Source organism: Cololabis saira, chromosome 3 (genome assembly GCF_033807715.1).
Source record: "Cololabis saira isolate AMF1-May2022 chromosome 3, fColSai1.1, whole genome shotgun sequence".
NCBI classification, from domain to species: Eukaryota; Metazoa; Chordata; class Actinopteri; order Beloniformes; family Belonidae; genus Cololabis; species Cololabis saira.
The window spans coordinates 813,702-1,023,669 of NC_084589.1; the positions used below are offsets into that span (position 1 = coordinate 813,702).

The 209,968-nt window shown below is 43.6% G+C and overlaps 3 protein-coding genes and 1 pseudogene across 4 annotated transcripts; all 4 read left to right on the forward strand.

Annotated features, from left to right (window-relative positions):
* The first annotated feature begins 3,306 nt into the window (after positions 1 to 3,306).
* Positions 3,307 to 45,697, forward strand: LOC133424380 (transcription initiation factor TFIID subunit 2-like). 2 transcript variants are annotated; one of them, XM_061714941.1, is made up of 27 exons: positions 3,307 to 3,559; positions 3,702 to 3,756; positions 5,122 to 5,282; positions 6,285 to 6,403; positions 7,021 to 7,162; positions 8,627 to 8,858; positions 10,569 to 10,753; positions 11,515 to 11,628; positions 13,232 to 13,331; positions 13,619 to 13,704; positions 13,817 to 13,952; positions 14,838 to 14,992; positions 15,968 to 16,082; positions 16,284 to 16,393; positions 16,584 to 16,649; positions 17,926 to 18,052; positions 19,298 to 19,423; positions 24,222 to 24,362; positions 24,918 to 25,028; positions 25,179 to 25,372; positions 26,314 to 26,453; positions 28,467 to 28,536; positions 29,315 to 29,424; positions 37,767 to 37,996; positions 39,212 to 39,385; positions 40,265 to 40,367; positions 44,098 to 45,697. In XM_061714941.1, the coding sequence occupies exons 1-27, from the start codon at positions 3,510 to 3,512 to the stop codon at positions 44,400 to 44,402; spliced, it is 3,657 nt and encodes a 1,218-aa protein (XP_061570925.1). In that variant the 5' UTR covers positions 3,307 to 3,509; the 3' UTR covers positions 44,403 to 45,697. The 2 variants fall into 2 exon arrangements, with proteins under 2 accessions (XP_061570925.1, XP_061570935.1); XM_061714951.1 differs by having other exon boundaries at positions 7,021 to 7,144.
* Positions 45,698 to 50,401: 4,704 nt separating this feature from the next.
* Positions 50,402 to 117,275, forward strand: LOC133424401 (ectonucleotide pyrophosphatase/phosphodiesterase family member 2-like). The gene is made up of 25 exons (XM_061714974.1): positions 50,402 to 50,477; positions 63,707 to 63,862; positions 68,376 to 68,501; positions 74,246 to 74,306; positions 74,386 to 74,483; positions 74,698 to 74,777; positions 79,178 to 79,297; positions 81,102 to 81,157; positions 87,881 to 87,946; positions 91,897 to 91,969; positions 92,089 to 92,197; positions 93,086 to 93,211; positions 94,308 to 94,339; positions 94,457 to 94,584; positions 98,893 to 98,968; positions 101,754 to 101,841; positions 102,920 to 103,089; positions 106,002 to 106,137; positions 109,954 to 110,093; positions 112,391 to 112,526; positions 114,493 to 114,570; positions 114,667 to 114,799; positions 115,081 to 115,234; positions 116,511 to 116,727; positions 116,889 to 117,275. The coding sequence occupies exons 2-24, from the start codon at positions 63,775 to 63,777 to the stop codon at positions 116,679 to 116,681; spliced, it is 2,445 nt and encodes an 814-aa protein (XP_061570958.1). The 5' UTR covers positions 50,402 to 50,477; positions 63,707 to 63,774; the 3' UTR covers positions 116,682 to 116,727; positions 116,889 to 117,275.
* A 12,830-nt stretch (positions 117,276 to 130,105) lies between these two features.
* Positions 130,106 to 152,247, forward strand: LOC133424393 (nucleotide-binding oligomerization domain-containing protein 1-like). The gene is made up of 12 exons (XM_061714963.1): positions 130,106 to 130,341; positions 134,364 to 134,629; positions 134,714 to 134,888; positions 135,277 to 137,083; positions 141,756 to 141,839; positions 142,961 to 143,044; positions 143,144 to 143,227; positions 143,297 to 143,380; positions 145,222 to 145,305; positions 145,387 to 145,470; positions 149,689 to 149,772; positions 151,430 to 152,247. Exons 2-12 carry the CDS (start codon positions 134,447 to 134,449, stop codon positions 151,500 to 151,502), a joined length of 2,826 nt encoding a protein of 941 aa, XP_061570947.1. The 5' UTR covers positions 130,106 to 130,341; positions 134,364 to 134,446; the 3' UTR covers positions 151,503 to 152,247.
* A 16,923-nt stretch (positions 152,248 to 169,170) lies between these two features.
* On the forward strand, positions 169,171 to 175,519 carry LOC133424122 (uncharacterized; annotated as a pseudogene).
* The last annotated feature ends 34,449 nt before the right edge of the window (positions 175,520 to 209,968 follow it).

Sequence of the window (209,968 nt, forward strand, 5' to 3'; positions counted from 1 at the left end):
TGGCTGAGAAGGGCCCAGGGATGCTTGGCGGGTTGTCAGCAACGGTAAACAAGGCTTTGGCGTGGGATCTTCATTAGGATCCTTGTACTGGAATATGACATGTGTTGTGCCATGTAATGTTCGTCCATCCTTTGTGTACTCTTGGAAATCAAGGTTATCAAATGCAAATTGTGTGAAGCGTCCAACCTTAAGGTTTGTTGGTATAAAGGTGCCATCCTGACCTCTCTGCTCATCAACTGACTTTGCCATTGTTGTAATATATCTCTGGGCATCCTGGTAGCTGATGCTGTTCCCAAATCTGTTTAGAAGTGTGACAGTTGCCTTGCTTCTGGTTTCCTTGAGGATGTACAATGCGGTCCCAACGTGCTTTGGTGTTGGGATGCCTGCAACTGTATGGCAGACATCCTGGGCAAGGTTAAGAACTTGTTCATGCTGCTTGGGACTGACTTTCACCCGGCCGTCCTCACCCACTTCTGGGGATGCATCTGTTATCAACCATGCCAGGTGGTTGTAGAGGTTGCTGCTCACTCTCCTAGATGCCTCCAAGTATGATATCTCCATTTGCATTGACGTGTAAGCTACTGCTATGAAAGTTAAGAAACAATTACACAATAAGAATAAAAGGTTTACCTGGGATGTGCTATATCCATCCAAAATATCCACTGTGTCCATGTGTTCAAATGCAGTGGAGAAAATGAGTCCAGCAAACCTCTCTTGATATAGTGACAAAACTCCCTGATTAACTTAGATGCTGTACAGGTGTGATTATTATTATTATTAACACATGTGCAATCATTGTCTGTGCAGAGAAAGGAGACTGCTAGATTCCAGTAACAGCTTAAAATGTCTATTGCCTTTAGTTTTTTGTTTTATTTTTATTTTTTCTTTTGCTCTTAGAATTTTGAGCATAAGGGTAATAAAGTCAACACAGTTCCTTTTATTTAGGCTTGATTTTAATAATATTTTTTGTGGAATGACTTTTAAGATTGATGAAAATAATGAGACATTAGCGGATGTCATAACCCATGGCAAAGTTGATTACTATTGAAGTGAAGATGAAAGTATTGGGAAAATTGCAAAAAACGGTTGTATTTTTTGTACAAAAAATGACTACAAATCATTAGAAAAGGCTTTGTGAGTGTATTTTTTGACTTGGTGTTGTTCACATATGTGTTCTGTGTATCTGGGAATCATTTATTGACAGCCTAACCAACCTATTGAGCACTTAAAGAAAATAAACCTAGTTCGCGTCACCCAGTCAAAAAATACAGGCTTCAGTATACAAAAATGGCCATAACTTTTTTTCGCAATGTTTCCGGCAGAGCAGGCCTCTCATTCTGTGGACCTTAATGGCCAAATTAATAGAAAAAACACACAAAAAAAGTATAGCATGACATCACAGGTTCAACCCATTTTCAAGAGCTTTTGGGCATGTGGATCCCCGACTAGGAGGTTAAAAGAGTGTCAGATAGAGTAATGAAGACACAATTGATGAAGGTGCAGCATTAATGCGCAGAGAATTAAATATTCGTCGGGAGATGGTTATCAGACCACGTAATACATGTATATTACATAGTCTCATTACAGGCAAAGCAATATATGTTAATCCTTTATTTGTTATAATTTTGATGATTGAATTGTTTAATGATTTCATAATATATTCTAATTTTTTGAGATTTTTTATTTGGGGTTTTCATAAACTGTGAGCCATAGGCTAATCATCAAAATTATAACAAATAAAGGCTTGAAATATCTCACTTTGCATGTAGTGGGAAATAATATTTGTTTCACCTTAAGTTGAATTTACTACGAATGAAGTTTTGCAATATATTCAAATGTTCCGACCTCCACCTGTATATTATTACATGAATAAATAAGAGCATAATACAGGGCTCTCCAACTCCAAAATCTCTAATTCCATTCGGGTGAAAAAGGACACGGTGTGAAGTATGTGGATCTTCAGATGCAAACTAATTTTTCCCAAAGGGATTTTGTAAATTGAAATGTTAAATATGGTTTAAAAAATAAAATATGTGGCTCTTTTGTTGTCGCCGGTGTCCATGGTGAATCGTTGTATCAGGGCTCTATAGATACTGGCTTTTGATAGTTGTGGCGCACGCGCTTAACTCCAGGTGAAACTACTTAGAGTTGAGTAAGGCCGCGTTCAGACTGCAGGCAAATCTGATTCATATCTGATTCCTTCTCATATCCGATTTTCAGGGCTGACTGTCCACACTGTTTTTAGCAAGTGTTCATATCGGATCTGGCTCTGTTCAGACTGGGCCACATCATTGACTGATCTGACGGGTTGCCGTAGCAACGACGTCGGAGCGGAGGCGTCACCCAGCGCATGTATTGTGTGAAGTCATGTAATTGCGACATCAAAAACAATATGGAGCCAGCTCACATGCTGTTCCATACCTGTAAAGCTGGGCATACACTGTGCAATATTTTAAATCGTTTGAGACTGCTCCATCTCACTCTAATCCTCCCGTCGGACCTCTGTTACTGGAACTCGAGGCTGCCCAAATGCGATATGAATGCGATATGGAACTACCTCCCGGAGGTGGTTTCCATCTGGTTTGCAAAAATCGGATCTCATGTGGTTTGGGACTGTTCAGACTTCAAAAGAGTCATCCAGTTTCAATTTGGATGGGCTAAAAATCGGATATTGGCTGGCAGTCTGAACGCGGCCTAAATTACCTCAAATCCGCTGTTCTGGAACCGAAAACTCAGAGTTTTCCGATCTCAGAGTAGATCAACTAAGAGTTCAGGATTAGACTCAGAGTTTGTTGAACCTGCTTTGTGAAACGGACCCGTGATGTTCAATGTTGTGTACGAAAGTAATCTGTACCGATTCGTGTGGTGAATCAGACCAATTTGACAATTTTACGTCACAATGCCTGTTTCCAGGTCTTAAGGCAAATGATTCGCTGTGGCGACCCCTGAAGGGAAAAGCCGAAAGGATGAGAAGAAGATTATTATTATTATTAATAATTAATAATTATTATATTATTAATAATTATAATAATTATTAATAATAATAATAATAATAATAATAATAATAATAATAATAATAATAATAATAATAATAATAATAATAATAATAATAATAATAATAATAATAATAATAATAATAACAACCCTTTAATACCTGTCTAATCTCAGGCTTTTGTTCTTATGGCTTGCCCCCTGTGCTCCATGCAGCGCTGTCCAGTTCCCCCCCTCGCCGGTAGGGGGCGGCATCGACAACGCTGTATTTTTCTTCCAACCGCCAAAACCTGAAACCCGAAGAAGAAGAAGAAAGAAGATGGCTGCAGTCCAGCAGACGGGGATGTGGTGAACGAGCCTGCAGAGGAACAACTCGCACTTTAACGACTTACCAAGCCCGGCAACACACTTAAAGCGACCTGTGGGCTCTGATTAACCACCCAGAGGAGTAACAGCGGAGTAACCTTTAACCAGCGGAGCAGACATGAGACTGGAGCTGTAAACCAGCAGGACCGAGGATGAACAGGAAGAAGGATAAAGGCTTCGAGAGCCCGCGACCCTTTAAGCTATAAGTATCTCTGTGTTGTCAATGTTTGAAAACTACTAACGCACTTTGATTGTATCAGTCACTAAATGCCTGCTTCATAAAGGAAGTGTTTGGTTTGTTTAACCTGAACCAGGTTTTAATGTGGTTATTGTTGTGTCTCCACGACCCACCAGGCGGTTTGTATCAACAACATCAACTTCCAGAGGAAATCTGTCATAGTGAGTAAAACCTGCTGAACCCATTCACATCACTCACTCATTCATAAACCTGCTGAACACATTCACATCACTCACTCATTCATTCATTTATCAAGGAAATCTGTCATTGTGAGTAAAACCTGAACACATCATTCACATGAATCACTCATTCATTCATTCATTTATCAGACCAGCATCATCACCATCATCCCTGGAATAGTATAGTGAAGCTGTAGGGGAGAATGGGAGATGGGTTTTATGAAAAAGTTCTTTGACACCAATAAACTTTCCTTAAATTTAAGTAAGACTAAGCTTTTGATATATTGAAACTGAAATATCAATGAAGAAATGTATATCAAAGTTAACAATATCCCCATTGAAAGAGTAACAGAATACAAATTCCTTGGAACACTCATTGATCATAAATTAAAATGGAAATCACACCCTATTATCATACAATCAAATGTTTATAAAGAAGTGCAGGAAAAAAAGTTAATGATTGTTAGCGGTAGGTGCAAACAAAAGCCTAGTAATAATTGTTACATTATGAAATTTGGTGTCAATGAATTTGATTGCATTACAGTATATCCCATTACAGTATATTTTTATACCCGTTGATAGTCTTAATTTTAAACATTTTTTTTAATCCTTTTCGCAACAATTCCATAGTTTTACACCAACTCCCGATCACTTGAGTTTGAGTATCTGCCGATCCCGATTTTTCCCGATCCGATCACTTTTTTTGGCTCCCGATACAATTCTGATACTTTTTCCCGATCAGATAAAAGAGGACTAAAACTCAAATGATCCCAAGTTTCTTTTCTTGTCCATTGGAGAACAACATGGACATGTATTTCAACAAAGATTATCAGCTCTGGTGCCACAAAATGTAGAAACATGAAATTGTAAACTAAAACAAAAAGTGCAGAATAGTGCAATAACAAAAATAAATACATTTAACTTCAAAAGAGATAGTTGAATGACATTCAGTCAAACTCACAAACACAAGAAAATTAAAATACTTTTTGGCTTAACCTTAGTGCAACATTCTGAATGGCATGAAATGAATAGCAGCAACTTAATGAACATGAACGTATATAGAATTTCACAATGGCCGGAAGTGACGTTAAATGCAACGATATATAAAACGATTTACTATATATTAAAAACATTATTAACTAGGTATATCCCGATACTTTTTTGGCTGATACCGATGTTTTGAAAATGCCGTGATCGGGCCCGATCGATCGGGCGGCCGGTCGATCGAGACAACACTAGTTTTAAGCAGGTTACTGTGTAACAGGGTATGCCGACCTCAAGGCTGAAGGACTGTCGTCCATCTCACTGCAGTTCTAGTGTCTCCCACTTAAAACCCCTCTCTTTCAGGGCTACGTGGAGCTGACCATCTTCCCCACCGTGGTGAACCTGAACAGGATCAAGCTCAACAGCAAACAGTGCCGCATCTACAGAGTCCGAGTGAATGAACTGGAAGCCCCGTTCATTTACAATGACCCCACGCTGGAGGTTTGCCACAACGAGTCCAAGCAGTAAGTACTGGTTTTAAAAGCACATCTCATGGAACGGAAGTAAACATTACGCTGTTGCAGAAAAGGCGAAAACTATAACTTTAGTTCAGTTGACAGTTTGTAGTAGGCCTGTGTTGGAAAAAATTGATTCTCATATTAATTCCTAAAAATAAATTTGTATGTTTAAAGAACGATTTCTTTTCATCATTACATTACAACTTTTTTTTTTTTTTTTTTTAATGCCCAAAAAAGGAATGTTTTGAGAATAATTGGCACCATGTTTTTTTCCTTTTTAAATATGTTTAAAGGTATGAAAACATTAAAGTTTTCAGTTATAAGTGCATACATTGTCTACATTTCATTACTTTATATTCTGTCTTGGAGTTACATTTGCATAAAATGCTAAAAACCAAATCCTCAAAAATTAAAAACCGAAAAAGACAGGAAATGGAAAAAATTAAAGCGGAATGTGGAAAAAATTAAAACTATTTAATACGTCTCTGTTTCCTCCCTGGATCTGTTTGATAATTCTGCCACACAATGTTTCTGAAAGCAGTTCTATCAGCATTCTGGGAGCTGATTGGTCCTTACAGCATCATTAGCTGACAATACTTGCTGTTGAATCTCAATATAATACTAGTATTAATATGTTGCAGAACTACAGTCATATAATTCATGCAACAGCTCAAAAAGCAGTTTTAATAACACTAACCTAAATCACTACCGGAATCAAATCAAATCTTGATAATCGATTCTGAATCTTAAGTATCGAATCAATTCTTGACATTTGAAAGGATCCCCAGCCCTGCTCAGACCTGTAGGTCTTATTGTTTATTGTTAGGTTTGTAAAGGAAATCATCAATATCAGGTGGATGGGAGTGAATGGGCTTGGGTGGCACATGCAGTCCAGTCCACCAAACCTTTCTTATGGTTCTTTGGTGCATCATTGTCAGCATCAGTTTCTTTGGGAAGAGCAAGTGTTGGGTAAAAAATGTAGCGTTTCTCTTGTGATTGTCTGTCCAGGAGGAACCTCAACTATTTCTCCAGCGCCTACACGGCAGCGGTCAGCGCTGTGGACCCCGACGCTGGGAACGGGGAGCTCGTCATCAAAGTCCCCTCTGAACTCTGGAAGCAGGGAGATGGTGAGATGATGGCATAAATGTTCTTTTTATATCTTACTGTGGGAAGAAATGTCAGTCTAAGACAGAGGTCGGCAACCCGTGGCTCTTTAGCCCTGCCCTAGTGGCTCCTGGAGCTTTTTCAAAAATGTTTGACCTTTTTTTTCTCCTTTTTTCCTCCTTTTTTTTCTTTTTTTCCCTTTTTCTCATTTTTTCTTTTTTCCTTTCCTTTTTAATCTCGACATTTCGACTTTTTTGGCGACATTTTGACTTTTTTCTCGACATATCGATTTTTTTCTCATGATTGTACTTAAAACATTAATCTCGAACTTTCAACTTTTTTCTCGAAATTTTGACTTTTTTCTCGACATTTTGACTTTTTTCTCGAAGTGCATAATGAAAAAATCTTCCCCCAGTTATAAATAATATAGATACATGCAGCAATATGGCTCTTTCAACATTTTGGGTTGCCCCCTGGTCTAAGACAAAAAAAAATGAACTTTGTCATCATCTTCAGATTGTTCCTAAAAGATTAAGTTCCAGCAGTGATGATCAAAGATACTACTCTTGAATAACTTTTTATGTATTTAAGTATCTAAGTCTGTTCGTGACCTCTTGGTGTGTCGTTTTTCTCTCCTCAGATCTGAAAGTGCTGAAGGTCTACATTGAATTTTCCCTGGACCAGCCCAAAGGGGGTCTCCACTTCGTTGCTCCTGATGTGGAGGGCAGCCTGGCCGAGAGAGGCGCTCACGTATTCTCCTTCGGGTACCAGAACTCCACAAGGTCTCCAAACAATGCTTAAAACCTGCAAACTTGAATGAGTCAGAGACCAGACTTTCCAGCTACTCAAAGGCTCTGACCCTGGATTCACACTGAAAGCACCACAGCGTCATAGGCGTCCAGTATCCATTCATTGTCTACGAAAGACGTTTTTACCTGAACTGCTCATGTGAAACACGTAACTGATGGTTGAGGAGCTGGATGGTCCCAACAATTTTATTTGCTACATCAATCCAATGCAAAATAATTAAAAACCGTGCTTATTAATCACAAAACACAGTTTAAACAATATGACCAAACCCGCTGGGACCCGGTGTGTCAGTGTTCACCGCAGACAGACTGCAGCTTCACCGGGACCAACGATGATGGTTGATGTTGATCCAGGACTGAACGCTGAAATATAAAGAAGGCTTCCCAAAGTGTGATCCATGGTGAAATAGGAAACTGGAGATGTGCAGCTATATATAGATATATGTAGACTATATGCACTTTGTTCCCTCCAGTTCTGCAGCTTGAAAGCCCCGCCCACTGCAGGCGTAGTAACCCTGCGTTCACACTGAAAGTGTAAAAAATCTCCTGACGCCAGCATCACGCTGCTTGGTGCGTTCACACTGAAAGCTGCTGCACCGTCTGACGCCTGCAGTGGGCAGGGCTAAAGCTACACATATCTATATAGAGCTGCACATCTTCAGTTTCCTATTTCACCATGGATCACACTTTGGGAAGCCTTCTTTATAATTCTGCGTTATTTCTGCGTAGATAAGAGTGAGTTTGATGCTCCTTAACCAGGTCAGTCCTGGATCAACATCAACCATCATCGTTGGTCCCGGTGAAGCTGCAGTCTGTCTGAGTGAACACTGACACACCGGGTCCCAGTGGATTTGGTTATGATGTTTAAACTGTGTTTTGTGAATAATTTGCTTTAAACCGTTTTTAAAATGGTTGGGACCATCCAGCTCCTCAACCATCAGTTACGTGTTTCACATGAGCAGTTCAGGTAAAAAACGGCAGTGAAATCAGCAAAAATGTCAGTTTGCTGGATGAAATATATTAATTGCTGAGAAAATAAGTTTGTTAGTGCACAGCTCTGCTCCTGTGTACGTTTGTGTACATGAAAGTACAATCTGCATTGAGGCTTCTTGCTTCAGGAATCCCGGTCTGTGATTGGACGCTGCCTCGGCATCGCCGCTGCTCATTTGCATAAAGTTGAGATTTTTCAACTTAAATTGACGCTCTGCTCCCGACGCCTCCAACGCCTCTGCTGCTCTCGCTGCCTCTCGACACGCGTTTTCATAGAAAATGAATGGCAGCCGGCTGCCTATGTGACGCTTTCAGTGTGAACGCAGCATTAGAAAGATAAGCCAATGATCCCTGTCTGCTTTGCCTTTGGACTTGTTGCTGCTCTAAGTTAGAAAAACCTCTGCATTAATTCTGTATTTGCCTTTTCTAAATCCTCTCCTCCTCCAGGTTCTGGTTCCCCTGCGTGGACTCGTACTCAGAACTGTGTACGTGGAAGCTGGAGTTCACCGTGGACGCGTCCATGGTGGCGGTGTCCTGCGGCGACCTGGTGGAAACCATATACACCCACGACATGAGGAAAAAGACCTTCCATTACGTGCTTCCCATCCCCACTGCAGCTCCCAACATCTCCCTGGCCGTGGGGCCGTTTGAGATCCTCGTAGACCCCTACATGCACGAGGTTGGTGGAGAGGATTTGCCTGCACGTGATCCACATTAACTACAACTCTGTATCCCCAGAACTCGTGTTGTCCTTCACTCGTCCCCGGCCTGCACATAAAAGGGTGGGGTGATGTAATAAACTCATTTTCGGATGGATTTATACCAGATTATTGGCACAGTACCAGAATACACCACTGAAGACACGCAGCCACTGAGTGATGTGAAGACGCCTAATCAAAGATAATAACTTGTCTGGTTGCAAATTTTATTTATTTATATATATATATATATATATATATATATATTTATCAACAATTTTTTTTTTTATCCCACGAGTCTTTATAGTGCTGGGAGGTATGACCAAAAATTTATATCACGGTATTTTTCAAAATTATATCGGTTTCACGGTATATCACGGTATTTTTTTTCTAACCACATTTTCTAATGATTTGGAAAAGAATTGCTGCAGTAAATTGGCTTAGAATGGCCTATTTTACTGTCAAATCAAATCAAATAAATTTGATTTAGGCATGCTTTTCAAAGAAAAAAATCTTTTACAAAATTACAAGGTAGAAAATATTTATTGAACATAAAAAACTGAACATTTTTTAATTTCCCAGCATTATGTTGTTTTGGTTCCACCTCCTGGTGAATGTTAGGTAAAATTCTTATGTGGTTACTTTTTGGTTGGCCAACGATTTATGTTTGTGGTGCGCAACCGGTACGGGAGCGGCCAGTCTATTTCCTTATATTACAACGCCGTTATTAATTGTTCGGTTTTTTCCCACTTATTCCACCGAACACCGAAAGTGTTTTTTTGCCATTTTCGGCCGAACAATTTTGGTTACCAAACAATCGGTGCATCACTACTGCTAAACAGTCCCCTCACAAACAGTGTCCTGCGGCGCGGCGGAACGTAGCGCAGCGCGCTACGTTCCCAATGTTGTGTACGCTACTGTACATACTCACCGGTATTACGGTATATGAAAAATTCATATCATAAGAAAAATAAACACCGGTATTCGGTATGAACCGGTATACCGCCCAGCACTAAGTCTTTATGTCAAATCATTCAAAAGTTATGGCAGAAAGTAGGAACTATCAGATATGGACCACTCAGATGAAGGGGGGGGGCACACTTTTTGGCATCTAGCGTCACCACGGTAACGCTTTTGACCGAGAAAAGTAATGCGCGTCGTCGCAGGATGGAGATGCACATTTTGATGTATAACACACCTGGGTGCACGTTACGGTTCGGGCGAAGAAGCGGCTGAAGAAATGGCTGAAGAAATGGCATAAATTGCGCCAAAATGACACGATTAATTCAAAATGGCCGACTTCCTGTTAGGTTTTGGCCATGGCGCCATGAGACTTACGTTTTGACATGATACAGGTGTGTACCGATTTTCGTGCATGTACATCAAACCGTATTGTGGGGCTTGAGGCACAAAGTTTTCTAGGGGGCGCTGTTGAGCCATTAGGCCACGCCCATTAATGCAAACCATGAAATATCACATTTTTCGCCAGGTCTGGCTTGGTGCAAAATTTGGTGACTTTTGGGGCACGTTTAGGGGGAAAAAAGGTCGGAAATTCGTCGGAAAAATAAAAATAAAAATCCTACAGATACAATAGGGCCTTTGCACTGTCAGTGCTCGGGCCTTAATAAGCAAACCAACTGAGAAATTACATCAAATGAAAAGCCGTTAACCGACACCACTCTGTCTTGCAGGTGACACATTTCTGCCTGCCGCAGCTGCTGCCTCTCCTCAAACACTCCATGTCCTACCTGCACGAGATCTTTGAGTTCTACGAGGAGATCCTGACGTGCCGCTATCCTTACTCCTGTTTCAAGACCGTGTTTGTGGACGAGGCGTACGTTCAAGTGTCGTCCTACGCCTCCATGAGCATCTTCAGGTTGGTGTTGAGACGGGGCGTTACCTGCTCTCTCAGCCTCTGAGATAAAGAGCATTCACTTATGCAACGACCAACCACACTGACCACTGTGTGCTGCTGTTAATGTGGCTAATACAGGGGTCGGCAACCCGCGGCTCTAGAGCCGCATGCGGCTCTTTAGCGCCGCCCTAGTGGCTCCTGGAGCTTTTTCAAAAATGTTTGACTTTTTTTTCCTTTTTTTTCTTCTTTTTTTTTCTTCTTTTTCCGTTTTTTTCTCTTTTTTTTTCTTTTTTTTTTTTTTTCTTTTCTTCCTTTTTTCTTTTTCTTTTTTCTTTATCTCGACATTTCGATTTTTTTTTCTCGAAATTTTGACTTTTTTTCTCGAAATTTTTCTCGACATTTCGACTTTTTCCTCAAAATTGTACTTCAACATTAATCTCGACCTTTCAACTTTTTTCTCGACATTTCGACTTTTTTCTCGAGATTGTACTTCAACATTAATCTCGACATTTTGACTTTGTGCATAATAAGTGCATAATTAAAAAAAATCTTCCCCGGTTATAACTAATATAGAAACATGCAGCATGTGTTGTCTTCATTCTAAGGCTTATACAAGACTTTTCATTTTTTGCGGCTCCAGACATATTTGTTTTTTGTGTTTTTGGTCCAATATGGCTCTTTCAACATCTTGGGTTACCGACCCCTGGTTTAATAGAAGCGCTGTATTTCCACTGAGGTTTCTCTCGTTCAGTCAGAGTTGACATGTTGACCCTCCGTTCCAGCACCAACCTGCTCCACAGCCCGACGGTCATTGACCAGACGCCCCAGACCCGGCGCTGCCTGGCTCAGGCCTTGGCTCAGCAGTTCTTCGGCTGCTTCATCTCCAGGATGTCATGGTGAGACAAACACTTTTATGTGTCATAAGGATCAAACTTCAAGCTAAACACGGAGACTCTGGTGGGACGAGGTGTTTTCAGTTCAGCCATTGCGATAAGCCTTGTGATGGAAAGGAAGTGTCATTGCCTGGAGGTGCCACAACTGCCACAACATCCCAACCACTTTCAGCAACGCCTAGCCGTTTCAGTAAAGTGTGGTAACATTTAGCCTTTAGAGGTCTTTATAGAAGGTGGGCAGTGAGAGATTTACAACAGAACTATGCTGTTTTCTCGGCACCAGGAGTCATGTGTTTTCCAGCATGATGCCTAGGCCTGTGTTGAAAAAAAAGATTTTCCGATTCTAAATCGATTCTCATATTAATTCCTAAATATCGAATTGTATGTCTAAAGATCGATATTTTTTTTTCATTAGATTTTCGCCCGGTGAACTTTAATCCCATTACACTGCAAAAACTTAAAATCTTACCAGGAATATTTGTCTTATTTCTATTGAAAATGTCTAATTTTTAGTCATTACCAGAAAAATAACTTGTTATTTGACAATTTTCACCTGTTTCAAGTAAATTTTCACTTGAAATAAGTAGAAAAATCTGCCAGTCAGTGGAACAAGATTTATCTTCTTATTACAAGCAAAAAAATCTTGTTCCACTGGCAGATTTTTCTACTTATTTTAAGTGAAAATTTACTTGAAACAGGTGAAAATTTTTGTTTTTTCCAGTGATGAGTCTTGTTTAATGAGATTTTTTGACTAAAAATGAGACATTTTAACTAGAAATAAGACAAATATTGTTAAGATTTTGAGTTTTTGCAGTGTAGTCATTTTCATTGTTCTGTATGTTGAACATATAGCATATCTGACAATAAAACTTTGGCTTTTCTTAAAACGAGGCTTTTCACTACCTCCTCTGCCGTGCAGTCTCTCCTCTCATTCTCTCTCACCTCCAAACATCCCATGTGGAGCCTTAAATCGAGCATTTTGTTGTATGATGAGTGTGCTGGTGGTGTTTAACAGCCCCGAGGGGGAAAAAAAAGCCTCACGAAAGTCAGAAATCCTTGATTTTTAAGCAAGTCTGGCACTGCTGCTTGCATGAATCAAAGAGGGGGATACACTGGGGCCTGAAACTGGGCCTTGAATCCCACGCTGGTCCCCTGCTGTTCTCATTAGAGCACTGTTGCATGAAGACTGATTATATAATAGAAGTTGTGTGCGCGAGGGTGTTTTTGGCTTAATGGGTAGATAATAATCACGGGGCTTTGTGCAACCTTGATAGTGTTAAAAAGGAGCTATATAGTTCCAGCATTTACCATTTACCGTTGGATAAATGTTTTATTCTTCCTGGAATGTGTGACATTAGCATTAGGTTTTTATAGTAATCAATGTCTGCTGAAACATTACATACTTTAGGCTTTTGTTGTCAATTATGGTGTCTTTTGGGCCATTTTGCACTTTGTGCATATATGTATGTATGTATGTATATATATATATATATATATATATATATATATGTGTATGTATGTAAGATACGTACGTACATACATACACACACTGAATGTAACTTTTGTGATATGAAGTTGCACTGTCCTAAAGTGTTTTTCTCTGAAGGGCTGATGAGTGGGTCCTGAAGGGAATCTCTGGTTACATCTACGGCCTCTACCTGAAGAAAACCTTTGGAGTGAACGAGTACCGGCACTGGTTCAGAGAGGTTTGTCTTCTGATAAATCCGACTAGATTCCCCTCTAGAATCTCTAAACATATTATACATGTAATGATAACAGTGAAGTACATGTTAAAAAAAGATAATTGTCAGTTGAATCCATGTGTTCAAGAGAAATTAATAGATAAAGAAAAAAGTTAACTATTAGATTAGCAAATGATGGGCATAATGTTGATTAGAAGCATGTTGTGTGGTATTTCATTTATATATTTATTTGTATGTATATGAATTGAAATGTTGATGAATTCCTTTGTTTTCTGTGTGCTGTTTTCCAGGAGATGGACAGGATTGTGGAGTATGAGCTGAAGATGGGAGGGGTTCTCCTGCACCCGGCGTTCAGCGGGTGCAAAGAGAAGGACAGGTATGGATTACATTCAACTTTAGTCCCAATTCCATCATTTACCGTTTGGGTAACAGGTCTTTTCCTGATTTCATAAGTGCGCGACTTACTAAGCAAGCTTCTCTCTCTTTAGTCCGACCCCCCACCTCCACTTCTCCATCAAGCACCCCCACACCTTGTCCTGGGAGTACTACAAGATGTTCCAGTGCAAAGCTCACCTGGTGATGAGGCTGATAGAGAACAGGATCAGCATGGAGTTCATGTTGCAGGTCAGAAACAATCAGGACATTTCTTTTTTTTTCTTTTATCTTTATTGGGTATTCGATGTAATGCATATTACACAATAAACATTTTTAAAAGGATTCAACAAATTACCGTTTTATATTTTATCACACACACACACACACACACACACACACACACACACACACACACACACACACACACACACACACACACACACACACACACACACACACACACACACACACACACACACACAAAAGTAAATAAATAAAGACACAAAACTTAACATAACAAACCCCCCAAAACACAACCACTATAAAATACATAATTATAAACAAGTCCCAAAGTAAATACCAATTACCAATCAAACTCTGACTGAAGACAATAATAGGAAAAAGAAAGTAATACAATAAAATACAGGACACATAAAACAACAACAAAAATAATAATAAAATGAAACGAAATGAGTAGAAAATAATAAAAGATAAAATAAACAGACATAATAGGAACCCTAAATAAAAATAAAATAGAAATGGTTAGCAATATCATACTTCCCTATAATTAAATTAAATTAAATTAAATCAAATTGAATTAATCTTCCAAGGATGCCAAAGAATTAACAAAAGAAAGAATAGGTTCCCAAATATAAGAAAACTTATCAGAGCAACCCCTAATACATCAGGTCTTTCAACCAAGAATTGGGAGATGGAGGTTTTTGGTCCTCCCATTGAAGTAAAATATGAAAAAGCAGAGGAAAAAGCAATTATATTAGTAAAAGTCAGGTACGCCAAAAATAGAGATTAAAGGGCTAGAAATCAGGACATTCTTGATTCTGTCCCGGTGTAATTGATGTAGTCAAACTTCAAAGCTCTATGTTTATTAAAGTGTGTTTTTGCTTTCTCGTGCAGGTTTTCAACAAGCTCCTGAGCCTGGCCAGCACAGCGTCGTCTCAGAAGTACCAGAGCCACATGTGGAGCCAGATGCTGCTGTCCACCTACGGCTTCCTCAAGTCCATCTCCAACGTGTCGGGCAAAGACATCGGCCCCCTCATCAAGCAGTGGGTGTATCCTTTACCACGGGGACAGGACGGAGGTGGAACTGGCATGAACTGGCATTGAACTGGATAAACCTTCATGGAGCAAACTTAAACAAGACTTTTTATTACCCCCATCTCATTAAATTAATACATTTAAAAGAAAAAGAAACATGCTTAACTCAATGGAAAATCATTGGCCACGGTTACATGATGTTTTTTAATTCGGAATAATTAATTAAGATTTAAACTATTTTCCTTCGAGTTTACATGGAAATAGTAATTCTGAATTGAGGTTTACATGGAAAACATGTTTGATGGTCTTTCTCCAATTCCTCTCCAGGTCTGGGGGTTGGGAAGGTTCTGATTGGATAGGGGGGGGACCGGAAGTTAAACTACCGGAAGAAAAACTAACTTAGCCGCTACAACTTTGAAAAGCTCACAATTTTGATGTTTCCTGTTTCCATCTGTTCTTTTAATTATTTCTATTTATGAAATAAATGGTCTCTGCTCTTGACCAGCGTTTACTGCTGCTGCATCTTGAAACTTTGTTTGGAAAACCAGCCCAGCGCGGAATATAAGCGTCATGGAGACAGACGGGCGAGGGAACGAGCAGAAAGAAAGACCGGAATTAATTTAAAGCAGAATGAGTGTTAATAAACCAGCCACTTACTTCGTAATTAAGTTTAATTCAGAATGGCCATTTTCATTCAGAATTAGGTGTTTACGTGGTAATTTTTACTCATTTTAAATCAAATTTAATTTTAATTCTGATTTAAAGAGGAATTAAACTTCCCATGTAAACGCACTCATTGTGTCCAACATGGCAAATTTGCACCTAAATAAATACATTTAAAAAAGAAACATGTAACATGTTTAGCTCAAGGGAAAATCACTGTGGTATTATTAAGAAATATGCCACAACAAAATAATCTCTGTCAACTGGGTGGGATTTGGCCTTTTCTTAATTATCATGGCTTTTCAGTCTTAACTGGTGACATTCAGAGACCAGAGCGGTGTGGTGAAATTCTACGGCAGTTTCGCTTTCAACAGGAAGAGGAACGTGCTGGAGCTGGAGATCCGTCAGGACTATACGTCCTCTGGAACCCAGAAATATGTGGTGAGCTTTAACATGGAACACTGAAGTATGAATGAGTGTTACATGTTATGAAAAAGTTAAATAACATACATTTACCAGCCATTATTATCCATCCATTATCTGGCCATGGTTTCTGTCACTGGAGACACAGACATGATGAAGGGCGGCCCGGCCTACCGGGTCTTTGTTCACGTACCTAACAGGATAAATGTTTCCTTGCAGGGTCCCATCAAGGTGACGGTACAAGAACTGGACGGGTCCTTCAACCACACCCTGCAGATAGAAGAGAACAGCCTCAAGCACGACATCCCCTGCCACTCCAAGAGCAGAAGGTACAGGAAATAACACCGATTCATTCATTTTTTGCGCATTTGCCATGAATTATTGCATTTGTAACATTATAAAGGTACATTTCTGAGCTCTGTGGCTGGATTTGTTCTGTTTTTTTAAAACTTGTTTCTTTTCTCAGTAAAGCTGGTTCAGAAGGAGTTTTTAAGGGTGTTTTGTTGGTTTCTTTTCTAGAAATAAGAAAAAGAAGATACCTCTGATGAATGGAGAGGAAGTCGACATGGATTTATCTGCAATGGAGTAAGACCTTATTATGTGCAGGTTTTGAGAAGTTAAAGGAGACCTATTATGGCATTTAACCTCATTATCTATGTGGGATTCTGAGTGGGCGGGGCTATGATAATGAGGCTCTGTGCTGATTGGCTGCCTGAATGTCGCGATATACCGCTACGAAAAAATGGCTGAAGCGCCGGCCGGCAGAGTTACCGTGTCATAACTGCATGGGATGCGAGCGAGCGTCAGCGACAAAATCAATTCCATTGCTTTATTTTCTATTCGACGAACCTAACTGGTCGTTTTGAGTTGAACATTTGTCGGACGCCCTGCTTCTATTTCCTTCCTGTCGCTCGCGTTGAAAGCCGGTTGAAAGCGCTGTAGGAAACGGTCACGGACGAGGAACGGCTGATCCAGTTAGTTGAAATGAGAAGTTATCTCTCTCAGTACGTTTACATGCAGCAAAGAAATCAGATTTCTGATGGTATCAGATAAACATCCAGAAGACCTAATCACTTGTCTGAGTTTACATGCTGTTCAGAGAATGGGATAAATGTCCAGAGCATGGCTGACTCTGTGACGCTATGTGGCGCTGTAACCATGGTAACCATGGTAACCATTTCAACAAAGAGCCACTTCCGGTTGACGGTTGTTTTGTTTGGCTCCAATGTTACGCCTTCCGTATATTTTTCCACTTTATTTTGATCTGCTCCGGTGTCCTGATGAAGCTTCTGCCATCTCCTTCACAATCTTTTTAAAAAGGTGTTTAAACAACTATTTAACACGCGCCGTCTCCTTTCACTTCCGGGTGAAGCCCCAGAGGAAATTCTCCAGCAGACTGCAATCTCCGATGCCGTATACATGGAGTTAACATTCCGACTGAACGGGTTATATAGGTGTTGCTATCGGATTATTAAATGTCTTACAGTATATAGGTCCGAAATAGATTAGATCATTCACTACAAAAACCTCAATAATGTCACGCAGTGCTACGATAGTCGGACGCTCTCATGCAATTACACAGTTTTATAGTTGTGGGCGTGGTTTGCATTTTGGTTACGTAACGACGGGAGCAGAATCTTATTGGCTCGTAGATCCACATCACACTGGACGGCTCATCCGGGCGGCTGTACAGACACTGCAGAATCTGGTTGCTTTCCTCCTTCTCTGAGTTGGCAGAATGAGGGGAGAACACTTTATATATGTTAAAGCAAGAAAAAACCTGTTTTTCATAATAGCTCCCCTTTAAGTTTGAAGCTGTGTTCTCTAATTCTCAGCTGATGGATACACCTTTCCTCCGCAGTGCAGACTCTCCTCTCCTCTGGATCCGAATCGATCCAGACATGTCCATTCTGAGGAAGGTGGAGTTTGAGCAGGCCGACTTCATGTGGCAGTACCAGCTGCGTTTTGAGAGGGACGTGGTTGCACAGGTACCCCAATCATTTAATTTGAGCTGTATGTATTACTTTCCTGCATCAGGTTGCCTGCAGCCCTCTGGCCGTGATGCATTATTCTTGTTTTCTCATCAGTAGGAGTCGACCATCTGATTCTGTTTGGAAAAAAATAGCTCTCTTCCACTAAGGTATTAAGAGGCTCCCTTCTGCTTTTGGGAAGAGGGGAGCCGTCCAGTAAGAGATCCCTGACAGATCCTACTTCCTGGAAACGGTTCTTTCTGTTTAAATGTCGCTTCAGAGAGACGTCCCCCAAATGAAACACTCCACTGACCATTAGTAACACATAAAAGATGGAAATCCTGCTATAGAGGGTCTGCAATGATGTCACTTCTCCACTGGACCAGCCCCCTTACTGTACTGAGTGGTAAAACATCATCAAAAACAGCTGCAACTAGTGGAGAAGACGGGATAACAGCTGATTATCGGCTTAAATTAAAGGCAGTTGGACTTGACAGTGACCCGTACAGTTACCCCAAGAACCAGTGGTCCATGGACATTAATATTTGGTACAGTTACCAAGAACCAGTGGTCCATGGACATTAATATTTGGTACAGTTACCAAGAACCAGTGGTCCATGGACATTAATATTTGGTACAGTTACCAAGAACCAGTGGTCCATGGACATTAATATTTGGTACAGTTACCAAGAACCAGTGGTTCATGGACATTAATATTTGGTACAGTTACCAAGAACCAGTGGTCCATGGACATTAATATTTGGTACAGTTACCAAGAACCAGTGGTCCATGGACATTAATATTTGGCCATGAATCCAGTTTCCTGATATTTGTATGTACTTAATTTCTACACCGGGGAAATACATGAAGCAAAGCTTGAAGGCTTACAAAAGTCTTGACGCTTGGTCCGACTTCAAGGCAGGATTTGTTGTAGAAATTAAAGTGATGAGGACACCGAACTTTATGATTTGACCGTTTAATGTTAGCTACCCAAAAATCCAACATTACCTGATACAAAATGGGAATATGAGATTTAAGGAGGAGAGGTTCTGTGAAGAGAAGTGGACCAAAGTTCCCCCTGAGAGTGTTCAGACCTGCTGACCAAGCACCTCATTCAACTGGACTATTACGTTGCACATTGTGATCATCAGTTTCATTATGTCACTCAACTTCCAGGACTGTCATAGCTGACGCTTTTGCATTGGACCCGTACCCGGCTGGAATACTCGTGGTTGTGACTAAAGTACCGTACATCTCTTCTAGGAAGAAGCCATCGCTGCACTGGAGAAGTTTCCCACTCCGGCCTCCAGACTGGCCCTGACTGACATCCTGGAGCAGGAACAGTGTTTCTACAAAGTCCGCATGCAGGCCTGCTTCTGCCTGGCCAAGGTAAGAGCCCAAAGCACCAGAGTTATAGGGGTCTAACGATACACTAATCTCACCATACGGTACCATACACGGTATTGAGGTCACAATAACGATACGATATTATTTTTTATTTTATTTTTATTTTTTGAACAACCTTGAATGAGGAACGGGGACAGGAGTTTTCCGGCAGTACGCGCTGGTGCTCATGGGAAATGTAGTGTTCTTTCTGGTAAAGCACTACCGCTTTTGTCCAAAGGAGCCGCCAAACTCAACAAAAGCTGAAAGTTACATTGTGCTGCTTTTAAATTAATTTGTTTCATTCGTTAACTATTTGAGCCACTCACAGCTACCCCCGTTGCTATAACCTCAATCATAATTGATGCTGCGTGAAAGGTGAAATAGCTTGTGTGACGACAATGATGGATTTGCATCTAACTTTCAGTCAGGTGACCTATGAACTGTCAATTATCCATCAAGCTCCACAATTATCATGTTAACATCAGATAGATTTGTCCAGGACTTTTCTCTTGCGGGACGGGAGAAGACACAAAATCAATTCATCTCATTATTGTGTGCCGTGCGGGCATGAATTCTCAGAGTTTTGCGGGAGGGGCGGGAGTGGAACACACACGTTGCAGGCGGTAATGGTCAGAAATTCAGCGGCAGCAGGATGAAGAAAACAGTCCCGCTATAGCAGGGCTCTAGTGCCATCTTTCTTGTGTTTATTATCAATTGCCACATAATTAAAGCAACCGCATACTAAATAAAAAAAAAAAAAATACTAATTAACTGATTAGTCGACTAATCGTTTCAATAGTCTGTGACTAGTCGACTATTAAAATAGTCGTTAGTTGCAGCCCTATTATCGTTTCATCCTCACACCTTTGGGGACGACACAATCTGTACATCATAAAAAAGTTTGATTCCTGCTCACCTTAGAAGTAAAAGTTGAGCAGAGCTCAAAACCCTGCAAGAGTCCCGTGATCGGGACCAAAACGGTGCTAGTTTCTTCTGAGCGTAGTAAGATTTTGGTCCGCGGGTCGAGGTCGTCACGTGATCCCGCTGCACCAATAGGATGTTACTAGTCAACACAATATATTCATATTAATAACCCAATATCGCGCTACAGTTTGTCACCTCCACGACACGTATCGTGACTTTTTTGTATCGTCAGATTTCGTGGCACGATATATTGTAACACCCCTAATAAGTTAGGCTTAAGTGTCGCACACTTTCTCTTCATTGTCTGTGAAACATAATCCAGATTGGCTATGGGATTCTTTACCCTTAAATGTGCCTGGCTAGAATATGGGAGTTGGTGGGAAATCCCTTTTTAAAACACAGAAATGACAGGGATCCGTATCGGCATCCCTAGTGTATTAATTTAGAGTTGTAGTGGTAAGACTCTTATAAAGGTTTGCATGTTGGAGCTGCTACTGCTACTGTCATTTAGCAGACACTTTTATCCAAAGCGACTTATATCTGGGACACACACCATGGAGCAATTACCGTTAAAGGGGACCTATTATGGCATCTAATCCCTATTTTAAACAGGCCTTGAATGTCTTAAAAACAAGCTTTTGATTGTTTTTGCTAAATAAATTAGAAATTCAGCCTCTGAGCCATGTCTTTATCTTCCCATTCTTTCATCTTGGTTGCCATTCCGGGGCTTGAACCTCCGTAGCCACCAGACTACTAGACTATCACCCCCCTGAGCCGTCCAGAACAGGAAACAAGACAGACGAGCTGCAGAGCCAGATCTCAGGGCTCACGTTCCCCAGCTCCGTCTGAAGGTCACAACGTGACCTTTGACAACGTACGAGGAATTTGGAGCAACGCAGAAGCAGTTGATTAAAGAGACGACGTTCCTTTGATTTCCTCAGCTTTTAAGAACGGACGTCTTGTTCTATTTCTGGAATATTATCTCGGTAATTGAAGGTGACATTGTATTAGTTATATTTCTCCACATTCTCACCCTATATTCAGTTTATGTTTGAGTACAGATGTTTTTTACATTTGTTTTAATTTTACTATTATTTTTCCAACCAAATGTTTAGTACAAAAGATATTGTGAAAGGGGCTACTTTGGTATAAAAACACGAGTTCCCCGCCAGCTCGACCACCCATCACTTTAACCCTGACTGCATAATGCCGCTCTGTGGCTGTAAGAACGTCTTTGTGCTCCAGATCTGGTGCACTCTGACTGGCACCCCGCTGGATTTCCAACCTCCACGTTCCACCTGAACCAATATTTTTACAACAATGATGAACTGAGCCCGGGCTGAAAAACGGCTGCACTTCATGTTTTTCTTTACTTTACTGTGTTTGGCTGGAGAACCCCAGCAGCCCCTATTATAATAACTTTTTATGATCACACACACACACACACACACACACACACACACACACACACACACACACACACAAGCATGTGTTCAGAGACCACACTGACCACAAAATGAGGTAAAGAAGACCTTGATTCTCTCTGGCTGCTGTGGTTGCTTGGTTGACTTCTTGTACCACGATGTTGTGGCAATTAATGAAATAAATTAATAAATATCCAAAGGTGAACATACAGGACTGTCTCAGAAAATTTGAATATTGTGATAAAGTTCTTTATTTTCTGTAATGCAATTTAAAAAAAACTAAAATTTCATACATTCTGGATTCATTACAAATCAACTGAAATATTGGAAGCCTTTTATTATTTTAATATTGCTGATTATGGCTTACAGTTTAAGATTAAGATTCCCAGAATATTAACATTTTTTGAGATAGGATATTTGAGTTTTCTTAAGCTTTAAGCCATGATCAGAAATATTAAAATAATAAAAGGCTTGCAATATTTCAGTTGATTTGTAATTAATCCAGAATGTATGATGTTTTTGTAATTGCATTACAGAAAATCACAATATTCAAATTTTCTGAAACAGTCCTGTAACTTTGAAATGAACGCGCATTCAAACAACAGACGTGCTTGACAAACGAATCCAGAGAACTCTCATGTCCCTTTCTATAAATCTAAACAGATGACAGCGTCTCGTCTCGGCGACCCTTGACCCCACGCTGCTACGTTTAGAAAGCTGAGCCACCAAAAACATGGAGAACCCTATTTGCTGTTCATTCATAGGTTTGTTTTTACTTGTTAAAGACCAACAAATGCATCAAACAAAGGCATTTTTGCACACTTCAACATTCTGGATTGAGCAATGTTTATGACGCAACGCTTTTAGAATACTCAGTCATGCTGGATTCACACTGAAAGCGTCAAAAATGTGCATATATAGCATATAGCCTACATATATCTATATATATAGCGTGTAGCCCTGTGTTGAAAAAAATTGATTTTCCGATTCTGAATCGATTCTCATATTAATATCTAAAGATTGATTTTTATTTATTTTTTTCTCATTATTGCTTTTTCGCCCGGTGAATTTAATCCCAGTAGTCATGTCATTTAATTAATTCACACATGCGCTGTTGAGCTGTTGCAATTTCTTTCTTTTTTTGCACTTTAAATGGATATTGAAAGGAATATTTGAGTTGTTCATTTCTTATTTTTTTCATACAAATAACTTTTGGAATTTTTTTTTTATGCCCAGAAAAGGAATGTTTTGTTGGACACGAGAATAACTACTGCCATGTTTTTGCCTTTTAAATCTGTTTAAAAGTATGAAAACATTAAAGTTTTCAGTTATCATTGCTTTATATACTGTCTTGGGGTCAAATTTGCATAAAATGCTAAAAAGCAAATTCTCAAAAAGTTAAAAACCGAAAAACACAGAAAATGAAAAAAATAGAAACGGAATGTGTTAAAAAATGAAACTGATTTCATCCGTCTCTGTTTTCTGCCCTAGATCTGTTTGGTAATTCTGACCCACGATGTTTCAGAAAGCAGTTCTATCAGCATTCTGGGAGCTGATTGGTCCTTACAGCATCATTAGCTGCAATACTTGCTGTTGAATCTCAATATAATACTAGTAGTAATATGTTGCACAACTACAGTCATATCATTCATGCAACAGCTCAAAAAACTGTTTTAATAACACTAACCCAAATCAATATCAGATTGAATCAAATCTTAATAATCGATTCTGAATCTTAAGAATTGGAATCGATTCTTGACATTTGAATCGATCCCCAGCCCACTTCTTCAGTTTCCTATTTCACCATGGATCACACTTTGGGAAGCTTCTTTATATTTCAGTGTTATTTCCACTAGATAAGAGTGAGTTTGATGCTCCTTAACCAGGTTGGTCCTGGATCAACATCAACCATCATCGTTGGTCCCGGTGAAGCTGCAGTCTGTCTGAGTGAACACTGACACACCGGGTCCCAGCGGATTTGGTCATAATGTTTAAACTGTGTTTTGTTATTAATAAGCACAGTTTTAATTATTTTGCATTGGATCGATGTAGCAAATAAAATCGTTGGGACCATCCAGCTCCTCAACCATCAGTTATTGTTTCACATTCAGATTTCAGGTAGAATGGCAGTCAAATCAGCAAAAATGTCAGTTTGCTGGATGAAATATATTAATTCCTGATTAAATAAGTGTGTTAGTGCACAGCTCTGCTCATGTACGCATGTGAATGAGTGTAAGTTTGTGTCTACATGAAAGTACAATCTGCATTGAGGGTTCTTGCTTCGGGAATCCCGGTCTGTGATTGGATGCTGCCTCGGCGTCGCCGCTGCTCATTTGCATAAAGTTCAGATTTTTCAACTTCAAATTGACGCTCTGGAGCCTCCAATACCTCCAACGCCTCCGTGGCCTCGCTTCCCCGGTTTAACTGCAGTTCCTCTGCTCTCGTGTCAACAGATAGCCAATGCCATGGTGAGTACCTGGCAGGGCCCGCCGGCCATGAAGTCCCTGTTCACCAGAATGTTCTGCTGCAAGAGCTGCCCCAACATTGTCAAGACCAACAACTTCATCAACTTCCAGAGCTACTTCCTGCAGAAGGTACCGAGACATGGCCCTTTCTTAGAGCCACACTGCAAAAACTCCAAATCTTAACAAGAATATTTGTCTTATTTCTAGTTAAAATGTCTCATTTTTAGTCAAAAAATCTCATTACACTTAAAACAAGACTCATTTCCAGAAAAATAACTTCTTATTTGACAATTTTTACCTGTTTCAAGTAAATTTTCACATAAAATAAGTAGAAAAAATCTGCCAATGAATGAAGATTTTTTGCTTGTAATAAGAAGATAAATCTTGTTCCACTGGCAGATTTTTCTACTTATTTCAAGTGAAAATCTACTTGAAACAGGTGAAAATTTTCAAATAACAAGTTATTTTTCTGGTAATGAGTCTTGTTTTAAGTGTAATGAGATTTTTTTGACTAAAAATGAGACATTTTAACAAGAAATAAGACAAATATTCTTGTTAAGATTTTGAGTTTTTGCATTGCATCTCCAGAAAACTCTAGAAAAACACTGTTCATTGCAAAATTCTGCTCTTCAGTTCTTCTTTTAGCGAATGTACCACAATGTGTGCCTGTGTTTTTCATGCCAGACGATGCCGGTTGCCATGGCATTACTCCGGGATGTGCAGAACCTCTGTCCCAAAGATGTTCTCAACTTTATACTTGACCTGATCAAGTATAATGACAACAGGAAAAACAAAGTAAAGACATCCGCACACTATGATGGAATACTACTACTACCATTGCTATTATTGTTACTTCCAAACCCAATAAAGCCCCACATAAGCCAGTGGGAGGAAGTGACATTAATATTGATCACTTCTCTTCTCTCCTTCTCTGTGTGATTGCAGTTCTCAGATAACTACTACCGTGCAGAGCTGATCGAAGCGCTGACCAACTCTCTGACTCCAGCCATCAGCATCAGCAACGAAGTGCGGACCGTGGACAATTTAAACGTTGACGTCCGTCTCATCCTGGAGGAGCTCACGCGCTTCCTGAACATGGAGAAGCTGCTGCCCAGCTTCAGGAACACCATCACTGTTAGGTACGGAGGGAACAGGTGTTTCTGCTGGAACCGCTTCAGCAAGTTAGAAAAACCTACATCAGATTTAGGCCCTGCTTCCACGTAGCAAAAACGGTGGTGTTTTCATGCGTTTTGGCCGTACGTTTACACAAATACGGAGCTCAAAGTCACCAAAAACCATCATTTCTGAAAACTCTGGTTAAAGTGGAGATTTTCAAAACCTCCGTCTTCACGTTTGCTTGTAAACAGAGGGAAAAGGACATTTAGGCTTCAGAACGTCACATTATGAGACAGAAACGTCACCAGCGTCATGAGTGAGACTTGTGTTTACAATTTGTTTGGCCACCGTCAATATTTTCTTGTATTTTACTTGTTTTATATTCTAAAGTCACACTTAAAAGTAACTCCACTTCTCTGTCACTCCAAACCAAAGACTCTCGTTCATCTTGGAAGTAATTGGAAGTTACTCGTGTCATTTGTTGATGGTTTTTTCCAGGATTCTGATTGGCTAGCATGACAAAATAACGTGGGGGCCCATAACGCTTTCAGTGTGGACAGAGAGCGTCCGATGTCACGCAGTGCGATGCGATAGTCGGACGCTCACATGCAGTTAGGACAGGCTGTCAGTTATCAAAATAAACCCACTTTAGTTGTTTAAGCTCATTTATGTGTCAATTCAATGATTCAGTCATATACCAAAATCCATTTAAATTGAAAAATGTTGCTTCTCGTGTCAAATATTTATATGCGATTAATTAATTACAAAGCCTCTAATTAATTAGATTGTTGTTTTAATCGAGTCCCACCACTACTTTGAATGTAAAATCCATCCATCCTCTATACCCGTTTAATCCCTTGCAGGGTCACGGGGGTCTGCTGGAGCCTATCCCAGCTCTGAACGTAAAATACCAATCATAATTTTCCTTGTTCCCCATCTCCTTGTTCCTTGTCTCCTCCTCTAGCTGCCTGAAGGGTATCCGTCAGCTCCAGAAGAACGGCCATATTCCCAGCGACCCGTCGCTCTTCCGCTCTTATGCTGAGTACGGACACTTTGTAGATGTGCGTGTTGCTGCGCTGGAGGCTCTGGTGGACTACACTAGAGGTATTTACATGTCTGATTCTGTTAGTATTCCCCTGCTCTCAGTATTTGCTCCATTAATCTAACTGGTGGTTGGCTCTGATCAGGAGTGGTGAATCTCCTGCATCACAGGTGAGTGGAGCGCTGCTCTATCAGTCAGAAGCTGCTGGTTAAACACCAGGGCTGGGGATCCATTCAAATGAGAAGAATCCATTCTATTCCCATTCTTAAGATTCAGAATCGATTATTAGGATTTGATTTGATTCGATATTGATTTGGGTCAGTGTTATTAAAACTGTTTTTAGAGCTGTTGCATGAATTATGACTGTAGTTCTGCAACATATTAATACTAGTATCATATTGAGATTCAACAGCAAGTATTGCAGCTAATGATGCTGTAAGGACCAATCAGCTCCCAGAATGCTGATAGAACTGCTTTCAGAAACATCGTGGGTCAGAATTACCAAACAGATCCAGGGAGGAAACCGTATTAAATCGGTTTTATTTTTTCCCACATTCTGTTTAAATTTTTTCCATTTTCGGTCTGTTTCGGTTTTTAATTTTTGAGAATTTGGTTTTTAGCATTTTATGCAAATATAACCCCAAGACAGTATATAAAGTAATGAAATATAGACAATTTATGCAATTATAACTGAAGACTTTCATGTTTTCATACTTTTAAACATATTTAAAGGCAAAAACATGGCACTAGTTTTGCTCGTGTCCAAAAAAAACATTCCTTTTTTGGGCATAAACAAAAAAATACCAAAAGTCGATTTTTAGGAATTAATGAGAATAGATTTAGAATCGGAAAATAAATTTTTTTCAACACCGTTTAAACACTATTAAACACTTTCATAATTCACAAAGCTTTCATAATTCATTTTTATTTTAAGATTTATTTCCTTTTTCCACAAGAAAACTAAGGTTTATAGTTTACAGCTTGTATCAACTCTAATAGAGTGACATGTCTGCTGTTGTGTGTGTTGGTGCACGTGTTGTACATAATTATTGCCACAGGGAAGCTGAAGATAGTAGCTACACTTACTCTTTGTAAGCCGAGTTGTCTCTTAAGGCACTTTTCCACCAGCACCTACTCAGCTCATCTCAACTCAGCCTGGTTTCTTTTCCATAACAATCAGCACCTGGAGCAGAAGTAGGAGGTTGGAGTGAAGCTGCTGTGACGTATTTGAGTCTGTATCTAAAGGAAGATTTGTTAAAAAATGAGAGTGAGAGAAGCTTCAAGCGGCTACACTTTTTAATTTTTTTTAGTTTGTCTCGGCGCTGCTGAAAAGTCAGCTGGAGCCGTGAGCAGCTATGAAGAGACAGAGCTCCTGGTAGATCTGGTCGTTCCTTATCTCCGTCTAGATCCCTTTTTAATTCTCTCCTCAGACACCAGGTTTATGAACATCTGACCCTCAGAGTTGGATCATGAAACAGACTTTTGCTGCCATTGGTTGAATAAAATGAACAAGAATCCGTCAGAGTCTCTTTCTCTGATTTCCTCCTCCTGACTCAGACGTCTGACTCCAACCCCCCGACCAATCGGTGGCCTGTAGTGTGATGATGTCAGATACAGCCGACTCAGCAGCTTAGAACCTCGGCAGAATAGTTACAGAAAAAGTATCTACTCGGCATTTTAGACCCCTAGTGGGAAAGTGCAAAACTGAGTCGAGTCGAGCTGAGTAGGTTCTAGTGGAAAAGCACCATAAGAGTCTCTAGAGGGAGAAATATTGCACTTTGCCTCAGCCTGCAATAAAATAGCGGTCAATTCATGATACTTTCTCATTTCCTCATTTTTATACCTAATAATACAATGTGTTGTGTACATGAGACAACAATATTGAAGAATTTATGGATTTCACGCTGTGATCGGTGATCGGAAATACCGGGATCTGCAGATACTGATTTTGGAGATGTGACGTATATCTCCTAGGTACGGTGTAACCAGGTCAAAACTGGGGTGCCAAAATGTTTCCGTGGTGTGATGAGCCTTCATGGCAGATGTTGAGTTTGTCCTCTCTTGTTTTGCTGCAGTTGAAAGAAGCTCAGCAGAGCTGCAGTGGCTTCTCAAGATGGTGGAGAACGACCCATCTCACTACGTCAGGTCAGCTACCGCGCCCTTATCACAACGCATTCATTCATTTTTAGACATTATCACAAAACTCTGACTTAAAGAAAAGAGGATTGCTCACCTCATGTGTCCTTTACGGAAGAGTATTAGTGCCACGCAGGAGAAAAAATATTTGAGAGGGGAAGATTTTTTTTTTATTGTGCACTTCGAGAAAAAAGTCAATGTCGAGACAAAAATTGAAATGTCGAGATTAATGTTGAAATCGATTTCGAGAATAAAGTCGAAATTTCGCCCTTTTTCTCAACATTTCAACTTTGTTCACGAAATTTTGACTTTATTCTTGAAATTGTATTTCAACATTATTTTCAACATTTTAACTTTTTTTTCGAAATTGTATTTAAACATTTTAACTTTTTTCTCGAAATTGTATTTCAACATTATTCCTGACATTTCAATTTTTTTCTCTCGACATTTCAACTTTATTCACGAAATTTTGACTTTATTCTTGAAATTGTATTTTAACATTAATCTCAACATTTCAACTTTTTTTCTCGACATTTCGACTTTTTTCTCGACATTTCAACTTTATTCACAAAATTTTGACTTTATTCTTGAAATTGTACTTCAACATTAATCTCAACATTTCAACTTTTTTCTCAACATTTTGACTTTTTTCTCAAAGTGCATAATGAAAAAAAAAATCATCATCCTCTAAAATATTATTTGTATTTTTTCCTGCCTGGCCCTAATACTCCGTAGTCTTTATTGTCGACCGTCAACATTTGTGTTTTCATCCCTTTCATCCAACCAGACATAAGATCTTGGGTATTCTCTGCAAGAATCCTCCGTTCACTAAGACAGCGGACTCGTCTCTGTGCAACGAGGCTCTGGTTGATCAGCTCTGGAAACTTATGAACTCAGGTGAGACACAGACACACAAATTTAACTATCATGAGTTACTAATTAGTTACTAACTTATGACGTGGTAATAATTGCATGACTGAACTGCAATCTGGAATCTGTGATTAGATATTTTTTGCTAAAAAGTCATAAAACTGCAGTTTACCAGCCTTTATGGAGTCAGGAATCCTTGATATTTTTTTTGCGCTGACACAGCGAGAATAAACATGGGACTTTTTTATTCGTTTTGTTATATCTTTGTTTTTAAGCTGGTTGATGTCATTATGAAATACCCTGTTGAATTAAATTCAACAGGTAATTCATTTAGAAATTTTTGGGAAAAACAATAGGAGAGTCACTTGTGTTGTGTTTAAGGTAGGGGTGTCAATCAAGAACCAGTTCTTGTTCAGAACTGGTTCCCAGTGTTTCAGTTCATCGGAATCCAATGATGTTGTCGTGCACACAAGCCAGCAGTCAATAGTAGGGATGGGAATTGATGAGATCTTTCCAATTCCATTTTCGATTCTGTTTAACGATTCAAATCTTTATCGATTCTCATTTGGAAAAAAGGAAAACTACGTAAGAGTATTAGGGCCAGGCAGGAGAAAAATAAAAATAATATTTTAGAGGAGGAAGATTTTTTTTTCATTATGCACTTCGAGAAAAAAGTTGAAATGTCGAGAAAATAGTCGAAATGTTGAGATTAATGTCGAAGTACAATTTCGAGAAAAAAGTCCAAATGTATTTCAACTTTATTCTCGAAATTCTGACTTTATTCTCGAAATTTTGACTTTATTCACAAAAATTTGACTTTATTCTTGCAATTGTATTTCAACATTATAAAGAGACAACAGGGCACCTTGCAATACTTTCCAAGTGGATATTTCCTCAAAGGGTTAGGGTTGCAGATTTGTAAAGTGCCCAGTTTGATTATATTTCACTTGATTGTATTTTTTGACTGGCTGACATTTTTGAGTAGTCAGCTCTAGGGGTGGGTATTGGGAAGGACCTCACGATACGATACGCATCACGATACTTGAGCCACGATACGATACACATTGCGATATCCCGATTATGCGATATCCCGATTATTATATCAAATCAAATCAAACTTTATTTGTAAAGCACCTTTCATACAAAAAATGTAACACAAAGTGCTTTTCATAAAACATAAACATAAAATGTATTAATGCCCGCACACACACAGACAGACACAAGCAGACACACGGTGCAAACATGGCTAGGCACAGAGGATCCAGGTGAGGAAACAGTATCAGGGAGCCGTCCACGCCAGGAGGTCTCATAGCCCGCAGCTACAAGGGGGGGGGCCCACAGAGACCATCCCGGCCCGGACAGATAGAGGAGTCCACACCACAGCGGTAAAGCCGTGGTGCAGAGCTCCACCACCATCCAGTGTTTAAAAAGTACAACATAACGTAAAATCCTAAAAGTATGTCTAAAAAGCAAGACATTAAAAACTAAAGGAATAAGACAGTAGAATGTATAAAATAGACCATAAATAACGACTAAAATATTTAGATAAAACATTAAGATAAAACAATGAAAATAAATTATGATAAAAAAAAAGAATAAACCAAATATAAAACAGAGCAGTAAGATCCAATAAAAATAAGGGTGAGCATAAGAAATGTAAAAAAGTTAAATGAGTCAGTTAAAAGCCTGATTAAAGAGATGGGTCTTGAGCCTCTTTTTAAAAACATCAACAGTCTCTGCGGCCCTGAGGTTCTCCGGGAGGCTGTTCCACAATCGGGGACCATAAAAACTGAATGCCGCCTCCCCGTGTGTCCTGGTTCTAACTTTTGGTATGGTTAAAAGGCCAGCACCGGAGGACCTCAGGGTCCGCGAGGGTCGATAGGGTAAAAGTAGTGCAGACAAATAAGAAGGCCCAAGACCATTAAGACACTTAAAAACTAGTAAAAGAACCTTAAAATCAACCCTGAAGCGCACGGGGAGCCAATGCAGCGATTTTAAAACAGGTGTAATGTGCTCCCGCCCTCTGGTCCTCGTCAGCACGCGTGCGGCTGAGTTCTGTAATAATTGTAGGTTGTGCATGTTCTTTTTGGGAAGACCAGAGAGCAGGGCGTTACAATAATCTAAACGATATGAGATAAAAGCATGCATTAGCACCTCCGTACTAGCCTGAGAGAGAAACGGGCGGACTCTGGCTATATTCTTAAGATGGTAAAAACCGATCTTTGTTATGTTTTTAATATGTGGAATAAAAGTGAGCTCAGAGTCAAAAATCACGCCCAGATTTTTAACCGATTTGGAGGGTTTAAAATCCTGTAACTTTGGTAAAAGTTTCTCTCTCTGGCCTTCAGGACCGATGAGTAAAACCTCTGTTTTGCCCTGGTTGAGCTGTAGGAAGTTTGCTGCCTTCCATGACTTGATGTCTAAAATACAGTTAAAAAGGGCATCAGTTGTCGCAGTGTCATCAGGAGACACAGCGATGTACAGTTGCGTATCGTCAGCGTAACTATGGAAGCTGATGCCGTGTCTCCTGATGACGTCCCCAAGGGAAGCATGTAAAGGTTAAAAAGAGTTGGACCTAAAATTGACCCTTGGGGAACCCCACACCTTATCTTATAGATTCCTGAGGAACATGTATCCATACTTACGAAGAAACTACGATCAGTGAGGTAGGACGTGAACCATTTAAGAACAGTACCAGAGAGGCCGACCAGGTGCTTCAGTCTGTTTAATAAAATGTGATGATATTCTACATAGTTCACCGAAAAATTTAAAAATGCATTACACATCTTAAAATCCAAGTTGTATATATGTACATCAGATGATAGTGATGGATCTTAAAATCCGAGTTGCACGTTCATCAGATTATAGTGACAATTCATGGGACAAACTGAGTCAAAACAATGTTTTATTATAACTAAACAAGCTAAAGTTACAACATATTTGTATATGTTTTTCATATTATTTACATCATATGAAATTAACATTAAATTTAGTATGAGGTTGCTTTAATTATGTGGCAAATGATAATAAACACAAGAAAGATGGAACTAAAACCAAGGACAGGCACAGTGATCAGTCAGTATAGATATAAATCCATAAATAAATAAACCTCTGTCCGTTATTTTTCATTTTTTAAGGACAGGCAATAGTGTTATATAAAAAATAAATTATAAAATGAAATAATACGTGAAATAAAACCTGAGCTCAGTGCAGGGCCCTCCCAGGGTTGGTAGAGAGTGGCAATGCCCAGGACTGTCACTTAGGTAGGAGCACTGGGTGATATAATGGGAAAAAAATCGGGGATAAAAAATATAAAAAAAAATAATAATAAAATTGGGGGGAAAAAAAATCGATATTCAAATTTCTAATATCGATATTGAATCGGCTGGAAAAGTATCGCGATATATTGCCATATCGATATTTTTGCCCACCCCTAGTCAGCACATATAACCTTTTAAAAAGGAGAATTTTAATTTCTATTAGAAAATAATGGACATTCTCGTGGAATTGCCACAGAATGTATGTTGTATTTTGTTAATTTCTACTGAAGAATATTATTTTATTAATAATACATTTTTATATTGGTGGCGCTAATCGACCTTTTAATTTCCTTTTTTTCCAAATGAGAATTGATAAAGAATCGTTAAATAGAATCAAAAATGGAATTGTAATTGTAAAAGTCTTACCTATTCCCATCCCTAGTTTTATCCTGATGAACCTGTAAATGGATGTGATGCTGTTCACGTCTCTTTTGACGCTGCTGACTTTGCCCCTAAAGTTGAGTTTTTATCCAACCAGTTTCCCTAGCAAATATTAATAAAATTGGTTAGCCACTCGCTCAAGTGTGATCACGATCAGTAGCTTTGGGACATTTCTCTGGCTCTCCGTGTTGGATCCATCTATAAACCTGACTGTCCAGCCACACCCCATCCCTTCTGTATGGAGCACAACCAAGAAAGTACAGTTCATTCACAACATTTCTTTTCCTGACAGTAGAACTGAGACTGCTGAACTGAACACTTGCCGTACCTGTGGAGCTGGACTCTAGTTAGTCCTGCCTCACTCACATATAGCTAGACATTCATTCCCTGTGAGATGTTGGATTACAGGAGTGTGTTTTCTGAAATATGCCCGGCTCATTTGGTTGTCAAAAGTAGGTTCCAGTAAAATCTGCTCGACTTTGCAGGAATTAATTTACCTTCTGACTTGTTTAGTTGCTGTTGGTAGAATTTGTGCAAAACAAAATTGAACCCCCACTTACTTCCTGGGTTGGCGTTCACGTCAACAAGAGTTTTAGCACTAGCATCCTAAAATAAAGTCCTCCCCAGGATCAGTACCGGCCACGAGGGTCTTCACGGAGCTCCACGCCCCCTTGTCCTCACGGCTCTGCTGTGCAAACACAGCAATCACGTTAGCACATTCCTCAGGCCTCGTCAGCCCAGACGCTCCAGAGCAAACGGAGGTTTCCCAGCTCTCAGGTGACACAACTCTAAAGTGAAGACTGGATTAATTTATGCGCTACGTTGCAGACGCATGTGGACACAGAGGGTTTGTCCACCTGATCTGGGTCATTCTGTGCGTGTTTATTTACACGCTCTTTTTGTACGTTACTACATGTTCAGATCACCACTGCATGTCAGATGATGATATCGCACATTATCGATGCTCCACAATCCAAAGTGTAAAAAACAAGGTGTAAAAGTTCAATTCAATTCAATTTTATTTATATAGCGTCTAATACAACAAAAGTTGTCTCTCTGGAAAGATCCTGGAGACAACTATTGTTGTAATAGATGCTGTATAACTAAAATTGAATTGAATTTAATTCAATACTGGTCAACCAATACTGCTCCAACCATACTGAGCCAACAATACCACTCAAACTATAGGCTACTGCTCCAACAATACTACTCCAACGACACTGCTATATGTTTCCGTCACCCGCAGATTTGAGCAAAATCCAAATATCAAAAACATATCCTGTAATGGAAACGACTCTAAAGAAAAAGGTTCCAAATATCACTACATCGTTTTTACACCTTCAGGAGTTGGTTTTTCAGGCTATTTGATAATCCAGTTTATCACAAAAGTGTCATGGGAATGCTTTTTGCACATTTTGCATGTCTGAAGGTCAGTGTGAAGTCATCGGAATCTAGTTTCCAGCTGTTTTTTGCCTAATTGATATGATGTAGTTGTGCTGGAACACTACTCAACAGCGGTGGCGCCAATCGCAGTCGTCTTATGCTATGCTTTTAGTTTTTATAGTTGGAAGTGTTGCAAGAGGGGATGTGGAGAGTTACACGGTTGAATGGAAACACGGACTCCTGCAGCACTTTCTAAACAGCACGTTTAGATTGTCTCTTGCTCAAAGTTGTCCAGTCATCTCTGTGGGTCTGCTTGCAAACCGCATGTAGTCAGAACAGCACGACACATGGGAGCGTGGCCAGCTGTTTCCATCCTGGTGGGAGTGACGGCAGGTTCGCTGGTTGTCTTAAAGTCAATAAGCTTTTGTTCTCTCCGAGTCATTACTGGATGAGTCAGGGGAAGTGCTTCGTATGCATTAAACTCCTCTATTGTGTCCTCGGGTTTTTATTATTTCTTTTTCTTCCAGGAGGTCCTATATGCCTTCAACTACTTAGCCAGGCATTAAACTTGTAGTGGGCCAGTCCAAATACCCCCCGCCTTGGAAGCCAAACACAAGTATACGTTCCCAGTTTCAGTTTCCCGACCAGCTCGGGGTTCTTGCTGCAACGTGTTATTTCACTCATTGATTTAAAAGCAGGAATGTGTTTTTGATGACTATATCCAGTGAATTTCCAGAATAGTGGGGGTAGCTGGCCACTAGACAGGGCTGCCAGTCCACATGACCAGAGAGGAAACCTTAAATACCGTCTTAATGTGCTGGTTATTCTACTCCACAACCCCTATGTGGAGAAAACGCACAGGCCCCCAGGATGAGGTTTCACTCGCTGAAGGTCGCACTGAGAAGAACACAAATGCATTGTTGTAAGGCGTTTATTTGAACCTAATTCTAAAGCCACAACCTACGTCCCTGTGGCTCTGCGCCGAGCCTTTGGGTTGTTTGCTCAGCAAAATTTTGGGTTCAATTCCTTCCACATCCAGATAACTCTTCTAATGATGCTCAGTCCATGTGTGACAGAGATCACATCGTCTCCTATTTTCCCGTGTTGGGATTATCAAGTATGTGTGGTTGGAGAGCATTTACTTCACAGTGAATTCTGGCTTGTACCCTCAAAGAAAAACCAGAAAAGGTTTGTGTAGCCGCGCTGTCTGAAGGCTGGAAGCTGATAGTCTGTCCATGTGGCTGAAAATACTGCTGATACATGTCCTTTTACAGTAACTGGAGCACATGGACTCCTGCAGAGGCCCTCGCTCAGTCCCCAACAAGCCCCTCGCTCAGTCCCCAACCAGCCCCTCGCTCAGTCCCCAACCAGCCCCTCGCTCAGTCCCCAACCAGCCCCTCGCTCAGTCCCCAACAAGCCCCCAACACGCCCCCAACCAGCTACCAACAAGCAGCTCGCTCAATCCCCAACCAGCCACCAACAAGCCACCAAAAAGCCCCTCGCTCAGTCCCCAACAAGCAACCAACAAGCCCCTCGCTCAGTCCCCAACAAGCCCCAAACCAGCCCCCAACCAGCCACCAACAAGCCCCCAACAAACCCCTTGCTCAGCCACTAACCAGCCCCCAACCAGCCACCAGCAAGCCCCTAACCAGTCCTCAACCAGCCCCCAAACAGCTACCAACCAGCCACCAACCAGCCACCAACAAGCCACCAACAAGCCACCAACAAGCCACCAACCAGTCCCCAACAAGCCCCCAACCAGCCACCAACAAGCCCCCAACTAGCCCCCAACAAGCCACCAACAAGCCCCTAACCAGTCCTCAACCAGCCCCCAAACAGCTACCAACCAGCCACCAACCAGCCCCCAACCAGCCACCAACAAGCCCCTAACCAGTCCTCAACCAGCCCCCAAACAGCTACCAACCAGCCACCAACCAGCCCCTAACAAGCCACCAACAAGCCACCAAAAAGCCACCAACAAGCCACCAACAAGCCACCAACAAGCCCCTAACCAGCCACCAACAAGCCCCCAACTAGCCCCCAACTAGCCCCCAACAAGCCCCCAACACACCCCTTGCTCGGCCCCCAACCAGCCACCAACAAGCCCCTAACCAGTCCCCAACCAACCCTCAAACAGCTACCAACCAGCCCCCAACCAGCCACCAACTAGCCCCCAACAAACCCCTTGCCCAGCCACCAACCAGCCCCAACCAGCCCCAACCAGCCACCAACCAGCCCCAACCAGCCCCAACCAGCCACCAACAAGCCCCCAACCAGCCCCCAACCAGCCCCAACCAGCCACCAACAAGCCCCCAACCAGCCACCAACAAGCCCCCAACAAACCCCTTGCTCAGCCACTAACCAGCCCCCAACCAGCCACCAACAAGCCCCTAACCAGTCCTCAACCAGCCCCCAAACAGCTACCAACCAGCCACCAACCAGCCACCAACAAGCCCCCAACCAGCCCCCAACAAGCCACCAACAAGCCCCTAACCAGCCCCCAACAAGCCCCTAACCAGTCCCCAACCAACCCCCAAACAGCTACCAACCAGCCCCCAACCAGCCACCAACTAGCCCCCAACAAAGCCCTTGCCCAGCCACCAACCAGCCCCAACCAGCCACCAACCAGCCCCAACCAGCCCCAACAAGCCACCAACAAGCCCCCAACCAGCCACCAACAAGCCCCCAACAAACCCCTTGCCCAGCCCCCAACAAGCCCCTAACCAGCCACCAACAAGCCCCCAACCAGCCCCCAACAAGCCACCAACAAGCCCCTAACCAGCCCCCAACAAGCCCCTAACCAGTCCCCAACCAACCCCCAAACAGCTACCAACCAGCCCCCAACCAGCCACCAACTAGCCCCCAACAAAGCCCTTGCCCAGCCACCAACCAGCCCCAACCAGCCACCAACCAGCCCCAACCAGCCCCAACAAGCCACCAACAAGCCCCCAACCAGCCACCAACAAGCCCCCAACAAACCCCTTGCCCAGCCCCCAACAAGCCCCTAACCAGCCACCAACCAGCCACCAACAAGCCCCCAAAAAAACCCCAACTAGCCCCCAACAAGCCCCCAACCAGCCCCAACCAGCCACCAACAAGCCCCCAACCAGCCACCAACAAGCTCAGTCCCCAACAAGCCCCAACCAGCCACCAACAAGCCCCCAACAAACCCCTTGCTCAGCCACCAACAAGCCCCCAACAAGCCCCAACCAGCCACCAACAAGCCCCCAACAAACCCCTTGCTCAGCTGTCTCCTAAAACTACCCGTTCTTTTGCCTGGTACAGGTACCTGCCATGACTGGCGACTGCGCTGCAATGCTGTAAATCTCTACTACACATTATTCGGCCTCACTCGGCCCTCGTGCCTCCCACTGCCAGAGTTGGGCTTGGTGCTCAACCTGAAGGAGAAGAAAGCTGTCCTAAACCCCACCATCAAGCCTGAGCTTGGAATCGGTGCCATCATGGACTCCCCTGCCAGTATCGGCATCCACGGTGTGGGCATGAGCTTCACCACTGTAAGTGCTCACTTCATTATTACCACTGCAACAGCAGAAACAGCAGGGAACATGTATTGTGTAGTGTGTGCTTTGGTTGGTAAAGCCTGAACATCTCAGTACAGAGTCATAGAAGAGCCGAACACCCGTGCTCTCGTTAAAATATCAGTAAGTTTCATTTGAAGTGACGGAGGGAGTCGGGTGTGGTGGCCCGAGGACTCCACCTCTGCTTTTTGCAGATGATGTGGTCGTCTCTGCTTCATTAAGCTTCATCATCATATCATTAAGAATAATAAAAGCCAGTTTGATGAAGAAATATCATGATAAGTGTTAAGTTAGGTGGGTTTTCTTTTTTTCCTCTCTTTTTAGCAACATTGTCATATTTCTTTTCTTTGAATCAAAAAAGAATACGACTATCTGTGTTTGACGACAGCTATTTTGTGTTATTTTATAACTTTGTTGTAGTTTTTTTTTATTTATTTTTTTATTACGTTTATTGGAAAGTGTTTCTTTTTAAATTGGGTCATTTGTATTTTTTTTTAAATTGTTTTTATTACATTCATTGAAATGTAATTTCTTAGGAAAAAGGGACAGATAAAATAAGCTTAGTCTTCTTTCTGTTCCCATTCATTCAAGGAAAGAGATTTGTTGTAATTACAGGACTGTCTCAGAAAATTAGAATATTGTGATTTTCTGTAATGCAATTTAAAAAAACAAAAATGTCATACATTCTGGATTCATTACAAATCAACTGAAATATTGCAAGCCTTTTATTATTTGAATATTGCTGATCATGGTTTACAGCTTAAGAAAACTCTAATCTTATCTCAAAAAAATTGAATATTCTGGGAATCTTAATCTTAAGCTGTAAGCCATAATCAGCAATATTAAAATAATAAAAGGCTTGCAATATTTCAGTTGATTTGTAATGAATCCAGAATGTATGACTTTTTTTTTTTTAAATTGCATTACAGAAAATAAAGGACTTTATCACAATATTCAAATTTTCTGAGACAGTCCTGTATGTTGACCTGTTTTGTTTTTCATTTAATGATAGAAATAAAGAATAAGAATAAAGCCAGCATTGTTCTGTCGTTGAGGTGGTCGGCAGCGGAGTGTGCAGTAGTGGGGATGAGCACCAGCACCTCCAAGTCATACCTGCTGTATATACAATATTACTGATATATATGCATATTCTACACACACTGACCGACTATCTGTGTGTCTGTGTGTCAGGTGGACGAGGAACCAGACCCCATCTCCCTGGGGGTGTGTGGGGTCGGCCAGCCGCCTCTGGGCCTGAAGAGGAAGGCCGACACCCCGCTGGGCTCTCCTCCGGAGCCGGGACAGGTGCTGCAGCCGCAGCACCTGGAGGATGAAGGAAGAGGAGGGGCGCGTTTCAAGATCAGGGTGAGACACCGCTGGGACCCGTTCAAGTCCCTCTACTGAAGTTCTGCTGCTCTTATGATGCTTTTCCACCAGCACCTACTCAGGCCGACTCCATTCGGTTTGGTTCTTTTCCACCAGGGGTCTAACGTGCCAAGTAGATACTTTTCTGTAACTATCCTGCCGAGGTTCTAAGCTGCTGAGTCGGCTGTATCTGACATCATTACACTACAGGCCACCGATTGGTCGGGGGGTTGGAGTCAGACGTCTGAGTCAGGAGGAGGAAATCAGAGAAAGAGACTCTGACGGATTCTGGTTCATTTTATTCAACAGCAACGGCAGCAAAAGTCTGTTTCATGATCCAACTCTGAGGGTCAGATGTTCATAAACCTGGTGCTGAGGAGAGAATTAAAAAGGGATCTAGATGGCGATAAGGAACGACCAGATCTACCAGGAACTCTGTCTCTTCATAGCTGCTCACGGCTCCAGCTGACTTTTCAGCAGCGCAGAGACAAACTAACAAAAAAAGCGCAGCCACTTGAAGCTTCTCTCACTCTCATATTTTAACTTGATATTGAACAAAAGCCACAGATCCAGCAGCACATCTATCATCTCCTCCAGGTTCTACATCTTTAGTGTTGTCTTCTTCGTTTATACACAATCAAATACGTCACAGCAGCTTCTCTCCAACCTCCTACTTCTGCTCCAGGAGCTGAATTGTTATGGAAAAGAAACCAGGCCAAGTTGAGATGAGTAGAGCCGAGTAGGTGCTGGTGGTAAAGCACCATTAGTTTACTCAAGCAACAAGCCTGACATCTGCTCTGTTCTGTCCACACTTGACTGATCCTGATGATGTAGTGAGTGATTGGTGTGTGGGGTTAGTAACACTCTTTTCTGATGCAGTTCAACACTATGGAAGAAGAAGATATTGATATGGAGACGGTTCATGACAGCCAGGCCTTCATTCACCACCAACTCAATCTGCTGGAGAGGCCGTCCACACCAGGTATGCGCACGCACGCACGCACGCACGCACGCACGCACGCACGCACGCACGCACGCACGCACGCACGCACGCACGCACGCACGCACACACACACACACGCACACATACACACACAGAGTCATCCCACCTTAATCACGGTGTTAACCGGAGTCAAGTTCTCTTGTCTGACTATGTCTGACTTGGCAATAAAGTTTTATTCTGATTCTATTCTGATTCTGATCAAAAGCAGCCCTTGTTTTTTTATTCTCAGCCAAAAAATGTAAAACCAGTTAAATAATTTCACTGGTTTCCAGGCGTAAATGTCACTAAAAGAGAAGTCATGGCCTCACTGGGGTCGTCTGTTGTAATCAGCTCAGAAACTCTGTCCCAGGTCCAGTGTAGATCACAGTTAACACCATGAAACCTTTATTAGTTTCAGTTTTATTTATTTGCTTACATTAGAGATTCTCATTTTATTTTTATTTATGCACAAATCATAATTTTGACGGTTTTCTAAAATGCAAAAAAAGCTTTAATCTGTAACGTTGTTGGTCAGCCAAGCTTGTGTAGCACATTTCTTAGAACATAGAGCAGCGATAGGACCCTGGTGGGGGGGGGGGGGGGGCTCGCTTTGTCTCCTCAGCCTTCCAAGTAGGATCTGAGCCACATAATTACACTCTCTGACACTCTAAACCACTATTACATGTACAATAAGCCCTGTTTTTTTGCGGGGGTTTCGTTCCAAAAAGAATCAGTGATAGGTGAAATCCGCAAAGAGGCAACTTTTTTTTTTTTTTTACAATTATTATACAAGGCTTCAACTTGAGAGATCAGCCCCACCACGACCCGAGTAATTGGATTTGAACGGGAAAAAATGAAAAAAACTACAATAAGTACAGTAGGAAAAAATTGTGACTGGTGTGTATTCCACTGCTCTTCTGATGCTGCTGCATCCTGATTCTGTAGCGTCTTTTTCTCCTAAAGCCGCGGTGCAGGAGTGTTTTTTCCAGAGAAGAACATAGTTATGGGTCGTTGTTGTCGCTCTTTTTCTTCTGGGCAAAAAGATTCTTCTAAACCGACATGCCACCATGGATTATATCTGAGACTGTAATGAACGATTCATCAAAGGTCCCGTTATTCAGCTGCTGCTGAAGCTCATTGGCCGTTCTCAGCATTGTTGCTAAGCAACCAACGTTATTGACACAGGAAGTGAAGAAGCGGGGAGACTGTTTAGCCAATCAGAATGCAGAACAAGATGCACAATATAAATCCATGAAGCAGCAAGACCTAAAAGGAGTACCGCGTTATAGCCAGGGATTACTGTATTTCATGATTCACTGAGGTCCAACGACTTCACCACGACGTGCTGGTTTTTCAGTACTTGTCACCTTTTTTCCATTGAGAAACTTCATGTTTTTCAGCTGATCCTTCTCTAGAAATGATTTTATTGAGCGAGTTTGGCTCAAATGGTGAGCGATGTAGGGTCCAAAAGTCCCGATATCTGCGTTCTGAGTAGGAATTCAGAATCTTTCTGGAGCTGGATTTCCACTGTAAGAGTTGGAGCGACGTCCATCCTCAAACTGCCAGAAGGCTGTGGTTGATGTAGAACTTGAGGCTGGTTGCTGTCATCATCAGTAATCATCAGTAACCCATGGCAACGTCAGCCTCCTCCTCTTTTGTTCAGTCAAAAGAGGGCAGTGTTCTCCTGTCTCTACCAGGGATTCCGTCACTGCAACCAGTACTCCAGTTGTAAAAAAAAAGTCAGGGGGGATGGTGGATTTGATCATATGGGGACAGATAATTTGTGCTGATTACAAATAATATAATATATTACAAATAATAGCAGTGACCAAAACACCTGCAGAAATACTGCAGGAATGACATAGCAGCAGTTAAATGCAGCCTTCTGTAAGCTTTAAATATCCACTGGGCTTACATCAAATACATCAAAACACAACAATAAAAAACACTTTTCTGAACTTATCAATATGACTCTGTCCTTCACAGGATAAGTAAAATGGATCACTGCAAAAACTCAAAATCTTAACAAGAATATTTGTCTTATTTCTAGTTAAAATGTCTCATTTTAGTAAAAAAAAATCTCATTACACTTAAAACAAGACTCATCACTGGAAAAAACAACAATTTTCACCTGTTTCAAGTAGATTTTCACTTAAAATAAGTAGAAAAATCTGCCAGTGGAACAAGATTTTTTTGCTTGTAATAAGAAGATAAATCTTGTCCCACTGGCAGATTTTCCTACTTATTTCAAGTGAAAATTTAATTGAAACAGGTGAAAATGGTCAAATAAGTTATTTTTCTGGTGTTATTTTTCTGGTGATGACTCTAAATGTTGAAATAGCAGTAAAACCACATTCATTGATGAAATGACATAAGGGATGGAAAGGAGGGATGTCAGTTTTACAGGGGGGATGATTTGGACCATTTTTATTTCAGGGGGGATGCCGTCCCCCCTCATCCCCCCTCAACTCCAGTACTGACTGGAACGCTGTCGGCTCGGTTGTGAAATCCCCGTCAGCTCTGAGTGGAACCTGCAGGGGAAATGAGAAGCAGGATCAGCCTCTAGTGGCTGATCTGGTCCCCACGTTGCTTTTCCAGCCACCGTCTCCAGTTGCTGGTTGTAGGACCTGCCCTTGTCCCAGTTTTCTCTCCAGTGTGTTGTTCTTCAAAGGCCGTGGAGCTGATCAGTGAGAGCTCAGGTTAATCCCACACTGCAGCTCACTTCCCTTTTTTTTTTTTTTTTTTTACCCATATGTGACTCATATGTTTATTCTTTTTTCTTTTTTTATGGTGGTCTGAACAGCGCAAATCTTTTTTTTTTTTTAAATCAGACCCAGCCCACTTGCATATTTGGTCATATCCGTGAGAACTGCCATGTTGCATCTTAGAAAAGCACCAACTTTCTTTTCTTCTTTTAAATTAGATTTTTGTTTGGAATAACATGTCGGCAATACATACATCTTTATCTCAGAGCGCTCCAATGATTTATTTTCCATTCGCAAAACATGTTATAACAGAACACATGAACATGGGGTGTTTTCTATTATACAGGACTGTCTCAGAAAATTAGTCCTTTTATTTTCTGTAATGCAATAATGTCATACATTCTGGATTCATTACAAATCAACTGAAATATTGCAAGCCTTTTATTATTTTAATATTGCTGATTATGGCTTACAGCTTAAGATTTTTTTAGATAGGATATTTGAGTTTTCTTAAACTGTAAGCCATGATCAGCAATATTAAAATAATAAAAGGCTTGCAATATTTCAGTTGATTTGTAATGAATCCAGAATGTATGACATTTTTGCATTACAGAAAATAAAGGACTTTATCACAATATTCTAATTTTCTGAGAAAGTCCTGTAATTAAAAGAACAGATGGCAGGAAACGTAACAATTGTGAGCTTTTCAAAGTTGTAGCGGCTAAGTTAGTTTTTCTTCCGGTAGATGTAACTTCCGGTCCCCCCCCTATCCAATCAGAACCTTCCCAACCCCCAGACCTGTAGAGGAATTGGAGAAAGCCGATCAAACGTGTTTTCCATGTAAACCTCAATTCAGAATTACTATTTCCATGTAAACTCGAAGGAAAATAGTTTCATTCTGAATTATTTAATTCTGAATAATTAATTCCGAATGAAAAACCATCCTGTAACCGTGTCCATTGGGGTGTATTTTGTTCCGTTGGTATGTTCTGTCCCTGACCAGTCTCTCCACCTCCTCCCTCCAGGTAAAGAGCCTCCTCTAGTGGAGCAGGCCCTGCTGTCCCTGCCGGCCACGCCGGCCCCCTCCTTCTCTCTCTCCAAGGAGACCACGTCTTCGTCCTCCAAGCATGGCGGGGACCACGGCCACCACCACCACCACCACCACCACGAGCACAAGAAGAAGAAGAAGAAGCACAAGCACAAACACAAGCACAAGCACAAGCACGACAGCAAGGACAAGGAGAAGGACCGGGACCGGGACAACTCCCACGCCTACAGCAACAGCCCGGCCAGCGGCCGGTCGCTGCGCTCGCCCTCCCTGTCCGACTGATCCCTGGAGCCCCTAGGATGGAATAACGTCCTGAAAATGTAATAACGCCTGAAAATGTCATAACATTTGCACTTAACTCAATCAAAAATTTTATAAAATCCAATAATGTAATAAAATATCCTGCCGGATATTGTAATTACATTTTTACCAATAATGTAATACCTTATTACATTATTGGGAATTTATTACATGGTACTCAAAGTCTGCAATTTAACCCAATAGTTATTCTGGTGTTTCAAATCCAGCGTATATAACATTCTTAAATACTTAAAACACAAAATGTAGAACTCTGGACTGAAAATGAACATATATATTACATTATCTGTCAAGTATTACATTATCAGTAAAAAAAAAAACACCTGATAATGTAATAAATTCCCAATAATGTAATAAGGTATTACATTATCGGTAAAAATGTTATTACAATATCCGTCAGGATATTTTATTACATTATTGGTGAACTTATTACATTATTGGATTTTATTACATTTTCAATTGAGTTAAATGCAAATTTTATTACATTTTCAGGAAATTATGACATTATAGGGTGCTACAATCCCACCTCCAGCCGCGGCTGGAACACTTTTCAGTACTCAAACTGTTTCCATGTTGAACAGAACTCTTTACTTTTCGTTATCCTGTAGAATTATATAAGTTTTGTTGGAAAAAAATGTGCCAGTAGTTTAAATTCAGCCCTTAAACACTGGCTTCCTCAGCAGATTCAGAAGTGCATGTTGTTGTGAGTTGAGTGTGAAACGCCATGAAGACGTCCTTACGTCCTCAACAACTGCACGTGTGGACACTCTGACATCACTTCCTATTCTGCAGCCACGTGCTTCTCCCTCCAGAGCTGTCAAATCCACGGCATGCCAGGAACTTGGAGGGCAAACGTGACGGTACTGTTGTGTTTTCGGGGGACCAGACGGGTTCAGATCAAACCCAGGACTTGTACTGATGTCACGTCTGAAACACAAGTGATGTCTGTGGGGGTTTTTTTTGTTTAGCTTTTTTAAATATATATGTTTGTTTTACAGTTGTCAGTGATTCAGTAAGCTTTTGTGCCAGCAAATGTCGTAATGAAATGGATTTCCAGCTCCACGATGGCGTCGGTGGTCTGGTTCACTCTCTCAGTGCACGTGACTGACGTTCACCTGGCTGCTTTTAAATCACAAGATAAACAATGAGAGTATCAACATTCAGGTAATCAGAGGCATCATGACTGTAATACGGAGCATCAAAAACTGTTTTCTGATGTAAACAAGCTTGTATGTATGTGGTTTTTACATTAAAAAAAGAAAAAAAAAGTGTGACCGTTCTTTTAAGGGCTGATTGCTCATCAGATCCCACTGAGTGCGTTTACATGGGAAGTTTAATTCCTCTTTAATTCAGAATTAAAATTAAATCCGATTTAAAATTAGGTAAACACCTAATTCCCAATGAAAATGGTCATTCCGAATTAAACTTAATTCCGAAGTAAGTGGCTGGTTTATTCCGATTTTAAATCTGAATAGAATAATTCTGCGATCATGTATACACTCATTCCTCTTTAAATTAATTCCGGGCTGCGTCCGACATTCCGTCCTTCCACCCTAATGAGTAGCAAAAACAGTATTTGAAATTTTTTAGTGCGTCTGAAACATTAGTACATACTCAATAGTATGTACTACCATAATCCTTCCGGAGAAATTTACTAGTGTGGATTGATGGACTGAACTTCCCACAATGCAATGCAGCGGTGTTTGGTTGCTAAGTGCCGCGCAGATACGTATATGTCATAAGTATAATTAAAGCTGCAAGCAGGGATGAACGGGCCCTCGCGCGTGCAATTTCACCCATAAAGATCAAGGACTCAATACCGAGTCCGATGACACCACCCATGACTCTTTATGTGAAACCATTCAAAAGTTATGGCAGAAAGTAGGAACTATCAAATATGGACCAATCAGATGAAGGGGGGGGCGCTCTTTTTGGCGTCTATCGTCGCCACGGTAACACTTTTGACTGAGAAAAGTAATGCACGTCGTCGCAGGATGGAGACGCACATTTTGATGTATAACACACCTGGGTGCACGTTACGGTTCGACCCGTATTAACTGCTGAAGAAATGGCATAAATTTCGCCAAAATTACACGATTAATTCAAAATAGCTGACTTCCTGTTCGGTTTCAGCCATGGCGCCAAGAGACTTTTCTTTAAGTTGCGACATGATACAGGTGTGTACCGATTTTCGTGCATGTACGTCAAACCGTATTGTGGGGCTTGAGGCACAAAGTTTTCTAGGGGGCTGTTGAGCCATTAGGCCACGCCCATTAATGCAAACCATTAAATATCACATTTTTCACCAGGCCTGACTTGGTGACTTTTGGGGTACGTTTAGGGGGAAAAAAGGCTCTCCTTTTGTCTGAAAAATAAAAATAAAAAAACGAGAAAAACAACGAGAACATCCCCTACAGATACAATAGGGCCTTCGCCCTGTAAGTGCTCAGGCCCTAATAATATTATTATAATATTCGTATATAATATTAATATTATAATATTCGTATATAATAATAATATATAATGTCATCTTGTTTGGTCCAGGATAAACAGGAAAGAGTGGAGCGGTGCTGCTACTGCTGCTGTGACAGGAGTTGTTACCATGGTAACAACTCCCCCTCCCAACGGCAGGAAGTGCCGTGTGGCTCTGAGTAGTACGTCCCAATTAATGCATACTGCTGATATTTACTCAAAAGTGTGCTGAACTTAAGTCTACTTTTTGAGTATATACTGTTTAGAATGGCATTTCCGATGCAACCTAGGACTGCGTCTGTTCAAGTCTGTTAAAAAATAAATAAATAACTTTACGAAGCCACTTTTTTTTGTTACATATCAATGTTTTGATCTGCCACAATAATGTAATGAAAAGAAAACACCTCAAGTTGAGGGCTTTTCTCAGAAATTTTTAGGTGAAATTAAAAAAGCGATTATTATATTAATTAATTACAGATCTTAATCGCTTACATTTTTTTTAATCGCTCAACAGCATTAGTTTTACCAATGTACACAAAGACTGATCAACAACGAGTCAACGACGTAACTACAGCTGTCATAGTTGCCGCATTAGCAGTATCCATTGAGAAGCAAGTCTGTTGTCTAATGGAAGGCTGTAAGAGCAGACATGATGCTTCATCAAAGCTCACTTCACTGAGACACTTCTAAAACTTAGGGTGATGAGACGGAAATAAAGATATGACCAAGTTGCTGCATCGTATGTTCAGTTGGTCCTTCAGACTCTGACCCTTCTTCAGTGCTTGATACCCAGATGGGTTTGGAGGCGACGGACGAAAAGTGAGACATTATTCATAAATTCAAATGGGCTTAAATTCAGAGATTTAGTGGACCTTAAAACAGCGCAATTTATGTTTAAAATCAACAATAAAACACTTCCTGACAGTATTCAGAAGCTCTTCCAAAGCAGTTAGCCAATATGAACTCAGGGGGAACATTTATGTTCAGGAAAACAAAGGCGTTAAACAACGATGATCTCAGTGACAGGAGTTAATCTGTGGAACAGCTTAGATACAGAAATGAAAATGTGGAGCACGTTATTACAATTCAAAAGCACCTATAAATACTAAATGATTAATACATATAAAACAAAGGTATAATACACATAGGCATGTACAGTATATATGGACATGTGTATGTATATGTGTGTATGTGTATATATGTATGTATATATATATATGTATATATATATATGTATATACAGCATGCGTGTGTGTATGTATGTTTGTGTATGTAATATTGCAAAGATAAGGAAAATCCTCTCGCAGAGGGATGCAGAAAAACTAGTTCATGCGTTTGTATCTTCTAGACTGGATTACTGTAATGTGTTGTTAGCAGGATGTCCAAGTAATTTGCTGAATATCCTCCAGCTGATCCAAAATGCAGCAGCGTGAGTGCTAACAGGAATCAGCAGGAGAGACCACGTTTCTCCAGTGTTAGCGTCGCTCCATTGGTTACCCGTAAAATTCAGAATCCAATTTAACATTTTATTACTTGCTTCTAAAGCCCAAAACGGCTTAGCTCTGCATTATTTGCAAGACCTGGTAGTTCCTTATGTTCCTGGCAGAGCTCTCCGTTCTCAGAGTGCAGGTTTACTTGTAGTTCCTAGAGTATCCAAATGTAGATTTGGAGGGCGGGCGTTCTGCTATCAGGCACCATTACTTTGGAACCAACTTCCAATCTGGGGTGAGGAGGCTGACACCACCTCCACCTTTAAAACTAAACTTAAAACATTTCTGTTTAGTAAAGCATATAGTTAGTGTTTAGTAAACCTCTAGCTGGTGTTGGTAAATCTGTAGTTAGTGTAAACTCTAGTGTGTTAGAGTCAGTAGTCATAGTTGCAGCTATAGAACAAGACTATAATAGTTAGTCTCAAATATAGCTTGGTGGTAGATATGCTGCTATAGGCCTATGCTGCAGGGGGGCACCGACATGATCCACTGGGCGGCGCCTCTCACCCTTCTTCTCCTCTCCTCTTCCTTCCTCTCTTCACCATTTCCATTTATTTATTATAAGTATCTCATAGCTATCATTTTTGTCCATCGTTCCTGTAGTTTCTTGTGTTGGGCCCCCTTTTTTCTCTTTTGTGCATGTTTGCAGGCCGGAGCTTCAGGAGCTGCGTGCTGGCCTGTTCATGTTTCTGGGTCTCTGGAAAGCGTTTAGAGACAACATCTGTTGTATTAGACGCTATACAAATAAAATTGAATTGAATTGAAATTGAATATGTGTGGGTATGTGTATGTGTATGTTTGTGCTTATATATATACTGTATGGAATGATATTTAGTAATGACATGTGGAATATGCTGTATGTTTGTGTACAGTTATTTTGTTTATACTCGGGCAACTTTTCATATGGATTTATTTATGTATTTTGTTTCATTCACTAAATCCTAAATGCACTAGTTTATAAAAGCTAACATTTTTTTATGGAAAAGGGTAGGCGTCATAAGCTTAGGCTTCAGTCTACACCTTTTGGTCGTTGGTTTTTAGTTAAAATTGTATATATATATATAGAAAAAATAAAAATATATATATATATAAAATAAAATAAAAATATATAAATATATATAATTTTTGGTGTGTGTGTATATATATATATATATATATATATACATATACATATATATATATATATATATATATATATATATATATATATATATATATATATATATATATATATAAACCAAAAATTATATATATTTTTTTGTATTACACTGACAATTTACACCTGTACTTTGGGTTATTTGTGTTGTGGAATAAACTAAACTAAACTACCTAAAGACTGGGAGGTGTCCTGACAGCAGTAAACACATCTGGGCTCGGACGGGAGTCGTCCTCCACACAGACACCAATGGGATCCCAGTCCGCTCCTGCAGGCGCCTCCCCGTTCCTCCTCCTCCTCCTCCTCCTCCTCCTCCTGCCTGCTCTCTCCTTAACGGCTCTTTTCTCCGGTGGTCTCTCGGTGTTGAAACCAGCCTCTCTTTGTGCAGCACAAGACTCCATTCAGCTCATCCAGGAAACATGCTGCTGCAGAAACTGGTACGGTGAGAGTCATCTCAGGAAAACTGTGACCCGGGAACCCGGGAGCAGGACTTGTTATTGCTTGTGCCTGTGAGGAGGCTGCTCTCTCTTCTCTTTCTTGCTGGGAAACATTGCATTTGATTCCGTCTGTCAGTCTTAAGAGACTTTTAACTAACTAAGGGCGACACTCATTTCCTTTCCAAAGCTTAGTATCTAGTAAGCTTTTGCTGCAGAGCTGCAGATGTCTGAGAGATCCTAACTTTTACTGCATCATTCATGGTTACATTCTCTTAAAAATGGGCAAAGCATGAGTGTTTGAATGTTTTTAGAGGAGCCCCTGCTGCAGTTTCTGTGTCAGTGCATGCTCTCATGTCAGCTTTGTTGTCGTCCTCCCAGTTCGTGTGGATCCTGTCGGTCCTGTGTGGCTCTGACTTGTGCTGGGGTTTCGTTTACGGGCGTCTGAGACGCTCAGAAGAAGACGGGCCCTCGGCCAGGACAGAATGTAAGTACGCTGCTCCGCTGAAACATGGACAACATCGCTGAACTGCTTGACCCCGAGACGTTTGTTCAGCAGCGGCTGCCTTGAAAAGATCCCCGTAACCCTTGACCCCAGCAAACGCCTGGCTCGATATCATAAAAAACATAATTTCCTTCCCTCTTGTTATTGAAATAGATTCATGCAGCGATGACTTCACCTTGTTGTGTCATTTTAAACTGAAGAAAGTGGAATATGTAAGGGATAATGCCAAACGAGGTGTACGTTATCAGAAATATATGGACGACGCGGGGGCGTGAACCGTCTGGCGCGACGGTCACTTACCAAAAAACATAAATATTAAATCAGTTATTCATGCTTTAATGTGTTTTCAGTGTAAATCATTAGTTTTATAACAAACCACAGCTGAGCGGCTATTTAATCTCTCGTCTGCAGCCGTTGGAACCTGGTAAGTTACAAAGTTTTTTAACAAGCCATAAGTCAGTTTCCTTGGTAACGGGAGATATTCTAGTCCACTCAGCTCCGCTCGGCTATTTTCTCTTCTATCCTCTTCTGCATCCCAGTCATCAAAATTGTTAAATACACCAAATAAATTAAAAGAAATGACAAAATCCCTCATGTCACTGTCCTGCAGTTGCCGGCTCTCTGAATCTCTGTTGCCGTGGTTACCACCTGGCAGTTGATCCAGCGCAATGATATTAAAGTTATCAGGCAATTTGACCAAACTTGTTTTCTAGGTGTAGGTTATCACTTATAACCTACACCTTTCAGTCAATCAGAATCCAGTATTCACACAGACCGTGGTATAGCAGGTGATAGGTTTCTATTCTATCATGCAAATGTTGAACAAAAATGTTTTGATATTTAGTGTTATGAACAGTTTATAGAAAAATGGCTCGTTAAGCTACATTTTAAAGAACTTTGTTTCACAAATAATCTTCTATTGAGATGTTGGAGTGGCTCAGGTCGGGGAGTGAGGGTCATTAATGTAACTATAATGTAACACCAGTAAAAATAACTTTTGAGATATTTATTGGAGGTTGCAGTTCATCCTCAATAGGTGGCTGCGTTAGAGATCACATGACCAACATGTAGTCAGAGGAGAAGTGATGCTGCTGAAGAATTTATCCTCTTTCAAGTGTGTTTTATTAGAGCACATTAAAATACAGTTGCAAATTTACAGTACACACACATCAGTGAGCATAGAGTACAGGTCATAGTGCACTTTTCTGTTTTCTTGGAACATAATAACTGAGGAAACTGATAGAAAATGTGGAATGCAAAATACAAAGAAAGAAAAATAGGTAAGAAGAACAATAGATACATTAAAGCTGCAAGCAGCGATGAACGGGCCCTTGCGCGTGCAGTTTTCACCAATAAAGGTCAAGTACTCAATACCGAGTCCGATGACACCACCCACGAGTCTTTATGTCAAACCATTCAAAAGTTATGACAGAAAGTAGGAACTATCAAATATGGACCAATCAGATGAAGGGTGGGCGCGCTTTTTGCCGTCTATCGTCGCCACGGTAATGCGCTTGACTGAGAAAAGTAATGCACATCGTCGCAGGATGGAGACGCACATTTTGATGTATAACACACCTGGGTGCACGTTCGGGCCGCATTAACGGCCGAAGAACTGGCATAAATTGCGCCAAAATGACACGATTAATTGAAAATGGCCGACTTCCTGTTTGGTTTCGGCCATGGCACCAAGAGACTTTTCTTTAAGTTGCGACACATGATACAGGTGTGTAGCGATTTTTGTGCATGTACGTCAAATCGTATTGTGGGGCTTGAGGCACAAAGTTTCTAGGGGGCGCTGTTGAGCCATTAGGCCACGCCCATTAATGCAATCCATTAAATATCAAATTTTTCGCCAGGCCTGGCTTGGTGCAACATTTGGTGACTTTTGGGGCACGTTTAGGGGGAAAAAAGGCCCTCATTTCTTCAGAAAAATAAAAATAAAAACATCTACAGATACAATAGGGCCTTCGCACTGTCAGTGCTCGGGTCCTAATAAATGAGTAAATAAAAAAAAATTAAATAAAGGTAAAAATACATAAACAGCCCCCCACCCTAGCCAGTCTTACGCTTACGTCTGAAAGACAGGGGACCAAATGTTTTCAAAGTAAGCAAGTTTATCCAGAAGAGTATATTTTATTCTTTCTAAGTGGAATGTGTTAGTAAGGTCACTGAGCCACATCTTTGTGGTGGGAACATCTTTTTTCTTCCAATGCATAATAAGTACCTTTTTTGCAATAATAAGACTATAGGAGAGGAAGCATTGTTGGAAGTTGCTTAACTTTATAACATCATCTGATGTTCCTAAAATAATAATGAATGGATCGGTCTCTAGCTGGATGTGAAGTATTTTGGATTATAAACTGAATATATTAAACCAATAGGTCTTAACCTTGGCCAGCACAGGCCAGCATGCAGCTCCTGAAGCTCCGGCCTGCAAACATGCACAAAAGAGAAAAAGGGGGCCAGCAAAAGAAACTATAGGAACGATGGACAAAAACGATAGCTATGAGATATTTATAATAAATAAAAATGGAAATGGAGAAGAGAGAAAGGGGAGGGGTGAAGAAGGGTGATGGGCACCGCCCAGTGGATCATGTCGGTGCCCCCCTGCAGCATAGGCCTATAGCAGCATATCTACCACCAAGCTATATTTGAGACTAACTATTATAGTCTTGTTCTATAGCTGCAACTATGACTACTGACTCTAACACACTAGAGTTTACACTAACTAGAGATTTACCAACACCAGCTAGAGGTTTACTAAACACTAACTATAGGCTTTACTAAACAGAAAGGTTTTAAGTTTAGTTTTAAAGGTGGAGGTGGTGTCAGCCTCCTTAACCCAGATTGGAAGTTGGTTCCATAGTAATGGTTCCTGAAAGCAGAACGCCCGCCCTCCAAATATACATTTGGATACTCTAGGAACTACGAGTAAACCTGCACTCCGAGAACGGAGAGCTCTGCCAGGAACATAAGGCACTATCAGGTCTTTCAAATAATGCAGAGCTAACCGTTTTGGGCTTTATACCCAAGTAATACAATTTTAAATTGGATTCTAAATTTTACAGGTAACCAATGGAGCGACGCTAACACTGGAGAGACGTGATCTCTCCTGCTGATTCCTGTCAGCACTCACGCTGCTGCATTTTGGATCAGCACTTCGCGGAGGCAAACTGTCCTCCACTTTGCGTCGGACGGTTCACGCCCCCGCGTCGTTCATATATTTATGTTAATGTACACCTCGTCGGGCATTATCCCTTACATAACCTCTCCTTAGAATAATGAAGACGGTGTATGATTTTAAACTGGATTAGGCAGTGCCTAGCGTTATGAGAGCACTTATGGATGTGTTGTGAAGAATTGATCCTCCTCAGCTTATTTCCTGTGAGGGTGTGACTCGGTGCTCCCGCTGTTTTCTGTCTCTTCTCCTTTTGACGAGAGAACGTCTTTATACCGCTCTACCTTTAGTCCACATGAAGTCAGCATTGAAGCTCATTCTGTGCTCCACCTTCTCACACCCTCTCCAGTCGGTGGGGTAAACTCCCGCAGCACCAGACAAAGGCTGGATCTGTTCGCTGTGTGCTACATTTGTACCAAGGAAGCTGAAATCCATTTGTGGTACACTATTCATGTTTTTTTGCAAGAAAATGTGCTTCATTTCATGTCGGCCCACCGTTCTTCTTCCCCCCTGAGCAGCTTTTGTGTCAGATGAGAGGAAGTTAGGGTTAGTGTTGGGTTCCAGTGAAACAAAGAGGAAAAAGTCCTGGACAATTTTGTATTACAGGTAATGGTGGAATTCTGAGTCAGCATTCAGCCTATTACGATCCTGTTTCTCTTTATTGGCGGAACGCTGAGTCAGCTAACCTTTTTCTATCAATTCAATACAATTCAATCCAATTTTATTTATATAGCGTCTATTACAACAGAAGTTGTCTCCAGGATCTTTCCAGAGATCCAGAACATAAACCCCCGAGCAATTATTACATAATATAACATAAACGTTGGCAGGTAAAAACTCCCCTAGTGGGAGAAAAACCTTAAGCCAAACAGTGGCAAGAAAAACCCCCCTTTAGGAGGGAAGAAACCTGGACCAGGACCTGGATCATAAGGGGGGGAAGAAACCTGGACCAGGACCTGGATCATAAGGGGGGAAGAAACCTGGACCAGGACCGGGATCATAAGGAGGGAAGAAACCTGGACCAGGACCTGGATCATAAGGGGGGAAGAAACCTGGACCAGGACCTGGATCTTAAGGGGGTAGAAACCTGGACCAGGACCTGGATCATAAGGGGGGAAGAAACCTGGACCAGGACCTGGATCATAAGGGGGAACCTCCTGCTGAAAACCAACTGGACAGAGATAGGGTGAGGAGTTTGGTCACCCGGGAGGAGCTCGGAGTCGAGCCGCTGGTCCTTCACATTGAGAGGAGTCAGCTGAGGTGGCTTGGACATCTGTACCGGATCCTCCTGGACGCCTCCCTAGGGAGGTGTTCCAGGCATGTCCCTCCTCCCTAGGGAGGAGTTCCAGGCATGTCCCTCCTCCCTAGGGAGGTGTTCCAGGCATGTCCCTCCTCCCTAGGGAGGTGTTCCAGGTATGTCCCTCCTCCCTAGGGAGGTGTTCCAGGCATGTCCCTCCTCCCTAGGGAGGTGTTCCAGGCATGCCCCTCCTCCCTAGGGAGGTGTTCCAGGCATGTCCCACCTCCCTAGGGAGGTGTTCCAGGCATGTCCCTCCGGGAGGAGACCCCGGGGAAGACCCAGGACACGCTGGAGAGACTATGTCTCTCTGCTGGCCTGGGAACGTCTCGGACTCCCCTCGGAAGAGCTGGAGGAAGTGTCTGGAGGAAGAGATGGAGGAAGAGCTGGAGGAAGAACTGGAGGAAGAGCTGGAGGAAGAGATGGAGGAAGAACTGGAGGAAGAACTGGAGGAAGTGTCTGGGGTGAGGGAAATCTGGGCATCTCTGTTGAGACTGCTGCCCCCGCGACCCGGGAACGGATAAGCGGCGGATGATGGATGGATGGATGGGCCAGAGGGTAGCTTCCCTATCCCTGTGGGCCAGGGATCCAGCTCTGACTGTTGTTCGGGCTCATTCACCAAACAGCAGTTTGGAATACCTGTCTTTCTCCACAGGATGTCTGTGGCGCTGGGTCCATTGCTTTGGGGTATTCCCTAAACAAATGGAGTGAAAGTTTGATCTCCTTTGACGTAGGATTCGCTCCAGGCGGGAGATGAACTTTGCCCCCCTCAAGAGATTGATAGGTGGATCATTGTGGCATCTGCCATCCATGGTAATGCAGAGCCTGTACCAGTCTTTTGTGGTGAAGAGGGAGCTGAGCCAAAAGGCAAGGCTTCGATTTACTGGTCAATCTATGTTCCTACCTGTGGCAGGGTGCGTGCCACGGGGGCCCGACCGAAAGACGGAGAGACACAGAGTTTCGTGCAGACCCTTTTTTATTTCTCACACAAAACACCCCAACACAGTGCAGAAGCACACAGCAGCTCCTCCGACCCCCTTGCTGCTGTCCAGCTCTGCCTTATAAAGGCAGGCCGGGTGGAGGCGTGGCAGCCACTCAGGTGGATGGGACACAGGTGCGTGTCCCGTCAACCTCTCCACCCGGCCACACACCCCCAACGCCAATCTCGAGCCGGGGTCCGTCCGGAACGAGCCTACCCCCCCCCCCTCGGAGTGGGAGAGGAAGCCCGGAACCCTCCGGGCTTTCCTGGTCGGGGGGTCATCCCCGGCGTCGGCCTGACCAGCGCAACGGTCGGGGGGGTCGCCCCCGGCGTCGGCCCGCCCGCCGTGGAAGACGCTCTCGGGGCCGGGCCCATGGTGGTCTCGGGCCACACGGTGCGTCCACGACCGCGTCCCTCACGGCGCAGCCCCGTTCTGGAGCTGGTGCGTCCCGGACCACGCCCTCCTTTGTGACGCAGCCCTGCGCCGGCTGCTGGTCCGCCTCCAGGACCGCCTCTTCCCCCACACTCTGCTCTGGACGCAGGTCCGGCCCCGTCTCCGCGGGACCCGCCTCCGCAGCCGCCTCCCCCGCCAACTCCGCCTCCGCGACGCAGCCCTGCGCGGGCTGCTGGTCCGCCCCCGTCTCCGCGGGACCCGCCGTCGCGGGCGGCTGCGCCTCCGCAGCCGCCTCCCCAGCCAACTCCGCCTCCCCCTCCGTCTCCGCCGCTGACTCCATCCCAGGAGCCGTCGTCTGGCGGCCCGCAGCTTCTGCCTCGCAGCCCCTAAGCTGCGCCACCAGCGCTGCCGCGGCGAACCTCAGACGGGGTGCAGGGATGGGTCGCTCCGTCGGTCCCGCCGTCTCGGGAGCCGTCGCCTGGCGGCCCGCAGCTCCTGCCTCCCGGCCGCTTAGCTGCGGCACTGGCATCTCCTCCCGCGCTGCTGGCGCAGGGGTGGGTCTCCCCGCGGCCACGAGCGCCTCCATTGCGGCCAGCTGCCGCTCGTCCTGGTCGCGGAACATGGCCGTCATGCCCGCCATGGCCTGGGCGAGCGCGTCCAGGGCCCGCTCCATGCCTCTCTCCGTCCGTCCCTCGAAGCCCCACGTTGGGCGCCAGATGTGGCAGGGTGCGTGCCACGGGGGCCCGACCGAAAGACGGAGAGACACAGAGTTTCGTGCAGACCCTTTTTTATTTCTCACACAAAACACCCCAACACAGTGCAGAAGCACACAGCAGCTCCTCCGACCCCCTTGCTGCTGTCCAGCTCTGCCTTATAAAGGCAGGCCGGGTGGAGGCGTGGCAGCCACTCAGGTGGATGGGACACAGGTGCGTGTCCCGTCAACCTCTCCACCCGGCCACACTACCCTACCCCTAAGGTGACAAGCTGTGTCTGGTGACTAAAAGAATGAGATTGTGGCTTCAAGTGATGGAAATTAGTTTCCTCTGCACGGTGACTGGATTCTCCCTTATGCCGCTTCTTATGCCCAATCTCTCTCACTCTCAAAAAAGGGGGGGAGGGAACAATGAAATAAATAAATAATAAAATAAAATAAATGAATAATGAAAAATTGGAAAGCTTCTCCTCAGCGGGCAGACCCCCCCCCCCCCCCCCCCCCCCTCAGGGTCTGGGAGTTGCCCAGAGTAGGAGAAGCACAGGAGGTCGAGGGGACAGGAGGTGGGGGAAGGAGAATAGGGGGGGCGGGGGGTGGGGTGGAAGTAAAAAAGTAAAAAATGTATATATATATATATTTAAAAAAAAGGGGGGCTTTCCTTTCACTGCCATCCTACCTGCTTCTTGCTGGGGCTCCCGGTCGGGCAACTGGAGTCTGGTGGGGGCCTCCTGCTGGTGGGGGCCTCCTGCTGGTGGGGGCCCCTGCTGGTGGGGGGGCCCCTGCTGGTGGGGGCCCCTGCTGGTGGGGGCCTCCTGCTGGTGGGGGCCTCCTGCTCGCTTCCCTGACGCCCCGGTCTGACCTCACCCCTCATTGCAAAACATAAATTACCAATTCTAACTCTAATAATTATTACTGGCATTATCATGATATATTGTTTCATATTATTATATTATTATGAAATCTCATGGGATGTTAAACTATAGTATTATTATATTGTTATATATTATAATATGGTGATACCATTTTCTTATATGTTATAATATTTTATAAAAATTATGTTATATTAGGATATTACTATATTATTATGCTATATTTATATGATGTCGTGCTACACCACTCTATATGATAATTATTTATTTGTTTACTCTCGAATTAATATTCTCAATTTATGTATCTACTTTCATCATCTTATTTACACGCACACACACACACACACACACACACACACACACACACACTCATGTCGTCTTTTGTCGTTGTTTGCACTGTATGTTAATAAATAAAAAAATAAATAAATAAATAAAGTAAAAAAAATTAGAGAAGCTTCAAGCGGCGACGCTTTTTTTTTTTTAGTTTGTCTCTGTGCTGCTGAAAAGTCAGCTGGAGCCGTGAGCAGCTATGAAGGGTCAGAGCTCCTGGTAGATCTGGTCGTTCCTTATCTCCATCTAGATCTTTTTAATTCTCTCCTCAGCACCAGGTTTATGAACATCTGACCCTCAGAGTTGGGTCATGAAACAGACTTTTGCTGCCATTGCTGGTTGAATAAAATGAACAAGAATCCGTCAGAGTCTCTTTCTCTGATTTCCTCCTCCTGACTCAGACGTCTGACTCCAACCCCCCGACCAATCAGTGGCCTGTAGTGTGATGATGTCAGATACAGCCGACTCAGCAGCCTAGAACCTCGGCAGAATAGATACAGAGAAGTATCTACTCTGCACGTTAGACCCCTAGTGGAGAAGCACAAAACCAAGGCGAGTCGATTGGGGCTGAGTAGGTACTAGTGGAAAAGCACCATTAGAGATGGGTTGAGAAGTTCAGTCATCTGTGAGAGACTCAGAGAAGAGTTGCTGCTCCTCCACATTGACATTATATCTCTTGCTACTCCTGGGAATACCTCGGTATTCCCTACAGTACTTTCTTATCTGAGCTGGAGATGTCCTGCTGTTGAGAGAAAGACGTGGCGATTTCTCCTTATATCCTCTTTTAAATTGTCTATGGCACAATGACATTTCTTTGCTGATTCAGAGCAAAAAAAAAACAAAACAAAACAAAGTCCACTGGCTGTTTGTGCTTTTATGTAGACCGATGAACAAAACAAAACCTCGATTTCAAAAACACACACAGATTTCGAGTCTACTGAAACATTACAGTTAATGATCAGAATAAAAGTATCCTATTTTTCAATCTTCATCACCATACAACTTCACAAGCTCAATTTGTTCACCTTAAAAGTGAAAAGACATGGTTGAAAACTGTGTTTGATGTTTTGACTACAACATTCAATTTAATTCATTTTTTTTAAATTAAAGCATCTATTACAATACTCATTGTCTCAAGACACTTTTCAGAGACCCCAAACATGACCCCTGAGAAAATAATAAAGAAACAATGGCAAATAAAAAAAAAGTCCCCTAATGGGAGAAAAACATGAAAGCCAAACAGTGACAAGAAAAACTCTCCTTTGAGGTCACGTATACACATTTACAAAAACGGATATTTCCACCTCTACATTTTGAAAAATACCATAATTTACATGAAGCTGCATAAATAGCTGTTAAGGTGCTATGAGCAGCCAAACCTACAGGGGGCAGTGTACCGAGAAGATAAAGACATGCTTCCAACGCCTTACAGACTCGTGGTCTCCTGTTTCTTTAACAGTCCATCTGTTATCTCGAAAGCTTGGCCCTCCATCAGTTCATTGCGACACACACACACACACACACACTCCACGCAGCATTAACAACTTCGAATGCAGTGCCTTAATTAATGCACGTGGAGCACAGATGCAGAGTCACACTAGTTGCAGAATGTAGCGTAGCATCCCGCTGGAACTAAACACACAGACTCACTGGAAACTCAGATATCCCCAGGTTCTCTCTGTCAGCATGTTTCTCCTGCACAAGGAGCGTGTTGTTAGAAATGTAGCACGAAGTCTAGTCCGTGTCCCTCTCAGATCTCCAGCGTGTCCAGTCAGGTCAGGGGGGGGGGGGGGGGGGGGGGCTCTCACACTGCAAGCCAGGAGCCAAAATGGGTCATGTTCTTACATATGGCTAGAGAGGGAAAAAAGCTGTCCTGTACTCAAAGGCCCAGTCCCAATCCCCCCTACCCCTACTTTTCAGCACTACCCCTACATTTTGCGCGTTCCCATGAGGGTAGTGGTGTCCCAATTCCTCTTTGCATCTAGGGGGAGTGGGGATATCGTTGTTTAGGGGGTATCAATCTAGCCCTTCACAGCGAGGGATTTCAGATACTGACCAGCTGACCGAAGGCTAGAAAAATTTCCGAGAATGCTTTACGTCATCATTTGCAGACTGAATAAAAAAACAAAAAAACATGGCGGACATTTCTTATTTTTTAGTGAATAAAATCAATATTTTGAGTTAGTTTCTGCATAAAAATGCGTTTTGATTACATTTCTAGTGAGAAATATATATTTTACTTTCATAATATTCACTCAGTGGATGTACATAATCACTCGTTTGCCTGTTGTCACGAAGATCTCGCCAGAATAAAGGCTGATTTATGGTTCCGCGTTACACCAACGCAGAGCCTACGGCGTAGGTTACGCGGCGACGCGCGCCGTACTACGCCGTACCCTACGCCGTACCCTACGCTGTAGGCTCTGCGTTGATTTAACGCGGAATCATCAATCAGCTCCCGAGCCGGCGGCTCTCATCCCCGAAAACGCCGGAGCAAATTTCTTAACAGGCGTTATTTGGATAAACTGAGCCCAGGTTGGGGATCTTAACGGTTACTTTTACACCTGAAAAAATATTAAAACTTAATAAAGTGGCATATTAACAGCGCTACAGCTGAAATTAAAACAGCTTTTATCTCTGGGCTTCCTGATATGGTGTGACGTTTGTGCAAACGTAACTACGCAGTCGCTTACGTACCCGAACGTAAACCACGCAGTGACGGAGCAAGTGGTGTCCCAATCCCTAGGGAACATTACAAGGACCCTACGCCTGTGTAGTGAGTGAGGGCTAGCGGTAGAAAGTAGGGGGTGTATAGGGATTGGCCCGAAGTGTCACCTACATAAGTGCAGCTCGGCTAGTTTACCAAAGTATGACCATCACTCTCAAACCAGTCCAAAGACTTTAATGTATGATCTTTCATCTGTGGGATTAAATATTGTCACGCTCTGCGTTCTACTGTCTTCTGTCTGTCTGTCTGTTGGGGTTTGTCTCTATCAGTTTTGCACATCGAGAGACTGAACTTTTTGCCCATTCCTCCTTGCAAAACAGCTGGAGCTCAGTGAGGTTGGATGGAGAGCGTTTGTGAACAGCAGTTTTCAGTTCTTTCCACAAATTTTCGATTGGATTCAGGTCTGGACTTTGACTTGGCCATTCTAACACCTGGATATGTTTTTTTGTGAACCATTCCATTGTAGATTTTGCTTTATGTTTTGGATCATTGTCTTGTTGGAAGACAAATCTCCGTCCCAGTCTCAGGTCTTTTGCAGACTCCATCAGGTTTTCTTCCAGAATGGTCCTGTATTTGGCTCCATCCATCTTCCCATCAATGTTAACCATCTTCCCTGTCCCTGCTGAAAAAAAGCAGGCCCAAACCATGATGCTGCCACCACCATGTTTGGCAGTGGGGATGGTGTGTTGAGGGTGATGAGCTGTGTTGCTTTTACGCCAAACATAACGTCTTGCATTGTTGCCAAAAAGTTCGATTTTGGTCTCATCTGAGCAGAGCACCTTCTTCCACATGTTTGGTGTGTCTCCCAGGTGGCTTGTGGCAAGCTTGTGGCAAATCCAGCTTTAAACTTCTCCACAACAGTATCTGGGACCTGCCTGGTCTGTTCCTTGTTCTTCATGATGCTCTCTGCGCTTTAAACGGACCTCTGAGACGATCACAGTGCAGGTGTATTTATACGGAGACATGATTACACACAGGTGGATTCCATTTATCATCATTAGTCATTTAGGTCAACACTGGATCATTCAGAGATCCTCACTGAACTTCTGGACAGAGTTTGCTGCACTGAAAGTAAAGGGGGTGAATAATTTTGCACGGCCACTTTTTCAGTTTTTTATTTGTTAAAAAAGTTTGAAATATCCAATACATTTAATTCCACTTCATGATTGTATCCCACTTGTTGTTGATTCTTCACAACAAATTGCAGTTTTATATCTTTATGTTTGAAGCCTAAAATGTGGCAAAAGGTCACAAAGTTCAAGGGGGCCAAATACTTTCGCAAGGCACTGTATATAAAGAGAGAAGGAGGAAAGCAACCAAATTCTGCAGTGTCTGTACAGCCGCCTGGATGAGCCGTCCAGTGTGATCATCATATGTGATATGTGATATCATAGCCCCGCCCACTCAGAATCCTGCATAGATAATGAGGTTAGAGAATGGAAGATAAAGACATGGTTTAGAGGCTGAATTTCTAATTTATTTAGCAAAAACAATCAAAAGCTTGTTTTTAAGACATTCAAGGCCTGTTTAGAATTGATATTAGATGTCATAATAGGTCCCCTTTAAGCTTTCTTGTAGCAGTAATTATGTGCACCAACACACACAACAGCAGACATGTCATTCTCTTCAGAGTTAATACAAGCTGTAAACTGTAAACCTTAGTTTTCCTGTGGAGAAAGGAATTACATCTTAAAATAAAAATTAATTATGAATTATTAAGCTTTTTGAAAGCTTTAGTGATAGCATCCGCCGCATGAGGAAACTCTTGTGAGTGAAGCAAAACTCTTAACACTAGAACTACAAATGTCACTCGTGAAGCGACTGACACACACACACACACACACACACACACACACACACACACACACACACACACACACACACACGCATGATCACCTCCCAGTGTGGACGACCCCCCTGAGGAAACATTGGAGCTGAAAACTAAAAGATTAAAAGAAAGTTAAAAAAAATGCATAAAAGTGTAAAATTTTAGAGAAATCTATACAAAACTTAAGATGAATAACAAATAACATAAAATAGAATAAAAGTCATTAAAAATGGATTAAAGGTTTAAAGATAATAAAAGAGCTAAATAAATAAACACAATAACTAGATGAAAAGATAAAGCCTGATTTAAGGTTCTGCGTTAAACCAACGCAGAGCCTGCCCTACGCCGTTGCCGTGACGCCGTCGTGAATCCAGACTTCTCCGTCACTCCATTTCTCCGCGGTGCAATACCCCCCCAGAGCACTAGTTGATACTTTGTTTAGCTTCCAGCTTTTCCGGTCACAGTGAATCAAAGTGATAAGGACAACTATTGTGCAAAAAACCAAAACAACCCCCCAAAAAAAAAAAAAAAATCACCCACACATCCGCCATTTTTTCGTAGCGGTGTATCGCGTCAATCAGGCAGCCAATCAGCACAGAGCCTCATTATCATAGCCCCGCCCACTCAGAATCCTGCATAGATAATGAGGTTAGAGAATGGGAAGATAAAGACATGGCCCAGAGGCTGAATTTCTCATTTATATAGAAAAAACAATCAAAAGCTTGTTTTTAAGACATTCAAGGCCTGTTTAAAATAGGGATTAGATGCCATAATAGGTCCCTTTTAATGCGCAGTGGCCAAATATGTTCAGTGACCGTCTGCAAGCTTTGATGTGGAGAAACAAAAATTACTTAAAGGTGATTAAAGAGGAAAAACCCTTTATCTCTTTTCCTCAGATCGCTCTGCATCTCAGTACCTGCCAACGTCGGGCTCCTGCAGGAACAGGTGCTTTGAGCTGACCGAGATGGAGCCGTCAAACTGCCGCTGTGATAACTTGTGCAAGACCTACAATGGCTGCTGCTCGGACTTCGACCAGCTCTGCCTCCAGACAGGTACTACGTTGCCTACACTTCTTGACATTCCCCAATTGTTTTCCCAACCTCTCAACCCAAATTCCCACATAGTTTCAATTCCTCTCTTATTACTTTAATCTCTCAGCTGTGATTTAAAGACCTTAAATGTCTCCCAGATTGTTGGCATTCTTTTGTCTGTCAAGCACAAGGGAGTCAAGTCTCTCGGTGGCGTAAGGTGAGCGGAGAGAGCCAAATAAAACAGGCAGGATCAAATGCTTAAGATCTGGAGATCGCTTTTTCATCTGTTTCTATTTGAGTCTGAGAAGCAAGGAAAGGATCTGCTTTCTTTTCTTTTTAACAGTAATTTCTTTCACATCTGCAATGATCTCAAAGCAAAAACAAATCCAATAGCCTCAATTGTTGCTGCCCATCATTCTGGAAATGCTTTTAAAATGAGATCAAATCTCCAGCAAGAATGAATATTCACAAGTTTAAGACATTCCAACAGCTGCCCGTCATCCCAGGAGTGCACATATCCTGATCTGATTTCTTTGCTTGATTTGATCTTTCTTAAACTAACATCTTTTACATGCCCACAGGATGTTTCTCCTGGCCTGTGGTTGAAGGATTGAGAAACTTTCAACACTTTCCAAAGAGAGACTCTTAATTATTTGCTTGGTTATATTCAGAGGTAGACATTTTAATGGCTAGGTAGAGCATCTTAGACTTTGTGAAATGCATGTTAGTATTAATATAATTAGGGCCCGAGCACCAAGGGTGGGAGGAGCCTATTGTATCTGTAATGTTTTTTTATTATTATTAGGGCCCGAGCACTTACAGTGCCTAAATGTGTTATTTAATAGTTTGCATTAATGGGCGTGGCCTAATGGCTCAACAGCGCCCGCTAGAAAACTTTGTGCCTCAAGCCCCATAATACGGTTTGACGTACATGCACGAAAATCGGTAAACACTTGTATCTTGTCGCAACTTAAAGAAAAGTCTCTTGGCGCCATGGCCGAAACCGAACAGGAAGTCGGCCATTTTGAATTAATCGTGTCATTTTGGCGAAATTTATGCCATGTTTTCGGCCGTTAATACGGCCCGAACTGTAATGTGCACCCAGGTGTTATACATCCAAATGTGCGTCTCCATCCTGCAACATTACTTTTCTCAGTCAAAAGCGTTACCGTGGCGACGATAGGCGCCAAAAAGCGCGCCCACCCTTCATTTGATAGTTCCTACTTTCTTCCATAACTTTTGAATGGTTTGACATAAAGACTCATGGGTGGTGTCATCGGACTAGATTTTGAGTTCTTGGTGCAAATTAGCCCCGCCCTTCATCTGATTGGTCGATATCTGATAGTTCCTATTTCCTGTCATAACTTTTGAATGGTTTGATATAGAGAGTCGTGGGTGTTTCATCCGCTAAATGTCCAGGCCTGAAGAATCTACATGCAAGTCATACAAGCTTTGGGGTGTGAGGACCCGTTCATCGCTGCTTGTAGCTTTAATTTATTATTATTATCTTCTTTTTTTTTTCCACAACAAAACCGGCCTTTTCAGAGCTTTGTCAAGCTCCAAAACACAAATGTCTCCAGAGACATTTAAAAATGTGATATAATCTATGTTTATGATGTTTAATCTAATGTTTTATGACATCTGTTTCAACTACATTTATTGTGGTGATTCTAGCACTGTGTTGAATGTTGATGATTTGTCATGAATATATGCTTAGCTAGAGCTCTAGATTAGAGCTCAGATTTCCTGTGTATGATCAGAGTCAGATCTATATACTCATAATAAATACTCATAATCATAGCATCACCATGTGCTGAAAGGAAGAAAGTAGATTTTTTTTGTTGTGCTTTGCCCCTTAGAAGGATTAGACGAATGTCAGATATTGTGAGGAAGTTCTTTACAAGTTAATGATGTCTTACAACAATATCAGAAAGTGTAAATAGAAGAGCATGGTTATCATGATATTGGTGCATAATACTGTATTGCATTCAATTGAGAAAAAAATCTGCTCTGTTTTTCTGAATTAATGAGATAATAATCTCAGTATTCTGATAAAAGTTTTAATAAAAAAGAAAAATTGCTCTATTTTTCTGAATTAACCTCACAATTTGCAAGAAGCTGCCATTCACTTGAGAGCTTTCATGGAAGCAAACATGTTCCTGTCCAGTTTAATCCAGTATTTTGCTTTTGGTTTGAAACATTGGGAGATACTCTTGTCTATAAATTATATCGATGGTATTGTTATTAGTTTGTCGACTTTGCGCAGAAACCTCAGGACTTTGCGGTTGTTCAGACGGAAAGCCCATTCTGATCTGCTGGACATTGCAACTTTTCTCCAGGATCACTTTTCTCGGAATTCTGAGATAATTAACTCGTTAATTCAGAAAAACAGAGCAGATTTTTTTTTTCTCAAGTGAATGCAATACGCTTCCGTAGCATAAGACCTACTTAAGACAAAAAAAGATTGCAAGCCTGTGAAAGTCAAAAGCCTTCAGATGTTGAGTCCTGGTCATAGTTTTACTCTACAATATGTTGCCTTGTTCTGTAAAGGAACGTTAGCGTGAGACAGGTTTAATCTGCAGACATGCCTTACACATGAATGAGTTAAATCACTGTTTTCATTTAAGCTACTTTTTTCTTTTTTTTGGATCAAGACTTACAAACATCCAGATATGAATGTTACCCCTGATTTTCCAGCTATACAGGTAATTGTTATGAGCAGGAAAGGAGTCATAGACTTAATGGCACACACTTAAACACTCTTTTTTTGAGCAAACTGTAGGTCTTTGATGTTTTTTCTTCTTCTCTTGTTTGCTGTGGCAACAACCCCCCCTCCCCCCGCTACTTCCATCGTTGGTGGTCTGAATTAAAGTTTTATCCTCCTGCCTGTTGGTCTTTGTCTCACCACAGCTGAGCTACAACAACCACTGTAATCCTCCCAGAACATGACATTTTAATCCTGACAACGTCGGGTCTTACCTACACTAGTCCTGTGTTGAAAAAATCTATTTTCCGATTCAAGACCGATTCTCATATTAATTCCTAAAAATCGATTCATGTGTCTAAAGATCGATTTTTTTTTTCATCATTACATTACAACTTTTGGTATTTTTTTCTTTATGCCCAAAAAAGGAATGTTTTGTTGGACACAAGAATAACTACTGCCATGTTTTTGCCTTTAGATATGTTTAAATGTATGAAAACATTAAAGTTTTCAGTTATAATTGCATAAATTGTCTATATTTCATTACTTTATATACTGTCTTGGGGTTACATTTGCATAAAATGCTAAAAACCAAATTCTCAAAAATTAAAAACTAAAACAGACCAAAAATGGAAAAAATTTAAACGGAATGTGGAAAAAAATAAAACCAATTTCATGTTTGCTGCCCTGGATCTGTTTGGTAATTCTGCCCCACGATGTTTCTGAAAGCAGTTCTATCAGCATTCTGGGAGCTGATTGGTCCTTACAGCATCATTAGCTGCAATACTTGCTGTTGAATCTCAATATAATACTAGTATTAATATGTTGCAGAACTACAGTCATATAATTCATGCAACAGCTCAAAAAACAGTTTTAATAACACTAACCCAAATCAATATCGGAATCAAATTGAATCGGATCGAATCAAATCTTGATAAACGATTCTGAATCTTAAGAATCGGAATCGAATCGATTCTTGACATTTGAATGGATCCCCAGCCCTAACCTACACCAAAAACTACGAACTCATTGCCAGCTTCAATAATCTGCAGGATTAAACCACAAAACCTATGTGGTTTTGGCAGAGCCGCCGCAAGGGGTGTGCGAACCGTGCAACCGCACGGGGCCTCGCGCCCCAGGGGGCCTCGCGCTATGGGCCGTTTTTGAAAAAAAAAAAAAAAAAATTTTTTTTTTTTTTTTTTTCGTTTTTTTTTTTTCCTTTTTTCCCTTATAAATATCAACAGTCACGTTCCATTACAGACATAAATGTGTACTAGTCTGTGCATATCAATAAATATATGTGGAATGATGCGCGTGTCTGTTGTTCAATACAACTGCGTCAGACACAAGCTGCTCTGATCCAGACGGTGGAGTGTGTAACAAACTGTCACACAATGTCGAGAGAACGAGACATATTCAGGAAATTTCCATTAGGGGATGAAAAAAGAAAAAAACTAAAGAAAATGGAAGAGTTTAATGCCTCTCTGAAAGGCTCGTTTGATAAATTTGTTACAAAAATCACCGATCCGACCAGGTCTCAAGCAGCCGTGGGGCCCCGCGTCGAGGCAAGCCCAGATGATGATGAGGCAGGGGAAGATATCCAGTATTTTGCTAATTGGAGAGTTAAAATTGCGCATATAGACACCGGATCCGACCCAAAAAACCCAAAAATTTCGCGCGCGCTCGCTACGCTCACACGCGAGGGGCCCCCGCAGCCATTTCGCACAGGGCCTCGCAAATCTCCCAGACGGCTCTGGGTTTTGGAGTCCGCAGCTTTTGTTTTCTCATGTTTTATACATTGTTTTGTTCCTCTGCTCTTCCTACGCACAGATGGAGGATATGAATGCAGCAGAGAGCGGTGTGGAGAAGCCAGAAACAACCAGCATGCCTGCCACTGCTCCGAAGACTGTCTGATCAGAGGAGACTGCTGCACCAACTACAAAAAGATGTGTAAAGGTTTGGAACTTTGTATATCCTGTAATCCTCTAATCCTCAACAACTCCATGGGAGAACCAATTAATCCAAAGTTATTCAGGTAGTTTTTATACTCCCATGTGTCAAGAAGGAGATGATGTCTGGAATGAATTGGTCTAAAATGATTGTTACGAAAACAAATGTGTCAGATTTGGATTCCTTTTTATGTTTTGTTATATTAATGTTGCAACAAAATATAACAGTATTTGAATCTGAAAGTTTCTCTGAATGTATCTTTAGTGTGCAGGAAGTGAATATAAACTGACAAATTAGTTGTTATTACTAGTGATGTCAGCCGATTAAAAAAAAAAAATCTAATTAATTACAGGATTTATAATTAATTAATCTAATTAATCACATTTTAATCTCATATCTGCTAAAGGTCCCCAAATAAATAATTTGAATTCTAGGACATTGCAAAATTGCAGTGCATGACTGATCAATTGAATCCACTAAGAAGAGAAGATTTGAAATCCACATTTTTGAAGTGTGTTTCATGAATGAAATTCAAAAGAAAAAGCTCAAGCACATCAGCAAACCAATTTGGCCAGGAGCATTATTCAAAAATGCAATACAAATACAGTTAAATAAAATTCATAAAATAAGGTTGAGTCTCAAACAGGCACTTAAGCAGACTCTCAATTCAAAATTAAAACTAAAGCTGACTCAATACAGCAATTCAAGTACTAGTACCTGTAACGTTTACAGTGGAACTTGTCCGGACATTTAAAATGCTCACGTTTTGCAACTCATAATTATTTGCGTTAATTGTCATAACGCGTTAATTAGCAGTGTAATTAATTAATCTAATTAACGCGCTAAACTGACAGCCCTAGTTATTACATACATTATGTTATTATAAACTTTCTTCAAAATATTTCAGCATCATTCTCGCTGGAAGGCTGCGTAGCTGAATCCCCGCCCTGTACACGCCCATAAATGCATATGGATGAGCCTACTGAGCATGCGCAGTGGCTTCCTGCAGCCTGTTTGTGCGTCAGAATGAATTAGAAGTAGCAGCCACTGTGACACTGACTTTCACGGAGACCTAGATGTTGTAGATGATGTGGAGGACAGGAAAACCACATTATTTGGTGGTCACAGTAAAAGTTAGAATAACTATATAAATAGTATACAATAAAATAAAGCGAGTGAGTGGCAGCACGCCGTTGCTGCGCTAAACGCCGTGAGTTCCCCGGCGCAACAGGGGGGACACACGTCCCCGTCTTTTCAAAATCATGTTTTTTTCCCCTTACTTTTTACAGTTTAAAAACTAACGGTAGGCTCAGCCTTAAATTGCAAATTATCAAGACACTGTATGAAAGCGATACGAGAACGGCCCCGCAGCCCCGCTTCACCCCCCGCTCCCCCTCCTCCTCCCCCCTCCCCTCAGAGCTGCTCAGAGCTGGTTTATGGTTCTGCGTCAACAACGCAGAGCCTACGGCGTAGGTGCGCGTCGCCGCGTACCCTATGCCGTAGGCTCTGCGTCGTTTTAACGCGGGACCCTAATTTAGGCACCATACACCTGCACCTAAAGGTTTCACGCGCGCGCAAAACTCATATATATGAAAAAAAATCTGTGTCCCTTTAGGGAAGAAATGAGGGGCTCCGTGGGGCTCCCTAAACGCAGCCCCTCATTTGTTTTGTCCTAAAGCGGTGCAGACGAGGCTGCAGCTCCAGCAGCTCCAGAGTCCTGACTGACTGAGCTTCACACACAGAGGAACACGATCAGCGCTATTTTATTTTATTATTTTATTATTTTACGTCTGATATATGTTGTGATATGTGATGACATTATTAAGAGTATGACATGAATCTGGCTTCATTTCACCACCTCACAGCCTGCGTCGCCAGTTCCCCGTGTCTTAAGTAAATTCTTACGGGAGGGTGAGGGTTGCCGTAAAGATAAGCAGATTTTTCGGTTAGTTTTTTCTTTTTAGATCCGAGGCTTTGCGTAGAAGGTGGCTTCCGCAACTTTCAGGCGCTTTTTCTGCGCAAGCAAGCTTTATAGATGAGGCCCCAGATGTTTAAAGTGAGATATTTTACCATTTCATATAAAATGTTAGTATTTGATGCCAGCAACATGTCTCACATACATTTTCTCATGGGCAGTAAAAGACTGGAAAAGTATGTGCTACTAAAAAGAAACATCTGGAAGAACTTCCTGCGACTACAGTAATTTTATTACCTGGCAGTAGCTCGGTGACGTCACTGGGAATGAAAAGAGTATCTCAAACCATTTCAGATTAATGATTCTCGGTGTAAAATTGCAAAGTCTTTAAAGATATGATCATATACAGTACATAATATCAAATGATTCTGGGAATAAGGTGAAATGGGAAAAGGCTGAATAATAAATACTAGATTCCCATCAGGCACATGGGAAGATAATTAGAGCAGTGGGGGCTGCCGTCTGATGTCATCTGAATGACACAATTGTTTATTTTTCCATAATGTAGCCTATTATTGCCTCTTGCTACTTTAATCCCCATAAACTTTACAAGAATGCATTAAGCCACTTTGATTGTATGGAGCTAGAACAGTCTCAAAAGTGACAAATGCACATGGTGATCCACAAATGCACATGACGAGATTCAGAAATGCACGGGATGATTTGCAAATGCACAGAACAATTCACATGTGTGTAGGACAAGATACACAAATGTATTTCTGATGCACACACAAACATAACCTGATTTACAAACGTTTTTTTGTCTGTGGACTTCGCTGCATTTGTGTGTGAATTTTTGAGACTCCCCTGACGTGACTCAATCCACAAATGCGTTTTTTTTAACACGGAAGGATCTGCAACCAATCAGATGTCTTCCTTTGTTTCAGCCAATCATAAGAGCGCACCCCACGTGGGGGACGATTTACTCCAATCAGATTAAAGAGACGGATACACCTGCTGTTTGAACTGCGTTCGCGTCCGTTCACTTAGAAAAGTGATTAAATATTTGGTAGTAGTTTAATAAACCAGTTGGTGGAGTAAAGATAACAACAAGACAGCAACACGGGATGGAGAGGAGATCACTGCTCTGCTTTTCTTGTGATCTCGGTAAAGAAAACGATGGGAGATGGTTTGTTGGGTCGTTCAACCAGAGCCGTCGGGAGACTGGAGAGCTCTTTTAGTCCTGCCGATGCAGCAAATGATGATGAGAAACAGCGGAGATATTTCTGTATTTCCTCCGTTCAGCTCAAAACCAGACAGACGGCAGCAGAGAGCTGGCTCTCTGTTTGTGAATCTTGTCCTGTGCATTTGTGGATCGGCGCGTGCATTTGTCACTTTTGAGACTGTTCTAGCTTCATATAATTGATCCAAACTCTTAAAGCGATACACCACATTACAGAAGCAGGAAGTGCAAGTTATGAGCGCTGCAATTAGTACTCGTGTAACTTAAACCCTGCTGTACAGTGGCCGAGACCCGCCATTGCTGAAAATAAAAGTAACGCTGCAAACAGAAACAAACGCCGCTGCAAATTAAAGAAACGCTGCAAATAAAATTTTATTTGCGTCATTTTTTTATTTTATTTGCAGCGGCGTTTCTTTATATTTTCAGCGTTTCTTTTATTTGCAGCGGCGTTTCTTTTTGTTTGCAGTTTTTCTTTTTTATTTTCAGCAATGAGGGGTCTCGGCCACCGTACTGCTGTGACACACAGGTAAGAAATCTGTACAAAAATCAATCATGACAAGATTAGACATAGTCTAAGGGCCAGGACACACCAACCCAAAGGCCAAACGTCGAAAAGCAGTCGGACTGAAAGTCCGCTCCTGTTTGCCCGTGTATGTTCTGCGTGTGTGCCAGGCGTAATATGTCCCCATAACTGCAGGTGGCGCTAATCTGTGATGTTGACTTACGGGACTTTTCTTGTTTTTCTTTTTTGCATTTGCTGTAGGTTTTTGTAGCATTTCCTGTAGCGCAGCTCCATCAAGTAGATACGTAACTCAACCCCAGCCACTATAGTACGGTATTTTACCAGATATTTAGTGCGCGTTAAAATGCGGTGCGCCTGAGCCGCTCGGTGGCGCAGTGGGTTAAGCAGCGGCTCATATACTGAGGCTACAGTCCTCCTGCAGCGGTCGCGGGTTCGAATCCAGCCTGCGCACCTTTGCTGCGTGTCTTCCCCGTTCTCTCTCTCTACCCCTTTCCAGTCTGCATCTCCAATAAAGGGCCACTAGAGCCCAAAAAAATCTTAAAAAAAAAAAAAAAAAAAAAAAAAAAAAAATGCGGTGCGCCTTATATATGGAAAAAGTTTTTAAATACGTCATTCATTGAATGTGCGTCTTATAATGCGGTGCGCCTTATAGTGCGGAAAATACGTAATCACAAATCATTGGCAGCTCACTCCCCTCCCTCATGGACACCTACAACACCCGCCTCACCTGCAAAGCATCCAGAATTGTGAGTGTCCTACCCAGCCATCACATGGACTCTTCAGCCTCCTGCCTTCTGGGAGACCAAATCTGAGCCACTGAACCAGAACCTGACTGATTAACATCTCCATCCCCCAAGCCGTCAGGATCCAACCATCCGTCACCATCCGACTTGTTATCAGGGCTCAGTCCAAAGGTCTGCATCTCTGAATGTCTGAGAAAGGAAAGGACAACTTGTACTTTTACAAATAAAATATGAATCCTGAAAGTCATACACAGACTTTAGAGTATTTTTCAGGGAATGCCTTGTATCTTCCAACAAAGCAAGGGTCCATTTTCCAAAACCTTTGTTGCTAAGTATAAATCCTCTTCCTCTCAGGTTACAGGGCAAACCCCCAAGCCACCACCTTAGTTACGATACTTGATGTTTTCTGTGTTCTGATTAAAATATGGGTTTGCGAGATATGCTTATTAGGGCCCGAGCACTTACAGTGTGAAGGCCCTATTGTATCCGTCTTTTTTCCCCCTAAACGTGCCCCAAAAGTCAACAAATTTTGCATGCAAGCCAGGCCTGGCGAAAAATGTGATATTTAATGGTTTGCATTAATGGGCGTGGCCTAATGGCTCAACAGCGCCCCCTAGAAAACTTTGTGCCTCAAGCCCCACGATACGGTTTGACGTACATGCATGAAAATCGGTACACACCTGTATCATGTCACAACTTAAAGAAAAGTCTCTTGGCGCCATGGCCGAAACCCAACAGGAAGTCGGCCATTCTGAATTAATTGTGTAATTTTGGCGCAATTTATGCCATTCCTTCAGCAGTTAATACGGCCCGAACCGTAACGTGCACCCAGGTGTGTTATACCTCAAAATGTGCGTCTCCATCCTGCAACGATGCGCATTACTTTTCTCAGTCAACAGCGTTACCGTGGCGACGATAGACGTCAAAAAGCGCGCCCCCCCTTCATCTGATTGATCCATATCTGATAGTTCCTACTTTCTGCCATAACTTTTGAATGGTTTGATATAGAGAGTCGTGGGTGGTTTCATCCACTAAATGTCCAGGCCTGAAGAATCTACATCAAGTCATACAGGCTTCCCCTGCAGCCTGAACGTGCACAAGGGTGCGAGGGCCCGTTCATCGCTGCTTGCAGCTTTAATTCTTGAAATTGTATTTCAACATTAATCTCGACATTTCGACTTTTTTCTCGAAGTGCACAATAAAAAAAAATCTTCCCCTCTCAAATATTTTTTCTCCTGCCTGGCCCTAATACAACCACAGAATTGTACGTGCTCACTAACTCCTCACTTTTGGTGTTACCTCTCTCTTTCCCTCGGGTCCCGTTAGGAGACACTTCCTGGCTGCAGGATGAATGTGAGGAGATCAGAGCTGCTGAATGTCCTGCTGGGTACGTTTAAACTACAACAAGACTCAACTAGGTTGATAAAGTTTGATTTTACGACATCTGTGTTTTTCTATGTGCACAGGTTTGTGCGTCCGCCGCTCATCATATTGTCAGTGGATGGATTTAGGGCTTCTTATGTGAAGAGAGGGAAAAACATCATGCCCAACATCGAGAAACTTAGTAAGATCTGATGTGGTTATGTGGAAGAAGGATCATTGTTTTGGCTGTACCTCCCCACAAAATGATACCCTGGTAAAAAGTTGCGTTGATGTGGCACTGTTGGGAATGTTAAAGAATTATTCTACCAAAACATGGTGCATGTTCTTGGATTTTGGGATATTAACGATTTTAACAGGTGTAAGAATCTTTGAATCAAAAATCCTGTCCTTTTTAGGAACATGTGGAACCCATGCTCCCTACATGAGGCCTGTTTACCCTTCTAAAACGTTCCCAAACCTCTACTCACTGGCTACGGTAAGTGAGTAACGATGGAAGTGGATCCATGTGGATCATCGTATCTACTGGATGTATGCCGGCATTCAGGGGGAGTTTGTTCATGAGGGTGATCGGGCGATTCTCCTCCACATTCATTCATTAAACGCTCTGTCGTTGCTGTGACTGGCCTGACCTTTGACGTAGTTGTTGTCCAATTAGCATTAAGTTATACCGCCAGTGGTCCCGCCCCTTCCGGGGGGGTTTAGAAACATTTACACATCTCCCCCTTTACGGAAGAGTATTAGGGCCAGGCAGGAGAAAACATATTTGAGAGGGGAAGATTCTTTTTATTGTGCACTTCGAGAAAAAAGTCGAAATGTCGAGAATAATGTTGAAATACAATTTCAAGAATAAAGTCAAAATTTCTTGAATAAACTCGAAATTTCGAACTTACATCCTTGGAGTGGAACGTTAAGGGGACGTTTCTGAAGTTATGCAACTGCATATGTGTGATATGTGTTTCAAATCAATATCGTAAAGCCAATTTGCCTTTTTTCTCGACATTTCGACTTTTTTCTCTGCATTTCGACATTTTTCTCGAAATTGTATTTCAACATTAATCTCGACATTTCAACATTTTTCTCGACATTTCGACTTTTTTCTCGAAGTGCATAATGAAAAAAAAATCATCTTCCTCTAAAATATTCATTATATTTTTCTCCTGCCTGGCCCTAATAGTCTTCCATACCCCCTTAGACTCATATATTACTTGTTTTTTTCTTTTCACATCCCAGGTGCTTCAGTATAATCTCATGTCTCCGTCCTGCGGTAGCCGCCTCTTCTTCTCTGAATCTCCGTTGCCGTGGTTACCACCTGGCAGTTGATCCAGCGCAATGATATTAAAGATATCAGGCAATTTGACCAAACTTGTTTTCTAGTTGTAGGTTATCACTTTTAACCTACCTGCCAGCCAATCAGAATCCAGTATTCACACAGAACTTGGTATAATGTTCAGTTAATCCACATGAAATGATCTGAGGCGAAAGTGGCTCTACCAGAGGAAGCAGCCGCTGCAAGAATTGGAAACTGACAGCTTATTCTGGTCAACACCAGTTAGCAGCCTGCAGTCAGGAGCAAAGACAGCTGGTTGTGACTGTTTACCTCCAAACCCCCCCAGAACAACTCAAAACCATTCACAGCAGTCTCTTAGTGCAGTTTACAAGCCATATTATCTTCACCTTACCAACTATGCTCCGTTAGGTCTTTATTCGGAGCTCAGGAGTCAAGTAAAGTCGGTGCTAAGCACTAAGTAGCTGTCATTTCTGCTATGAATGTGAAATCTAACTATGGAGTCCAAAGCCCAAGCCATTTTTTGAACTAGGCTTTAAATATGTTTGTTTTTGCTGTGAAGTTGGACATTTTTTTTTTTACATTTTTTTTTATTATGCATTTTTGAAATTATACATGTCCAGTGCAGTATATATACAAATAATTTGAAATATGTAGCAGATCCAGAATACATACACAGCAATGATTCCTAAGGTCCGCAGTGAATCCAACATTTCAGGAAGTTCCCAGGTTCCAACACTTAAAAAGGCTCCTCTGACCAATATTTCCAAACCTCAGTCTTTCCAGAGAAATATAGTCGGCTATCAACGACTTCCACAGATGTGTTGAGGTTGAGGTTGAGGTTCTTCTCCCACCCACTTAGTCAGAATAGCCTTTCGGCCCAATAAGCCGAAATAAGCAAAAACTGTAATGTGTCGTCTTAGTGATTCAGGGAAACATCCCATAGACATAGTAGTAGGTCAGGCTGTAATTGTTGTTTGATTATCACACTAACCTCACCACATACAGTTTTCCAGAAACGTTGAATCTTTTCACATTCCCAAAGACAGCGCAATCTTGTTCCTAAACTAGTCTTAGATTTTTGACAGTTTGGGAAGCCCCTGCTGTATATTTACTATATATATGGAGATATGTAGACATTCTGTAGAATATTATATTGCATTTCTCTGAGTCTGTTGCATATGGATATTTTCGAAGGGTAAGAGTAAAATTTCCTCCCATGTATCACTGTCTATTGTTGTTTTCAACTGAGTCTCCCATGATTTCCGTAGGAATGACAGTCTGCCTGTAGTCAAGTGTTGCAGCTTGGAATACAATTTTGAGACAAAGTGACCTTGGAAGTTGGAGATTTTAACATGGGGGCTGCACGATTCTGGACAAAATGAGAATCAAAATGAGAATCAAAATGAGAATCACGATTTTTTTGCTTAGAATTGAGATCACGATTCTCTCACGATTTTTTTCCAATATAAAATTTATTGCACTTATTACTTTAACTTTGCAACAGCTGAACAAAAATATAGTAACAATAAACATCTCTTGTCTTCTTTACACAAACCTTTGAATAATTTAAACAATAATAACAATTTTGAACAATATTTGTTCCTCCCTGAGTTGAACACCCTTTCAGAAAGGGGACTTGTAACAGATCCTGTAGTTCTGAGGCAACAAATTATTCCTCTGGCTGCTTTTTGCTGTAATAGCTGACATTGAACATAAAACAATAAACATCTCTCTTGTCTTTAAATAGTTTTAACAATAACAATTTTAACAATATTTATGTGCAATATGTGTCAGGTGATGACACATATTGTAGATGTTTCTCCAAATGTAATCCACAATCATTAACAAAATATAACAAACATGACAACATGATAGTTGACCATGACAGGACTACAACAACCTAGAACATAGGCCTAGTCCTTTTTTTATGCAGCCATCTTTAAAAAAAAAATAAAAATAAAAATAAAAATTAAATCGTCGTCATTTGGAAATGAGATCGCGTTCAAGCATGAATCGAGATCGCGATTTTTTAACGATTAATCGTGTAAATGGAGATTTACTTGCTTAAAGGGGACCTATTATGAAAAACACGTTTTTTCTTGTTTTAACATATATAAAGTGGTCTCCCCTCACCCTGCCAGCACAGGGGAGACAAAATACCATGAAATTCTGCAGGGTCTCTGACCCCCTCCTGACAGAGTCCCCCAGTGTCACGTGACCTTTTTTTGAGCCATTCTGAATCTGCGCCTAGGGTGACGTCACCATAGGCGCTCATTTCCATAGGTTCAGCCTCCGCTGCTGAAACCACGACCACAACCAGCTCTCTCCACAGGCTGGAGCTCTCCATCCTTCAGTCAGTCGGACGCGGCGCCGCGGCGGAGCGGATCCAGGTTAAATCATCCAGGTTCCCGGGTGGTTTGGGAGCTGGGTCCTCGGAGGTCCGTCCCAGGTCGGACCAGCTTCACTCTCCGAAATTTTCAGGCAAATCTGTCGGTTTGATCCCCGGTAACGGGAGATGCGCCGCGGATGCGCTCCGGAGCCGATCTGTGCGCCGGCCGTGGGGTTGCAGCGCCCGTCGCGCAGCATCCGCCGGGCAGATCCGGCTGAAATTGCGCTGGTCGGTCCCCGGGAGTCCCTGCTACCAGTCCAGGCCGGTTCCTGCGGTCCCGGCCGGTCGGAACCGCTCAGATTCCCCCGTTAAAGCCGCGGTGATGCGTGCTGCTCCAGCAGCGCTGCTCCCGGGGCGCCCGGCGTGGCTCCGGGGCCAGCGTTCAGCATCCGCCGGGCAGATCCGGCTTAAATAGTGCATAAATGTTATTTATATACAACTCATATTTTATTTTTTTAACAATAAAGTTTCCATTTGTGAAAATTCAGTGTTGTGATAATTTACAGGCTTGGGCTGCTCTGGCGGAGCAAGGGTTTATTCTCCTCCCCTGCTACACGTCATTCAGGGAGCCAATCAGCACAGAGCCTCATTATCATACCCCCCCCCTTCCCTAAAAATGAGGCGCAGAAAAAGAGGTTAGAAGCGGTAAAACTAGTGACAGGGCCCACAGGCTGGATTTATGATTTATGTAGAAAAAACAAGCTTTAGATTGTTTTTAAGACATTCAAGGCCTGTTTAAAATATACATTAAATGCCATAATAGGTCACCTTTAAGCTGATCGCCATCAGCTTGTCATCAAGTCTGCAAAAGTCTGTTAATAACCCACTCGTATGACTGAAACATGCAGGGATTTGGGCACCACTGGTGTACATTATACAAAGGATTGTATAGAATAGTATTTTTACCTTCCTACATGCTGCCTAAAACATGCACAACACTATTGACACAACTTGATAATTCTATCAGTGATATTTCTTGTATTGTGTGAATATTGACGAGGTGTTGTCACAACTTAATAATAAGTTGAACACTTGTAGAATTATTAAAAATCATGCTGAATAGTCTCCATGGATCCCTGAATTAAATTGGCACACCCCTACTCATTTTTAAAATATGTTTAAAAAAACCAACAGAGAAAAGTACAGTTATGCCAAGACTATTACTACTGGTAAACTCACATTTCCTACTGTTGTTAAGGGACTCTACCCAGAATCTCATGGCATCGTTGGAAACTCCATGTATGACCCGGTGTTTGATGCAACCTTCAACCTGAGGAGCCGAGAGAAGCTGAACCACCGCTGGTGGGGAGGACAACCAGTTAAGTGCTGTCAGGGAGCATTGAGTACCAGCTGCTGTGGGAGGGATAGATTTAGTCATATTCTCTTTTTTAGCTACAGATGTTGATGTGTGATTAATAAAAGCTGCGTTTGAGCTTTTGGAGCTCTGAAATTATTTCACTGTAATTAGATGATTTCATCAAGTACGGAAGAGTATCAGGGCCATGCAGGAAAAAAAATATTTGAGAGGGGAAGAATTTTTTTTAGGCTTAGGCTATTTACACCCTGCTACCAATATCAATGTATGCTATTTGCACCCATGTATTATTAGAAAAAAAAAATGTAATGTTATTTTGCACTTCGAGAAAAAAGTCGAAATGTATTTCAACTTTATTCTCGAAATTTGGACTTTATTCACGAAATTTCTACTTTATTCTTGAAATTGTATCTCAACATTAATCTCGACATTTCAACATCCATCCATTATCTATACCCGCTTTATCCCTTGCGGGGTCACGGGGGTCTGCTGGAGCCTATCCCAGCTCATTTCAGGTGAGAGGCAGGGGTTACACCCTGGACAGGTCACCAGTCCATCACAGGGCCACATAGAAACACACAAACCATGCTCACAACCACACTCACGCTCACACCTACGGGCAATTTAGAATCACCAATTAACCTAATATGCATGTTTTTGGACTGTGGGAGGAAGCCGGAGTACCCGGAGAAAACCCACGCAAGCACGGGGAGAACATGCAAACTCCACACAGAAAGGCCCCTGCCGGGCCTGGGAGTCGAACCGGGGACCTTCTTGCTGTGAGGCAACAGTCCTAACCACTAAGCCACCGTGCTGACATTTCAACTTTTTTCTCAAAATTGTAGTTCAACATTATTCTTAACATTTCGACTTTTTTCTCGAAGTGCACAATAAAAAAAAAAAAAACAAAGTGTAACATTACCTCTGAATTCCGTTTCAGAATGGTTTTTTTCATTCTTTCTTCATCACAGTGCAGTGAAATGTGAACGAATGAAAATTGAAATGACCCTGTTGACATATGAAAACAATATAAAAACAAATGCGTTGCCCATGCGTATGTGCACCAACGTGTCTGCACTGGAAGGCGCAATTTCATTTCAATTTTCATTCGTTCACATTTCACTGCCCTGTGATGAAGAAAGAATGAAAAACAATATTCTGAAACGGAATTCAGAGGTAACGTTACACTTAGTTTTTTTTTTTAGTGTGCACTTCGAGAAAAAAGTCGAAATGTCGAGATTAATGTTGAAATACAATTTCGAGAAAATTTTGTGAATAAATTTGAAAGTTGAAATACATATCGACTTTATTCTCGAAAGTGTACTTCAACATTATTCTTGACATTTCAACTTTTTCTCGACATTTCGACTTTTTTCTCGAAGTGCATAATGAAAAAAAAATCTTCCTCCTCTAAAATATTATTTTAATTTTTTTTTTTTTCCTGCCTGGCCCTGATACTCTTCCATAAATCAAGAGATCATGGGAAATGACCCATCGACAGCCCACTGCTCTTGACTCAATACTGTAGATAACGTTTGAAACATGTCAAATATTCCCCTGTCAAGAGGTAGCTACTAAGACAAAAACACCTGTAAAATTACTGTTTTTTTGTTATTTATTTTTGTTGCTTACTTTGTATTTTTTTAAACATGCTGATTTCTTTTTTCTGGATCCCTTCCAGTGTGGTAGGCTTTGCTTTACAGTGCATCCCAGTGTTACTATTTGCATCTAGCATGTAACATCCAAGCTGTATTCTAGTGACGCATGTAAGCTGGTAAAAAAACCTGCGACTCTGCTATGTGTCTAGATCTGGATAACGGCGTTCAAACAAGGAGTGAAGGCTGCCAGTTTCTTCTGGCCCATGTAAGTCTGCATACACACATGCACGCATTTACAACCTTGAATTTGTGACATTCTGATATTGATGTCAGACTCATATATAAACTAATCTATACTGGCTGCTCATTAAAAACATCTTTCTCATTATTTGCTTTCTGTGTGTTAACATTTTAAAAATCTTTTTATCATGAAAATCGAAGACATCCAAGAAATTAACCCACACAACCTGAAAGTTAAGTTATATCCAGCGTGTCCAACGTGCACTAAGGCATCCCTGCCTTACACACAAGAGCATCTGATTAACCATTCAAAGATCCCCAATCCCTGAGGATTGAAAGTACATTCTGGAGTGGGAACAACTGCAGGTCTTTTATCAGAGAGTAAGCAGAGTAAACCAAACAATCTGAATCAAAGGATAATGACAATTAATCATTGTCATTATCATCACCAAAATCACAGTTAGTAATGCAGCTGCATCAAAGTCCATTGCTATTTTAAGTCTCTAATATGACTCAAGATAGTGTCATCACATAGAAAATGAGGTCATTTTAACTTTGTATGTGTAAAAAAGTATAGAAAAGTACTTGAGTGCGACGCGGCAGGGATGAGAATCAGCACCTCCAAAACCGAGGCCATGGTTCTCCACCGGGAAAGGGTGGTGTTCCTTCTCCGGGTGGGTGGAGAAGTCCTGCCTCAGGTGGAGGAGTTCAAGTATCTCGGGGTCTTGTTCACGAGTGAGGGAACGATGGAGCGTGAGATTGACAGACGGATCGGTGCAGCGTCCGCAGTTATGCGGTCGATGTACCGGACCGTCGTGGTGAAGAGGGAGCTGAGTCGGAAGTAGAAGCTCTCGATTTACCGGTCAATCTACGCTCCCACCCTCCTCCCTAGGGAGGTGTTCCAGGCATGTGCCTCCTCCCTAGGGAGGTGTTCCAGGCATGTCCCTCCTCCCTAGGGAGGTGTTCCAGGCATGTCCCTCCTCCCTAGGGAGGTGTTCCAGGCATGTCCCACCGGGAGGAGACCCCGGGAAAGACCCAGGACACGCTGGAGAGACTATGTCTCTCGGCTGGCCTGGGAACGCCTCGGACTCCCCTCGGAAGAGCTGGAGAAAGTGTCTACGGTGAAGGAAGTCTGGGCATCTCTGCTGAAGTTGCTGCCCCTGCAACCTGGTTCCTGATAAGTGGAAGAAAATGGATGGATGGATGTTCTGGATAGGAGCAACAAAAAAACCAGGCCGGATGGAGCGGCGACTTGGCTTAGGGGGTCGGCCAGGAGCAGGACAAGCAGTGGCTGGAGCGATGGCAGGATCAGGAATGAGGGCCAAAGTTGGAGCTGACAAGGCATGAGCTGGGACAGGAACCGCCAAAGGCGTGGTACCGCCGAAGGCGTGGTACCGCCGAGACCGTGGCTGGGGCAGGAACAGGATCAGGATCAGGGGCTGACTCACGGTCAGGAACAGAATTAGGCTGAATAAGGAACAGGAACTGAAGTCCTGGGTGCTGGCAAGGCCTTGGCACCGGTTGAGGCGGAGGCAGGGTACTGGAGAGGCTAGGGTGCGTCTGGGACCACTTCAGGAAATAATGGCGCTTTCCCACTAGTACCTACTCAGCCCGACTCGACTCGCCTTGGTTTGGTTCTTTTCCACCAGGGGTCTAACGTGCCGAGTAGATACTTCTTCTGTAACTATTCTGCCGAGGTTCTAAGCGGCTGAGTCGGCTGAATCTGACATCATCACACTACAGGCCACCGATTGGTCGGGGGGTTGGAGTCAGATGTCTGAGTCAGGAGGAGGAAAAGAGCGACTCTGACGGATTCTTGTTCATTTTATTAAACCAGCAATGGCAGCAAAAAGTCTGTTTGGTGATCCAACTCTGAGGTGCAGATGTTCATAAACCTGGTGCTGAGGAGAGAATTAAAAAGGGATCTAGACGGGAGATAAGGAACGACCAGATCTACCTGGAACTCTGTCACTTCATAGCTGCTCCAGCTGACTTTTCAGCCGAGGCAAACAAACAAAAAAAAAAAAGCGTCACCGCTTGAAGCTTCTCTCTCTGTCTCTCTCTCTCTCTCTCTATCTCTCATATTTTTTAACTTGATATTGAACACAAGCCACAGACCCAGCAGCACATTTATCATCTCCTCCAGGTTCTACATCTTTAGTGTTGTTGTCTTCTTCATTTAGATAAACAATCAAATACGTCACAGCAGCTTCTCCAACCTCCTACTTCTGATCTGGGTAAGAAACAAGGGCAAGGCGAGTCGGGCTGAGTAGGTACTAGTATAAAAGCGCCATAAGACAGGCTAGGGTGCGTCCGGGACCTCCCTGGGAACAGAAACAGGATGGGGCTCGTCCGGGACCTCCCTGGGAACAGAAACAGGATGGGGCTCGTCCGGGACCTCCCTGGGAACAGAGACAGGATGGGGGGCATCTGGGACCACTTCAGAGACTCCTGACTGACTCGGCTTGTAAACTCTGGAGAAGTCTTTTGTTGGAGAGCACTCTTCCCCATGAGCCCATAAACAAAAAGATCTACTACCCAAGTTAGTAGGACCACATGTGGCTGAATTAAGCCCCTCTACTGTGGTGAACTATTCTTTAACATCATTGTGAATTAGTGTTATTTCTGCTGGCTCCATGACTGGAGTGGAGCAGGACCCAAGTGCAGGAGACTGAGGCAGCAGGAGTTTCAAACAAAAGTAGTCCGTTAAACAAAAGTGCTGCTTAGGCAGGAATCCAATGCAAATACAAAAAAAATAAAATCCTTCACTCAAAAAAATAAAGAGAACTTAAAAACCAACTGGCTAGAAAACCAAAACAATAGAAACACAGGTGGAAAAGAAGTACAAACCAGCAGGGAGGAGATACAGGTCCAAACAATCAGGGCAGAACGGCACAAGAGACGTCAACCAAAAAAACGGACAAAAACAGACCTTCAAATCAAAACAGGAAGTGAAATTACCAGAAACAAAAGAGGACAGAGGGAAGAAAACAAGAGCAGAAACCGAAACACCAACAGAACACCAAAACTAAAGAACTAAGCATAACACAAATATACCAACCACAATAACCCTACACCGTAACACAGATAAAGAATGATTTAAAACACATTCTGAATTTGCAGATTATGCTATGTAAACTGTTTTACAAGAAGAATGTTGTGTGAACACGTTTGTTCTTTTCTTCTTCTTTTTTAAAGCTTAAATAATCAAATGTGAAAACTGACACACACTTCCAGCAATCCTTATAGTTATTACAAGTGTTTTGTCCACAGAGTGAATAGGGTTGGTGTTACTTTGTCACGGATTATTTTAGCACCTGTGCATGTTTTTGCTGTACACTGCATTGGCCTTATAGCCTGTGAGAAAAATAAGGAGTCCTATACTTGCAGCTTTTATGGCGCTGGAGGCAAGTTTCAGTGGTGGAATGTTACCGGGCTGATTTTACAGCAATTTATGCCAATGTGCTGTGCTTGCAGTTGGCAATGAGACAGATGTGAGAATGAGACAGGATTGTCCACATAACAGAGTGGAAGTGTGTGCTGCTAAGGGTGTAACGATACACTAATCTCACGATACGGTACGATACACGATATTGAGGTCACGATAACGATATGATACGATATTATAGCAGTATTTTTTTAACAACCTTGAATGAGGAACATATGACTGGAATAAAATGGTCTTTTATTTGAAAGACACAAAATACAAAACAATGCTGTGCGTTTGCCCTATTGTTACAGTTTGTAATGCTTTATAACTGTTTAAGTTTTAAAGAGCAAGCCAGACCAACCATTTTCCACAAACTGAACTAAAAGTAAATGTCAGGTTTGCATTATGCATCTTCAGTTTCATACAAGTACAAATATTTTGTCAGGGTTTCAGGGTTTGACATTTCCCCCAGTTTGAGTTTCAGTTCTGTCCCTCCTGGTTCCATCTGCCCTGATTGTCTGCACCTGTGTCTCGTTATCCCCTGTGTATATCTAGTCTTGTCTTTCCCCTGCTCTCTCCTGGTCCATACTGTTTCCTCCCTCCATGTTCTCCTTGTCTAATTTTTGGATTCCTGTTTTTGTTCTGCCTTTTTGATCCTGCTCAGCAGCGTTTTTGGTTTGTCTTTACTAATAAACCTGAGTTTTCTGGAACTCCTGCTCTCCTGCTCTCCTGCGTCTGGGTGCTCAACAAACCACAATCGTGACAATTTTGCCACAAACTGTATAGTTTCTCTCATGTATGACTTGACTTTTCTCTTTTCCAGAAATGTAAAAACTAAAATTAAATAAATAAATAAAAGTAAATCAATAAACTATGAAAGGTCCCAAACTCCAAATGCAACATGAATGTTATTTATCTTCTGCAAGAGCTCAGAGCTTCACCTGCTCCAGCCTGAGGCCATAAGGTGAACCCCGTTATCGTTTCATCTTCCCACCTTTGGGGACGACACAATCTTTACATCAGAAAAAACATTGATTCCTGCTCACCTTAGAAGTAAAAGTTCGGAGCTCAAAACCCCCAAGAGTCCCGTGATCGGGACCGCAGAACGGTACTAGTTTCTTCTGAGCGGAGTCAGATTTTGGTCCGCGGGTCGAGGTCGTCACATGATCCCGCTGCACCAATAGGATGTTACTAGTAAACACAATATATTCATATTAATAACCCAATATCACGCTACAGTTTGTCACCTCCACGACATGTATCGTGACATTTTTGTATCGCCAAATTTCGTGGCACGATATATTGTTACACCCCTAGTGCTGACACATGGTGAGGAACAGCTTTTATTGCTACATTAACATGACGTAGTTTGATAATATAGCACCACCGTGTGCACCAGTGCAGATTGTTAGATGACTGGCTGAAGGTCTGTTTCTGATTTAGCTTTGTGGGAGGTCATCATCCCAACCAAAAGCAGAAAACTGAAGAAGAGGAAAGTGGGGGTGTACATAACACACAAAGTGGATAAAGGCCAAATTTAGCTTAAAGTGGGAAAAATTGAAAAAGTATAGAAAAAGAATGAACTTTGAGAACAAAAACTCCGTTATATCATTCTGGATTGTGGGCTGATAGCTGACAGCTGGGAAGTGTATAACAACCAGAAGCTTGGTTGGTGGCCTCATTACACACACTGCATAGAAGCAGACTTTCAACGGAGAGAAGGCCTTGAAATGCCTTCTGCTTTACAAACCTCAGCTTTACGAAGCCCTCGGGAGGTTAAAGAAATAGAGTGCCAGAATCAATTACCTCTCCTTGGTCATAAATGTGGACAAACATTTATAATGTTTTCTACAGTTTAAAACGTCATGCATCAAAGGAAAATTTGAATAACAGTAGTTTTTTTAATGTATTTATTATTTTTTTCTAAATTTTTGAACAGATTTGGAAATACATTGGTGAATTGCATTGAGATGTTTTTCCTAATAGGTGGGTCCTGACAAAACTGAGTTAATGGGGTTTCTTTGCTTTTCTGATGGGTTTAAAAGTGTAGTTTTTTTTAAAAAGAGGACTAAAAACCTTTCTTTTTAGCAAAGGATTTTACCACTAAACAATGCTGTTGTTCTTTTTTTTTTTTACCTAGTTGCTGTTTTTAATTGTTTTATTCTCTTTTTACCCATGTCTTGACTTTTTATCCCTTTTATCTCTTATCTTGATTTTACTATATCTGTTTCATTTTTAATAATCAAACTGTAGCACTTTGAGATTCTCAGGAATGTAAAGTGCATTATAAATAAAATGTATTATTATTATTAGGCTATTAGTTTTGCTTTGCTGCGATGGAGTGAAGAAATTAACAATACTTTAGCTACTTTAGTAGTTTCATATTAATTAACAGCAGAGTCAGATCTTCATCAGTGACATGTATAGTAGCCTACTGTAACTCTCCAGGTGGTGACTCAGGCCCTGTTTCCACGTAGCAAAAACGGTGGTGTTTTCATGCGTTTTGGCCGTTCGTTTACATGAAAATGAAGCTCAAAGTCTCCAAAAACCATCATTTCTGAAAACTCTGAAAACCTCCGTCTTCACGTTTGCTTGTAAACAGAGAGAAACGGACATTTAGGCTTCAGAACGTCACATTATGAGACAGAAACGTCACCAGCGTCATGAGTGACACCTGTGTTTACAATTTGTTTGTAACCGTCAATATTTTCTTGTATTTTACCTGTTTTATATTCTAAAGTCACACTTAAAAGTAACTCCATTTCTCTGTCACTCCAAACCAAAGACTCTGGTTCATCTTGGAAGTAACTGGAAGTTACTCGTGTCATTTGTTGATGTTTTTTTCCAGGATTTCTGATTGGCTAGCATGACTTTATCTTCTCGTTACACTGCCCCCTGTAGGTTTGGCTGCTCATAGCACCTTAACAGATATTTATGCGGGTTCCTGGAAATTAAGAGATTTTGAAAACGATCTGATGTAAATTATGGTATTTTTCAAAACATAGAGGGGGAAATATCCGTTTTCGTAAATACCCGGCTACGTGTAAACGTGGCCTCAGGAACTGACCTCTCAATTATGAAACAGAAAATGTGACTCTCATGCTGTTGTTTACAGTTCTTTGGAAGCTACATAAAGCCATTTATGTTATTTATTCCTTATTATGTTTTGCTGTGTTGAAAAGATTTAAAATTGATTGAGCCATCACCAAACTTTTGACCGATACTGCTGTGACAAAGTCATTAATCATTTTAGGAGTCCTCTTTTTATGTATTTAAGTATTACCCAACGTAACCTTTCATTTGGTGTGTCCCCCGCAGGGCCATCCCGGTAGAGAGGAGGATACTGACCATGCTGCAGTGGCTTCACCTTCCCGAAGCAGAGAGGTGAATTCACTTATCTTACACAGCAGAACATGCCTTTGAGCTTCATCTCTTTTAGCCTCATGGACTGATGGTTGGGTTTCTGGTAGACGTGCCGTGTCTTTCAAGAGGACTGGCATCCAGCTGGCATAGAGTACTGCCTTATGTTAGAGATTTGGCCAGTTTTTTGCTTATGATTTTGCAACAACAAAACTAGTGATTGTAATATATGTCAAATAAACACATTGAATTCCATGGGAGTGAATGGGGCTACAGTCCTTTAATTTTTCTATGTGACTTTGTTTCAGAGACATTGACGTTTTTTTTTTGGTTTTTTTTCTCCCCAAAGATCATGCTTTCATTGTGGCTTTGTTCTGAAGTTGAGTTCATCTTAAGCCTGAACGATGGCCATAATGCTCACCCAATTAGATTATTGACACTACAGTGATAGTGACCTGTCCAGTAAACAGAAAATTGCATTCCTTGGGGCTGAAAATATGGGTCTAGAGCACTATACTATATTTCTATGTGACTTAATTCTAGAGATATGGAGTTTTTTGTGCAAAAAAGGACCTTGAAAATTAAATTTGACCTTCAACATGACCTTGAAATAGGAAATTTATCTCAGAATTGAATTCCTAGAACCAAAAAAGTAGAAAAAGTGACAATATACAACAATCTAGGACTAAGAGAAGCTGAGATATGACCTTTGGTCTTTTCGGCAGGAGCCATTTTGAACTTTCTGCAAACCGGCCACTAGGGGGCGTCACAATTTGTTTGCGGTGGTTTTTCAAAACGTTATGTTACCATGCCAAATATCAAAAACTTGTCACCAAGTGCACAATCTTTATGATTTTTGACATATTCCCTCCCAGCTATTTGACATTTTTACTTCCTTTTTTTGTCGACATTTGCTATCCATTTCAGCAATAAATGTTTCAGTGTCACCAGCTCTTCACCAGTTCAATGAATTCAATGTTTAACAAAAGGATATATATAATTGTCTTGTCACTTTCCAATCCCAACTACTGCCGTGTCACCTTCTGTTACGGCTACCATCTTCAGAACCGCCACGGCACCATCAGAAAAGTATTACTGAATCTGTACACGCATGGAAAAATAAAACTGCAGCGACTTCAGTCAAGTTAGTTTCTACCGAACATATTTGTTGCTATATGTAACTTGGTTTGCTGTTCCAAATAAATTAAAATAGAATCAAAATCTGTAGAATTAAAGCCTTACTAGCTAAATAACCTCTTACTTGATTTGTGGATTTTTTTCCTCTTACCACTGCAACTTACAGTAACTTTGAACCTGAAGCCTACGGAAGAGTATTAAGGCCAGGCAGGAGCAAAAATAATTGAGAGGGGAAGATTGTTTTGTATTGTGCACTTCTAGAAAAAAGTCAAAATGTCGAGAAAAAGTCGAAATGTCGAGATAAATGTTGAAATACAATTTTGAGAAAAAAGTCGAAATGTTGAGAATGATGTTGAAATACAATTTCAAGAATAAAGTAGAAATTTCGTGAATTAAGTCGAAATTTTGAGAATAAAGTTGAAATACAATTTGGTGAATAAAGTGTAAATGTCTCCTCCTCCATCAAATCCAGTTAGAGCGACTGACAGCTCTGCAGCAGCAGCCGTAACTAACTCACTAACTTACATCCTTGGAGTGGAATATTAAGGGGACGTTTCTGAAGTTATGCAACTGCATATGTGTGATATGTGTTTACAATCAATATCGTAAAACCAATTCTTGTATTCTGAACCTGGTTGTTCAACTTAATTCACGAAATGTTGACTTTTTTTCTCAACATTTTGACTTTTTTCTCCAAATTGTACTACAACATTTATCTCGACATTTTGACTTTTTTCTCGACATTTCGACTTTTTTCTCGAAGTGCATAATGAAAAACAATCTTCCTCCTCTAAAATATGATTTTTATTTTTCTCCTGCCTGGTCCTAATACTCTTCCGTAGAAGCCTATTTTGCTCGTACTTGTACCGTATTTTCACGACCATTCGGCGCACCCTGTGAAAAGGCGCACCCTCAGTTTTGTGTGTCATTTTTGGATTTAAAACACACATACGGCGCACCGACCCAAAAGGCGCCATCTACAGACACGGAGTGCGCACACACGCGGACCGCAAAACACACACGCTGCAGAACACACACACAAGCACACAAGTGTGCTTATTTAAAAATAGAGCGGGAGCAAAACTTAGTTTGATTGTATTTTATTTCAGTTTTTACATTAATCAAACCCTTCAAAGTCCTCATCCTCTGTTTCCGCATTAAAGAGCTCCGCTAATTCAGCTGCGCCAGTCCGAATTTCATCGCTGTCAGAGTCACTTTCCGTGCCGCGCGGCGCCTCGGAAATGCCGGCTTTTGCAAAAGCCCGAACAACAGTCCCAGCAGACATGTTAGCCCACACATCTACAATCCATCTGCAAACCGTGGCATAACTTGCCCATCGCTGCCGTCCACTCTTGGTGAAACTGTGTTGCCCCTCAGTCATCCATCTCTCCCACGCTGCTCGCAGCCTCACCTTGAACGGCCGGTTCACACCGACGTCCAACCGTTGGACTTCCTTGTCAAACCTCCCGGAATCATTTTTCACTTCTTTTTTTACACTGTCTGTGAGATGGGCGCGCATAGAATCACAGATTAGCAGCGATGGTGATGTGTGAAAAAAACCACCGGGTCGCCGCACATAGACCTGCCTCAGCCGCTCGATCATCTCTTCATCCATCCAGCCCTTTTCATTCGCCTTTATAATGACTCCGGCTGGAAAAGTCTCTTTAGGCAAAGTTTTTCTTTTAAAAATCACCATAGGCGGCAGTTTCTGTCCATCAGCGTGGCAGGCAAGCACAACAGTAAATGATGACTTTTCATACCCCGTTGTGCGGATCCCCACCGCGCTGGTCCCCGTCCTATCCACCGCGCTGGTCCCCGTCCTATCCACCGCGCTGGTCCCCGTCCTCTCCACCGCGCTGGTCCCCGTCCTATCCACCGCGCTGGTCTCGTCCTCTCCACCGCGCTGGTCCCCGTCCTCTCCACCGTGTGATTCACCGGGATGTGGAACGTGAGCGGCACCTCGTCCATGTTGGTGATGTGGCTGGGCTGGATGCGTTTGTCAGTGATGTGTCTCCTGCCGAATGAGTGGAAGCTCTCCATCTTTTCCATATAATCCGCCGGGCGCTGCTGCGCTACTGTTGTCCTGGCCCGGATGGAAAGATGGCACCTTTTCATGAAGCGAAAGAACCAAGACGGACCTCTTTGAAAATGTTACATTTTCATTTCTTCCACCAACGCTACTGCTTTCCGTCGAATGGTGACCGTTGAAACGCTCCTTCCACCTGCTCTTTGCTCGATCACTCACCGCTCCAATCTTTCCTCCAAGTCGGGCCACCTCGCCTTGTGTCCGCGGAAGCTCAGCTGCCTTTTCTTCACCTGCCGCAGTTCGTTTTCCAGCTTCCTCCACTTGCGAACCATTGATTCATTAATTTTATATTCTCTTGTGGCTGCTCGATTCCCATGTTCCGCCGCGTAGCTGATCGCCTTCAGTTTGAACTGTGCTTCATAAGCGTGTCGCTCTGCCATCTTCAGGGTTGTTAAGACAACAGTGTTCTGCATGAAGCACATACCTGTTCTTTTATACACACCCCCTTCCCCCTTTAACTTCTAATGATGGTCTCTAACACATCCGCAACTCACGGGTGATTCACACGCCCCCCTTCTCCCTTTACCGTTCTCATGGTGGCTTCAATTACGTCCGCCTTACATTACCGTAATACAAGTAATACAATGGGCGCACTGTTTCATTGGGCGCGCGGCACATTTAAAAAAAAAAAAAAAGACGTTTATATGCGCCTTATGGTCGCGAAAATACAGTACTCTCTTATCAACATCTGTGGACTTTGCGTTTGGGGGGTTAAACCAGTGCCTCCAGTTTGAATCCTCTCTTGTTTCAGGCCTTATGTGTACGCCATGCACTGTGGACAACCAGACACGTATGGACACAAGATGGGGCCCATGAATACAGAAGTGAGTACTGAGGATCAGTGTGTGCATGTGCTTGTATGGGCGTGTACGCCAACAGATGCAAAGAAACACAGTTTATTTGTGTTTATTTGGAGGTTTCTGACTCTCTCTGTGTGTTCCAGCTCAACAGTTCTCTGAAGGTGGTAGACAGGATTGTTGGTCAGTTGATGGATGGACTTAAGCAGATGAAACTGCATCGATGCGTCAACATCATCCTGGTGGGGGATCATGGTACAAACACCAGCACAAACACCACAGAGGGAAATAATGGTGCTTTTCCACTAGAACCTACTCAGCCCGACTCGCCTCGGTTTGGTTCTTCTCCACCAGGGGTCTAACGTGCCGAGTAGATACTTTTTCTGTAACTATTCTGCGGCTGAGTCGGCTGTATCTGACATCATCACACTACAGGCCACGGATTGGTCGGGGGGTTGGAGTCAGACGTCTGAGTCAGGAGGAGGAAATCAGAGAAAGAGCAACTCACGGCTTCTTGTCCATTTTATTCCACCATCAACGGCAGCAGAAGTCTGTTTCATGATCCAACTCTGAGGGTCAGATGTTCATAAACCTGGTGCTGAGGAGAGAATTAAAAAGGGATCTAGAGGCGATAAGGAACGACCAGATCTACCAGGAGCTCTGTCTCTTCATAGCTGCTCACGGCTCCAGCTGACTTTTCAACAGCGCCGAGACAAACAAACAAAAATTAAAAAGCGTCACCGCTTGAAGCTTCTCTCACTCTAATTTTTTAACTTGACATCAAACACAAGCCACAGACCCAGCAGCACATCTATCATCTCCTCCAGGTTCTACATCTTTAGTGTTGTTGTCTTCTTCCTTTAGATACACAATCAAATACGTCACAGCAGCTTTTCCAACCTCCTACTTCTGATCTGGGTAATGAAAAGAAACGAGGGCAAGGCGAGTCGAGTCGGGCTGAGTAGGTACTAGTGGAAAAGCGCCATAATGTTGACTCTCTGTAGGTAATACCTGCACTTTTAACTGTTGACTGATATTGTCTTTTGTGACACAATAAGACAAGAACAGGTACAAACTAACTTATATTGCAGTGGAAGTCTCACCCAGTTGCCCACTAACCCCAACCCTTGCATCTGTGTCCAGGTATGGAAGAAGCCCACTGTGATCGGACAGAGTATCTCAGTAACTACATGAGCAGTGTTGATGACATTATCCTCGTCCCTGGATCCCTCGGCAGAATACGCCCCAGATACCCCAACAGCCCAAAATGTGAGGCTAACATGAAATACTGTGTTATCACATCTTTGTTTAGATCTTCTCAGCGTTTTATGCATCCCAGGTGGAGAACCTTTAAAAATACAACATATAAATCCATGCCAGAGCTCCCCTCTTCAGTTTCTTTCACATTGCTTGCCGTTTAATGCTTGACTTCTAAAATTACACACAAATCTTTTTTTCTTTCTAAATTTGAAGCAATTAATATTGAAATCAAAAACACTTCCAATTTTGTCTTTTACAATTTCTAAATAATAATTTTGTTTATCATTATGAATACATTTTTTTTAATTTTATGTACTTTTTATGCATTTGTTTTCTTTTTACTTTTTTTTTCAGGTCTCACACATTCATGATGATACATCAAAATATTTGAGAGGGGAAGATTTTTTTTTTATTGTGCACTTCAAGAAAAAAGTTGAAATGTCGAGAATAATGTTGAAATACAATTTCAAGAATAAAGTCGAAATTTCGTGAATAAAGTCGAAATTTCGCCTTCTCAACATTTCAACTTTATTCACGAAATGTTTTACTTTTTTCTCAACATTTTGACTTTTTTCTTGAAATTGTACTTCAACATTAATCTCGACATTTCAACTTTTTTCTCGACATTTCAACTTTTTTCTCGAAGTGCATAATGAAAAAAAAATCTTCCTCCTCCAAAATATTATTTTTATTTTTATCCTACCTGGCCCTGATACTCTTCCGTAATTCTGTGTGTGCACCAGCCTTTTTGTTTTTGAATATATAAAACTTTGCGGTCAAGGTTTGTTCTTTTGTTTTCATAAGGATGTGACTTGAGATTGAAAACAAGGAGTGAGACACGTGACACACTGAGGTGATGACGAGCAGCACGGTTCCACTTAGAGCAATCACAAGTTTATTAGGCAGGATAAACCCTAGATACTTTTGATACGGTTGACCGATTCATGCCTTCAGAAAACCCTCAGTTCAGTTCTTCATGATTTCATGGATCTTTTTCTTGCAGTGGGGAGTTAAATTTTCCAATTCATTGGAAGTATTCTTGTTGCCCAAATGCTTTGCAGCATATATGACCATCGCTTCTTTGTCGTTTTTTTTCTTTTCTCAGATGACCCTAAGACTGTTGTTGCAAATCTGACAGTAAGTATGAGATTTCCAGGCAAAATACTGGAAACAGAAAAAAAGAGGGATTTTATTGAAAAGTAAAAGATTTCATACGACATATTGTATTGTTTTTCTTCTTCTTTTTTGTAATAGTGTAAGAAACCAGAGCAGCACTTTAAGCCGTACTTGAAACAACACCTGCCCAAGAGACTGCACTACGCCAACAATCGGCGTATTGAAGCCATTCACCTGCTGGTGGAGAGGAAGTGGCACGTTGCCAGGTACACGCTGGACGCTTTCTGTCTGTGCAAAATAACACTAGGACTAGGGTTGCCAACTCCCTAAAAATAAATAAGAGACTCCTCATCTGCAGGGCCGGCCAACCCGATTGCCTTCACCCTTCCTGGCGTAGTGAATTTTTTTAGGCCCTTTTTTTGCGACGGAAACGATTTTTTTAACTATTTGACTCGAACCTGAATTGAATTAGATCCATATTTTTGAATATCATGAACACATGGAAAACAAATTATTATCCAGCAATTCACTTTAATACAAAATAACAAAATGAACTGAATAAAATATGTATCTTTCTTAAACCTGTCCTGCTTAACTTAAAATTGTATAAATTAATATAAAACAATAGAAAGAAAGCAGAACATCCATTCTGTAATAGTGCACATTTTTAATGCAATAACAAAAGTGCAAACAGAAAGTGTGTAGAAAACTTGTAAACATATTTGAGCCTCAAAGGCCATGACTGTAGCTACAGTTGGAGTAAAATAGAACAAAATAACTTATGAACTCAACAGCTCAATGCCATTTTCCATTGGCATTTTATGACTATTTTTTGACTCTCCCAGTTATACGGGACAAAGTGCGTTTCTTTTCAGCTCAATACGGGACACGTACTTTAGTTTATAAATACGGGACGGTTAGCAACCCTAACTAGCACCGATTCTTACGGTAGACCTGTCTGGCTATATTGTATTTTATCTTGTGCTGATGTTCCAGAACCCAACAAAATACTTAATTATTTCCGTACAAAATTACAAAATAGCAACAACATTGCGAAAAAAATGAATATCAATATAAATGTAAAGAAATGAAGACACACTTTTATTTAAACTTCGTCCGCAGGACAATCCTTTATTTAGTTTAGTGATAGTTCTTACTTGCTGTTGTCTCGCTCTGTTTTCTGCTATTTGTATAATTAATTAAAGCGGCACACCAGCATAAAAGAATGGGACCCTCCCACCTATGAGGTGTACAGCGTGGAAAGGAATCGTGAGAGTACAGTTCCCTGTGATGCTCCTGGACTGCTGTCCTGGTCATAAACAAAAAATCCTGCCTTGAAGTCGGACCAAGCGTCAAGACTTTTGTCTGCCTTCAAGTTTTGCTTCGTGTATTTCCCCGGAGTAGAAATTAAGTACATATAAATATCAGGAAACTCGATTCGTGGCCAAATATTAATGTCCATGGACCACTGGTTCTTGGTAACTGTACCAAATATTAATGTCCATGGACCACTGGTTCTTGGTGTAACTGTACCAAATATTAATGTCCATGGACCACTGGTTCTTGGTAACTGTACCAAATATTAATGTCCATGGACCACTGGTTCTTGGTAACTGTACCAAATATTAATGTTCATGGACCACTGGTTCTTGGGGTAACTGTACCAAATATTAATGTTCATGGACCACTGGTTCTTGGGGTAACTGTACCAAATATTAATGTCCATGGACCACTGGTTCTTTGTAACTGTACCAAATATTAATGTCCATGGACCACTGGTTCTTGGTAACTGTACCAAATATTAATGTCCATGGACCACTGGTTCTTTGTAACTGTACCAAATATTAATGTCCATGGACCACTGGTTCTTGGTGTAACTGTACCAAATATTAATGTCCATGGACCACTGGTTCTTGGTAACTGTACCAAATATTAATGTTCATGGACCACTGGTTCTTGGTAACTGTACCAAATATTAATGTCCATGGACCACTGGTTCTTGGTAACTGTACCAAATATTAATGTCCATGGACCACTGGTTCTTGGTAACTGTACCAAATATTAATGTCCATGGACCACTGGTTCTTGGTAACTGTACCAAATATTAATGTCCATGGACCACTGGTTCTTGGTAACTGTACCAAATATTAATGTTCATGGACCACTGGTTCTTGGTGTAACTGTACCAAATATTAATGTCCATGGACCACTGGTTCTTGGTAACTGTACCAAATATTAATGTCCATGGACCACTGGTTCTTGGTAACTGTACCAAATATTAATGTCCATGGACCACTGGTTCTTGGTAACTGTACCAAATATTAATGTCCATGGACCACTGGTTCTTGGTAACTGTACCAAATATTAATGTCCATGGACCACTGGTTCTTGGTAACTGTACCAAATATTAATGTCCATGGACCACTGGTTCTTGGTAACTGTACCAAATATTAATGTCCATGGACCACTGGTTCTTGGGGTAACTGTACCAAATATTAATGTTCATGGACCACTGGTTCTTGGTAACTGTACCAAATATTAATGTCCATGGACCACTGGTTCTTGGTAACTGTACCAAATATTAATGTCCATGGACCACTGGTTCTTGGTAACTGTACCAAATATTAATGTCCATGGACCACTGGTTCTTGGTAACTGTACCAAATATTAATGTCCATGGACCACTGGTTCTTGGTAACTGTACCAAATATTAATGTCCATGGACCACTGGTTCTTGGTAACTGTACCAAATATTAATGTCCATGGACCACTGTTTCTTGGTAACTGTACCAAATATTAATGTCCATGGACCACTGGTTCTTGGTAACTGTACCAAATATTAATGTCCATGGACCACTGGTTCTTGGTAACTGTACCAAATATTAATGTTCATGGACCACTGGTTCTTGGTGTAACTGTACCAAATATTAATGTCCATGGACCACTGGTTCTTGGTGTAACTGTACCAAATATTAATGTCCATGGACCACTGGTTCTTGGTAACTGTACCAAATATTAATGTCCATGGACCACTGGTTCTTGGTAACTGTACTAAATATTAATGTCCATGGACCACTGGTTCTTGGTAACTGTACCAAATATTAATGTTCATGGACCACTGGTTCTTGGGGTAACTGTACCAAATATTAATGTTCATGGACCACTGGTTCTTGGTAACTGTACCAAATATTAATGTCCATGGACCACTGGTTCTTGGTAACTGTACCAAATATTAATGTTCATGGACCACTGGTTCTTGGGGTAACTGTACCAAATATTAATGTCCATGGACCACTGGTTCTTGGTAACTGTACCAAATATTAATGTCCATGGACCACTGGTTCTTGGTAACTGTACCAAATATTAATGTCCAACCATGGACCACTGGTTCTTGGTAACTGTACTAAATATTAATGTCCATGGACCACTGGTTCTTGGTAACTGTACCAAATATTAATGTCCATGGACCACTGGTTCTTGGTAACTGTACCAAATATTAATGTCCATGGACCACTGGTTCTTGGTAACTGTACTAAATATTAATGTCCATGGACCACTGGTTCTTGGTGTAACTGTACCAAATATTAATGTCCATGGACCACTGGTTCTTGGTAACTGTACCAAATGTTAATGTCCATGGACCACTGGTTCTTGGTAACTGTACTAAATATTAATGTCCATGGACCACTGGTTCTTGGTAACTGTACCAAATATTAATGTTCATGGACCACTGGTTCTTGGGGTAACTGTACCAAATATTAATGTTCATGGACCACTGGTTCTTGGTAACTGTACCAAATATTAATGTCCATGGACCACTGGTTCTTGGTAACTGTACCAAATATTAATGTTCATGGACCACTGGTTCTTGGGGTAACTGTACCAAATATTAATGTCCATGGACCACTGGTTCTTGGTAACTGTACCAAATATTAATGTCCATGGACCACTGGTTCTTGGTAACTGTACCAAATATTAATGTCCATGGACCACTGGTTCTTGGTAACTGTACTAAATATTAATGTCCATGGACCACTGGTTCTTGGTAACTGTACCAAATATTAATGTCCATGGACCACTGGTTCTTGGTAACTGTACTAAATATTAATGTCCATGGACCACTGGTTCTTGGTAACTGTACCAAATATTAATGTCCATGGACCACTGGTTCTTGGTAACTGTACCAAATATTAATGTCCATGGACCACTGGTTCTTGGTAACTGTACTAAATATTAATGTCCATGGACCACTGGTTCTTGGTAACTGTACCAAATATTAATGTCCATGGACCACTGGTTCTTGGGGTAACTGTACCAAATATTAATGTCCATGGACCACTTGGGGTAACTGTACGGGTCACTGTCAAGTCCAACTGACTTTAATTTAAGCTGATAATCAGCTGTTATCCCGTCTTCTCCACTAATTGCAGCTGTTTTTGCCACTCAGTTAGAGTAAGGGGGCAGGGAAGTGGGGAAGTGATACATTACAAAACTGAAAATAAAATAGTCCATAGTTTAATCAGTGGCACAACACCCAAGAAACCATTGAAATAATTGTTTGAATTTCATTGCAGGAAAGTCCCCGAAGGGAGGAGACATTGTGGCTTTTTGGGAGACCACGGCTATGACAACAAGATAAACAGTATGCAGGTATTCTTCTTAAAATGCAACTGGCTTTTGTCTCCATCTCTGCATCGGTACGACATAAACTGTCTGGTATTAGAACCCTAATCTGAACCACTGATGATAAGCCAAGTGATCATGTGTGCACATTTCCTAATCACCACAAGCATTTTGACAAAGACATCATCCTCTTTCTTTCACATTGCATCAATGTTCACTTTCATATAATACTTTAAACATACAACTTTAGTGAGGTTTCATTTCATTTCATTTATTTATTTAGCACAATCTTTTTTTAAAACAGTGCATGGAGGGAACGAAGCCCGAGGGGCTTGTACCACTCCCATCAACAACTGTGACGAAATAACAAAGATAATGTACAACAAATTAAAGAAAATTATAAATATAAACTTAAAAGAGAACATGGATACGAGGTCTGGATTACAAAAAAGATAAAGACATTGAAGGTTAAGACAGAATAAGAGGTTTTTTTAATAACTTTCTGAAGGAGGTAAAAGATAATGTTGACTTCAGCGACACATTCAAGTCATTCCAGAGTTTCGGATCTAAATGTAATATTAAATTGATGACCAGATGTTTGACAGAAGGGTAAATGTCTAGTTGGATATGAATTAAAATCAGATGAAAAAGTAAAAAACTGCTGGAAAGTGACAGGAAGATCTTGTTTTCTATTGATAAACTTATGCACAAACAAGCATGAGTGAAAAACATTAAGTTTATGAATGGATAATAGTGAATATTTCATAAAAAGAGGTGCAGATGGTTTGTGTCGACCAGACTGAGAGATCGTTCTTAAAAATCTTTTTGGGATTATCAGTAATTTGTTGAGAAAAGTTGGATAAATTGCAGTCCAGACAATATTGCAGTAATTCATATATGGAAATAGGAAACTGTAAATCAGAGTGAAGTGAGCAGGCAATTCCACCCGTACGCCTGGATCTACAGTATTCCAGCAAGTTCAGTCCTCAAGACCGGCAGATTCTGATCCGCTGCAGACGTTGCTGTACTTGGTATCTGCTGCCTGAAGCCAAAGTCTACATTTAATAATTCAGCAGCTGCCTGCATGTGCAGGCCTGGAGCCTTTATTAAAACCGCGTGTGACAAATGTTATTTCCAGGCTGTTTTCACGTGTGTGCACACTGAGGCCCTGTGCATGTCAGGGTGATCCGCAGTTGCACTGATGCAACGTGGACAAAGTCAGCAGTTGAATGGTGACGTTGATCCATTTCAGCTTACAGTACCAGTGCACAAGTGTGGACGTTGCTTTTAAGAGGCAAAAGTTTTGACTTTTATAGATATCTGCAGATGCGTAGCCACTTTGAAGAAAATATTAAAAATAAAACTGACCCCATAGTTAAGATATTGGTGCAAAAAAAGCTGACTCCACTGAATGTATTAGAGAGAAATGGGAAAAGGAGGGTCATTTTTCAATAACAAATGAGGATTGGCTTGAAATATGTACATTTCAATGGAAATGCACAAGTTCCTACATATGGCGTGGGTTTGGGTGGAAATGTCTGATACGATTCTTTATCACACCAAAACAAAAAGCATATATGGATGAGAGTAGTACTCGATGTTGGAGACAGTCGGGCTTCAGGGAGCGAACCATGGCATGTTTTCTGGGAATGTCCAGTGATACAACCCTTTTGGAAAGAACTTCACAGGACACTGAAACGTATATTTAATGCTGATCTGACTTACACTGCAAAAACTCAAAATCTTAACAAGAATAGTTGTCTTATTTCTAGTTAAAATGTCTCATTTTTAGTCAAAAAGAAATCTCACAAGATTTTTTTGCTTGTAATGAGAAGATACATCTTGTTCCACTGTCAGATTTTTCTACTTATTTCAAGTGAAAATTTACTTGAAACAGGTGGAAATTGTAAAATAACAAGTTATTTTTCTGGTAATGACTCTTGTTTTAAGTGTAATGAGATTTTTTGACTAAAAATTAGACATTTTAACTAGAAATAAGAAAAAAAATTCCTAGTAAGATTTTGAGTTTTTGCAGTGTACCAGTTCTCAGGTGTATAAAGTACTTGAAAAAAGTAACTATAAGTAAAAGTAAAAATACCATAACTGAAAAAAGACTTTGGTAAAAGTTAAAGTCACCCATAAGAAAATTACTTGAGTAAAAGTCTTAAAGTAGCTCACATTAAATGTACAACCAAAAATGATCCTTCCCTTGTTTTTTTATTTTACTTTCAGGTAAATGAAATGTGGTATAGAATACAACACCAAAAATTAACCGTCTTTCTTGCAAAATATAATTCTTTGATTATTTTAATTTGTAATGAGTAACGAGGTGGCAAATGTCGAAGTAACGAAGTAAAAGTATATTTTTTAACTTTTAAATGTAGTGAAGTAAAAGTCCTGATTAAAAAAAAAACGCAAGTAAAGTACAAATCCTCAAAAAAACTACTTAAGTAGTGTAATGAAGTACAATCATGTTATTTTTCTTCTGTATGGAGGTTTTATGTTTATAGTCTGTCTCTCCCAGATTGCATAGAGTTCTTTGTAGTTTTTGTTTTTTCTTTCTTTTTTTCCTTTTCTTATCTCTTAATGTGTTTACTTAAAATGAAAAAAACTGGATGGCGGATAAGAATATTACTGCTTTTACTTTGTGATATGTGCTGCCATACCTAAGTAAAGAATAAAAAAGAAAGAGGTAAAAGTTGTATGTTAATGTATCTATTATTTAATATTTTGTCAGCACTGAGGAATAGGAATGTTTTCTTTGATCTATCTTTAAAATTGTGTGACACGTCTCCTCAATTGTCACTTTCAGACTATTTTCTTGGGCTATGGACCTACATTTAAATTCAAGACAAAAGTTCCAGCCTTTGAAAACATTGAGCTTTATAATGTCATGTGTGGTAAGACATATTTTCACGTCCGTATGAAGAGTGGGTGTGCATGTTCAGAGCCGGCCCAACGCATAAGCAGCCGTGACCACTAGGGGGCCCCCAAGAGTTAAAAAAATAAATATATATTTTTATGTATGAGTCATGATTTAAATATTATCAAGGGTATGTTATTGTACAAAAACACAATAATTAATATTATTACAAAATGTCTGTTTTTGTACATTTGAATTTATCCTTATATGGAGAACATATTGAGGAGGTTCTGTTTATCTAAGTTGAGTGATTTTAATTATAGTTCTAGTTTTTGTAGTACTTTGTTGTTGCACTTAATTGTTGTTGTTCCACTTCGAATTGTTGTTGCACATTGCTGTTGCAGTTTATTTAAAACCAAAAATAAAGTAGATAACATGTTTACAGTAAATGATTTATAAATGATCTATTTGATTATTTTGTTTCTTTTAGTAGGCCTACACTGTAGATGACACTCAGTATCACACTTAGTACTATATCACTTTAAATATTAAGTGTAAATCAACCCCAGGCTGCTCTTGTAGCTGAATTAGCCCCATTTCAGATTAAAAACCATAGATGGGTAAAAACCTGCCAGGCTGACAGTAAGATGATGGAAACAACACTGCTGCAACTGTGCAGCTCTCTGACCTTTGACCTGTTGCTTCTCTGTGTGGCCAGTAGGGGCAGTTGCTGACTTTTATCAATATTCATTGAAAGATTTTTCTGCAAGTTTGTTAATCTGTTGTTGCTTCCATGGTCTTAATCACTGAGGATTACAATCTAACTCCAACAAAAAGTTCTTAAATCTAATTTTACAAGTGTATTTGTAATGACAGGGAAGAACATGAAATAGGTTTATAGTGGGTGTGTGAATGATCAATAATCAGTATTATTGGCAGTAATAGAGGGCCCCAAAATCACATTTTGCTTGGGGCCCATGGAGGCTTGGGCCGGCCCTGCATGTGTTTGATGTCACATAAATGAATCTTGTTCTTCTTATAAATCCCATGGTGTTTATGTGACGTCTTCCATTCCCTCTTGGATCTGACTCCCAGCTGATTTGTCCTGCCCTCAGATCTTCTGGGTCTGAAACCGGCCCCGAACAACGGCACCCACGGCAGCCTGAACCACCTGCTGAACCCCGCTCCCTTCAGACCCGCCATGCCGGAGGAGGTTTCCAGGCCCACAGCCTCCAGTCTCGTTCCCATGGTAACGGATGACCTGGGCTGCAGCTGCGATGAAAAGGTCAGCCGTGATTCTTCAGACCTACTGTAGGTCCAGTTTCTGTGATACTTCAGACCTACCTGTAGGTCCAGTTTCTGTGATACTTCAGACCTACTGTAGGTCCAGTTTCTGATTCTTCAGACCTACCTGTAGGTCCAGTTTCTGTGATTCTTCAGACCTACCTGTAGGTCCAGTTTCTGTGATTCTTCAGACCTACAGTAGGTCCAGTTTCTGATTCTTCAGACCTACTGTAGGTCCAGTTTCTGATTCTTCAGACCTACAGTAGGTCCAGTTTCTGATTCTTCAGACCTACCTGTAGGTCCAGTTTCTGTGATTCTTCAGACCTACCTGTAGGTCCAGTTTCTGTGATTCTTCAGACCTACCTGTAGGTCCAGTTTCTGTGATTCTTCAGACCTACTGTAGGTCCAGTTTCTGTGATTCTTCAGACCTACCTGTAGGTCCAGTTTCTGTGATTCTTCAGACCTACTGTAGGTCCAGTTTCTGATTCTTCAGACCTACTGTAGGTCCAGTTTCTGTGATTCTTCAGACCTACTGTAGGTCCAGTTTCTGTGATTCTTCAGACCTACTGTAGGTCCAGTTTCTGTGATTCTTCAGACCTACTGTAGGTCCAGTTTCTGTGATTCTTCAGACCTACTGTAGGTCCAGTTTCTGTGATTCTTCAGACCTACTGTAGGTCCAGTTTCTGTGATTCTTCAGGCCTACCTGTAGGTCCAGTTTCTGTGATACTTCAGACCTACTGTAGGTCCAGTTTCTGATTCTTCAGACCTACTGTAGGTCCAGTTTCTGTGATTCTTCAGACCTACTGTAGGTCCAGTTTCTGTGATACTTCAGACCTACCAGTAGGTCCAGTTTCTGATTCTTCAGACCTACAGTAGGTCCAGTTTCTGAGATACTTCAGACCTACCTGTAGGTCCAGTTTCTGATTCTTCAGACCTACCTGTAGATCCAGTTTGCTGCTGAAGTGAGTTCTAGTTTTGAACAGCTCTGCTCACAGATTAGTAACATCACTGAAACCAAAGCGCTCCTGGGGCCTCATTTATAAAGCTTGCGTGCGCAAAAAACAAAGTTTTAAAGATGCGCACGCCACCTTCTACGCAAAGGTTGGGATTTTAAAAAAAAACAAACGGGAAAATGTGCACATCTTTACGCAAACTTTGATCCTAGCGCACAAACATTTTGAAGATATGGGGAACTGGCAAGGCAGGCGGTGAGGTGGTGAAATGAAGCCAGATTCATGTCATACTTTTAATGTCATCACATATCAGACTTGTAATATAATAGCGCTGATCGTGTCCCTCTGTGTTTGAAGCTCAGCGTCAGTCAGGACTCTGGTGCTGCTGCAGCCGCGGCGCAGGACACGCCGTACCGGTGTTGTGCCAAAAAGTGATTGCCTGCCAAAATCTGATTTCTCCCCTGAAAATTGGTCTTTTCACCTGCTAAAAAATGATTGAAGGCCAAATACAGTAAATGAAAAGTTGTTTCTGCCTAAATATGACTTGATCTCATTCTTGAGCTTCATAATCTGAAAATCTGACGTTTCAGCGCTATCGCTCAACGGACTGCTGTGCGCGCTCCCGCGGCCACAAATCAGATTCTGGCAGGCAATCACTTTTTGGCACGACACCTGTCATATGACACCGGGCCACTCTTCTCTTGGCCTCCACCTTCAGAACACGCTTCTTTTTTATTTCTGCCACAGATCTGTCCGTGGCACTCACGGCGTTTAGCGCAGCAACGACGTGCTGCCACTCACGCGCTTTATTTTTGTTAGTGATGCCACTACTGTGACCACCAAATAATGTGGTTTTCCTGCCTCCACCTCATCCACAACATCTCCATCTCAGTCTCCGTGAAATTTAGTGGCACGGTGGCTCGACACATCTCATTCATCCTGACGCGCAGCAGAAACAGACTGCAGGAAGCCGCTGCGCATGCTCAGCAGGCTCATTTATATGCAAATACAGTCATGAACTACTTTGCATTGCCCATTTATGGTGTGAAGTGGGCGTGTAGAGGGCGGGATATGAAGCGAATTCACCTGCGCAACCTTCCAGCTGGACTGTGATTTATAAAGAGAACATTGCGTGCAAGTGTGCGTGCACACAGTTTTATAAATCAGTTTTGTGCCCGCCACTTTCAGCTTTTGAGCGCACGTACACTTTTAGTATGAATCCTACGCACTTTTATAAATGAGGCCCCTTTTATTATAATAAAATAAATATATATGATATATTAAAAGATATATATATATATAAAAACCTAAGGCATATACATATATATATATATATATATATATATATATATATATATATATATATATATATATATATATATATATATATATATATATATATATATATATTTAATATGCCTTAGGTTTTTAGCAACACGGTATTAACCATTAATATATACGCAGACAAAAAATAAATAAATAAATTGAAACTAACTTGTTTCGTCAGTAAAAAGAGCTCTTTTGATACTCTTTTGATGTTATAAGGTAAAATTTGATGGAAACCAATGACTGAAGGATTTACTTTTCATTTTGTTGTGTTTTGTACACTATTTGCTACTTCAGTGCACTTTTACAGAGATGTGTTGACATGGCCCCGTCATCTATGATTATATCTGTTTGTTTGTATCTCCCTGTAAGGCTTCCTTCTGCTGAGCTGAAACCAGCTCTGCTTTTATTTACTCAATTATTCAATCAAAATCTCTTCAACTGTATAACAAAGCAACATTCTGTCATTTCATGTCCACGTTTCAAACAGAATCTGCATGTGTTAATGTTGCTTAAACTGGGGGGAAGCGGAGAAAGCGCCGGCCTGAACTGTTTGACCTGATCTCAACTGTTGTTTGTGATTCCCTTGTAAATCGATGGCAAGAGATTGTTTCAAATTCTGATCTTTTTGCAGTTGCGTGTAAAAAGTAGGGGCCAGAGAGGTTTGAAAGTGGCCCTTGTGCGAGGCTATAACCTGGAGTCACTCTGGCTCTGTCTCTTACAGAACAAAGTGGAGGAGCTAAATCAACGATTGAGGCAAGCTATCGATGGTCAGTGTTCCCAGAGTTACTGAAAATACCTGTTATAAGTGTTCCTTCTCAGACATAATTGATCAGACTAAAAAAAAACTAAAGAAAAGCCGCGTTTCATCGAGAAAAGTAAAATGACACACATTGGCCGGGTTTCCCAGATCAGTTAAGAAGCCCTTAACAGCAGAAGGCTTCTTTCAACCCTTCTTAAGGAGCCTGTGAAAGAAAAACGTGTTTCCCAGAGTCGCTCTTAGCTGAAGAATCTCTTTAATTAAGAAGGAAATGCAAGATGCCGCTGACCAACTCTTTACACCCTTCCTAGTGAACAAAGACTCACAGATCCAGCCGCGTCAGGCAAATCAATATTACACCAAGCAATGAGATATTAAAACAATGCACACCGCACAAATTTTGATCTATTTTATACTTTAGATTTATATTGTTTAGCATTCATTGGTGCTAGCAAAGGGGAAAAAAAAGGAAAATAACGAATAACAAGTGTGTTCCTGTATATGCTTTATGCATTACGCACAAATAAAATGATCATCATGACTATCATTTATCACACGTGTGAGATACCATGGCTGCTATACAGCATATTCTCGCCGTGCGCGAAGCAGAACGGTTTATATGAACGCATTCGTGCGTCAGGACTTCAGTCCCCTGGACGTGCTGTCGGACAGGGCTGTCCAGATGAGGTACCGGCTTCCACGGGCTGAGATACAACGCCTCATCACGGTGGTGTCTCCACATATCCGGAGGGCAACCCGGTGCAATTTGGCCCTGAGCCCGGAGGTCCAGTTACTGGCTGCACTGTGTTTTTACGCAGTGGGGAGCTTCCTGGAGGTGGTGGGGGACGGCACCGGACTGAGCAAGGCGTCGGTGTCAGGGAGTGTGGCAGCCGTGACACCGATCCTCCTGCGCCATGCCCGAGCGCACATCAAGATGCCCAGCACAAGGGAGGAGATCCGCCAGGTCCACCAAGGATTCCACGCCATGGCTGGGATCCCCCGGGTGATTGGCGTTGAGGATGGCATCTTGATCCCCATCCTCAATCCCTCCTTGGTGGACCCGTGCTGGATTGGGAGGAAGCACTTTTCTGCCATCAACACGCAGGTGGTGGTGGACCACGAGGGCCTGATAACGGACATCGTTGCCAGGTGGCCGGGAGGCACCCATGACAGCTACGTGTTTGTCAACTCGGCTGTGGGGCAGAAGGTTGCTAGGGGAGAGTTTGGCTGGAGCTTCCTCCTCGGGGACAGCGGCTACCCTCTCCGCAGCTACCTGGTGACCCCTGTGACCAACCCGGCAACACCAGCGGAGGAGAGGTTTAATGAGGCCCACATAGACACCAGGACCCACATCGAATGGATGTTTGGCAGGTGGAAGTCACGGTTCCGTTGTATCCATCGTTCATCGGGGGGCTGCGCCTGTCACCTGCCAAGAGTTGTGGCGTCATCGTAGTCACCGCCATGCTCCACAACATGGCTGTGCGCGCTGGGGCAGATGAGCCACCCCCTTGGATGAGGTCCGGACGATGGTCCGGACGATGCCCGAGCAGCACTCCACCGAGCCGGTGTCCAGAGAAGACAGGAGCTCATCGACCTGTTTTTCTGATTTCACTTCCCTTTCACCAGTCACCAAGCAGTCACCTGAGCACCAACCAACTCCCCTAATCCCCAAACAATAAAAAAAAAACTCCAGCAATAAACCCACTATCACCACACCACCCATATCAACTGTCTAAAAACTTCTAAACTCCAACCACTAACTTTCAAGAATACTTTATTGCTGCAATGTTTCAGTGCTTTGAAGGTGTAGCATTGAACATTAAAGCAAAGTATTCTTGAAAGTGTCCGGGAGTTTACATGTGTTTTTGGCTGGAAGAGGGGCATGTGTCATGCGTAAAGTGTACATTACGCACACACACACTCCAGGGAGTAAATCAATAAAATGGTCAATTCACAGGGACCCTCTGTGTAGTTTTGAAACCCCTATGAATCACACAACACAATAATGAAAAGAGAACCAAGTTTATTTCAAGCATGAATATGTAACATGTCAGGAAATAAATCTATATGATCATGACAATTCACAGGGGCCCTCTGGGGGGTCGCCCTCTGGAGGGTCGCCCTCTGGAGCGTCGCCCTCTGGAGAGTCGCCCTCTGGAGAGTCGCCCTCTGGAGAGTCGCCCTCTGGAGCGTCGCCCTCTCGAGGGTCGCCCTCTGGAGAGTCGCCCTCTGGAGAGTCGCCCTCTGGAGAGTCGCCCTCTGGAGCGTCGCCCTCTGGAGCGTGGCCCTCTGGAGGGTCGCCCTCTGGAGCATCGCCCTCTGGAGGGTCGCCCTCTGGAGAGTCCCCCTTCTGGAGAGTCGCCCTCGGGAGAGTCGCCCTCGGGAGAGTCGCCCTCTGGAGCGTCGCCCTCTGGAGGGTCGCCCTCTGGAGAGTCGCCCTCTGGAGGGTCGCCCTCTGGAGGGTTTGCCCTCTGGAGTGTCGCCCTCTGGATCGTGGCCCTCTGGAGGGTCGCCCTCTGGAGTGTCGCCCTCTGGAGCGTGGCCCTCTGGAGGGTCGCCCTCTGGAGGGTTTGCCCTCTGGAGAGTCACCCTCTGGAGCGTCGCCTTCTGGAGGGTCGGCTGTACTGCGCCTCGGGAAGTGGCATCTGTCTCCGCTGAAGCTCCAATTTCTCCCTCTTGATGTCCACCATCTGCTGCTGGAGGGCAGTGGACCTCTCGAGGTGGCCCTCCATACGCCGCAGCACTCTGAGCTTCTCCCTCTCCAGATCCACGCAGAGATGCAGGGTGTCGCGCTGTTGCCACACTTCATCGACCAGGATGCCCATCTCCTCAGCAGTGAATGCTGGTGACCGCTTGGCCCGCTGCTTCTTGACTTCTGCCATTCTGTCTTAATGTGTGCACCTACCCACAGGTCATTTTATATCCTCAGTAACTGATTGATGTGTGTAAATGGATGTGATTGCTACTTGGATACACCTGTCACCTATATGTGTGGTGACAGGGAATTAGTGCATTGAGGAGCAGTGCTGCGTGTCTCCACACACCCGCTGTGTGTCTCCAAACATCCGCAAATACAACGTTGATGAATGCAAGATTCTGCTTAATAGTGAAAAAGGTCAAGAAGCTAAATAAACTTCAGAATATTTTTTTGAGGTGAAGGATTCTGTTTTACTAGTCAGGAGGATACAATGCGGTCCTATGTGCTGATCGTTAAGTTAATTTGTCCTTTCGTCCATCTTTCACATTTAATAAAAACAATACAATTCCTCATTATTCTCTTACCAAGACTACTTCTTATTTAGTTGCAGTCTTGTTTTCATCATGAAAAGGGTCATAAAAGTATATTTATCATCTTAATTTTTCATTATAACACACATAACGCACAGGCAGCAGGGAATTAGTGCATTAGGTAGCAGTGCTGTGTGTGAAAATGCGCTGATAGTGATCGGTGATCAATTTGCCTGGCATTGATTGATTTAGTTTCAGAACCGCGGTGGTGGACAGCTCCTCCAAAGAGCTTCTTAAAGAGAGATCTTAAGAGCGGTCCTAAGAACAGTCCTAAGAACGGTGTTAAGAAGTCATCTGGGAAACACCCGTATCTTAGGACCCCTTCTTAGTTGAACCCTTCAGGGTCGGATCTGGGAAACCCGGCCATTGCCTGTTATTTTATCTTATCTCAACTGAAACTACAGCATGGTTCATACTGTACTGACATGTCACAGTGGTGGTTTTTAGTTTCCAATATTGCTGTTTATTCATGTTAGTATGACATCCGTAAACAAGTCAGTGCTCAGTGCTTGGTCCATTTGTCTGCTTTGTGTGTCAGACAGCAGAAACCTGCCGTACGGTCGCCCTGCTGTTCTCTTCCGCACCAAATACTCCGTACTCCGTCACGGCGACTACATCAGCGGCTACAGTGAAACTCTCTCCATGCCGCTCTGGACGTCGTTCACCGTCAGCAGACAGGTACCCATCACTCTGGACCAGCGGGGCTGGATAACACATCTGGGCTCAGATTTATTATATATTGATCTGTTTTTTTGTTTTTGACCATGTATTCTGACTGCCACAGATGCAAAAAGAATTTCCGAAAGGACAATAAATTGAAACTAACTAACTAACTAACTAACTAACTAACTAACTAACTAACTAACTAACTAACTAACTAACTAACTAACTAACTAACTAACTAACTCACTCACTCACTCACTCACTCACTCACTCACTCACTCACTCACTCACTCACTCACTCACTCACTCACTCACTCACTCACTCACTCACTCACTCACTCACTCACTCACTCACTCACTCACTCACTCACTCACTCACTCACTCACTCACTCACTCACTCACTCACTCACTCACTCACTAACTCTAAACCGAGTCTGAACCAGAAGACACAGAGAATCAGAGTATCCCATGATTCCTTGCATGATTCCACACTTGTAGTTGCCACTACAGTGTTGTCCTCACGTGTTTACATGGACATCGGTGGACATCGGTGTCAGAGAGCTCGCCTGATAACTGCACAAAGACATTTTAGTTTGTTTTGATGTTGCAACCAGATGACTTCATGAGAGGACACCAAACTGACACATACAAATGATGTGCCAATAAATACAGAAATAGAAGCCAACAGAGCGTCCCAGTATAATAAAAACGAATATCCTTAGCTTCATCTTTTGTAATGTGCGTGCATCACTGTGCATCACTGTACACCTCATGGTGAACGGTCTGCTCCTCATGCCAAAAAAAAATACAAATAGAGACAGTCAAAATTTAGATGATTACCTGCAAGAAGAAACACTGTTAATTCCACATTCAACTAAAAAACATTTCAAGTCCCGCAGCTCCATCTCCATCGCTGAAATGCCGCTCCAATATTCACCACAGTTTTATTTCAAGCATGGTAAATTTATTTCTTTAGCCTATTGGTTGCTTCTCTGCAACAGTCTTCTTCTGCTTACTTTGGTTAATTTGATTACACATGTGTAAGAAATAACTCCAAAAAAAGAAACCAGCAACTTTTCCTACGTTTTGCAATAAACCTCTTACAACTGGCTTAATATCTAGTTTTTTCCTCAAGTGGTGGTATGTAAATATTTACATGAAGCCTGGAAGGGGTAAGGGGTTGATGGAGCATGTGCAGGACTTTTGGATTAACCCTGGGGAAACGCGCCCCCTGGTGGTGATTACAGGAGCTGCAATGGGAGTGAGATCAAGGCAGGGTGAAAAAGGTATAAAATTAGGAAATAATTACAGCAACAATCGTGAAGATAACAGATTCACACAAGAAGCAAAAATAAACAAAACAAACAAAAGGCACAAGGACAGCAAGGTACAATAAAATCAAAAGAGCAAGGACTGAGTTATGGATGAGTACAGTTTCTTGGCAACCCTATTCATATCATCAATCTTTTTCATAGATTTAAAGTAGTTGGTAAAAAAATGTAAAAAGATAGATAGATAGATAGAAAGATAGATAGATAGATAGATAGATAGATAGATAGATAGATAGATAGATAGATAGATAGATAGATAGATAGATAGATAGATAGATAGATAGATAGATAGATAGATAGATAGATAGATAGATAGATAGATAGATAGATAGATAGATAGATAGATAGATAGATAGATAGATAGATAGATAGATAGATAGATAGATAGATAGATAGATAGATAGATAGATAGATGGATGGATGGATGGATGGATGGACCGTCCGGACGGACGGACGGACGGACGGACGGACGGACTTTATTAATCCCTGAAGGGAAATTCAACTGTCCAGCAGCTCATCAAAATAATCACCAGGTTGATACCAAAAGGACTTTGTAACAGAGCAATTGAAAAAAAGATGTCCAATGGTCTCGGCCTCAGGAGAACAAAATATGCAGGGATCAACTTCCAAATTAAACCTTCTGTGTAGCAAATCATTAACAGGATATATAGCTGGTGCTATTTTAAAGTGGGTTTCCTTGACTTTAGGGGCAATTGGTGACGATATGTAAAAAGAGAAGGAACGTTTTCTTAAGGGGATTTCTATATTAAAATCTCCCCGGGGTGACTAAAGCTTGTAAACTGGAGCTGCAGGTGGTGTCAAAGCAACAGATTTGATGATCAAATAACCTGGTTTAGACAATATCATCAGAAAATAGTCATCATTTCAGCGAATGTGACAAAAATAAATGTACCAACTGTAACTGTAAGACAATCAGCTGTTAAATATAACAGTGTAAAGTGTTTTCTGTGACCCTGCAGGTTGAGGTGTCTCCTCTGCCTGAAGCTCTGTCCAGCTGTGTGAGACCAGACGCCAGAGTTGTTCCAGCTTCCAGCCAGTCCTGCACTAACTACAGAACAGACAGACACATCACACACGCCTTCCTGTACCCACCACGTAAGTGGACCACGACAGTTTACCATGAAACCACAGTTCTTTTAGTTACTGCCATGGGGCCTCATTTAAAATGGAGTGCGTAGGATTCATACTAAAAGTGCACGTACACCCAAAAGCCGAAAATGGTGGGCGCAAAAAAAAATCCGGATCTATAAAACCGCGTGCACGCAGACTTCCACGCAATGTTCTCTTTATAAATCACAGTCCAGCTGGAAGGTTGCGCAGCTGAATCCGCCTCATATCCTGCCCTCTACACGCCCACTTCATACCAAAAATGGTATGTTTTTGCATATGATTGAGCCTGCTGAGCATGCGCAGTGGCTTCCTGCAGCCTGTTCGGCGTCAGAATGAATGAGGGTGTCGATCCACGGTGTCACTGAATTTCACTGAGATCTGAGATGGAGATGTTGTGGATGAGGTGGAGGACAGGAAAACGACATTATTTTGTGGTCACAGTAAAAGTAGAAAAATAAATAGTAGGCTATAAAATACAGCGAGTGAGTGGCAGCACGCCGTTGCTGCGCGGAACGCCGTGAGTGCCCCGGCGCAACAGGCTCTGCGTCGTTTTAACGCAGGACCCTAATTTAGGCTTACACACGCACCTAAAGGTTTCACGTGCGCTAAAACTCATTATATATATATAAAAAAATCTGTGTCCCTTTAGGGAAGAAATGAGGGGCTCCGTGGAGCCCCTAAACGCTCTACGAAGCCCCTCATTTGTTCTCTCCTAAAGCGGTGGGTGAAGAGGAGGCAGCAGCAGCAGCAGCAGAGTCCTGACTGACGCTGAGCTTCACACACAGAGGGACACGATCAGCGCTATTTTATCATAAGTCTGACATATGTTGTGATATGTGAGGACATTATTAAGAGTATGACATGAATCTGGCTTCATTTCACCACCTCACAGCCTGCATCGCCAGTTCCCCGTGTCTTAAGTAAATTCTTACGGGAGGGTCAGGGTTGCCGTAAAGATAAGCAGATTTTTCGGTTAGTTTTTTCTTTTTAGATCCGAGGCTTTGCGTAGATGGCGGCTTCCGCAACTTTCAGGCGCTTTTTCTGCGCAAGCAAGCTTTATAGATGAGGCCCATGCCCTTTACCTATTGGCTTCCACGTCTCAACAAACCTTCAGAGGCTATAGAGGGTTTGTATTGACGTTTCTTTCCCACTGGACCAGCCCCCTTACTGCACTGAGTGGCAAAACATCAGCAAAAACAGCTGCAACTAGTGGAGAAGACGGGATAAAAGCTGATTATGGGCTTAAATTAGCGTCAGTTGGACTTGACAGTGACCCGTACAGTAACCCCAAGAACCAGTGGTCCATGGACATTAATATTTGGTACAGTTACCCCAAGAACCAGTGGTCCATGGACATTAATATTTGGTACAGTTACCCCAAGAACCAGTGATCCATGGACATTAATATTTGGTACAGTTACCCCAAGAACCAGTGGTCCATGGACATTAATATTTGGTACAGTTACCAAGAACCACTGGTCCATGGACATTAATATTTGGCCACGAATCCAGTTTCCTGATATTTATATGTACTTAATTTCTACGCCGGAGTCTTTCTGACACTCAGTGGGCATAACCCGCTGTGAAGTTACATCTGTGACGTCATGTGCATTCCCTCTATTGGTGTTTTACATAAGCACAAGAGTGTTTCTGCTAATAAAAAACTTTTGTCTTAATTCTGTTTAAGAATGTTATGTCCTCCTTATTTTTTTAAAACCTGCAATTTTGTAAGGGTGGGTAGACCGTTAACAAACTGCATTGTAAAAGAGGGTTAGTACCTCTTGAGTGTCCACTGTGACACAATATCTGTTGTTAGAGTTTGAGCTCTTAATACAGAAAAAGTGCCAGATCTTGGTGCTTTCTGTCAATTTACCCATCAACTTTCTATGATGTGAAAATGATTGTACTCCTTATAGATTCTCCTTGCCATATTTTTTTTCTTTGTTAACAGAGTTGTCATCAAACTTGGACAAAAAGCATGATGCCTTCCTCATCACAAACACCGTGCCCATGTACCCCACATTCAAAAGTAAGATGGTACTGTAAGTTTGTTTTCCTCGTTTCTTCTATTTTACTCCTTTTCACCCACGTCCTTTTCTCTGCCAACTCTCCTCTCTTCCCCCAGGGATATGGGGTTTCTTTCAGAGAGCACTGGTGAAGAAATATGCCATCGAGAGAAACGGCGTGAACCTTCTCGTTGGACCCATCTTTGACTACGACTACGATGGAATCCGAGACTCGGCTGAGAAGATAAAAGAGTAGGAGCAGTCCTTGTGTTTTTCATTGCAGAGTCTAAAAACAGCTGCAAATATTTACAGTATATTCTTTGTGTACACAAGATCCCAATTACCTTTCACATATAGAAAGAAATATTGGACTAGTATAACTTGAATAAAAAAGGGAGAGACAAAATTCTTGACTGGACTGCTTTGTTTTTTTCAGTTGTTTTTTTTGTTGGAAGGAAATACTAGATAAAGAGGAAGTCAAATAACTGCCACTAAAGCTGAAGTTCTGAACTTCCTTTTGCCGTTTGTTGCAGATACACCAGCAGGACGGTCCACATACCCACCCACTACTTTGTGGTCCTCACCAGCTGCTTAGACTTCACACAGACGGCAGATTCCTGTAACGGTCCGCTGAGCAGCGCTGCTTTCATCCTGCCGCACAGACCCAACAACGAGGAGACCTGCAACGTAAGCAGAGGAGGGGGGGCTGAATACAGCGACACCATATCACAAGTAACACCTGGAAGTGAGATGAGTAAGGGATAATGCCCGACCCGGTGTCCATTAACATAAATATATGGACAACGCGGGGCGCTTTGCCTCCGCAAATTTTATATATTTATGATAATAGACAACTCGAAGGGCCTTATCCCGCTTATACCACGGTCACTTACCAAAAAACATAAACATTAAATCAGTTATTCATGCTTTAATGTGTTTTCAGTGTAAATCATTAGTTTTATAACCAGCCACAGCTGAGCGGCTGAGCGACTATTTAATCTCTCGTCTGCAGCCGTTGGAACCTGGTAAGTTACAGAGTTTATTAACAAGCAATAACTCAGTTTCCTTGGTAACACCTGAGGGTCTGACTAACACCTGGAACAATCACTACCATCCCATAAGGTCCTTAATGGACACAGTGTTGATTCTGCAGTAACTAGGACGGACTTGAGATACGACGGGAGATATTGTAGTCTGCTCAGCTCCGCTCAGCTATGCTACAGTAACAAACAGTAAATATATTTTGTGGCATGGTGGAGAGGTTGACGGGACACGCACCTGTGTCCCATCCACCTGAGTGGCTGCCGCTCTCCACCCTGCCTGCCTTTATAAGGCAGAGCTGGACAGCAGCAAAGAGGTCGGAGGAGCTGCGGGTATGCTTGTGCACATGTTGGCCCGGTTTCCCAGATCAGTTAAGTAGTTCTTAACAGCGAAAGACTTCTTTCAAACCATCTTAAGGAGCCTGTGAAAGAAGTCTTTCGCTGTTAAGAACTACTTAACTGATCTGGGAAACCGGGCCGTTGGCGGTGATGAGTGAGAAATAAAAGGGTTCTGCACGAAACTCCGTGTCTCTCCATCCTTCGGTCGGCCCTGGTAGCACTCGCCCTGCTACATATTTGTTTCAAAGAATGATCTTTTAACGTTAGCTACCCAAAAATCCAACATTACCTGATACAAAATGGGAACCGCAAATCCACGTTTCGGTGCCTGGAATCCAGTTGTTTCTGCGTAAAACGATAACACTGATTTCTTGCTAAATCTATGAGTACAGTCGATCACACAACAGCTCTTTCCCATTTTAGATGTTTTCCAGTTGCTCAAACTGAAAGTTTACGCTGACACTCAGTCTTTCTGACACTCAGTCTTTCTGACACTCAGTCTTTCTGACACTCAGTCTTTCTGACACTCAGTCTTTCTGACAGCACATGCTAAACCCACGTCTGCTCCTCTCTGCCTCCCACAGAGCTCAGAGGACGAGTCTCGCTGGGTGGAGGACTTGATGAAGATGCACACGGCTCGGGTCCGGGACGTGGAGATCCTCACAGGACTGGACTTGTACCGCAGAACCACCCGGAGCTACACGGAAATCCTGTCTCTCAAGACCTACATGCAGACGTACGAGAGCGAGATCTGACCTCTGCTGGCTCTCTGGACTTCAGTATGGCTCATCTGTGGTGAATGTACGTGGTACGAGGTGGAGATTCAGTCATCGCCATGTCATCGGCCTATTTCAGGTGGAACCACCTCAGTGTGGGGGAATGGATGTCATATTTTGCACATGAATGTACAGAAAGAATTGTACAAAAACCCCCTTCCCTTCATGTGCATTGTGCCCATGCAGTTCATCAGCTGGACTCACCCCGAGAGCATCCAGCTCGCTGGAGAACTACAGCGCCGTGCTTCTCCTCATCTCATAACCGGTTTAAACAGCAAAAGGCAGTTTTTTTTAGGAAGTAAACAATATAATTAAATACATTTGAGTTTAGTGCACATTCTCAAGGAAAAACTTCTGACACATCGTGAACCTGTGGCTTTTTACAATGATATTTTATATAATATATAATCCATAAATGTGCGTAATAATAAAGGACTACAGATTTACTAATGTTATTTTATACTTTCAAAATGTGCATCTTACATAAAACATCTAATTATTTTAAGTAAGTATATTTGCCGGGATGTAAACTGTTTTTTTTTTAATGTAAAAACAAATGAATAAAAATTGTGAAAGCTGTCAACAGATCTGTCAGAATAAAAGAGATTTCATCATTTCATCTTTCAAACCCACCCATAAATGTGTTGAATGACATGTTCAGCATTTTCTCCCCATGTGCAGATATAATGTAGTCATCAGGAAGAGACTGCCGTTGTCATGTACGTCACAGTGGCACCAGTTTTAGATTTCACATACTGTTCCAGTAACTACCTCAACACCAATGTATAGGGATGGGAATTGAGAACCGGTTCTTGTTGAGAACCGGTTCCCAGTGTTTCAATTCCTTGGAATCGTTTGCCTTTTGTTGCAAACGATTCCCTTATCAATTCCAGTGGGCGGTAATGACGTCACCACGCACGTTGCGTAGTTACGCAACGTGCGCATTCGCGCCCAGCAGGAAAACATGGAGACAAAGCGGCATAAACGCTCGAAAGTTTGGTTACATTGAGTGCGTTTACATGGGAATTTTAATTCCTCTTTAATTCAGAATTAAAATGAAGTCTGATTTAAAATGAGTAAAAATGACCATGTAAACAACTAATTACGAATGAAAATGGCCATTCCGAATTAAACTTAATTCCGAAGTAAGTGGCTGGTTTATTCTGATTTTAAATCCGAATAGAATAATTTCTCGATCATGTTTACACTCATTCCACTTTAAATTAATCCCGGTCTTTCTTTCTGCTCGTTCCCTCGCCCGTCTGTCTCCATGACGCTTATATTCCTGCTGGGCTGGTTTTCCAAACAAAGTTTCAAGATGCAGCACGCGGTAAACGGTGGTCAAGAGCAGAGACCATTTATTTAATAAATAGCTTGGAGGACTTGGAAATAATTAAAAGAACAGATGGAAACAGGAAACATAAAAATTGTGAGCTTTTCAAAGTTGTAGCGGCTAAGTTTGTTTTTCTTCTGGTAGTTTAACTTCCGGTCCCCCCCCTATCCAATCAGAACCTTCCCAACCCCCAGACCTGGAGAGGAATTGGAGAAAGACCATCAAACGTGTTTTCCATGTAAACCACAATTCAGAATTTCTATTTCCATGTAAACTCGAAGGAAAATTGTTTTATTTTGAATTATTTGATTCGGAATAAATAATTCCGAATTAAAAAACATCATGTAACCGTGGCCATTTTACCAAAATGGCCACGAATGACAACAGGGCGACTTGCAATACTTGCAATGTGGACATTTCAACAAAGGGAGCAACATGCTAAAGCATACACCACATGAAATAACTTTTAATGAATGTCGCGTGTTTGATCTGTTTTGAGTCCGGAGTGAATCTTCTCAACCAGCAGCAGCGACAACGTTAGCCAGTCCTCTGCTGTTAATACTGCAGGTAACTAACAAAATAACACTTCCTCTCATGTTAGCTCATTTGCCTTATTGTAAAAGCTGCTATTACTAACTACTAACGTTAAATGAATCCCTTCTCATGCATTACATTTAGACGACCATGACGAGAGACATAGTCTGACCGGCTCAGAGGCTACAGTAGCTCCAGTTTACCGCTAGCTTCTCCTTTCATCTAGGCAGGGAAGAGTATGACCCAGGCCAGAATAGATGAATGTCACCGAGCTGATGCTAAAGTTGATGCTAATCCACCTGTTTTTTTCCTTTTTTCCAATGAGAATCGATAAGAGAATCGATAAAGAATCGAATCGTTAAACAGAATCGAAAATGGAATCGGAATTGGAAAAATCTTATCAATTGCCATCCCTACCAATGTACACAGACAAATGGGGCAGAAATTACTCCAACTACCACTGCAGTGGGAATTATTATCAATACATTATCAGTACAATTTCGAGAAAAAAGTCGAAATGTTGAGTAAAAAGTCGTGAATAAAGTTGAAATTTCGACTTTATTCTCAAAATTTTGACTTTATTCACGAAACTTCGACTTTGTTCTTGAAATTGTATTTAATCTCGACATTTCGACTTTTTTCTCGTAATTTCGACTTTTTTGTGCACAATAAAAAAAATCTTCCCCTCTCAAATATTTTATTCTCCTGCACAGCCCTAATACTCTTCCGTACGAAAGGTGTGGGTGTGGTGGCTAACAGAAAATGGCTTACATTTTGATACCTCATCACTTAGACCAAACTGTCTCAAACTCAGTGAAAACTTTTACAATCGATACCGAAATCTGTATGTATGTTTGCAGTCCGGGCCTGAACACATCTGCAGTGTAATAAACTCTGACAGATATAGCGGCACCTTCTGGTAGCAGGAAATTACTTTTTTTGAACAATGTAACCCTGTTTTCAGTGGGTAGAGCCGATCCACACCAGACCTGTCCAGGCAGTATTAAAACCCATAAGGGATGACATCAAAGTGAGAACCGTAACTGTCATTAACGCTGTCGCCATGACAGGACGGCGAAGTTTGGTGTCTTGCCACAAATCTTTAATATGCCATAAAATCAACACAGATTGTCGAATCACCCCCAAAGGTGAACTATTTAATAATTAACACATGGATATAAAAATATTGGCTGAACTCCATAGCACCACCTTTTGGTCAGGTCTACATTTTTCATCACATTATGTGCTCTATTTCCTGTTTCGTTCATCCAATCACAATATCCGCACATATTATTGTCATAAGGGTCTCTATTGACTGTGTCGTGTATCGTGGTCATAACTTGAGCGTAGGGCTGTGTGATTAATCGATTTTAAATCTAAATCGGATTTATTAATCAAGACGATGTTAAAAAAAGGAAAATCGGAAAATCGATTTTCCTTTTTTGCAGCTGGCTGCATTACAGACAGAGCTCGTCTAGTCATCTTTGTTTGGTCAAGAAAATTGTAAATGTTGTCACTTTACTAAACTCAAGGAGGATTTACAGTATCTTTCAATTGCACTTCATTCCCAATAGGGAAATTTGATTTGCTATTAAAAATAAAGATAAAATATTTGAAACAATTTATTCAATTGTCTTTTGTAGTTTTACCAAAAAAATCGAAATCGAAATTGAAAATCGGGTTTTCAGAGAAAAAAATCTGGATTTTATTTTTGTCCAAAATCGCCCAGCCCTACTTGAGCGTAGCCGCCATCCTACACCATTGAATGGGAAGTACCCAATTTGTGGTACCTACTCATTAAAAAAAAATATTACAAATCACTGGTTTGTCCTAGGACAGTGAAATTGTAGGATCAGATGCCTTTTGACAGGACAAAGAAAACAAACACTGTAACACATGGTGTCTGGAGAAGTCTGTCACTCTGTTTTACGTTGAAAGCACTGGAGAAATCAGAAGAATTCTCACAGTGCTGCTGGGCTCCCCCACGTTGGCCAGAGTGATGATGAAGCAAAGTAATGATGGCATCCTCCACTCCAATGACGGGTTAAAAGGCAAACTGCAGTGGGTCCATAGTTGAACCCACCACAGAGCGGAGGGGGCCCAGGACCAGTCCCTCAAGTGTCCTAATCAGAGGGATGGTGAGAGTCATCGGCCTGGAGCTGCTGAAATCTTTAGCGTCTTGAGACAGCCGTGGCAACCCCCTCAGCTTGAGGCTCAGATTGAAGACATGCTCCATAACTCCACACAATTCATTGCATGGGAGCTGATCCCGTTTGGTCCAGCTGCCTCTGCTGCTTTCATCCTCCTCACCTCTCTTCTCACCTGGGCTGGTGAGTCCAAATAGCTGTGAAGTGGGATGAGTCAGTCAGAGGTGTGAAGGATTAAGGGAGTTGCATTGTCCCGAGTGTCAATGTGAGGGTAAGTATGCACCTGGATTTGGGGAGGAGAGGCTGATTGATCTAATCCAGGCTCCTGACCAAATTTGGGCCCTGAAGCCTGAATTACGGTTCTGCGTCAAACCAACGCAGAGCACACGCCGTCACCGTGACGCCGTCGTGAACCTTCGGACTTCCCCGTCACTCCATTTCATCGCGGTGCAGTTCCCCCCGCAACCGCTAGTTAGCGATCTTTTCCTGAATGGTTTATCCGACTTCTTCCAGTCACAGTAAATCAAAGCGATAAGGACAACTATTGTGCAAAAAACCATAACAAAAAAAAATCACACATTCTAAACGAATAAAAGAGTGCTGAAAGTTCACGACTGCTTCAAACTAGAAACCGGAAATGCGTTGCTACCAAGCAAACCAATCACAGCCCTCTACGTCTGCGTGTGGTCTGCGTCGCCTCGACGCGTAGCTACAATTTTCGGGAGGTGCAGGTCAGTGACGGCATCAGTGACGGCGTCAGTGACAGCGTCAGTGACGGCGTGTGGTCTGCGTCGACGCGTACCACACGCTGAAGGCACGGCGTCGTTTTGACGCAGAACCATAACTCAAGCTTAAGCGAAATGTAATCTGGAGGCCCCCCCACCTCACACCCTCACCCCTCTCCCCATCCCAAATGTATCATAGCTACCACATGGCCGTATAACAAACATGCCATTTAACTTGACAACCTTTATCAATAATAACAAATCTACTGTACGTATTGATACAGTATTTGACTGTATGGGTAAAAAAAAAAATTAAACCTGAAATAAATAAATATTAAATTTAAAAAATTCAACTCGAAATAATAAATTAATATTAAATTAAAAACTTAAAACTGAAATAAATAAACAAATCTGAGCCACAGAAAGCCATCAATTACTCATCAAAAGAAAGTAACTCCCACTTCCTCAATCCCCCACAAAAAACTGAAAGCCGGTCTAGCAGGTCTGAAATCGGAGCTAAACATGCACGTGTGCCTTTTACAGATGCACACGGTTCTGTTTTCTGGATGCAAAGTCATCAGCGAGGTCGAAAACTTCTTAACAACATAAGTTGATATTAAACTACAGTCAATATGTTATATATTGGCCAAAATGTGTAGCTTATATGGTCATTTTTCCGCTCTTTTTTAACAGAGGTGGATGCATGGGGCGTTAACAAGGCTTTCATTAAATGTTCATCAGGGCTGCTGGAAAAACACAATCCTCAGTCCAGTGCAAATATATTGTCAATAAAATCAAATATTTGATACCAAAGATGAAAGAGTTCATGAAACAAAAGGGAGATGTGTTTCAAATGAAACAGTGTTTAAAATAGTTAAACACATTGTGTGAGAATGCCACCACAGCATACAATGAATTTCTGCCTCTACTCCCAAAGATGAACTGATGGTTGGAATGGGTCGAGAATGGTTTCAAGTATCATGAATTACAGTAATACATTTGAGAAGGATGCACAACAATGGTATTTGGAATTGAATGAAGCCACAACGGTCAACAGAAGCTACAGAAGTCAACAAAAATGAAAGAAATCACACCAGGTTCTGTGGGAATAAATAAAGCTAACTAAACAACATCAAGTCAGGTGACAGTGTTTCTAATGCACGCTACAAAACTTCTTGGTCACAATGCTCCTCATCTTCCTCTGTATGCTTCAGGAACTGAATAGCAGCTTTAGCCATGAGGCAAAAATGATTAGAGGAAAGACATGGAAGAAGAGGAGAAATGACTGTGCAAAAGGAAAAGGAAGTAGAGGCTACAACTGAACACTGAAATTACAGGAAAAACTGCAAAACCTTCTTAAAACATAAGTGGGAAAAGAACATCAAATGCTTCAGATGAGATGAACTCATAATATGAGACATTAAAGCAAACTCAACAGACATTAAATGTTAATGCAGATGAATTCTCCTCCACAGCAGGTACATCATTTCCTTCCTGTTTTTTTACGTCTTTCTTTACAAAGTGAAGTTTGTTTTGCACAGGGCCTGTAGTGGTGGCCAAGTTGGTTTCTTTTTTTCCTGATCAAAGTCTGTTATTTCCTTCATTTGTAGTTTGCAATGGAGAGTCCTGGAGACAAGATCTATCAGTATTTTCCCTTGTCCTTCTGTTGACAATATCTGTGAATTTGGCCCTCCGGTTGTGCTGTAGCTCACAAACCTGTCTGTTTCTGAGTTTGCACAGCAGTTTTCTAATGATGGAAGGCAAGTCAAGATCAGGAAGGTACTCTAGCAGCCCCCTGAGAGAGAGGCAATAGTCCTGCAGGGCCTTTACATCCTATGATTGGAGGCCATAAACAGGCTTTATCCATGTTGGCAGATTAGATATTTTGTTTGCTAACAAATTGTACTTGCAATAAAATATTTGCCTTTTAATAACCTCGATCAGCATTAATATGCTGACAGTTCTTCACTGGTGCTTGGGCTTAACTTTTTCTTCATTGTTCCAGGAAACATAAAAGATGACATTTGTTGTTTCAGTTCCTCTCAACTCTCTCAAAACCTTTAATGAAGGTGTGGTATTTCAATGAATCACCATCAAAGATCGGGATTGCTCTCTTTGGTAGAGCTGTTGTATTAACAGTGTTGTTATTTAATTTTGTTCCCTCATGATTCTAAGAACATCATTTAGGGTTTACAAATCCACAGCAACATTTGCGTTGAACTCTCGTTGGCCATATGAATCCTGGGGGTGGGTTTTAGGAAAACCCACCCTAAAACCTCCAAAACAGAGACAGTTTCTTCCCCCAAGCTGTTGCTCTGATGAACTCTCATCACGCATAGAGTCTCAGAGAAATCAATCACTGTGCAATAATAATAATAACAGTAATTATAATAACACAATCATATGCTGTAACAATGCACCTTCCAATAATCATATCTACATCATTCTGCTGCACCTTTCCCTTTTTAAAAATTGTATATGTTAATAATGTCAATAATAACATGTGCAATAACAACATGTGCAATAACCATATGTGCAATATCTATGCAATATCTGTCTACCTCACACACAGCCTACCAGCTTTTTTTGCACAATTTTTTTCACACTACTTTTATTTCTATTGCAATGTATATACTGTCTATATTTCATAATTATATATTTTTACTTTTTAACTTTTTTACCCCTCCCCTGCATGTGTGTGTTAAGTGTACTGCTGCTGAACAAGTGGGTTTCCCCACTTAGGGAGAAATAAAGGATAATCTAATCTAATAAGAGCTGTCATTTGTCCATTACCTATTTACCTACTTACTGTAGAGTGGGCGAAAATAACCAAATCAAATTCCATGTCTTGTCTGACCTGACCTGGCCAAATAAACGTGATTCTGATTCTGATTCTGGATATTCACTGGGTATCTATATGAAGTTTGTCACAAACTTACGTCACAGGGTTGTGGAGCAGTATCGTTGGAGCAGTGTCGTTGAACCAGTGTCGTTGGAGCAGTATCGTTGGAGCAGTGTTGTTGGAGCAGTGTCGTTGGAGTAGTATTGTTGGAGCAGTGTTGTTGGAGCAGTGTCGTTGGAGTAGTATTGTTGGAGCAGTGTCGTTGGAGCAGTATCGTCGTTGGAGCAGTGTCGTTGGAGCAGTGTCGTTGGAGCAGTGTCGTTGGAGCAGTGTCGTTGGAGCAGTGTCGTTGGAGTAGTATTGTTGGAGCAGTGTCGTTGGAGCAGTGTCGTTGGAGCAGTATCGTTGGAGCAGTGTCGTTGGAGCAGTATCGTTGGAGCAGTGTCGTTGGAGCAGTATCGTTGGAGCAGTGTCGTTGGAGTAGTGTCGTTGGAGCAGTGTCGTTGGAGCAATGTCGTTGGAGTAGTATTGTTGGAGCAGTGTCGTTGGAGTAGTATTGTTGGAGCAGTGTCGTTGGAGTAGTATTGTTGGAGCAGTGTCGTTGGAGCAATGTCGTTGGAGTAGTATTGTTGGAGCAGTGTCGTTGGAGCAGTATCGTTGGAGCAGTATCGTTGGAGCAGTATCGTTGGAGCAGTATCGTTGGAGCAGTATCGTTGGAGCAGTATCGTTGGAGCAGTGTCGTTGGAGTAGTGTCGTTGGAGCAGTATCGTTGGAGCAGTTTCGTTGGAGCAGTGTCATTGGAGTAGTGTCGTTGGAGCAGTGTCGTTGGAGTAGTGTCGTTGGAGTAGTATTGTTGGAGCAGCGTCGTTGGAGCAGTATCGTTGGAGCAGTGTCGTTGGAGCAGTATCGTTGGAGCAGTGTCATTGGAGCAGTGTCGTTGGAGCAGTGTCGTTGGAGTAGTGTCGTTGGAGCAGTGTCATTGGAGCAGTGTCGTTGGAGCAGTGTCGTTGGAGTAGTGTCGTTGGAGCAGTGTCGTTGGAGCAGTGTCATTGGAGCAGTGTCATTGGAGCAGTGTCGTTGGAGCAGTGTCGTTGGAGTAGTGTCGTTGGAGTAGTGTCGTTGGAGTAGTGTCGTTGGAGTAGTGTCGTTGGAGTAGTATTGGTTGACCAGTATTGAATTCAATTCAATTCAATTTTAGTTATACAGCATCTATTACAACAGAAGTTGTCTCTAGGATCTTTCCAGAGACCCAGAACATAAACCCCCGAGCAATTATTACATAAACAATGGCAGGTAAAAACTCCCCTAGTGGGAGAAAAACATTAAGCCAAACAGTGGTAAGAAAAACTCCCCTTTAGGAGGAAGAAACCTGGACCAGGACCTGGATCATAAGGGGGGTAGGGACCTGGACCAGGACCTGGATCATAAGGGGGGTAGAAACCTGGACCAGGACCTGGATCATAAGGGGGTAGAAACCTGGACCAGGACCTGGATCATAAGGGGGTAGAAACCTGGACCAGGACCTGGATCATAAGGGGGTAGAAACCTGGACCAGGACCTGGATCATAAGGGGGTAGAAACCTGGACCAGGACCTGGATCATAAGGGGGGTAGAAACCTGGACCAGGACCTGGATCATAAGGGGGTAGAAACCTGGACCAGGACCTGGATCATAAGGGGGACCCTCCTGCTGAAGACCAGCTGGGCAGAACAGGAAAAGAGAAAACAGACAGAGAGAATGAAGAACAGAGAAAGGAGAGACAGAGACAGTATTTTCCCTCCTGAACACACCTAAAGAAATCAGTGGCATGGTTCATGTGGATTAAAGGCTGCCTCATTTGCTACGTGAAGAAGTAAAAAGAGAAAGTAAAGAGAAGCAACTTACCATTGCAACAGATGGGACAACAGGCTGTTACCAAACAGGAGACAAAAGGAGGAAGAGTCTCAGTAGCCATCATTTTTGTTGACCGCATGCCCACATCTTCTAACATAGTTCAGTTCCCATTTGGTGTGAACCACATGCAAATACGTACATATATGTGCATGTGCTACTGAAGCCACTGTTCTAAATGTAACTGAAAACTAGGCCTGTGTTGAAAAAAATTGAATTTCTGATTCTAAATCGATTCTCATATTAATTCCTAAAAATTGATTCATATGTCTAAATATCGTTTTTTTTTCATCATTACATTACAACTTTTGGTATTTTTTTTGTTTATGCCCAAAAAAGGAATGTTTTGTTGGACACGAGAATAACTACTGCCATCTTTTTGCCTTTAAAAATGTTTAAAGGTATAAAAACATTAAAGTTTTCACTTATAATTGCATAATTGTCTATATTTCATTACTATACTGTATTGGGCTTACATTTGCATAAAATGGTGAAAAACCAAATTCTCGAAAATTAAAAACCTAAATAGACCGAAAATGGAAAAAATAAAAACGGAATGTAGGAAAAAATAAAAGCGATTTCATCCGTCTCTGTTTCCTCCCTGGATCTGTTTGATAATTCTGACCAACACGATGTTTCTGAAAGCAGTTCTATCAGCATTCTGGGAGCTGATTGGTCCTTACAGCATCATTAGCTGCAATACTTGCTGTTGAATCTCAATATAATACTAGTATTAATATGTTGCATAACTACAGTCATATAATTCATGCAACAGCTGAAAAAACAGTTTTAATAACACTAACCCAAATCAATATCCAAATCAAATCTTGATAATTGATTCTGAATCTTAAGAATTGGAATCAAATTGATTTTTGACATTTGAATCGATCCCGAGCCCTGCTGAAAACTATAATAAACACCTTGTATAATACAATCATTGACATTCAGTGCATCTATCTGAAGTGCAGCGTGTCTTACGAATAGACAAGACCCAGACTGCATCTCCCTCTGACCTGAGGGGACCTGGGAAGTCCTTACAACACCCCACCACCACAGTCTCATCAGAGAACTTCTGCAAGTGGCACGACTGGACATCAGAGGGAGGGAGTGGAGGGTGAAGAGAGACGGACCCAGGACAGTCCCCTGGGGGGTCTCACCAACAATCAAATGCTTTCCAAAGCAACAGTGATCCAGGCAATGGGAATCCTGACACCCACCTACAACAGCTTCTCACTTAGTAAAGATGTCTTAGTGGTATAGAGGGAATGCATTGACGTCACATTTCCACAGGACCACGCCCCCTTACTCGCACTGAGTGTCAAAAATGGCTGCAACTAGTGGAGGAGACGGGATAACAGCTGATTATGGGCTTAAATTAAAGACAGTTGGACTTGACAGTGACCCGTACAGTTACCCCAAGAACCAGTGGTCCATGGACATTAATATTTGGTACAGTTACCAAGAACCAAGTTCTTCCCTCCTAAAGGGGAGTTTTTCCTTGCCACTGTTTGGCTTAAGGTTTTTCTCCCACTAGGGGAGTTTTTACCTGCCATTGTTTATGTAATAACTGCTCGGGGGTCATGTTCTGGGTATGGGTCTCTGTAAAGCGTCTAGAGACAACTCTGTTGTATTAGACGCTATATAAATAAAATTGAATTGAATTGAATTGAACCAGTGGTCCATGGACATTAATATTTGGTACAGTTACCAAGAACCAGTGGTCCATGGACATTAATATTTGGTACAGTTACCCCAAGAACCAGTGGTCCATGGACATTAATATTTGGTACAGTTACCAAGAACCAGTGGTCCATGGACATTAATATTTGGTACAGTTACCCCAAGAACCAGTGGTCCATGGACATTAATATTTGGTACAGTTACCAAGAACCAGTGGTCCATGGACATTAATATTTGGTACAGTTACCAAGAACCAGTGGTCCATGGACATTAATATTTGGCCACGGATCCAGTTTCATGATATTTATATGTACTTAATTTCTACGCCGGGGAATACACGAAGCAAAGCTTGAAGGCTTACAAAAGTCTTGACGCTTGGTCCGACTTCAAGGCAGGATTTGTTGTAGAAATTTAAGTGATGAGGACACCGAACTTTATGATTGGACCATTTAACGTTATCTACCCAAAAATCCAACATTATCTGATACAAAATGGGAACCGCAAATCCACGTTTCGGTGTCTGGAATCCAGTTGTTTCTGTGAATTGCAGCGATCCATTTGTCTCTCTTAAGCTTATTTTTCAGCAGTCTGTAAAACGATAACTCTGATTTCTTGCTAAATCTATGAGTACAGTCGATCGCACAACAGCATTCTCATTTTAGATGTTTTCCAGTTGCTCAAACTGAAAGTTTACGCTGACACTCAGTCTTTCTGACACTCAGTCTTTCTGACACTCAGTCTTTCTGACACTCAGTCTTACTGACACTCAGTCTTTCTGACACTCAGTCTTACTGACACTCAGTCTTTCTGACACTCAGTCTTACTGACACTCAAGTCTTTCTGACACTCAGTCTTTCTGACACTCAGTCTTTCTGTCACTCAGTCTTTCTGACACTCAGTCTTTCTGACACTCAGTGACTGTGTTTCCATGCATCAATAACCATTTTAAAACCCGAATATTGGCAATAACCCAAATTTGCACGGCCATGTAGACACCAATAACCCTTTTGAATAACCGGAATTTGCTCATATTTCGGTTTTTAAAAACCTGAATATGAGCCCTGAGTTACTCCTTTTCTAACCCGAATATTTGGTCATGTAAACGCCTAACGGAATATCCCCATCAAACGGAACATGAATTTGTTTTCTGCACATGCTCTGTTCACAAGGAATCCTGGTCTTTTGAGTCCAGGAAGTTCTTATAAACACGGAGAAACACAAGACCAGGAGGAGACTAATCACTTCATAACTGTAATGAAGGATATGAACATTTCTGCATTTGTAGACGGTAGAAAGTACCGGGATAGCCAGATTTACAAGAAGGTGAGAGAAAAGTTGTGTGAAGCAGCATTTGTTTTGAATTTGGATACAGGAAGAAGAAGAGGAAATGACGGGAATTGTGTCATGACGTTCTCTGTGCGTCGCTGGTTTGATCCAGATATCCCAAATGATTAATTACCATGTAAACAGGGATAACCCTGTTTGCTCACGCATGGAAACAGATTATTTCGGTAACCGGAATATAAGCAGTAACCCAAATTTTGACTGCATGTAAACGTAGTCAGTCTTTCTGACACTCAGTGGGCGAAACCCGCTGTGAAGTCGCATCTGTGACGTCATGCACATTCCCTCTATTGAAGGCACTGAAGAAATCAACGAACATAATAATAATAATAATAATAATAATAATAATAATAATAATAATAATAATAATAATAATAATAATAATAATAATAATAATAAGGCCCATTTCCATGATCAAATAGAGGCATATTTTACATTTCAGTAGAAAGATCACAAAAGGCTTCAACATGGCTTGCCTGGGAATCATATATTTATGATTTCGTCTGGTGTTCATTAAAAACAAGGTTAATAAATAAATAAATAAATAAATAATTTTGGATGTACGTTTTCCAATTTGTGTAAGAGTGACAAATATTGTATAGGCCAAATGCTTGCTTATTTAATTTTTTATTTTTATTTAATTTATATAACTATTCAAGAGAAACCGAAAATGTCTAATGTGGCTTATTACCACAAGTGTCCTCGTCTTTGAAGGCACCACCACAGACCGATGACGTAGCAGTTATCGCTTAAGTCTGATTTATGGTTCCGCGTTACACCAACGCAGAGCCTACGGCGTAGGTTACGCGGCGAACCGCACGGTACGCCGTAGACTACGCCGTCGATTTAACGCGGAACCATAAATCAGGCTTCAGTTTCACTTCCTTCAGCTGAAAGTTTCACCAAACTCAACTTCACGTGACTTGCAGATCTGCTTTACAGACACTAGTGAAGTGGGCACTTGTGCCTGCGGTATTTACTTCTCTATCTACTTTACGCGAGGATTTATTTTAAATCGAGCCGTTGGCAGGATTCGGTCGTGGACGCCGCATAACGGTAGAAGTTGTTTGTAAATCCGTCAAACTACCCCACCCAAAGTACACCTGGACTTAAACTACCCCACTGGGCTACACCTGGAGAAACTGTAAGTTCCCGGCGTCCATGAAGGCGGCACGGTGGCGGTCATCTAGGGTCGCCACCGTCCCTAGAAATACGGAATCTTTATTTTATTTTATTTATTTATTTTTTAACCAAATCAATACTATGATCTGACTTTTTTTTAGTTTTTTTTTTAAACAAAACTTTATTGAAAATACACAACCTCTCAAAGAGGATAATGGACAAATATCAATTTAAATGCAATATGAAAAGAAAGGAAAATAAAAATAAAAGATGGGGAATTCTTGTAAGCAGAGGTGTATAAAGTTGAAAATACACCTATAAAAGGTGAAAAAAGACTGGTAAAAGTTAAAGTCACCCACAAGAAAATTACTTGAGTTAAAGTCTTAAAGTAGCTCACATTAAATGTACTTAAGTATCAAAAGTATCTTGTGAAAAAATATACTCAAGTATCAAAAGTAAATGTACTAGTATTTTATAGTACGCATTAAAAGAAGCAACACAACCAAAAATGATCCTTCCCTTGTTTTTTTTATTTTACTTTCAGGTGAATGAAATGTGGTATAGAACACAACACCAAAAATAAACTGTCTTGCTTGCAAAATATAATTCTTTGATTATTTTAATTTGTAACGAGTAACGAGGTGGCAAATGTCAAAGTAACAAAGTAAAAGTATATTTTTTAACTTTTAAATGTAGTGAAGTAAAAGTAAAAGTCCTGATTTAAAAAAAAAAACGCAAGTAAAGTACAAATCCTCAAAAAAACGTAAAACTTCAACTTAAAGTAGTGTAACGAAGTACATCTACTTCGTTAGTATATACCTCTCCTTGTAAGGAATACAAAAAACAAAAAACAAGGCGCTCTAAGAATTAAAAGGTGCATATGAATAACAAAATAAATTAAGCATTTAAATTCACATAATGGAGCATAGAAAAGGAGAGGAATTATTAAATTAGAATAACAAATAACGACCAATGTCTAGACTTATTTTACTTGCATTTTTTTTTTCTACTCTTTTGAGATATGTGGAAAAAATCTTCAAATCGTTAATAAAACCCCGGAAGTGAGGGTTTACAATTTCTCTATTTGGCACAATGAATATGGTACTTACCCAGTAAATACGGAATCTTTACGTAATTGGGAATTAAATGTTTCCCAAACTCCATGTGGTTTCACATCCCAAGATCTTTGTTTAAGAAGATACTGTAGGATGTCTAGATTTTGTTTTGAAATGTGATTTTGATGTGAACAGGATACCCATTGAGTTGTCTAATTTTCACAAACAAATACTTAGTTTTTGGAATATGGTATTTTCCCACAACTTCTCTCCTCATGAGTCAACTTTATGGAACAATAGAGTAATTACAATTAATAGAAAATCAGTATTTAAAAGTAATTGGTTTGATAAAGGCATTCTATATGTAACTGACTTAATGGATAGTAAAGGGATTCTTTTAAGTTATACAGATTTCCCCCCAAAAATAATTTCAAATCTCATAGAGAATTCAACAAAATGTGTAGCGTTATTCCTCTACCATTAATTCACCTAACTCAGAACTTTTTGGTGTATAATACAGCTTTAAATGTATTACCAAATCTATTAATGGAAGGATGTACTCTGACTGATAAAAAGTGTGGTAACAAGTTTATTTGTAGTGTTTTTAAATCCAGATTGTTCCATGATTTTTACAGAAGGATAATTCGACAGGATTCTTGCATGGTAAATATAAACACATTAAACAAAGCGCATTCCAAATTTATTAAGTGGCCTATTTTGCCTAAAGTTAAAGAAGTACATGTGGCGGAATTTCTTAAAAAAAGATTTCAATTTGAGGTAGATCAATGTTCCTTCTGCAAAAAGGATGAAGAAACACTGGATCATTTGTTTTATCAATGTCCTTTGTCTCATTGTTTCTGGACAGACATACACAATTGGATATTTCTTAAAATTAATAATGTTCCACCTTTTGTTTCTGATATTATTAATATCATTTTGTTAATGAGGAAGTACCATATTCATTGTGCCAAATGGAGAAATTGTAAACCCTCCTTCCGGAGTTTTATTAACGATTTAAAGATTTTTTTCACGTGTCTCAAAAGAGTAGAAAACAAAAATGCAAGTAAAATAAGTCTAGACATTGCTTGTTATTTGTTATTCTAATTGAATAATTCCTCTCCTTTTCTATGCTCCTTTATGTGAATTTAAATGCTTAATTTATTTTGTTATTCATATGCACCTTTTAATTCTTAGAGCGCCTTGTTTTTTGTTTTGTTGTTTGTATTCCTTACAAGAATCCCCATTTTTTTCCCCTTTTTTTCATATTGCATTTAAATTGATATTTGTCCATTAACCTCTTTGAGAGTTTGTATATTTTCAATAAAGTTTTGTTTAAAAAAAAGGGGGAATTAAAAGTTACGTTCCGTATTGAACCAATACGGACTATATTATGCTCTTATTTATTGATGTCATGATATACAGGTGAAGGTCAGAACATTTGAATATATTACAAATCTTCATTCGTAGTAAATTCAACTAAAGGGAAAACACATATATGATTTTCCACTACATTAAAAGTGAGATATTTCGAGCCTTTTTTTGTTATAATTTTGATGATTATGAGTCACAGTTTATGAAAACCCCAAATAAAAAATTTCAAAAAATTAGAATATTTTATGAAATCAATAAGCAATTCAATCATCAAAATTATAACAAATAAAGGTTTAACATATCTTGCTTTTCATGTAATGAGACTATGTAATGTATTAGTTTAGCCTTTTAAGTTGAATTATTGAAATAAATTAACTTTTACACCATATTCTAATTTTCCGACCTTCGCCTGTATCTATATTCTACATCTTGGCTGATGTGGACATACATATAGCATAATATAATATAATATAATATAATAGCATAGAAGAATATTTCAGTTACTAGTCTGGTTGTCTGTATGTACAGTCATGCAAGTTCAATGCTATTAAAGCACTTTAAACTTTAAATCAAAGCATTTTGTTTTTTCATATAAAATAAATACATTTCTATGCAGTTTAGAAGTTTTGGGGACGTCCCTTTTTTTTTGGCGCCTGCGCTGCTGAAATCGGGGCGTCCCTTATTTCTATTTCTGAAAAGTTGCAACCCTGCGGTCATCACTTCTTCTGTTCAAACTTAAACACACCAAAAACAGCAGGTTTAGAGGACATTTCAAGTAGTGTGACAGGCTTCATGTCAAATACTTGTTAGGATTTTACAAAATTGTTAAAAGTATGAGAGCTTTTTCTATAAGATTGTACTCTGATGGTTGCTCTCAGCGCAGAACCACCTCTGTTTTTTTTTTTGGACTATTTTAATTTCAGTTTTGCAATGAATACAAACATATACCAACAGTATATACATAATATAACCCCCTCTGAATGAGTGTCATTTTTCTGGGGTAAGGTATAATTGATGTAGAATATTATAGTTAATCAGTCTCTACCGCGCATTGATAGTAGTTGACAAGCTGTTTGGACATAAATGTGCCCAGAACTGTTCATCAAGACCACCTCCTGTTTTCATGACCAGACTGATTAGCTGAGTTCTTCTTTAGGTGAGGACGGTGAAGAGGGACGGATGTTTAAGATTGATGGATACCCTCCTGTTTTTCTCTGGGTTTTGGTTGTCATAGATCTCTGCTGGGTTGGCATGTCGGATTAGAGATAGACAGCGGAAAATATATGGCTGAAAGTGTGATATGTTTGAGTTTCTTTCACTGCCGTTGGCCTCCCAGATAAGGTTCAACATCGGCCCCTATAACGTACAAAACACCTCCCTTTTTGGTATAAATATGACTAGATTGATGACCACAGTCAGTGCGTTTACATGGGAGGTTTAATTCCTCTTTAATTCAGAATTAAAATTAAATCTGATTTAAAATGAGTAAAAATTACCATGTAAACACCTAATTCCCAATGAAAATGGCCATTTCGAATTAAACTTAATTCCGAAGTAAGTGGCTGGTTTATTCCGATTTTTAATCTTAACTTTGATTGTGTTCCCTGGTTTTCTTAAGGTGCACCAGACAAACGAACACGAGGATCTTCCACGCTCTTGACTCGTGATCCTTAGCCCAGATGTGAGCGTGGGGCCGTTGCCATGGCTGAGTGTGGTGCCGTTGCCATGGCGATGCCGCGCCTCCTCCTGCTCACCGCCCACAGGGAGCTGCTGGTCGGCCGCCTGCGCAGCGTCCAGTGCATCCTGGACAACCTGCGCGCCTCCGGATACTTCTGCGAGGAGGATGAGGAGATCGTCCAGCGAACGGCCACCAAAGCAGACCAGGTTGAAGAGCCTTGCCTGGCCATTTGTTGTGTACGTGGTTTATGTTGACTTTCATATCAGTGATCATCCGTCATTGTTTTCCAGGTGCGCAAAATTTTGGAGTTGGTCCAGTGCAAAGGGGAGGAAGCCTGTGAATACTTAATTTTCATCATATATAAAGTGTGTGATGCATATATAGATCTCCAGCCATGGCTGAAAGAAATCAACTACAGCCCGGGCGATGAAATGAGAGATGTGACAGTGGTGAACACAGACCCCAGTAAGTAGTATGCACACAATTGTGCATTTGACCTGGTCAATTTGACCTAACTTGTTTTGCCAGCCAATCAGAATCGAGTATTCACACAAACCTTAGTATAAATACTAATAACTGCATACTGTGTTGTATGTGCAGTACGCCCAGCTTCAAGCCTTCAATCACCTGCAGAATATATCTTGTGCCTCTTTCTTTTGCTAAAGTGGCCCAACTGTTTCCAATGTTGGGCTGCAGAATTGTTGAACGGGTGGTATAGTTGTAGTTACTTTAGATAATCATCCCACCCAAGATCTTTGTTCAAGTGTCCAAATATTCATCAATTAATCAGCCTGTTGTGTACCTGAGCAATGAAATGGGTCAATAATTTAGTTTGACACTGTCCTGTCTTAAGTCAGCAGATACTGCCAGAAGCAACGGCATGAAATGAGCAGAGACACCAGCTTCATCATGTCCTACGGACAGCGAGACGAGACCCGTCTGGAAGACCTCTACACCGACACGGTCATGGAGCTCTTCAACGACAGCAATGAATGTCTGGGCCTCTTGGAGAGTGTAGAGCAGCTCCTAGGAGACAATGCTTTGTTCAACCCTCAAGGAGAAATCATTTACGTGATGGGGGATGCCGGTGTAGGAAAATCCATCCTCTTGCAGAAGCTCCAGAATCTCTGGTCCAAGAAGGAGCTGCAGACGGACGCCATCTTCTTCTTCAAGTTTCGCTGCAGGATGTTCAGCATTTTCAAGGAGGCGGAGCAGATCTCCCTCAGAGACCTTTTATTCAAATACAACTGCCATCCGGATCACGATCCGGATAACGAAGTCTTTGACTACATCCTGCGCTTCCCTGAGAAGGTAATCTTCACCTTTGACGGCTATGACGAGATCCAGGAGGACGTGGACCTCGTAGATGTTCCAGAAGTGGTCTCCCCGGAGGACAAGGCCAGCCCCCTTCAGCTGCTCATCAGCTTACTCTGCGGGAAACTACTCAAAGGCTCCAAGAAAGTGCTGACGGCCCGAACAGGGATTGAAATCCAACACAGGGTGATCAGGAAGAAGGTGGCTCTGCGCGGGTTCTCCCCGGATCAGATGAAGACGTACATTGACCTGCACTTCAAGGAGCAGGAGCACAGAGAGCTGGTGTCGGTCCAGCTGGACGCCAGCCCGCACCTCTGCGGCCTCTGCTCCACCCCGCTCTTCTGCTGGATCGTCTTCAAGAGCTTCAAGCACCTTCACACCATGCACGATAGTTTCAATCTGCCCGAAACCTCCATCACGCTAACGGACATCTTCCTCCTGCTGTCCGAAGTGTTCCTCAGCCGTTCGGCAACGCGCGGTCCATCGTTGCTGAAGAAGAGCGTTCGCTCGGCTGCCGACACATTCAAAGCAGGGCTCAGATCTCTCGCTGCATTTGCAAAGCTGGCACTCGGGGGTCTGGAGAGAGGGAACTTCTTCTTCAGCCAAGAAGAGGTGGATGAGTGTGGTCTGACAGAGGACGACTTGGCCCTGGGATTCCTTCGACCTCTCAGTGACCACGACGCCGGAGGAAGCCCTGCTACCTTTGAGTTCCTCCACATCACCCTCCAGTCTTTCTTGGCTGCGTTTGCTCTTGTGCTGGATGAGCGGGCCAATGCCAGCGCCATCCTCAAGTTCTTCACGGAGTGCAGCAGGCGGAGAGACCCGTCGTGTTTAGTTTTTTGTACAAAGCGCTCTGAAAAGCCTGGTGAAAAGAAGCCATTTGCAACTAATGAACACCTTCAGTTCACCAACATGTTCTTGTGTGGACTGCTGGCAAAGACTCAGATGGGTCTGATGGGACATCTGCTCTCCCCTTCCATATTAAAGAAGAAACAGGTTTTGTTGAAGTCGTACCTGTCCACTAGTGTCAAGTTCCACCTGCAGGGCTTACCCCACTACAACGGCGAGGACGGCAAAAAGATTCACGTGTTGCCCAACTTCCTCTGGATGATCAGGTGCATCTTTGAGACAGGGAGCAAGGACATCGCTAAGATGACGGCAAAAGGCATCTCAGTGCACTTCATCAAGCTGGGCTACTGTAACGTGTACTCGGGGGACTGCACCGCTCTGAACTTTGTCCTGCAGCATCGTCAGAAACTCCTGCGTCTGGACATGGACAACAACAACATTAGTGACTACGGGGTCAAGCAGCTTCAGCCGTCCTTTTGCAAGATGACGGTTGTGAGGTAAGAAAAGTGATTTTACATTACAAGTGTTTGTGTGTGCAAGTGATGCATCGAATGTTCGGTAACCAACATTGTTCGGCCGAAAATAGCAAAAAAAAAACACTTTTGGTGTTCATTTTATTAATATATTATATTTATATATATATACATATATACATTATTATTTTTTTTTTATGTGTGTGAGGGGGGGTGAGGGGTGACATCTGCTGCCAAGTGTTTATTATTACTGTATTTTCGGTTTCGGTTTTGGCCACAAATGTTCATTTCGGTGCATCACTAGTAGGGGTGTAACAATGTATCGTGCCACGAAATTTCGCGATACAAAAACGTCACGAAACGTGTCATGGAGGTGACAAACTGTATCGCGATATTGAGTTATTAATATTAATCTATCATGTTGACCAGAAGCGCGCATCCGACCGCGCCTTGACCCGCGGACCAAAATCTTCCTCCGCTCAGAAGAAACTAGTACTGTTTTGCGGTCCCGATCACGGGACTCTTGCAGGGTTTTGAGCTCTGAACTTTTACTGATGTAAGGCTGGTGTAGAGTTAAGCCTTACCTTATTAAATTAAACCTTTTTCGGGTCGTGAGTAGGATAAACACGGGGAGAACTTTTGCTGAGTTCCAGTGTACTTTAATGTCCCTCAACGGTGTAGGATTTTAGAACATCAACACCGCACCTAGTGCCGTACTGTGGCGTATCACTCCGCCCAATCTAAAACATACTAATCACTACAGATAAACTGACTAGTGTAATTATAGTCCCTGATTTACATCGGAATATAAAGAATATCTATCCATCCATCCATCCATCCATCCATCCATCCATCCATCCATCCATCCATCCATCCATCCATCCATCCATCCATCCATCCATCCATCCATCCATCCATCCATCCATCCATCCATCGTCCGCCGCTTATCCGTTCCCGGGTCGCGGGGGCAGCAGCCTCAGCAGAGATGCCCAGACTTCCCTCACCCCAGACACTTCCTCCAGCTCCTCCGAGGGGAGTCCGAGGCGTTCCCAGGCCAGCCGAGAGACATAGTCTCTCCAGCGTGTCCTGGGTCTTCCCCGGGGTCTCCTCCCGGTGGGACATGCCTGGAACACCTCCCTAGGGAGGCGTCCAGGAGGCATCCGATACAGATGCCCAAGCCACCTCAGCTAACACCTCTCAATGTGAAGGAGTAGCGGCTCGACTCCGAGCTCCTCCCGGGTGACCGAACTCCTCACCCTATCTCTAAGGGAGCGTCCAGCCACCCTGCGGAGGAAACTCATCTCTAAGGGAGCGTCCAGCCACCCTGCGGAGGAAACTCATCTCGGCCGCTTGTATCCGCAATCTTGTCCTTTCGGTCACTACCCAAAGTTCATGACCATAGGTGAAGGTAGGTGCGTAGATTGACTGGTAAATCGAGAGCTTCGCCTTTCGACTCAGCTCCTTCTTCACCACGACGGTCCGGTACATCGACCGCACAACTGCGGACGCTGCACCGATCCGTCTGTCAATGTCCCGCTCCATCGTTCCCTCACTTGTGAACAAGATCCCGAGATACTTGAACTCCTCCACCTGAGGCAGGACTTTTCCACCCACCCGGAGAAGGCATGCCACCCTTTCCAGATGGAGAACCATGGCCTCGGTCTTGGAGGTGCTGATTCTCATCCCTGCCGCGTCGCACTCGGCCGCAAACCGCCCCAGCACATGCTGAAGGTCCCGGTCCAATGAAGCCAACAGGACCAACAAAAAGCAGAGACGAAATCCCGTGGTCCCCAAACCGGATCCCCTCCAGCCCCTGGCTGCGCCTAGAAATCCTGTCCATAAAAATTATGAACAGGACCGGTGACAAAGGGCAGCCCTGCCAGAGTCCAACATGCACCGGGAACAAGTCTGACTTACTGCCGGCAATGCGAACCAAACTCCTGCTCCGATCATACAGAGACCGGACAGCCCTTAGTAGAGGGCCCCGGACTCCATACTCACAGAGCACCCCCCACAGAATGGCACGAGGGACACGGTCAAATGCCTTCTCCAGATCCACAAAACACATGTAGACTGGTTGGGCAAATTCCCATGAACCCTCGAGCACCCTGCGGAGGGAGTCGAGTTGGTCCAGTGTTCCGCGACCGGGACGAAAACTGCATTGTTCCTCCTGAATCCGAGGTTCAACTATCGGCCGTATTCTCCTCTCCAGTACCCTGGAGTAGACTTTCCCGGGGAGGCTGAGAAGTGTGATCCCCTTATAGTTGGAACACACTCTCCGGTCCCCCTTTTTAAACAGAGGGACCAGCACCCCGGTTTGCCACTCCAGCGGTACTGTCCCCTTCCTCCATGCGATGTCGCAGAGGCGTGTCAACCAAGACAGCCCTACGGCATCCAGAGACTTGAGGTACTCAGGGCGAATCTCATCCAACCCCGGTGCCCTGCCACTGAGGAGCTTATGAACCACCTCGGTGACCTCGACTTGGGTGATGGATGAGCACTCCCCATCTCTGCTTCCTCAGTGGAAGGCATGTCAGTCGGGTTGAGGAGATCCTCGAAGTATTCCTTCCACTGTCCGACGATGTCCCCAGTCGAGGTCAACAGCTCCCCACCCACACCATAAACGGTGCAGGCAGAGTACTGCTTCCCCCTTCTGAGGCGCCGAACGGTCCTCCAGAATTTCCTCGAGAGAAGTTCTCTCGGAGGTGAGAGTTGAAGATGTCCCTGACAGAGGGCTAAGCCAGACGTTCCCAACAGACCCTCACAATCCGTTTGGGTCTGCCCGGTGGGTCCAATCTCCTCCTCCGCCAGCGCATCCAACTCACCACCAGGTGGTGATCAGTTGACAGCTCAGCCCCTCTCTTCACCCGAGTGTCCAAGACATGCGGCCGAAGGTCAGATGAAACAACAACAAAGTCGATCATTGACCTCCGGCCTAGGGTGTCCTGGTGCCACGTGCACTGATGGACACCCTTATGCCTGAACATGGTGTTCGTTATGGACAAACTGTGACTAGCACAGAAGTCCAACAACAAAACACCGCTCGGGTTCAGATTGGGGAGGCCGTTCCTCCCAATCACGCCTCTCCAGGTATCACTGTCATTGCCCACATGAGCGTTGAAGTCCCCCAGTAGAACAATGGAGTCCCCAGTTGGAGCGCTATCCAGCACCCCTCCCAGGGACCCCAAGAAGGTCGGGTACTCTGCACTGCTGTTCGGCCCGTAGACACAAACAACAGTGAGAGACCTTTTCCCGACCCGAAGGCGCAGGGAAGCGACCCTCTCGTTCACCGGGGTGAACTCCAACACATGGAGAGCTTGGGGGCTATAGCCAAGCCCACACCAGCCCGCCGCCTCTCACCCTGGGCAACTCCAGAGTAGTGGAGGGTCCAGCCCCCTTCAAGGAGCTGGGTTCCAGAGCCCAAGCTATGTGTGGAGGTGAGCCCGACTATCTCTAGCCGGTATCTCTCAACCTCAAGCGACGGGCGACGTAGCGGTCCTCAATGTCTTCTTCTTCATGACAAGGTTGTGAACCGCTCTTAGTCTGCCCCGTCACCTAGGACCTGTTTGCCATGGGGGACCCTACCAGGGGCGTAATGCCCCCGACAACATAGCTCCTAGGATCACTCGGGCACACAAATCCTCCACCACAGTAAGGTGGCGGTTCAAGGAGGGGTATAAAGAATATATTTATAAAATAATGAACCCTGAATTACCAAAATAACCTTCTTAACAAAAATAAATCTCCGCTTACACTTATAAGGTGAGCATGAATCAATCTTTTTTATGATGTAAAATTGTATGTATTTATTTACTTTTATTTATTTGTTTAATTTTAGTTGTTAAATTTCTGGAAAAGAAAAAAGTCAAATCATACATGAGAGAAACTATTCAGTTTGTGGCAAAATATTAATAAAGCATTACAAACTGTAACAATAAGGCAAACGTACAGCATTGTTTTGTATTTTGTGTCTTTCAAATAAAAGACCATTTATTCCAGTCATATGTTCCTCATTCAAGGTTGTTAAAAAAATACTGCTATAATATTGTATCGTTATCGTGACCTCAATATGGTGTATCGTAACGTATTGTGAGATTAGTGTATCGTTACACCCCTAATCACTAGTGTACGGAAGAGTATTAGGGCCAGGCAGGAGAAAAATAAAAATAATATTTTAGAAGAGGAAGATTTTTTTTCATTATGCACTACGAGAAAAAATTAGAAATGTTGAGATTAATGTTGAAGTACAATTTCGAGAAAAAAGTTAATATCGACATTTCGACTTTTTCCTCGACATTTCGACTATTTTCTCAAAGTGCACAATAAAAAAAATCTTCCCTCTCAAATATTTTTTCTCTTGCATGGCCCTAATACTTCCTCTCTGTGTGTGTGTGTGTGTGTGTGTGTGTGTGTGTGTGTGTGTGTGTGTGTGTGTGTGTGTGTGTGTGTGTGTGTGTGTGTGTGTGTGTGTGTGTGTGTATTGCTTGGCCTGCGCCCTGGGTGCAGCCTGGTGTAACTAGTGTTTCTTGAGCTATAACCTGACCGAGATCATTTTTATGCCCCCGCCCCACGTGTGAGGATTGTTGATGCTTGTATGGAAAACCAAGCGGTGCATAAATGTTGGAGAAGCCCAGTCCCTTACAGCCCTGCTGAAAGGGATCTGGATTCATTCTCAGTCTTTCCATTGTGCTTCCAGATTGTGTGTCAACAACCTGTCAGACAGCAGCATCGAGGTTCTGGCAGAAGAGCTGTGTAAACACAAAATTGTGGAGATCTTAGGGTGAGTGAACATTTTTCATGTTAGTTGATTACAGTGAGACATTACTTATATTTACTAATACGAATGATATTATGTGTTTTATTTTAACAACCATGCTATTACTTTAAATGAGTTATTACGGCCAGATGGTCCCCATCAGAGCAGTTTGGAAACATTAGACATCCGTCAAACTTGACTGACTACTCATACGGAAGAGTAGCCTATTAGGGCCAGGCAGGAGAAAAATAAAAATAAAAAGATTTTTTTTTTTATTATGCACTTTGAGAAAAAAGTCAAAATGTCAAGAAAAAAGTCAAAATGTCGAGATTAATGTTGAAATACAATTTCGAGAAAAAAGTCGAAATGTTGAGAAAAAAGTCAAAATGTCGAGAAAAAAGTCGAAATGTCGAGATTAATGTTGAAGTACAATTTTGAGAAAAAAGTCGAAATGTTGAGAAAAAAGTCGAAATGTTGAGAAAAAAGTCGAAATGTCGAGAAAAAAGTTGAAATGTTGAGATTAATGTTGAAGTACAATCTCGAGAAAAAAGTCGAAATGTTGAGAAAAAAGTCAAAATGTTGAGAAAAAAGTCGAAATGTCGAGATTAATGTGGAAGTACGATTTGGAGAAAAAAAGTCAGAATGTTGAGGAAAAAGTCGAAATGTCGAGAAAAAAGTCAAAATTTCGTGAATAAAGTTGAAATGTTGAGAAAAAAGGCGAAATTTCGAGTTGTTTCTCGAAATTGTATTTCAACATTAATCTTGACATTTCGAGTTTTTTCTCGACATTTCGACTTTTTTCTCGAAGTGCACAATAAAAAAAAATCTTCCCCTCTCAAATATGTTTTCACCTGCATGGCCCTAATACTCTTCCGTACTAATCCCCCACCCCTTCACAAAAAAAATAAATATGATATATTAAAATATATATGATATTTATTATATACTAAAAATGCATATGCATATATATATATATATATATATATATATATATATATATATATATATATATATATGCCTTAAGTTTTTACCAACATGGTATTAACCATTAATAATAATAATAATTAATGCAGACAAAAAGAAACAAAAAAACTTGACTGACTAATAAAAACTGATCCAGCTGTAAATGTTATTTCTATCTTCAGGCTTTACAACAATCGCATCACAGATGCAGGAGCCAAGCTTGTTGCCCGCATCATTGAGGAATGCCCCAAGCTGGCAATCGTCAAGTATGTTCCCAACTTGTACAAATATAACATGAAAATAATTACGAGTAATGTGTTATAGTTGTAATCTTTATATTCAGCGTATCATTACTTCACCTTTAGGATTGGTAAGAACAAGATCACGAGTGTGGGTGGGAGGTATTTGGCCAGAGCCATTCAGAAGAGCACCTCCATATTTGATGTGGGGTAAGTACAGGAGCCGGCGGTGAACAGGCGGGGTCCCGACACAGAGCTGGATGTCTTCTTCTGTTCCAGGATGTGGGGAAACAGCATCGGGGATGAGGGAGCCCAAGCCTTTGCTGAAGCTTTGAGGAACCACCCAAGTCTTACCAACCTCAGGTAGGGGAGGCCAACAAAGGGACGGATGGAACAACGGATGGGTGAAAATTAGGGCTGTCAAAGTTAACGCGTTAACGTCCTCTCAACGCCGACAATTTTTTTAACGCGCAGGATAAAAAAAACTGAGTGACTAGCTGAGCTATTCAGACCCTGTTGAGATATGAAAACAAATGCGTTGCCCATGCCCATGTGCACCACTCTAAAATAGGAACCATGTCAAACAGTAGAGCCAGGCAAACGTCTGCTCTCACACTTTTGTATGAACAATTTTTGCTCTTATGTCATTGTAAGATATTTTGAAGAGATTAAATGAAGTTTATCAAAAGTGGTGTGAATACCACTCAATCACTGTTGAGCTGATGATTTTTTTTTTTTATAAATCTTTTTTTTTTTAAATAAAAAATTCGAATAATACATGGGTGCAAATAGCATACATTGATATCGGTAGCAGGGTGTAAATAGCCCACGCATCAGTACCTGCACCCGGGTGTAAATAGTCCAGGGGTCGGCAACCCAAAATGTTGAAAGAGCCATATTGGACCAAAAACACAAAAAATGAATATGTCTGGAGCCGCAAAAAATTTAAAGTCTTGTATAAGCCTTAAAATGAAGACAACACATTCTGCATGTTTCTATATTAGTTATAACTGGGGGAAGATTTTTTTTTTCATTATGCACTTCAAGAAAAAAGTCGAAATGTCGAGATTAAAAAGGAAAGGAAAAAGGAAGAAAAAAAGAGAAAAAAAGAAAAAAAAATAAGAGGAAAAAAGGAAAAAAAAGGTAAAAGATTTTTGAAAAAGCTCCAGGGAGCCATTGGGAAGCGCTAAAGAGCTGCATGTGGCTCTAGAGACGCGGGTTGCCGACCCCTGAAATAGCCTAAGACTAAAAAAAACAAAAAAAAAACGTGCATTATCTAATTTGTGGCGGGCGACGGCACCGTAGCTTAAGGAAAAGTATGGTGGATTACTGCATGAACTTTTTTGAAAAGCGAGGAAGGATGGAGAATGAAAAGGGACTTTTGAACGGCTAGTTCACTTTCAAAAAGATGCAAATAGTTCTCAAGACTAAAGTTATTTGCATGTACTGTCGATTTGAAATGAATTACCATGGACCACTAGCGGCCAAACACACGACTGATGCAGTAATAGCCCCCACCCCGGTCAAAAGCAGACAACGCTGGATAGCAGCTTGCAAAAAAGGCGCCTGGACAAGTCTGCACTTTACAGTATAGGTTGAGTTACACTCCCTGCTGTTACATGTGCACTTCATTTGTTTGTCATTTAGTTTTTGTATCACCCTGTTTTGATCCCACTTTTTTTTTTAGCCTTTCATTTTCCTCCATATGAAGTTAAACATAATTACAGGGAGGATTTAACTGACCAATGCACTTCTTGTACAATGTTTGTGATGCTTATGGTTCATTGTTTTACATTGAGCTGCTTAAAAAAACAAGGAATCTTAAGTTAGTCTTTACAAGTGTAAAGTTGGGACTACATTGTGTTTGTATTTATGAAGGAATGTTACATTCAGCTTTTTTTTTTGAGGAAACATTGGCATAAAGCAAGCATAAATATGCTCCCATGTTGTTAACAGTATTAAAAACATTTAAAAAATACCTTAAGGTAATTTAGAACAGCAAAAAATGTGTGAATAAATGTGTGATTAATATACGATTAATCACGAGTTAACTATGGACAACATGCGATTTAATCGTGATTAAAAAAAATGAATCATTTGACAGCCCTAGTAAATGAATCATTTGACAGCCCTAGTAAATGAATCATTTGACAGCCCTAGCGAACATGCACGGTCTCTAACTGTTCCTCTTGTTTGTGCTTTAGTCTGTCAGCCAATGGCATTTCATCAAAAGGAGGGATTTTTCTGGCAAAAGCTCTGACAGAGAACCGAGTCCTAAGGATATTCTGGTAGGCAGGTGTTTGAACTGAGCTGTATCTTTTGGTCCAGGGCTCCAGCGTGTCAGTGACCACGTTGCTTGTACCCTGCAGGTTGGTGCAGAACGAGCTGGCCGACGACGCGGCTCCACACTTGGCCGGGTTGATTCAAGCCAACACAGGTCTCCGGCACCTCTGGTGAGGAAGTCACGCACGAGCACAGATCACTACTCTGACTCACCACACGTCACCGGGGTTGGAACTGGGATGCTGCCGACAGTGTTGTGCAAGTTCCTACTTCTTATGAACTAGTTCAAAGTTCAGTTCACATAGTTTAAAAATGAACAGTTCACATAGTTCACCATTTTCACTTTGAACTAGTTCAAATTCAGTTCATTTCAATATTTTTAGGTGAGAAGTACGAATGAAACGAGGCCGGTTTTGGGGCAGGGGTGGGCTGTGCCCACCCAAACGTGCGTCCTGTCCACCCAATCAAAGGGTATGTGATCCTTTGTTTTTTATAATTACATTTTTTTATATATATAGAAAAATATCACAAAATATCTGTACCGTTTCTGATTGGGTGGGCACTGCGCATCATTTTTAGACACAACAATGAACGCATACCGCAAAAGTCGACCCGAAGTCCCAGCAAAATGAGCACAACACAGAAGTGTTCGGAACAGCACACAGAGCACACACTGAAGGCTGATTTATGGTTCCGCGTCACACCAACGCAGAGCCTACGCCGTAGGGTACCCGTAGGCTCTGCGTCAATTTAACGCAGAACCATAATTCAGGCTTGAGGGAGAATGAGCCGCTTCGAAAACCCCCTACACATAACCACGCCTCCAGCAACAGGTCCACCAATCAGGAGTTCTACATGCTCAAACACAGAACATGAGAAAATACATTTCAGTGTTTTTTTGTCTAAAAAAAAATAAAGTGTATAATCACTGCCTCAGTGCTCTCGTCTGCCCACTCTGCTGGTATCAAGAAAGAGAGCGACATCGCCGATTCGCCGACATGCATTGTTTCTTTCAGCCTATAAGGAAAAGCCTCCGAGACGCCTCTCTCCATCCCGGCGAGGGTGGAGAGAGGCGGTGCGGGTGGCGGTGGCTGCGGTGCTGTGCAGGCTCTGGAGCCGCCAGCCTGCCGCGGGACCTTTTAAATCCACGCAGAGCCTACGCCGTAGGGTACGATTGATTGATTTAAAAAAAAAAAGCAAAAAACATAAAATAAATGCAGCCTCAACAGGGCACAAGCCAGTGTCCTATTAGTGCCGGTCCGAGGCCCGGGTAAATGCAGAGGGTAGTGTCAGGAAGGGCAATTGGGTTAACATACTGTTGGTCAAAGAAGGAGAAGATAGATGAACTGATATGATGATAGCATAGTTTTCTGTGCATTTCTGGGGGTTTGACCTCCCCAAATGTTTTCGTGTCGCCCACCCTACATTTCAGTCTGCCCACCTTAGTGGGCCTCGCTAAATCCGGCCCTGGAATGAAACCACCCCCCTAACCCAAAACTGTTCACTATACAATCATTATTGTCCTAGTGGCTTTTCAACTTTACTCAGAGGATGTAAATCTCCAACAATGTAGTCCATTATCAGTGTTTCTACCTGTTGCAGGTAAATCCTCCCCCTGAAGGTGCAGCAGTGGGACTGGGGTCGTTTGGGGCTGTTGGGTCTTCCTGGTCTTCTTGACTTTGTTTGATTGTCAAGGACTTGCAGATATTTTCTCACACTGGACGGATGCTTTAACTCCACATGACGTTTCTAATGTGAAGTTGACGAGGCAGATGCTCTGACTTGTTTTCTCAGCACAGGTGGACAGAATTTGCACAGAAAGGACTCTTTGGGAGACGATGTGTGCGTTTACATGGGAAGTTTAATTCCTCTTTAATTCAGAATTAAAATTAAATCCGATTTAAAATGAGTAATAATTACCATGTAAACACCTAATTCCGAATGAAAATGGCCATTCCGAATTAAATTTAATTCCGAAGTAAAGCCGGACAGACACTGTGCGATTATCGGCTCGTTTTGAGCCGATTTTCCAGTCATGTGACTTTTTTTTGATCGGGCCCGATTTTGACCCAATCGTTGGTCGTGCCTCGTGCAGTGTACTTGGGGTAACGACGAGAGATTAACACCTCACGACGAGCTCCCGATCACAAATCGTGAGGTCGCAAGAAAATCAAGCATGTTTGAAATCCTGGTCGCTCCTCGTGAAGGCATCACACAGTTGAAGCAGCTACGACCCAATTTACCTCATCCTTTCACAGAGAGCATGCGCAATCTCTGATGTCACCTCAAAAACTATTATTTGTAGTTTAAGTGTTGCAAATTCACATTACAAATCATGTTTTAATAGCAAAAAAAGACCGCATTTCCACGTAAGGTGCGCATCGCCGCGTACCCTGCGCCTTAGGCTCTGCGTTGGTTTAACGCGGACCCATAAATCAGCCTTCAGTGTGTGCGCTGTCTCCTGTAGGCCGTCAGGTTACCCACCTTTTCGTTTCATCTCGTTCCCACCTCCTGCGTGTAAATTCTTTTCACTTTAAAAAAAAGAGCTATTAATGTTAAGCATAGGATAAAAGTTTGAACTCGGATTTTTGGGAAGTATTTTCAAGATCGTTATTTTAATAGCGGGACTATTTCCAGCGGCGCCTGTGTCGAGGAGCGCTTCGGACGCGTCACGTGATCGCGCTGGACCAATAACAGCGGCCCCTGATGTAAACAAACCTGACGTCATACAATGTTGGCGCAACCTCGTCTTCCCAAATATGTAGGAAAATACAATATAATGAGCCAAAAAGTGCACAAAAATGACTAAAACAGTGTTATATGATGCCACAATGAAGATGAATTATAAACTAAAGTGAAATAATAAAAATCGCCCATAATGTGATTTCGTTTTTATCATTGTGCTGTACTGTTCGGAACAACTCTTTTTTCTCTTCTCATTTTGCTGGGACACCGGGTTCCTCCGCCGAGACACAACTTTTGCGGTATGCGTTCATTGTTGTTTCTAAAAATGATGCGCAGTGCCGACCCAATCAGAAACGGTACAGATATTTTGGGATTTTTTATATATATAAAAAAAATAAAGGATCCCATAACCTTTGATCGGGTGGGCAGGACGCACGTTTGGGCTGGAACAGCCTACCCGTGCCCCAAAACCGGCCTCGAGTTCCAGTACACAGAGGTCCGACGGGAGGATTATGATCGTATAGTGTGAGCAGACGGGTCGCATCAGAGCATCGGGTCGTACAGTGTGAGACCATAAATCGTGGGCTCTGAACTTTTGAACTCCTCGATCTAGTCGTGCAGTTTGAGATGGGGCAGTCTCATACGATTTAAAATATCGCACAGTGTATTCCCGGCTTAAGTGGCTGGTTTATTCAGATTTTAAATCTGAATAGGATAATTCCATGATCATGTATAAACTCATTCCTCTTTAAATTAATTCCGGTCTTTCTTTCTGCTCGTTCCCTCGCCCGTCTGTCTCCATGACGCTTATATTCCGCGCTGGGCTGGTTTTCCAAACAAAGTTTCAAGATGCAGCAGCAGTAAACGCTGGTCAAGAGCAGAGACCATTTATTTAATAAATAGAAATCATTAAAAGAACAGATGGAAACAGGAAACATCAAAATTGTGAGCTTTTCAAAGTTGTAGCAGCTAAGTTAGTTTTTCTTCCGGTAGTTTAACTTCCGGTCCGCCCCCTATCCAATCAGAACCTTCCCAACCCCCAGACCTGGAGAGGAATTGGAGAAAGACCATCAAACGTGTTTTCCATGTAAACCTCAATTCGGAATTACTATTTCCATGTAAACTCGAAGGAAAATTGTTTATTTCTGAATTATTTAATTCTGAATAATTAAATAATTAATTCCGAATTAAAAAACATCATGTAACCTTGGCCACTGTGTAAAATTCCTGCAGATAATGATAAGGATCATCATCTGACGTCTCGCTGACGCTGCGTCTGCAACGTCTCTCTCTCCACTGGTCATGTAAAGATGCACCGGGCTCGGGCCACCGTTGCCATTGAGATGGTGCCCGTTGTTATGCTAGTGTGCACTGCATTGTGGGTAATGTAGTGTGAAGTCGTCGTCTCGTTGAGTATTTTAAATGTGCCGCCGGCTGGTGAAATGAGAAGGATTATTCCGTAATAATTGGACCTAAACAGTGAAGCTGAAACTCACATAATCTGAACAGTTCAAGTTCCAGTTCATGATCTGCAGAATGAACAAGTTCACGTTCAAGTTCTTTATTTGCAAATATGATGCGTTCAGTTCAACATTCTCACAGAAATGAACGTGTTCATTGAACTCGTTCATGCACCACACTGTTGCCGATGGGAATGGGATGGTGATTTCAACACTTGGCTTGCTGTGTCCGTTTGTCTGCAGGTTGATCAGTAACCGGTTAACTGTGGACGGGATCCAAATCCTTGCAGACGGTCTAACCAACAACGCAGAGCTCAAAGAGATATGGTGAGGGTCACTTTAATATGACTCAATAGTCATTGCACGTGAATATGTCTGCACAGAGGGATGCACGCTCTTGAATGTGTTATTTTTTAACAAAATATTTTGGTATTTTGCTATCATTTGCAAAATGACCGGAAATTCTTCATTTTCCAAGTGAAAACATGGAACATTTACTGTCTCAGAACAAATGGAGTTTGTGAGCTGAGACTGAGAAAAGCTGCCAGGCCTGACGGATCCAGGACAAGTTTTCTGTGCTGTACGCAGTTACTTGTTTGTCCCATCAGATAAACGTATAACGCTTTTCCACTAGAACCTACTCGGCTCGACTCAACTCGGTCTGGTTTCTTTTCCATAACAATTCAGCACCTGGATCAGAAGTAGGAGGTTGGAGTGAAGCTGCTGTGACGTATTTGATTGTGTATCTAAAGGAAGACAACAACACTAAAGATGTAGAACCTGGAGGAGATGATAGATGTGCTGCTGGGTCTGTGGCTTGTGTTTGATAAGTTAAAAAATGAGAGTGAGAGAAGCTTCAAGCAGCAACGCTTTTTTTAAATTTTTTTAGTTCATCTCTCTGCTGCTGAAAAGTCAGCTGGAGCCGTGAGCAGCTATGAAGAGACAGAGTTCCTGGTGGATCTGGTCGTCCTTATCTCCGTCTAGATCCCTTTTTAATTCTCTCCTCAGCACCAGGTTTATGAACATCTGACCCTCAGAGTTGGATCATCAAACAGACTTTTGCTGCTGTTGCTGGTTGAATAAAATGAACCAGAATCCGTCAGAGTCTCTTTCTCTGATTTCCTCCTCCTGACTCAGACGTCTGATTCCAACCCCCCGACCAATCGGTGGCCGTGATGATGTCAGATACAGCCCACTCAGCAGCTTAGAACCTCGGCAGAATAGATACAGAAAAGTATCTACTCGGCACGTTAGACCCCTAGTGGAAAAGAACCAAACTGAGTTGAGTCGAGTCAAGCTGAGTACCAGTGGAAAAGCATCATAAATGTCTGTCATAAATGTGATTTCATCTTCACACCTACAGGAAACCCTCTAAGCTACGTTATGGTCTATACATGGTGTCACCCAGCAGAAAGCAGGCTCCATGTTTCTATTCGCAGTAACTTATTCTCGAAATTGTACTTCAACTTTTTTCTCTACTTTTTTCTCAACATTTCGACTTTTTTCTCAAAATTGTACTTCAACATTAATCTCGACATTTTGACTTTTTTCTCGAAGTGCATAATGAAAAAAAATCTTCTCTAAAATATTTGTATTTTTCTCCTGCCTGGCCTTAATACTCTTCCGTAGGATGTACACAAGTGTACACCGGGTGAATCATGAGCAACACAGTTTATCATGTAAAAACATGGACAATTATATCAATTATATTATCAATTCTATGTATCTAAGATGAACCAGTCTGAGTTCACATGTAATAATAGCTCATTGATGATAAATACCTGCCCTTTTCTCTTAGCAGTGTTCAAGTTGTAGCTCAGATCTTCTAACATGTGCTGCATTACAGGGATTCTCCCCTGAAGTCAGTGGTTTGTTTCAGATTCATAACTTAACATACAGCATCATATTAGCATTCAGCCGTGTTCGGATGTTCAGGAACCGTCGTCTCAGACTGGTCTCTCAACGTGTGATGATGTTTCCACAGCGTGAAAGGAAACCAGGTCTCTGAAGAGGAAGAGAAGCGCTTTTTGACGGAGAAACGTCTGCGCTTCCACTGAAAGAGACGGGATCCTGCTGCCCTGAACACACACACACACACACACACACACACACACACACACACACACACACACACACACACACACACACACACACACACACACACACACACACACACACACACACACACACACACACACACACACACACACACACACACACACACACACACACCCATTTATTATTTTGAAGGGAAATAAACAGTATTATTGTTTATTGTATAAGGTTTATTGCCAAGAAGCATTGTCACAACAAAAAAATGATCTACCAAGCACACATGTCCTTACTTTTGTAAATCACTTCTGGTACTTGACGCAAACCAAAGAACTTCACTGTTCTTGGAAGCAACTGTTCAAAATCATCCTTTGTTTCTATGTGGAAATGAGTTAGAAAGAGATATTCTTCTGCAAATCCTGCATTCCCTTTATTTAACGCTGATGAACAATGACATTTCTTCTGTTCGACATAAGACCGACTTTTAATATGTTTTAAACACATTATAGCTACAGCTTGTGGCCGTCTGAGGCCCGTCAGAACATTGAGGCCCAACTCGACACATCTACTTGTTTTATTTCATTCTATTTTATAAGATATGTCATTCTTGTTTAGTTCATTGTTTTATTTCTATTTTGTCTTAATTATGGTATGGTTTTATTAACAGACGCTATTGTCACATGGATATCTCATGACTTGAAGAGGATTTATGCCCTAAACCATCCAAAATAATTAAACAAATAATTGTTATAGCTACAAACTGAGTGGTTTTATTTATTTGAATCATTCCTGAGAATAAGAGCAGTGAGCAGGCTTTAGCACCTGAAGACCTCTTCATGGTTCAGAGAAAAATCAATTTTCCAATTTAAATCGATTTTTATATTAATTCCTAAAAATCAATTTGTACATCTAAAGATCTATTTTTTTTTTTTTTCATCATTACATTACAACTTTTGGTATTTTTTTGTTTATGCCCTAAATAGGAATGTTTTGTTGGACACGAGAATAACTGGTGCCATGTTTTTGCCTTTAAATATGCTTAAAGGTACCAAAACAAAGTTTTCACTTATAGTTGCATGAATTGTCTATATCCCATCCCATTTATGCATATTTAACCCCCGTCTCGGGGTTAAATATGCATAAAAATACTAAAAACCAAATCCTCAAAAATAAAAAACCAAAATAGACCGAAAATGGAAAAAATTAAAACGGAATGTGGGAAAAAATAAAACCAATTTCATACATCCTCTGTTTGCTGCCCTGGATCTGTTTGGTAATTCTGACCCACGATGTTTCTGAAAGCAGTTCTATCAGCATTCTGGGAGCTGATTGGTCCTTACAGCATCATTAGCTGCCAAAACTTGCTGTTGAATCTCAATATAATACTAGTATTAATATGTTGCATAACTACAGTCATATAATTCATGCAACAGCTCAAAAAACTTTTAAAAACACTAACCCAAATCAATATCGGAATTGATTCAGATCAGATCTTGATAATCGATTCTGAATCTTAAGAAGCAACAGAGGCTGCTTTTGCTCCAGGATTCTCTGCAACATGTCTAGGCTGCTGTTCCATCTCACTTGCACTCCTGCTGTAGACGCTTGATGTCCATCTTCAGCTCCCACTGTTTATCTTCCAGACAGGAGTAGGCCAATGGAGAATGTTTGAAACGGCCAATTATCTTTCTCGCAGTGGCCAGAGTGTCCATGACGCTGTGCTTAGACAGTAGACCCCTCGTGCAATGCAAGCTGGAGCATGTGTGCCAGTCAGCCCACACTCTTTACCTCCATATCATCCATGGCTATCTTCATGTTCCGCGCATTGTCCTGCACAATCACATGGACCCTTGACTTCTCTATTCCCCATCTGTCAAGCATCCCCTGGATTGCCTCTCCAATTCTTTCTGGCGTTCCGCCGTGTGAGACCCTCTGAAGTCCTGAGTGTGCAATGTCACGCATTGTAAAATAAAACTGGGATCGATCCACTGAGCAGTGAAGCTAAGGAGTGACGTTGGAGACACAGAAGAACTCCATATGTCTGTGGTAAATCCAATCGCAGGTACGTCTGTTAACATGTCTTGCATGTGGTCGCGTAGCTTTTTGTGAGCGGCAGGCAGAGCTTTCGCTGTAAAATGGTGACGAGAAGGTAAAACCAAAGATACTCTATACAGAAGATAGCGCATTACCGTTACTGCCAATGGTATGAAATGGTATCCACTTCCTGTCTCCTAAGTGGGCGTGGTCGCCCACCCAGTACAAGATCATCGGATCAGTCTAATATTTTTTTTCCCTTCCAAAAAGACTTCAATAATAACAATAACAGTATTATTAAGCAAAGAAGCAAGTTTTATTTTAGTTTTAAACTTTATTTTATCCGATGGGAAAACGACTTTGGCAGTTCTGCAGTGACCGATGACTCTGAGGAGAGCTATGTATTATTATTATATTATATTATTAGCTATGAGAGCCAAATCTCACGAGAGTGCGTTGCTCAGACAGAGACAGGTCTCAAACAAAGTTCATTTTTTCCTAATCTGTCGGTCTGAAAATTGCCATTTTGGTGTCAGAATGTTCAGAAGGTTTGTGGCTTTTGAAAAATGGGTCCCATATTTACTCAGGTTACTATGGGGCGAAGGAATTGGTAATAATCTGTGCTCACGTTCACTTTTCCCATAGGACCAGGGGTTAATTTGTGCCGGATCCTGCCGGAACAGGATCCGGCACCTCTCGATTTTGGCTTCCCTGTGTTCCGGGACTTATTTGGGCAGATCCGGCACCTCTCGTATTTATATAAAACAATAATAATATAAAAAAGTGTAACTTTTTAAATAACTGCGTTATTTTGGGGTTGATGCAGCCGCGTCTCTCTGCCTGCAGTCACTGCACTGCACCAGCAATGTCCCGCCCACAGCACCATCTGATTGGTTACACACAGAGACAGGCACGGGAAACAGCCAATCAGCAGTGAAGACTGTGCATGCTCTGAGCTCACACAAACAGAGGAGCGGAGAATAAGTTTAGCCGGGTAGAGAAGCTCCGGAGAGGATATCTATGTTTCCAAGGTAAGTTAAGGCAGCAGACACCCTATTATTGTTATTCTAGCTTTCCAAAGTGCACCAGATTGATGCATTATGCTCAAAAAATTTCCCGGGGGGGAACGCACCATCTCCATGAGCCAGCGAAAGGAATTGGCTGGGCAGACGTGGGAAATGCAGTCTTTTTTTCTGGTATTAAAACATGATTTGTAATGTGAATTTGCAACACTTTAAACTACAAATAATAGTTTTTGATGTGACAGAGATTGCGCCTGCTCTCTGTGAAAGGATGAGTCCAATCGGGTCGTAGCTGCTTCAACTGTGCGATTCCTTCACGAGGAGCGACCAGGATTTCAAACATGTTGAGGTGAGGTGTTCCTCACTCGTCGTGAGGTGTTACTCTCCCTCGATAAAGCATCGGACGCCGAGTGTCCGACGGAGGTTGTGAGGGAAGGGCGGCCGACCAGCCGAGTGGCTGGGTCCGCTGGTCCCTCTGTGCGGGAGGCCCCGAACGCAGGACCAGCTTCAGCAACTGGACCGCCTTCGGGACAGGCTGCTAACTCACGGCCCCCCGAACACCCTGATATCCGGCCGCATGCCAGACAGCTGGCAGTGGAAAGACACATTTCCCGGGGAAATAGGCGGTCTCAGTACGACGTTAACGCTGTAAACCCGGGATATGACGCAAAGGGTCACGGTTAGCGCAGAAACGATCATTCCAGGAAGGATCCGCGGCCAGGGCGTACGATATCTGGGAGAATTTAATTTACCTCCTCGGTTGAGTCGAAGTCGTCACTACGCCTCGGGTAACATGCAGTTCTTCGAGCCGGAACCCAGTCGGGGTTACCGCTCGGTCCTTGGCCCACAGCCGAGGACCCCTTCTCCCCGCCCTATTGGAGAGAACGTCCCCTCCCCCGGGGAACGCCATCACTGGGAAAGCTCAGATGATGAGAATGATGGACCAGCTCCATTTTACGTCACGGTCTCCACACGCGTCAAATAGACAGAGCGTTTCGACCCCCATAGTAGGGAATCTAACATTGATGACTATTTGCGGGACGTTGAACGGTGCCTGCTCGACCTTCCGGGAGCAACTTCCCGGGAAAAAATGAAATTAATCTGCAAGACTACTTCCAGGAGCGTTCATGTATTCCTCGAGACCCTTTCCCCCGACACAAGAGATCATTATTCAGCTCTCTGTCGGGCACTGCAGGAAGAATATTCATTATACTCCGATCAGGCCTCCGCCACCTTTGGTGCTTTTGCGACCAAACAAACGAAGTCCGAACCACAGAGAATACTAGTAGCGGCTCCGAGCTGCCTACTTCCAGGGTTGTAGCGCGCCAGGGTTAGAGGAGGAGCATGCATTTAAGTCCCTTTTACTCCATAACCTTCACGAAAGCATAAGGTACGATGTAACCATGTACTGTAAAACTAGGGATTTGCCGATGCGGGAGATCAGAAGGTACGCACGGCTTGCTTGGGAAACTAGGGCGCGACCAGCGAAGGGCCCTGAGAGCGGTCCCGATGTGTTCGCAGTCCGGAAAACTGAGAAGCGTCACTTTGAGTTCGGAGACGACGAGATTCTCCACGCCAGGGCTGGACCTGAACCAGGGTCCACTACCAGCCTCACCCTCCACAAGGTCAGTCAGCACATCAACCACAGTATGTGGTACAGCACCATAACAAAGGGGGGTCTAACCACCCGGTCAGACGGCACGCATAGTATGAAAATCCTGATGTAAAAAAGGGTCGGAAGCGGGAAAAGGAAAACGAGCTCATTGAGAACATGATAGAAGCTATACAGAGACTAGCTAAATCACCTCGCTCCGTCGCTCCACCTGGGCCCCCAGAGGACCCGGGTGCCAAGCCACCGACAGCATGACCACCCCCCCAGCCACGGCCATGGTCTGCCTGGTGGGGGTGGAAGGGGCAGCGCGTGCAGCTGCACACCCCCCTTTTCTGACTTCCCTCGGTGAGTTGGTCCGTAGCGGACCGGGTCGGCGTGTTTATTGCTCATCAGTTCTTAACAGCTGTGTTTGTGTTCTCGCCCCATAAGCCCCGCTACGCTTGCTGAGTTTTCCAAAGCCAGGTTCGCTCTTGGTAACCCCCCCCCGTGCTGGATCCTGTGACATGAGCATAACTAGCTTCACACAGGAAAAATCTCCCATCACAAAAGGAGTCTGGATGGTAATTTTCCAGAACGTGGCCCGCCCCATCAATGTTTTTCTCCCTAGATGCTGTGTCTTTCTCGGGGGCCCCGAAACCACTTGAAGGTCGTGAAGGACTATTTTCTTTAGATGGGCAGGCCGGTGCTTTGCCCAAGGTCATGCCCCCTCTGGGACAGAGTCTGGAACCAGAACACCCGCCCCCAGGGGACGGGAACCAAAGGGTCAGCCCTGTCCCCCTCGTCGACCACACCCCCCCTTGTCCTCGTGGGAAAGGGGGGGGTCAGGTTCGTGCAGCTCTCAAATAGTGGAGACTCCGTCACTCGCACGCATGACATTTTCAGGGTCACACTCGCGGGTGGATCGTGGGGGGCCGGTCCCGAAATCCTCGGGGGGAAACCGTTATCTCCTCGCCACCACCCGCTGGTTTACCAAATGGGTGATCGCCTTCCTCCTCCTGAGCCATGTTTTCAGCCGCCGGGGGGCTCCCCGGTCGGGTGGTCTGGACAGAATAGCACATTTGGCCTTAAATGTCATGACAGCTCCCTTTGACTCCCGGTCCCCACGTCAATTTGACCGAGCTAATCGAACTATTGTCCATATGCTGCTAGATCTCAGGGTCGTCAGGTCCACGCTGCATCACTCGGTTGCGATGACACCACTCAAACGGACGGCTGGTCAGCAGCTGAAGTTGCCATCCGTTGTACCCGCCTGAAAATGTTAGTGTTGCCATCGCCCACACCGCGCGTCAGTACATGACAGACCTGCGTGACCACCCTCAGTCGACTTTTGCATGGGCACAAAGGAACATGGACGCCAGCGCTGAAGGCACCAGGGCGTACCATAAACGTACATCCTCTCGAGAGTACCAAATAGGAATAAGAGTTTCTTCTCCCGTTATCCAAGGTTGGTTCTGTTACAGGACAGACCCCTTCTGATTTGTTTTCCTCCTCAGCACCGCTCTGCCAAGGGATTAGCATGCAGTGAACACCCGGTGAGCCCGGTCTGCTTTTGGCAGCTACGGATCGAGGGTCCGTAATCTAACTAACCTCCCCTTTTTATTATCTTTTATTTACCTCACTTTAAGAGTGATGTCACTGTATTATGCAACTGAATCATTTTATTATTTTGAATATTATTATTTCCTTTAATATTTTTCTTATACCATAGCCTCGTACAGAGTAGATGATTTGATTTGCCCAAGACAGAACCTCCCTCCTTCAACCGGGATTTCATGACACATGGACTGTGACATCGTTTTGTAGCTCCAACGACCGGACCCAGCATTCCTGTCATCGGAACTAAAGGGCGGATGTTGTGCCCACGTCATGTGAAGTCTGAACTTTTGTGTTTCGGTGAAATTCGACTTTAAAGCTGGTCCCCAGATGATTCAGACAGCTTTAAAGTTTCACCTAAAATAGCCGCTTTGTAAAGGCCACAGAACTCTTGGGTTTTGTAGTCCTGGGGGGCATTCCAAGAAGGAGGTTTACTGGCTAAACTGGGTATGTTAACCCAGGGTAAATTGTAAACCTGGGTTTTCCGTTCCAGAATGCCGCTTCGGGACCAGGATTGACCGGCCCCCGTGCGCAGCGAGGCAGCGTGAGAGGCCGTGGCCAAGGCCGAGAGAGCCGGCTTAAGGCGCCGCTGCAGCAACTGCTCTTTTCTTTCCAGAGTTGGAAGCAGAGAGGAGAAAGCGGCCGTCTCGGACTGAAAAACCCTGACAGAAATGTGAATTGGGACCTGGAAAAGCCCGCAGCCCCTCCTGATCCGGAGCAAGGAGGCGTGAGGTTCTTGTTTTGGGCAGTCAGTTAATTTAGAGCGGTGTAAAGAAATTGTGTTTAACGTAACTTTGTATGCATATTATTGTGTAACGCCATCAACTACCGGTAGCGCTGCTTGTTTATTTTTGTGGCGCCGTTTCGCCAGTTATTCGCGGTTTAAATACCGTGTCCACCATTCTCTTTCATTTCACGTGGCGTGACGAGGGCGCCGCCATCTTGGTCGGGCCACGTGAAGCCACGTTGTTTTGAGACAGACAGATGATCAGAAGATTTGCGTCACATGATTTATTGTTTTGATTTATCTCCTTTACGTAGTTAAAGTTTTATTGTTATTTTTTTCTATGTAGTGAGCCATCGGAATTTACCCAAGGTGTCGCTTTTTCACCTGCTTGACACCTGGTGTAAATAAATTCTGAAATGAGAGAAGTCGTTTGTGTTTGTTTTGCACATGTTTTGTTACAAATTCTGGTTTGACCGGAGTCAGTGCCGAACTCGTAACTGCCTTCAATATTATTCTGTAGAATAATCCATACTTTGAGACTGATTCTGTTGTTAAAGTTATCATTTTCCTGATTAAATTCAGGTGGTGCCTCATTTTGATTAAGTCATTTTGATAATCCAATTTGATAAATAATCTACTTTATTAATTATTATTGAAGCTTAACCAGCGAGTTTCAGGAGCAGGACCACGCCTCAACCACGCCTCTTCCGGCACCATGCCTCTTCCGGCATACCTTCAAATACTAACCTAACCCTCAGTTCCTCTTCGCTCTCGTTCTCTGCACCAGAGCCGCAAGCACGTCAACGCTACTACTCTCGTATCTCGAAGATATATTACTCACCCATTCAGGCATGGATCTCGTGTCGCTATCACCATCGGACGACGACCTGATTGCAGGGGATCTCCAGCAAACACCAGCGGATCAAGATTCGGAGGAGAAAAACTTTTCAGCCGTCGCCGTGCCTGAAACACCGCTCTCCCGGGCTCGACAGCCGCCCAGGAAGCCGGCAAGCCGGTCAAGCTCCGTCTCCTCAGTGGTCCACATCCCGCCCGGTTCATCTCTCCTGAACATACAGGATTACTGCAGCTCACCCGGGATTTCCTCCCCGTCTCCTAGCCCACCTCCGTCATCGGCGAGAAGAGGACGCGGACAATCCGGAGCAGCCCATCGCCGTCGTCGCAGGTCCCCGACTCCTTCTCCTACGAGGCTAACCCAAGCCCCTCGCCATCGACCCGACAACACAGGCTGCACAACCCGCCGGAGGTCCCAGCGTCACCACGCTCCAGCAAGAAACCTCGACGGCCGGCCTTCTGCAAATATTTCGGACTGGACTGTCGCCACCCTCCAGAAGACACTACGCGATAAAAGAATCCCTTTTCACCGCACGGACAATAAAGCAAAACTTTTCAATCATCTCATGTCAGCCTGCCATGGCCACAGCGCCACCGACACCAGTTCTCTTCCGGATGACGTCATCACGCAAACTTCGACGGCGCGCCGTGACGTCAACGCCCCCATTAAAGGGCCAGTCCAACCAAACCCTCCAGTCCAACACCAAAAAACTCAAACAGAAGCAAGGTCAAAAAACAGCCATCAGAACAAGTAACACAGGTCAATTACCTACTTCAGTAGGCGCACACAGCTTCATCATTCCTGGACCTTCCACCTCCTATCCGGATTTCTACCCACACCAGCAGTCTCCTTCCTCCCTCCTCAAGGTCCCTGGCACTGGGATGCCAGCGCCCCCCGCTGCCCTCCCCCAGCACCTACAGCGGCCAGCTTCATCCGGGGTCCCTGGCACCGGGATGCCAGCGCCCCCCGCTGCCCACCTCCAGCAACTACAGCAGCTAGATATGGCCGGGGTTTATGGCACCGGGATGCCAGCACCCCCCGTTGCTCACCTCCAGCAACTACAGCAGGTAGATCTGGCCAGGGTTTCTGGCACCGGGATGCCAGCGCCCCCCGCTGCCCACCTCCAGCAGCTAGACCTGGCCGGGGTTTCTGGCAACGGGATGCCAGCGCCCCCCGTTGCCCACCTCCAGCAACTACAGCAGCTAGATCTGGCCGGGGTTTCTGGCACCGGGATGCCAGCACCCCCCTCAGCCTACCTCCAGCACCTACAACAGCTAACTTCGGCCGGGGTTACTAACACCGGGATGCTAGCACCCCCCGCCATGCTCCTTCAGCAGACTCAACTGCCAGCGGTAGAATGGGCTCTTGGCACCGGATTGCCAGGATCCTCTGCTTCCCAGCTCCATCAGTCCCAGCAGGTTACCTCGGTTGGAGCCACCGGCATCGGGATGTTGGTACCCGGCCTCCCTCCCACCGCATTTCAACCCAGTTTCCTTCCTCAACCCGTTCCGGCCCCGCAGGCAACTACTCATTTCACCCTGTCCACAGCTAATCCCGCCGTCCGTCATCGCAACGCTTTCGCTTCCCGCCCTTCTCCAGTTCCGGCCAACCTGCGCAAACAAATCATAGAGGGACTACATTGATCTTGCACTCCTCCTCATGCCTTCCCTCCACCAACAACCCGCAGACAGACATCTTGAAGACCATGAAGGGTGCCTCCACTCGAAAGGAAAGTCATCCACCCGTTCAAAAGAGCTCACACCGACCGAGTTTGCATATGCTTTCTCTCTTTAGAGAGACGTTATGTGTTCCATCTTTCCTTCACGTCGCCAGGAACTGTACTTGTGGCAGGGTGGAGGAGCTGCAGCCACTCAGGCTGACGGGACACAGGTGTGGCCCGTCAACCTCTCCACCCTGCCAGCCTTATAAGGGAGAGACAGAGAAGCTGCAAGGGGGACGGAGAAGCTGCTGATCTGGCTGATGCTGTGCTTGTGCACGTGTGGTGAAGTTGTTGGCGGTGAATAAAAGGGTTCTGCACTAAACTCCATGTCCTCTCTATCCTGTCGGTCGGGGCCCCGTAGCCCTCGCCCTGCTACACTGGCGCTCAACATGGGGCCCGACGGGATGGAGAAGGGAGGCACGGAGCGGGCCCTGGAGGTGCTCGCCCATGCAATGGCAGACCTGGCAGCCGTGCTTCAGAGCCAGGGGGAGCAGCAGCTCGCTGCGCTAGAAGCGCTGGTGGCCGCGGAGCGACCCACCCCTGCGCCACGCTTGAGGGTAGCCGCAGCAGCGCGGGAGGAGCTGGCGGCGCCGCAGCTGAGAGACCGGGAGGCAGAAGCTGCGGGCTGCCAAGCGACGGCTCCCGAGGCGGCGGGACCCCCGTAGCAGCCCACCCTGGCACCACGCCTGAGGTTCGCCGTGGCAGCGCTGGCGGTGCAGCAGCCCACAGGCCGGGAGGCAGAGGCTGCGGCTCCTGAGACGGTGGCGGCTGCGGAGGAGGCAGCGGCGCTAGCGACGGCGGGACCCGCAGAGACTGAGGCGGACCCGCAGCCAGAGCAGGGCTGCGTCGAGGAGGAGGCGGTCCTGGAGGCGGACCAGCGGCCGGCGCGGGTCCGCGTCACGGAGGAGGGGGTGGTCCTGGACGCACTGTCTGACCCGAGGCCACCATGGGCCCAGTACCGAGAGCGGCTTTCTTGGCGGTCGGCCCGTCGCCGAGGACGGCCGCCCGACCGTTCCCGCTGGTCGGCCCGGCGTCGACCTTCCGACGGGGCTCGGCGGCCATCTGAACCAGGAAGGTTCCGGGCTTCCTCTCCCGCTCCGAGGGGGCGTGGGGAGGGGGGGAGTAGGCTCGGACGGACGGACCCCGGTGCGAGTTTGGCGTTGGGGGTGTGTGGCAGGGTGGAGGGGCTGCAGCCACTCAGGCTGACGGGACACAGGTGTGGCCCGTCAACCTCTCCACCCTGCCAGCCTTGATAAGGCAGGGCTCTGCTGGGAGAAGGGGCTGGTCTGCTGCTGAGAAGGTGCTTGTGCACATGTTGGTGTTTGCGTCTGGAAAATAAAGGGTTCTGCACTAAACTCCGTGTCCTCTCTATCCTGTCGGTCGGGCCCCTGTAGCACTCGCCCTGCTACACTACTTATCCAGCATCCTCAATCTGGCCCTCCGCTTCAGAGGCAACGGCTTTTATCTATACCACATCCACTTTGCTTCCGAAGCTGCAGCTCGCCTTCATCAATTCAACGAAGCCACATACTGGGGCACACTGGACACTGAATTGTATTGCTGCATCTTCGCCGCACGCACAGCCCTAACATGCTCTTTGTGCGGTGCCCCATCGCACCCAGCTTCATCCTGCTCCATTCCTGCCCACGCTGGGCCTCATTCCACCCAAGCGAGATATTCAGCTTTCTCCCGGTTGTCGTCAGCAGCACCGCCAGCACCCTTACTTCCAACGCACACATCATCCACCCCATCTGTTAGCATTCCAATAACCAAAGGCATTGATGCTAAAGACAGGCCCATCATGCATCAAGGAGGCCACTCCATTTGTAACAACTTCAATGACACCGGCTGCAATATGTCCCAGTGCCGCTTCCTCCATGTCTGCTCCTACTGCGGTGGCGGACACGCTTGCCCCGCCTGCCCGCACAACCCAACTTCACGGAATCTAGGTGAGCATCTCTCTACACCTATCAACATTCCCGCTTTAGGGGTGGCACTTCGCAATCACCCTAATCCGTGCTTTGTTAAGTTCCTTGTCAAAGGGTTCAGTGAAAGTTTCCACCCCGGCATTATCTCACTTCCGTCCTCATCTTTCGAATGCAAAAATCTACTGTCCACCATAAACGAGCCGGAGTCAGTCGATCGCTTGCTCGCCAAGGAAGTTGAAGGCTTCATGATCGGCCCGTTCACTCATCCCCCATTTCCGAACTTTCGAATCAGCCCCCTCGGCATTGCAACCAGGAAATACTCAGGAAAGAAACGTATCATCATCGATCTCTCAGCGCCTCATGGCAGTTCCATTCCAATAGTCTGATTCCAAGCGAAGACTTCTCCCTTCACTACGCCACCATCAATCACGCCATTGCCCTCATTAAACTCGCTGGGAAAGGGTCGTGGCTCTCAAAAGCGGATATCACCAGCGCTTTCAAGGTTCTCCCCATTCACCCAGACTTCTGGCAATACTTCGGCGTCCGCTGGCGAGGTGCATACTACTTTGCAGTCAGGCTCACCTTCGGCTGCAAGAGCAGCCCCAAACTTTTTGACACCTTATCAGAGGCCCTCTGCTGGATCCTCTCCAACAACCACGGTATTCCTTTCCTCGTCCATCTCTTGGACGATTTCCTCATCGTTACCCCTACCTCATCGCCACCCGCTTCTGGCCTGGTCACCCTGACTTCCGTTTTCTCTGAACTCGGGGTTCGCCGAGAAAACGGAGGGCCCCTTCACTTCCCTCAAATTCACTCTCGATACAGATCTGTTTCAGGCTTCTCTTCCGACCGAAAAGCTCAACCGAATCAGTCTTCTCATTTCCAATTTCCTCTTAGCCCCAGGCTGCACCAAACGCCAACTCCTCTCCCTCCTGGGCCACCTCAATTTTGCCATGCGCATTATTCCCCAAGGGCAGGCCTTCATCTCCCACTTGCTGTCCATCGCTTCTGCTGTCCCATCTCTCATGTCTCCCATCTCCCTAGACAACTCGAGCCGTGCCGAGCTTCGTTTATGGCTTAACCTCCTTGCCACCTGGAATGGGATTACTTTCTTTTACGATGACCAACTGGCTCACCCCAACGACATCAATCTATACAGTCAGTACGTACACATGCAGCGATTCAACCTGGTTGCAGATCTTATCACATAATGACATGCAGAAGATTGGATCACTTGTCTGATCATACATGCTGCTCTGAGATCAGACTGAATCAGATTGAATAAGCCACTGTAACAGCATGGCTGACTCCGTGACGCTAGGTGGCGCTGTACCCAAGGTAACCATTTCAACAAAGAGCCACTTCCTGTTGACCTCCGCTTACCAACAACAAGAAAGAAAGATGGCGTCCCTGCTTCTAAGGAGGTCTCAACGTTCATGCTGGATGCGGGTCAGGAGCAAAGATTGGTGGGAGCGAGTGGTGCTAAAGGAATTTAGCGACGAGGAGTGGAAAGCAAACTTTCGAATGACCCGCAGGACCTTCGACAAGTTATGTGGATTGATGTCATGCGTTCTGAAACCCGAGGACATGACTGTTCGGGCACCGGTACCGCTTCAGATGAGGGTTGCGATTGTTCTTTACAAGCTGGCCAGTTGTTCCGAGTACAGGGTTGTGGCAAACCAGTTCGGCGTGAGCAAGTCCACTGTGAAAAAGTTTGTGTACATTTTTTGCAAAGGGATGGTGTCGTCAGTCCTCCAGAAAATTATCGTGGTTCCCACTGCAGAGGAAGCCAGCGCCATTGCATGCCGGTTCGAGCTAAAGTTCCACATCCCCCAGATAATCGGTTGTATCGACGGCACCCACATTCCTGTGTTACCACCAAGTGAAGGCTACAAGGACTTTGTCAATCGAAAAGGATGGCCTTCCTACGTCCTCCAGGCTGTGGGGGACGACACGTATCGGTGAGTTTTTACAGTCGAGATAAGAAAACACACACCTCAAAAGAGAAATGTAAAAGATTTGTCTTCATGTGACCAAGTATACACACAAATGGAAATATTTCAACTTTTGTGCAACTGATACACATTTTGTTGTTTGAATCATATTTATTCCTAAATTCATTTTGACTATTAATGGTGGTGAGGGGATACTGTGAAATGCCAAAATATGCACCGTTTGAGCGTTAAAGAACGCTTTGCCACCCACCCGCTGTGCAGTCTGAGCATCATGAACTTAATGCTGCTATTATGTCTCATAGGTTTTGGAACATAAGCTGCAAACTGCCTGGAAGTGCCCACGACGCAAACGTTCTTAGGCACTCGGCGTTGTTCAGCCATGCAGATCAGCTACCTAAAGTAAGTCGTCCTATACACTCCAGGTATCTTACTGGACATGCCAAGTCAATATTCAGTATTACCTCTGCATATTATTCTTTCTGGGACCTTAATGTGCAAATCACTAGACTACCATCAAATGCAACACACTCTGAAATTTATTTTTCATTATTATCTTGTCTTTTTCACTCAGGGGCTAAGGGGCATACCTTCAAATACTAACCTAACCCTCAGTTCCTCTTCGCTCTCGTTCTCTGCACCAGAGCCGCAAGCACGTCAACGCTACTACTCTCGTATCTCGAAGATATATTACTCACCCATTCAGGCATGGATCTCGTGTCGCTATCACCATCGGACGACGACCTGATTGCAGGGGATCTCCAGCAAACACCAGCGGATCAAGATTCGGAGGAGAAAAACTTTTCAGCCGTCGCCGTGCCTGAAACACCGCTCTCCCGGGCTCGACAGCCGCCCAGGAAGCCGGCAAGCCGGTCAAGCTCCGTCTCCTCAGTGGTCCACATCCCGCCCGGTTCATCTCTCCTGAACATACAGGATTACTGCAGCTCACCCGGGATTTCCTCCCCGTCTCCTAGCCCACCTCCGTCATCGGCGAGAAGAGGACGCGGACAATCCGGAGCAGCCCATCGCCGTCGTCGCAGGTCCCCGACTCCTTCTCCTACGAGGCTAACCCAAGCCCCTCGCCATCGACCCGACAACACAGGCTGCACAACCCGCCGGAGGTCCCAGCGTCACCACGCTCCAGCAAGAAACCTCGACGGCCGGCCTTCTGCAAATATTTCGGACTGGACTGTCGCCACCCTCCAGAAGACACTACGCGATAAAAGAATCCCTTTTCACCGCACGGACAATAAAGCAAAACTTTTCAATCATCTCATGTCAGCCTGCCATGGCCACAGCGCCACCGACACCAGTTCTCTTCCGGATGACGTCATCACGCAAACTTCGACGGCGCGCCGTGACGTCAACGCCCCCATTAAAGGGCCAGTCCAACCAAACCCTCCAGTCCAACACCAAAAAACTCAAACAGAAGCAAGGTCAAAAAACAGCCATCAGAACAAGTAACACAGGTCAATTACCTACCTCAGTAGGCGCACACAGCTTCATCATTCCTGGACCTTCCACCTCCTATCCGGATTTCTACCCACACCAGCAGTCTCCTTCCTCCCTCCTCAAGGTCCCTGGCACTGGGATGCCAGCGCCCCCCGCTGCCCTCCCCCAGCACCTACAGCGGCCAGCTTCATCCGGGGTCCCTGGCACCGGGATGCCAGCGCCCCCCGCTGCCCACCTCCAGCAACTACAGCAGCTAGATATGGCCGGGGTTTATGGCACCGGGATGCCAGCACCCCCCGTTGCTCACCTCCAGCAACTACAGCAGGTAGATCTGGCCAGGGTTTCTGGCACCGGGATGCCAGCGCCCCCCGCTGCCCACCTCCAGCAGCTAGACCTGGCCGGGGTTTCTGGCAACGGGATGCCAGCGCCCCCCGTTGCCCACCTCCAGCAACTACAGCAGCTAGATCTGGCCGGGGGTTTCTGGCACCGGGATGCCAGCACCCCCCTCAGCCTACCTCCAGCACCTACAACAGCTAACTTCGGCCGGGGTTACTAACACCGGGATGCTAGCACCCCCCGCCATGCTCCTTCAGCAGACTCAACTGCCAGCGGTAGAATGGGCTCTTGGCACCGGATTGCCAGGATCCTCTGCTTCCCAGCTCCATCAGTCCCAGCAGGTTACCTCGGTTGGAGCCACCGGCATCGGGATGTTGGTACCCGGCCTCCCTCCCACCGCATTTCAACCCAGTTTCCTTCCTCAACCCGTTCCGGCCCCGCAGGCAACTACTCATTTCACCCTGTCCACAGCTAATCCCGCCGTCCGTCATCGCAACGCTTTCGCTTCCCGCCCTTCTCCAGTTCCGGCCAACCTGCGCAAACAAATCATAGAGGGACTACATTGATCTTGCACTCCTCCTCATGCCTTCCCTCCACCAACAACCCGCAGACAGACATCTTGAAGACCATGAAGGGTGCCTCCACTCGAAAGGAAAGTCATCCACCCGTTCAAAAGAGCTCACACCGACCGAGTTTGCATATGCTTTCTCTCTTTAGAGAGACGTTATGTGTTCCATCTTTCCTTCACGTCGCCAGGAACTGTACTTGTGGCAGGGTGGAGGAGCTGCAGCCACTCAGGCTGACGGGACACAGGTGTGGCCCGTCAACCTCTCCACCCTGCCAGCCTTATAAGGGAGAGACAGAGAAGCTGCAAGGGGGACGGAGAAGCTGCTGATCTGGCTGATGCTGTGCTTGTGCACGTGTGGTGAAGTTGTTGGCGGTGAATAAAAGGGTTCTGCACTAAACTCCATGTCCTCTCTATCCTGTCGGTCGGGGCCCCGTAGCCCTCGCCCTGCTACACTGGCGCTCAACATGGGGCCCGACGGGATGGAGAAGGGAGGCACGGAGCGGGCCCTGGAGGTGCTCGCCCATGCAATGGCAGACCTGGCAGCCGTGCTTCAGAGCCAGGGGGAGCAGCAGCTCGCTGCGCTAGAAGCGCTGGTGGCCGCGGAGCGACCCACCCCTGCGCCACGCTTGAGGGTAGCCGCAGCAGCGCGGGAGGAGCTGGCGGCGCCGCAGCTGAGAGACCGGGAGGCAGAAGCTGCGGGCTGCCAAGCGACGGCTCCCGAGGCGGCGGGACCCCCGTAGCAGCCCACCCTGGCACCACGCCTGAGGTTCGCCGTGGCAGCGCTGGCGGTGCAGCAGCCCACAGGCCGGGAGGCAGAGGCTGCGGCTCCTGAGACGGTGGCGGCTGCGGAGGAGGCAGCGGCGCTAGCGACGGCGGGACCCGCAGAGACTGAGGCGGACCCGCAGCCAGAGCAGGGCTGCGTCGAGGAGGAGGCGGTCCTGGAGGCGGACCAGCGGCCGGCGCGGGTCCGCGTCACGGAGGAGGGGGTGGTCCTGGACGCACTGTCTGACCCGAGGCCACCATGGGCCCAGTACCGAGAGCGGCTTTCTTGGCGGTCGGCCCGTCGCCGAGGACGGCCGCCCGACCGTTCCCGCTGGTCGGCCCGGCGTCGACCTTCCGACGGGGCTCGGCGGCCATCTGAACCAGGAAGGTTCCGGGCTTCCTCTCCCGCTCCGAGGGGGCGTGGGGAGGGGGGGAGTAGGCTCGGACGGACGGACCCCGGTGCGAGTTTGGCGTTGGGGGTGTGTGGCAGGGTGGAGGGGCTGCAGCCACTCAGGCTGACGGGACACAGGTGTGGCCCGTCAACCTCTCCACCCTGCCAGCCTTGATAAGGCAGGGCTCTGCTGGGAGAAGGGGCTGGTCTGCTGCTGAGAAGGTGCTTGTGCACATGTTGGTGTTTGCGTCTGGAAAATAAAGGGTTCTGCACTAAACTCCGTGTCCTCTCTATCCTGTCGGTCGGGCCCCTGTAGCACTCGCCCTGCTACACTACTTATCCAGCATCCTCAATCTGGCCCTCCGCTTCAGAGGCAACGGCTTTTATCTATACCACATCCACTTTGCTTCCGAAGCTGCAGCTCGCCTTCATCAATTCAACGAAGCCACATACTGGGGCACACTGGACACTGAATTGTATTGCTGCATCTTCGCCGCACGCACAGCCCTAACATGCTCTTTGTGCGGTGCCCCATCGCACCCAGCTTCATCCTGCTCCATTCCTGCCCACGCTGGGCCTCATTCCACCCAAGCGAGATATTCAGCTTTCTCCCGGTTGTCGTCAGCAGCACCGCCAGCACCCTTACTTCCAACGCACACATCATCCACCCCATCTGTTAGCATTCCAATAACCAAAGGCATTGATGCTAAAGACAGGCCCATCATGCATCAAGGAGGCCACTCCATTTGTAACAACTTCAATGACACCGGCTGCAATATGTCCCAGTGCCGCTTCCTCCATGTCTGCTCCTACTGCGGTGGCGGACACGCTTGCCCCGCCTGCCCGCACAACCCAACTTCACGGAATCTAGGTGAGCATCTCTCTACACCTATCAACATTCCCGCTTTAGGGGTGGCACTTCGCAATCACCCTAATCCGTGCTTTGTTAAGTTCCTTGTCAAAGGGTTCAGTGAAAGTTTCCACCCCGGCATTATCTCACTTCCGTCCTCATCTTTCGAATGCAAAAATCTACTGTCCACCATAAACGAGCCGGAGTCAGTCGATCGCTTGCTCGCCAAGGAAGTTGAAGGCTTCATGATCGGCCCGTTCACTCATCCCCCATTTCCGAACTTTCGAATCAGCCCCCTTGGCATTGCAACCAGGAAATACTCAGGAAAGAAACGTATCATCATCGATCTCTCAGCGCCTCATGGCAGTTCCATTCCAATAGTCTGATTCCAAGCGAAGACTTCTCCCTTCACTACGCCACCATCAATCACGCCATTGCCCTCATTAAACTCGCTGGGAAAGGGTCGTGGCTCTCAAAAGCGGATATCACCAGCGCTTTCAAGGTTCTCCCCATTCACCCAGACTTCTGGCAATACTTCGGCGTCCGCTGGCGAGGTGCATACTACTTTGCAGTCAGGCTCACCTTCGGCTGCAAGAGCAGCCCCAAACTTTTTGACACCTTATCAGAGGCCCTCTGCTGGATCCTCTCCAACAACCACGGTATTCCTTTCCTCGTCCATCTCTTGGACGATTTCCTCATCGTTACCCCTACCTCATCGCCACCCGCTTCTGGCCTGGTCACCCTGACTTCCGTTTTCTCTGAACTCGGGGTTCGCCGAGAAAACGGAGGGCCCCTTCACTTCCCTCAAATTCACTCTCGATACAGATCTGTTTCAGGCTTCTCTTCCGACCGAAAAGCTCAACCGAATCAGTCTTCTCATTTCCAATTTCCTCTTAGCCCCAGGCTGCACCAAACGCCAACTCCTCTCCCTCCTGGGCCACCTCAATTTTGCCATGCGCATTATTCCCCAAGGGCAGGCCTTCATCTCCCACTTGCTGTCCATCGCTTCTGCTGTCCCATCTCTCATGTCTCCCATCTCCCTAGACAACTCGAGCCGTGCCGAGCTTCGTTTATGGCTTAACCTCCTTGCCACCTGGAATGGGATTACTTTCTTTTACGATGACCAACTGGCTCACCCCAACGACATCAATCTATACAGTCAGTACGTACACATGCAGCGATTCAACCTGGTTGCAGATCTTATCACATAATGACATGCAGAAGATTGGATCACTTGTCTGATCATACATGCTGCTCTGAGATCAGACTGAATCAGATTGAATAAGCCACTGTAACAGCATGGCTGACTCCGTGACGCTAGGTGGCGCTGTACCCAAGGTAACCATTTCAACAAAGAGCCACTTCCTGTTGACCTCCGCTTACCAACAACAAGAAAGAAAGATGGCGTCCCTGCTTCTAAGGAGGTCTCAACGTTCATGCTGGATGCGGGTCAGGAGCAAAGATTGGTGGGAGCGAGTGGTGCTAAAGGAATTTAGCGACGAGGAGTGGAAAGCGAACTTTCGAATGACCCGCAGGACCTTCGACAAGTTATGTGGATTGATGTCATGCGTTCTGAAACCCGAGGACATGACTGTTCGGGCACCGGTACCGCTTCAGATGAGGGTTGCGATTGTTCTTTACAAGCTGGCCAGTTGTTCCGAGTACAGGGTTGTGGCAAACCAGTTCGGCGTGAGCAAGTCCACTGTGAAAAAGTTTGTGTACATTTTTTGCAAAGGGATGGTGTCGTCAGTCCTCCAGAAAATTATCGTGGTTCCCACTGCAGAGGAAGCCAGCGCCATTGCATGCCGGTTCGAGCTAAAGTTCCACATCCCCCAGATAATCGGTTGTATCGACGGCACCCACATTCCTGTGTTACCACCAAGTGAAGGCTACAAGGACTTTGTCAATCGAAAAGGATGGCCTTCCTACGTCCTCCAGGCTGTGGGGGACGACACGTATCGGTGAGTTTTTACAGTCGAGATAAGAAAACACACACCTCAAAAGAGAAATGTAAAAGATTTGTCTTCATGTGACCAAGTATACACACAAATGGAAATATTTCAACTTTTGTGCAACTGATACACATTTTGTTGTTTGAATCATATTTATTCCTAAATTCATTTTGACTATTAATGGTGGTGAGGGGATACTGTGAAATGCCAAAATGTGCACCGTTTGAGCGTTAAAGAACGCTTTGCCACCCACCCGCTGTGCAGTCTGAGCATCATGAACTTAATGCTGCTATTATGTCTCATAGGTTTTGGAACATAAGCTGCAAACTGCCTGGAAGTGCCCACGACGCAAACGTTCTTAGGCACTCGGCGTTGTTCAGCCATGCAGATCAGCTACCTAAAGTAAGTCGTCCTATACACTCCAGGTATCTTACTGGACATGCCAAGTCAATATTCAGTATTACCTCTGCATATTATTCTTTCTGGGACCTTAATGTGCAAATCACTAGACTACCATCAAATGCAACACACTCTGAAATTTATTTTTCATTATTATCTTGTCTTTTTCACTCAGGGGCTAAGGGAAATCAACGGTGTTTCTATCAACCATTTCCTTCTGGGAGATCCGGCAAATCCTTTAATGGAGTGGCTGATCAAAGGGTACACCCATTCCCCACGCATCACCCCTGAGCAGGAGTCATTTAACGTCTACTTAAGCTCTGCAAGGACCACTGTCGAGATCGCCTTTGGGAGACCGAAGTCACGCTGGCGAGTTTTGCTCAAGCGTAGTGACTTCCATTTTACATTCACCCCTCATGTGATAGCTACATGTTGTGCGTTGCATAACCTGTGTGAAGATGAGAAGGACAGTGTAAACCCCACCTGGACCGATGAGGCTGCTGCTTTAGCTGCCGACCTACCACAACCTGGTGCCCGTGCCCACAACACAGACACTGCAGGTGGTCAGAAGATCAGGGAGGTGCTTACAGATTATTTGAGCACAAACTTCCCTCTGCGCAGACCTTTGTTTTAGCATTTCTGTTAGCATGTCTGTACAGAAATCTTTTGTTTCTGTACAGCACACTGCATCTTTCATGCCATTAATAAAATCATTTAATTTGTAGTTGTTTCACTTATTTTTTTTATATATATATATATATATATATATATATATATATATATATATAAAAAAATATATCAATATATATCAGAGCTGGGATAGGCTCTGCTGGAGCCTATCCCAGCAATGAGCTGGGATAGGCTCCAGCAGACCCCCGTGACCCCGCAAGGGATAAAGCGGGTAAGATAATGAATGATGAATGAATGAATGAAATATATATATATATATATATATATATATATATATATATATATATATATATATATGTCAACTTTAAATCATGTATTGTCGGTGCTTTCTCTATCAGAAACATGGCTCAATGACGATATAGCATCTTGTTACTCAGTACCTCATTACAATGCTGTGCAGTCATGTAGGAAAAATAGAAGGGAGGGAGGTGGTAATTATTTGAAAATGTCCAAATCATGGATCACTCCAGATTTACAGAGATCTTCAAAAGAAAAATTATATAAAAGTTTTAATCCCAGTCCATTAATATTGCAGTTTATAAAAAGAACTCTTTCACAAAATTAATACGCACTGTAAAAAAAAAAACTGAGAAATCCCGAAATTGTATAAAAACCACCTGGAATCTCATTAATGAACTCTTGAATAATTGTTTTTTTACTGTTATGTTTTATGTGCAAAATAGACTAAACTAAACTTTTTTTTTTTTTTCTTACAAACAAAGAGCTAGATATTAGTGTTTTGAGTGTATTTTTATTAAGATACAAAAAAAACTATATACAATCAAACATGTGCAAAAAAAGATAAATTAAACATGTGCAAACAAAGAGTAAAATGTGCATAAAAAGATGAATTGAACATGTGCAAAAAAAGATGAATTAAACGTGCAAAAAAAGCTGAATTAAAAAAAACAAATACAGGTCGCGGTACATGGATGGACCTGGGAGGGCACGGTGGTACCCTGGGTAGGCTTCCTGTTGCGGGTCGGGGGTCATTGGCGAAGAGGGGCTGGATGGCGTTTGTGGATGGTACGCCGGGCTTGATGGACCTGGGAGGGCACGGTGGTACCCTGGGTAGGCTTCCGGGTCGGAGGTCATTGGCCTTGGCCGTGAGGGGGTGGATGGCGTTTGTGGGTGGTACACCGGGCTTAATGGTCTTGGGAAGGCATGATACCCTGGTCGTGGTGTGGAGTTCATAGGTAGGTGGGAGGTGGGTGCTGGAGGCGTCAGTCTGTTGATTGAGTCCAGGACTGCGCCGAACACTGTATTTGTCGCCCTTATCTCCCCGATAAGAGAGGCCAGCATCCGCTCCTGTCGCTCTCTGACGCTCGTCGCTCTCCCGAAGATGCCCTCGCCAGAATTCCCTCGTCTCGCTCATCTGGTCACATAGGAGAGCGACGTCACCTCTACTCCCCTGCCGCCTCCGACGAGGTCTCTGAGCACTTATCTCTGAAGACAGAATTGGTGTAAAACTTATGTCCTAATGTGGGTATATTTTTAAAAATAAAGAAGCATTGGTTGTTGCAGCCAGCATATTGCAGAACTTACCTAGTAACTCAGAGTTGCTCTGCAGCAGGGAACTGCACCTTGAGGTCTCAGCAACCGGACAAGCCTCTTCTCCACGCTCTGCTGTGCTGCCTGCTGAGTCAACATGGCCGCCCATCTCTGTTGCTGCTTCTGCAGAGGGTTACAAAAATGAAAAATGATTAGTCATTTTATGTCAGACATATGGATTTCTGTGGTCTAGTTGTCACAATAATCACATTATTGGTTCCATATTATGTTCTTTGCAAATACAATCGTGCCCACTTTCATTAAATTGTGTTTTAGGTCCTTTGTTTCATAAACAGTCACACCGGGTTCATTTTGACCCTGGAAAACAGCTGTGATTTGTTTTAAGTCAGTATTCTGATTAAACCTTATCAATACAAACGTGTTTTCATTAAATTCAGACAATAACCCCCCCAAAAAAGTACTGTATTCCCAGTTATTCATATTCGTTCAGAGCATGCAAGCCCATATGGTGTGTGCCCCCAACCACTCGCCTATCGGGGGTAAGCAAAACATTCTTTAAACAAAGGCAACAAGTTTTAGCAACTAAGTTTGCAACTCACCTTGGTTGGCTGCCTGGAATCCGGCATCCACCCCATTTTGTCCGGCTTGGGACAAGGGACGACTCCCAAGCCGGTCATCTAAAATTGCAAAGTGTGGACAACTGGCCGGATCGTGTCCACTTCTATTGTTCCTGTGTTTGGCACTAATATATGCCGTGCATAGATTCTTCCACTTAATTTTGAGCTGCTCCGGTGTCCTCGTGAAGCCAGCGTCAGCCATCTCTTTGGCGATCTTTTTATACAGGTCCGCGTTCCTGCTTTTCCGCCCATCCATAAACCTCAAAATGTTCAACTCTTGCATCTGCCTTAGCAGAAAACGCGTCTCCTCGTCGGACCAAAAATGGGTTCTTCCTGTAGACATGTTTTGAAGAATGGAATGAAAGAATGAAAGAATGGGTAAACACGCGCCGCCTCCTTTTCAACTACTGAGCACGCGTCTGCAATATCTATGTCCCCGTACACATGGTATTAACAACCTGTTTGCGACTGGCTTATTTAGGTGCTTCAAACTGGTTGATGAATCCAGCTTGACCAGGTTGAGGTGTTCACATGCAGTTTTAAAGTCGGTTTAAAGTCTCAAACCGATGTGCAACCAGGTTGAATCGCTGCATGTGAACGTACTGAGTGATGCTGCTCCTTCAATCGGTTTTGGGGGTTTCTACGATGGCAGATGGTTCACAGCAGGAATGGCCCTCAGAGCTTGCGAACGAATACCACATGGCTTCTTCTGCTCTCTACGAGATCTATCCCATCACAATGCGCCGCCATTCTCTGGGGCCACGAATGTTCCCGCAAGTCCATTCTCATCTACTCAGACAACCTTGCAGTAGTCGACATAATCAATAAAGGACGCTCCAACTCCACATCCATCATGCCGTTCATGCGCCGCCTAGTCTGGCACTCAGTCATACATCAATATATCCTCCGTGCAGCCCATGTCCCTGGTCACTCCAACACCATCGCTGACTCTCTCTCGTTTCTCATTCTAGAAATTCAGAAGCTTGGCCCCATATGCAGATCCCTTTCCAACACCGGTTCCTCCATATTCTGCGTTGACTTTCAAAATATAAACCCAGCCCTAAGACCTCTGATCGTCGAATCCCAGAATGCCATCATCAACAGCTTATCACCCACAACCTTATCGTACTGGACCGCCTGGAGAAGTTTCCGTCATTTTCACGTTAGACACGACATAACCTTCCCATCGTTTGACCTCATCACCCTGTCTAGCTACATCACCTACGCCCATTCCCATGATGGCTCTTAAGACAGACCATCAAAGTCTATCTTAGCGGTATCAATTTTTTCTCCAAGCTCTTAACCGGCAGTCCAAGCCCAGCCTCCAATCATCCTCAGGTTACCGCACTCCTTAAAGTACTTCTACGTCAAGAACCAGCCCAGAATCCACGCCGCCTTCCCCTTACTGCTTACAATATGCATCCACACCATCCTCTCCGGATACAGCACCCCCCATGTCGCTCGAACCCTTGAAGCCATGTTCTTGCTTGCCTTTTGTGGCTTCCTTAGATGCTCCGAATTCACTGCGCCCACCATCCACTTCAACCCACGCCGCCACGCATGCATATCTGACCTGTCTTTTTACTCCGACGACATCATAGTCTTCTACCTGAAGCAAACCAAGACCAATCAATCAGGTTCACCAACACCAGTCTTCTACTTCAAAGACCAATCACCACTGAATACTTTCGAGACTACTTCTCATTCCGGAAAACACAGAGCACATTTTCGACAGATCCTCTTTTCGTGTCCGAGTCAGGACAAGTTGTCACCAGATTCTGTTTCACCATCACTTCGTCATATACTCTCCTTATCTGGCATCTCTCTCACGCACTACTCCGGTCACTCCTTTAGGATCGGAGCCGCCACTTCAGCCTCCTGCAACGGTATCCAAGAGCACCTCATACAGCTCATGGGCCGTTGGTCCTCCCAAACTTATCATCGCTACATTCGCTCAGATCTTAGCGACCTCAGATCCGCTCAATCTCATCTCCTTAAATAATCCACAGTTTTGGGGGTCCGTCGTTGCCCGGGCGCTGCGGCGGATTCCCTACCAGCTTCCCCACAACGCATCGACCGAACCATGGATCATCATCGCCATCATCTTCATCAATAAATCATTTAAACGTATCCTGTTGATGGTTTGGTCCTTGCTAGTGAATTGAAGCTTAACCAGCGAGTTTCAGGAGCAGGACGACGCCTCAACCACGCCTCTTCCGGCACCACGCCTCTTCCGGCATACCTTCAAATACTAACCTAACCCTCAGTTCTTCTTCGCTCTCGTTCTCTGCACCCCTCCCCCCCACCCATTTTCTCTTCTCCCCTCTCTTTCTCTACCTCATAGAGTCCTAGGGGGTCCGTCGTTGCCCGGGCGATGCGGTGGATTCCCTACCAGCTTCCCCACAACGCATCGACCGAACCATGGATCATCATCGTCATCGCCATCATCATCGCCATCATCTTCATCAATAAATCAATTAAATGTATCTCGTTGATGGTGTGGTCCTTGCTAGTGAAATAATTGTTGAAGGACAATTATTAATAACTCTTGATAACTGAAACAGCACCCCCTCTGTTGCACAACACCAAACTCATTTTTCTATGCGGGCAGATAACAAAACTAACAAAAAACAAGTGTTGGGGCTGTGTCCACAATGTGCAGTACAAAATTTTAAACGATATGGAACAAACCCCCCCCCCCTAACTTACCTAATATTCCTAATTAACTTACCTAAATAAACCTACCGTCGGCACCCGGGCATGAGGATTTCTCCCCTCCAGCCACCTGTGTGACCCCCAAGATCCGCCGCTACACAAAAACTCTACTAAGAGAAAATCAAAGAAACAAACAAACGGCCGACACCCTATTGGTGCCGGTCGCTAAGGGATTTGTTCCAACTAGTAACAAAAGTACCTACACCTGTAAACACATCCCAACACTTACCTTGTTGTATCCTGAAACTTGGAAACTGGGGCGGAAATGCTCTCTTCCATCTCTTAACCAAAAAAGCAAACAAACTCAAGTGTGACAAACCTCAATATTTCAAAAACTGAAGAAAAAAAAACTACTGTTAACTAATTAATCAGCCAATTAATCAATTAGGTACGGACGAGCCCCCATTTTGTCATGCTCTAGGGAAACATGGCAAAACAAGGAGTTCACACAATGGTCAACAGTTTTAAAGTATATTTATTAATTAAAATATCAAAAATAGGTGAGGGTAGGTGCGTCCCCCACCTATGGTCATGAACTTTGGGTAGTGACCGAAAGGACAAGATCGCGATTAAAGCGGCCGAGGGGAGTTTCCTCCACAGGGTTGCTGGACGTTCCCTTAGAGATAGGGTGAGGAGTTCGGTCACCCGGGAGGAGCCCGGAGTCGAGCCGCTACTCCTTCACATTGAGAGGAGTCAGCTGAGGTGGCTTGGGCATCTGTACCAGATGCCTCCTGGACGCCTCCCTAGGGAGGTGTTCCAGGCATGTCCCTCCTCCCTAGGGAGGTGTTCCAGGCATGTCCCTCCTCCCTAGGGAGGTGTTCCAGGCATGTCCCTCCGGGAGGAGACCCCGGGGAAGACCCAGGACACGCTGGAGAGACTGTCTCTCGGCTGGCCTGGGAACGCCTCGGACTCCCTTCGGAGGAGCTGGAGGAAGTGTCTGGGGTGAAGGAAGTCTGGGCATCTCTGTTGAGACTGCTGCCCCCGCGACCCGGGAACGGATAAGCGGCGGACGATGGATGGATGGATGGATATCAAAAATAATAATCATAATCCAGTGTGAGGTGTGAGGATATCAGTAATCAGTAATGTTTGCAGTGTATGGATGTGTGAAGTGTGCTGGGTGAGTGTTGTATAAAAGGGTGCAAAAAAAATGGGAACTTAAATCATGGTTAGGCCAGGTGGCAGAGGTCCTGCTGCATGAGAGGATAGAGAGAGTGTCAGGGTTTGACACTTCCCCCCCCAGTTTGTGACTTTCAGTTTCTGTCTTGCCCTGATTGTGTCTGCATCTGTGTCTCGTCATGTCTCGTTATCCCTTCAGTATATCTTGTCTTGTCATTCCTTGGTTCCCTGTCGGTCCGTACTGGTTCTTCCTCCATGTCTCCTCGTCGTTTTTTCCTGTTCCTGGTTAATCCTCCTCTGCAGCGCTTTGTTTTTGCCTTTTTGGATTAAATCCCTTGTTTTTTGAGAACTCCTGCCTCCAGCCTCCCTCCGTCTCCTGCACTTGGGTCCTAGCAAACCAAACCCTGACAGAGAGAGTAAGTGGAGAAGGAGCTCCCTTTATACTCCACAGGCCCCGCCCACCACAGGTGAGCAGGATTGGTCTGACAGCCTGCTCCCACTCTGCCATCACAGAGGCTGCCGGCTAGTCTACAGTGAGGCAGAGGGGGCAGGGCCGTCACACAGACGAAGAGGTGCCACTATCAACTTAATTTAAAAAACTGTCAGATAAATCAATGGCTGTTTCCGAATTTGCATACTGTACTACTAGTATACACTGATTTGGCCAAAATGTAGTAAGTAGTATGTTGTATGTGAACAGAAGGAAATCTGTAGTGTGCGAAAAATACCCGGATGTTTTACTGATTTGGAAAAAAATCCGCAGCATGCATCAGACCAGTCTACCTCGCCTACTATATCCCAGAATGCAATGCGCCCCTGGCCGGACAGCGCTTTTTCTCTTCTTTTCTCAAAGCTTTATTGAGAAAACACCAGTGCAGTATAAAGCAGCGGCGATCACAGCACAATTTAGTGATGACGATGGCGGAATGTTCAGGGTGCACCATGGAGAGGAAGGAGGAATATAAATGTAAGTAACGTTATTATATAATGTTTCTAATTCAATTTAGTGTAAGGATAACGATTAAAAATTGTGACAAAGCTACGTTGCCTATTTGTAATGAATGTAGAACTTGGCATATTTGTCCTAATAACGTTAATACATAGCGATAACGTAACGTTAAGTCAGCCAAAGTAACGTTACTGTTAACGATAGTGAGCCGTCAAGAAGAAAACATAACTTATCTTTCGTTATTAGGGACAGATAAGGACACCTGATCGTGTGGCGGTCGGCCAACAAAGCCCTCGTAAGTGGGCGGCGAAATGCCGCCCTAAAAGGATTTGAGTATGTTAGGTTTTTGTTAGTTATTTCGCAGAAGCTGTTGTATTTTAAATTATGTTGGACCTCCTACAATGCCATTACTCATATGCTACTGAGCTGGAAAAACATAACCACAGATGCAGTTGCCAGTTTATTTCCCTGTGTGTGTGTGTGTGTGTGTGTGTGTGTGTGTGTAGGAGCTTAAGGCCCCAAGGACAGGGGTAAGCACCGAGGGAGAAGAGGCCATTACTGCATCCTGGAAGTGGTACACACTCATGGATGAGTCACTGGGCCAGAGTGTGGTGGTGGCCTCGATGGACAGGCAGGAGAGGATGGGAGGGAGAGGATGGGTTTTTTGGATAAACTGAGCCCAGGGTGGGGATCTTAACGGTTACTTTTACGCCTGAAAAGATGTTAAAACTTAATAAAGTGGCATATTCACTAGCAAGGACCACGCCATCAACAGGATACGTTTAAATGATTTATTGATACGAAGATGATAACGATGGTGATGATAATGGCGATGACAATGGCGATGATGATGATCTATGGATCAGTCGATGCGTTGTGGGGAAGCTGGTAGGGAATCCGCCGCAGCGCCCGGGCAACGACGAACCCCCTAGGAATCTATGAGTTAGAGAAAGAGAGGGAAGAAGGAGAAGAGAAAAGGGGTGGGGGGGAGGGGTGCATAGAACGAGAGCGAAGAGGAAGTGAAGGTTAGGCTGGTATTTGAAGGTTTGCCGGAAGAGGCGTGGTGCCGGAGGAGGCGTGGTTGAGGCGTGGTTGAAGCGTGGTCCTGCTCCCGAAATTCGCTTGTTAAGCTCCAATTCACTAGCAAGGACCACGCCATCAACAGGATACGTTTAAATGATTTATTGATACGAAGATGATAACGATGACGATGGTGATGATAATGGCGATGACAATGGCGATGATGATGATGATCTATGGATCAGTCGATGCGTTGTGGGGAAGCTGGTAGGGCATCCGCCGCAGCGCCCGGGCAACGACGAACCCCCAAAACCATGGATTATTTAAGGAGATGAGACTGAGCGGATCTGAGGTCGCTAAGATCTGAGCGAATGTAGCGATCATAGTTGGGAGGACCATCGGCCCATGAGCTGTATGAGGTGCTCTGGGATACGTGGCGGGAGGCTGAAGTGGCGGCTCCGATCCTAAGGAGTGACCGGAGTAGTGCGTTGGGGAGATGCCAGATAAGGAGAGTATATGACGGAAGCGATGGTGAAACCAGAAACTGGTGACGACTGTCCTGACTCGGACGCAAGGATCTGTCGAAGATGTGCTCTGTGTTTTCCAGGAAGACAAGTAGTTGGCCAGGGTCTCGAAGTATTCAGGGGAGATTGGTCTTCGGGGATGAGAAACGAGAAAGAGAGTCGGTGATGGTGGTGGAGTGACCGGGGACATGTGCTGCATGGAGGATAAATTGATGTATGGCTGAGTGCCAGACTAGACGGCGCATGAACAGCATGATGGATGTGGAGTTGGAGCGTCCTTTATTAATTATGTCGATACTTATCGATATGAAGATGATGGCGATGATGGTGGCGAAGAAGATGGCGATGAATGATGATGGCGATGATGATGATGGCGATGACGATGATGGTGGCGAAGACGATGCCGATGATGGCGATGAATGATGATGGCGATGATGATGATGGCGATGAAGATGTTGACGAAGGCGATGACGATGGCGAAGACGAAGGCGATGACGATGACGATGACGATAACGATGCCAATGACGATGCAAGTGATGATGGCAATGACGATGTCGATGACGATGGCGATGAAGATGATGGCGATGATGGTGGCGAAGACGATGCCGATGATGGCGATGAATGATGATGGCTTTGATGATGATGGCGATGGCGATGACGAAGGCGATAACTATGACGATAACGATGACGATGCCAATGACGATGCAAATGATGGCAATGACGATGGCGATGACGAAGGAGATAACGATGACGATGAAGATGATGGCGATGATGGTGGCGAAGACGATGGCGAAGACGATGGCGATGATGATGGCGATGATGATGATGGCGATGATGATGATGGCGATAACGAAGGCGATGACGATGCCAATGACGATGGCAATGACTATGGCAATGACGATGATGATCTATGGTTCGGTCGAAACGTTGTGGTATTCGTTTGCGCGCTCTGAGGGCCGTCCTGCTGCGAACCATCTGCCATCGTAAAAGCCCCCAAAACCGATTGAAGGAGCAGCATCAGTGTATGGATTGATGTCGTGGGGGTGAGCCAGTTGGTCATCATAAAAGAAAGTGATCCCCTTCCGGGTGGCAAGGAGGTTGAGCCACAACGAAGCTCGGCACGGCTCGAGTTGTCTGGGGAGATGGGAGACAAGAGAGATGGAACAGCGGAAGCGATGGACGGCAAGTGTGAGATGAAGGCCCGCCCTTGGGGAATAATGCGCATGGCAAAATTGAGGTGGCCCAGGAGGGAGAGGAGTTGGCGTGTGGTGCAGCCTGGAGCTAAGAGGAAATAGAAGACCGATAAATAAGAAGACCGATTCGGTTGAGCTTTCGGTTGGAAGAGAAGCCTGAAACAGATCCGTATCGAGAGTGATACCAAGGAATTCGAGGGAGGTGGAGGGGCCCGCCGTTTTCTCAGCGGACAATGGAACCCCGAGTTCGGAGAAAACGGAAGTCAGGGTGACCAGGCCGGAAGCGGGTGGCGATGAGAGAGGGGTAACGATGAGGAATCATTCAAGAGATGGACGAGGAAGGAATGCCGTGGTTGTTGGAGAGGATCCAGCAGAGGGCCTCTGAAGGTGTCGAAGTTAGGGGCTACTCTTGCAGTGACTGACTGCAAGTAGTATGCACCTCGCCAGCGGACGCTGAAGTACACCAGCCCGGAAGCGGGTGGCGATGAGAGAGGGTGCCAGAAACCCTGGCCGGATCTAGCGGCTGTAGTTGGTGGAGGTGGGCTGAGGGGGGCAGTGGCATCCCGGTGCCAGTAACCCCGGCTGAAGTTAGCTGTTGTAGGTGCTGGAGGTGGATTAGGTGCTGGAGGTGGGCTGAGGGGGGCAGTGGCATCCCGGTGCCAGAAACCCCGGCCGGATCTAGCTGCAGTAGTTGGTGGAGGTGGGCTGGGGGGGGGCAGCGGCATCCCGGTGCCGGAAACCCCAGCCGGATCTAGCTGCCGTAGTGGCATCCCGGTGCCATAAACCCAGCCGGATCTAGCTGCTGTAGTTGGTGGAGGTGGGCTGGGGGGGGCAGTGGCATCCCGGTGCCAGAAACCCCAGCCGGATCTAGCTGCCGTAGTGGCATCCCGGTGCCATAAACCCCAGCCGGATCTAGCTGCTGTAGTGGCATCCCGGTGCCAGGAACCCCACCCAGATCTAGCTGCTGTAGTTGGTGGAGGTGGGCTGGGGGGGGCAGTGGCATCCCGGTGCCATAAACCCCAGCCGGATCTAGCTGCTGTAGTGGCATCCCGGTGCCGGAAACCCCAGCCGGATCTAGCTGCTGTAGTGGCATCCCGGTGCCAGGGACCTTGGGGAGGGAGTGCTAGCATCCCGGTGCTAGTAACACCGCTGAGTTAGCTGTTGTAGGTGTTGGGGGTGGGCTGGGGGGGGCTAGCAACCCGGTGCTAGTTACCCCAGCCCCGAAGTTAGATGTTGTAGGTTTGTTTGCGCAGGTTTGGCCGGAACCGGAGAAGTGCGGGAAGCGAAAGCGTTGGGATGACGGGCGGCGGGACCAGCCGCGGACAGGGCGAACGAGCAGCTGACCGCGGGGCCGGAACGAGTCGAGGAAGAAAACCGGGCCGAAATGCGGTGGGAGGGAAGCCAGGCACTGGCCGGAACTGGGGAAGGGCGGGAAGCGAAAGCGTTGGGATGACGGACGGCGGGATTAGCTGTGGACGGGGTGAAATGAGTAGTTGCCTGCGGGGCTGGAACGGGTTGAGGAAGGAAACTGGGTTGAAATGCGGTGGGAGGGATGCCGGGTACCGACGTCACGATGCCGGTGGCCCCCAACCGAGGTAACCTGCTGGGACTGATGGAGCTGGGAAGCAGAGGATCCTGGCAACCCGGTGCCAAGAGCCCCTTCTAGCGCTGGCGGTTGAGGCTGCTGAATGAGCATAGCCAGGGTTTCTAGCATCCCGGTGCTAAAAACCCCGGCTGAGTTAGCTGTTGTAGGTGCCGGGGGTGGACTGGGGGGGGGGCCTAGAAACCCGGTGCTAGCAACCCCGGCCGAAGTTAGCTGTTGTACTTGCTGGAGGTGGGCAGTGTAACGATGGAATCGTTTATGTTTCCACACGGACGGCTTAAGGTGAAAGACCGCTCATGTGCAGTTGAGGTTCCTGCAATGAGGCAACGTTGTTCGGAGATTATGTTTAACGAGAATGTTAATAAAAGACCTTGTGAGTAAAGGTAATGCTCAACGTCCGGTTTGTACGATCGCTTCTCTTTTACTATTGCGGTCTATGGGAAAAGCTTTCGGGGCCCCATGGGATGATTTTTTTTTTTTTTGGCGCAGTACCGTGGCTGGCCACTGGAAAATCTTCTGAGTGCGAGACCTGGGGGTCGACGTCACGGCGCGCCCTCGGAGTTGGCGTGATGACGTCATCCGGAAGAGAGCAGGTGTCGGCGGGGCTGATGGCGTGGCAGGCTGGCATGAGATTGAGAAGTTGAGAAGTTTTTTCTTTTTGTTCATGCGGTGAAAAGGGACTCCTCCACCAGGCGGTGGCCCTATGGAGGGTGGCGACAGTCCAGCCCGAAACACCTGCAAAAGGCGGGCCGTCGGGGGCCCCTGCCGGGGCGTGGCTAGACCGCCAGCGGATTGCGCAGCCGGGGATTGCCCGCGTCCCCGCCGATGACGGAGGCGGGCCGGGGGACAGGGAACGCACCTGCGGGCGGGCTGCTGCGATCCTGGATGTTGATGAGAGATTAAGCGGACGGGATGGACCACTCGTTTCTGGGTGTGGGTCGCTGGAGCGGGGTTTAAACGCGGGCTCCGCAGGTGGCTGAGAGAAAAGAAAAAGGGTTGGAGAACACGTGCGTTCCGGAGGAATAAACCGCCGCCGGAGCGGCAGCCGACGTGGGAGGTCGGCGGGCTCTTGGCGGGACACCGGGGCGGACGGGGCGGCTCGGTCTTGCTGCGCGGCACCCCCGGGGGGGAGCGAGAGCGGCGGATTGCGCAACCTGCGCTGTCGGGTCAATGGCGGGGAACGCAGGAGAGGAGTCGGAGACCTGCGGCGACAATCCAGGATGTTCAGGAGAGGTGAACCGGACGGATGTGGATCACAGAGGATCCGGGGCTTGACCGGCTCGCCGGGCGGCCGTGGGGGCCCGGAAGAGCTGCGCTTCAGGCACGGCGACGGCTGAAGAGTTTTCCTCCTCCGGATCAGCTGGTGCATGTTGCTGGTGATCTCCTGCAAGCCGATCGTGGTCCGAAGGCGATAGCAACACGAGATCCATGATGCCTGAATGGGTGAGTAACTGTTTTCGAGATACGAGAGTGTGTAGTAGCGTTGACGTGCTGCCCGAGAGCCAGCGTGCATAGAACGAGAGCGAAGAGGAAGTGAAGGTTAGGCTGGTATTTGAAGGTTTGCCGGAAGAGGCGTGGTGCCGGAGGAGGCGTGGTTGAGGCGTGGTCCTGCTCCCGAAATTCGCTTGTTAAGCTCCAATTAACAGCGCTACAGCTGAAATTAAGACAGCTTCTAGTCTGCTTTTAAATCTCAGCTTTCGCTGTCGTTTTGGTGCAAAATGCATTCTGGGATACATTGTAGCACACTGCTGTGTGAACGGTCTGCTGGAGCAGCGTACTGAATCGTTCATTTAGTAGGCAGTATACAGTGCATACTTTGCAGTATGTAGCATATAGTGCGGTAGTGTCCGAATTCGGAAACAGCCAATGTCACCTTCCTCCCCAGTAAGCAAATCCCTTGTCCCCCTGTCGGCCATTGCTCGCGTTACAGCACACACGGAAAACACATCTGGATACTCTCGCTGTAAATCACCTGATGGCTCAGGGAGTGGAATGGCTGTCACCTCTGGATTAAGCAGTACCTCACCCCCAGCTAGAGCGTTTCCCAAAATAAGTGTTGCACCATCAATGGGAAACAGGGGACTCACCCACCACAACACAACCTTTAACCAGGTCACAGTCCAGCTGAACGGAGTGAAGCGGCACACCTACCCCCTGCATCCCAAAACCCCGCACCAAAGCATGCATATATTTACAGAGGACTCCTCAGATAACGGCAAAACCCCCTCAAGAAGTACAGACTGAGGCTGCACTGTCCTCGTTAATATAAGTAGCGATTTTAGGATTCTGACGGGAGGCTGTGAGACTCTCGCGAGATGCGGTAGTATCGCGAGAAAACTTCGAGGCAGCAGAATCCATCATGGCGAGGTAATATTTCTGTTCTCAGCAAATGCTTTAAACGAATATCAACTAAGATTAAAACAACGAAAAGTTATTTCATAGATAGGGTATACAAAAACAATCTGGAGCAAAGCGAAACTCTGGACTCATTTTTGGAATTTATAGACTAGTGCTTTGACCGAATAGTTATGGTGAAAAAGTCTGGTGCCGCCGCCGCGTCGACTCTGAAGCAGTCTCGGCCCGAGGAGTCACCTGGAGCCGTCTCCCCTCCACGAAATTCCACTGAGGACATTCTGCTGTCTATCGACAGCTGTTTGTCCGCCTTCGATTGTCCCTTTTAGAAGTCCTGCATAAGGAATTCCAGGCTCTGCGTGGGTCTCTGGAATTCAGCCAACAACAGTAGAGGCGCTGGCAGCCGAGAACCGCGGTCTGAAAGAGTTGGTGAATTCCCTCACAGAGGGAATGAACCGTCTCCAGAAGGAGAATAAAACTATGAAAGAGGCCGTCTTAGACCTGCAGGCCCGGAGCATGAAGGACAATTTAGTGTTTTCCGGGATCCCGGAGCAGACGGATGAAAACACCAAATTGATTCTTCAAGATTTCATCCATAATCAATTAAAACTTCCAGAAGATGTGGTCCGGAAAATTATAGCCTGGGAGGGAGGAGAGCAGAGGGCCAACGACCAAGACCCATCGTAGCAAAATTTTAACACTTTAAGCAGAAGGAGCAGGTGAGGAGTCGGGGACCCCAGCTACGCGGATTACCATTCTCCGTCAACGATCAATTCCCCAGGGAGATCCTAGACCGCCGTCAGGTCCTTGGTAGAGGGGAGCAATGCCCAGCACTGTAGCTTAGGTAGAGCACTGGGTGATGAAAAATGGGGGGGGAGAAAAAAGAAGAAAAAAAACAAAATCGGGGATAAAAATATATAAAAAAAGAAAAGAAAAAACAGTTGATGGAGCCAGTTTTCCAGCCTAGAAGCCTACACAACAGGCGATAAAGCAAACAAAAGAATGTCGAGCACGCAAAGTAACTCTTGACAGTTTGCGACACAATAGCCACTTTGTGTTTTACCTAAGATATCACTTATACCACATGAACAAAAAACCAGCAGCAGCGCATCAAATAATCAGCAGTAGCCTACAGAGCACATCAAAAGTGGACGAGTCTCCATATATGTTACGGCCTCATAAAAGTAAAGAAATTAGGCTCAATGAGACCACAACATAATAAGGATGCCACACAAAGATTTCAAGGGTTTAAATCAAATGTTATTGATTTGTTGCTTTTAAATTGCTGGGGCGAAAACAAGGAAAAAGTTTAACCCAAATGTAATGAACCAATAGGAGATGGAGATCCCAGCCAAAAAGAACAAAAGAGGGGTAAGCTAGTGATGGGACGAGTGACACTGGTGCATCAGCACTGTGCCGAGAGCTCAAGAGGGAAACCTCGTATCGGTGCGTGTATTGCTTTAAGAAAGAATCACGTGACCGATACAGGAACTGTATCGTTTCGATGTTTCCTGATAAACACACTTTGGCGCGGCACAAACTGTATCAACATGTCGTGGGTTTGTCGGATGGAGCTTTGCTTGATCTTGGATCGTTCTAGGAAGTTTTCCCCGGTGTGGAATAATTTTGATCTCGTGACGCCAAACAAGGTAAATCTTTTTCTCCTTTATATACTATTTTTTACGGTGGCACATTGCACTCACTTTATCAAGTGAATGACCTGTGATACATATGATAGTCAGTTAAAGAGCCTTACAGTTGCTTTATTCATGTTATCATGTAATTATGAGATCCTGATCTCGTAATCATGAGATAGGGTGTCTATTTTTTTTAACAAGTGAATGCAATGTTCTGGTAAGAGGTTTGAATTGTTTTCAGATAAATTAACTTTTTATGTTATTGCAGGTGAAGTGTCGGCTCTGCTCCACAGAGCTATCTTATATCAATAAGAGCACTTCATCAATGCTGAGTCATTTTAGAGCTCGGCATGGCAATGAAGAATTGGCAGATACTCGTGAGAGTACCCCAGGGGCCTAATTTACCAATCGTTCGTACGCACAGATCTGTGCGTAAAGCGTGCGTACGAGCATTCCCACGCAAAGTATGGTATTTATCAACATGTACCTGTGCACAGAAACACGTGTAAATATACGCACAGCTCCGACCATGCGTACACACAAAACCTAGTGGTAGAACAGTGAAACTACAAATAGAACCCATTAAAAGAGTCAGTGTTCAGCGATCTCAAACTTCACACGTTCCCCGTCTCCTCTAATGAATAAAGATACTCAATTAGTAAATCAGCAGACAGTGTGAATAACTGGTGTGACTGCTATAAAAGACAGCTGTGGCAGGACAATCTGAAAAGAAAATACAAGTACCATGGCATATCTTGTACTTTTGGATGATTTGGAGGAATTTGAGGATATGGAGGAGATGGAGGATTTGGAGAACCGTGCGCTCCAGAGAGCACGTATTCAAAGAGCGTGCTGACCTGTTCAGCGAGAGCACGGAGTGGCTTCTCAGCAGGTACCGCTTCCCAAAACATATTCTGATGGATCTATGCAGCGAATTAAAACCAATGTTGGAGCGAGAGACAAAACGCAGAAAAGCCATTCCTGTGCACATCCAGCTCCGTCCACCCTGGGATTCTTGGCCACCGGGACATTTCAGAGAGAGATTGGAGACATATGCGGCATTTCGCAGCCGACAATTAGCAGGATCATGCCGGCAGTGTTGGATGCAATCATTTCTCTCGGCCCAACTTACATCCAGTTCCCATTCGCACATCAGCAACAAGTCGAGATCAAACGAGGATTTCATGCCATCGCCGGATTCCCAAACATAATTGGAGCTAGATTGCACCCACATTGCCATAAAAGCACCATCACGCAATGAATTCAGTTACGTCAACAGGAAAGGATTTCATTCAATAAATACACAAATAATCTGCGATGCAAATATGTCTCTGACAAACGTTGTTTCCCGGTGGCCTGGAGGAACGCACGACTCGTTCATTCTGCAGAACAGCTCTGTTGGTGTGGACCTCCAAGCAGGAGCTGTTGAGGATAGCTGGCTTATCGGTGAGTGTTGCAACATTTCGAAATTATTTTCTGGGCGTCGTATGGCTTATTATAACATCTCTATAGGTGATCTCCACTAAAGCCATGGCTGATGACCCCCGTACCCAACCCGAGGACCCCGCAGGAGCAGCACTACAACCGGGCCCATGCACGCTCAAGAACCGTTGTTGAACGCACAATAGGCCTGCTAAAAGGCCGATGGCTGTGCCTGTCCAGCGCGGGGGGGACACTGCAGTATAGGCCTGAAAAAGTCTGCAACATCATCTTGGCTTGCTCTGTGCTTCACAACGTAGCCATCAGACAAGGTGTCCCTCTGCAGGAACCCCCCAGAGCAGACGAGCCCATGCCCGACGCAGAGTCTTTCCCACCCCCTAATGCTGCTGCTATTCAAACAAGAGAGGGGATCCTACAAGGATATTAGGTAGGTCTGTATGGAGCCAGATCAAGGCCAAACGTTTTGTGATTGAAAAACTGAGATTTGAACCTGAATATTCAAGTTTACAACCTTTTCTATTGTTTCGCAATAAAAATTCATGAACTAATCACTTTTTTGTCTTTTATTTCATATGATTTAACAGTTAAGTTGACAAATGTGCACATAAGTAAAAAAAATTTAACTCTGAATTTTTACTCTAATTTGCTATATTTTACATACCAACTCAGTTTTAGCATTCACACGAACAAGGAATTTCTTTACCTGCAATGATTTTATAACTACTGCAAGGGTCACTATTGGGTGACCAACACAGTATCAATACAGTGCCGACACAGTTTGTTTAGTGTGTCAATACACTCCTTGAGGTATCATTGTCCCATCACTAGTATTAACCATTAATATATCTGCAGACAAGGTAAAAAAAAAAAAAAAAAAGCGCCCTTTCTTTAATCTCTAACCTGCGCATCTCAAGATCTAAATCTCTAAGGAGAAGCATTTCAACGAGCCTCCATATATGTTACGGCCTCATTAAAGTAAAGAAATTAGGCTCAATGAGACCACAACATATTAAGGACGCCACACAAAGATTTCAAGGGTTTAAATCAAATGTTATTGTATTGTTGGGGGAAAAAACAAGGAAAAAGGTTAACCCAAAAGTAAAGAACCAAAAGGAGATGGAGATCCCGGCCAAAAACAACAAAAGAGGGGTAAGCACAGGGCCAGCCACGCAATGGGCCGTCGGACCCTGCACTTTCCCCACTAAATAAGAAAATCCAGGTAAACCTGTAACCTAAAACAAACCGACAACAGGACTACCGGCAATCTCCAACTCAAACTAAAATAAAAAAAACTTTGCCATTATGGACAGAGGAACAATAAGGGATACCTTTTCCCAAAAATGAAACCAACCAAACATTGCCCTGCTGCTACTGCTGCGCGCGAGCGAGCGAGCGAGCGAGCGAGCTCCCTCCTCCTCTTTATCCCCAACCTCCTGATTGCTAACTGACTGCCAGCCTGTGGAGGAGGAACCAAGAGGAAGGAGAGGGGGAGAAGACAGCAGCATTAACACACACACCTACAGCTGCAGGTGTGGAGCAACCCATACCTGGACACACATAACACCCCCACCCTAAGATGGTGAATAATGGGATAAGATTATTCACTCATCAATAAAGCCACGGGACAGGGTGTCGGCCAGAACATTTTTAGTGCCTTTAAATGTGACGAACTATAATGTGACGAACTATAATATTAAAAGACTGTAGAAGCAATGCCCAATGCATCAGTCTTTGAGTTCTTCGTCTGGGGCCTCATTTATAAAGCTTGCGTGCGCACAAAACAGGGCTTGAAAGATGCTCACGGCATCTTCTACGCAAAGGTTGGGATTTAAAAAACAGGAAAATGCGCAGCAAAAACACAGCGCTGCGCATGATCAGCAGGCTCATTCATATGCACATAGTCATCAAGTACTTTGCATTGACCATTCATGGTATAAAGTGGGCGGGATATGAGGCGAATTCACGTGCGCAACCTTTCAGGTGGATTGTGATTTATGAAGCGAACATTGCGTGCACACGGTTTTATAATTCAGGATTTTTTTGTGCGCACGCCATTTTCGGCTTTTGAGCGCTCGTACACTTTTAGTATGAATCCTACCCACTCTTATAAATGAGGCCCCTGGTGAATAAAAACAAGAGGATTGTGGTCCGTAAATACTTCGGCCGGCATGCCAATAGAGCCTACCTAAACCTCAGAATGCTTCAGTGCTAACAACAGACAAGGCTTCTTTCTCGATGGTGGAATACACCTGTTGATAATTATTACATTACTTAGAGAAATAGGAAACTGGGTGATCCACACCATCTTCTCCCTCCTGGAGTAAGACTGCCCCCGCCCCTGCATCACTTGCATCCACAGACAGCTTAAACGGCCTATCAAATTGTGGAGCGGCAAGCACCGGCGCATGAGTCATCAAGGCTTTTGTCATGGTTGGTCCTCAGGCCTTCAGTAGTTTTCCCACTCACCTCTCTCCTGCTCACCCCATCTGCCAGCCACACGCACCTCGTCAGTCACTCCATTCACCTGCTCGCCCAGCGGCAGCTCTTCAGCAATCAAGACAGTTTAAAAGCTCCCCTCTCCTCCACACTCACTGCCAGATCGTTCTCTTAGAACAGAGAACGCTGGAGAGTATTGCATCTAGATGGCTAACTGCCGGTTGCCGACCCTGCCTGTTTTTGGGCTCTGCCTTGTCTCCTGTTCTCCAGTACCCGACCTGGTCTTCCAAACCTGACACTGATTATTGCCTGATCCTTGTCCTGCATTCCTGCATGCTCTTCGCCTCTGTTGTGGGAAATAAAGTGAACCAGACAAACTACCGCTGTGTGCTGCATGCTGGCAGCTCTCAGACCAGTGATAACGCCTTTTTGGGCTAAAGAAATCAGTGAGTGGAGCCACAACAACCGAGGAGTTCCTATAAAACCTGCAGTAATACCCCGCCATCCCCAAAAAGGGACGCAACTCACGCCTGGAGGACGGTGCAGGAAACAACAAAATGGCCTCGACTTTAGAGTGAACAGGTTTAACCTGTCCACGACCCACAATCTTTCCTAAATAGGTGATTTTAGCTTGGCCAAACTCACATTTAGCCAGATTGAGCGTCAAGCTAGCGGCCTGAAGTCTCATTAAAAACCGCATGCAATTGTTCAACCCATTTGATTTACCAGCTAAAAGACATGGTGAACTCCAAGAGCTACAGCTTTGTTCAGAGATACCATTTTCCACCATATAGTCAACCTGTTCTTGCAACCGGCGACGCTTATCTGGATTCACGTGGTAAGCATGCTGCTTTATCGGGGAAGAATCACCCACATCAATGTCATGCTGAAGCACAAGTATGAGATCAGGAAACATGGACAATATACGATGAACAGAGATGAGGGAGCGTACATGCTCTCACACACCTGGACTAGTATCTTGGAGCGGCGGGAGGACAGCGGGGGGCGTGACCGACCTGTCAAATCAAGTTGGTTACGCCCTCATAGTAACAGCTGATAAGACGTGACACATTCCATCACGTGACACTCTGAAGGAGGCGGAAGCTCTGCCGAAACTGTCAGAACAGTTTTAAGGTAAGACCTCTTATCCTCGTCTGAACAAAAGAAAACCACAAAGCTAGTGACAAGACAGTTTTAACGTTGTCCTTAGAAGACAAATGGACACTTTCTCAGAGTACGGCTTAATCACGTTGATATGGCACTACCTACTCCGCCTCTGAGTCCAAGATGGCGGCGCGCACAGGCTTGCAGCTCCCAGCTTTTTGTGTGTTTCCAAGTTTTTTTGTGGCGCCTTAAGGACTGTACGGCAAACATAAACAACTTTTACAGCAGACAGAGGCTGATAGACATCGTTTTTTCTGCACAGCTAGAAATTACGGATGAATACCACACGACACATTCCCAGAGAGATAACGAGACCGGAGAGGGCTCCCTGGATTGTTGGCGTCATCAGCAGGCGCCGGAGACGGAGGAAAGAGAGCAAGCCAAAACGGGGTTGTCGCTCGGGCCTGCTAGCTAGGCTAAGAAAGGATCCTCACAGACCTCCGCTCCCAAGTATGTTCTTGAGCAACGTAAGAACCTGGGCCAACAAAATAGACGAGCTGGAACTACTTGCCGCTGAATATCGCTGTCGGTAACTGCTGCGTTATGGTCCTAACCGAAACCTGGCTCCATTCATCTGTACCAAGCGAGACAATCCAGCTAGCTCGCCGCACCGCAGCAACCGGAACAAAGAGGAGTCGGGTAAGAGCAGAGAAGGGAGTCGGGTAAAGGCTGAATTATGGTTCTGCGTTAAATCAATGCAGAGCCTACGTGTAGGGTATGCGGCTACACGGGAGTCTCTCCGTATCCTACGCCGTAGCCTGACGTGCACCTCCCAAAAAATGTAACTACGCATCGAGGCGACACAGACCCAAAGCAGACCGAGAGGGCTGTGATTGGTTTGCTTGGAAGCAACGCATTTCCGGTTCCGGTTCGTGTAGCAGTAGTGAACTTTCAGCGCTTTTTTCTTTGTGTGTGTGTGATTTTTTGGGGGGGTTGTTTTGTTTGCACAATAATTGTCCTTATCTCTTTGATTCACTGTGACCGGAAAACCCGGAAGCTAAACAAAGTAGGTTATCAACTAGCGCTCTGGGGGGGGTATTGCACCGCGGCGAAATGGAGTGACGGAGAAGTCCCAAGGGTTCACGACGGCGTCACGGCCACGGCTCTGTGTTGGGTTTAATGCAGAACCATAATTCCGGCTTAAGAGCAGGAGGTGGTTTATGCATTTAGGTGCATGATGACTGGTGCAGGGATAATTCAACTTTGCACACATACTTTGTTCACCGGATTTAGAATCCATTTCTGTTAAATGCCGTCCTTTTTGAAAAACGTCCGTTAGTGTTTCTCGGTCCTGGTCCTCGTGGGCCCCTGTCCTGCGTGTTTTGGATGCTGCCCTGCTTCAGCACACCGTGATAAAAGTACCTGCGTCATCGTTGTAAGGCTCCATATGTGTGTAGTCGGGAAATTTTCACTCAGTATGCCGTGTGTGTGTGTTTTTAAATAAACAAAGGCCAAAATTGAAGGTGCGCATTTCCACACGGCGCGCAGTATGGACGTCAAATACATTATTATTTTCAGTTAAACAAAATATTTCTCAATATTTAGCAGGATAAAAACTTCAAAACGTATTATAATATAATTATTCAACTTTAATCATACTACTATACAGACAAAAATGACATTTATATCTTTTCTTCCACAGATCATGGCATTTCCAAGCCCAACCAAATTCGACAACATAGACGACAACGATGTCCAAAAAATTAGGTCAAATCTCCAAATTTTGGCTGTAAGTTTTACATTCCAAATTCATCATACTCAATACTTCACATACTCTCCAATCATAATGTTGTACTGATACAAATAATCTGCTTGTTTCATCTATTATAGTATTCTTGTTGTGATGAACAAGTTACAAATCAACAACGATACAAGGAATGCTGCGAGGTTGGGGCAAGAACAACCAACTTCTTGGTTTCAATGACCAGAAAAATACGAGCATTGAAACAACAAAATGACTACCTGCAAACCCAACTCACCAATTACATAAAACAATCCAAAGACCTGAGGAATAAAATGGCAGAAATGTAAAAAAAAACTGCTGGTGTTCGAATGGTAAATCACTATTGACATTGCATTATGCCTTAAATCATAAACTCAAATAAATAAATATGATGTTTATTACATTTTCTTTGCAGAAATCACCGACACGGATATGCTCAACATAAATGAAGATGCAGCAGGGTGCAGTACACAAAAAGACACCAGAAGAACCGCATTTACAGCTGCTCCAAAAGCAGAAGATGACAACAACTTCAAAACTACCAAACAAAACCCAAAAAAGAAAAAATGCTGCTAAAACTTAAAAAAAAAAAAAAAAAAAAAGCATTGACAGTTTTGAACAGTTCATTTGTACACAATTTTAGTTTAGATAGTGTGTGTGTGTGTGTGTTATTGTTCTTATTTTTTCAAATAAATATTTTTACAAAAACATATATTTTGATTTACAAATTAGTTTTAACCTATATACAAACAATTCTGATGACCCAAAACTCTCATTTCCCAAACCCCAAATTGTCATTTCATGGTTGTAAGAACAGTCTTTATACAAATGTGCTATTACATATGTTACCATTTAAATGTCAATTAAGGAACAATGTGTCAATATAAGATGTCATATTTCATGCATACTAATGTTTCTAAACACTAAGATTTCATTTCAATTTAACCAGAGAACAATATTACAGCAAAAATGTGATTGGAAATCAGCATCCATATACAGAGATTACATATTTTATGGGCGACAGGCATGGTTCAACAAGACTGGGCTCCATAGCGCCACCTACTTAATGTGTTTCAGAAAACATAATATGCTTTGACCTGCAGCAATGACCTTTATGTGTCTATTGTATCAGACAAAGCCCTACAAAAAAGTATCTTGGACCCATGCTCTAAGTTAAACAAGAAATCCAGCATTTTGAACAAAAAACGTAATTTTTCAGGAATTCTGGTCATATGCAGGACCCGTATTTTAACGAACTCCTCCTAGAGATTTTATCAGATTGGATCACAACTTCATTTATACAATCTAAACACATGGCCATCGCTAAATTACAAAGCTTTTAAGTTTTTACCAGAGGACATGACCGTAGTGACACAGCGAAGATTAAGGTAATTTTTAAAGCTCACCATCAAACATCAATTGGCTGTAATTATTGTATTGATCTCAATATCTCTTCACATAATAGTTAACACATTGGCGATGACAAACAGTGAGAACTGTAACTTTTTATCAAAAGGCCTCCCGTTTAGAGGTAGTCAAATGTCGATGTCTCGCCATGAACATAAAAGCCAACTGGCGATGCTGTTGCTTAAATTGACCAAAAGGTGGCTCTCTAACATCACAGTTTGTATACTGTGCGTGACTGACGGTGTTCATTGCTGATTAGTAATTAAGGAGTTAAAACCAGGGGTAAAAGTAGATTAAAGTTCTTGCTGGTACTACGACCGCAACCTTCATGGCTTGTTTTCCTTCCACGACCAGCTTCTTCATCCATGAACACGCATTCATTTTCTAACGCCTATACGGTCCGGAGCTGCCGGAGCTGCTACGGAGAGATATTTCAAACGACTTTTCCTCAGAAGGTGACACCGGTTTAGGAGGTAAAACCTCACTATCTGTTAAAGCAGACCACAGCTCAGATTTAAACTGTTTGGAAATGTCTACCTTAAAGTGATCAGCAATTTCAACCAACTGCTCTTTCGTGCAGCGATGAAATAAATCAAGCGTTGGCTGATCTACAAAGTCACGCAGTTTAAAATCCATTTTCAGGCACTATCCGATCACACACACCAAACAAATCAAACAGCAGCAGCTATGCGGCGTCCACGTGTGAGTAGCGATACCGACACACCCACACACCCAATACTAGGCTATACAACAACAGAAAAAAAGTATCAAGCACACCAAACGCTATCGAAAACAGTTGGAGCGTAAAAATGACCATTGATAACTTTTCCAGCCTAGGAGCCTAATCATGCTCAAAGACACAACAGGCAATAAAGCAAACAAAAGAAAGTGTCGAGCACACAATGTAACTCTTGACACTGTTTGCGACACAGTAGCCTCTTTGTGTTTTACCTTAGATGCCAACGCCTCAGCGCTCCTCCAAGAACGTTTCCCTCAAGAGGAAGCGTGTAGAGGAGCTCAGCCCTTCCCAACCTCCTGCCGAGCCGCTGAGCGTGTCACCCTCCTCTTGTCAGCCCTCCAGACCTTCTACCGCTGAACCTGAAGGTCCTCCAGTTCTCTCCCATGTGGTCTCCAGCAGCCAACCCTCTACTTCTGCTCTGCAGGACGACGGCTCCCTCAGGATTCACAACCACTCGCTGGAGGAATACCAGAACATCTACAAAGAACAAAACAACAAAAACACTGGAGGGTGAACCTTTCCCTACCACCACCATCTGCCCTACCTGGAAGTGAGGTGCTCTGTCCTCCAGTCTTTGTTGGTTACAAGGCATTCCCTCTAAAGATGAATTTGATGCGACCATATTCAGGTGAGAACATTCATGTTGCATATATCAAGTTTATGATTTGGAATATCAACTAACTATAAATCCCAAATACTTTATCAGGCACCAACTTGTCTGCAGAGCAGCGCGTTTACAACTACCGCCACTCCAGAGCACGACGAGTGGTTGAGAACGCCTTTGGCATCCTGGCTGCGCGTTGGAGGGTGTTTGGGAAGGCCATGGAGTGCAGTGTGGAGACAGCAGAAGTGGTGACAAAGGCGTGTGTTGCTGTCCACAACTATCTCTGTGGTCTGGACCGGTCCGAACAGGCCAGGTACATCCTGAGCACCTTTGTGGATTCCACAAATGGCCAGGGTGAATGGAGGGATCAGGTGGCAGGAGATACTAACCTCCTCCCCACAGGACACCTCTCTGCTGAGCGGGCAACAAAACCTGGTTGTGAGGTGCGGAACCACCTCATGAACCATTTCCAGACAGATGCAGGCAGGATGGCTCACCAGGACACTGCTACGCAGAGGCACACTACAGTGACTATAATAATACAATTGTTGGTTTTTAGTTTCTCGTTTTCATAATTTAAATAAACCTTTTTCCATCCAACTCTTTGTGCAACCTTTATCGGTGGTTAGGTGAAAAATCCTAAACAAAAACATAAATAAATCCAAAGTGCAGTGTTTGGCAAATAATTCACAAATTGAACCATCCGACGTAGGAGCATAAAAATGACCATTGATAACTTTTCCAGCCTAGGAGCCTAATCGTGCTCAAAGACACAACAGGCAAAAAAGCAAACAAAAGAAAGTGTTGAGCACGCAATGTAACTCTACTGTTTGCGACACAGTAGCCTCTTTGTGTTTTACCTAAGATATCACTTAACTGCGGTACCACATGAACAAAAAACCAGCTGCAGCGCATCAAATAATCAGCAGTAGCCTACAGAGCGCATTGAAAGTGGACGAGCCTCCATACATGTTACGGCCTCATAAAAGTAAAGAAATTAGGCTCAATGAGACCACAACATATTAAGGATGCCACACAAAGATTTCAAGGGTTGAAATCAAATGTTATTGTATTGTTGGGAAAAAAAACAAGGAAAAAGGTTAACCCAAAAGTAATGAACCAAAAGGAGATAGAGATCCCGGCCAAAAACAACAAAAGAGGGGTAAGCACAGGGCCAGCCACGCGATGGGCCGTCGGACCCTGCACTTTCCACACTAAATAAGAAAAACCAGGTAAACCTGTAACCTAAAACAAACCGACAAAACAGAACTACCGGCAATCTCCAACTCAAATTAAAAAAAATAGAAAACTTTGCCATTATGGACAGAGGAAAAATAAGGGTTACCTGTTCCCAAAAATGAAACCAACCAAACCTTCCTTTGCTACTGCTGCCCCAGAGTGAGAGAGAGGCCTCCCTCCTCCCTCCTCCTCCTTTTCTCCAACCTCCTGATTGCTAACTGACTGCCAGCCTGTGGAGGAGGAACCAAGAGGGAGGAGAGGAGGAGAAGACAGCAGCATTAACACACACACACCTACAGCTGCAGGTGTGGAGCAACCCATACCTGGACACACATAACACTATCAAAAAACCCCAAGTACGTAAGACATAAACCACACAGACATTAATGTAATCCAGGTACAGTGATTTTAAAAAAAAAAACAAAAAAAAAACAAGAACTGATCCTTCAACCTTTCATCAAAAAGTGAGTATCCACCGTGGTCCTCAGTGTAAACATCTCAATGATCCAGAGTAAGAATCCAGCTTCACCTTTAATTTATTACATTTTCCAACCTGGGGGGTATTCTAGGAAGGAGGTTTAACAAACACTGAGTTAAAGTCTCATCTTGAGGTTACTTGAACCCATGACGACTAAACCCGCTCAGTTGGTTCCAACACACCGGTTATGAATTAACTCAACACACCCCCGATTGGTTAACCCAGAGTTGTGCGCGTTCCCGGTGACTCTATAAAGACATCTATCGAGGGTCGAAAATCGAGAAGATGGCCCGTCGAGCAACATATTTTACTGAGATGGAGCAGCAAGTTCCTCCTCGAGGCGTACGAGGAGGAGAGGCCAGTGATCATGAAAAAAGTAACACCAATTCATCTGCCAGAGCACGTGATATGGCTTGGCAGAGAATTACCGATCGCATCAATGCGTAAGTTTAGTCCATTATGTGAATTTTATATTAAATTAAATCCTGTTTTCTAATTAATATGATGCTTTCTAATACAGACTACTTGTCACTGAATGATTTGTTTATTAGATGCAACCCCGGTGGTCAGAAAATCCTGGAAACGGGTTAAAATGAAATATAAGAACATTGTCCAAATTGGTAAGTATTTTTTTCAGATATCATGTCTCCCATATGGGCCTTTTATTGTCATGCTCCAACAAGATGCATCTATTTTAAAGCTATTAAGAAGTCTGCAGAGGCGACTGAGGGGTATTCCAGAAAGCAGGTTCAACAAACTGAGTTTAAACCTGAACTCTTGAGTTGACTTACCCTGAGATAGGAAACTCAGTTTTTGGTTCCAGAACAGCTGATATGAGTTAGTTCAATCAACTCTGAGTTTGTTAACCTCGAGTTAAGCGCGTGCATGAGGGAAATAAAAAGCCATCATCAATAGAGCCCTGATACAACTATAGGAGCCAAATATGCTGTTCACGGTGTGTGTCTGTGGGTGGCGCTGTGTTACCTGAGCCACAGGTATAAAGGTGATGACGTAACATTTGTTTGTCAGATGTTTGGCCCGGAAAGGCAAAAGGTTTTTGACCGCTGATCAACCTGAATGAAGTCGCAATAAATAAACTTTTAATTGCATCAGAAGAAAAGCGTCCTGGCTCGTCAGTCACCGCCGGGGAACGTGGGCAGCAGCAGCCAAAGGCGTGTGGACCAGGTTCTATCTCGGTCAAACATTCTCAGTAGCCTAAAGCATTGGGCTTGGCTCCTTCAACAACGATTCACCATGGCAACCGGCGACAACAAAAGAGCGACATACTTCATGTCACTGGAGTTAGAAGTGTTAATACGTGCATATGGCCAGTATGAGGGAATATTTAAGTAAAAAAAGCAACACAGCTGCAGCAGCCAAAGAGAGACAACTAGCATGGGAGAAAATTGCTGCCCAAGTCAATGTGTAAGTGTGAATGCGGTATTCATTTAACATTTAAGCACACTGTCTAATAATATTACAGATGAAAACAGTGGTGGAATGGTATTGAATGAAATTTTATTGTCATTTAGATGCAACCCCACAGGCGCAAAGTGCACTTGGCAGCAGTTGAAAATGAAACACAAAAACATAATTCAGACAGGTAAGGCATAATTTGGTTGGGCCTATGATTGTACCTCACTTCAGTTTTAATCATATTTGATTTATTCAGCATACAGACATATTCAGTGGCCATTTCAATGTATAGTGGCTTTATCCAGATTAACAGTTGAGTTCTGTTCAGCCAACAGAAAGAAGGCAGAGGCCTGCATAACCGCCACACGTGTTAGGGTTAACCGTTAACCCTAACACGGGTGGAGGGTTCACCGTTAACCCTAACCGCCACACGGGTGGAGGGTTAACCGTTAACCCTAACACGGGTGGAGGGTTAACCGTTAACCCCAGGGCTTAATTTGTGCCGGATCCTGCCGGAACAAGATCCGGTACCTATTTGATTGGATCCGGAACCTCCTTTTATCCACAGGGCTTAAAGTATTCCGGCACCGTGCCCGATCTCCGGCGTACGGAGTTTTTTTCTCGGCGTGCGAGTTTGACTGCTTTAAAAAAAAAAAAAAAAACACATTGAACAAACAGCAAGCTATGTTATTTACAGCACATCAGAGGTCTGCATTGATGGAACTGATTATGATGTGGGAATGTTTTTGTCTGTGGGACAAAAGGGAGGACTGCCGACTTTCTGTAGACTTGAACAGGTTCTCCTGGTTAACGGTAGTGTTCCCTTTCTTTGCCGAGCGCACACAGACTACATTGAACACTTGAGGTCTTATGAACTTTCCCCAGAGAGTTTGGCTGTTCACACCCCATCAGAGCTAAATGAGAAAACACCTCTCTGCGCTTACAACGTAGGTGGAAGATTGCTCTTAACACCCAAACGGTTCATATCGGTAAACTGAAAATTGGATGACGTGCGTAAGCAGCTGACTGCAACATCCTCTCGGTGCAGTGTGGACCAATGGGTCCATGAAAACTGCTCCAGTCCAGCTGCTTGCCTTCCATACGTCCCATCGTCCATGAGTTTACATTCAACTTAATTAACATGTTTTTTGTCTTTCAAGATCAAAGAGATGGCTGCCACCCAGAAGCACGTGCTGCATGTGTTGGTCGCAAGAGACACCGCCCTGAAGCTGACTCTGACTGAGCGACCACAGTCAGTCAGCTGAAAGCAGTAATGAAAGAGAGACTCACGTCGAGACTGGATGGTGACGTTGACATCCATTACGAGGATCCGGACTTTAACGGTGAACTTTGTCTTCTTGTGGACATCCAAGAGAAGGGCACGTTAAGAGTCATCAGACCTGAAGGTGACACCTCATCTACGGGATCTACAGACACACTCCCACATGTACCTGCAACACAGCGTCAGAAGAGTTGGCCGGATCATTTTGTTGTTCCTTGCTTTTGCCTTGAAGTTGAGCATATCCTGGAAGAAGGAGATCATGTTTTTGGACAATCAGGGAAGTTGCTGCAGTTAAATAGGCCACAGAAGAGCGAAATCCTTAAGAAGATGGCGGAAATGATCTACAGCTTCAAACCATACCCACATGAAAAGGAATTGGGAATGGCTGCTAAAGCTCTGATTGCAGCTCATCCATGTCTTGGCATGACGGCTGGTGAAGACGGAGAATTAGGCTGGAAACGCCACTTGGGGTACAAGGTTGCGTCGTACCGGACCACTCCGGCCAAAGCTGGGGTTGCAGAAGTGGCCATCAACACAGGGAGACGGAGCCGAAACAAGCCTGGGAACGAGCACCCCCATCGTAACATCAAAAAAGCCAGAAAAGCTGAGGTAAACTACATATTAAACTTGCCAAAGGATCAAACCCCAGCCACTCTGGAAACAATGCGGGAAGAAATCATTCAAGAGGTGGAAAAGACCGACAGAAATCTAGTGGACATAGACAAGCTCATGAGCAAAACCTACGCCCTTCGTCGTCAAGAAATTGTCAGCGCTCTTGTGGCTCCACGGGTGAGAGATGTCATGGGCAGATGGCCAGCCCTGCTTATGGAGTCACAGGTAAAAAAAAAAAAAAAAAACCTCCCAGCCCAGATCTGCTCTTTAAACAGCATGGCATGTAGTCATCTATAGACACATGTGGTTTTGCCACCTGCCAACTTAAAATGTCTTAAAATACCTGCACACTTCTGTTCTTAATGAATCTTTGTACATTTCTGTGTAATTCTGTCCATATACAGGTGTTGGCCGAGTTCCACCGCATAAACAATATGAACCCGCGCAGTCAGTTCTACAGGGAGCTGGACAGACACACAACAAAGCTTATCAGCTTGTACAGAGACAAGGCCACCAAGACCGGCAAGATGGCGGATGAGCTGAGAAAGATCTTGTGGATTTATGACCTTCAGGTGAATTTGTAACTTTGCATGATTCAAAACTTAGACAACTGTCACGAAGCCATTGTGTGAAGTGTAGCTATTATAGCAATGACAACTATCAGAATATGGAGCTATTTAACGTTTTGATTAAAAAGTTTCTGCACTGCATTCGTCTAATAACCATTGTAATCTTTTTTTTTTTGTCCATCTAGGAACGTGACGTAAACATGAGACGGACCCTCGTCCTTCGTGGGCTTCCAGTGTACCTGCGTGAAGATGCTCCAACTTCTTCAAGACCTGTAATGTAAGTGTACTGGCCTTAATGATATGATAGTAATGTCACTTGTTACAGTAATGTAGACATCATTAGCATGATTTGTATCCTTGAGGGGCTAAAGTCATTCTTGTATTATTTGTATTTTGCAGTCAGCAGATGGTCCAGACCTCAGATACTCTGGTGGCTCTCCTGACCATTGTCTCAGGTGACCCTAATGGTGAGCCCCTTTTTAGCATCTCTGTTGTTCTGGAGGATGAAATTCTTGTGAGTGGTCCCACGAATCTGGCTGACTCATTTCTCCTCCTTTTTGGATACATATATGCACTGGACCTTCAGTACCCAAAGAAACTGGAGCTGACACTCACATTTATGCAAAAGGTTGTGATGTGTCTTGAGGACAACAAGCCACTGAAAGGGCGTCTGACGCTGAAGAATGATTTGTTTTGTGAGTGAATAGCAGATTTTTTTTTTTTTTTAATTTTTGTGGCTGTTGCACTCTTCTACCTCAGATTTGTACTTTTATTTTTTAATTCTTCATGGTTTGCACACAATAAAAGTAACACTTGCAATGTAAATGGTAAAAAAAATGTGATTGTAGATTTTGCACTGATTGTTAGGGCTGGGCAATGCCTTTTTTAAAAAGGCACATTGTTGAATAAAAAAATGGTTGAATTGTTACAGTGGTGTCGCTTTCATTTTTTTTTCAAACATTATTGACTGAGCTGAGGAATATTAAACATTTTGAGTGTATTTCCCACAGATGAGTTGAGGAATATTACACATTTTGAGTGTATTTCTCACAGATGTGAGGAAACTCGAAAATTTTGAGTGTATTTCCCACGGACTATGAGTTGAGGACAATAGTTTTAAGTTGTGGAAACTAGAACATTTTGTGTGTATTTCCCACCCCAGTGCGCAAAAAGACGCAAGGTCATAGTTGGACATCCCAGCAGGGTACAAGAATGTAACGCCCGATGACGTCTTTTTTTTTTTTTTTAAACGTAATTTTAACGTCTGGTATCAACGTCACCAGGACCTCCAGACAAGGGCCAATTCTAGTCCAAACAGGTCATTAGGGACGTCTTCCTACACTGTTAACTCGAATAAGTTCACAGAACTTAGAAATTTTGATGCAGCCAGTTACCCAAAAACTTTTAAGTTATATTTTGAAATGTTTTAAGTTTAAAACTTTCTATTTTCCTCAACTCATAATCCGTAATCTCATTAACAGTAACTTTGAACGCATGGTGGGGTTTGCAAATCTGAAAATGTGTCTAGTCAATAGGGTTGAAGTGAAAAGGTATTGCTGAGCACTTATGATGCATATTCATACAGGTGCAGAAATGGTGTCTACCCTCTGATTCATTCTCCCATGCTGACTGCGACTCTTTCTACACTTTCCTGCTCTAAGGACTTTTTAGCTATAATGTCGACCCTTTCATTTGATGGCAGATTTCTTAATGTCACTGTCTTCTACTCTTGCAGAAGGAGTTATGAGGTTCGACAAGGCGGCAACAGAAGACCTCATCAAACAAACCACCGCTGACCATCTGAAGCATGCGCCACAGAGACGTCAGCAGTGAGGCGAGGTAATCCTACATTCTGACAGCAAATTCTGCACTGAGGACTGCGCTCTCACACTCTCACACGTGTATGTTTACAGTACATCGGCGGGCTTTAGAAGAAAAAGATGCTACAGCGCGAGTCGGGATGCAGCGGCTCAGAAGAGCAGTGGAATACGTGCGAGGCGGTGCTGATCTCCGCAATTTGAAGCCTTGTATAATTTGTAAAAATAAAAAAAAGGGGTTGCTACTATACGGATATCACTTATCACGGGTTCTTTTTGGAACGTAACCCCCACAAAAACAAGGGATTTCTGTATATGAATACTCATGGCATACATAAGTTTTGGATTTAAAAATAAGGGACATTTTCCGCCACCCGCTGTCCAACCAAGGTCCAGTATTACATTTTAAGACAGGTTTACAAAATATCTACCTGTCAATCACTTACAAACTACAATTGTGCTCTTTATGTACCTTTGTTGACACTGAAATACTGTGGACATTCTTATGCATGTAGTTCCTAGAGTCTAAATGAAAACAAAGGCGCATATATATATATATATATATATATATATATATATATATTTCTTTAACTGTAATGTCATTTGTTGGAGTTTTTTGGAGTATTTGTCTGAAAGTTGCCACAGACACGAGAATTCAAAAAAGGACAATAAGACTCAGAAAATGTAGTTTCTTCCATTTCCTTCCATCCAGTTGTTTCAGTATATTAACATACCCAATGATATTTTCTTCTCCTATATGTTCATTCAGCTATAATATAATAGTCTATAAACAATGAAACAGTAACTGGTGCAATTTCACAAATACTTTATGCCCCCCCCAATCCCCCCCCCGCTGCTGCGGCGGCGGCGTACTAGGAAACAGGACCTTTTCTCTCCCTCTCGATGTTCCGGGACCTCTTCCTGGACAAATTAAGCACTGGTTAACCCTAACCGCCACCACCACTGACGTTTGCTGAAGAGCTGGCCTGAGCAGAACACTGGAAGACCAGCGGCTCCAGGCTCCTGGAAGGAGCTCATCTGAGCCACTCACCCCCCAGGACACAAGTGCTTACATACGTTGTAAGTATGTGTGTATTTTCATACATACAGTCTCACCAACATGGTATTAACCATTAATATATATGCAGACAAGGGCAAAAAAAAAGCTCCCTTTCTCTCTAAGGAGAAGCATTTCAAATGACTTTTCCTCAGAAGGTGAGACCGGTTTAGGAGGTAAAACCTCACTATCTGTTAAAGCAGACCACAGCTCAGATTTAAACGCGTTTTTCCCCACAACTGTTTGGAAATGTCTACCTTAAAGTGATCAGCAATTTCAACCAACTGCTCTTTCGTGCAGCGATGAAATAAATCAAGCGTTGGCTGATCTACAAAGTCACGCAGTTTAAAATCCATTTTCAGGCACAATCTGATCACACACACCAAACAAAAACAGCAGCAGCTATGCGGCGTCCACGTGTGAGTATACCGACACACCCACACACTCAATACTAGGCTATACAACAACAGAGAAAAAGTATCAAGCAAACCATACGCTATCAAAAACAGTTGGAGTGTAAAAATGACCATTGATAACTTTTCCAGCCTAGGAGCCTAATCGTGCTCAAAGACACAACAGGCAATAAAGCAAACAAAAGAAAGTGTCGAGCACAAAATGTAACTCTTGACGCTGTTTGCAACACAATAGCCTCTTTGTGTTTTACCTTAGATGCCAACGCCTCAGCGCTCCTCCAAGAACGTTTCCCTCAAGAGGAAGCGTGTAGAGGAGCTCAGCCCTTCCCAACCTCCTGCCGAGCCGCTGAGCGTGTCACCCTCCTCTTGTCAGCCCTCCAGACCTTCTACCGCTGAACCTGAAGGTCCTCCAGTTCTCTCCCATGTGGTCTCCAGCAGCCAACTCTCTACTTCTGCTCTGCAGGACGACGGCTCACTCAGGATCCACAACCACTCGCTGGAGGAATACCAGAACATCTACAAAGAACAAAACAACAAAAACACTGGTGCACTTGAGTGGAGGATCATCATGTAACATGTTTGTTTCTCAAAGGTTCAAGAATGGGAACTTCCGTCCCTACACCTTGGCTCTCGGCCGACGCATTAAACAGCAACTCTGGAGAGAATGAATAAACCTTCCATCACCACGACAACCAGTGGAGACGAGCTCGTCACTGTCAACATGTCGTACGGGATGGGAGTCTCTCCTCCCCTGCATTTCCTGGACGTCTCAGATGAACCAAAGCCACGAAAAACAACAAGAAGTAGACTGGCAAAATACTAAAAGATGGAATCACAAATCAGACGTGTTCAAATGATGAAATCTGTAAATGGTAGTCAGTTTTTCAACCTTGAAATGTTTTAATTTTCTGTTTTCTCAAAAGGGGGTTGAAGGAGGACCAGGAGACACAAAAGTGGAATTCCTCCAACCACCTCCACCTGCAGATTTAACATCTTAACTGCAGACCAAACTCCTCCAACCACCTCCACCTGCAGACCAAACTCCTCCAACCACCTCCACCTGCAGACTTTAACATCTAGCTGCATAAAACTCCAACCACCTCCACCTGACTTCACATCTTAACTGCAGACCAAACTCCTCCACCTGCAGACTTCACATCTTAACTGCAGACCAAACTCCTCCAACCACCTGCAGACTTCACATCTTAACTGCAGACCAAACTCCTCCAACCACCTCCACCAGTACATTTACCTTCTAGCTGCAGATGAAAATCCACCTTCTCCCTCAACCTAGACTTAACTTGTTGCATCATCTTCCAGGTTTGTATTATGTGACAGGATCTGTCCTTCCCCGTCATAAGTGCATCTCACACCAAATACACCCTCAACGACGTTTACACTTAAGCTTCATTGCCAATTACACCAAAGACTTAATTGGCTTTGCAGTAAGAAGTAAAATACACGCCAAATATATTGGTATATGTTACGGCCTCATAAAAGTAAAGAAATGAGGCTCAATGAGACCACAACATATTAAAGACGCCACACAAAGATTTCAAGGGTTGAAATCAAATTTTATGGATGTTTTTAAAAATTGCTGGGGAGAAAATAAACAAGGAAAAAAGGTTAACCCAAAAGTAATGAACCAAAAGGAGATGGAGATCCCGGCCAGAAAGAACAAAAGAGGGGTAAGCACAGGGCCAGCCACGCGATGGGCCGTCGGGCCATGCACTTTCCCCACTCAATAAGAAAAACCAGGTAAACCTGTAACCTAAAACAAACCGACAAAACAGGACTACCGGCAATCTCCAACTCAAACTAAAATAAGAAAACTCTGCCATTATGGACAGAGGAAAAATATGGGTTACCCATTACCTGTTCCCAAAAATGAAACAAACCAAACCTTCCCCAGCTACTGCTGCCCCAGAGAGAGAGAGAGAGGCCTCTCTCCTCCTCCTCTTTATCTCCAACCTCCTGATTGCTAACGGACTGCCAGCCTGTGGAGGAGGAACCAAGAGGGAGGAGAGGGGGAGAAGACAGCAGCATTAACACACACACCTACAGCTGCAGGTGTGGAGAAACCCATACCTGGACACACATAACACTATCCAAAAACCTCTAGTACGTAAAACATAAAACACACAGACACATTCATGTATCCAGCAAATAAAAGACAGTTAAGGTTCATTCAGAGGCAGCTGTTTGCTCAGCTACAGCCTCAACCTGGGGACCTGATGATTGTACGTTTGGCTCGTGGGTGATTGTATAGATAGTTAGATCTATTAGTTAGCTCTTTATTTATAGCTTTGTAGCTCTGCTACCTTCTGATTTACTTCTGTGGTTTTCAGTTGAGTGTTTAGGTTAAACTAACGGCCTTTTTGGTTTCACTTTTTGTTTGGTTAGTTCTGATAGCTTTCAGCCCAGAGTTGGGATAGGTAGATTTTGTTTTAGTAAACGCCTTTTGTGTATAAACAGCTGTTTGGATGATCCTTTTGTACTTAGTTTATGGAGCTGCTCCCCTTTTGTCTCCAGAAAACCAGTGTTTATGTGTGTTTATTTTACAACTTGTCACTCACAATTCCCTTTGTTGCGACTCCCCGGCAGAGCCGGGTCGTAACACTCTGCTGAAAGACGTACTGAAGAAGCTTCCTCTCCTGATGTTTACAATATTTTCTCAAGTGAAGACAGTTTTCTGAAAGTTCCCGATGACTTGGGAGAAGTGTAAAACTGGATCTTCACTAGTGGGGGGTAGTTACAGAGAAATCCACCTGAGGAGAAAGAAAGACACCCAAATGATTAAGATCTGTACATATTCAGCAGATGTTCCTCATCAACTGAAAAAATATCTAAATTTAACAAAATTTAAATAAATTGATCACATTTTAATCACGATTACTTTTTATCTTTGTATCATAACGTGACATGGAAAATATCCCAATTATTAGTGTGCAGTTCACAAATGTACCACTAGATGTCAGTCCTCTGAAGTTTATCACAGGAGACTGCAGAGATGCCTCTGCAGAGACTGCTGCTGCTGCTGCTGCTGCTGTTGATAAGCGTTTGAGGTTAAAACCCCAGTTCACTGCTGGCTACAGAGGTTTCCTTTTTTATTATATATTTTTTCATTATCTTTTATTATAATTATCTACAATAGCCTTGGATGACGTGCCAGGTCGGCAGGCTCCTCCGGGCCCGTGAACATTGTTAGCGTTTCAGAATCACCTGCTGGAGTTTTGGATCCCAGTGAAACATCACCTAGTTTTCAATATGGAAGGTTTTACAATCCAAAACTCCATTATATCAGTACAGTCAGTTAAGACACAATCTAGAGTCATATCCATACGCCACTAGACAGGTAACAAAGGGCCGGTTTTCACTTCCTAAGCCAAACACTAATTTTCTGAAGCATACAGTAGAATATAGATCAATGAAATCATGGAATTCTTTACCACTGCCTTTGACTAAACTAAAACAGAAATCAATATTCAAATACAAAATTAAGAAACACCTTGGAATATCATATGTATAGGATACCATACACACACACACTTATACAGATACATATACATACTGGACAGGGTAAGGTGGATTTTTGATCTGATTTCCATGGCCTAGATGATGTTTTACTGTATATTGGAATGTTTCTTGTATGTGTTTTTTTTTTTTTTTTACATGTACGGTAAAGTTTAATGTAGGTTTGTCGTGTTATTTTGCTTTCTTTCTTACTATGTTTTAAATTTATTGTTCTTTAATGTGGACCCCAGTAAGACTAGCTGTGTTTAAGGGCATAGCTAATGAGGATCCCTACAAATAAACTAAACTAAACTAAACCAGTTTGCAGCAACGTTTAGAAATGCTGGTTTGCATGGAAAACCAGATCTGTGCTGTGTGCTCTGTGAACTGTGGTCCTCTTTAGAGAATAAGAGTTTTACAGGGTGGTCCAGAATGATGGGTTGGATCAGTTAAACCAGTTGTTAAAAGGGCCAAAACTGG

Excerpts from the sequence above, each read along its gene's own strand:
- LOC133424393 (XM_061714963.1), top strand. The coding sequence starts at position 134,447 with ATGGCTGAGTGTGGTGCCGTTGCCATGGCGATGCCGCGCCTCCTCCTG. Across the intron at positions 134,630-134,713 it reads CGGCCACCAAAGCAGACCAG|GTGCGCAAAATTTTGGAGTT; the intron begins GTTGAAGAGCCT and ends ATTGTTTTCCAG. Across the intron at positions 143,045-143,143 it reads CCCAAGCTGGCAATCGTCAA|GATTGGTAAGAACAAGATCA; the intron begins GTATGTTCCCAA and ends CTTCACCTTTAG.
- LOC133424380 (XM_061714941.1), top strand. The coding sequence starts at position 3,510 with ATGAACAGGAAGAAGGATAAAGGCTTCGAGAGCCCGCGACCCTTTAAG. Across the intron at positions 18,053-19,297 it reads AGAGGGACGTGGTTGCACAG|GAAGAAGCCATCGCTGCACT; the intron begins GTACCCCAATCA and ends CATCTCTTCTAG. Across the intron at positions 39,386-40,264 it reads GGGCGCGTTTCAAGATCAGG|TTCAACACTATGGAAGAAGA; the intron begins GTGAGACACCGC and ends TTTCTGATGCAG.
- LOC133424401 (XM_061714974.1), top strand. The coding sequence starts at position 63,775 with ATGGAGCCGTCAAACTGCCGCTGTGATAACTTGTGCAAGACCTACAAT. Across the intron at positions 91,970-92,088 it reads TGGGGCCCATGAATACAGAA|CTCAACAGTTCTCTGAAGGT; the intron begins GTGAGTACTGAG and ends TGTGTGTTCCAG. Across the intron at positions 110,094-112,390 it reads CGTTCACCGTCAGCAGACAG|GTTGAGGTGTCTCCTCTGCC; the intron begins GTACCCATCACT and ends GTGACCCTGCAG.